Source organism: Emydura macquarii, unplaced genomic scaffold, assembly GCF_026122565.2.
Source record: "Emydura macquarii macquarii isolate MOO-44397 ecotype Brisbane River unplaced genomic scaffold, CSIRO-AGI_Emac_v2 contig_1253, whole genome shotgun sequence".
NCBI lineage: Eukaryota > Metazoa > Chordata > Testudines > Chelidae > Emydura > Emydura macquarii.
In genome coordinates, this window is record NW_027131390.1 from 37175033 (window position 1) to 37458781 (window position 283749).

At 52.7% G+C, this 283749-nt stretch overlaps 5 protein-coding genes and 3 long non-coding RNA genes across 14 annotated transcripts in view; 3 read left to right on the plus strand and 5 right to left on the minus strand.

The window, feature by feature from the left end:
- APLN (apelin) overlaps nucleotides 1–3775 on the plus strand; it is an 8966-nt gene extending 5191 nt beyond the window's left edge. The window contains exons 2-3 of the mRNA XM_067548500.1: nucleotides 1558–1729; nucleotides 2205–3775. Of these exons, the coding sequence (XP_067404601.1) occupies nucleotides 1558–1724 (167 nt within the window). The 3' untranslated portion in view covers nucleotides 1725–1729; nucleotides 2205–3775. The remainder of the gene's footprint in view (nucleotides 1–1557; nucleotides 1730–2204) is intronic.
- Nucleotides 3776–17096: 13321 nt separating this feature from the next.
- On the minus strand, nucleotides 17097–48264 carry OCRL (OCRL inositol polyphosphate-5-phosphatase). Of its 3 annotated transcripts, XM_067548501.1 has the most exons (22): nucleotides 46637–48264; nucleotides 44999–45037; nucleotides 42826–42936; nucleotides 42655–42750; nucleotides 42015–42135; nucleotides 41765–41926; nucleotides 40944–41045; nucleotides 39626–39740; nucleotides 37880–37996; nucleotides 37462–37649; nucleotides 35864–35975; nucleotides 34599–34708; nucleotides 33079–33214; nucleotides 31984–32094; nucleotides 31252–31417; nucleotides 30779–31014; nucleotides 27995–28018; nucleotides 22912–23031; nucleotides 22562–22646; nucleotides 21464–21591; nucleotides 21009–21120; nucleotides 17097–20909 (listed from the first exon to the last, which is right to left on the minus strand). In XM_067548501.1, exons 1-22 carry the CDS (start codon nucleotides 46788–46790, stop codon nucleotides 20785–20787), a joined length of 2670 nt encoding a protein of 889 aa, XP_067404602.1. In that variant the 5' UTR covers nucleotides 46791–48264; the 3' UTR covers nucleotides 17097–20784. The 3 variants fall into 3 exon arrangements, with proteins under 3 accessions (XP_067404602.1, XP_067404603.1, XP_067404605.1); XM_067548502.1 differs by lacking the exon at nucleotides 27995–28018; XM_067548504.1 differs by lacking the exons at nucleotides 17097–20909; nucleotides 21009–21120; nucleotides 21464–21591; ... (1 more) ...; nucleotides 22912–23031; nucleotides 27995–28018 and adding an exon at nucleotides 30195–30371.
- Nucleotides 48265–55861: 7597 nt separating this feature from the next.
- On the plus strand, nucleotides 55862–61848 carry ERCC6L (ERCC excision repair 6 like, spindle assembly checkpoint helicase). Of its 2 annotated transcripts, none has more exons than XM_067548505.1 (2): nucleotides 55862–55983; nucleotides 57982–61848. In XM_067548505.1, exons 1-2 carry the CDS (start codon nucleotides 55949–55951, stop codon nucleotides 61784–61786), a joined length of 3840 nt encoding a protein of 1279 aa, XP_067404606.1. In that variant the 5' UTR covers nucleotides 55862–55948; the 3' UTR covers nucleotides 61787–61848. The 2 variants fall into 2 exon arrangements, with proteins under 2 accessions (XP_067404606.1, XP_067404607.1); XM_067548506.1 differs by lacking the exon at nucleotides 55862–55983 and adding an exon at nucleotides 56027–56235.
- A 5177-nt stretch (nucleotides 61849–67025) lies between these two features.
- Nucleotides 67026–73931, minus strand: PIN4 (peptidylprolyl cis/trans isomerase, NIMA-interacting 4). Of its 3 annotated transcripts, none has more exons than XM_067548509.1 (5): nucleotides 72152–73931; nucleotides 70262–70479; nucleotides 69230–69303; nucleotides 68730–68849; nucleotides 67026–67198 (listed from the first exon to the last, which is right to left on the minus strand). In XM_067548509.1, the coding sequence occupies exons 1-5, from the start codon at nucleotides 72262–72264 to the stop codon at nucleotides 67040–67042; spliced, it is 684 nt and encodes a 227-aa protein (XP_067404610.1). In that variant the 5' UTR covers nucleotides 72265–73931; the 3' UTR covers nucleotides 67026–67039. The 3 variants fall into 3 exon arrangements, with proteins under 3 accessions (XP_067404610.1, XP_067404611.1, XP_067404612.1); XM_067548510.1 differs by having other exon boundaries at nucleotides 70289–70479; nucleotides 72152–73926; XM_067548511.1 differs by lacking the exons at nucleotides 70262–70479; nucleotides 72152–73931 and adding an exon at nucleotides 69497–69705.
- A 5247-nt stretch (nucleotides 73932–79178) lies between these two features.
- NHSL2 (NHS like 2) lies at nucleotides 79179–201677 on the minus strand. 2 transcript variants are annotated; one of them, XM_067548507.1, is made up of 8 exons: nucleotides 201084–201677; nucleotides 93184–93336; nucleotides 91415–91551; nucleotides 90749–90944; nucleotides 89009–89140; nucleotides 84550–86871; nucleotides 82997–83129; nucleotides 79179–81459 (listed from the first exon to the last, which is right to left on the minus strand). In XM_067548507.1, the coding sequence occupies exons 1-8, from the start codon at nucleotides 201592–201594 to the stop codon at nucleotides 81144–81146; spliced, it is 3900 nt and encodes a 1299-aa protein (XP_067404608.1). In that variant the 5' UTR covers nucleotides 201595–201677; the 3' UTR covers nucleotides 79179–81143. The 2 variants fall into 2 exon arrangements, with proteins under 2 accessions (XP_067404608.1, XP_067404609.1); XM_067548508.1 differs by lacking the exon at nucleotides 201084–201677 and adding an exon at nucleotides 112856–112900.
- An 8326-nt stretch (nucleotides 201678–210003) lies between these two features.
- On the minus strand, nucleotides 210004–235861 carry LOC137154029 (uncharacterized). The gene is made up of 2 exons (XR_010920028.1): nucleotides 235738–235861; nucleotides 210004–210279 (listed from the first exon to the last, which is right to left on the minus strand). It is a non-coding gene; the product is annotated as an uncharacterized lncRNA (long non-coding RNA).
- LOC137154028 (uncharacterized) lies at nucleotides 220105–221372 on the minus strand. The gene is made up of 2 exons (XR_010920026.1): nucleotides 221228–221372; nucleotides 220105–220475 (listed from the first exon to the last, which is right to left on the minus strand). It is a non-coding gene; the product is annotated as an uncharacterized lncRNA (long non-coding RNA).
- Nucleotides 235862–240703: 4842 nt separating the features above from the next.
- Nucleotides 240704–252837, plus strand: LOC137154030 (uncharacterized). The gene is made up of 3 exons (XR_010920029.1): nucleotides 240704–240982; nucleotides 245571–245688; nucleotides 252764–252837. It is a non-coding gene; the product is annotated as an uncharacterized lncRNA (long non-coding RNA).
- The last annotated feature ends 30912 nt before the right edge of the window (nucleotides 252838–283749 follow it).

A 283749-nucleotide genomic window follows, 5' to 3' on the forward strand; every position in this document is an offset into this window, starting at 1 on the left:
TGAATGGCTGGGAGAGCAATGGGCTAGTTACTTAGCCAGGGGCTTTCCCTGTCTTCTCCTGTGCCCGGGCCCCAGGGTGTGAGGGCTAGAAATCTGCTGCAGGGTTCCCCTGGGGGTTTTCCCTCCCTGGGAAGGAGGGCTGTGCTGCTCTCTGCAGGAGGGTTACCTGACCTCTGACCCTGCTTGGAGTGAGCAGGCTGGGAGAGTGAGAGGTGCAGCACTGGGTTCTCTGCTACCGCCCCCCCCTCCCCCTCTTAACTGCTGGGGCTGAATTCACACCCTGGCAGGGAAGGAACCATGTGGGGAGGGGGCCACTTGGCTCCTCCCATAGGAATCTCCCCTTCTTTCTGCCCTGGGCAGGATGCAAAGGCCAGGAGAAGAGGAAATGCAGCAGGTCCCACTCCCCTCTGCTGGGGCGGGTGGGAGAAGTAGCAGGAAATGGCGACCTGCTGTGCTGCGGTGGGGGGGCAGAGGGGTGCTTGGATGGGATCAAATGACACAAGAAAGGGTGGAGTCCTAGGAGGGGATGTCCAAGAATATCCCCCATGACCTGCTGCAAGATGCATCCTCAGGAGGAAGGAAATGAGCTGGCTTTGGTGAGGGGCTTCAGATAACCCCAGCCCCCACCTCTGGGCAGGGGAGCCTTTCCTTCCCGGGAGGAGAGTCCCTCTGGCAGGCAGATGGGGCAGCAAGGGGCCAGCCCTGCACCTCCTCCCCCCCCACACACACACACACCACACATAAAAACAGTCCCTGGCTTTGCCCATCTCACCCTGTGCAGAGTGGGGGCTGGGCCCCTTCAGACAGACCTGTGGACAGTGTGTACTGGGGATGGCTCCAGGCAGGTCCCTCCACGCTAAACTCAGCGGGAAAAGGTGCAGAGGTCAACAAAAATAATCGGTGATATGGAACAGCTTCCGTCTGAGGAGAGATTAGAGACGGACTGTTCAGCTTGGGGAAGAGACGACTTAAGGGGATGTGACAGAGGACTGTAAAATCGTGACGGGTGTGGAGAAAGTGAGTAGGGAAGTGTTGTTTTTTATCCCTTCCCATGAGACAACTTCATCAGGGGATCCCTGGTTTTTAACAGGCAGCAGGTTTAAAACGAACAAAAGGAAGGACTTCATCACATAACGCCCAGTCAACCTGTGGAACTCTTTGCCAGGGGATGTTGTGAAGGCCAAAAGTGTAACTGGGTTCAAAAAAATTACACAAGTTCCTGGAGGACGGGTCCATCAATGGCTATTAGCCAGGATGGGCAGGGATGCAACCCCATGCTCTGGGCAACAGAATGCTGGGCTAGGAGGACCATTGGTCTGACCCAGAGAGGCCCTTCCTGTGTTCACCAAGGCAGAATGTGTGTTGGATGCCTTGGAATGGGCATCCTGGCAGCCAAAAACTGGGGTAGGATTTGGGGGCTGAATATGGGGCTCAGGAGACACAGAGCTCTGGGAGGGTGGAGCCCTGGGCCATGCCGGGCCTGCCAGGTGTGACTTGGGAGGCTGTGTCAGCAGGGGTGGGTGTCTCTGGCCCTAACCTGCTTCCTCTTCACTGCAGCACCATTAGCAGAGGCGCCAGCCGGCAAGGACCTGGAGGAAGGGAACATCCGGACCCTGGTGCACCCCAAGGGAGTGCGGCATGGAGTGGGACACCGGCAGAATGGCTGGCGAAAGTCCCGGCGTCCAAGACCCCGTCTCTCTCACAAGGGCCCCATGCCTTTCTAATGCAGGTAACAAGGGCTTTTTGGGGCCAGCCCAGCGCTTGGGGGAGGGGGGGTGGCATGTTTGGGGAGGTGCAGGCAAATGGGGGAGCCCTGGCTAGGAGAGCGAGCGGGTGTGAACAGAATCCACCCCCGATGGGTCCAATGCTTCAGTCCATTTGCTCACAGCTGCCAGGATCTGCCCTGGAGGGAGCGGGTTCCCCTGAGATGATCCTGGAGGCAGTAGCTGCTGGGGTATCTGCAGTCAGGGAGGCTCCCTGGAACCCTTGATTTGGTTAGACACTAGAAAAGTGGGTGTGGCTTTTTTTGCACCCCCTGGAATAGACTTGGGGGGGCAGCCACGGAAGTGGGGGAGCACCTGGGCTGGGTTTGTGTCCCTGGGCTGGGCTCCCTGTTGGGGCTGGATTGGGGTGGGTGGGTATCAGTCTCCCAGCGGGGGCTGTGGACTCCCCTGACTCGTCTCCTTGCCTCTGTTCATTTGCAGGGTTGCTGGTGGCCTGTCCCCATTGTCTGCTCTGCTTTCTAGACTGCTTTGCTTGTCTCGGAGCCGTGGCTGCGGGGTGCCCACCTGCTGAGGTGGCAGGCTCCGCCCGTCTGCTGGCCTGTCATGCAGCCACCCCAGTCAGAGTTCTCAGCCCCTCCCTGACCCCCCCCGCCCCTCCCCCGTGTGCGGGTGCATGCACACACACACACGTGCGCACACACCCTGCAGGCGTCTCCACGCCTTGTCTCTGCACACCCAGCACGCAGGCAGGGTGCAGCAGTTGGCATCTCTCCCCTTTCCCTACTGATTTTTGGGGGGGTTCCCTGCTTCCCCTGGCCCAGTGCTCCCCATTGACATGGCCAGCCCCATGGCCCTGAGCAGGCCCCGACACTGCTTAGGGCTGAAAGGGTGGGTGCCCGCTGCCAGCTCCCTCTATCCCTTGGCTGTGTCCGGGGATCCCGCAGGGTTGCCCCCTTGGCGTTCCCATAGGGGAGGGAGGAAGAGCACTGCTGTAATGACCCTGCTTGGTCTCGCTGTTAGCCTGCCAAGAGGCTGGGTGAGCAGCACGTCGCTCCAGCGGGTGGCTGCGTTGCTGTGGCGGTGGAGGAGAGCCGTGCTAGGGGCTGGGAGTTGTGGCTGGCATAAAGTCCCCTGGGGCTGTGAGAAGCAGAGGGAGACGCTCCTTCCGGGCTCCCTGGTCAATCCCTGTGACTCCTGCTCCCTTGCAGGGTGTTCCCCTTCCTGGGTCTATTTATTCTTGTGGTGCTAAATCTGCATGGGAGGGGGGCCTCCCCATGTCTGACACCGCCCCGCCCTGGGTGATGAACAGGTCTGGTGCGTGGTGCTACAGAGACAGGCCTGGCACCCTGGCCCTTGCTCTGTGTTGACTCCCCCAGCTGACCTAGGCCTTCTGCAGTGACTGGGCTGTGGGGGATGCTTGCAGGGCACAGAGGATCTTGTGGGGCTGGGAGAGGGCTTGGCATGGCTGTGCCTCTGCTGTGTGTGATGGTCTTGCCCTGTCCATCGTGCAGGCTGTTCTGCTCTGTGCATTGAGGGCAGCGCTGCTGGAGCCAGAGGAGGGGCTGAAGGAACAGCCCTTTGAAGAGGGGTGGCTTTCCCAGGTGGTGTCTTGGTTGAGAGCCTCGCACACCTGCTGCTTTGGTGCTGCAGGGGCATTGTGCAGACACTAGGTCCCCTCCCCTGGTTAGTCCAGCAGGAGCTCCCTTCCCCCGCACTTCTGTGCTGGGGTCTCTCCCCTTGGAGATCTCGGCTCCAATCACACAAGTCATGTGAGGGCCAGCCGTGGGGCGCACGCCCCTCCCCAGCACGGACCAATGGAGACACACGGCTCTGTGGGGTGAGGGGCGCAGAGTGGACAGGCTGCGCTGGGGCTTATGTCAAGTTTCAGGTGTCTGTCAATGATTCTTGTATAAAATACTAATTTATACCAAGGGGGGACGCCTTACTCCAGAGAGACCTGGTCCCTGTTGGTCACTGTGTCTTCTGCATCTGTAAAGATTGTCTATGTAAATATGTCTTTATAATAAAGTTATGATGACAATAAACCCTTATTTTTGGTGCTACAGGCACTGTTTATTCCCTTCTCCCTGCCCAGGGATGGAGGGTGCATGATCCCTGCTGTTGCAGCCTCCGTCTTAGCCTGGACACTGCAGGGCACCCCCAGGACTTCCTGGCTGGAGCTTGCAAAGGGTTTCCCCAGGTCGCTCAGGACCATCCCCCCAGCACCGAGGGAAGCTGTGTGGGACAGGCCTGGAGGGGGCAGAGCAGTAGGGGGCAGCTTGGTTCTGATCACCAGGAAGTCAGCTGGTGAGTGCATGAGCAACTGGTGGAATGTAATGGGGTAGGGGGCCCTGCCCAGTGCAGGAGAGTCTGGTCCTGTCGTCTTCGTCCTCTCCCAGTATTTACTGTTGCTCTAACTGAGCCGGCTGGTGAGGGAGGGGCACCGCCTGGTCTGGATCCTGCCTGTAGGCAGCTGGTTCAGCCCCCTGGGGAGACAGGGCAGTTCTGTGAACCAGCCTCCCTCTGGTGCAGGCCCTGTGGCCTTGCCGGGAGGCCCTTTGCTGAGCTGGGAGGATGTGAGGAGGCAGAATGGAGCTCCCTGTGCCAGCGATGGCCAGTCCTGCATGGCCCAGCAAAGCTCTAGCCGTGCAGGACCCCTGCAGCTTGTTACGCTGAAAGCGTGTTTTGGGGGAGGGGGACAGCATGTGTACTTCTGCAGTGGGCCCCTCCAGCAGCTGACTCGTCAGAACTACCGTGAAACTCCAGCGCCAGGAAGCCCCTGCGCCTAGGGCTGCGTTGGGCACTGATCTCAACAAGCAGGATGCAGCACAAGCCCGACTCCCCCTCCCCTTCCTGTCCAGTGGTGACCGCCGGCAGCCGCTGTCTGTTCCAGTGACTGGGCACTGCCTGCCCTAGGCTCCCCCTGCCCTGCATGCTGCTCCCCCGCCACCCTCACCCCACTACTCTGCACAGGCACTGGCCTCCCACCACAGGCAGCAGGGCTGGGGGAGCCAGCTGGGTGTGACTAACAACCAGGACTGAGCTGGTTTCATTGGACATCTCCTAAAAAAGGGATGATCACCCTGGATAGTACTTCACAACACAAACAGTAGGTTGCTGGGCTAGTGGTTGAGCCAGACACCCTGATGTGTGACTGAGGGGCACGTCTGGCCTGGGGCTTTCCTGGACAAATGGACATGGGAGATGGCACAGGAGCGTGAAGGAGACAACAGTGGAGGAGGGGCAGCAGCGGAGGCTGCAGCTGGGTTACAGAAACGGGGTGACTGCCTCTAATGCTAGAGAGCTGCAGGCAGGGCAGAGCCCAGTTCTGAGAGGGAGAAAACCCAGCCGATGGGTGATGGGGAGGGGGTAGAACCGAGGGGCAGACAGTGCAGAAGGGGGCCGGGTCCCTGCAGTGACTCTGCTCTGAGCCAGGGGGCTATTGGTCACAGACCAGGTGTTGGAGGTTTCTCACCCTGCTTGCATTGGGCAGTAGTATCACTTGTCTCCAGCTATCTCACACCATAAGGGGGCTTAATTGCTCCTTCCAGTCAGCCTGAAAGAAGGGTGGTTAGTACACCCCTCAGCTTTCACCTGCCCGCTGATGGTCTATGAACAGCTGCCCACAGAACAGTGTCTTAGCCAGGAGGTTTGAAAGCAGGTGATATTTTTATGTTCTGAGTTAGACTGGGAAGCTTCCTAATAACGTTAATATTAAATAGAAGGATTTCAAGCGGGGAACAGAAAAAAGGAAGGTGAGAGAAAGCCATGTCTGGAGCTGGTCTTCAGGGATACAGCCCGCTCCACCAGCCACCAGGAATGCTGGCATCCAAGCAGTTTGGGAAGGGAGAAAAAAAACAAGCCACTCTGTGGTGTTAGTTGTGTTGTCTGGGTCCATACGTCACGTTATTAGTGTTCTTCAGTAGGTACTTTGGGCTGGTGGCTGAATTATTTTGGACATCAGTTACATAAATAATGTCCCGGTTGCTAATTTTGCTGATGTCTGTGCTCAGATTACTGTTTTTATGCTACTTTCTTTTAAATTGTGCTGTAAGTGTGTGTAGTTATGTATACCTGGTGTTTTAAAATATGGATGTTGCCTTGGTTACCGGCTTCTCTGACTCTTTAGTGAAACATTGTGGACTGAAGAATCGCCAGAGACAGTCTTGGATCTCCATAGCAGGGTTAGCTGTGATTAAATGGGATCCCAAAGTGCAGGATGAAAGAGCCCCCCCGGCCAGCCTAGAAACCTGACTCTACTGATGGAACTGTCGCCACAAACAGCAGCTTTCTGGCATCTCTGGAAGAGGGATGCAGCCAGCCCTGTGATTCCTGGCCTCGCAGCTGTCGGGCAACAAACAGCGCAGGGCAGCAATTCTCAGCCTTTTCACCTTTACTCAGTCAGACATTGTCCCAACCTGCTCACCTTGGCTGTCAGAGTAAAACGTGCCTGACTAATTCCAACGCAAACCCTACACAACGGAGCTGCTGCGAGTGTGAGGGTGCATTGGGAGACTGGCCGAGAATACTCAGCCCCCTAACTCTCCGACTGCCTTTTGTAACACCCTGAAAACTGAGGAACTGTTTCCTCAAGGGACACCCCCTCTTTTCCTGTTTTGAGCCTGGATTTACAGGTCAGCGCCCATTCCTGCAGCTCTCTTCTCCCTCCCCCAAGGCATTGCTCCAGATTAAGCCACCAAGAGACCATCTAGGGCAATCTCCTGTACAGCCTGGCCCTTCCCAATGACTTGTGTTTGACTCCAGCCCACTGTGACAGAGCCATGCCCTGGCAGGTATAGTCCATCTGTGTCTGACCTGCTTCTCAGTAGTGCTGGTTCTCAGGTTTAGTTGGGGGGTTTGTACAGGGAATGTTTTTAGAGTTAGGTAACTTGTAGAACCTGGGCTTCCAAAACTGGTGGGGGTGAAACTTACCTGCGGCAGAGTAGGTCTCAAGACTGAGAACAATCAACATCCCTTGACCCAGCCCAGCCCAGCCCTGTGTTTACAGCCTGGGGCAGACAACCTTGATTTCCCAAAGACAAAGAGCTGGGACTGAGTCAGAAAAGAAAAGAGGGCCCAAACATTATCCATCAGGGAGGCGACCTTCTGCCAGCGGGAGTGTCTCTTGAAAAGTGGCTCCCAGGTCTCTGGACTGGAGCAGCACTGGATGGGCTGATTATTGGCTGACAAATACCATGTTAGATGGGAAAATAATATTATTATTAATATCTGTAGGTGATCCATTTTCTTTTCCTGTAACCTTATGTTTCAAAGCCTTTTTTACTTGCCCTTATTTTGCATCTCTTTCAAGCTCTGTTAAATAAATGTCCGTTGGATTTTACTATAGCCGTACCTTGTGCTAAGAGGGATGTTGAGCTGAAGTGCAACCAGGGTGCACAGCTTCCCTGAAGGCAGTGGTGTCCAGAAGACAAGGGACTGGACACTCAAGTGTAACAAAGTGGGGTGTGTAACTTGCTACTCTGAAGAGAGAGAGAGAGAGAGAGAGAGTGGGGGTGGCAGAGCCCAGCGCAGAGCCCTTGGGTGTCCAGCAGCTGGCAGAGTTGGGAAGATTGGCCCCTGTTGGCACAGACTAGGCTGGAAGCAGGAGGCAGTGACTCACCCCAGACATCTCCGGGAAGCCTGAAAAATGTCACGCGCACACCTTTCAGCAGGCATCTCATTTGGTTCTGTCGACACCAAAAAATGGAGACGGGTGCCGCTTCTCTTGGTGGTTTGTTCCAAAGCTTAATTCCCCCTTGCTGTTAAAAATGTGCGGTTTATTTCTAATCTGAATTTGGCTGGTTTCTGCTTCCAGCCGTTGGTTCTTGTTCTGCCTTTCTCCATGACATTAGCAAGCCCTGTAAGACCCAGTATTTTCAAGTCTCTTGCTGTAAGGGCAATTTTTCCAACCCTTGAATCATTTTTCTGGTTTGTCTCTGCATCCTCTCAAATTTTTCAAACCCAGACACCAGAACCGGACGCAGTATTCAGTAGCGGGCTCACCAATGCTGTAGCGGAAGGTCAAGTCACCTCCCTGTGCCTGCACATCCTATACCACACCAGCCTGACATTCTTTGTTCCCAGATGTGTCCAGTTACACTGAGCCATATTAAAACACACCGTTTGCTTGAGCCCAGCTTACCAGGAGACCCAGATCGCTCTGTCTCAGTGACTCATCCTTTTTGTTATTTACCACACCTCCATTTTTCTGCCACCTGAAAACCTTATCGGGCACCTGAATGGGGCCATCTCCTCTGCACCTGGGCTCCCACTGGAGTCAGGCCTCTTGCTGTCATCTGGAGAAGGGCTTCTCCTCTGGGCTCAGAGCCTGCGCAGAGGTCACACATCTCATTCCCTTGCTGGCTGGAGCACCTGCCACTGTCTGGTGAGGTCCTTCCACTAGCATCAGGTCTCCCTAGGGGTGTGGTACCCATAGCTGTCCCTTTTCAGGGCCTCTTCTCCCCAGGAGGAGCTTTCCTGGGTTCCCTTTCCTGGTGGGAGCTCCCGACAAAGTCCCTCTGGACCCTCCTGACAGAGCCCTGGCAACCAGCTATTAGGCCAGGTGTCCCAAGCGAATGAACTGCCCCCCCCAGGCAATTCACTCCTGACAGGCGGGTCTGGGTTGGCTTGTTCTTTCCAGTGGAGCCTGTTACAAGCAGGATGGGTGTGAGGGCCATTCCGGGACGATTCGTTCTGTCACTTAACCAGCTCTTGATCCATTGAACCAGCTCTGCTGATACTGTATAATGCTCAGCCATGTTTAATATATCGCACTAAGCCAAGCACCGTGTCCGTTCTGTGTCTATTGCATCGAAACCGTTATCGACCAAACGTTGCATCTCCTCAAAGGGTGAAGTCAGGGTTGTTTGACAAGCCCTATTTCCCATAGAACCATGTTGAATAATCATTTGTTAATTAGGAATTGATTGGCTCCCATATCAGCTCTGCCATTATATTGCCCAGCATGGATGTCAGGCTAACAGGTCTGTAATTACCCGGGTTGCCCCTTTCAGCGATTGACACAAGATTAGCACAGGACCAGTCACCTGGCATTTCCAGAGAGCTCTCCTGTGCACTGGACTCTCCACTCCTGGCTCGGCTGGTTTCTTATTTCCAGAAACAGCGGATTTAATGGGCGTGGAATTGCTAGTGCCGGATGGGCTGAAAACGTAGACCAGAAAATGAATATTGGTCATTTGCATAATACCAGCAAAGGGTGCTGTGGGCGATAATGGCCCGGGGGATATTTTACCCCCCTGGAGCTGTGTGCTGGGGAGCCATAGAGGTGGGGGGTGGGTCCTGCAGCCCATTGCATTGGTTGGGGGAGCAGCTCCCAGAGAGAGTGGAGCAACTGCACCAAGAACACTCCCTGAGCTGACCTCACCCCCCACCCTCCACGTGGGTGTTTGTTGCCAATCACTGCTCTATGATTTGCTTCAGACATGTCAGCCTGGGGGAGGGTCAGCACACCGGGAGCCTGGCTTTGGGTGCAGTGACTTGTCACTAGGTCAGGCAAAAGCTGGAGGGGGTGGCGGTGAGAGCCCCGCCCCTGAGCCCTCGTCCGGTTGGCACCGCACACTCTCCAGGGGGTTTGCAACGCTGGCAAAGGCTGACGGGGCCCTTTGGGTTCAAGTCTGTGCAGGTTTGCTCAGCTCCTGAGCTGGAGTCTCTTGGTATGTCTTTAATAAACAAAAGCCTCTGGTGAAGGAAGCCCCTGCCTGGTCCAGCACCTTGCCCAGGGGTGGTGGAGACGGCTGGGTGGGGGCACAGCAATGCAAAGCATTCGGTCAAGTACATGTCATGTCATTCTGTGGAAAGCGGGGCTGCCTTCGCCCTGACCCGAATCCAGGCCAGTTAAAACGCCAGGGCAGCCTCCCGGTGCCCACTGGCAGGCCGGGCGTGGCCCGCTGTTTGCACGCCCCTGAAGCCCTCTTGTCAGCCTGGCCTTTGGGCAGGCAGGGCGGGGGGTTTGCTACTGGGTGAGCCAAAATATGGGGTGTTGACCCCCCCCCCGGGGTAACGGGGCCCGCTGGTGATTTGCAAAATCCTGCATGAATGTCAGCATTTCCTTGAGCCAGGTTTAAACCAGTGCACAGGGGCGGAGGTTCCCACAGCCCTCCCCCTGCAGGGCTGAGAGCCCAGGGAGCCCCTCACACTAGCTACCTGGGCACGTGCACAGCAAGAAGGCCTCCAGCTTGGCCCCACTTGGCTGTGCTAACTCCCTGGGGCAGCTCCCACAAGAGCTGACATGGGGGGTGGGCGCTTTAAAGGCTCTGAGCCTAGGAGGAGGAACAGCAGGATGGGATTGCTGGCTCCTCCAGGGCAGGGCCCCGCGGAGCACTGGAGTCCCAGGGAGCCCCCGCCCAGCCAAGTGCAGCAGCACCCTCCCTGGTGGGGTGAATAGTCCGCGACAGCGCTGGCACTGCGCTGCAGCCCCTCGGGGATGGGGGGAGCCATTACAGGGCCAGACTGCATCGCACACTGACACCTCACGCGGGCTGGCGCTGCGCCACGGCCAGTCACTTTCCCGCACACGCGCCCCCCACAGCACAGCCGGTGCTCCAGGCCCTGGGGGGGCAGCGACAAAGGACAGAGGGGGGCAAGGGGCTCTGTGCTGACACACCCGGGCAGGGAGGGTTTCAGCGCTGGGTGGGGCCCAGCCCCAGAGGGACCTGGGGGGCAGCTCTGCTCTGGGAAAGGCTCAGGAGCATATGGGCTGGAGCTGCCGGGGCTGTTAAAGGGCCTGGCATGCTGCAGGAGGGGTTCAGCTGCTGCCCACCATCTCCTGCTGTAGCGAGAACACTGCGGGCGCACCGGCTTCCCAGTAAGCCCCAGGGCTCCCTGCAGCCGTGCAGGGACTAGCCCTCCGGGAGAGGCATGCCCAGAAAGCAGGGCTGCATCCTGGCCCCCCTGGATGGGGTGTGGACTGGCCCCCCTGCACCTTGGTGTCCGGCTCCACCGCCCAGCTCGGGTGCAGGGGCCTTCCCCACCCCAAGGCAGTGCACTCCCAGGCCAGCAGCTCAGCCACCAGCCTTCCCACACCTGTGGGGCTCGCTTGGCTGGAGCGGGGCCTTTTCCCTCTCTCAGTGTAGGGGGCTGGTGATTGCCAGGAGTCAGGCTCCTGGCGCCTGTGATGGGCAGCAAAGGCCACACGAGTTCAGCAGTGGGAGGGTTAATCCAGCTCCGGGAGACACGACCAGGCCTCAGCTGCAGGGATTCAGCGGGGACTGCAAGCCACAGGGGAGCTGGCTGGGTGCATGTCACCCCGCAGGCCCTAGGAGAGGGCTGTGCTGTGATGTCGCCCCGCAGTGCACCAGTGCCTGGCCTCCCGCCTCTTTCCCCTCACATTCCAGCTGTCAAGGGGGCAGGAGGATGGTTAGACTGGCGCTTGCGCTAGGTTCCCCGTGGCAGGGATTGCCACAGCCCCTTGCAACCCAGCGCAGCCTTGGTCCTGACTAGCCCAGCGTGCCACATGCTGCTAGCGTGAGCTAGACCAGAGTGGGGAGAGGCAGGGTGGCCTAGTGGTTAGAGCACCAAAGGCTCAGGTCACAGATGCCCAGCGTGACCTTGGCCAAGGCCCTGGGCTACAGCTGCACTTTGCTGCAGGGTGAGCCCCCGTGCATGGGAGACGGGCATGCGCTGAAAATAGCACCGTGGCTGCCGTGGCCCTGGCAGAGACTCAGGCCAGCCACCTGAGCGCGGAGCCAGTCTACCCCCTGGCCCGCATGGCTATTTTTAGTGCACATCTGTCTCCACAGGCTGGGCGGCTCACGCCCCCCGCGGTACAGGCATACCCACAGTGTCCCTGTGCAGCAGGGCCCCGGCTGTAGCATGGCTGTGAGCACCAATGCAGGTGGGAGTGTGGGGTGCAGCCCCGACTAACAGGCAGGGTCTGATGGAGAAGCTGCGTGGGGCCCAGAGCCAGGGGAGCCCCACGGCAGGGCTGCCTCTGTCTGGAAAGGGCACCACCAGCTAGCGAGGCGAGGTTGTTGTTGCAGAGCAAGTGCTTAGAGCCAGTGCCACCATCAGCCCTGTCTTGCTGGGCCCAGCTGCATCCTGGGCTGGGAGAGGTCTGTGCTGCTGCATTTGGGGACACGGCCTCTCCCGGGCCCCAGCGTGTGCAGGAGCTAACAAGTCGGCTGGGGGAGCCCAGCAGCGAGCACTCTCTAGCCCTGCCCTGCCAGGCCCCTACAGCAAGTCAGCAGCACCTCCCGAACAGCTGCCAGGCTCCATGGAGAGGAGCTGTGAGGGGCACGGGCCAGCCCCTGGCATGCATCGTCACTCTGCTCCTGGCTGGCTGTGGGACTGACCGAGATAATGGTGGGGGCAGTAGCTCTCTGCCAGCGTCTCAGTGCCCTGCTCCAAGAGGGAGGGCCGGAGCTGGTCTGGGTTAGTGCCCAGCTTTGTACGCCCAGCCTTTTGGTGCAGCCGCCAGGGCACTGCTGTGGAGACTCACACAGCCCCAGCAGGCTGGGATTTACACGGCTCCAGTTCATCTCGGCGTCTTTGTGCCTTCCAGATTGTCTCATGCTCCTTAAGATTCCTGCCATAGTTCTGGCCTTTCCCAGCCCTGAGGGTGCTCGAGCACAGCCAGCCCGCTGGGGCAGAGCCCCGGCCGGCAGGAATGCTGGACATTGCAGCCAGACAGGAGGCGGGAGGTCGCCAAACCAGAGTCACACTGCTCCCTGCACCCCCAGCCCCTGGGAAAGCAGCCCCAGGCACTGCAACGGCCCGGTGCCATGTGCCAAGGGGAGGAGGGTGGGCAATGGAACTGCCTGGCCTGGCCCCCAAAGGCCTCGGGGATGGGCAGCGGCTCTCTGGGAGGTGGGTGGCCAGGACAAGGAGTCGGGCAGGAGCTGGGAGTACAGGCCACAGCTCCAGACCTGCACTGCGCCAACGCCCGGCCCCAGGGCACGTGCGCCAGCCAAGCCCCTGTGACAACGGCCCCATCCTCAAACATCCCCCCACCCCCCTGTAAATGCCCCTCAGCCTGCCCTCCGCCCCAAGGCCCTGCCAGCCCCAGCCCTCCCTGGCTGTGCGCACATCTCACAGCATTGCCCCACCCTGCTCATGGCTGGGGGGGAAGAGAGGGGAGGAGGCAGGCTCAGGGCAGGTCCACAGGATAGCACAGGCAGACTGGGAACATCATTAGAAAAAGGCCACTGTGGCCCAGGCCTTTCAGTCACGGGGCACAAGCCCCTCAGCTCCCGCTGATCCCCTCCCCCGACTCTGCCCCACGGCTCCCGCTGACCCCCCCCCAAGCTCCGCCCCACGGCTCCTGCCGACCCCCCCCCCCAGGTTCTGCCCCACCGCTCCCACCAGACCTACCCCCCCCGGTTCTGCCCCACAGCTCCCACTGATCCCCTCCCCCGACTCTGCCCCACGGCTCCCGCTGACCCCCCCCCAAGCTCCGCCCCACGGCTCCTGCCGACCCCCCTCCCCCCAGGTTCTGCCCCACAGCTCCCACCAGACCTACCCCCCAGGGTCGGCCCTCTGCCTCATGGCCCATGTTGGCTCCCCAAGGTCTGCCCCCTCTGCCACAGAGTTCCTGCTGGCCCTCCCTTCCCCCCAGGATCTGTCCCTCTGCCCCATAGCTCCCACCAGACCCCCCCCAGGGTCTGTCCCTCTGCCACAGGGCTCCTGCCAGACCCCTACAGGCTAGCACCCCGAGAGACTAGGTAATAGCATTCCTATGGGCCAGCACCAGTCCCCCTGAGAGGCTGGGTCACAGCACCCCCCCATGGGCCAGCAGCAGCACATCCTAGTTTTTTTCCATGACAGTGTCCCTCACTAACCCAGCGCTTACCCCACTGTGCACCGGGATCCCAGCTGTGGGGCAGGATCTTGGCCTGACCCCGCTGGAGTTGCCTTAAAGCAGTCGCGTCCCCTCTCCTATCTGCACATTCTGGGGGGCCCCCTCAGTCCCTGCAGAGCCCTAGGCAGGGCTGTCTGTGCTGTGTTGCTCTCACTGGGTAGCTGGCACCTCGTGGGTGAGCCTAGCAGGGCAGACTGTCTCCCCGCTGCCAGGGACAGGACTCAAGGGGTGCCCGAGTGCTGGGCTGCAGAGTGCATGGCGCAACGCGGGCAGCCAGGGGTCGGCCTCAGAGGGTGTCCCATAGCCCTGAGAACCACGCGGCCTTGGTCCGTGTCCAACAGACACAGCTGGACTCCGAGCTGAGTCTTGACGTCTTTGCTTGGATGCACTCGGCCGGGGCGCGAGAGAACCTGGGGCTGGGGCTGCCAGCTGGGGCGGGGAGGAAAAGGCTCCCCGCGCTGGAATCTCTGGCTTTTCCTGGCCTGGCTGGCCGCCCACAGCCCTGCTCCACTGCATCTCCAAGGCCACGCAGGTGGGGCCGGCTCAGCTCCGCGGGGCTCTTCCGAAGCCTTGGGTTTCTGTGCTGGGCTTGAAAGCAGCTGGGCTTGGCATTTCCCTCGCCGGGGCTGGGAATGGGGCAGCGTGAGGGAGAAAGGGGCCCTGCGGGCACTGAGTGAGCCCCTGGGCACTCCACAGCCAGGAGGAGAGCACAGTGAGGGGAGAGTCCGTGTCAGCAGAGCCAGCGAGGGAGGCTGGCGCGGTGGCAGGAGGCTGGCAGCAGGAGTGGTGAAGCAGCCAATGGCACCGGGAGCAGGTGAGGCAGATGGTGGGGAGCTGGGGAAAGGAAGAGGGGTGCCACCCCGGTGCCAGGAATGTTTGCCACGGTGGAACCCCCATGTGGGCAGCTGGAAATAGCTTGCTGGAGTGGCACAGGGCAGCCAGGGCAGCTCCATGGGCACGGCCCCGCGCTGGTGAATGGAGTTGAGCGTTTGTGGGGCAAAGAGGGATATTACGCCAGGCTGTGCTCAGTGTTGGCAGCTTCCACACCTTGTACTCACACCCTGTAAGAGCGTGCACACACAGACCCACACACAGCCTGTGAACATGCACACTTCGCCCCCTATGAACATGTGTGAACACACACACATCCTTTTGTGAGCATGCACACACCCCTGTGAGCATGTACACATCTCCCCCATGTGCATGCCCGCACACACACACACACACACACACGTGAGCGCATGCGCTCACGTTGCCCCAGGACGCCATGCAGCCACAGCTTGCCCCCTGCTGTCCACCAGCCATGCCCAGCTCAGCCTGCAGCAACGTCTCAGGCCAGGTCCTGCTGGTCTGTGTCAGGGCCAGGCTGGCCGGGGGCAGAGCCAAGGCACTAGCTAGGCGAGGTGGGCGGGGAAGGCCGAGGGTGCCTGCAGTGGTGGGTGCCCTGTCTCTGACAGACAAATCGGGGTGTCCCTGGGCTCCCGGCGAGCTGCCACCAGTATGACAAACGCCCCATCAGGCACACGGAGGTGGTGGCCTCAGGCCTGCTCCGCCCTGCGAGGGGCGCACTGCATGGCAGCTGACTCAGCCCATGCACCCACTGCATCCCCAGCGGAGACGGGATGAAGACCCCCACCCAATACAAGGGCCACAGTTTAGCCTTTGCACTGCCTGATGCCTCCCTGGATTAGCACAGTACAGGAGCGAGGTGTCGGGGTGCTGAGAGACAGGGGTCATGTTGGTGCAGCCGGGTACCGCCCTGTGGCCCCGTCGGCAGCTGTCCCGGCCGCCCCACACTGCCAAGTCCTGCCTGCTCTGGCATTTCCTCTCTGCAGCCCGCGGCACGTGGCTGGTGTGCAGAACAATTGGTCCCCTCGCCTGGGGGTCCGGGCTGCTGGCTGGTGCACCCAGCTGTGGCAAGGGGCCGGGAGGGGCCACCAAGCAGCCCTGGAAGGAGGCGGCAGGAAGCAGATGGAGATGCCGCGTTTCCTGCGGCAGGATGTGCTTGGCTTTCTCCGCTGCCGCCCCAGCTGCTTGGGGCACCAGGGGAGCAGAGAGGGGCAGGGCCGTGGAGAGGCGCTCGCCTGGTGTTCCTGGCTCTGTGGGGCCGGCTTGGCAATGGGCAAAGCCCCTGCGGGGGAGTGAGTGTCCAGGATTTTAGCTGGGAACCCACTGGCCAACCAGGCTCTCCATTCCAACATGCAACTCTGTTCTCCACAGGGCCTTAGCCCACACCCACCACTGCAGCATCTGGGTGCCTTCCAGCCAGGCATGCAGCATGGCCCATGTGCCCTGGGCAGCCCCGGGGGCAGCTGGCGCAACATTGCACAGGCAGGGCTGTGCTTGGGAAGGACGGGCACACGGAACCAGCATGTCCCCAGCACTCTGTCCCCTTCTAGGCAGGAAAAGGGGCCAGTCGCCCCTGGGCACCTGGCGTGCGGCCTCTAGCCCTGCAGGCGGGGTTGGCCAACAGCTTGGGCTACTCCAGGGATTGAACTAGCGCAGTGGCCCTGGGCCCAGTTATCCAGCTGAGCTCAGGGGTCCAGGCAGGGTGCTATGGGAGCGGGGGGGTCTGGCTGGGACAGGTGGGTTGGGGGTCCTGGCTAGTGTGGGGGACTCTGGTGGGTCTTAGCTGGGCCAGAGGGCTCTGGGAGGTGTGGGGTCCTGGCTGGGGCAGGGAGATGTGTGTGTGGGAGGGGGGTCCTGGTGGGGGGCAGGCGGCTATGGGGATGTAGGGGGTCCTGGCTAGGACAGCATGGTATGGGGAGGTGGCCCAGCTAGGACAAGGGGATGTGAGGGAGGGTCCTGGCTGGTGCAGGGGGTTTGTGGGGTGTGGGGTCCCGGCTGGGGTGCTGCTCTGAGCACAGCACCAGGGCTAGTCCTTGTAACTGAGGCCTTGTCCAGCCGGGCCATTTGCCCAGGAGACGCTGAGGGTGGATTCGACCCGCTGGCCTGGCCTGGTCTTGGCTGGCTGCAGCTCCCCAGATGGTTTTAGTTTTGCTTGTGGCTCGGAGAAGGGGGTAAACGTGGGTAGGGAAGCTGCTCACGGCCCCGGGGGGTCTCCCACAGGCTCAGACCATGGCTAGCGGTTGGGGTCTGGGTGCATTCTAGGACAATGGCTCTTTGAACTGTTGGGGGCTCCCGGGAGCCCCATCTGCTGCTGGAGCTGCCCATTTGCTGGGAGCATCGCCCGTCGGTCGTGTTTCCCCACACCTGACAACTGAAGCCACTGACACACTGCCTCCGGCCATCAGGGCAGCTCCTGGGCCAGGTTAGCCCCCGTGACACAAGCAACACAGCAGCTAGGGGCACCTGGCGCTAGGCCTTTGTGGGCAGTGCCAGGCAAGGGCTGAGAAGCGTGCAGCCCCCGCGCAGCGAGAGACAGCTCCCCAAGCTGCTGTGCGCAGAGCCTGCAGCCTGACCTCAGGAAGGAGGGGCAGGGGATTGACTCAGCCCACAGATTCGCCTGAGCCATTCAGCCAGGGCCTTTGCCCTCCTGGCCTGGCCCAGCCCAGCCCATTGGTTCCACGTAGAAAGCAAAGACTGAGCAGGTCTGGTCTGTGCTGCTGCCTGCCACGGCCCTGGTCAGCATCCGCTCCCCACACCCCGCTTCAAGGGGGCAGGCAACCCCCGGAGACATTGGAGCAGCCTAGCGCTTGGAGAGCCGCAGAACAGAGCCGGAGCAGCTTGAAGGGCCACAGCGCTTAACCCAGCGGAGCCCAGCTGCACCAGGGCTCCCAGGAGAGGGAGGCTTTGGGAAGGGTGGCCGAGGCTTGCCTGGGGCACTGCCTCCTGCATCCCTCAAACCTCAGCATGGAGTCAGCTCTCCTGGGGCTGGGGCAGGCTTGCTGTCAGCGCATGCAGCTCAGCTGAGGACCAGGGACAGAAGCATCTATTGGCACGTAAGAGTTATCCGGGCCATGATCAGGGCAGAGCCGGACATGCTGGGTGCTGGACGCACAGAGCGAAGCTACAGCCTCTGCCCCAGGTGCTCACAGGCTGGGGAAGCTGGGCTGTTCCAAACACCGGTCACACCATGGCAGGAACGGCCTGGCCCCAGGGCAGGCTGGCCTAGTGCAAGGGGCAGGTTGGGGAGCACTGAGCGACGCCGCCCTGCTAAGAGCATACAGGACCGACCTGCAGGGTTACGTTGGGCAGTGACCAGGCCTGTGCCGTACGGGAGGTGTCTGGCCCCCTCTGGCCCAAGAGTCCAAGCACCTGTGCCCATTACCAGGCGCCGGGCCTTCTCCAGCTCAAGGGCAGAACCCTGTTGCGGTGTCGGAGGAGCAGGGGGCTGGTGCCAGCCGTGCATTCTCGTGCCAGTTGTATTCTTCACAGTGGGCCAGGCGCCTGAGCACGACTGCTGCGAACGGGGGCTGAGACCCAGTGCGTGTGTGGGCCTGGGCAGCGGCCCTGGAGCTGAAATGGGCACTGAACTCAGTGGGCAGCTGGGCTGGGCGCAGGCAGCCACTTGCCGCTGAATCGTGCCCTTCGCTTTAGCAGGGCTCTTGTGCCACCTGCGGGCCATGTGTGGGATTGCACTTCTCCCTGTCACATCACCGCCCAGGTGTGTCCACCCCCAGGGCACCACTCCAACATCTCCCCTGCACCGAGGTCTCCGCCCTCACCGGGCCCACATGTGCCCCGGCGCCCTACCTGGCAGTGGGTGTTTACACTGACACAGGTAAGTCTAAGTCAGATTTCAGGAGCCTGTCACATGCCCTGGCCTGGTGCCCGCCGCACAGCTGGGGAGAGGGTAGAACAAGCCCCATCTCCCCAGCCGTGGCCCGGCCTCCTCTCCTCTGCTGGCCCAAACTAATCAGAGGCAGCCCACACGCTAGGCGCCACGTGCAGATGAGCAGCCTCTTGGCTGCCAGCCCAGCACGTGGCACGTCGGATCAACCGCCACCCAGCAGCGCCCATGGGAGCGACAGCAGCTCAGCCTCGGGCCCACGCTGCCACGTGCAGACGCCGTGCACCTCACCGCTAACCATGCCACAAACTGAGCAAGACACAGGCTGAACGGGGGAAGGAAGGGTTCCCCAGGCCAGGGGAGCTCCTGCCATTCAACTGGATCCCAGCCCAGCTCCAAGCCCCCTTCTTTGGAGCAGATTTAGGGGCTCCCTTACTCCATAGAGTGGCCTGGCCCAGAGCGTAGGGCAGCAGGCGTGCGCTAGAGCCTGGCACATGCTGCAACTCCTCTCCGTGCCTGAGCCAGCTTCACACAGGCAGCCCGTAGCTCTCCTAACTCAGCACCGTGGCAGCTGCTGGAAGCGCTGAGGGCTGGCGGAGGCAGCCCAGCTCCTGCTTAGGCAGCGCTGCAGAGGCCACCACACCAAGGCGCAGTTGGAACGCCACAGCCCGGCTCAGCACCCTGCAGCCTGCCCCGTGCCTGCTGCTTGCAGCTGGGCAGGGAAGCCCAGGCCTGAGTGGCACGGTGTGGCAGTGAGCCAGGCTGGAGCGTCACACGCAATTGAAGGGAGCCGCACTGTACCAGCACCATGGCTCCCCGGCTGCAGACCCCTTGCACGGTGCAGGCCCCAGTGGTGGGGAGCGCAGGGAAAGGCAAGGCGGCTGCTGGTGATACCCGGGCGCTCATCGCACAGTGGAGGTTTATTTGGAGTAAACAGCTTTCCAATAAATTATGTAATAAAAAATAAAGAGCCCAAGGGACGAGCCCTGGGCAGCTCTGCCACACAACAGGACAACACAGAGCAAATGGACAGGGCAGCCTGGAGTCAGAGCCCCTCCCGCGGGGGGACACAGGCTGGCCTAGGGGTGCGGGGAGCCCTCAGATCTTCCTCCAGACACTTACCAGAGCTACTGAGCCTCCAGGGCCTGCTGCTGACCAGGACCCAGCTCCCAAATGCTGAGCTGCCTGGGCCGGACTCAGCCCCACACCTCAGCTTCTGAGGCAGGGCCCAGGGCCAAAGTGAGCAGGCCTTTGTGTTTGGGTAAAGGCTGGGCACGACTGGTGACACCCCCGCCCTGCACAGCCCCAGCCAGGAGGCACAGAGCCCCCCAGCTTGTCAGCCCTGCCCTGACCAGGGGGATGCCCAGACAGGGCCCAGTCCTCACTCTCGGGGGAGTGAGGGGGGATGTAGCAGCATAGGGCCAGTGTAGAATGATGTGGGCCCCCAACCAGCCTCTCCCCCAGGCACCAGGCGGGGCACACGGCCCATCCCCCTTCCTGTCCCAGCCAGCTCTCCTGGAGCTGTTTTGGGGAGCAACAGCCACAGAACCTGGGACCAGCACCCCGCAGCCAGAGCTTGGGCTCAGCTGTGGGCGGGGGCACGATGCCCTGCCAAGTGCCCAGTCAGCCACGTGGAGCACCCCACTTCCCCACTGAGGCTGAGCCCCCACCCCTACTTGTGAGTCTAAGCTGACCCCCCCACAACCTGACTGTGTGGACACCTCCCCCCCTTCCCTGCAGCCTCCTGGGGCCTCCCCAGTGAGGCTGCACCAGCACCCCCTTTATTCCAGCAGCAGCCCCCCAGCACACCCTCAGGAAGCTGGGCCAGGGCCACTGTGCTGACTGTCGCGGCCCACACTGGGCCACGTGCCAACGAGCCACAGTAAGGCTGCCCTGTGGGTGTGTGTGGGGGGGGGAATCACATCAACCAGGACTGCACTGAAGGGCCTGGAGAGGCCAAAGGCCTGATTAACCCATCCTGTGCTGCTGGCCTGCTTGAGGGGCACAATGACTAGGGCACCAGGGGAACCAGTCAATGGAAAAAGCCCTCCCCCCCCAGGCCCAGGATGAGGGATGCACACTGGGGGAAGCCCCTTCCTGCACAGATGCCAGGGTGTCTATGTGCAGACACAGACACACACAGAGTGAGAGTCCAGCCCGGGGACACCTTGGCCAAGGTCCAGGCCCCGTGGGAGCCCGTGGTCTCCCCGTCCCAGAAGAACTCTGCTAGCCCAAAAGGGACGCTAGGGGGTGACCCCACAATGCCAATCATGTCTGGGCACCAGAAACGGCGCCAGCCACAGCTCTCAGAAAGCTGGGCTCACGCACAGCCTGCGTCCTGTGGAGGTTTGTGGTTCGGGTGGCAGTGTAATGAGCGTACAAGTCCTCTGTGGTGTTGGTACAGTAGTGGGAAGGATGGGAGGCCATTTGCTCTCTGCTGGTAAACACGACCCTTAGCCTGGCTTAGCGCTCCCCCCCAAAGGGTATGGGGTGGGTCTGGCCCCCACCAAACCACTGGCAGTGGGTCCCCCATGTCGCATCCTGGGCAGGGATCACTCCTCATCCCCCCCGAGCAGGAAGCCGAGCAGGAAGCTGATGGCACGCTGGCGGTCGTGCGGAGTCTGTTTCAACATCAGGTTGGGGGGAGGCCGCAGGAGGAGGCTGGTGAATAGGGTGGCTGCAGAGAGAGGCAAAATCTGGCATCAGACACATGGGCATGGGCCTGTACGGGTGCCATGGGGACAGCAGCAGGTGCCAGGGCAGGCTGGGCTCTTACCAATCATATTGGCACTGACGTTGTTGTACTCTGAGTACTTGAGGAGCTCCCGCAGGAACGCCATCAAGTAGCGGAACACGTTGCGGTGACAGCGGGGCAACTGAGAAATCACCTGCAGAGGGGAAAGGTGAGCAGCACATGTTCCGCTTCCCCCCATGCCAGCACAGTCGGCTACAGCCCCTCCTGTCCCTGCAGATCAGGCCATGCCAGGTCTCCCTGGACTCAGGCGCACGCTCAGAGGAGACGCCTGTGCCTGCAGCTGTTGAACCAAAAACTCCCAAGCCAGCTCCCCTCCCAGAGCCCATGTGCCGCCACCGGAACACCGGCCGCCCACTCGACAAGACGGTGTCCGGCCAAGGGGTCGCCAACTGCAGCCAGGTGGCTTGGGGGGCGAGAGGCGCAGGGGCCAGTGTTGTTAACTCAGTGGCCCTGCGCCGGGAAAAGGAAACACGCACCTGTCGACACAGCCGGCTGTCATGGGAACAGTCCAGGCAGCGCTGATACAGCTCGTAACAAATGACCGGCTCCGGCAAAGCCTCCAGGAAGATGAGGAGGGCTTCAGCCACCGAGTGGTTGCTGCCCGCTGTGCCGGGCCAGTCAAGGCGCAAACTCCTCCAGCACAGCCCTGTGCAGTGCCCTCCCGCACCCAGGACTGGCCTACCTCAGCCACTCCTTGGGAGCCTGGCACTGGCCTGCCCTGTTCCTCAGGCAGCCTCCTTGGCTGTGCTTCCCTCGCCGCTCCACTCAAATGGCCAGAGCCCGGCCCAGTCCCTCTCTGAGACCCAGCACTCCCTGCCATGCACCCCCAACACTCGTGCACTCCACCCACAGCCCCCTGGGCCCTTCAGACACCCCCACCATGCACCCTCTGGACACTCGTGCACTCCACAAACACCCCGCACACGCCCCCACCCCCTCGACACCCTCACCGTGCACCCGACATCTGGGCATTCCAGCCACGCCTCCCATGCACACCCCCACCATGCACGCCAGCACTCCTGTCATGCACACTCCGCCCACACACACCTTGCCGTGCACATCCCTGCCCCCTCCAACACCTCTGCGCGTGCACACCTTGTGCACACCCCGCCATGCACACCTTGGGACGTCTCATCACAGACATATTTCCAAAACCGAGCTTGTGCCCCCAGCCCATTGGTCTCCATCACTAACAGCTCCACTAACCTCACTTCCCAGCATCAGCGCCTCCCCAGATCCCTCGAGTCCTTTGCTTCCCGCACTGCTGCAGCCCTGCTCCCTGCTCCAGCCTCTCCCCATCCCCCATCCAGCCAAAATGCTGCTGCAATCCCCTGCCCTGCCTCCCCCATCCCCCCCACAGCTGCATCTCTGCTCTCACTCCTGAGCCATTTCTCCCATGCATCCCCCTATGCTGGTCTCGTCTGATCTGTGACGGCTTGGGTCAGCTCTCCTGCGTGTTCTCCAGGGGCTCCCTGCAGAGGGGTGAGATGGAGGCAGCCCCTGCAGAGGAGCCTGCCTGGGAAAGGCAGGAGAGCAGGGTGCTGGGAGGAGAAGGGTGTTGGAGGAAAGGATACGGATTGTCTCGGGAATGCTGGTGTCCAGGCAGTCGATGATCTGCTGCAGCTCCTCCTGCATGCCAGGCGTCTGGAACAGGTCCTCCTGCCAACGACAGCACAGTCAGGGCCAGCCCTCCTGAGAGCTGCAGGGCAGCGAGCACAGCCGAGGGAGGGAGCATGGGCCCTGGCACAGCCTGGCTGGAGGCGGAGCATGGGTGCAAGAGCCAAGCCTGCGAGAAGCCAGCCTCGGCCTTGCGAACACCCAGCTTGAGTCGTGATCTGGGTGCTACCAACTAACTGAGCTGGGGGGTCTTCCCCGCTCACCGGCCCTCGGGAGCTCTCTGAGGCAGGCCTGGCTGCATGTTCACCTGGTGGCAGGCTTTCTTGAACAGGTGATCCACCAGCAGCCAGATCTCCTTGGGCACCTGCAGGGGTCTCTCGTTGGTGTCCTCATTGTCTGAGAGGCCCATCTGCAGAAGTGATTTCTCCTGATGGGAAAGAGAAGACCCAGAGTCAGGGGGCTCCAGCCCCTCTATAGCACAGAGGGACACCAGCGACACCACCCAAACTTGGAAGAGCCTGCGCCTGACCGGCACGCACCCAGGCCAGCCAGCTCCCACCTGCCTTCCCAGCATACAGCCACCCCCGCCCTCCATCAATCCTGCTTCGGGCCACAGCACCCCAGTCAGCTCAGAGCCCACCTGAGACAGGTGCAGATCTCCGTGCTGCTCTAGCAGGTCTTCCATGCTGAGCATCCCCTGCTGGCACAGCCAGTCCCTCTGCTACCACAGGGCAGGCAGCACTGTGTACCCGGGGCAGCACAGCCTGGCCCCAAGACCAGAGAGCGTTAGCCAGCTCACATGCAGCACCATTCTAGAGCTCTCATCCAAACCAGCTAGTGCCAAATGCCGTCTGCAGCCTCTGAGTGAGCCGGGCACACAGATGAGCAAGAAGGCTGAGCTGTTTGCAAGGTGATGCTGGAAGATGTGACAATGGCCTAGATTCCCCTGTGCACCTGGAGAGCGGGAACACCCACCCTATCCTATCTCCACCTCCTCTCTTGTCCCTCAACTCCAGCCTCAGTCACCAAATCTAACTTCCTGCCCAGCTATGCCTTCAGGCAAGGAGACCCACAGCGCCCTGGGCTGGACACGTGCAGGGAGACCCCCGCCCACCCTCCTACATCCAGCCTCCTACATCCAGCATCACAGGACCTGCTTCTGGGGAGAGCTAGTCACCGGCTGCCCTAGGAGCTGCCCACACCAGCCATCCTTCGAAAGAAAACGTAAGCGGCAGCCAAGCAGTTACCCAGCCCTGAAGCAGAGCTGTGTGTAGCTTGAAAGCGTGTCTCTCTCACCAACAGACGTTGGTCCAATAAAAGGTATTATCTCCCCCACCTGGGACCAATAGCCTGGGACCAACACGGCTACAAACTAGGCAGTTAACAGTCCCCTCCCCAGAATGGGCTGGAAGAATGGGGCCCAGCAATACACGAGGTGCATACTGGGTCCTGGTCTGGCATTTGCCACTGTTTCCAGTAGTCTAGTTGTATTGACGATGTGATGAGACTCCCTGGTCATCTCCCATTCTAACACAACTCAGCAGCAGAGCACCTGCCCATTGTTCCTTTGGTCCATGTCATCCCCATAGTTACACCCCCTTGGGCCACACTAGGGTGTTTACCCCCTTCCAGGTAGCTGCAAGTCCCAGTGAAGATCTCCTTTTAATCCAGACCCTACATTTTTACTGCTCTTCTCTTCATTCTAATAAGGCAACATCCTGAACGCCCAGAAGAGAATACCATATCCCCGCTGTTTGGTGTCTCAAGCGCTGTGGAATTAGACTTTGCCTGGCCTGTGATGTGCTGCTTCTGCAAATGCAGCCCGAAGGTCACACTGGCTCCTACAGAATTTGCTGTTTGCTCGCAGCCCTACCATGCTCTTAGACTGTGGGCACCTTTTGTTCTGTAGTTCAAACTCTGGTTGGGATCATTTGTTCTCTCGCCTCCCCTCAGGTGTGCTGGCTTTCATCTGTCCAGGTTCAATCCCATTGCTATCTCCTTCCCGCCCAGCGAACCGCCTCGACCACGGGGTTAGCACAGTCATTCACTAATGCCCTATGCATGTTCTCAGGCCTGCTGACCTGTCCCAGTTCCTGCCCTGCTGGTGGTCCAGAGCTGTATTCAGGTTCCACTATGTACAGATTGTGCACACCACCTTTTCCTCACTCACGTGCAGCAGTTGAGTCCTACGGGATGGTCTACACTGGAGAGTTTTGTCGACAAAAATCAGCTTTTGTCGACAAAACAGTGGAGGTGTATAGACGAAAACACTGTTCCCACCGCTGTAACGCCCTGCTATGCCGACATCATAAAACCATCTCAGTGAGGGGTGCAGCAGGCCTATGCTGGCTTCGTTAGGGCGATGCAGTGTCAATGTAGGTGAGGTTACTGGTGAATGGACACTGTGTCCCTTACATCAGCTGTGGGTCTATTGTTCTTGTCAATTGAGGAGAGCCACCCTCCCCCCTCCCCGCGAGAGCTGAGCAGCATGTGTCTGCTCCAGGCTGGGACCTGGCTGAGAAGCCCAGCTGCTTCTCCACCCACTCCCTGCAGGGAGCTGAGGCAGCCTTGCCACATGGCTGCCCGGATCCCAGGGGAAAGCAGGGATCGGAGAAGCCCTGGGTGGCTTCCCCAGGTTCCTGGCAGGGAACAGGAAGGGGAGAAGCCCTGGGCTGTGCCGTGAAACTGAAAAGGCTGCCCTTGCTCCTGGTGGGAAGCAGGCAGGGGGGTGAGAACCCAGCTGGACCTCACACCCCAGGGGTAAGAAACCCAGGCAGCTTCCTCCTGGGAACGGGGAAGCCCCAGGCAGTAATTGTGGTGGCTGTAAGTTGACTTATTTGTCTAGTGTAGATGAGGCCTACATTGCTTTGGACTCTCCATTCACGTCACACCACGAGTCTGCAACAGGGACAGGGCTTCCCCCAAAGTGTGCACTGTTTAGCACCGTTGTTTAGAATGCACCAGCCATCAAGAGCAACAGTTCCTGCAGTGGGGCAAGCCCTGCCCCCTTGCGCACATGCAAGGCAATCCCATTGTCAAATGCATTTCCTTGGCACCGTCCCTTCCCAGCCCTGCTGGGTAGGCTTTGATTGCACAGTGGCTGTGTCTGAATGAGTGAGACCATTAGCTTTACAGCACTAGCAATCACGAGCAGGTGCAGGCTTTACGCAGCAATACCTACAAATCCCTCTCATGTCTCTCAACACACAGGGCCAAAGATCCGGAGCAACACATTGACAGACCTGAGCATGCTCCAGCCACAAAGCAAAGGCCAGGGCTGGGTGTTCCCCAGGCTGGTATGAAAGATCCCATGTAAGGGCTTGTCCATACCTAAAGTGCTGCAGCAGCACAATTGCACCGGTGCAGCTGCGCCATGGTAGCGCTTCTGTGTAGACACGACCAACGTTGACAGGAGGGGCGCTCCTGTCAGCGTAGGTACTCCACCTCCCCGAGAGGCGGTAGCTCATTCCTGTGGACCTAGTGCTGTCTACATCAGGAGTTTGGTCACCCCCCCCCCCCCCCCGAGCGACAGTTATACCTATCTAATTTCCTTGTGTAGACCAGGGTAAGGGATTACATGGCTATGATAGCTGCCATGGCAAGGCCAGGCCTCACTGAACACTGACAAAGGCAGAGCTAGAACAAAGGATCGCCTGTGGGTTAGTCTAGTTAAAGCTACCACTGTTATAAGAATGTGTTTAGTGTTCGAGGGATGCTTGTAGGATGCTGCGTGTATGAATCCTACGGATAATGCCTGCATCCCCTGTTCTAAAGCAATGTTTACATGTTTGCTCTGTAATTATACAAACGTTTGCTAAGACTGTCAGGCCTGCCCAGTCAGGGAGATGCATTACCAAGTGTGAAAGAGGTGTTATCTGCTGCCATCAGGAAGGACTATTGAATCCAAATGGGCCACTGTGAAACAAGGCTTTGTTGATTGTTTCCCTCACAACCCTGAGGAGGGTAGGTGCCCAAGCCCTTGTCCCATTACAGCTTGAACGCTGGGGGAAGGGAATAAAAGTGCCTTTGCTGCTTGAACTCTGTGGGGTGAGGATTTCTAAACCAACACAAGGAGTCCCCCAACTGCTGAACTTGGCTTAACCCTAAAGGACAGACAGAGTCTGCTTACTAGAAGTTGCTATTACTTTTTGAAACCTGACTGTGACTCATTTGTGTGCGTATACAAGGTTAAAGCAGGTGAGCAAACAACTCTCATGTCTTTTTCCTAGTTAATAAACCCATAGTTAGTTTACTATAGGACTGGCTGCAAGCGTAGTCTTTGATGTGAGATCTACAGTGCAAATTGACCTGGGGTAAGTAACTGGTCCTTTGGTACTGTGAGTAACCTGAATATTGTGGGACCTTGGGTGCAAAGTGACCCTCTATCGAAGAGCCAATGCTTGCCTGGGGGGGGGGGGGGGGGGTGTAAGATAGGCTGGCATGCTAAGGAGACTGTCTGTGACACCACAGTAAGACCACCACTTCTCCTGCTTCGCTCAGCCTGGGGCGGCAGCAGCACAACTCAGGAAGCTCTCATGCTAGCAAGCCTCTGAACAGCTGCAGGAGGAGAGGGGTTGGGACAATGCTCTGATGCAGAGTTGGAGGAAAGGGGGAGAAGGAAGGACAGTGGCTCCTTCCATCATCTCCCCTGGGTAGTAGGATTTGAGCCCCTGACTTTCCACGACAATCAGCATGTGCAGAATGACGACGTTTCCTAGCACTGCCCTGGCGCTGCTGCTGCTCAGTTAGTGGCCGTGGCAAGGCTAACCACAGGGGTTTGAGTTTCATGCTGCTGCTGCAGTAAGTGTCAGGCACTTTGTGAGTGCTTTCCTCAAGCTGTGGCAAAATCCCTCCCCAGGCCCCACAGACCGTCACACGGAGATGGAAGTCGTCCCACTAGCCTCTGGTTTTGTAGCTAACAGTGACCTCTCCCCGCTAAAATCAGAACCTTCTGAAACCATTTCTTAATTATGACACCCCTTTCCCATGCATTGATTAAACCAATTCAGAGGCATTAAAGCCAAGTCAAATTTTGCAGACAGATTCACCTGTGGGGCTGGGATCAGTCAGGAGAACTTTTTACCCCACTGAAAATTTTCTAAGGAAATTATATACTCCTGAGAGGTGCCGTCTCCATCTTAGCTAGAGCCACCACGACACCCTCAGGGCATAATTCAGTGCCCTAGAGCGCTCTTGTTTGTTCTAGGCCCACAAGCAGTGTCTGTTGGCACCGCTGGAACTGACACTCCCTCTGGAGCAATCTGCCTCTGCTCTCTCCAGGATTGCAGGCTGCCGTGCCAGCAGACAATGGGAAAAGTCAATGCTCTCATTTTTTACAGCAAGTACAAACAAAAATGACTGAAAGAGCCCTCAGCACTTGCTTGCATTACCTTCTCTAGGAAGCTGTCTTCTCCCTGAGAGCAGAGCAGGAAATATATATATATGAGAGAGAGAGAGAGAGAGAGAGAGAGAGAGAGAGAGAGAGAGAGAGAGAGAGAGAGAGAGAGAGAGAGAAGAGCGTCATTAACAGAGAGAACCTGATTTAGGATTAAGCAGAAAAAGAAACAGAACTGGCATTGTGAGACCCCACCAGCACTGACTGGCAGCTATTTCTCATGTTTTGCTGACATCACTGATAAAGCTGCCGCAGGAGATTTAGATCCCAATTAGCAGAAATACGGCTCACATGATGTAAAGCCGTTCAGAGTCCAGGGAGCTCCCCAAGTGACCTGTAGCACTGCTCAACACTCAACAAGGCCAGAGGTGGGAACAGGCGTCTACCTGAAAGATTTCTCTGTCCATGCCCCACTTCCTGAGTCTCCACAATCCTCATCTGGTGTCCCTGAATAATCTCACCTGTCCAGTTTCTCCTGTGACTCTGCCTGGCAAATTTCTGCATGTGTGGCGGCCATTGAGTTAAAGATGACCACCAGGAACTCTGTGCACAATTAGGGGCAGGAAAACGCATGCTCCAAAGGCCCAGCACATAAATCAGCTTTAACTTAACAGTAAGATATGAAAACACCGCCTCTTTCCCCGAGGAGGGTTCTAAAGCCCCTTCCCACCTGTGTACATGGGGACTCCTCAGCCACCACTGAAACGCAGCAGCTAATTAACAGCGCACACTGTGGTGGAACAGTTTAGGACAGGAAGTAAAGGATGGCGTATCCAAGAGCGACTGCAGGTGGGCGATAGGTAGGCAGAAGGTCCAAGCTAGAGCTTGGTCAGGGCACTGCTCCTCTTAAGGAGCATTTCTAATGAGAGCTGCAGGCAGGAGCTCAGGTTTCCCACCATGAAAGGTGCCACTCCAACGAAGCACATTGGGGCATGGGCTGCACCTGAGCCACCTCCTGCAGCACCGGGCTTTCTCCTTGGAGGTTGCCCCTCCTGACCCTGCTCATTGTAGGAAGCGTGCAGACAGCAAAGCCCAAGGAGGTGTGGGGTCGGGAACGCCCAAATCATAGACAAAGTGGCCTCCCCTTCCACAGCATGAGGGGACCAGGAGCAGAGATAGGCAACATAATCTTAGGCTATGTCTACACTGACACCGCCGTCAGATCAATTTATCCCGATTGACTGAGTGGACGTGGAGACCTGCTCAATCGACTCAGAAATCGACACTGCTAATCCACCTCCGCCATGTGGAGTAACGCTGCATTACAGGAGGGCATTTCCTGTTGGCACAGCGAACTGAAGACACCTCGGTAAGTAGAAATTAGGAAGTTGATGGGAGATATACAGGCTACTCTACGTAGCTTGCGTATCTCTTGTTGACTACCGCCGAATTTTGCGGAAAGTGTAGACAGTCTTGGGATTTGGTGACACATGACAGCCCCACTGCACAGAGAGTGACTCACTTCACTGCCTGTCCCACCATGGCACTGCTCTTCTGCTCGTCTGTCCCCTTTCTGTGGGCAACACAGCTACAGGGTTTTAGTTTTTCAATTTTGCCGTGTGAAAGCCATCTGCTCCTATGGATGCAAACCATCCAACAGGCTGCTCTGGGTCCTGCCTAGCATCCCAGCTGACAGCAGGATCAGCACTGGTTCTTAAACTGCAACAAATGATTATCACCTGATCCCTGCAAGTGCATTCAGAAGCACTGGAGAGAGCCACGCACAAACAAGTCTCCAGCCACCCTCGCTATTCTGCACCAATCCAATTTCCAGACCCTTCATTCAACCACACTGTCTTGTCGCCTTTTAGAGATTATCTCCATTCCAGGTCACCGTCCAACTCACATTGGCTCTAATTTGAACCAAGCTTTTGATGCAGTTTCATTATTTAAACCCAACACCACCGGAAAGATAACAGATCTCTTATTTCATCAACATGCTTTTTCGTGACTTCCTACAACTCAGTCTCTGTATTTGTTAAGAGGAACTCAAAGATCACTTTGCTCATCCACAGAACAAGCACATCTGCCAAATGTGCACATGTGGCGTGAAGCCATCGTGTGTGTCGGGGCTGCTGTTGCTAGTGACTACCCCTGTCCCTCACATTTACTCCCTGAGCTCTGGGTCAAGCCCCAGAAGTACAGAGCCAGAATAAATATGGGGAATTGATTATGGCTTTAGAAGAACCCAGCAGTTCATTCAGGTAAGTCACTTCGAAAGAATCTGTATTTCCTTCTGCAACCAAACCAGTGCCAGCCTCTGGCATTTTCTGACAGGCTGTCTAACCGTCACAGGACTACTTGGAGGCAATGTCTGGAAATGGCAGAGTCCTCTTCCACTGAGGCCCTGAGCTGAACCTGATCAGCAGCCCCTAGAATGAAGGTTCCCATAAGGAAGCCAGCAGTTAGGCATGGCCTAGCAGCAGTTCCTCAGACAAGGCACCCGGATGATTCCGAAGAGACAGCGGGGACATGAGCGGGGAGGGGGGGGCTGGGCTAGCGTTTTATCCCATTAAATATTAAAAGTGAAGCCATCAAGAGAGAGTGGGGTTGAAACAGCAAAGAGTCCTTAGGGGAATCTGATGGAAAGCAGGGTGCAGCTCATGCAGAGGGAAAGCCGTGGCGAGCCAAGGCGATCACCCAAGTGAGGGGGAGGTTGGCCTTTGGGAAGTGCTGCCGGTTTTAGGAGCAGGCCGGAAGGGGGAATGATGATAAACCACAGTGCAAATCCCAGGGAGGATGCTCACAGGACCCTGCCCTAAGGACCGCTGCTCCTTACCAGATCGACAAGTTTGGTGACAGGAACCTCGCGGATTGGTCGTCTCATCCGGCACAGAGCCTCCAGGGAGGTGCCGAAGCAGCTGGGCAGGTAGCTTCCGGTGATGGTGAGGAAGTAATCCTTGCCTCGGTCCAGGTGAAGGACAAGGATATCCTCAATTCTGTCCTCACCCGAGTTTAGGAGAGTCACAGAGTCCTTACTGACGTACACATCCAGGGAGATTTCCACCATCTCATCTGAAACAGGCAAGGGGCACACATGGACTTGCAGAACCTTGCAGTGGAAAAGTAATGGAGACCTCATGGACAGACACACAGCAGAGGAGAAAGCTGGGCAGAGCAGCAGAAAACCAGAGGGGAAAGGCAGACACAGCTCGTGAGGGTGGGAATGGTGAGAAACAGCAGGAGAGATGGAAAGGACAGAATGATGATGGCCTTAGCCAAGATACTCCAAAGACAGCGTGTAAAACTCACTCGGCTCCAGGTACCCCTCACAGGGCTCAGCCCGAAGCCATGGTTTACAGTACTGGCTATCGTTGAGTTTGGGGATGAAGGAGAAGTGACAGGTGACCTGCCCATTGTTGGTGATCTGGAACTTTTCCTTCTGTAACTGCCGGAACTTCACCTTCTCAAACACAAACTGCAGAGCAAAGAGAAAACAAATCTGTTTAATACCTGCAGGGAATCATAGTTAGTTATAAGGACTCCACATTGGTACGTGCACAGTGCTAGATCCCTACCAGAGCACTTGCTGAGCAGTCAGGGGAATGCGCAATTTCTAACCCAATACCCCATCGTGGGGAGGTGACTGAAGCTAGGTTTTGGCACTGGAGTTTCATTAAACATTATAAGGCCGTGTCTACACTACAGCTGCTACAGTCCATACAGCTGTAGCACTGTAGTGTAGATGCTTCCTACATTCACAGGAGGAGTTTTTCCACTGATATAGGTGGTCCACTTCTCCGAGAGGTAGCAATTAGGTTGACAGAAAACTCCCTCTGTTGATATAGCTGTATCTATATCGGGTTAGGTCAATCTAATGACAGTATTCACGGCGTGAAATTTTTCACAGCCCTGAGTGATGAAGCTAGGTCACAGCCTTAGTTTTAGGTGCAGCCCAGGCCTCAGAGTCCTTTACAGAACTTCTAGCCCTTCTGAAGCAGCTGCTCTTCTGGAACCAGCGAAAGAATCAGTTTCCATTCTCACCTCTCTCCGGCTAAGCTCCAGTGAAGGAAGGAAGTCATTCTCCATTCTGTCCATCATACGAACAATATCCTCAAATATCTTCCGGTACCTCTGCTCATCCGCAACCTTCACCTGCAGGAGATCAGATCACACTCACTGAAGGTTTAGGCTAGATGCGTTACAGTGTAAACTCCTTTAGTGGTTTGTAAATAGCTGCAGCCGAAGCTGAGGAGATTCTTGGGCATTTCACATGTGCAGCTTCGAAGGCTGAAGATTGGCTCAGTTGCACCACAAAGCCCCATGGGCAATTTCATGCAAGTTATTATACCGGCAGTAATGATACTGACGTCTTTTTCTGGCCAATGGGCACCAGGAAGGATCTGCTATTTGTTGGAAATGCTCTCGGGGTGGCCTGCACATAGCAGCATGGGCATTCTGCAGCCTTACCCAAAATTCTTCAAGATTTCAGCCTGCTTGATTGGGCAAGATGAGAAAGCAATGAGTCATTGAGGAGACCCTCGCTCAGGGAGTGGGGGAGAGAAATATTGGGACACTAATGCTGGCTCCACCCAATGGGCCAGGGATCTCAAGTCTTCTCCCTCCCATAATTTATATTTAGCCATTCACAACCTCCCCAGACCAGTTGCACCCCCGAGTTCCTGCGTCTCCCAGCACAGCAGAAGCAGCATGCGTGCAACTGGTTACAGGCTCTCGGCCCTGCTCAGTGCCCCCATCCCAGTGGCAGACACACTAGGTCACACCACAGAGCCTAAGAAACGTGGTGAAAGCAAGCACATGGCTGAGGCTTCCTGACGAATAATCTGCCATGCTGCTGTGCTAAATCAGGCACTATCTGTGTCAGTGTAGTACAAAGCTGCTCTCACGCTGCACAGCTGAACTGTGCTGCACATGGGAACAGCAGCTGTTGTGATTCCCCGGCTGCAGAGACTGAGGTCTGTGAGGCTGCCCAGCTTCGCTGTACCATTGCCAAGTGGCCAGGACTCATTTCTGCCCTTTTGTATCAACATCCCTTTACATCCCTTGCTTCAGCAGATGGATTCTTTAACTTGGAACTTCAACCAAGCGCTCTCTTCTAGCACATCTAGTGACAGTTACCCCAATAAGGAACAGAGAGCTGACTGGTTTGTGGTCGCTGGTTTTCAGGTCCATGTGACTGCCGTACCGGAGCTGATTAACGTTCCCCCCTCTCCAAAGGACGCGGTCGCACCAGGCTGGCACACGACACTTCCCACTGCAGATATATACAAGTCACCAGGAAATCAGACAGCCCTGCTACCCATCTAACGATCAGGCAGATCGTTCCCTGCAGTCCCACTTTCTAGGGCAGCATCTCCAATAATGGGGCTCCCACCACTTTCCTCATCTTAAATGTTACTTTTCTGAAATTGCTTCCTATACTTGTTCTCACGACCCGCCCTGTACCATGGCTATAATCCTATGCTAGGGTTGGCACCCTTCTAATACCTAGTTAGGCTCCCTGCCCCAGTTGTCATCTAGCCCACATACATGGATTCAGTGCCCCAAACCTATTCATCATCCCCACAATCACCGCGTTGCTCTTCTTAGCGCCTGCTAACATCTTGCTGGTACTGCAGTGCTAAGAAATGGAATAGGCTCAGCGGGGACTATCACCTTCACCTGAGGCTTCTGCATATGTGGCCCCAAGTTGCATTAGCTTATTTTGTTGCCTCACTCTGGTGCAAGCTACAGCTTAATTTACTGCCCAGTGGCCCCACTGCTGAAAGTTTATTCAGCTCTTCCTGCCTTCCAGGGTCCTCGAGGCTCTGTGTTTTGGATTACCTTTCCCCAGATGAGTCTGCATGAGCAAGAGTAGCAGGGCGGTCTTCCCCCTTAAGGGCCTGCAAAGCCAGGGAGTAGCAGCCCCTGGCCTAAGGAAATGTCGGGACCCAGCTGATCCAGCTAAGAAGCAGTTATTGACTGGCTCTGATTCCCAGCTTGGAGATATAAGGACCCAGTTCTGTAAGGAAGGTGGGGCCGGGAGAAAGAGAGACTTTCCTGAGCAGCAGCAGAAGGCTGCACCAGGGTAGGCAGGCCCTGTGGTACCTCTGGGGTTAAAGGAGAGCCGTGATCCTTGAGCTCCCGGGGGGAGAAAACCCTGCAGCACCAGCCCAGGCCAGGACTATCATGTTTGTTTCTTGTCAATATTTCTGGCCTTTGTGCAGCAGAGGAATAAAAGAGCCTGTGCCAGAGGCTAAACCAGAGCTGGGCATGGCTGGCTCTTTTGTCCCCAGGCCCACCAGACTATAGCGACACTGACTCATTCTGGGACTTTCTGCACTTACGTCTAACCCCTCAAGCACCTTTTGTGTTCTCTCTCTGTCCTCAGAGGTATTCCCCGCACCACTCAGTGGAATATCAACTGTGTGTTTCATTCCCTAGCCTCACTGACGTTCCACATCAGTGAAGGGCTCCGTCCCAGGTAACGTGACTAGTCCATTTGTGAAGGATCTGCTAGTCTACTCAGTGTCATGTTGATGGCTCTAGGCATGTTTCCAGGAGAGGGATCATAGCCTAATAATTCTGACAGGGAAGGCAGCTTTATGGCAAGATGCTGTTGGTATCACAGGTTAACAGGCCACCAGCAACCAACTTACCTGGAATCCCAGCGGTCTGTTTTAGAGTCAAATTTGTACGTGGGGATGAATTTAATCTCTCCCTCTGTGAAATCAGCAAAAACTTTCTTATGAGACCGCTGAATATTCAACTAGAGGCAAAAAGGAACAGACTATCAGTACAACAGCGAAGTGTTCGCAGCTCCGCAGAGTTACAGACTGGGCCCTGGAATCTGTCACAGAATCCACCCCTTGCTACTGAATCGTATCTCCCGACAGATACTTTCATTACAAAACGGAGCTGCTCTGACTGCAAAGCAACCCTTCCAATCACAAACCAAGTGCAAACTGACACAGCACTGCCTGCCTGAGTCTGCAGACAGCATGAACCAATAGCCAAGGGAGATATGAACTGCTCCATTCACTCAACCAAGTGTCAACTTTTAAACCTAATGGCAACAATTAAATATCACCATTGCTAACTACTTCACAGCGGACCATTTTAGCAGAAACCTACAGCTGATGTGCTTGGCCAACACGCCAAACCAGCTCTCAGAAATCTACCCAGTTGCAAAATCTCCTAAGTTCGCCTAACAGCATCTAAAATTCAGTTAGTTGTTTCAGTACAAAATTCGGCAGCATCCTGGAAATTAACTATCACAGCAAATGCTAGGAGGGACACTGCACTGACTGTATTTTTCCTTTTTTTGTATTTCACTGGATAAATCCCCCTTTCTGAAATGTATCTGATGCTTCTCCAGAATTTCCAGTGTGCTACAGGGATGTGCTACACAGCCTAGGCTCCTGTCTCAGAACTCAGGTCAAGCTTGTTGTGCAGCACACGGGGCCTCAGTCACAGGCAGTAATCCCCAGCCCTCCAGCAACACTCTTTCCAGGGACCCTCCAAGCTGTGACTGACAAGACTTCAGCGTTCCCCTTTGTCCTCAAGAGGCAGTCATAAATAAGCGCCCAAATATTTGAGACAATCAATTAGCCAGAGATAAAAGCCGTTAGCAACAGAGAACATAATTGGGAGGTAAGAAAAGAATCTTTCATGGGAGCAAAGAACAGCAGAGAGGAATTGATGAGCATGCATGGTGTATCTCCTCTTAGCTGTAACACACTCCTACAGCCCAAACATCATATCTTTCTGCCAGACACTTTTTAATATTTTTAATGGGAACTAAATGGCAAGAACCAAAACCACCCTAGAGCCGAGTCTACCACAGGGTACCCGCCACCCTCCTGAGCTCAGGGGTGGATTAAAACAGGATGCCCCAATACTCACATGGTGGATGTTCACTCACCTGGTCATATGTCAACAGTTTCGGAAGCTCATTCTTACTGATCAGAATTTTCACCTCACTGGCATCAGGAAGGCAAAGCCTGTAGTTCAGGTCTCCCAGCCAGATGACAACACTGAGTACAAAGGCAAACATGGAAAAGAAAAGCCAGCATTTCGTATCAGAACTCCCTTGAGAGAGAGAGACGGGGTTTTGTGTTGAAAAGGGAGCATCTCGGGACAGAAGGGGTGGGACAGATAGAGCACAACAGGACAGACAATAGAATCAGTCATAAGAAGCTTCAGAATACGATAGCAGCTCTCACTCCTGCAAATGTCTACAGAGGTAGCATCCCAAAGGAGGTTGATCTAACAAGTTAGAGTTAACAAGTCAGATTTCAAGGCCAGAACGACCCAATACGATATCTGACCCCCTGTACAGCACAGGCCAGAGAACTGCCTCACAATAATGCCTGTGTGAACTATAGCAGAACTTTTAGAAATAAGTGAATCCTGATATAAAAATGCTAGCGAGGGAGAATCCACCACGGTCCTCAGGAAGGACTGCTGAGGTTTTGCTCAACCTGAAAACAATCTGGAAAAACTCACCAACCATTTTATTAAATGAAACAAAGAAGAGGAACAGCACGATTCACTGAACAGTGGTATTTATTCCTCACACACATTGCCCACAATGAAAAGCCTGCAGTCCTGTAAGGCAGGCAAAAGAATGTAGCAGTGGAGTCCCTGCCTACCCAGCAGTTAGGCCTTTTGCATCTGGCCTTGGATCCCACACAATTCTACCAGTGTTTGCTTTTCCAGTACCTAGAATGTTACCAAGATCTGACTGACCCAATGCACCTGTGCTGAGCACGCACTGACTGACGCTGAGCTGACAGGACAGGAGTGTAGGTCTCTTAAAAATTCACAAAGATCGGACTGCAGCTGTCCTCTCCTACCTCACTGTTTCATCCACTAGCCACACCCCCCCTGCAATCACCATGGCAATGGCGCCTCCTATTCCCCTCACACTATAGACTTCCAGACAGTCCTATAGCCCGTTCATTACTTCCCAACCAGTATAACAAGAACCTCACCACTCATAATTCTCTTAGCCTTTTACAACAGTTTACATTCACAGATTGAAATCTGAGCCCATTTCTAGTATCAAAACCCTTGCAGATCACGTGATCTGTTCAGGTAAATCCTTCCAAGTAACAAAAGCTAAAAAAACCGAACAAACCAGAAAAACCTGGAATAAAGCCAGGTTGGTGGTTGTTCTAGAAACGCCCCAGGTTTTCCACAGCCCTGTAACAATCTGCCTTTGACTCAAGAGTGCCAGCTGCTGAGATGAGCACAGTACAGACTTCTCACAAGGGTAAGGGAGCTAGAGACAGGCCGGCCCTGTGAGCCACTACAACAAGAAGATGACGAATGCTGCCCACTAGTGCTACCACTGGTTCAGCTGCACCAATAGGAGTGTTAGTGCAGACAAGGCTCTGGCGTTTTCCTCACCATATTGATTAAACCTGCAGGTTCGTCTACACTAGGGCTCCTGCTGGTGGACGTTTCTAACTCAGATTCCCCAGACCTTGGCGAAGGAATGTGGAGGTGGTGACTCACTCATGTTTCATGATGTTCAGCTGAGGCAAGGTCTGGTCAGGGGACAGGAAGGTTAACCGGGCGCAGATATCTTTGTAGTCCTGGTTCCGCCGCTCGAAGTCCTCCACGTGAGCAGCGAGGTGGGAATTGACGATGCAGAAGGTGGTGTTGTGGAACACAAATCTCACAGCCACACCACCTTTGTTACCCTGGGGACAGAGTGACCAGTGAGACTGTTACACAAACACACACAGAAGAGGTTAAGCAACAGAGCTGGAACAGGAGAGAGCTGGGGAAAGGCAGGGAGACAATGAAAGCAAGAGGCCACAGACAGGAAGAGAGGTAGCAGGGATGAGAGAATAGGGCAAGGCACTGTACCCACACACACCCCCGAGTCAGCTATTCTGGGGCCATGCACCCACTGATCTAGGCCACTCACCATTTTCCCCATGATTCCAGTCCCCACAGTCTCTGCCATGACATCCCTGATATTACTCAGTTGATCCTTCTTGGCAAACACAACCAGCATCATCCCAACCAGACGGACCACCTGCACCTGCAAAAAAAAATGTTCAGTGAATTTCCACTCCCCGATTCCTCACCCTCTGTGCTGCCCTGCCCGCAGCGCCTCTTTCTGTCGCCCATGGTCACCCAGCACCACAGGAGACTTGGGAAGAGGCTGTGGGCCTTCCGACAGCACCAGCAGGGGATGCCGCTGAGCTCATGGGTACTCATGCTCTGGTGGTCCCCTTGATGCAACGCCCCACTGTGAAAGATTTGAGGCTTCCCAGTGCACCGTAGGCTATAGATTGGAGCCACAGCAGCAGTACCAAACTAAGCTCCCACTGGTAAAACACCAGGGAAGGAAGTGACTGAACTAGTCCTGAACCGCCCAGAGAGCATTTGCTCTTTCTGCAGGAGGGAAGAAGTCAGGTCGTTCTCCACTGTGCAGCTCGTCCAGTCACTAACATGGCACCTGCTGCATGGATCCTGGCTTTGCCACTGTCTCTTCTGGGTGACTCTGGGCAAGTCACTTCATCTCTCCAGCCAGGAGTTTCCCCACCTTCAAAATGGGGGTGTTACTTGCCCCAGCTCTGCAAGCTGTGAGGCATAATTGACCAGTGTGTGTGAAGTGCTTTGAAATGCTCACTAGAGAAGTGCAAAGTGTTATTAATGTTAATGGGAAGGAAACCTCCACATCACGAAGGAGAAAAGCAATGTGCTGTCAGTAGGTGTTACAATCCCTCACTAGAGGAGGAGCTAGAGACAGCACAATATTTTGCAGGACTCTGAACTCTGTATCTTTACTCATGATCTTTATCTGTGACTTCAGTCACTTCTGCTTTGCCTGCAGCTATCTCCTGTGTGATCAGCCTTTCACATGTGAGGGAGATAACTCCTTTAAAATTCAAATAAAGCAAGAGTGTGGAGACCAGGCCTCCTTTAGGGGGTATCAACTCCCCAAGCACTCAACTTTCCCGCTTTGAGTAGCTAACTTGTATCACTGGGCTCTACCTATAAAAGCAGTGAATGGATGTCACTGCAAAACACAGTGGGGGAACAGAAAGGGGACATTAACTAACATCTTAGGGCAGAGCCACCTGCTGGAATGCCTGCTACACCAGCAAGAAAAGCTGTAGTGACTCAGTCCTGACATGCAACATTACAACTAAAGTAATTCTTCCCCAGGGCCCAGTCTCCTAGCTAACTTCCCCTATAACAGCAATTATGTTCCTTCAAGGAAAAGCGATTCAAGGCTCTTCAGTACAAGACACACCCAGTTTTTATAGTTATGGAGCAGGCAGAACAAAGCGGATGTGGAATTTGAACCCAGTCACCACCTGTACAAGGGCTCACATCTCACACTGAGCGCTTGTCCCATCAGTGCTCGGGTGGTGTTTTTCGGTTTGTTTTATTGCTCCACTCATGAGGCACCCCCAAATGGCCAGGGAGCTATTACTGGTGGATTGTTCTGCCCTACAACTATCTCCAGATTTATTCCAGTAACACGGTGACTCTCCCTGCCCAGGAAACTATTCCATCAGCGGTATCAGGTACACATCCTGGGGGACTTAGCTCTTGACCATTTTGGTAAGGGGAGTTATGGGGAAATGTGAGCTTCATTCCGACCCCCCTTCCTGGTCCTACCAGCTGATGCCAGAGGAGACTGTTGAGTAGGACTCACTTTCTTATACTTGGCCTTGGGGTGCAAGGCTTTCTCCACAGCAGTCAGCCACTCTTGTTCCTTTCCAGACTCAAAGTAGAAAAAAGCCTCTGTGCTGAGATCCAGCTCCTGGAACCTAAAAACAAGTCATTTAGGACATAGAATCATAGAATCATAGAATATTAGAGTTGGAAGGGACCTCACGAGGTCATCCAGTCCAACCCCCTGCTCAAAGCAGGACTAACCTCAGCTATATCATCCCAGCCAGGGCTTTGTCAACCCTCAGCTTAAAAACCTCTAAGGATGGAGATTCCACCACCTCCCTAGGTAACCTATTCCAGTGCTTCACCACCCTCCTAGTGAAAAACTTTTTCCTAATGTCCAACCTAGACCTCCCCAACTGAAACTTGAGACCATTGCTCCTTGTTCTGTCATCTGCCACCACCGAGAACAGCCTAGCCCCATCCTCCCTGGAAGCCCCTTTCAGGTAGTTGAAAGCCGCTATCAAATCCCCCCTCACTCTTCTCTTTTGCAGACTAAACAAGCCCAGTTCCCTCAGCCTCTCCTCATAAGTCCTGTGCTCCAGCCCCCTAATCATTTTTGTTGCCCTCCGCTGGACTCTCTCCAACTTGTCCACATCCTTTTTGTAGTGGGGGGCCCAAAACTGGACACAATATTCTAAATGCGGCCTCACCAATGCCGAATAGAGGGGAATAATCACTTCCCGTGACCTGCTGGCAATGCCCCTCCTAATGCAGCCCAATATGCTATTAGCCTTCTTGACAACCAGGGCACACTGCTGACTCATAACCAGCTTTTTATCCACTGTTACCCCCATCATCACCCTTCTCTCCCAAGCCAGTCCCCACTTTGTACCCCCATTAGAAGATGATGCTGCAGGAGGCCCAGTCTGAATCGCTCTATGGTCATCCATCCTAGAGGAAGGTCACCTGGGGCCTAGCTCAAATGAAGGCACCAGGGCTCCATTGCAATGTCTTACAGGCCCCTTCCAGAGACCATTTCCCTGAGGGACACTGGTTTTGCCTGCCTTGCTAATGCTGGGGATGAGCTGGGTCTCAGCTGGTGTCTCATTGAAAGAAAGTTGCTTTGTTAGCTCAAGAAATCTACTTGACTTTAGGCTGCTTCTTTGCATTGTACTGTACTCCAGCCCCGGGAAGGAGATTCCCCTCCCTTCAGAGTCCCAGGTTACATTAGGCACCAGTGTAAAGTTTGGAGTCCGCTGGGAAGCCTGGAAATTTGAAAAGAATAAAATTCCCCAGTGTCCAAGAGAGCGAGACAAGATGCTGTATGTGCAAGTCAGCAGGAGTTCACTCCTCACCCGACACAGTAGATGTCTGGGGGGTCTGGGTCACAGACAAGCCAGGGTTCCAATCCACTATCTGGAGACTGGCCGTTCACATTCCACGTTCCCACGAAAAACCTGCAATGCACACAAGAGCAGCCATGCTACTGGGGCAGGAATGTACTGACTGCACAGGCCCAGATGCTCTAACGCACATGACATGAAGACAGGGAGTTTTTGAACTGCATGAGGGTCCTGTGTAGAAAGCCACGTGAACTATAGCTAAGAAGAGTGAACTACACAGAACATGAAGAGCTCTGTCCAAGACTGCAAACCACAGAGGATTCTGGGCATGCCACATTTCTACTGTCCTAGTGATGTCACAGAGCTCTGCAAAGCAGGGGACACTTCACAGGGGGCCTAGCTACATAACCATCCTCTGTGCATGCCGCAAGTGAATTCCATGGCAAAAGGTGCCAAATTGGCATTGTCATAGCATAAGGCAGCAAGGGCAGCAGCAGTACCAGCTCCCCTGCCAGCACCTCTGCCAGCATGCCTTAGTTCTGTTCACAGGCATGGAGGAGTTCAATCTGCAGCCACTAGGCTGAGATCACCCATAAGGACACCAGGAAGTGCCCGTATGATGGCTTGTAGGGTTGTATTGTGGACACCTATCCACCTATAAACTGGACTGAAACCCACCTATTTATTTTGCACAGGCCATCCATCAGCAGGAGCTGACTTTGAGACCTGGGCTGGGTTCCCGGCAGTAGCTCACAGAAGCTGTGAAAATCACTGCTTCTCACTACCCCATCATGCACTGTACCTCACGGGTATGGCTCTGGCGCAGCCCTGACCTGAAGCTCTGGATGTTGACATATTCCTTCTCTCTCTTGGCAAGCAGGTGTTTGATGAGACCCTCTCTTTGCCCAGACTGCGTGCTGGGCACAAACAGCTTCCGCATGGTATTGGTTACTTTTGGCTGGTCTCTGGCTACACCTTCCCTCTCTCGGTGAAACCTAAATAGGAGACAACCACAGAATTCAAACTGGGGTTACTCCCTAGGATACAGGAGGGTGAAGGGCACAGCTCTGGGATGCTACTTACTGCCTAGTAAGTGGCAGAGGAGGCGGCGGAGGTTCCCGGCGAGATCCCATTTGCTCGTTTTGTAAATTTCTTTTCTTCTCCAAACTTATGGCATTGAAATTATCCTCAAAGCCTAGAATGCCTGGAATGACAGATGCCTGGGTGGTGAGACTGAGGCCCGGCAGATGTGCTTCAGAAAGCAGCTTAACAAGACTAGACCCTAGATGGGAGCAACCTAACTCCCAGAGGGGAAGCGAGGTGCCTACAGGAATGTGGGAGAGGCAGGAGGTACCAGCATTATAACAATCCCGATGGTGCCAAGGTGCTGAGGGGAAGAGATGGTGACAGAGGCGAGGGGGAGCAGAGAGTGAGGAGATAGACCGACAATAATGAACCAAGAGGGATTTTGGCAGCGGGAGATACAGTACGTCAATAAGACATTAATCCATGGTAACACCACACTGGAACCAGGAGGTGGGCTTTTGGGAAGGAATGAGGGGAGAAGCACTAATCGGGCTGCTATGTGGCAGGGTCAAAGAAAATCAAAGCTCCAGCAGAGACCACAGTTTCATATGTATCCCACCCAACCATTCAGAACAAGGGCTCATGACTGTGCCCTGAACACAGGGCAGCAAATGCGGAGGGGGACTCACTCGAGTACCTGAAACAGATGACTGAGAAGGAGCTGGGAGGTTTTTTTCCACCTTATACCAGCTGGCTGGTTCCCTGTGCTCCGGAAGAGGCGCTTTCGACTGGGCTGGAGAAAGAAACATCACCGTCAGTAACTGCTCTTGAAGCCAAGCGTCACACATGTGGCTGGCCGTGTGGTTACCTTCTTGTACGTTCAGCACTTCGGTGAGGAAGCCCAAGCAGTGCTCTTCATCGGGGATCTCAAAGAGGCGCTCCGGTGTACAGTCGCCCTGTATCCTGATCTTGCAGCCAGCTTCAGACATACGAACACACATACCAAGACACAGACAGGTTTGGCTTCTTGACCTTTAAACCAGTGTTTCTCAACCTTTTAAATAGCAAGTACCCCCTAACTTCTGAAAATTTTAATAAGTACTCCAACATGCAATTTTCCACTCTGAGAAATACAATCCTTTCCCCCTTTACTGCTGGACAACTGTATTTCTCGTAAAGCAGGAGAGTTCTGAGTTCTGCAATGCTGTGTGGCTGTGACAGATCATAAAACCCCTTGCTGTTTCTCCCTTTCTTCTTCCTCCATATAGGAGCAAAGATCAATGACAGCCAATCACTATGGTCTGACAGCCTCACACAGGTGGGAACTTGTGAGGTATGACCAAGCACTAGCAGCCCACCAGAATGGATAGCAGCGCTCCCCATGGCCGTCCCTAGGGGCTATGGGCCTGGGGCAAATCACACTGTGTGGGCCCCCCTTAAGATTTTTATACTGGTAAAATCTAGGGCTGTCAATTTCACTGCTCAGCTACAGCAGTAACAAGTAAACTTGTGGGTAGAGCCCAGCTCCAAGATTGGGCAAGCGGCTGTGCTCTCCACCTGGCTTTCTGGGCACCGGGCTTTGAGCCGGGGAGGGAGGCTGCCACCTGGGCAAGTTGCAGGTGGCTGCCATCTGGCTACCAGTCCGGGAGGTGGGCAACTGCTACCCAATCCGAGCGGGGGCAGAGGAGGCTTACGCGCAGGCTGGGACCTGGGGATGTGGGTAGGTGGCAGGCAGGTGCTGCCCATCTTCAATCCAGGGCACGGGAGGCTGTCCCTCAGCTCAGAGCCAGGGCACAAGTGGCAGCCACCCAGCTGTGACCCCAGCTCGCAAGGTGCAGGAGGCTGCTGCCGGGCTCCCACCTGAAGCTGGGACCGTCCCAGAATTGCGGCGGCTGCTGTCTACCTCCCAGCTAGGAGGTGGGACCAGGCGGGAAGCCGGTGGCTGCTGTCCGCCACCCTTCACTGGGGTTTTCTGCCACGTACCCCCTGCTTGTGTCTCACATACCCCCAGGGGTACGCGTACCACAGGTTGAGAAACTATGAGTTAAACCATGACTGTGAGCAAGCCACTAGCTGCCATTTGCTTCTCTGGGTTCATTATGGAATTCCTCATTTATCCAAAGGGATGCTGTTATCTGGACATCTAGTCTATTTTAAAAAGTGAGTCTGAGGCAGTGTTACTGTGCCCCTGAGATCCCACCAATTTGTGGGTGGGAGGAGGTTACAGTGTCATTTTCCTGATTTTTAAGATGACTTCTCTTCCCTGCTGCTGTGTGAAAGGCACTCACAAATAACAGGGGAAGCTGCCTTCATACAGAACACTGCAAGCACAAAATGCAGTCAAATGCAGTGTCAAATGGAGGCAGGGATCCAAGGTGGTATTTGGAGCAGTAGGTGCACATTTCCAGACAGGAGAGTGATTACAGATCCCCAAGACAAGCAGTCACCAAAGATAACCTAACCCACAAGGGCATCTGTTCTCCCCACCTCCCACTGGGCAGAGCAAAGCAGACCACGTATATCTGTTTACACTGCATGCAAAGCACTGTGGGACCTCCTAGGAGGCCCTGATCCAGTTACACTTCCAATGAGGGCATTGCTCAGTGTACTGCCCCTGCACTCCAACCATGGGGCTGCCTCTGTGGCAGCAAGGAGTACAGCAATACAGGATGGCAGCAGGAAAGTGAGGGGCTGTCAGGTTAAGCTCTGGGGAAAGTCAAACAGGCGCACAGGGAGGGGACTTGAGAGAAGCATTAAGGGAGAAGTTAACTCTCTGCCAAGTGACTATCTTTTGATCTAGATGTTTAGATCACACGCCTTGTGGTAAATGACCACTTTCCAAGAAATAAAGCCAGCCAACCCCTTGACAGCATTACAGAGAACACAATCCACAGCTAGCAAAGGGACAGAAAATAGGGGTAGGGCAGAGGGCATAAGGGGAAGAGACAAGGGGGAGGCAGAGTGGGTGAAACAGGAAGGAATGTATATCAGTGATGGAGAGATGATACATTTCTTGAAGAAAGCTCTCATAACAGACTCACTGTTTGTAGCTATATCAATCAACAGAGTTTCTTCAGCCTCTGGGAAAGAAAAGAGAAGGATCAGGAAAGTTCAGCCTGTCCAAGAGTATGGAGGAGACTCGGTATACACAACCAAAGCAAAATGCCCACCTTCAACACACTGAGATCCCAGCCCCTGGGAAAGGAACAAATTGCTTCTATTTGTCTCTCTCCATTAGTAGTGGCACTACTGTAGAGTTGCCCCTCTGGCCAAGCCAGACTAGACAGAGGTCCCCCTGCAAATGGGTCTCTTCCAATTTGGGGAAGTTATCCTGCTGAGGGTTTTGTTTTCAGTGAGGGACACTAGCCGGACAGTCCTGGAGACTGCCCCAAGTGCAGCACGAGCAGTATCAGCAGCGCAAGTTTCCCCACACACACCATTCCACCAACAAGCCTCATGGCTCGTCTACACGGAGACTTTTACTGGCAGAAACACGTCACAGTAACAATACTGGTATAATGCCCCTCATGGACACTTACTGCAGAAACAAGTGTCACCCCCACAAGGAAGTATCACAATATAATTATAACAGTATAGTTCTACCAGTAAATTTCCCCAGTGTGTTCAGAACTCACCTCCCATTATATCTTTGGCCTCTTGGGGCCATTAGTTGCCATTCCAGGCAGCAGTTTTTGATGTGAACATGTATCAGCTAGGAAGTGGAGAAAGGCCACATTATGTCACAAGATATGTCACAAATAGCCACTGGTTTTCAGTCACTACTGGATCATGCTGGATATTGATGTGCTCACTACACAGAAGAAGGCAAGCACACATGATATGGGTTTTAACCATGTCACAAGGTGGGCCTGGGAACTTGAACACAGAGCAGGCGCCAAGGGCAGACACCACTTGGCTGGGGCCCTGGGCTAACCCAGACAGACAACTTTCTTCTCTCTGTGCTAACCAAGGGCTCTCTATGCTCTGTTCCAGTTCACTAATCAACCCTTCCGTTTTGACAACGCTGGCTGAACGTCACTGCAGGTGCTGTTGGAGGTGTGTTTCTCTCTAAGTCACCCTCAGGGGTCTGCCTCAGTAGGACTCACTGAATGGAGCTCCTGGTGGGAAGCAGGAGTGCTGAAGGACCAGAGGCCCAGCCTAAAGAGATGGTGAAGCTGTGGAGGTTACCCTCAAGGAAGCTTGAGACCCCTAGGGGGTCCAGCTCACTTATGGGGCCCTCCCAGAGGCTGTTCCAAACCTAGGTCATAGCACTGGACCTGTGAATCCATGACAGCTCTCATGGCTCCAAATCACATGCCAAATTCCACAAGACCTCAAACCTACCCCGGGGCTCAGAATCTCACGGGACCCAGCCTGTCCTGTCGTTTTTGCCCTCTCCCATAGTGGGAGCCACCAAAACGCCCCCTCGCTAGGTTCGGGGCCACCTCAGGGCTACAATAACATGGGATAACAGGATCTAGCCAAGCATCCACACATCAACATTTATATTGAGATGGGACAACTCCCCACACAGACTTGGGAGAAGAAAGAAGTAGGAAGCTGTAATCTTAAACCCTGAATTTTAGTTCCACAAGGAAGTCCCCAGTCTGTACATCCAGGGGGGAGGGGGAAAGCAGGGGACTTCTGGCACTGTGGGGTAGAGCTGGGATGGTCAGTACCTTGCACACATCTAAAACGGCTGTTGATGGGAATGTTATCCTGCTCAGGAGGGTCCTTCTCCAGCGAACGGATAACCAACCTGGAAACAGAGAGAAGACTCATAACAGCACAAAACCTAAAAGGTTCTAGGGCAAAAGGTATTGCTGACATCATGGCTGTATTTCTCCTGGAACCAGAGACCACAGCCCCTGCTCTCCATCACTATGCTGCTGGGGACAGTGGGGAGGAGCATTTATTAGTTGATATACGGGAGATGCATGCAAAAAGATGCAGATGGAGGAACAGCTCCCAAAGATGCTCCCTAACCTGCAAGTGATGGAGGAAGCACGCTACGCTCTGGGGCAGCTCCCTATACCAGAGGAGCTGGGAAGTTGACTGGGGACCCACTACCACGAAGCCGGGCCACTTCTCTGGCTGTTTAGAGGACAGGATCTCCAAAGCAAGAGGGAAGACTTCAAGAGCAAATGTGCTCATGGCGGTGGCAGGGGCCATTCCATTTCTCTGGCCTTAGCAACACACAAAATTGTACAGTTTTAACTCTTCCAGTGGCACAATCCCCTACTGTGGAGACACTTGTATCAGCATAAAGGGCCTTTGCACTGGTATAGCTATTCCTGTATGGGAATAAGCTCTATGGGCACAAGTTACCTGTTTACTGCTATGGCTGTATCTACACTAGGGGTTGTACAAAGACAACGACTTTGGTTAAAAGAGCCCCACATTGTTAAGTAAACGAGTTAACTTGGCGCAAAAACTGTTTGTAGAGCAGGCCTCAGTGCTGTTTCATCTACACCAATAACTTGTGTGTGCTCCTGTGCTGCAGGGAGGGATTTATCTACCCTTACATCCTGCATGGAAAGGGCCTTTCCTGACAAGCTTCAATACAAGTTTCTATCTTCTCCTCTTTATGTTCCTCCAAGAAAAAAAAGTTAAAAAACCTACAACCAACTTTTTGGACATGCAAGCGATTTTCACTTTTTCACATGGATTTTAATTTGGTGTCATTAAAGTTAAAGTTTTAAATGTTAATTATAAGTTCACAACAATAGCTGCCAGTCTGATGTTAAGAGTTCCACCTCAGCACTCAAGGGCATAGAAACAATTTGCTTTTAATTCCAAATGCAAGACAGGAGCTCAGCCACCCAGAGCAAAGCATCCCCAAGAACATATTGAATAGTCACTGAAAACTTTCCAGATAGTTGTCTACCCACCAACAGCAACTAGGAAAAAAAATCCACCTGAATTTTCTGTTCTTTATTATAAAAAGATAAAAACCTAGGCAAATAATTAAATGTTTCCTGTAACCTGGGATGTAACATCACACTACGTGACACGATGGAGATTTCCCTGAAGTACCCCATCCTCCTAAGGAGCAATATTCCAGAAGATGTCTCTTCAGCAAGCAACATTCACATAACACCAACTGAGTCTATTCCAGAAAGACGTTACTGAACTAACCATTGCCTTGGCCCACATGTTCGAGGCAAGGGATGCTGATGGAATCAGAGCAATAGAAGAAGTGCTCAGACACGAGTGGAGAGGAAGAAGGTCCCACCAAAGCCTTGTCTCTCTCCACCGAGATCATGGGATATTCCCACCTCCCCCCAATACACTATCCCTGGGGGGGACGTTCTTACACAGCTGCCCCAGCCCAGACACCCCGGTGAAGACTGAATGATGCCTTTGCCTAACTCTGCCAATGTGCCCCAAGAGGGTGGGGGAAGGAAAATGCCAGGCCATGCCTCCAAGCTGTCAGTGTGCCCCGAAGAGTCCCTGCCACCTGCCAGCCTGGAGGCGTGCTCAATCCTGCTCCTGTGAGCAAGAGTAACTCTAGACAGGCCGCCTCTCCCGGAGCCGGGGCAGCCGGCCGTGCTACTCACTCGCACGGCCCGTGGCGCTGGGAGAGGCTCAGGACACAGGGCTCCCTCCGTCCGGCTTTCACCTCCACGGCATGGGCACGCAGCTAAGGAAGTCAGCAATGCCAGACAGCGGGGTCCTCCCAGCCCCCAGGGCCGGTCCCCCCCGCACCCCCGGCTGCTAGGGTCCCCGCCCCCGGGGTCCCTCCCACCAGCCCCCAGGTCCTCCCCTCATCCCCAGCTACTGGCTGCCCGTCCCGGCCGGCGGATTGGATACATCGAGGCTCCAGGCCGCGGGCGGCAGCGGCGGCTCCATGGCGAGGCGAGGCGAGGCGAGGGGAGCGGCGCGCACCGATCCGGGCCGGGCCAGGCCAGGCCAGGCCGCAGCGCGCGCGCGACTCCGTCTCCCGGCGACTCCCGTCCCGATCCGGACTCGTCTCGGAGCCGCCCAGCGACTACAGGGGCCGGCCAGAGCGGCGCCTCGGCCACGCTGCAGGGGCCTCTGCCCCCTGCCGGCCGGGGGAGCGCACAGCACCGCGCCTCATCAGGGCCCGCGGGCTCCCCCCGCCCCGCCCTGCGCGGAGCCTGTGGGGCATCATATGGGGGCTCAGAACAGGGAGACCCAGCCACGGGTCCGCCGGGCGAGACCCCCCCTGGCAAGGGAGCCCCTAAGCAGGCTCCCTCGCTCCGAGCCTGCCCGCACATGCTGGCTCACACCAGGGCAAGCGAGGCACGGGCCCACTGGGTGAGACCCCAGGCTAAGGCCTGCCAGGCTGCTGCCACCTGGCACCATGGACCCGACCTCAGTCCCTCCGCCAGTTTGCAAAGCGCTGCTGCAAGCACGGAGGCACAAGAACTCCCAAACCAGCATGCCTGCCACTCCAGCAGTGATCATGATCATGACATTGGTTCGCTGCCCTCCAGAAGCGAGGTGCGATCTCTGAGTGCTTCCACGGCAGTGCCTGTGAAATGCTAGGTTAAGCTGATGTCTGTCTTTGTGTAGTTAATATGGATGAAAAGCTTAGTAAGCCATCTCCAAAATGAGAGCCAAATTTCAGATATGGGCTCCGCTGTTCAAACCCCATACATCCCTGGTGAGGACTTGGGGAAATATTTGCAGTTATTACCCAATAAAAACAGTTACATCCTAGTCAGAAAGTCTGAACAAATTATTCCGTGGTTCAGTACCAAAATCATCTCTGTGTTATTCAGGTAGGCATGAAGGAGTGAAACTAGTTTTTAATCATTGTTAGTTAAAGTGTTACTGGAAACACTAACCTCCAAAGGGTTTGTTTTATTATGTGAGAAAATGTAAAAGGTGAAAGAATAGACAGGTGTTGTAGAGAAGCTCCTCTTTATGTCAAGACTTTGCAAATATACAGCTGCATCTCCACTTTGTTTGGCTGCTACTTTTTCTGAAGTTGCTTCAGCTCCTGCTCTGAGAGTTTCCTTTCCTTGAGCTGCCTGCAGCCTCTCTTTCTGCAGCCAGAACTTTCTGCAACTTCTCCTTCTCCAGGTTGCCTTTGTCACTGTGCCTAGAGCAGAGGTCCCCAAACTGTGGGGTGCACCCCCCTAGAGGGGCATGAAGGAATGTTCAGGGTTGTGGCAGGGCCCAAGCCAGCCCCCACAGGGGGAAGAGAGGGAGCACCACCCAGTCCTGCTCTGCCCTGAGCTCTGCTCCAGATGGTCCTGCCCCTCACCCATGGCCCACGCTCAGCCTCAGCCCCCTGGCCGTGGCCCCTGGCGTGGCTGCAGTCTTGGCTCCCAGTTATGGCCTTGGGTCCTAGCCCAGCTCCCTCCCCACAGCCCCTGGCTTGGCCCCAGGCACAGGGCCCCAGTGCCCAGCTGTAGCCTCAGTGGCTGGCCCGGCTGTTATTCAAATAACTATCACAGGATCTTTTTCAGGGGATAAGGCAACAAGTCACGTTTATTGTGAATACAGAAATTTGGCAAATAGTACCAATAAAAAAAAAAGTAACACTGTAACATCAATATTGTTCTTTACTTAGTGAAATAGTATCAATAATGTAAATACTAGGGAAATAGTATCAACATTGTATCAATACAATTATGGAGATTCTTGTTAATAAAATATACTTCGTTGACACATGTTTCAATGGGTATTTCCATTCACACTCACACACACTGACAGGCATACACAGACATGGAGACAGACAAACATACATAGGGGTCTCACAGCACCTCTTGGTGCTTGTGATAGTCACTGGCCAGCTGACTGTAGCACAAGGGTGAGGAGCAAAGTTCTGCCGATGCACATCGGTACTCCTGGATGGTGTGGTGATGTAAACCCGAACCTCTAGCCTTCATCTTTCTGTCCCATTTTATAGGGAAAAGACCCCATGTAAGTCTATGGGTTTTTGCTTTGTCATGCTGCATCTGCATTTGGTGTGATCCTTAATCACCCACATTATTGCAAGCCTGATCAGATTTTGTTCTTTAAAGTGGGCTGACTCCAAAGTTATCCCGGTGAGCTCCTCTTCTGCCAGTTGAGTGGTAAAAGTTATCTTCCCTCCTTTCTTCCTCCCTCAAACGTTTTAGGTGAGGCTGATGTTTTCTTTGTCTGTTTCAACATCCCTTACTCAGACCAATTGTTCAGTCACTCTCCCTGTCTACACCCACCTCAATTGTTCAGCTATTCACCCTCCAATCACTCAGTGCCAACTCCTAGCTGAAGAATTCACATATTATTTTCAAAGCAAACATTATTTCATTTTTGCCAGTGTTTTTCACAATTAGGTACGTAAATTACATTTCACAGTGTGGCTTCTTATACTTAAAATAGGGTTTTTACAAATATATTGAAAGTGGGTAAAATGAACAGATTTCAGTGGAGTGGTTTTACAAACAATCTTAAAACAAATAGAATTATAGAAAGTAAAGACAGACTTGAATTATTATGCAGTAACTGGATATTTTAAAAAGGCTGAAGTGAACATTTCAAAGGGTAGAACAATAAGAATCAGTTGAGGTTTTAACTTTTGATTAAAGTTACAATGCATCAGGCTGAAGTGCCTCTTCGTAGGAAGAGGGAAGGGGGTGTTTGTGGCTCTGTTCTTTCATGTATTTAATGAAAACAGGATTGGGCCAACACAGCTTCGGCACCCCAGCCACGCCCCGCTCCCAGCCCCATCCCTGGACTATATGTCCCTATTCCCAACCTTGCCTCTGACCCTGACTGCAACCCCCATGCCCCACCTTGGCCCCTCACTGCAGCCCTGCTCCCAGCCCCAGCTGAGGGGAGAGGGGAGGGGGACAGGAACAAGGTGTGGACATGATGTAAAAAGTTTGGGGACCACAGGACTAGAGGGTGCTGTGCAGATTTTTAACAGAGAGGTAGTTAACTATTGGAACAGTTTCCTGAGGGTCCTGATGGATTCTCCAAGCACTTGGAGTTTTTACATCAAGAGTGGCTATCTTTCCAAAAGATGTGCTCTAATACAACCACTAGTTTGGGGGCTGATGGAGGAATTTCTATGCCTGTGTTATGTAGGAGGACAGACTAGATGACTACAGTGGTCCCTCCTGGTATTAAAATTAATGAACCATTTTGTTCTGTTTACCCTGATGGCAGACATTTCCACTGTGACTGAGGAGTGGATCTATCCATCACCTTCTTCACTCTGGAAGGTTAGGCTCTTTTAGCTATATGCTGGGTTCAGGCCACTGAAAGCCTTGAAGATAAAGATCAACACCTTGAACTTGACCAGACAGTGTGTGGGAAGGAAGGAGGACAGATGTGATGTGCTCATGGTAGCCCATGCTGTAGTGTACTAGTTGGTGTCCTTCCCCAACAAGACAGCTGCTTCCGAAGATGGTGCAAGAAACCCTGCAGAAAGAAGATATGGAGTAACCTGCCCACAAGGATTGATTCTTCCTAATCTCTGCTAGTTAGAGGTTGGCTTATGCTCTGAAACAAGAGGATTTAACTCCAGTTCAAACCACTGCATTATTTGATTATTTGGGACCCTCACCACTCTAACTTTAGATAGTCTTGATATGCAATACTACTAAGCCCTTGGCCTCAATGGTAATTAGAGGCAGTGAGTTCTGGGGGTTAATTGTGTACTGTGTGTCACACTGGCTGGATGGGGTGGGGAGGAGGCATTTGTTATATTGTTTGACATCAGTGTGTCAAAATCATAATAATTCATGTGAGATATGCCATGTCAGGTACTGTTAGAAAGGCTATAATGTGCTAAGTAAGATGATAATACTTATGTTCATGTGTTATGTGTGTAATGGAAGTTATAGATATGTTTGGTATATCAGTATTTCAAATTGTGCTGAGTAGCATCTCAGACAGGATGGCTGTAGAACAATAGCCTGCTTAATGGCCCACTAAAACACTCACAGGTGCAAGGGGCCCAGGGGGAGAAGCCAGGGATGAGTCACCAGGACTTGCTCATGTGACTCTGGACTCCATTTTGGTTCTTATGAAATTCCACAAACAGCATGGCCAGGGCCAGGAGGTATATGAGACAGAGGCCTGGGGAACCTGGCTGGTTGGGAAGCCTGGATTCAGTGCCACCCACCAGTGCTGGGAGAATCTGCTCTCTGTTTTACAGCCTGCCCTGACCTTGGCATTTTCAGGTGGCTGCCCCAGGCACGGAAGGGTCACACTGTGCAAAGGATTTCTACTTTTTAATTCACTGCCTTTTGCTTTCTTTGTTCCTGTATTCTGAGCAGGGGTGAAAAGAAGTTCCTGATCTATCTTCTCTGTTAGTTCCCTTCTCCCCGCTAATGACGCTCTCATGCTAAGAAGATAGCTGCCTATTTAATCCTTGGCATTGATGCCGAAATGGCCAAACTAGGTGTCACTTGAGATGCGGGGCTTTTCTAAGTGGGCACCAGCATCAGCAACTGGACTGGAACCGCCAAATTAATTTCACATATACTCATTTATGACCTAAAGAAGAGCTCTGTATAAGTTCAGAAGCTTGTCTGTCTCACCAACAGAAGTCGGTTCAATAAAAGATATTACTTCCCCCACCTTGTCTTGTTAATACACTAGTATCAGCAGCCATGCAATGGCAATGACTTCCAATCAGCAGTGACCTAGGCTGGATTCAGGCCTGTGACCAAGAGATGAAAGACTCTGGCTCTTGCCTCCAGTCATCAGTATCTTATTATTTTGTGACAATTGTTCTTGTTCAGCGTGGGAACAGTCTGAGTGAAGTGCTCAATAACTCTCATTTCCTTTTCCTAGTTAATAAATCCTTAGTTAGTTTACTATAGGGCTGCCTACCAGCATTGTCTTTGGCGTAAGATCTAGAGCACCAACTGATCTGGGGTAAGTGACTGGTCTCTTGGGACCGGGAACAACCTGCTGTGCTGTGATTTTTGGTTTAAGTGACTTTGTATCACAACGTCCAGTCTGTCTGGGTGGCAAGATAGACTGTAGAGTTTATGGGGACCGCCTGTGACTCCATGGTAAGACTGTAATACAGTCACAGTTGTCACTGGGTTGGTGAAATCTAATTATAGAACACACCACTAGTTGGGGAGATCAGCCCAGTTTTCTGACAGTCTGCCCTGAGTCTGCCCATTCATAGTTGTGAGCTATGTCACCAGACAGCGTGAAGGTTCAGAAAGTGGCTGCAGGACAACCACTATAAGAAGGTGACACAGCCCCCCCATCCTTTTTTGTCTGGGGTTTGAAGGCCCTGCAGATTTGGCAACCATTTCAGCTGTGACCCTCATCAAGGCACTTTAAGTACCTGGAATGAGGGTCACTCATCAGCATACATTTTTTCCAGCCAGCACATGTGTAAAGCCCAGAGACTGAATGGTACCTCAGTACTGATCAATGGTACCCCTTGTGTAGTAGGGATCCACTGTCCAAAATTGATAAATAACAAAGAAAATAATAAAGAAAACCTGCACTGAGTACTACTAACTATTTACAGAAGGGAGATAAACCCCTGGAGGGAGAAAATGCACAGAAGGAATTGATCATAGAAGATTAAGGTTAGAAGGGACCTCAGGAGGTCTTTAGTCCAACTCCCTGCTCAAAGCAGGACCAACGGATGGGGTCAGGGACGGCTCCACCCTTTATTTGATTGTGCAGCAGCATGAGGATACAGAAGGCCCCAAATGAGTACCGCTAAGGGAAAAATCTCCGACACTGGTGCACTGGGTGTGCACACATCTGAAGTGGAATGGATATGTGCAATCCTTCAAAGAAGAACTAGTGACTAGAGTCACACCTGCCTAGCATTCTGGTTCCTAGGGCCATAAAATCCTGTATTTCAGTTACTATTGCCTTTTCTACCATGGCCATCTTGGGGCCTTTAAAAAAATGACCATGGCAACACTAATTATTAGCCCTTCTCCTTTTAATCCTGCCCCCTTATCCAGATCACCTACACCTTTTCCCTCTTTGGGATTACACACGTCAAATCCATGTGTGTGCTGGGAAACCTTGAGAGCTAAGTTGGGTGAGGCACTGGAACACACTGAAGGGAACACCCTTGCCCTGGACAACGGGGAACAGACTGGGACCCAGATATTCAAAAGTACTTATGCTTCTAATGCCCATTGATTTCTGAATGCCTTTGAAGATCAGGAAAGGGCAGGAGAAAGGGAAGTGGGAAGGGGATGTTGAGCCATGATACCCCTGGGAAAAGTTTGCCGGCCTGGCCAGCCTGGAGTTGGCTGCTTTCACTGCCGGCCTGTGTTTCCCCAGAATCACTCTGGATGTGACCAGATGCATCTTCTCTCCTGGAGACATCACTGACCTGCCTGGTGCTGCTGTGCTCTAGCCAAGTGCTGCTGGATCTCCGTGCAAGTAGTGACCCTGAGGGCCACAGCAAAGGGCAGTAGCAGTAAGACTCTGGCCTCATACACTGATGAGTCTGTGGGTCTCTGAAAGCAGAGCCTGTCGGTCACAGTGTTGGATCATTTCCCCCTCAGTGACTTTGGCTATTTGTCCTTAAAGAAAAAATCTTCCTGTGGATGCCAGAAAAGGGGCAGTGGTCCCCTCAGGACAGAGCTAAGGTGTGCTGGGGGAGATGGGGTGGGAAGCTCAGAACTAAATGACCCTGAGGTTGTGTGTGTCCCTGGGGGTGGGGGGAGGACCATCGAAGTGCCAGTAGCAAATTTACAGATGTGGATCAACTGCTCCAGATTGCCACTGGCCCCACCTCCCAGCCAGAGCAGCGCTGCGTCCCCGCCCCTCCGCGCTCGGCCCCCGCTTCCCTTCCCGTCAGGACTGGCTGTAATTCTTCCTCCCCTTTGCACGTTGCGGCGGCCGAGAAGCGCCGATTGGCTGAAGTGACCATCTTATTTGCATGCTGTGGGTGATAGGCTGACAGGGAGGCCTCACGCGGGGCATGTCGGGAAGCCGGCGGGCATTTTGAATGGCCGTGCGGTGAGTGGCGGCGACTCCGAGTTGCCGCTGCCGCCGCCGCCTCCTCCCCCTCCCCCCGGCGTGCGATGGCGGGGCTCGGCCCGGCGGGGCTGTACGAGAGGTGAGGCTGGGGCCGCGGCTGCGGCCGCGGGGTCCGGTCCCCCTCGCTATTTGAGCGGAGACGGGGCTATGCCTCCGGCTTGGCCGCTGAGCGGCCTGTGGGCTCGGCTGGGCATCTTCCCGATGCTACAGATGGGGAAACTGAGGCACGCGGAGGCTGCTTACCCAAGGTCGCCTGGTCGGCCAGCGGCGGAGCTAGGAATGGTTCCGGTCCAGGGGCCCTTCCCTAGGACACGCGGTTGCTGCCAGGCTGGTTAGTTACACCCAACACCGGCCGGCCGGGCTGGGGACCCGACAATGGGCCTGCTCTGCCTTGCCGGGAAGGGCTGCAGTGTGTAGCTGTGACAGGGCCGGCGAGAGGAATCGCATTGTCCTGCTTGTCACAGCCACTTTCAGCGTGGGAGACGCCTGATGTGTCTCCTTCTCCGCCCCCCCATCACACTGAGCCAGGAACCATTCACGGGTGCAGAGCTGCGCTGTGCTGCTGCGAACATCGGCCCCAGGCTGCCTTGTATGTAGCCCAAGCTGTGCCCCTCACTCTCACTAGCTCCGCCCCCCAGCTGGGACTCCTGTCCCTGCTCAGCCAGGCCCCTAGCCCGCCCAGTCTGCCCTATCTCCATACTGGGCCCCTTCCTCCCCTCATCCCACAGAAGGGTGATGTGTATTTTAACTATTCTTTTTCTAGATTTCAGCTGTTTCAATTTGTTACCTTCATTCCCTGCAGCCCAGATCGCAGCTCACATGGAGATGCAGGCAAACAGGCATAGGCATCCCAAGGGGAGCAGGATCCCCCAGATTTTAGGACATAAAGCTGATAGGGAGAGGGGCAGGGATCTCCCCCAGATCCTAGCACACACAAAGGAGAGAATTCAAGGCTGACAGCCCCACCTCTAAACCTCCAACTTCCTCTCCTATCCCTCATATTCCTCTCCTGTCTCCTCCCCCTAATCACTTCCCTTCAGCTGAGCCCCCCCCCACCCCCTTACTTCTCCTACCATCCATTCCCATTTATCCAGCTCCCCATAATGCTCCCACTGCTCACTGCAAACCCAAACCCCTCTTCCCACCTACTCTTGCATCCCTAATCACCTTCCCCTCCCAGTGAGTATTTGCATGTGTGATTTATTTTCTTTCAAAAACAGTTTCAGCACCTTGGGAATATTCTGCTGTACTCAGATTCCATTTTCCCAAAATCCATTTCCCCCTTTGATGGAAGCAAACTGGAGCAGTATGCCTGCTTTTTTTACTTCAGATTTTGCTCTGGGTTGTATTCGAAGAACAGTGCCTGGGGTGGTGCATAGGTTATAGTCATCAGATCTATCTTCAGAGGCACCCAGGTCCTGTGATGTGGAAGTGGTTTTCCAGATAGTTAGCCCCTCTCTCTCTCTGCATGTGTCCAGTGTAATCCTTTGTGTGTGCTAATGGGCAGGTCAGCCTTAGTGTGCCAAATTGGAGATGCAAACTCTTTTTCAAATAATGTTGTAATTTGACTTAGCCCAACAGAGCACATGGCACCCAACAGCCTTTTGTGGGAACCCTCATGTGTTTTTGACCCTGGTGTGATGATCTGAGCCCTGGTTTGATCTCTATCTGTGGGCAAAAAAAGTTGCCAGAATGTGTCAACTTTAAGAGAAGCTGGTTTTTTTGTTTTTTGTTTTTTTCTCCTCTGGGAGCTGTATCTCAGCAACCCCTGGGTCAAATGTCCCCAAAATTAGCTCACTGTGCCCACATGAGGAACACTAAATTTCAGGGCAATCTGATTAACTGTATGGAGTTTAGAACACTTAAAACAGTCAAGCTTTAACTAGAAAGCTGCTGGTCTTCACCTTAACTATAACAGAGGTGTTGTTCTGCTGTAATGAAGTTCTTGGGCAGTTTGAATATATTAAGTGCTGTACAAACATCAGCTTTAACAATGATAAAAGAAATGGACATGTGCATGTTTGTGTTAATTGCTTGACTCCAGCAAACACTGCTCCTTTGTTTTTGTGTTCTACAGGTATGTGACTCAGGCAAAAGAAGAGGCCAGGAATGGAAATCTGGAAGAGTCTCTTAAATTCTTCAACCTTGCAAATGAAATTCATCCCAGTGAAAAGCTGAGGAGCAGAATCAAAAGGCTGGAGGAAACGCTTGCAGAGCTGGCACTTGCCGAGGAGGAGGAGGAGGGATTTGTGGATGTGTGTAACAGTGGTCTAATGATCTACGGAGAGATGCACAACAAACTCTTTGAGCATCAGAGACAAGGTGTGGCCTTCCTATACAGCCTCTACCGTGATGGAAGGCAGGGGGGCATATTGGCAGATGACATGGGTTTGGGAAAGACTATCCAGATCATTGCATTCCTTTCTGGGATGTTTGATGCTGAACTCATAAAGTTTGTACTGCTGATCATGCCAACCACCCTTGTTAGCAACTGGATGAGAGAGTTTGCCAAGTGGACTCCAGGAATGAGGGTGAAAGACTTTCACGGCACCAGCAAGACTGAGCGTAACAGAAAGCTAGAGAGAGTCCAAAGAAAGAATGGCATAGTGATCACAACATATCAAATGCTGATCAATAATTGGCAGCAGCTTTCTAGCCTTAGCGGACAAGAGTTTGTCTGGGACTATATTATTCTTGATGAAGCCCATAAAATTAAGTCCCCATCTACTAAAACCACAAAATCTGTATATGCTATTCCTGCAAGAAATCGCATCCTCCTCACAGGAACACCAGTCCAAAATAATCTGCATGAGATGTGGTCCCTGTTTGACTTTGCATGTCAGGGGTCCCTTCTAGGAACAGCGAAGACCTTTAAAATGGAATATGAGAATCCTATTACAAGGGCAAGGGAGAAAGATGCAACTCCAGGAGAGAAAGCACTTGGACTTAAGATATCTGAAAACCTAATGACCATTATAAAGCCATACTTTCTCCGAAGAACTAAAGCAGACATACAAAAGAAGTACAAGTCTGACAAAGTGGAAACCCATCTTCCTGAAGATCAGAGTAAGAACATTGCTCCTTTAATGCCTTCTCTTACCAGGAAAAATGACTTCATTGTGTGGGTGTATTTAGCACCAGTACAAGAAGAAATATACAGGAACTTTCTCTCTTTGGATCATGTGAAGGAGGTGTTAATGACAACGCGGTCACCTTTGGCTGAGCTGAATGTCTTAAAGAAGCTATGTGATCACCCCAGGTTATTGTCAGCACGAGCATGTAGCCAGCTTGGCTTGGAAGAAGGTGGTTACTCTGAGCAGGGTGATGAGAATGAAGGGGATGCATTTTCAGGAGCTAACAAAATAGAGCATCTCTCTGATGAGATTCTGATTCAGGAGTCTGGGAAATTGCTGTTCCTCATGGGACTTCTAGAAAGGCTGCAAGAGGAGGGGCACAGAACTTTGGTATTTTCTCAGTCAAGAAAAATGCTGGATATCATAGAGCGCATTTTAACTCACAGACATTTTAAGACCATGCGTATTGATGGAACAGTGACCCATTTAGTGGAACGAGAGAGGAGGATTAACATCTTTCAGAGTAATAAAGATTACTCTGTCTTCTTGCTTACTACACAAGTAGGTGGTGTAGGCATAACCTTAACGGCAGCTAACAGAGTGGTGATCTTTGATCCCAGTTGGAACCCAGCTACTGATGCCCAAGCTGTGGACAGAGCTTATAGGATAGGACAAAAAGAAAACGTAGTGATTTATAGGCTGATTACCTGTGGTACAGTGGAAGAGAAAATATATAGGCGACAAGTCTTCAAGGATTCATTAATAAGACAAACTACTGGTGACAAAAAGAATCCATTTAGGTATTTCACTAAACAGGAATTAAGGGAGCTCTTTACTTTGGGAGATACTCGAACCTCTGCAACACAGATTCAGCTGCAGTCCTTGCATGCTACCCAAAGAAAGACTGACTTGAAGCTGGATGAACATATTGCTTATCTGCACTCACTGGAAATGTTTGGCATTTCAGATCATGACTTAATGTATACACGAGAAACAGCTCAAGAAGAACAGGCTGAGAATGAAGAAGCTCATCAGTATATTCAACAAAGGGTACGGAAAGCCCAAGAGCTGGTCCAGTTAGAATCTCAGCTCAAAGACCAACTGATGGGGAGAATGAAAAGTGATACCGAAGGAGCGTGGCTGAGGCAATCAGTACTGTCTTCCCAACCAAAAAAGAAACCACCAGAGTTGAACACAAATCACTTTTCACCACCTGTATTAGTTGAACCTGCAAATGAAGAAGCTGTTGATCTTACAGAGAATGAAGATGTTGGTAATGTCAGTGTTAGAATGACAAGTTTGGTTATTGTGGATTCAGGAGATGAGCAGTCGGCACAGGATGTGTCTAATATAGATATTAATGAATCACTTACTAGCAGTAAGATATTGAAACAATCCAATATACAAGAATCTGAACAAAAACTTGATACAAGTTTTATACCATCTTCCTTTGGAGTTCACTCATTTGTTAAAAAAGGGAGTCATAGTCCTGAACCAAGAAGACACTCTCATCGCTTACTTGTAAACTCACATAGCATAAATGATGTCCAGATTACCTCTTCGCTGCATTCACTGCCTTCATTTCATGAATCTGTCATTGCTGATGATTCTAAAAGACAAAGAAATGCAGAAATGTCACTTCAAATTTGTGATCCTCTTCCTAACCCAGGAGATGATGGGAATGAAAACCCAGAGCTAGCTTCTCCACTACCATCCAAACATTTATTGACTGGCCTGTCACAATACCCTAGTGGGTGTCAGAGGTCTCCCGTGAGCAAAGCCAGTTTGGAGGGTACATCTGTCACATCTCAGTGCCAGGCTGACTTCAATCTTGTCTTGGAAGACTCTGAAGATGGACAGGAAGAAGTCTCAAAACGGGAAAAATTACTGGAGGACACAGAAAACACAGGCTTTCATCTCAAAGCAGGAAGCCACTGCAGTTCTGCAACAAAGTCTTGGGTAAGAGAACATGATGACTTTGGGAATTCCTGGAATGTAGCCAAGAACAACCTAAATGACTCTCTACCAGAGAGTGAAGCCTTGATGGAAAGTGGGGGTATTGCTGCCATTGGCAAAAAGAAATGGGCTAAAAGAATTGTTTCTGATAGTGAAGATGATGATTCAGTCATGATTTTGGATGAAAATCTGCCTGAAAAAATGTTCTTGCCCTTAAACAGCCCTCTATGTCCATCTCTGACTGGGATTAGTTCATCTACTCCTAAATGTAATAGATCTATAGTAGACCCCATTTTTTCCCCGAGAGGAAACATGTCTATAGCTTCTAGAAGATCTCTTATTAATGTAGTGTTGGACCAGGTTGAGGATATTGAAGAAACCATGGGAGCTCTCAGCCAAGCAGAGGATAGTGATGAGGTGCAAGAACTTGTGGTAGAAGAAGCTGAAGAGCATAGTGTGGCGTCTGTGAAGCCTGAGGAAGAACCTATTGGAGAAACACTTGATACAGAAGGTACAACTAGTTATTTAGATAATACAGAGTCTGAGGCAGATGAAATTGAGGAAGAGTCTCAGGAGGAATCTACAGGTGACCCTGAGCTGTTATCTGGTGAGCAAATGGACTGCTTTTCAAAGGAGAGTGCCGGTCAGAAAGATATTATTCAGACTACTCTGGATTCCCTTCATACACCAGATAATTATGGTGCCCTGATAGAATGTGGGAAGAAATTGAAAGACAGTGGAAAACTACAAGATGCACTGAACTGTTTCTTGCAAGCTCTTGACATAAAAAATGGAGATCCTGAAGTTATGCTTATAACCTTAAATTTGTATAAACTACTATCGCAGAAGTGAAGATTTCATTCTTTTGGGAATTGTCTTGTAACCAATCACAAACTCCAACTTTTTTTGGGGGGGGGAGGACCAAAACTTTATCTAACCGGCAGAATTGACTTTAATAATAGCTGAGATTTGATTTAAAAAAAAAGGGGGGGGGGGGAGAGGGTGTCTGACACTGACAGAAGCTACACTGAGGTAACATTAAAACTACCAAAAAAACCTTTGAAGGTAATCATACTCCATTTTTTTTTTTTTTTGAGAGGGTAGTGTAGAGCAAATTTTACAGTTACCTTGCTCACAGAGATATATTGTTTCAAGGGCAGCTTGTAAACTAGCACTTGGGTGCCGGAGAGAAGGCTCTTCAATTTGCATGCAATTCACAAAGGGAAAAAGATAACTAATTGCATGTTTAGAAAAATGTTTAAACCAGTAAAAAAAAAAAAAAAACTTTCTATGTTCCATGTCCATTTTATTTGTAATATATTAAGTTGCCTCTCTCGGTTTTATACTTTTGCCTTTAAGTTTAATCAATACATCTTGTTCCACCATAGACCAAATGAAGAGGGAGACTTGATTATTAAAGCATGGAAAACTGTTTGGCTTCACACTGGCATCCTATGCTGGTCATTGCTGCATGTGGTCATCTGATTTACTGTTGGGAAACTATTATTGCTGGGCCCCTGAACTGGCCTAGTAGAGGTGTTCCATGGTACCCACTGCTACTCGCTATCTCTCATTGACGAGGCTAGGAGTGCTGTGTAGCTACTCCAAGCTTCCTGGTTGGGAATGTTTGAACCTTTCATCTTGGCCCACACATCTGCAGAACAGTCAAGAGTAGCTTCAACCGATCCAACTACTGCTGTGACTTTCTTACCCTTCCTGGGAAGATGAGGGAGAGCAAAGCACTACCAAGTTAGGAGCATCTGGAATTGCAAGCAGGGTACGCTTTCTTGATAGACGCTGCCTTGTTCTATAGCTAACCTCTAGCTGTTGGGGAGGGGGCTGTGGGAGATAGGGCTCTTTTCCTAAATATTTGTAGCTAAAATATAGTGTTCCAAGGTCAGGCTTCTGCTCTGAGATGAACTCAAATGTGGGTCTAAGCAACAACCAACATGTTCTCATTTTGAGCCTCTTATGGGACATGTCTCCTAGCCCCTGTGCCTCCATGCAATATGTTTGCAAGCTCAGACGTGCTTGCTCCCCACACTGCAGTAAGGCTGAGCACAGGTACTGAAGAGTAATTCATCTATTTACTGTATGTGGCCTTTTCAAGGAGAGAGAAGGGCCCTTGTTTAGACACGCCAGTCCAATCATCAAAGCACGAATTAACTTATCTGGACTGCATTTGTAACTGTCTTGTGCTGTGAGACAATAGGGCTGAGTCTTTTGTCAGAGGTAGTGAGCAGCCACACATCTTGATGATCAGAGTGTCTGAAAACTAGGCACAAGGATTTCCTAAGATTGGTTGCCAGCGTTTCATAGATTCCAAGGCCAGCAAGGACCATTGTGATGATCTGTTCTGACCTCCACTGTAACACAGGCCATATAACTTCCAAGTAATTCCTAGAGCAGATCTTTCAGAAAACCATCCAATGTTGCTTTAAATATTGTTTGTGATAAAGAATCCATGACCCTTGGTAAATTGTTCCAATGGCTAATTACTCTCGCTGTTAAAAATTACACCTTATTTCTTGTCTGAACCAATTTGTGATTGTGGAATAGAGACAAGGAAACCTGGATGTCTGTTTCATAAGTGCTATACCAGCCTGTGTGGGGTAGGTAAGTATAATCAACCTGATTCTCACAGGTGCAGTGACAAGATACAAATAGCTGGTCATGGCTACACAAGTCAGTGGTAGAGCAAGCTAGCTACATGCTTAGTCCGCTGTATCATAGTAGCTGTGTGCTTATTTAACTTCCATATTAGATAACGTGGCCTAAATTCTGCTCTGGCACACGGACAATTCTTGCCAACTTCAGTGGAGGTTACGTGTGGGGGTTGGAGATAGCTACCTCACTGCTTCATGCCCTTCTGGCTTGAAATGGTTGTTTCTACCTCCTGCAATACAAAATTTCTACTACTGTGCCATCTAAGCCCTCAGCAGGACCGCTACCCTGACAGCAATGAATTGCACTGCTCCACTTTGGTACCTCTGCAAGCTATCTCTGCCCAAGTATGCTTAGTTTCTTTCCTTTGTGCTAAGAAAGGAGTGAAGAGGGGACATCAAGGGCCAGTGCAGAGACTCCAGTCTGAGGGAAAACTATGTTCCACATCTCAAAGGGTCACTCCCTTATGTTATGGGGAAGATTCATTGTGGCAGTGGGACTCAGGTCAGAAGCATCACATATCAGAAGTACTGTAACCAAACTTCTCTGCCTCTAGTTGTCAAACCCTCCCATGGGCATCTGATGTGCTTCCATCACCCCCTTACTCCAGTTGCAAAACTGTCCTTTCAGCTCCCCCTCTGTCCTTCCCATTCTTCAGTGGCTTTGCTCTGGTCACCTACTCTTCTGCTGAGGGGGCAGAGACACTAATGCAACAAGTGTTTCCTAGGTGAACTGCAGAACTGTGTAGATGGTTCTTCAACAGCTGGAAAATCTCTTGAGAGTACCTTTCAAGCAACAGTTACTCTCAGCTCTATTAGAACCAACTCAAAGGCTATGCTAGATGCAAAGGGCACCACTCACATTTCCTGAGCTGGCCTGCTTTCCACAGCATTTCAGCACCATCTTCAGTTCAGGTTGGTTAACTACAGTTGTCTGGGTTTTATGTGAATTTGTGGTATTACTCATTTCTGAACCATTTAAGTCGCATTGAAAATGACCTTAGTGAGAAGCATTGTGTCCATACAGTAGAGCCTCCGTTACGAATACCAGAGTTACATATTGACTTGTCAATCACACACCTCATTTAGAACTGGAAGTATGCACTCAAGCAGCAGCAGAGATGGGAAAAGAAAAGCAAATACAGCACTCTTAAACATAAATTACTAAAACAAAAAAAAAAGGGGGGGGAGAGGAGTCAAGGTAAGGAAACTTTCTGTGCTTTTCTTTTAAGTTAGGGTGGTTAAAAGCAGCATTTTTCTTCTGCATAGTAAAGATTCAAAGCTGTATTAATTTTCAGTTCTAAACTTTGGAAAGAACCACCATAACATTTTGTTCAGAGTTATGAACAACCTCCATTCCTGAGATGGTCATTGGTCTGAGGTTCTACTAATATTACTGAATTGATTTGCAGAAACTCAGGTGTATACACAGGTATGCCTCCTAGCTTTAGCAACAGAGTGAAATATTTTGTAAACAAGCAGCGGGGAGGCGGGGCTATGAGAATACTTCTCATCTGGAATGGGCCATACTGAATGCAAAAGGTGCTGACTTACTCTACTCTTATTTTTCAGTTTAAAGAATAGTGCTGCTGTGGAGTCTCAGGGGGTTGAATTCAGGGGAGGCCAGATTTTAATTCCCCATGAGAAACTAAGGTTGGGAAGACACAGCCAGGCAGTCTCTCATTTTGCTACATGTAATCTTTGGAAAGGCAGCCTTCCCTCTCAGCTCCTGCTCACATGCCTAAGCCCTCACCTCCACTAATCCACACAGCATTTCTGAAAGTAAGGCCAAAGTTACAACTTTAAATGCTTCTATTCCCAGCACCAACTTCTACGTGGCTGGCTTGAGAACCTTTCTTTCCATTTGCACATTCCTAAAGCAATAGTTAACACTTAATCTCTTTAATCTAATATATTTTGTTAGTGTAACATCTGTAATCTGTTTCCTATGAGAAGGTTGCACACTTAATTGCTTCTAGAGGTTGAGCTCTAAGTGCAAATGCAGGGCAGGGGTGTGCGCGCACTGGCTAGAGAGTCTGAGTGGGATTGGTTGGAGTTATGGAGGGGAAGGGGATACAGCTCCATCTATATATGCAATTAAGCATGTGATACTCTAGTAACTACTGGCTGTGATTTATGTGGGCAGCAGCAAAGAGTGCTGTGGAAATCAAGCTTTTCTTGATTTCACCCAAATCAATTTTGCCTAGAACATCCCGACAGTTTGGAAGTGATCAGATATGATTTTCAAAAGTTGTCACCTTACAGACAAATGCCATTAAGCTGAATGTAGGTCCTAACTGTGGCTGGCTAAATCATGGTCATAGCAACACTGACTCCCAGACATCTCACCCAGAGGATGTTAACACAAATCTCTTAGCTGGTTTATACTTGGATAGCAATGGCACCTCTCAGTGCAAACCACTTATGGCACTAATCTAGAATCCTTTCCAGGATAAGTCCAGAGCACTCCCCACTGATAAGAGATGCTGCAGTGATGGAATGGGCTCCTTAAAGTCCAGTGCTTAGTTTTAATTTCTGAGAAGAGGGGATTCTCAGCAGGGATGTCAGGGTCATCATGTTACATTCGCTCTGGCGTGGAGAGAAATGGTTGGGATCCACACGGAAGTGCCTGAGACAGGGCTCCTCTTTAATTCTATTTCCTGCATGGAAGTGAGGGCTGGTAGTTTTGAGCCCTTGAGGTTAAAATACTGCCCCTCTGCTGCTGCTGCAAAAAAAGGAAGCTAGTTTATACAATGAAGTGTGATTGTTTCTCCCCATGTTCACTGATTGCTCCCAGCGAAGTCTCCTTCCAATCTGACTGCTCTGCATTGTGGGGCCTTGCAGCGAAATGGAACCTGAAGCTACAGCACAACAGCAGATATAGCCACCGTAAAGAAACCTTTACTACTTTAGACCATCTATTTTACATATTGATACTTGAATTATACTTCTGGATTTTCCTGGATGATCTAGGCTGGTAAAATGCTTTTCCATGGACCCAAAGCTGCTTAATGACTGCAATGAGATTTTGTTCATGGATTTTATAAAGTCTACTATACTGATAGGTCAGCCCATCCATATCAGCAGTGCAGGAAAGGCAAGGGCCACACAACTACTCCAGTTCTCATGTGGAAAGAATCTTATGTGCCCCACACAACCAAGGAGATTTCAATAACTGCTTAAAGACATTCCCTGGAAATGGGACTGCTAGGTACTGACTTCTTTTTGTTGGCTCCCACCCTGTCAGGTCTATAATCAGTAACTTGGGGTAAAATTGCATAAAAGAAATGCTTTAGACACAGTCACCAAACATGCTGCATGCATGCACGCATACAGGCGAGTCTTACAAATCCCCAACCTAGCAGCTTCTACAACAAATCTGTTGGGAAGTCTCTATTCAGTGTATAGAACATTAAGTGTCACATTCCCTCTTTTTTGTATTTTATTTTTTTCCTTCAACCATAATAATGTGGTATCCAAACTTTGTTTTGATGGGAGGGTCTGTGTACACTGGCTTGTCCATACTGCTGACTGCCAAGGCGAATGCTGCTTCCTGGAAAGGTCCCACCATGGAACCTCTGGTCATCCAGCCCAAGTCGCCCTGAAAGAGTCAACCAAAGTGGCCAGGTCTGAGAATCCCATTTCCAAACATACCCAGACCTGCGCTGTGAGGCAGAGTGGGTAACATTTCTACAAAGCAGAGAGAGAAATCCAACAAAGAGGGTTTTTAAGAACAAATAACGTTTTTCCATTCAGTGTTTGGAACCTTAAACTCTGCAGCTTGGGGGAGCACAATACAAACCCTCTCCTACTCTTGGGAGATATTCTCACTGCTCTCAGCCTTCGTACTCTTCACTAGATGGCTGAAATTCTTGCTCAAAGCTTCCTCCCCACTGTAAATTACTTTAATGCCATACCAATCTAGGGCTTACAAGAGGGAGTTTTCTTCTTGCTCCCCTTACACAGGGGCTCTCATCTGCCTGCATTCCAAAGTTCTCTCCACTGGCACAGACTGCTCTCTATTGAAGAAGCTCCAGAATCCTTGTGGCTGCTCACAGCTACCATCTTCACTGAGCTGGCTAATGGTTCCCTGATATCTATCTTGATTCTACAGTGGCCAAAGCCTCTCTCTCTGCTTAGTAAGGGGAACCGGTCCAATGCCTCTCAGTACTGGCCATGTTTTTTCTGGGTGGCCCCACCAGAGCACCCAGATGTTTTGCCACACAGCAGGAACATGCTGCTCATCCCTCCCTGACTGCTAGAACAGCTGTTATGGCAACAGCAGGGTGGAGCAGCATATCAAGGTGTTGGACTACCTCCAGGAGAGTCTGATAATGGTAAGGCCTGTGAATGATGGACTAGGAGCTTTCTTTCATCTCCAGCCTACTAGGAAACTTTACCCTCCCTGCTGGGTGATGAGCTGACCATAGTCATCCATGTATGTGTCACCTCCAGACTGGATTACTGTAATCTCAGTAGCTAGAGAATAAAGTAGAAGCAAGGCAGAGACAACAATTCATGCAGAATCCTACTTAAACAGAACAGGCTGCTTCAAGTACATTGCCATGTACTCTGATCTCTTCACTGGCTCTCAGTCTATTTCCAATGCCAATTGAAGGCCTTAGTCTTGGTCTTCAGGGTTGTCAGTGGGTCAGGACCCACTACCTCTGCCACCATATCTCCACCCACAATCCCTAGAGACAGCCACACTCCTCTTGGACAAACCCCAGGACACAGCATAGAAGCTGGAGACAATGTTCTGTCAAGGCAGTCTGGCTATGGATCAAGTTTCCTGAGAGGATCAGTTTAATGTGGAGTTGGAGTACTTTGAATGCAAACTGCAACACCCTCCACTGTGACACAGCATTTCCCTGCAAAACCAGACTGATGGTGCCCGTGGAGGAACATGGCCCACGCAAAGACTCTTATGGCAGGGTGGGGGGAGAGCAGGAGATCCAAGGAGTGCATAAGAGACTTCCCAATGCCAACCTCCTGTATCTGCTAAGCGCTCCGGGGAGCACTATGGAACTGTTGGGTAGATCTCCCGGCATCCCAGTCTCCTGCTAACCACCAACCAACGCTGCCTCCACCTCAGAGTCGTCAACACAAACCAGACAACCAGCGACACATACCCCTTGTCTGGCTTTATCTTCACTGTACTGTGAGGCTACTTCACTGAAGCGCACCCCAGACTTCAGCTTCTCCAGGGCCTCCGTGATTTTGCTGTGCTTTTCACACAGGATGTGTCTGACCTGCAATGCAAACGGAGGGGGCGGGGGGAGTTACCCTCCGGGGGGCTCCCCACAAACAGCCCCTTTGCGACACTTATCCAGCCGCCCTGACGGCTGCGGCCCGCGTCTCCCCTCAGCCGGCAGGGCCGGGTCCAGGGAAGGACTTCCCACCCGCAGCGCGTTCGGCTCCGCGCCATCCCCGCCCAGCGGGCACCCCGGGCCCAGCGAGCCAGGCCACTCCCCGGCCTGCGGCCCGGCCCGCTCCGGTCCCCCCGCCTGCGGCCGAGCGGCGCCTCCCCCCTCCCTAGATCTCAGCCGCCGGGCCGGGCCGCACCCAGCCGCGCCGCCCACGGGCCGGCCGGGCCGCAAGCGGATGCGCCCGCGGCCCCCCCGCCACTCACCTTCACCGAGCTGCCCCCGCCCTTCGGGGCCGGGGCCTGCTTCGCAGCGCTGCTCCCGCCGGCGACGCCTCCTCCTTGGGAACAAACCAGACCCCGTTAGCCGCAGGCCGCCCCCGGGGCCCACCACAGACCCGGCCCGGCCCGGCCCGGCCCGGCCCGCCGGGGACACGGGCTGCGGCTGCCCCGGGCTAGGGGAATGGACCGTGATCAACCCTTCGGTGGTATCGCCCGTTCTTCCCCCGCCCCCTTGGTAGCGCCCGCCCTCACCCTTCCCCCCCTTGCCGCCGCTTTTCCCTTTGGGGGGCATCGCCTCACTCAGCCGGGACCAGGAAACGCGCGCGCCCGCCCAGCTCGCAGTCAGGAAGGACCCGAGCGAGCCATGCACCCAGACGGGGGCCTAGCGCGGCGGCGGCGCGCCCTGGGCCTGGGCTGTCTGCGCTAAGCGCCTGATTGGTCGGTGCCTGTCAGGGCTGTGTGTGCAGCCGGCGGAGAACCCGGATGTTTGCAAAATGCGCTTCCGCTCCCTGTACCGGGGCTGGCTTAACCCTGGCACTGCTGGCACGGAGAGCAGCGGAGCGGCGGCCCAGCCGAGTCCCGCCCCGCCCCTGAGTCCCGGCGGGGAAGGTCCCGGTGCCGGGCCCGGGGGGTTGGGAAGGACGGAGCCGGGGTGTGCGCGCCAGGCGGGCACCCACCTACCGTCGGTAGCGGCTTCTTAGCGAGGTCCCCGCCCGGCGACACCCCCGCGGGGGAGCCTCAAGCCCCAGCCTGAATCCGAGCCTGGGCAGGGCCGGGTGCGAGGAAGGGACCCGCCGCCGCCTGGAGAGCGGGGCTGCCCCAGCCCCACCCTCCTCGCCTGACGGGCCCAGTGGCCGTGGCCAGATGCTGAGCGCGGGGCCGGGCTGGCTCCTGCTCCGATCTCACGGGGGTAGCTTCCCGAGGGCGGCGGGGTCCTGTCCTCGCGCCACGGCCAAGGCGCGGGTTGGGAGGACAGTCCTGATATTCAGGGCTTGGTCTTATATCGGCGCCTGTTACCTCCCACCCCGTCCCGCTTGTTCGCACTTGCTGTCTGGCCCCCCTCGCTCAGGGTCAGGGGCTGTTTGTGGTGCTCCTGGGAGGTGCTGACTCTGGTACTGGCCTCTCTGCTCCTGCCCCTGGCTTCTCGTCGCTGTCCGCAGTCTCCCTTCCTCTCCTCCCAGTGGTTTCCAACTGCCACCGCACTCTCTGGTCTGGATGGTCTGGGATGGTCGGGCCTGCCAGGGGAATGCCAGCCACCGGCACAGACTGTATTTTAGAGCAGGGATTAAGTAGGCACGAGTCCTCTCCCCCAGACACCTGCTCTCTGGAGCATCACTCTAGGAGTGAGGGCCTTGGGGGGCAAATTCCAGGCCTCTCACTGAAGAACAAGAGCAATGCCTGGCCCATAGTTGGGTCAGTGGAAAAACTCCCACTAGCTTCAGTGGGGTCAAGACTCCAGAGAGAGTCTCCAGAGTAGCTTCATTTCAGGCTCCCCGGTCACAGCTGAGCAGGTCTGACTCTGTCCAGCAGAAGGCAGCGTGTACCTGCACACATCAGCCAGGTCACCCACACTCCCTAGGCAGGCTGGCTCACGTGCCCCAGCCTGGGAGAGCCCAGCATGCTGCCTCCAAGACGTGGCTAACACATGGGAGTTGGAGGGATCCTCCCCATGGTTCCTTTTTACTCTGCGGTTCCCAGGAGGCAGCCAGTTCAGTGCACTTGGGGTCTTCTCTTGCCCAGCAGAGGTGATGGAAGGCTCTCGGGTGGGCTTTGGCTCATGCCCCTACTGTGCTGCTCACAGGCTGTGCTGTGCATGTGGGCTGTTCTAGAAATGTAATCAGATTGGATTTTCCTGGTGTGTCAGGTGCAGGCAGGACTCCTAGCTACTGACTGGCTAAGGCTGTGTCTACACAGAAATGTAAACCTAGGGTTAGCGGAACTCATATCAGCTGACCCGGGCCATGGCACTCTGGGTTCCCTGAGTGTGTTTCAACACCTCCCCCAGATCCCTTATCCCTATGCCCCTGTATCATGGGAGGCTGCAGGGACGTTTTGGAGCTGGCTCCCATTCACCACCCTGACAGACCTTGCAGCCCAGGCACCCCTACACGTGCAGCCCCAGGGAGGGCAGGAGAAGCCTGGGAGCAAGGGTCTGAGCGCAGCAAGAGCAAGCATTGCCCTCCAGGAAGGGGGAGCAGCAGAGCTTCTGACTCAGCCCAGCCTGGGGAGAGATGCCCCCCAACATCCCAGTTGCCAAGAGCCGCATTGCGCCTGGTAACTTTCCCTTCTCCGGGCAGCAGCGAAGGGAAGGGGGAGGGGGCTGAGCCAGGCAGTAATGGTGCTGCTGGCCACTCTGCTGGCTGCCCGCTGCTCCTCTGCTGGCAGGAGCTGTGGAATAAGCCAGGGCTGCGTATTCACACAGGAAAGCAATAGAGCTCAGATGCTAGGTGCCAGCTTAACTCAGCCTCAGACCCTCCAGCCCAGCAGGGACCTAGGACCCTGGGGGTGAGTTTGAGGTTAGCACAACTGCAGGGTAGATGAAAGTATGTGTGTGGGTGGAACAGCTGCCTTGAGCCCAGGCTCAAACCTGGGCTTATACGGCTGTGTAGACATATACCCCAAGTGGTCTTGGCCAAGCTGCTTTACCTCACTGTATCTCAGTTTCTCCATCTGTAAAATGGAACTAATGATACCAGCTATGAAAAGAAAGCTCTGTGAGACCTATGGCTGGAAAGTACTAGGTGCATGCACACTACAAGTGCTATTCCACACCCCCCACAGAGCCCTGGCACAGTTTAAACTTCACATGAATGCACCCGGAGTCAATTGGGTTTTAACATTTCCATGGTGTTTAAAATGTCTGACCCCTCCAATCCACCCCACCGTCCCAGCGTTCGACTCTCGTACCTTTGCAGGCAAGGGCGCTGAGTGGCTATGGAGAAAAGACAGCACACACACAGCCGGTGGATCTGACAGTTATTAGAGTTTACCAAGCTTGCAATAGTTAAAAAGTACAACATTCAGAAATATAAAAAATGTCGCTTTCGCCAGCTCCGAGTGCTGTACAGGGGCAGGGATTGAGCTGACATTGCAAAAGAGGCCACTTACGCGAGGGGATGTTTGCATAACACACAAAAATAGTTCACATTCTTTCATCTCTCCCCTGACTGGCCCCCTTAGGACAAAAGTCCTGTATATATATATATATATAGAGAGAGAGAGAGAGAGGGCTTAATTCAGTCTTTGCTGAACAGAACCAGTCAGAGAGACTTTTATCTAAGTTCAGTTGGGTGGTGTATGAGGACACGCATCCCTAGCAATCCAGTTCTTCACCTGTAGCTCTCCAGATCTGCAAAGTAACAGTTACATCCTAGGTGCAGAAGTCGAACTTGGCAAAAGCAAGAGCCATGTTCTCTATTAAAGCATTGTGGGGAGGACAGCCTGGCCCCACTGAAATCTAGGGCGGCCTGCCCATTGACTTCACTAGAACCAGGATTTCACCCACGGATTTTTAAGGCCAGGATGTGGAGATTGAAATTTTTTTTTTACGTGATTTTTTGATAGTGAAGAAAATAAAGGGAATATTATTTTCTGAAGCAGCTATTTTCATTAGAAACACTTTGCAAAGTCCCTTTCGAGCAGGACGTTTACAATCCAAGTGCTAAAAATCACACCTCAGTCAAGTCATACAAAGCCATTGCTAACTTGTGTGAGTAGCATCTTTTTCCTGAGCAATCATGTGCAATATTGTACATGGTTATTGGCATTTTTTTCTTGGCCATAAATTCCAGCAGTAGCTTCTCTTCATGCAACGAAACGTGTTATTTGTGTATTGAGCATTCAGATTTTACCCTGCAATATGCAACACTTTCTTAAAGATGTTGCGTTTACTAAGGCTTATGTTTCTGCCTGGCCTAAAGACAATTGTGGAATAAATGTCTGTGGAAATGCTGTGGCATCTATGAAGCTCATCACACACCAACTTTGCACAAACTGTTCTAGTGGTTCAAGGATTGGAACCCAGGAGGGGCTGGTTTTCACAGTCACAAATCCAGCTACTGGAGACGAGAAGGAATGTCATATGACCTCAGACTACATTCTAATTGGTCGACAGCATGTTAATAGGGCGAAGGAATCATTCTTCATTTGTTCCACTGGCCAAGTGGGGCTGCTGGCAGCAGAAGGGTTATGGACACATTCCCAGGTGGAGAGCAGTTCTAAGAGAAATCTGTTTTCCCATCTCACCTGTCTTCCTATGCCAGACACCACTTTGGAGGTTGTCTGGGCAAAACCAGAATAAAACCAGGGCCTTAATCTAGGGCAAGCATGGGCCTCAGTGGGATGCCAACTTGCTTCCACAATCCTGCAAAATGCCACAGTTCAGTGCATGAGATTGTAATTGAAATGGAGAGCAGTGGCCCTGAACTCTGTGCTGGAGGGGCCATCTGGCAAATCCTACAGGAAGCTCCAGTGCTGAGTCTTTTGCCGTCCTTTCAAGGTAGAGCTATTAGGTCTAGACCAATGGCCAGGCCACATTTCAAGCCCGGAACCCGTGCTGTTTGGACCCAGTCAACACAAGTGAGACCAGGTAAATAACCTTGGGCCTGGGGTCAGCAACCCCATGAACAGCAAGAGCCCATGGGCTGGTGATTGACCCAGCTGACTGATCTGTGTGTACGCTGGCCCCGGTTACACTCTGCTGGCATTGCTCACTGCAGCTCTGATCACACGTGGCAGTTTATAACCCAGAGGCAGGCGCATTTATTCAATGGAGCACAGTCACCTCACTTAAGGTGACATAAGCAACTTTGTGAGTCACATTCCGTGTCTCAGATACAGATGGGATGGAGATGGGAAAGTCCGACTGGGCCACTGAATCCATCTCCATGAACATTTGGGATCTGAACACCAGAGAGAGGGGCTCTGTGATGGGAGACAGATGCTAACGTGAAGTTTCTTGTGCAGACAGCAGGTTGAAGAGCATTGGTGGCAGATGCAGAAGAAACAACAGTGAAGCTTGGAAATTTTTATGATCTATTTTTCCTGAGTTTCGCAGCCTGGATGTTAATTACAGGCTTAAATTCTGCAAATCCATGACAACGGAAGGAGTAACATGTAATTAAAGAGAGCAGAACTGGCAGCGTGAAGAGCTGAGCTTCCTTTAGAGCAAAATACAAACTCATCTTGATAAAATGGGCCAGTAACGCTTCCCATGGAATAAAGACAGAGGTGTAAACACAAGACAGCCTAATTCTCTAGCAGGACTTTCCTGGGCGAGGGGGAAGAGCCTGCTCTAAGCTCTGGGATTCTGCTCTCAGGCACGCTGCATTCTAAGACTGGATTGAAGAGGATAATTTGTCTCTCTAGACAGGTCCCACCTCAGGCAAATCAGAGTTGGGATACATCAAAAGCAAGACACTCAAGTTTTGTCTATCTCATATGGAACACTGGCACCTGCCCCACACACACTCCTCCCCAAAACAGCCAGACTCCAGTTCAGGTTCTGCTACGGACACTCCCTCGACTTATTCTTTGCCCCAGAACGATCACTCAGGCATGAATCCTTGTCTGCCCCTCCAGGGCCGCAGAACTGGCCTGCTAGAAGCCCTGTGAAGGTGCACTCCACCAACATGCTGCATGGACCCCTCTGCTCACGGGGGGCCTGGTGCTGACGTGGGAGTTCAGAACTCTCGCCAGTGCTAGATTCAACAGACTATTCCCCTGAGAGTGGCAGAGAAACCCCCATCCTGATCACAGCCCCTACGCTGTGTTGCGTGGCATTGTCCCACGCTGCAGAAACCCGCCTGGCACTAAGGACATGTGGCCCTGCTGTTTTCACACCCCACCTGCCTCCCTGCAGAGTGGGCAAAGTCACAGCTCCCCTCACACTGCCACCTGGCTGATCCCGCCCAGCCCAGCGCAGTCAGCTCGGTGTCACCCATGGGAAGAGAAAGCAGAAACAGGTCCATTGTGTCAATCACATATCACACATGACCAGGTCGGATCCCCAGCCCTTGCCATGGAAACGCAGCATCCTGAAAGAGGGTTCATGAAGAGGACGTGCCTGCTGCTTTGCTTAGAAAACTAAATCCCTGCTTTCACATGTGAGACAATCCGTATCCGGAGGGCAGCACAGCACCTTTCCAGAGAGGGACCGGGAATTCATTCAAAGAGCGAGCCCATAACACCAGCCTCCAATAACGAAAGCAGTTTCCTCTTCCAGAGACACACCACATCACAGAACACAGTCCACGGCAGCTGCCAGGCCGGTGAAAGGAGCAGCACCTCGCATGTTTGAGTACAACCATGAGAGGGTGCACGTGGCTTAAAATTCCCTCGGCATTGGCAGGACCTCCAGCTAACTCCAATCCCTTTCACACTCCTGCCAGCCAGTGTGGTGGACTTATGTTATTTGTGGGCTGTGGCTGGTCATTGAAGTCATGGTATCATTTCTACCGGAAACTTTCAAAACAGAAAAATAGCAACCACCTAATGTGACCTTCACCTCTAATGACTATTCAGACAAACCCCCACTTGTGCCGCAATCCACAGTGCTGCCAGGATTGGTGGGCATCTTCACGCGTACCCCATTGGCATCCAAATTCTCATCCACTGGCAATAACGCAACCCTACAAATCACAGCACCTCTAACTCAGGGCTTTTGTCTGGGGAAATATCGCAGCTCTTTGCACTATTCATCCAGCTCTGGTGAAAAGCGCCAGTGCTCCTGTTGGAATCACGGTAACAGGATCAGCCCTTAAGTTACTGTCGTTAACCACAGTCTGTTGCAGGGTTCTCCTTGTACCATCGCATTCCCAAGGGAAGGACACTCAGGGCAGGGCACGCTACTCACTTCAGGAGGATTTCCTGCACCCTGGTTTTTCTCAGCTGTTCCTGGATGAGCTGGGTTGGGCATGCACTCACTGTGATGATTTCCGTTCCGCACATGCAAAGGGTCATGCACAATGGGAGACTGGTATTTATAGAAATAGGTGGGAAGCATAGTCCAATTCTTTTTTTAAAAAACCCTCCTTTAAGTGGCCAGTTATTGTCTAGCCCCGTTAGTCTTCGGCCAGTAACTAACAACTGCCCAGTTTCCTTCAAGCCACGGTTTGGTCAGTAGGCATGAGGTGGGGTGTATGGGTCATGCAATGTTCTGATCTGAGCCTCACACCCTAGGCCCTTCCAGCTGAAATGACCTTTCCTAGTGGGGTGGCCAGTGGGCAGTGTGTGTGATGCAAGCTTTGAGCCAAATGGAGTCTGGCCCTGAAGTCAGGCAAGGAAACGTTTAGCTAGAGAGACCCTGGATTTCAGTGGAGACCCTGCACGAGGGAGGCTGGTGAAGTGAGAGAGGTAAATGAGCAAGGCAAGCCCTGCTGCTACCAAATTTGCTGGGTGGGGTGGGGAGCCCCCTTGCCAAGACAGTTGTTCATTCTGGGGTTTGGTCCCCACAGTTTGGGAGACCAGCTTTAAAACGCTGCATCTGTGTTTTGCGTAGAGCAGGGCCTGAGAGGCCAGGTCCAGCCCCAGAGCTCTGGGCCTTTTGGATCTGGACTTTGCCTTTGGGCCAGTCTCTATTTTTACCTCCTAACAATTTCCCCTTTGGTGAATGCTGGTGTCCAATTGGGGCTGCTTGTCATGTGAATGTCTGCCTGCCTTGCCCCCTCCCCAGCTGGCCTGGCATTGTGGACGGCGTCTCCATGGGTACATCTACACAGGAGCTGGAGGGGTCATTTCTAACTCCAGCAGGCACGCCTGTATTAGTTATAATCAAGCTAGCATGCTAAAAATAGCAGCAGGAGTGGCAGGAGGGGCTAGCTACACTAAGTACGCTGCCATCTGAAATCTGAGCTGCAGGTGGCTAGCCCCCACCTGATACTGGGGCTACGCTTAGGCGCTAACTCTATCACTGACACCTCCAGGGCCCGGCTGTGGAGAGCTTCTGGCAGCAGACCTTCAGATTTACAATACAGTTGGCTCACCTGGTCAGGTTTTGGCTTTTTTCATTCTTAGCAACGGAGTGACAGATTTCAAAGAAAATCCTGGAAATGATCAGATCCCGGGGCACTTCCCTGACCCACTACACAGCTGTCATGAGCCTTTTAGGACCAACACACTGCCTCCCCCATGTTACAGCTGCCAGTGGTGGGCGCCAGGTACAGCTATCGCACACAACATGGACATGGATGTTATTGCTGTGATTCCTCAAGCGGCAGGGCCACTGACCCCAGGGAGCTGTCCCATCAGGGGCCGCGGTGCAGGGACAGCGCCAGGCAAGCGCACGGAGCTCCTCGTGGGCATGGATTCAGTCGTGGGTTTGCACAAACGCCACTGAAATGCAGCCACGGGGCGCAGCTGGCCAAGTCGTGGGGCTCCCTGCCGCCGGCTCTCTGGTTGGCGAGCTCTGAGCCTTCGTTGCTTGTGAGTGTTTGCAGACAATGCCCAAAGCGAAGCTCACTCCTGGGCTACCTGGGTTGGTGCGATGTAAGACTGGGCACCGCCTAAGTCACATGGCATTGCTTGTGCTCACTGATTGGATGATTGAAACTATTTAAGCAGGAGACCGAGGAATCACAGAGTTTCCAGCATGAATAAACGTTGGTGCTATGATCCCGGGAACACTGTATCCCTGAGGCCTTTCCCGAGTGCCGGGCCATTCCAAATGCCTACAAACAACACCTGCCGTGTGCCCGCACACCCCATTTCACCAGCCCTGCTGGTCACAAACAGCATTCTCACCATGAACAGACAGAACTCTGCTGTCCCAGACTAAATAACCCTGTCACCGCAGGTCAGGTCTGACTACATTTCCCCACTGATTTCCAGTTCCTCACAAGTCTGGGCCTGCTCCCAGTTACAGAACAGCACGTGAGATCTCAGCAGTCGCCTCATTTTTAATCACTACTTGGCCTCGCTCTGCTCTGTGCAGGGCTCAGTCTCTGGGCCTTTCCTACCCACTCATGGATTTTCCAAAGGTCTCCTGTGCATTTCTGCTTTTACTCTCTTTTGCCACTGGATGTCGCCAGAACAATTCAGCTGTTGGCTCTGCCCCTGAGCAGCCAGAGGCTTTTGTGCCCGGCAGTGTCCTGGCATGGCCGCCTGCCAGCAGGGGTTCTCTTTACACGCGTCCACGGCTCTGCCTCTCTGCAAAGTGCCATGCACAGTGCATGCTCTATAATCAGATCAGGGCCATGATCACCCATTGCAGCCCACTCCTTCCAGGCATCTCCCCCGGGACTGGATCCGCCAGCTGCTGCAGAAGAGCTGCCTTAGCCGCACGCTGAGGGGCTGGTCCCTAGCCAATCAGACCCACCAGCTAGCCCTGGAGACATGCTGAGGAGTCGGGGGCTGCCATCAGATGAGCCTGCGGCTGGTTCCTTCCATGCTGCTTGCTGCCATCTTCATCACTCCCCCTCACTCCCCCCGCTGTGCGCTCCTTGCATGGGGCGTGACAGTGCCCAGGCGGGGGGCTGATGGGAAGCAGACAGCTGCCCCTTTGATGTGTTTCCCCTCCCTTTTTTTATATTGTGTTAAAAACATGACGTGACTAGGCTTTGATCAGCGTGTTCCTGTGGCAGCCGCCTCCTCCAGCTGTCTTGGTGCCTTGGTGCTGAGAACACGGCCGTGGCTTTGGTTGAAACCAAGCAATTCCCCAATCTGCTGCTGATTCCCTTCCACGAGAGCACATCAGCGGCATGCTAGGCAGTTCACAGCGCCGTGCGTCGGGGGAGGGCCCTGACAGATGCATTCACAGGAAGCAGGCTTGGGAAAGCCTGTTGCGATTTGGAAGCATTTTATATCCGACCCAGGTCTGCACAGCAGCAGGAAGCTCAGGAGAGGAGAATTCATGATCTTAACACCAGGCCTGGGGTCAGAGCAAAGCCCCCTTGCCTCGGAGGGGTCTGAAATCCAGGCTGATGGGTCAGGCCCCTCGCAGAGAATCCAACGTTGTCTAGCATGGAGAGGAGGGCACTGCCAGAGAGTATCTGGTGGGGCTGGGGGTGGAAGCAGGCCAGGGCCTCTTTAGTGATTGTCACCGCATTCAAGGGGGAAGAGGGGCTGTTGCCAGGCAGCCTCCACAAAACTCGGCCAGGATTTGTGCATCCTTGTCGAATCAGCAGATGCCCACATTCTGTGTGTGTGACAAGTGTGAACACACAACGCGCCTGTGTCACAGGGACACGGCGCCTGACTCAGCCCAGGTGTAATGCTGCCGACTGGCACCCCGCCTGTGCCTGAGGGACACGCTGATGCGTGGATAAAGTGCGCTGAGTTCGCAAGGTGACAGACACCTCTGAAATGCTAGAGGGAAGGCAGGCGGGCCAATGGGAGCTAGCTGAGATCAGATCGAGAGACAAGAGAAGGAAAATAAGCCATGCCTAGCACTTCCTGAGATACGACTCGTGTCCGTTTCACAGGAGAGGAATGGGGTCAGGCTGGAAGGTCATTTCGTTCCTCAAGCCCAGATATGATATGGTTTCAGCAGGACCCAGGGGGCTGGTCCCTGGGATGCTTGGGCTCTGGGCCGGGAGGGCCACACCATGGGTCCCCCCCCCAACTCCCTGCCTTTCTCAGTAGGAGTCTAAAGAGTCTAGAATGTCTCCAGCAGGGGCAGGAGGAACCAAGCACCCACTCCTACGATGCCCTTCAATCCTAGGAGACCCCTGGAGCCAGCACAGGAGACACAAGCCACTTTGCCAGCGACCTGCCAAGTACCTCTTGTTAAGTTGGCCCTTTTGATTTTCAGCAAGTTGCTTCAGCCTTCACGTTTCCATTGCAGAAAGGCACCTCCTTTCGTAGGCCTGCCGGGCCAAAGTCACCCCGAACAGAATCCCACGGGCATTCAGGTTACACCACGAATCAGTGTGCCCCAGGCACTTGCCATTTTAGGCTTGGTCCTGCTAAGAACAGGCTGCATGTGGCCCCGTGTGCCCAGACAGATTCCCACTGGGCTCAGAGCGGACAGCACTCATGGCAGGGCTGAGGCCTCGCCTCCCGCTCATTCCCTCTCCGAGCGTCAGTGCTTGAATGGATGTTCTTTCTTTTTGGACTGAGAACAGGCCCAGTTCTCTGCTTTGCAGCACTGCTGGGGCTCTCAGCTGCCAGCGCTGGTGGACGATGTCAGAAGTGCCTTAGAATTTGGCCAGTGAATTAGTTGGGGTTTGCTTTGGATGAACAATGGGTCTTGAAGCATCTCAGTCCTCCCAAAGCAACCTATGTTCTGATTGGCCCGTCCTCCTTCGCAGCATGGAATTTCCATCCTTCAGCTCAGCTCAGCCCCATGATCTTTGCCCAAGAAACTCAAATGACAAGGTCAAATGACAGAGAAAAAACATCATCAACATTTTGCATTATAAAAGCCATTTAAAGTACCACATGCCGAAGTGACTGAACAGTTTCAAGCTAGCTTCATCATGGACACTGGGTTACAACTGGGGCTGAACTGGAGTCCATTTGTAGATCCCCCAAGAGCAGGAGGGAAGTCAATACTTGTCATCAGACCTTGGGAAGGCGCTGGGCTGATGCAGGAATGAAACCCACTGTCATATGATGATGGCCCCGTTGGCGATGACCTATGTCCACGGCTGTCTCCTTCCACTATAATGACTGTATCTCCATGGGAAACAATGCCATGGACCTGATTTCACAGGGGTGCATGCTCTTTAGTTAAGACATTTATCTTCAGTCTGCTGGAGTCCCCAGGGAAAAACAAAAGAGATTCACAATTGCCAATAAAGAAAGGAAAAAATGATAAAAATCCCAACAGGCCAGGATATCCTCACACCACCAACCTGGGAGTGAGCAACCCCTGTGGCTGGAGCTGGTCTTTTAAGAGTCAGCGTAAAACTACCATCAGGGATGTCTCCACCCCTCACTGGCCAAGACGAACTCAGGGTGGTCAGGGCTGGGTTCTGGCGCTGCTAGAGTTGTCTAACTCTGGGGCAAACTCCATCATGACTCGCCGAGCCAGTGGATTTGTGCTCTTGAGCAGTTCTGCAGCGGAGGTGCGAGTCCCAGGACTAGCCTTGCTGCCTTTCTTCTGCAGCAGGGCCTTAAAGTCTTCATTTCTACTGGAGGTTCTTCCGGGGCCACTCCCCGCTGGGGGGGACTCACTGGTAGGGGACCCTGCTGGGTTCTTCACTGGGGAGTAAGATGTCTGTCTGCTGCCAAAGGCATCTCCTGACTCCTTCCATCCCAGCAGCTTCCTTTTTGACCTAGAGACAGAAGAAGCCTGTGGTTGGTGTGGCTGTGGAGGTGCCGCAGTGCGTGCCAGGTCCTGGGAGGAGAGCGGGGAGAGCTTGCAAAGGGGTGTTCCCCATAATCCCCAGGCAGACTGCTCCTTTAAGGCCCCCACTTGTTGCATCCCCCCAATAACTGTGATTTACACCTGACCCAGACATGTGGCCAGGCTCTCACTGTGACCCGGAAATGTTTCATCCACTGGAAACTTACGTATGGCAGCAAACTCAGCACGACCAATCAGTGCCGAGAGACGCAGAACCCAGTTAGTTCACTGGGCTCCACAGGGCACACAGCCTGGCATCAAATGACAGAGAACAGTTCAAATTCACTCCTGGTGTGACACCAGAGCTGCTTCAGGGATGAATCTGACCCAACACTGCTCGCAAGGACTCTTGCCCCAGTGAAAGGTCCTGGCCTGGCAGCTCTGGATCCTGATCCTCTTCTGCCCTGGAGTGAGGCGAGCAGAGGCTGAAGCAGGGAGTGCTACCTTCTGCCGTGGTGCCACCCTCCCACTCGTCCCAGTGCCCTGACCAGGAGGGGAGTTCAGCCTTCCTGGCAATTGGCACATCCAGTGTTTGGCCAGCCACGGGGACAATTGATGGCACCATTGACAGTGGGAATGCGTTGTGAACAGCTCTGCCCTGGGGACTGCACTGAACTCAGCCCTTCATTTCAGAGCGGCCCCGAGCAGCAGCAGGTGGCATGACCTACGCACCCATGGGTCTGGTCTGCCTTTGGACCAGCGGGGAGGTAAAAAACCCCCAATACCCCGGTGCCCCCTATTCCCGCTGGCACACAGCTGTCTAGCATTCCTGGGACAAGCAAAGAGTGCCTGGCAGAACTGCCCGGGGCATGGCCCAAGGCCGTGGCATCATATAGCACAGACAACCGGGAACCCTGGGCGGGATGGATGGTGCCATTCACAGGGCCAGCTTTGCTACTGGGAAAGTGCCAGGCACAAAAGGCTGCCAGTGGGACAGGGTGAGACTCAGGGGTTCCCTGCCAAGTCCTGTGCTGACAGTGGGCCGGGAACACACACTGAAGTTGGAGCTGGCTGGCTGCCCAGGGAGCTGCAGCACCAGCCTGTCCGCTGGAGAGAAATCCTGCCAGGCTTTAGAGCTGGCTTCTCAGTGAGCAACGTGCCTAGCACAGCCCAAGTGGACCAGGGCTTTCTGCCGAAGGTCAGGCCACGGGGGCCGAGAGACAACTGGAACTGGGGTGCATCCCCATTGCTGTCTCTCCTCCCCTGGGCTGCTGATGGCGTAGGGCACCCAAGGCTTGGGGCAGGGACCGGGCTGACAGCCTTGAAGACAGAGAGACCTTGATTGACTTCCACCACACAGCCCAGCCTCTCTGCCTTGCCCAGACCTGGGGGCAGAAGAGGTCAGCCTCCGTGCCTGCTCATCCGTGGCTCTGCCAAGACCCAGCCCCCAGTTACTGCCCATGGGGCCAGAGACTCCCGGGTGCCACCGAGGGTGAGGGTTTTCTGTTAAGTACGTGGGCTGGTACCTGTGGATGACGGTAAACAGATCCTCCGTCGTACGGGAGGTCACAAATACGTCATCATCCTCTTCGGCTATCCACTCAGCGGTTTTGACACTTACAAAACTCTTGTCTTCGGCACTTAGCTCCATGGAATTGCCTAGATGGAGGAAAGAGAAGCAGCCATGAAATGGGCCAGTCCGTCGGATGTAGGGAAATGTTCCCGGCGTGGCTGGTACGGGAGCTATGTGGGCACAGTCCATGGGCTCAAGCGGAGGATATCCTGAATCCATACATGTGCATGGCACATGCCCCGTGAGGTGACCCATCTTCGGCGCTGCTGCAGCCAGCACCGTACAGTGCATCGACTTGCGCAGAATACTACGGTTCTGACTGCCGCCACGAGTTAGCACCAGCAGCACCCCACGACCCTGTGATGCACTAGCGCCCAGCTCCGCCTCCTTCCCCCACACACCGCCCTTGCGTTAAAGTGAGACTCGGGACAATGCTGTGGGAATGAGCAGGCAGGTGTTTGCACCCCCGATGCACGGCTCCGATCCTGCGGTCCTTGCACGGGCTGCTCTCGCTGCTGGCCAGGGGAGTTTTTGGGCTGGACGACACAGGATATCCTGGCCACATCCCAGGGTGAGGGGCTGCGTGGGGAAACACTGCAGAGAGGAACCAGTCGCAGCAGCTCAGGTCAAGCCAGGGCTCCCCACATGCACAGAACTCACTTCCCTGCCCTGTGCTGTTTGCTCCAGCCCCTCTCCCCCTGACATCTGCCTCTCTTGCTCTCCACCCTTTCTTCTTCCTCCCGTGTAGCTGAACCCCGCTAAGTACCCATCCGCCAAATAATGGCCACCCTAACATGCCCCGTGGCTGCCCTGCCGTCGGTTGCTCTGCCCCGTGGCTGCCCTGCCGTCGGTCGCTCTGCCCCGTGGCTGCCCTGCCGACGGTCGCTCTGCCCTGGGTATCGGACATTGAGAACTGCCTGCGATGCTGCATCTGTACAGCACCTAGCACAGCAGGGCCCATCGGCACCAGTGTAACAGGCATGTTAACTAATCGTACCATCTTCCCCTCCTCAGCCAACGCAGCCTGCCAGTGGGCCTTGGGTGGGCAGGTCGGGAGAGACCCGCTGAAGGTAGCCCGGCAAGCCAGTGCTGGGAGCAGGGCTAGGCTAGTCAGCTCTTACCTGCCTTCTAGCTCTCACTCCACTAGTCCCCCACCCTTCGGGGAAGCCTACTTCCTTTGCAGACACATTGCCAACTATAACTGGTCTGTGACATCTCTGGGCTGTTCAGCAGCTGCCACACTCTGCCCCAGAGGTGGCTGCTTTTCAGGTCTGGCTGGGGCGATCCCTGTGCAGCGGGGCGGGGCTGTCTGTGGTGGGAGGAGCTCTGGGTAACACTGACGCGGGCGGCATGGTGCCCGGAGGATTTGGCCAGGCTGTGAGGAGTTGCACGGTGGCCAAAGCTGGGTGCCCGGCTGGGCAGTGACCAGTGCAGCGGCAGAAGCTGGATGCCCTGGCCGGCCGCAGGTGCCAGGGAGGAGGAGGGCGCAGCAGCTGTTACACTGACCTGCAGGAATGCCCCTGGGCAGGGCAGCAGCTGGTGGGCTTGCGTCCTTCCCTGTGGCCTCGGGTGAGGGCAGGTCATCGGAGTCTGGGTCGCAGCAGCTGGGGTCCTCATCCAAGGTGATGATGGGGCTGGGCGTTAACCTGGGATCCCCTGGGTAGGCTCCTGGGTGGGGCAGGGCAGGGGCAACCGGCAGGTAGAGCACGCTGGGCTTCTTGGGGACAGGGGGCGGGACCTTGGCTTTCCTCTTCTCTCCCTCAGGCCCGCGGGGGGCGCTGCTCCTCTCCGGCTGGGTGCGGGGCTCCTCCTCCAGGCTGCTCTGGGACAGTCGCCTAAGTCCTGAGAAAAAGATCCCCGGGGAGCCCTGGACGGGCGCCAGCGGGGAAGAGGGCTCCCCAGGACTCCTGGCCTCCAGGCCCCTCTTCTGCTTGGGTTTGCGAATGACCATGTAGATGTCCTGTGGCAGCCCCCTCTCCTTGGCAGAGGTGCCCGGCAGCACAGGCGGGGAGGTGGGCGAGGGCAGCGGAGACTCCTCCTGCAGAGCCGGTGGCTGGGGCATGATGTGGGGGGGCCGCTTGGCCAGTGGCGGCTTCTCTGCCACAGGTGGCTTCACTTTCCTCCCCAGGGCCGGGCCGGCGCCGTCCCCGTGCTCCTCACCGTGGTCTGGGCTGTCCAGGTTATCCTCCGGCTCGGACCTGCTGACAGAACGCAGGCGCACGGACCTCAGGTCTGACTGGGTAACTGTGGGCATGATGGGCTGAACCGGGCTCGTCTTCTGGCCCAGTCTGGGCCCAAACGTGGAGTCAGACTGACGCCGGCTCACCTCGGCCTTCCCCTTGAGCGAGATCTTCAGCCCAGACAGGTCCAGGCGCGTTGGCGGCGTGATGGGCAGATCAAAGAAGAAACGGGACTTGGGACTCCTTTCCATGGGCGAGGGCGGGGGCAGGGAGGACTTCCTTTCGGGTACCAGCGGCCTCACCCTGACGGTCTGGTGCGGGGAGTGCCCGAGGACCACCGAGGTCGGGATGGTGGGCGTTGGGGTCTCCGACTGGCTGGAATAGCCGCTGGAGGGGGACATGACCCCTGCCGGCCTCCCAGGGGAAGAGGTCTTTAGCTCCACCTCTGTGGAGAGCTGGGAGGGCGTGGTGGCTCTGGAGCTGGAGGGGGAAGGCAGGGACTCGGCGCTGCCCCGCACCTGTGCACACTCGAGCACAGTGGTACCCGTGGCTGTGCTGGAAGCGGACAGGGACTGGTAGGGATCGCTGGACTTCCAGTCCGGGAGGTACCAAGGCTGGGAAAAACGCACGCTGTCCAGGTCCCTGGTGGGAGGCACTGCCGTGCTCCCCTGGGCATCCGTGGGCACCCCGCCATGGCCCTGTGGCTCTGAAGGGAGGCAAAGGCTCTTGGGCCGCTGCTCCTTTGTCAGCACGGCGCCAGGCTCGGCTTTGACCCCCTGCCCGTCTTTAATCAGCGAGACGCTGCGCGTGGGGGGAGAGGGTTTCTTCTTCGCCTTCTTGAGGGAAATGCTCTTGGAGCGGCACCTCCGCTGGGCATCTTGCTCCGCCCCCAGGGAGACATTGTCGGTGCTGGCGCTGCCCTCGGAGCTGGCGCTGGGGTAGCTCAGGGCATAGGTCCCGCTGCCTCTCCTGTTCTCGGGGTACGTTGTGTCCATGGAGCAGAGAGAGCCTGAGTCTGTGGGCACGGAGAGCGACCTCTCACGGAACGGGCAAGCACGGCCGCCCAGCTCCAGCCGGGAGGGTGCGGCCCCCTCTGTGCCGCTGGCCAGGAAGGTGACCTTGGCTTCTCTCCCCTCGGGCATCTGGCTGCCCGCTGCGCTGGGCATTAACTCCGGAGCAGCACAGGGGAACACACCGGGCCTGTTGCTACCAGAGCGCTCGTCTTTCGCGATGAAGAAGGAGGCTGCGCCGTTGCAGTGCTGGGGTGAGCCCCTGGCTGGAGACCCTTGGGAGCCGCCGGGTGAGGAACACGCTGCGTTCTCGTCGGCCGACTGGCCTGCAGTGGGGCTCAGGCAGTTGAAGGAAGCCGTGCTCCAGGAAGGAGAGAATGTGGAGTCCTTTGGTCCATTGCAGGCAGAGCTGGCACCGGCCACGGCTGTGCCCTCCATGCTGGCGGGAGGCAGGCAGCAGCGTGCATGCAGACTCTCCCCCAGGTCACTGAATGTCTTTCTCAGCGGCGCTGCCGCGGGCTGCGGAGCACAGGGCTGGCGGGGCGCGCTTCTCTCATCCGCAGTCTCAGGCACAACGCTGAAGGAGACCGACTCCACAATGGTCGCGTGTGGACTGAACGCTGGCCCGTTGCTGCTGCCTGGAGGGATGGACACAAAGACAAGTCAGCGCTTGAGAGAGGCCCAGGGATCCATTCGCTCACCCACCCCCTTGGGAGAGTAGCGGGACCCACGCTGCGCCTTGCTCCTGCCTGCACTGCCCTGGCGGGCACGTGTCTGCACCACGCTCAGCGCTGCGTTCCAGGGGTCAGCGGAGGACAGAGCTCTGACACCCACGGGCCCATCTCCTCTGTGGGGTGCAAGGCGGGTCCAGCTGTCTGTGCAGCATCAGTGCCCCACTCTGCGTAACCCAGCGTCCATGTGGGGGGGAGGAGGGGCTGGAGTTGGGGCAGAGGTACATTGTCCCTGCCCCCCGCCCCGGTGCCACAGAAATCAGCTTGGGGCCCTCTCTGTTCCCCTGCCCCCACAGTTCCAGTTCATGTGAGGATGATCCTGTCCCCCGGAATCCAGGGAGAACCTTGGGGTCCCTGCTCAGAGCCCCCAGCAGCCACCTTGCAAAGCGATACCCTGTGCCATCTGCTCCAGGTTCAGGGCCAGTTACCGTCATTCCTACAGCTCAGGCAGAGCTACCCCTGACAACACCACAGCATCTGGGCTAACTGGGGCCAGGCCTGGGAGGAAAGCTGGGCACTCAGCACCCTGCAGAATCAGGTTCCTCAACTCCAACACCCAGAGCCAGGCACTGGATGGGAAGCTGCTGGACCCAGAATGGCCAGGGCGAGGGGAAATCTAGGCAACCTTCCTGCACCCCACAATGGATTGCACGGGCCAGCCCCAGCTCTGGTGCTGTGCTTGGTGTATCCCAGGTCGTGGGATGGGGCGGTTTGACTGTTGTCTCCCCAGGCATCTGTCTCTGAGCTGGAGCTTCCTCCTGGGCCTGGTCCGGCCTGGTGCCCCCAGAGCCAACTGCAGGTGGGGGCATGAGGAGCAGGACATGTCCTGAGGCCCAAGGACCCTCCCTTCCATGCCCTGCAGTATACCTAGGAGAGGCGAGCCCTCATGCACTCCTGAACTGGCCAGGGGGGTCACTGGAGGCGCTCCCTGCCCTGTAGCCCACAGAACAGCCAGCAGCTCCCTCTCTGCCTTTCCCTTCTGAGTGGGGAGCAAACGCCCATCCCAGAGAAACCCACTGCCGGCCCCGGCCCATCCTGGGGGGAGAAGAGCAAGGGCTGGGCTGGGCTGCAGAGAGAGGGAATTCTCTGTGCGGAGGCTGCAGGATACACACCCTGCACACTTTGGTTCCCTCAGGCTCTCTAGCTCCAGCGCTGCCTGGCGTCTCCCAACATCCTGTCTGGACTCTGCAGTCACAGAAGGGGCTAGGCCCCCCAGAGCCGGACCCCGGGGCTGCAAGGTGTGGCTCGCTGGGGAAGGAAGCTAGCGCTGTCATTTTGCTTCTTTCCCTTCGAAGAGCCAGCGTGAAGAGAACAAATTACACCTAATCGCTTGTCAAGGGAGAGCATTTCACAGTGGAGCTGTCAGGAGCTGTGAGCCCAGAACAAAAGCGCTGGCTTCCTGTCAACCGCTCCTCTAGCACCCACCGCAACGGCACTGCAACCCATGGGGAGCCGTCTCTGCAAACGGTCTAGCACGTGGGGCAGGCGGGCCCTGAGCTCCACACTCAGCCCTGGCTCCAAAGAGGGCAGGTCCCGAGAGGAGCGGGGCACCCACCTGCCAGGTCACCCGTGCCCAGGGTGCTCCGAACTACTGGGTCCTTCGGAAAACGTGGGCCCAGGTGATGGACCCAGGTCACCCGGCAAGGCCAGGAATTCCATCCCCAGCCTGTCCTGCTCCCCAGCCCAAGGTGCCAGGTTGCACGGGAAGCCCCCTTCTGGGCCAGGGGAATAGAGGACAAGTCCCTGAAGGGGGGTTCTGGCTGCCTGACGTCAGAGCTGGAGAAGGCTGATTAGATCTCTGAGCACGTCCGTCTGCTCGGCCTGGCCTGACCTCCCCAGGGGACAGGCGTTAAACCGGCTGCTTGGAGCCCCTGATGCTCCTGTCCACGCCTGGCAGTTCAGCCAGAACAAGGAGGTCAGCCTGCCATCGGCTCTGGCTGCACGTCCTGCCCCCAGCTCCTGGCATGGCAGGCGGCCCTGCCCTTTGGAGCCCTTCAGTCCCCGAGCGCTCCCTGGCCACATGCCCCGCAGTCACTGTTGTCACCTTGCTCTCGCAGCGCGAGTTTAGGGAATCCGATAATGGTCCGCCTCCGCCGCAGCGTGGACTTGGGGTTCACCGCGGTCTCTGTGTTAAACAGGGAGTGTCGCGCACTCACGTGCCTATCAAAGTGCTGTCCTGTAGCCAAGAGAAACACACCGTACATGGCAGCGAGCAGGGGCAACGCCTCAGCCCTCCCGCCACGCCCGGCCCAGCCCTGGACCGGCTGCTCAGACCAGATGAAGCCCTGGGCTATGTTCCCCCCAACTCGCCTGCCGAAGGCTGCATTGCACTGGGGTGAATTTGGCCATTGGTGTTTATAACATGAGCTCTGCCCTTTCCCCCTCTTGGTTCAGGCACCTCCATGGGCCTGAGGGCTCTGTGCTGGGTCCATGGTAGCCCTGGGGTGAGGGCCAGGCAGGGAGGGGTTGCTAGGGCTCATGGATGGTGTTTGGAGGGGTGAGAGCAGAGACCCGTGTCTGAGGGGGTGGCAGCATGAAGGCTCTCTGCTCTGTGAGCTGTCCCTTGGGGCCCACTGGGTGGAGGAGGGTCACTTTTGGGTGCCCACTGGCATCAATGTGAAGGCTCTGTGATGGCAGTGCCTGCAGCCTCATTTCCCTCCCTGCCTGCCCGTGGCTGCCCAGGGATCAAGGCAAGGAGCAGGTTACTGCCCAGGGAGAGGGGCTGGCTAGCAGCGAGACAGGCCTTTGGAAAGAGACGGCATAATGGATGGGTGAATGACTCCCGGGTGGCCGCCCCCAGGAATGCACGTGCTGCTGGGTGAGCCAGTCTGCGAGAACATGGAGACAACGGAGATGCGCTGATGGAGACATGATGCGTCAGAAGCCACGGAGCCCCCCACTGCTCGGGGACCCTCATGTGGGGCAGGCGGGCTCAGGGGCAACCCCATGACAAAGGACCGGAGATGGCCCCAGCCCCACAGCTCAGAGCCCCCTGGGCCGGGCTGAGAGCATGGCTCCAGGTGTCCCACGGAAAGGCGGGGGCTGAGCAGGGTCTACTGGGGCTCCATACAGGCCTCCTGCAGCTCCAGCCCCCAGGTAATTTGGTGCTGCCTATGGCCCCATGCAGAGCAGAGCTGCAGCCCCCGTTCCAGCCCCGCCTGCTGAGCACGAGTCCCACAGCATGGATGGACGGACGGACGACTCATCCCAAGTGCTATGAGAACCAAGGTGACAACAGAACACACGGCCCAGTTAATTGGCGGGGCACCGGCAGCCCAGACGCTGGGTGGGTGATGCAGACAAGATGGGATTAACTTAATGACGTGGCTAGTGGGTCAGACATGAAGGGTGATGTTACGGATGGTAAAATACAAGGGTGAAAACAAAGCACAGAAATGCCACTCTGCCAACTGCCTTGGCCCCCGGGGCACGGCCCTCGGCCTGGCTACTGATAACGGGCAAAGCCAGCCCAGCCTCTTTATACCCCACAGCACACCTGGGCCAATGGCGTCGCTGCGGGCTGGCCCTGCCTCCCCATGATGCAGCTGGGTGGTCGCTGCAGGTGGCCCCGCCTCCCACCCGTCGCTACGCAACCTTCGCGCTTTGCCGAGAGGTGGCATCACAGCGCCTGGAGCTACGCGCCAGTGGCGCCTGCTGTGCCCACAGCCGCCCCGGGCAGGCTGCAGAGCCCCAGGGCCACTGCTGGGAGCGGACATTTTAACTCCTCGCCCCCCATGCGCCTACACACGCTCCCGAGGGGCACCTGCAAGGGGCCCAGCCCTACCAGAGATGTTGATGGGCACAACGTTGGCTTGGTTGGAGCAGGACTGGTGCCACCTCTTCTCCTTCACGGCGGGCAGAGGGAAGGCGCGGGTCCAGGCCGGCGGCTTGTCTGGGGTGGCTGGCAGGCTCAGGAAGGGCTCTGGGGGCCTCACACCCAGTGTGGTGGCCTCGTCTTCATTCCCTCGCCGGGCCGCTGGCTGTCAGGGAACAAAGGAAACAGATCCAGACACCCGGGTCCTGGTAAGGCCATGACAAGTGTGAGGGAGGGAAAGGAGAGGGCTGGCTGTGGGGAGGCGAGGGAGAAAGGAGGTGACTGTGGGCATGTGGGGGGGAAACAAGGCGTGCGAGGAGGCAAAGTTGACTGTGGGTATGGGGAGAAATCTAGTGTTCAGAACGAGGGACTGATGGTGGCTTGAATCAGGAATCCCATGGGCAGGATTCTCTTTCTCTCCTGAGTCACTCCCAACCCGCAGTCCCTGGCTCTCCTAGCCCAGGGCTCTCCCCTTCCCCAGCTCTGGTGCTTCTCACTCCTGACCCGCAGCCCTCCCCTACTGCCCTGCAGCAACTTCTCCGGATGATGATGGGCAGCGTTGACACCCTCTAGCTCCATGGCATGGCTGCAGGAAGGCAGCTGAGACCCAGCGCCTCTGTCCAGAGGCAGACTCACCATAAACACAAATTCCAGGCGTTTGGCGGGCGGGGGCCTGGGAGATGGCTCGGGGGGCACATCTGGAGGCAGCTGGCTGGCGTAGCGGAAGGTCTGCCCAGTGACTCTGGCCTCTGTGTACTGCTCCTCATACTCCTCTGAAATACAAGCAGCCAGGGCATTTCCACAGCGGGGTGGGGCACAGCGAACACCCCCCTCCACCCCAAATCTGAGCCAAAGGCTAGTGAGACGTGCACGGGGCATGTACCAACAATGCACACTCCGGGCCCTGCTCATGGCAAATGGGGCCCTGCTCGTGCCTGGGGAGAAAAGCCCAGAGCAGCTTCCGGCTGCTGCTCCCAATCTCTGCACAAAACGCTGCCCAGCCTGGCTAGCTGGCAGCCCTACCTGGCCACAGGCAAACCTCTGCTCTCTGCCTGTCCCGGATACCTTGTCCTCCCCTCCCCCTGCCTGCACTCATGTCACCTCTGGAATGTGAGCTGTGTGGGGCAGGGCCTGGCCTCGTGCCGTGTGGCTGCCGGGACCCGGGACAGTCGCTGCAATGATGCACACGGGAGCCACTGCTCCGGGTGGTGGCTGTCATGCAGCTCAAGAATCGCTGGGCACGGCAGCCTCGCGCTGGCCACGTGGGGGACGGGGGGGACACTGGGTACCTGGACACAGCTTCTGGTCTCCGGGTATGGGCTCCAGGGGTTATTTTTCCAACTTAGCTTTTAAGCCACGAGCTTTACCGGGCAGAGGGACTAGCAGCTTCCCTGGCGGGAGGGAATGGCTCTGCCCGGGACCCTGCATGTCTCTAATAGGCCTCCCAGTCCCATATGGCCCCACGCCCTGCAGGAGGATCTGTGAGGGGAGAGGAGAGGGGAGCAGCTGACTCTGATCTCACAAGAAGGGTTCTGCCCCCTCCAGTGTGCAATGAGTCAGCCTGCTCCCCCACAGGCCATGCTGCAGCTCCGTGCTGGGTGCGCAGAGCGCTGTGCTGGTGCCGTGCACAGGGGAACCCCAATGCTGGGATCCAAGGGTGGGCTCTGGGCCCCTCTGGAGGGAAGATCAAAGGTCAGATTTGCGTTCCGTTCCTGGATCCCTGTCCGGCTTCCTTCCAGGCTCTCTGGATACCCCCGGTGCTTCCCCCGGTGCCTAGGCAGGCCCGAGCAGCAGGGCAGGCCCAGGGGCTGCAGGTCATGTTCTGGAGCAGGTAGTTGCCCCCTGCCTTTCCCATCTGGGAACTCCCACCCTCCTGTGAGCATCTCGGGGGCTTCCTCTGCCGAGCTGGGCCCAGCGCAGGAGCTGGAGTCAAGGGGCCTGGCATGTGGGGCCGGAAAGCCTCCGCCCAGCCCCATGACTGCTGAAGCCGCAACCTGAAGAGGAGGCTCGTTCTGCTGGGGACTCCTGGCACTGCACCCTGTTGTGACGTGTCCTGCCTGGTGGGCAGCCCTGTGCCAGATGCACTGCAAGGCATCTTCCTGCACCCTTCCCAGCTCACTCTGGGCCCCGTCCACCACCACAGCAGCACGGCATAGGCTGCAGCGGATGGTGCTGGGATGGGCAGGTGGGGGTGGGAGGGAAGATAGCCATAGCCAGTCCCATCTGGAGACAGGCCGGGGACAGGATCCCGTACAAAGCACACAGCCAGGTCTCTGGCCACTGTCTCGGCCCCCATCCCATGGACCTCTCCCCCCTTCCCATCCCGGCCCAGTCCGGGGGTGTGCCACCCAGAGAGCCAGGTAGCGTCTTGTTCCAGGCCTGGCTCTCCCCACGGCATGTGGTACCTTGCAGCAAGCTCTGGAGATTGAGCTGGGCCTCCTGGTGCAGCTCCTCCATGCAGGGCGGCCTGCCTGAGGCCAGGAACACGTTTACGGGCTGTTGCCATGGCAGTCTGGAAGGGGCTGTTTTCTTGCTTGCCAGGTCCAAGTTAGAGGTTGCTGCAGAGAGGAGAGGAGGGTGAGACACGGGTTGCAGATCCCCAAACCCTCTCGGCCCTTCCCAGCCAAGGGGGAGCCGGGAGCCAGGAGCTTGAGGCCCCGACATGCACACCCGGCACACGGTCCCTTCATCAAGGGCAAGTTAACCCTGGTGGTGGTGGTGGTGGTGGCGTCAATATTGTTATCCCTATGTTAGGAGGGGGAAACTGAGACAAAGTGGGGCTGAGATCTGCCCAAGGTCATGTGATGAATGGATGGTTCAGCTGGGAACAAAACCCTGCAGTCCTGAGTCACGGATCCCAACTCCAGCCCACACTCCCTCCCGCCCTGCACACTGACAAGCCTCTAGCCCAGGACCTGAAGCAGTAGCATGGCCTTAGGAGAGGCACAGGACTGAGCCAGGAGAACGAGTTTCTGTTCCCAGCTCTGCCGCCGCTCGCTGGGTGCCTCAGTTTCCCCTCTGGAGCATGGGGGTTCTATTCAACAACGCTCATACGGACTTTCCCGACAAAAATCCTGGGAAAGGAAAGAACAGCCCCACCGGGCCCCGCAGACGCTGTTTGACCCTACGCCACATGGCTTTCTGAGCTTGCCTTGGGTTTTCCGGCCTGCTCTGCACCCTGACGCCACTAGGTGGCACTGAATAGCAGCGGCCCAGAACCACCGCCACACGTTCCCCAGGCCCAGCCGATAGCCACAGTCCCTGAAATCCAGCCACCTCATAGTGACCAAACCAGCAGACAAAGGCCTGCCATTGTAGTTCTCAACCGCGATGGCTACGTCAACAGGGCCAGCCAACAACTGTCCGACATCAGCAGCTCTAAAGAACTCACAGCCCCACACCCCTGTTCACTCAGGGATTTAAGAGTATCATCAAATCTTGTCACAGACACCTCCAAGAGAAACTCAACAACTTCAACCCTCACGACCCATCCCAGGGACCTCCTACACGCCTCCCAAACCATGCCTCAGGCAGACCCATCGTAGCTGGCCCTGGCATTCTTCCTGAAGGAATATCAAGACCCATAGAACCGTCCTCAAAGCACTCACCACACAAAGGGCCAGCATCCTCCAGGCCACAACCGGCTTCCTCCAGAACCTCTGCAATGTGTGTAATCTCCATCGGACCATCATCCATGCCGCCATGGATGTCACCTCCCTACACACCAACATCCCTCACAATGACAGCACTGCTGCCCGCCTCAAATGCCCACACAATGACAGACAACACTCAGACATCCACCCCAAACACATCACCAAACTCATCCATTTCATCCTCTCCAACAACAACTTTACATTCAACAACAAACGCTTTGTCCAAACCATGGGACCAGCCCTGGCCACTAGGATGGCTCCCCAAGATGCCAACCTCTTCCTGGACAAATGCACCACAAAACCTGAGCTACATTGATGGTATTTTCATGTGCTGGACAGAAGACCTAAACTCCTCATAGATTTCCACCACAATGTCAACACCTGTCCATTAAACTCTCTCTGGGACACTTCCACACCAGCATCAACTTCTTGCACATCACAATCAGTTTTAACAATGGAACCCTACAGACACCTCTATGCATGAAACCCACAGATCACAACACTTACCCCCACATATCTGCCACCTCAAACACACCAAGAAATCTGTTATCTACAGCCAGGCACTCAGATACCACAGTTACAGACTGGGGACCAACTGGCTAGGCAGCAGTTCAACAGAAAAGGACCAGGGGGTTACAGTGGACAAGAAGCTGGATATGAGTCAACTGTGTGCCCGCGTTGCCAAGAAGGCTAATAGCATATTGGGCTGCATTAGTAGAAGCATTGCCAGCAGATCGAGGGATGTGATTATTCCTCTCTATTTGGCACTGATGAGGTCTCAGTTAGAGCCTTGTGTTCAGTTTTGGGTCCCCCACTACAGGAAGGATGTCGACAAATTGGAGAGAGTCCAGAGGAGAGCAACAAAAATGATTAGGGGGCTGGGACACATGACTTATGAGGAGAGGCTGAGGGAACTGGGCTTGTTTAGTCTGCAGAAGAGAAGAATGAGGGGGGATTTAATAGCAGCCTTCAACTGCCTGAAAGGGGGTTCCAGGGAGGATGGAACTAGGCTGTTCTCAGTGGTGGCAGATGATAGAACAAGGAGCAATGGTTTCAAGTTGCAGTGTGGGAGGTCTAGGTTGGATATTAGGAAAAAGTTTTTCCCTAGGAGGGTGGTGAAGCACTGGAATGGGTTACCTAGGGAGGGGGTGGAATCTCCGTTGTTAGAGGTTTTTAAGGCGTGGCTTGACAAAGCCCTGGCTGGGATGATTTAGCTGAGGTTGGTCCTGCTTTGAGCAGGGGGTTGGACTAGATGAACCTCCTGAGGTCCCTTCCAACCCTAATCTTCTATGAATCTATTCTATGATACCACAGAGTATGCTTGGAGGAGCAAGTCTGGGATATGCACCTTAACACGCTCAAAACCGCCTTCACCAAACAAGGACACCCCATCCGAGAAGTAGACACATCATGGAACGGGCCACCCAAGTACATCAAGAGAACCTGCTTCAACACAGAAATAAAACCCACTCTGACCACACACACCTGGCTGTCACCTACCACGTCTCGCTGGAATCCATACTCAGTGGGGACCCCATCCTGACAGAAATCTTTCCTGAACCCTCTCTTCTGGCCTTCAAACAACTTCCCAACCTCTCCAAGCTCATCATCAGAAGCCAGCTCCCCACAGAGCAGGACCCACCAACTCACAGCAGCACCAAACCCTGCCCGAACAGCAGATGCAAAATCTGCAGACATCTCTCCACCGTCGCAATGATCAACACCCCCCACAACGCCCCTTTCAAGATCTATGGGTCCTACACACACCTATCACAACATGTGGTCACCTCAGCCAGGGCACTAAATGCCCCAATAGCAACTTTGTGAGTGAAATCAGACAATCACTGCGCTCTTGAATAAACTCACACAGGAAAATGATAAAAGACAAAAACACCCTGTCACTCCTGGGCCACCACTTCCCACAAAACAATCACTGTACACCTGACCTCTGAGTTGTCATTCTCCAAGGAAACCTGCACAACACCTTCAAAAGACAAACCTGGGAGCTTAAATTCATAACTTTGCTAGACACAAAAAATCGTGGACTGAATAGAGAGACACTGGATTTACAGTTTATTGCCACAATCTGTAACCTGTGACCCAGAAACAACTCCTCCACAAGCTGCCTTGTTTATTTCTTTTTCTTTTCTCCTCCTTTCCTTCCCCTCTATGGACTAGAGAGATGTTAACAGTCCACTTCACCTTGAACGGTCCCCTGAATTATGTGTTAAGCTACTTATGCTAAACAATCTGCTCCGCCTGGAATTCAGCTGTGTCACTTTGAATACGTTTCCCAGACATGCAGCAGAGCTCAGGGTGGCTCAGAAGCGTCTCTCTCTCTCACCAACAGAAGTTGTTCCAATAAAAGATATTACCTCCCCCACCTTGTCTCTCTCATATCCCGGGACCAACACGGCTACAACAACATAGAATAGCACAGCACCGTTCATTCACAGCTCCATATATTCTAAGTCTAGAAGGGACCACTGTGGTCATCTAGTCTGACCTGCATACCACAAGCCAGAGAACTTCCCCCAAATAATTCCTAGAGCAGATCTTTTGGAAACACATCAAATCTCGATTTAAAAATTGTCAGTGATGGAGAATCCACCACAACACTTGGTAAATTGTTTCTATAGTTAATTATTTTCACAATTATAAATTTATGCCTTATTTCCTGTCTGAATTTGTCTAGCTTCAACTTCCAGCCATTGGATCGTGTTAGACCTTGCTCTGCTAGACTGAAGAGCCCATTATTCAATAGTTCCCTATGTAGGTACTTACAGACTGGGATCAAGTCACCCCTTTACTTCTCTTTGTTAAACTAAACGGCTTGAGCTCCTTGAGTCTATCAGTATAAGACACATTTTCTAATCTTTTAATCATTCTCATGGCTCTTCTTTGACCCCGCTCCAATTTATCACCGTCCTTCTTGAACTGTGGACACCAAAACTGGACACAAGATTCCACCCGTTGTCACACCAGTGCAAAACACAGAGTAAAATAACCTTTCTGCTGCTTCTCGAGATTCCCCTCTTTATGCATCCCAGAATCGCATATACTCTTTTGGCCACAACATCGCACAGGAAGCTCATGTTCAGCTGATTATCCACATGATCCCCCAAATCTTTTTCAAAGTCACTGCTTCCCAGAGAGTCCCCCATGCTGTAAGTGTGGTCTACATTCTTTGTTCCCAGATGTGAACATTTATATTTAGTTGTATTAAAAACACATATTATTTGCATGCAACCCATTTACCAAGAGATCTATGTCGCTCTGAATCAGTGACCTGTCCTCTTCATTATTTACCACTTCCTTAATACTTGTGTCATCTGCAAACTTCATCAGTGATGATTTTATATTTTCTTCCAGGTCATTGATAAAGATATTAAACAGTGTAGGGCTAAGAACTGATCCGTGCAGAATCCCAATGGAAACACACCCAATTCAATGATTATTAGTTATATACAGTTATATTTTGAGACCTATCGGTTAGCCACTTTTTAATCCATTCAATGCGTGCCCTGTTCATTTTATATTCTTCTAGTTTTTTTAATCAAAATATTGTGCAGTACCAAGTCAGTGTCTTACAGAGTCTAAGTATATTACAGCAACCATTACTACCTTTATCAACCAAACTTGTAATCTCATCAAAAAAGCTATCAAGTTAGTCTGACAGGATCGATATTCCATAAACCCATGTTGATTTTTATTAATTACATTACTTTTAGTACTTTGCTAATCAAGTCCCATATCAGCCGCTCCATTTATCTTGCCCAGGATTGATGTCAGGATGACAGGATTAGAATTATCCCAGTCATCCCATTTACCCTTTTTAAATATTAGCACAACCTTAGCTTTCTTCCAGTCCTTTGGAACTTCCCCAGTGCTCCAAGACATTTGAAAATCAACATCAGTGGTCCAGTGAGCTCCTCAGCCAGCTCTTTTAAAATTGGAAAGAATGCTACCATCACCCTATGATGAGACTATATAATCTATCTCCCCTTTTCCCCTCTGCAAACATAGAACAGAAATATTTATTGAACACTTCTGCCTTTTCTGTATTATTATTGATAATTCTACCATTTCCATTTAGTAATGGACCAGTACTATTGCCAGGATTCTTTTTGTTCCTAGTAAATTTTAAAAACTCTTTCTTATTATCCTTAACTCTGCTGGCCATAGATTTCTCCCTCATATCCCTTGGCTTCCCTTAGCAATTTTCTACAATTCCTAACTTCTGATCTATATTCATTACTATCAACTTCCCCTTTCATCCATTTGTTATGTATTATTTTTTAATTGTTTACATCTGCCTTTACTTTCCCTCCAAATGAGGTTGGCTTTATTAACTACTGCAGCCTTCTTCCTCAGTTGTGAGATTGTGGCTTTTTGGGCAACTGGTAAGATGTTCTTAATCAATTCACAATTATCATTCACATGTTTCTAATTAAATTCTTCCTCCCAGCTGATGAGGCTTATAATTGTTTTCATCTTTGTTAAACTGTTGCTATAAAAACACCAACTATAGATATTACTGGTCTGGGCTTTATTCTGTTTGCGCATTATAAATGTGATCAAATCATGAGCGCTTGTACCGAAGCTACCATTAACCTTTTGTTCTGTGATCAGTTCCTCTTCAGCTATTAGAACAAATTCTAATATAGAATTTCCCTGTGTTGGCTGAAACACTTTTTGAGTTAGGAAATTGTCATCTCTATAATGCTTAGAAATATCAAGGATGTTTTAGTACTGACAGCATGAGACCTCCAGCACCTGTCACTTCAAACTGAAGTCCCCCGTGATCACGCTTCTTTTCCCCTACTCATTATAGATAGGTGCGTAAGGAGCCACTTGTCCCATGATTTGGTGGTCTGTAGCAGACACCAACTAGCACCCCATCTTGTGCTTCATTTATTAGGACATTGATCCATAAGCATTCAAGAAAATTTTCTTCCAAATGATCAGTGACTTGGGAACAGGCAATGCCATTTTTGACAGTGCTCCTCCCCCTCCCCTTTTGCCCACTTGAGCCTTCCCCAAATAGGTTGTGTATCCACTGATTTTAACATTCCAATTGTGCAAATCATCCCACCTGTGAAGAACATAAAAACAACCATATTGGCTCAGACCAATGGTCCATTGAGCCTAGTGTCCTGTCTTCTGGCCAATACCAGATGCGTCAGAGGGAATGAATAGAACAGGTACTTATCAAGTGATCCATCCCAAGCCTCTGGCAAACAGCAATCCCTGCCTATCCAGGCTAATAGCCATTGATGGACTTATCCTCCATGAACTTATCTAGTTCTTTCTTGAACCTCGTTATAGTCTTGGTCTTCACAACTTCCTCTGGCAAGGAGTTCCACAGGTTGGCTATGTGCTCTGTGAAGAAATACTTCCTTTTGTTCATTTTAAAACTCTTGCCTATTAATTTCATTTGGTGACCCCTGGATTTTATGTTATGAAAATGAATAAATAAAACTTCCTTATTTACTTTCTCCACACCAGTCCTGATTTTATAACCCTCTATCATATCCCCCCTTAGTCATTTCTTTTTCAAGCTAAAAAGTCCCATTCCTATTAATCTCTCCTCATATGGAAGCTTTTCCATATCCCTAATCATTTTAGTTGCCCTTTTCTGTACCTTTTCCAATTCCAATATACCAGATCTGCACGCAGTATTCAAGATGTGGGCACACCATGGATTTATGAAGAGGCAATATATTTTCTGTCTTATTATCTATCCCTTTCTAATGATTCCCAACATTTGGTTTGCTTGTTTGACTGCCGCTGTCTCAGAGTGGGTGCTGCTGCCTGGCGACCTAGGTTGGGCCTTTCCACTCTGCCAGAGCACTGGCTCTTGAGCACACATGCCTATCACTCCCATCCTTGCACACATACATGCTGGGCTTACACTAGGACTCACACCAGGACTTGCACCAGTGCTGCAAAACCAGGGCCTTCTCATAGCCCAATAGGCCCCGCCCTGGCCAGCCAGAGCCACGAAGAGCCAGGCCCTGCACCGGCCAGATACAGCCACAGAGAGGCAGAGCCATCCCTGCTGTTCAGTGTGTCATGGCATGTGATGCTGCCGCTGGTGGGCATAGTTCCAGCCTGGGCAGACAGCCTCACGCTAGTGGGGCTCAAGCCAGTGTGGCAAAAAGAGCAGTGTGGACATTGCTGCTCCAGCAGAGACTCTGGCAAGCACCCAAGCTCGGACCCACCTGGCACCTGGGCTCGAGCTGGGGTGGCTAGCTGGCCTGGCACCCCACGGGCTGTGCCCATGGGCTGTGCGCCACGCACTTTGTCCAGCTCAGAACTGAGAGGCACCACGGAGCTGCGTTAAGGGAGCCGGGGCTGCTCCGGCTCAGCCAGCCTGGTCTGGTGGGTGCTGTCTGCCCCTCCCTTCCAACGACTGGTTGGCACTGCTAAAATTAAAATATAGTAAGATAAACTGTGCCGGGTGTGCGGCCACCCTTCCCCCTTCCACAAACCCTGAGCGCGCTCAGATCCTCCGGCCTGTGCACCCTGGCGTGTGCCCCCGTTCCTCCACCCCTGCATCTCAGTGCAGCCTGCCTGGGCGCTCTTTTCCAGCCTCCAGACCTTCCTCCCAGTGGGGCAGGGATTGAGGGGGCTCTACCCAGCAAAGCAGAACCCGCCTGGCCTTTCGAGCTGCCCCATCCCAGGCTCTTTTTAAACCACTCACTGTTAAGGGGCGAATTAGCTCAGGAATTTCTTGGCCCCAGCCTGGTCATCAGGCAAACCCAACCAGCGAGGCCTTCTCGGGGGCACCTAACATGCTGACGGGGAGCAAAGCACTGACTCCAACTCCACCGAAGCACTCTGCCCCATAGCATCACACCAGGCCCCTGCTGTGCACACAGTGCCCCCCCCTCCCCCAATGATGGGACTCTCCGGTCACACACGGGGCTTGTCCAGGCCCAAACCATCACCCCATCTCTGCAGCCCTGGCCTCAGCAAATGGAGCCTGGGCCACTGTGGTCAGAAAGCAGCAGGAATATGTGGACAGGTCACAGCAGCTCCCCAAGAAGAGGTGTTGAGCTCATGGCCAAGGTGGGAGGCTCTGGGCAAGAGGGTGCCTCTGAGGAGAGAGGTCTCCCCTCTGGACCCCCAGCTCCTCCCAAGACAGCCCCCACACAGCCCCAGCACTGGCCTGCCTCTCCCCCGGCTGCCTTATTCAGGAGGTGAGTAAGTCAGGGAAGGAAGCCCCGGGCGGCTGGTAATCACACAGATGTTGGGGCTGATAAGAGGCTGGGCGTGACAGGGTAGGATGTGAAGCCCAGCACCCCCTGTGCCCCCTGCCCCAGCACATACAATGCCCGGGCAGCAGGAGACAAGAGAGAGCCCTACAACGGGCTCATGCCAGCAGGGTAGGCCCAGCCCAGCTCCAGGCAGCGCGGGGGCACAGATGCACACGCCCAGCCCTGGGAAGCACAGGCAGCTGACTAGAGCCACAGAACACGGCGTGTCCCAGAGAACGCCTGGATCAGACAGACAGACAGACGACATCCCAGGGATGGGCATGACTCATCCCACAGCAGGGAGGGTGCCACGTGAATGCCTGAGAGAGCCAGCCCCGTGCATCCCACCCCGGCAGGCAACACTAGGGAAGTGCGGGGGTGGCTCTAGGGCGCCTGTGGCAGGTGATGCTCTCTTTGGGGTGGCAGATCTCCCTCTCAGTGCCGCAGAGCCAGGGGCTCTGCTCTCTCCGCAGGTCGCTCGCTGGGATGGTGACCGCTGTTACCAACGCTTTTCCCACACGGCATCACAGCCTCCTCAGCCAGCCCCTCCTGAGCCTGCACAGCTGCCGGGGAGGCCAGCCGGGGTCAGCGACCCCAGGCGCCAGGGCTCAGCAATCGCTCCTCCAGGCTTTGGGGTGGCTGAGCAGGTGCATTCTGAGAGATTCTCCCCCCTTCTCCCACGCCCTGGGCAGCCCCCAGCAGGCACGTGCTGCACAGTGATGGAGCAAGGCAGTCCACGCCCCCCTCCCCAGGCTTTAGCCCGGCTTTGCTGGGTCTGGGGCGGCACATTCCAGGCATCCTGGAGGGGATCATCAGCCTGTTGGAAGTTCGGGCTCCCTCGCTCCACTATGGCAGGCTGATGCACTGAGCCATCGCGGGTTCTGGGGGGGGGGCCAGGGCAGGCGGGTTGATCCAGTGGATCAGGCATTCCACTGGGGGGTGCCAGTGACCTCTTGGGCTCAGCAGCACACCTGTGTGACACCCACTAACTGCTGGAAGGGTAGCTGTGTCCTGCCGCCAGGCCCAAGGGGATTCCTTCCTGGCATGCGTGTAGCTGTTCCACAGGTGCTGCACACCGCCCTGAGGTGGGCGCATGTCACTGGGACCAAGCCCTGGGCACGCTAAATATGCTCCGTAACAGCACAGGTTCCCTGCCCCCTGCCAGAAGAGACTCCCCCAGGAAGCGGACAGGGCCATGCACTGGGTGCTGGGCTGAGCATACACAGCTCTCTTTGCAGAGCGGCGATTGGACAGAAGGGGAAGCAGATTTCCTGCTGAGAATGGTTTCCTGCCCATGTGATTAGCACAGGGATGGCCAGGGGCGGGAGGGGCAGGAGAGTTCTGCCCAGCAGGCCTAGAGCCCGGTGCTGGCGATGCTGAGTGCTGTAGGGAGCCCAAATTGATGGCTATGCCTCTGACCCCAGCGGCTCCTCTGCCCCTTCTGCGGGACATGCCTTGGCCCCTCTGTACCCTCTGCTGAGCACATCCACGCCCCTCTGCACCGTGTGCCCTGGCCTCTCTGCTGGGCGCAGAGATCACAACCTCTCTGCCCCCTCTGCCAGGTGTGCAGATCACAGACCCTCTGCAGAACTAGCCTACCCAGTGCCTCTCTCCCAGGCAGGCTTTGTGGGTCCTGCCCCAGCCCGGCAGCTCAAGGCTGCCCCGTGGCTCCTGGCCATCACAGCGTCTGTGCACTGGCTGGGGGCAGGAGGGGGCACTTCCATCCCAGCACATCCCACCAGCAAGCAGGGAGCTGGCAGAATCTGGGTGGGGCCGTGTCACCTCCCTAATCTCTCCCCTCCCCCCCAAGTGCGGCTGACTCCCGCGGTGGTTGCCCTGTGCCCAGTCCCATTGCAGACACAGGCCCACAGAGCCCCATGCCCCGAGCCTGGGAGAGCCCCCCAACAGCATTGCAAGCCACTATGGCTCAGGGCCTGCACCGCCCCCCATAGTCTGGGGGTGGTTGGATCCACAGCCAGACTTTGTGGCCAGTCTCGGTCTCCCAACACCCCGAGGTTGGGGGGGCGCTGGGGGCCGACACATGTAGGTCCCTCCCTCCCTGGCCCAAGGAGGCCGAGTCCCTGCCACTCTCACCCGCTCTGCGTGGGCGCTGATCTCTGCAGGGCAGACGAATGGTGCCAGCTGCTGCGGGAGGCCTCCTGTCTTATTGTCGCTGCGGGAAGCCCAGCACAGGGACGCCCTGTCTGGCTCCCCGATGAGCACCCGACCCAGCCCGTTTCCTGCACTGCGCAAGGGGCCCATGGTCCCATGAGGCCACTGGCGAGCCTGGCCTGGCCCCTGCCCAGCCTGGAGCAGGACCCTGTGGCTCTTCGTGGGAGGAAAAGGGCTTTGCTCCTTCCCACAATGCACCACGCTCCAGCCAGGACATGGAGCTGGCACTGCGGGCCTGCGGAGGAACAGGGCATTTTCCAAGGACCTGTCCTTCAGCCTCCGCCTCCACCTCAGGTCCTTGCCATGGACACAGCACATACCACACCCAGGCACACACACACATGGGCAGAGGTATCCCGAGACACATACACATGGAGAGGCATGCACAGAACACAGGTATGTGCACACACAGGTGTACACACACATATACACAAACACTGCTATACACACACACATACAGGTGCACACACACACACCCACGATTTGCAAGTGACTCCCACAAATGACCCCTCAGTCCAGCTCTGACCATGGCTGCCCTGGCCCCTGTGCTCACCAAGTCTGTGTCTACCCTGGGCTTGGCTGCCCTGGGATGCCCAAGGGGTGCAGGGCTCCTGACAGCAGCACAGGGGCAGCTGGGGGCTGGAAGCCACGTGCTGGCCTCACTTCTCCATGCACCCCACAAGCCGCTAGGAGGCCAGGGGAAAGAAGCCAGAGCCACATTCGTAAGTCAGGGCCACGCACACAGCCAAGGGTGGGTTGCTTGGGAAGCCCTGGTGGACAGGAGAGCAGCGCCCCCTATAGTCTGCCCACACCAGGGCCTGGACGAGTCCCCTCCCATACCACGTCAGACCACTTCGCTGAGGGCGAAGCCGGGCATTTAAGGGCTGAGTTATCCAGGGCATTGTTGTCTGAGTCACACAGACGCCTACGTGAGCATTAAACAAAGCCAACCAAAGCCACGCTCACTGCCAGCCCTGCCAGTCCAGGGCCAGGAGAGAGCCAGGTGAGCCCAGGTCCAGTCAATGGAGACAGCAGGCCCCGCCTTTCGGTTTTGGTGGGGCAGAATGTAAATGCCGGGGCCCAAACGCAAGCGCCAGAACCGAGCACGCTTGAACGCTGAGTCAAATTCAAATCTCCAGAATGGGTCAGAAACCCGCCCCCCCCAGCCCCACGGCCCCCATGCGCCCTGGGTCCTGATCAGTTCAGCAGCACTGACATCTTATCACACATCTCGCAACATTTGGTATTTCATTAAAGCTGCAGCTCCTGGAGTCCAAGGATTGGGTGAGAATCTCAGCTTGCGCTAAAAGGGGCACGTTCCTAGCCCTCCGGCTGTGGAGAACAGCTTGAAAGGGGATCCCATTCCTGTTTGACGCCGGAAGGCCAATACAAAGACCCAGCCTTGATTATTATTAAAATTTGATTTTCAAGCCAACTTGGGAGCCAGGGGGCCCAACTCATGATTTTGGCACTCTTGGGGTTGGCAGCTCTGAGTCCACCTCCAAGCACTACTCAGCAGCTCCCATACCAGCTCTCCTGCCATGCAGCTGGTGCCTACAGGGGCCAGGCGCCCACAGACTGGCCTGGGTAAGAGGGAGCAGGTGCTCTGGGTAAAACAGGAAGCGAAAGGGAACTGCCCAAACCGCAGCACCCTCGGAAACCTCAAACTCCTTGGGTAACTCCCCTCACCCCCCCTTGTTATGGTCCATTGTGACGGGGTCCCTGCACCTCTGGGAGCAGCTCCCGCCCAGGGACTGTCCTGCCTCTCCCCCGCCCCAGAGGAATCCGGCTTTATGAAATCCCAGCCGACCTGGAGCAGTCTTGTGGAAGAAAAGGGGTAGGCTAGGGTGAAGAGAAAGGGAAGGCTCTCTGGAGACTGTTGACACAGACACACCCTGCGGGTCTTGCTGCCTGTCCAGCGCCCAGCCTGCACTAGTGGCCGCAGAGTCATCCTAACCAGGATGCAGCAGTCCCACTCCCTGTCCTGCATCAACCAGCCACCCTCGCCTGGCTGCTCAGGGGCAGCAGAGCATCCAGAAAACTAGCCCTGAAGCCTGTTCCAGAGGGGCTGATTCACCCTCCATTCGCAGGATCAGGCCTGCCTGTTGGAAGAGTCTGGCTCAGCACCCGATCTCTCGTAGCTAATGCCCTAGAGGAGCAGCGGGGGGGTGTGAGTGCACACAGAGTGCAGGATTGGGCCCCATCACTCATCGCCACTGCAGGAAAACCCTCCCATTGCAAAGTAGAGCGCTTTTCTCAGCATCCATGTTTAGCCCCTTCACGGCGGGGAGGGATAAATCCCTCAAGAGTCAAACTCATACGAGTTCATGATGGTGGGAGTGAGGTGCTGGCACAGGCCAGGAAAGCGGTGCCCCCAGGGGACAGAGCCAGTCCCCACCCTACTGCTCAGGACTTTTCAGGAGCTCTAGAAAGACACGGGAGATGGGAATGCCTAAAGCAATGCAGACCACCTACACTTTCCCTGTGGCCTCAGCAAACACAGCTGGGCCCCATCACCAACCCAGCCCCCTCCAGCTGCCTCCCTGCTGGTATTTTCCAGATTCCCTGACCCTAAACCAATCAGTTCAGATGCACCCATCTGTCTGCAAACATAATAGGCACCCTACTGCTTTGTGATGCCTGCAGAAAGCCCTTCCCTGCACCACAAGCCTGATCCTAATTAGTGCCATCGGCTGATTGACAGGGTGCCCTCCCAGGCCTCAGGGTGAGGTGCGGCATTACAGACTGACTCCAACAAGGTGATTGCATCACTGTCCCCACGGATGAAATGCAGCCACCTCTGGGGTGGAACGCACCAGCTGGTTAGCAGCACACACCATGGAGCAGTGCCGGAGAGGAAATGAGGGAAAGCAATTCTAGGGCAGGCTGCAGGGAGCAGAACTCCTTTGGGGGAGGCAGTTCTAGGGAAAGGTTGCAGGTGTCACCACGCAGCCAAGGCCCTGCTGCCCCAGCATGGGCATCCCAGAGCTCGTGGGAGGCGGAGTGGCTGCTGGGCATGGGGATGGATAAAATGCTGCGTCAGCCCCACACAGCTTAGGGGGCTCCCAAACCCCAGGAGGGTTGGCCCTCTTTCTAGAATGGTCCTCCAGTCTCTGACCCCCCACCCCACATTTCCCCCTGCTAATTGTCTTCCCTCAGAGCCCCTCCCTGCAGGGAGCATCCTCTGAGACGACTAGACGGGGCACGGCTCCTCCACAGCCTGGCCCCCCTGTTCCTGCAGTGGCCAGGGGGGTCGCTGGAGAGCAATAGGAGGCATCCCCTGCCCCCCACCCCAGCACCTCCCTGACCCCTTTGCTTGGGGAGAGAAGGGGCCCCTCTGCGCTGCTGGCCTGGGCGTGGTTAGCACAAAAATGCTCTTCTGCTTGGCTGCCAGGCAACAGAGACAGACAGACAGACACAGCCAGAGACAGGAGCATGGAAATGCACACTGACACACAGACCTGTGCTCTCCCCATGGGTTGCACCGTTTCTATACGTGGGTCGTCCGCCCCAGCCCCAAAGGACTGAACATCACTAGCACCGGCCCCACTTCCCACTGGAGTCGGCGGGAGGCTGACTCCATCACTTCAGTTACCATACCCAGGTGCTTCCCAATCTCACAGCCTGCTCCTGGGGGGCACAGGCCCCACTGGTGGGAGGGAGGAATGTCCTCAAAGGTCTGCCATCCCAGCACCAAGTGGCCGTCAGAAAGTTCTGTGCTCCTGGAGACTATCCAGGCCGTGCCCCTCCCCCCCGGCCCGTGGGTTTACTTGAGCCAGGGAGTTCGTACCAAACTTGCCATCTTTGCCCGACGCTCACTCCTGCCATGGTTCACGTTGCCATGACGACGGCACTTTGCAGAAGACTTTTTATTCTTAAAATAATTTGACTCGTTTCCATACCAACGGCGGGAGGTGTGCACGTGTCCGCGGGTGCGCACGCGTGCGTGCACGTGGGTGGAAGCACGGAGCCCAACCTTGCATCCTACCCCACCCCACGGCGCCCAACATTGCACTCCCATCCTCCCATCCTGCCCCACAGCGCATTCCCTACCTACTGCCTACCTACCTACCCATAGTCTGTCACTCCAGTGGGAGAGCTGGTGCGGCATGCATGTGCGATTACGAGACTGCTGCAGCGTAGGGCGCAGCATGCCGGCAGCGAGTAGCTGCTCCTGCCCAGCAGGGAGGAAAGGGTTGCGGGCTGCATTTTTGCAAGGGGACACGCTATCACCCCACGGCATGCTTGCCAGCGTATGGGCAGCACTAACATGGAGCTGCTCCTGCTCACACCAGCCCTGCAGTGGCTGGAGCGTACATTCTCTCCTCCCCCTTGCTGGACAGATCACACCAGGGCGCGTGTCTCTACCAGGCGGAGAGTGCCCCAGCATCGAGCTGAGAGCATGGGCCCAGCTGCCCATTTAACCGTCAAGTTATTATTACTGTCAATGCTGAGCACCACCGACTGCTCTTTGATATCCCCCAGCGGCCGCCCACGCAAGGCAAATCCCTGCAAGCAGCCTCTCGGGAGGGTCCTTGGGTGGCTGCACTGCCTGACCCGCCCTGACGGGCTCCACCCAAGTTGTCCCATGAGGTTCAGGGCACGCTCGCAGCAGGGCGTGGGCGGGCCAGGCTAGGGAAACGCTGTCAGCGGTGACTGTTTTGCTTCTACTACAAGAACCACCCAGACAATCTACATCAGAGCTCTCTCTCTCCAGGGAGCAGACCGAAGGATAGTGGTGTTGGAGGGGCTCAGCATGGGGCACTGGAGGGGCTGAGTGCCCACCCTGGGCTGCGCTGGGCTGGGGACAGCACTGGGAAGCCATACCCCTCGACTGGGTGCTGACCCTCTGGTCTCCCCCTACTATAGCAAAGCCCAGGTTACACCGTCAGAGGAGCCCCTGGCCCTGCGGCCGGCAGCAGCTGCAGGGTGTGCCCAGGCCACTCAGGCACCATTTGAGAGCAGCTGCCTTGGCAGTCCCTGGGGCACTCGCCCTGGTGAGGGGTTTGCCAGGTCACAGCCATTTCCAGGCATGCAGCAGATTGATGCACTTGCCCCGCCTAGCGCCCGTTGCAGAACGAAGAACACAGCTGGGGAACTGGGCACGCCCATACCATGGGGACCGAGAGAAGAGCAGTAGCAGTCCGCTCCTGGCCCGGCCCCCCCAGGCTGGCACCGCCCTGCTGTCACTGCGCCACTTCGGCACACCGCTGAGCCAGGCCGAGCACAGAGCCTAAATCAGTGACACTGGCCACAGAGTAGTGCCTGGACACACAGCAGCAGTCCAGACACTGAGCCCTCGTTTGCCGAGAGCCGCAGCTGGCTCCCAGCCTGACACTGCTTGAACTCGCAGAGCTCCCTGCCGCCTGGCAGGGGCACCCACCTCCCACCCCTTCTTGGGACCCCGGCACCTTCAAACACCGAGACGCAAGCAAGGCAGCTGCAGAGGAGTTCAACTGACCACCTGCCCCACAGACACGACCGCCTCAGGGAGCAGGGTGTGAGAGTATGAGGCGCATTGCTTACGTATCCGCTGGCCCCCGGTCCCGCTCAGTCCTGGGCTGCATGCGAGCCCTAGCCGCTCCGGGCGCCTCTGGAGCAGGGGCGGCAGCTGCTGCAGAGCAGTGGGTTCCTTCCAGCCCCACCCTCAGCCTGGCCCAACTGACTGATGATGGTCATGTGCACAAACCGCACTGCTGAACCACGGCCTTTCTGGTACAAGGAGAAGGGGGAAGTAGGGCGCTGCACAGGATGCAGGGAGGCATCGGAGAGCTGCAGCATTAGCAAAACAGGCCAGCTGCTGTCTCTTCAGCCCCATCCTGCTGACCCCACCCTCGGAAGTAGGACAGAGCTCAGGGCTGCCTCCTCCTCTTTGGTTTGGGTGGCCCTCTCACCCTGCAGGGTATGACCATCAGAAGGGGTAGCCCACGGGCCTTGCGGGACGGGAGGCAAGCTGGAGATAGGCAGGAAGTGCTGAAACTCCAGAGCAGGCAGTCATTTCCTATTTCCTAATGCCAGTCGGTTACATCCAATGGGGGAATTCTATATTAGATCGCATTGTGGCAGACGAAGAGGAATTGATCACAGAAGTAAAAGTTAATGGTAACTTAAGTACAAGTGACCAGGGTGTGATCACATTTATAATATGCAAACAGAATAAATTCCAGTCCAGTGTTAGATATACTTGGTGCTTTAAAAAGGGGCAATTTCACAAAGCTGAAAACAATTATGAGCCAAGTCAGCTGAGAGGAAGAATTTAAACAGAACAATCTGAATGACAACTGGGAATAGCTTAAGAATACTTTACTATATGTCCAAAAAGCCACAATCGAGAAAGTTTTCCATATTGATTAAAAAACTGACCTGGTTTAGAGGGAAAGTGAAAACAGACGTAGAAATGATATATCAACAAATGTTATAAAGGGAAAGCTGATAGAAATGAACAGAAGTCAGAAGCAAGGAATTGTAGGAAATCGACAACAGAAGCAAAGGGACACAAGGGGAAATGGATATCCAGCAGAGTTAATGACAATAAGGGTTAGGGTTTTATAAAGTATACTAGGAACAAAAAGAATCCTAGCAATGTAAATAGCAGAATTATCAATAAATATTTCTGTTCTGTGTTTGGGAAAAACAAATGATGTCCTATTCTATGATAACACCCTTTCCATTACACTAGTATCTCTGTAGGATGTGAAACTGTGAGCCATCCCCAGGAGCTGTGCAAACAAATCCGATGTAGTAGACTCCTTGTTCTATTGTATAAGTGAGATTGAGGTAGAGAGAAATGTTTCCTTTACTGTTCTGATAATGGTATAGAACTGTTTAGTGGGGTATAAGTGGACTCCATCTTGTTAGTTTCTTGAAGTGAGTGAGCTCTTTCCTGAAACTTGAACTATTGAACCTAAAAATATCTTGATACATTCTCTTGTGTGAGTGAGGAATGTATGTGCAGGGCATAAAAAGACACCAACCTAAATTGCTCTAACAATAGAAAGGGGAGTGAAGATACCAACTGCCATCCTAACCCTGAAAGCTGAAGAATACCTATCAACGACCCTAAAGTGCAAATTAATGACCCTAAAGTACAGAAGGATCCACCCTGGGAACAAACAAAGTATAGAAATAAGAGAATAGTCATGCTTGCAATTAGCTGGCGATTAACAACTATACTGAACCCAGAGGCAGCAGACACAACAGGGCCCATAGACTTACATGAGAGCCAGCAAGTATAAAAGATGGGGTAAAAACATGGAAACTTTGGGTCTCATTCTGCAATTGTCATCTTGGAGCATCGGATTTGCAACTGACAGAGGCCTGGCTCCCTCCTCGTGCCCAGCCTAGTTGCCACTAGGCTGGCTCAAGCAACACATAAAAGGACTGGTAATTATATGACACCAGCTTGCAGAACTTCTTGGGTATGAATGCGTGTGCGAATGTGACTGCTTTTTAATATTCTTACATTTACAATAAATGTGGCGTATTGCCTTGTCCCCCTGACTAAGATCCTGCTAGTCTTTTCTTTTACAAGTATAACAAAGCAGCAGATAGTGTAAGTCGGCAGGTCCAAAAACTTGCACCCAAAAGTTTTAAAAGAGTTGGCTGAGGAGCTCATTGGACTGTTAATGTTGATTTTCAACAAGTCTCAGAACACTCATGAAGTTCCAGAAGACTGGTAGAAAGCAAATGTTGTACCAATATCTAAAAAGCATAAATGGGATGACCCAGGTAAGTATATGTCTGTCAGTCTAATATTGATCCCAGGCAAGATAATAGAGTAGCTGATACAAGACTCGATTAATAAAGAAATAAAGGAGGGTAATATAATCAATGCCAATCAAAATGGATTTATGAAAAATAGATCCTTTCAAACTAACTTCATTATTTTTTATGAGAATACATGTTTGGTTGATAAAGGTAATAGGGTCGATGTAATATACTTAGACTTCTGTAAGGCGTTTGACTTGGAACCACAAGACATTTTGATTAAAAAACTAGAACAATATAAAATTACCATGGCACATATTAAATGGATTAAAAACTGATAGGTCTCCTAATGTAACTGTAAAGGAGGAATCATCATCAAACAGGTGTGTTTCCAGCGGGGTCCTGCAGGAATCAGTTCGAGGGCCTAAACTAACATTTTTATTAATGCCTGGAAGAAAACATAAAATTAAGTTTTCAGATGACACAAAAATTGAGGGAGTGGTAAATAACGAAGAGGACAGGTCACTAATATAGAACAATCTGGATCACTTGATAAGTTGGGCACAAGCAACAATATATGTTTTAATACAGCTAAATGTAGCTGTATACCTCTAGAAACAGAGAATGTAGGCAATGCTAACAGGATGGAGGACTCTATCCTGGGAAGCAGGGACTCTGAAAAAGATTTGGGGGTCATGCTGGATAATCAGCTAAACACGAGCTCCCAATACGATGCTGTGGCCAAAAGGGCTAATGTGGTCCTGAGACATATGAACAGGGGAATCTCGAGTAGGAGCAGAGAGGCTATTTTACCTCTATGTGACCACTACTGGAATCCTGGGTCCAGTTCTGGTGTCCATAGTTCAAGAAGGATGTTGATCAATTGAAGCAGGGTCAGAGAAGAGCCACAAGAATGATTAAAGGATTAGAAAGCTTGCCTTAGAGAAATAAGCTAAATGTACTGAGCTCCTGGAGTCTGACAAAGAGAAGGTGAAGGGGTGATTTGATCTAGGAATGATGCTGGGCAGATTCCTGTGCCATAGCAGAGGTAAGACGAGATGATCGCTATGGTCCCATCAGGCCTTGGGATCTATGAAGCTCAGGACTGACTGAGCTCAACAGCAGTGAAGGGTGAGAGCTCCCGAGACTGAGGTGCCTGGGCCTGCTCTTCTCATGGATGAGCCCACGAAGTGCAGGAGATGGGGTGCTGACAAGAGTGCCCTCTGGCAGGTCATGGGAGCCCAATGGTCCAGCAGAGCCCCGCCCTTCCCCCCACTCCATACTGGAAGAGTCTCCATGCTTGTTGGGACCTTCGCCAGCCTCCATCCCAGGCTATTCTCCCTGAATCCTGCTCAGCTCTAACATAGGCCTTCAGGGAGGGGAGAGAGCTCATTCCACTCATGGAGATATCCCAGAGCTGTGTTCTGAGCCCAACGAGGGGATACAGGGGGCAGCTGAGCTTGCTACGGAGCACAGGAGTCAGTGGTCAGCTTTGCCGTGTCTCTGTGGGCCAGCACAGACCGGACAGCTGTGCTCTCTCCCCAGGCTGATGGTCAGGAGGCGAGGATCACTGCTAATCAATAACAAAACTCCTTCCAAATGCTGCCTAACCATGAACTAATCACCAGTAGTTCACTAATTGATCCCCCAGACAATACCTCATTAGGGGTCAGGGAGCGGTAGGGAGCGCCTGGCACATGTGGGCTGCGGGGGAGGGGGGTGGCTCGGCTCATGTTAGCTGGAGAAGCTTCACAGACCCAGATCCTCAGAGGTGTTATGAGTGGACGTGAAGAACCTCAACACCTCTGTGGAGCTGGCTCACAGCATGTCTCCAAAATGACCTGCCAGGGCACATCCCGCTCGCCACGCAGGGTTTGTCCAAACCCCGCATCCCCAAAGCTCTGCTGTCAGTCAGTCCTGTCGGCTCGTGAACAAACCCCTTTCCCTGTGGCGCTGGCTGCCTGCCAGGATCCTGGGCACAGGGGGGCAGGAACGGAAGCCAGGGGACAGAGCCCTTCCAGGGTCAAGCCAGAGTCAGGAATCTGGCCACAGGTCAATAGAAGGTATCTGGGCACTGGCTGGGGGTCCTGGATCGAGCCAGGATCCAAGTCAGAGCTGAAGTTCAGAGGCAGAGTGTGCAGAAATAAAATAAGCAGGGCAGTCACGACAGCAAGCTAGGGCTCAGCGCTGTTACCTGTACATTTCCTGGTCTGCCCTATGGGCTTATACAAGGACAAGGGATGGCAAAGACTACTCGAGGCAGAACCTGCTGTGGTGTGCAACCTCTCTGCATTGTAGCCCGGTGCCAGCGGGAGGCTGGCTAATAGCCCTGGGGGCCTGGGTTCAAGTCCCGTTGACCCTTACAAAGAGCGACACAGCAGGAGACCAGTTACTTGCATTTCACCAGCCTGGGAGGGAACAGGCATGCTCAGATTCACTTCCCTCACCTCAAGTGTTATCAGCCCAGGAAAGGAAACAGAGTGAGTCAGCGCCATGGGTGAGAGAGTCAGGGAGCAGTAATGTGAAGCTGTCCTTCCTCGTCACACAACAAGCTGCTGGGGCTCATGCATTCTGTGCCTGTACGCCAGCTCAGATTCCAGCCAGAGCTGCAGTTCTACAGCGGCTCTGCAGCCAACGGGCAGAGTTGCCCCCACACAGGGCAACTGACAGGCTCAGGGGCTGCCCCGGAATATAGACATGGGGAGACCTTTCCTTATTAACCAAGTGGCAGAAGCTCCCCCGCCGCCTGGCACCCAGGAACCCCCTTCCCCTCCCCACGCTGCGGCCCCATGACCAGCCCTGAGAAGAGCTGATCAAGCCATTTCGCTCCCGGGCCAGGTGCTTTTCAGGAGTCTCAGTCCAAGGGCAACTTTGCAACACAAGCTCAAGTTCTGTGGTTGCCAGGGAAACCCAGCGGGAACCTGTGCAGTAAAGGTCCCATTTCCGCCATCTCAGCCCCGGAGATCCCGAGCACTGGGCAGAGCTCAGAGCTGGGGCTGGGCTGCCCAATCACTCCAAGGCAGAACCACCAGGCGCAGCAGGGGGCCAAGGCAGAACCACCAGGCGCAGCAGGGGGCCAACCTGCCCACGGCTGGGGAAGCGGAAGAGGAGGCTGCATGGGAACCCAGGCACCGCAAAGGAGCCAGTAGCCTATAAGGATCTACAGAGGGCAGCAGGAGAACAAGGAGGGGAAGGGGCGTCGGCCCACCCATCCTCCTCTAGATGAAGGAGACACCACAACAGCATCACACCAGTGTCTGCCCCGAGCAAAGAGCCTGAGAGGCCCTTTAGAAATACCCCTGATTAGACCCACAAACTCCCCTTTCCCATGCTTCTGCAGGCTGGCATAGTTAGGGGCACTTCTTGTGCTAGTAGAAGGGGGATTCACACCATAGATGTGTCCCTGCAAGCTGCCCCCCCTTCCAGCAGCGGTTAGTTAAACTGTCTCCAGCTGGTGGCCCCCCACACGGAGCCCAAGTGGAGCTGGTACAGCTCTGGGTACGCAAGGAGCAGGCTGCAGCTGCCCTGGTCTTCACTGTGGCGGTGAAGCCCGCTCAAGAAAGCACCGCATGCTGGGGCCCGTCCTCAGAGGGCCGCCCCCAAAGGACTCGCACTGAGAAAGCAGCCCTGGACTGAAGTGCTGATGCTGGCCACCCTGCTCACAGATCCTCTCCTGTGCTCCCACGGCAATCCAGAGTGGCTGCGGATTCCACCCTTCGGCCCAGCCCTGGTGCTGATGGAGAGTTTCCCTTAACCCCAGCTAGGAGGCAGGGACAGCTGCCCTGAGTCTGGGAGACCGCCCTGGCTAGGCCGCTAGCAGGCTGTGGAGGCCTGAATCCCATGGTAGGGTTGGTGGTATCACTGCAGGGCCTTGTCAGGTGGGAGCCGGGGCTGGCCCAGAGAGAGCTTCGTGCCCCAGCCAGGCTGCCCAGCACAACTGCAAGGCGAGGGGAGATGAAAACCAGGTGCCCAAGGAGTGAGAGACCCCTAAACCTCCCACCATGGGTGGCTCCACAGCTGCCATGCTCCCCCTCCCAGAACTCTGCCCACCCAGATGAGGGGGCACCTCAGAGCAGCGTCGCTGCAGCCGATCGACGCTGACAGCCAGGCATAATCCGAGAGAGAGCAACCCACCTGGCCCCTGCAGAACTGAATCTGCTCCAGTGTGAGCCAGCCCCCGCTTAGCGCCTGGGGCCTGGCGTCCCTCACGTGAACCATCCCGCTTCCCCTGCCACAGGATACCCTGTCCAATGTAGTCAGATCCCACCACTCGCCACTGCGCTGCAGGGCAGCGTAAGAGAATCGGGTCCTGGAGCAATGCGCCTGCTTCTGCCACTGGCCCCTGCTGTGACAACCTCTGTGCCTCAGTATCCCCATCTCCCAGTGACAGCTGAGACTCACGGTTTGCAAAGCACAGGCGAGGGTGGGAGGAGGGGGATGGGCCTTTCTTCCAGGAAAGTGACTGACTGCTTTAGAAAGGAGATATCATCAGCCCAGCCAGCACGGAGGAAGCCCGTGGGTTGTGCTAGTGTCACAGAGAAGAGCTGGGCCTGCTCCCTGAGCACAGGCTGGCAGAACCCGGACTCCCCTCCAACCCAGGAACAAACGCTGACCCACTGGGACAGTTTGCTTTTAAATGAGCGCCAGTCTGACAGCCGCGTGTCACCCGCAGTTGGCAGAGAGGGGAACACGGAGGAGGGAGAGGCTCAGGGACTCACTCATGGACACAGTGCAAGTCAGACCTCGGGCCTGTCCCAGCTCTGCGCTAACACGTAGGAGGCCTTGCAGGGCAGCGATCTCCCCGCTGGTGCTATTGCTTCCCCCACTATGCCCTCCTGTTATTGTGCTTAGTGCCCCCGGCTTCAGCTCCTGCCCGTCTCCCCCAGCCAGAGCTGGCAAGAAATGGCCTTGGACTGACGCTCTCCAAGCCTTCAGAGCCCTCCGGAGCCAGGCAAAAAATAGACAGAGCAAGGCTCAGCCCATTTTCCACAGCAACCCTGGCCCCTGGCTGTGACCTCTCAGCACGGCTCTCTCTTCCCATCACACTCACCTTTCCCTTCCTTGGGCCTCTCTCATTTATCAGCGACAGGCCAGCTCACAACAAGTCTCTCATCCCCGAGCGCCCACCTGCTCTTCGCATCCCACGCCTGGGAGGCCTTTAGTGGGAGGTTTTGTTCCATGCCTGGCCAGGCAGATGAATGGGGTGCAAAGAATAACCCAGGCCCTTCCCCAGCCAGAGGCTCCCAAAGCGCTTTACAAACACTCCTTAGTCGAGTCTCACTATCTGAATGCTACCAAGCCTGCTCAGTCAGGGACTCCAGGTTGAGCTTGCCTTGCATGGTGAAAAAAGGGGAACTTAGCATCACCCAAGCCCCCCATCCACCCTCCCCAGCAGGGCCTGGTGATGATGGCTGGGCAGCAAGGCTGTTGCCCCAAAGAGATTTGCCCAGGTTGCATGGGGAGCTGGCACTGGGTGTGTGTATTCGGGGATCACCCCAGCTTCATCCTCTGTGCCCCCCTCAGATATCAGAGCAGCTGCACGGGGGGACTCCCTGCTTTTCTGCTCCTAGCTTCCTGCAGTGACCCTCCTCGGGCATTGTGCCCTTCCTACACTTGGAGCTGGGAGGCTGCAGATGTAGCCCACCCTGTAATGTAGGGGGAAGCTGCCCTGTGGGTGCCAATGGCCACCTAGCCTCTCATCAGAGGGTCTGTTCCCCAGAGCTCCTGTGTCCTCAGCACCTGCCATCACAGGTGATTCACAGAGAGCCCTGGATTAAGATCCCATCCCCCACAGGGTGGGCGTTAGACCCGTATTACAAATGGTGAAACTGAGGCAGCGAGGAGGAAAGTGACTTGCCCCGAGTCACCCCATGACAGACTCAGGAGCCCTGCTGCCCAGCCCCTTGTCCAAACCACCCCCGCCCCACACCTCCCCCTTCAACTTGGGAGGGAGGGAGGGAGGGAGAAGGCCCCATGGTGTCAGCCATTGTAGCCTGTGCTGCTGCTGGACTTTGTAGGGCGTGCTGGGGACGAGGTGGAGTGGCCTCTCGGTGAGGTGGGGTAAGGTGTGAGCAGGGGACTGGAAATGAGGAGTCTGGGCTGGCTTCCTGGGTGACCTGGGCCTAGCAGCCACTCTGCCGGAGGCAGGGCCTGAGCCCTAGGCCTGGGCATCATGGGCCATGCTGATAAGGGGAGAATAAAACATTAATCCCTCCCCCCCAAAACTGGAGGTGAAGGGGCGATGTGATCCCAGCCCTGGCCTCTTGTCTTGCCTGCGGGATTTGGCTGTGCCAAGAAAATCATCCCACCCCAATAAGGGTGCGGTGGCTGGGCTGTCTGCACCTCACCTGGAAGCAGCAGGTCTAGCTTTGGTGCAGAAGGTCCAAGCTTTCACCATCCCAATCCCTGTGCACATGGCCCTCACCCTGGAGAGCTGGCTGGGCCGAGCACCCACAGATCCCACTGTCTGCTTGGACCCACTGGAAATCAGACCCAATGGGGCTGCTGGGAAAAAGGCCACATCATCTTGGACTTCTGGGCCTGTGCAACCCACCTATCCCCAAGTTGAGTGTGCAAACGCTTGCTAGTTTGTGCATGACGGGGGCTTGCACACGCACAAGGCAGCCTGGAGGTAGCAGGGCCAACTTGCTCAGCTGCAGCAGAAATGCCCACTGGCCAGAGAGTGGGTGTGATTGTCACTCGTGTGGTAGCCCGTGGGTGTGCAAAACAAGTGTGATCACACACTTGTGGAATGGAAGGGGTGTGTGTGTACGGGAAATGCAACTAACGGGACAGTGAGAGATAACACAACTTGTGTGTTTCAAACCCCCACTCACACTTCCCCCACCCAGCCCCACGCACGTCAGTTACATTTGTTTGCCCCTACACTGGATTCCACATTAGTACAAGTTACACCCACTGTCTCCACCATTTTACACCATGGCTGGACTTGGCTCCACATGGTGAAATGGAAGATGTCTTCAGAGACAACCCAAAAGGTGCATACAGGGAGGCCTCTGCATGCACACAACTAGGGCTAAAGCCGTGCTAGGAGGTACCAATCACAAACTTAGAACCAGGGGCTCTTGCATGGATGTCTTGGTCATTAAATGGGTTATCAGGCTAGCAGTCCAGCATGCACTGCTTTGCTTAATAGATACTGGCATGACACGTGTCACCAGATGGTGCTGCTACACATAATCTTCCAAGTTCTTTATTGCAGTGTGCAAGCAACTGTTCAGTCTTCGGAAGACATGCTGTACTGTGATTTGTGAGGCACTGGGCAGGATGAGCTATGTCAGCAACAAGGGCATTTGTTCTCTGCCTAGGAATCTGTTTAGTGTCAATCCTTGAGGTGCTGCTGCCTGAGGACTGGGCATTGATGATGAGCTGACATTCGTGGGAGAAGGGAATGCCCTCCAGGGATGATTTAGTTGGGGTTGGCCCTGCTTTGAGCAGGAGGTTGGACTAGATGACCTCCTGAGGTCCCTTCCAACTCTAATCTTCTATGATTCTACAGGTGGGGTGGCCATCTCATTCCTGGACTGATGTACGTGTGTGCCCCCCCCCGAGGGTACCCCTGGGAATGACACCCACAGGACCCTCCAAGTCATTTCCTAGTGACTGGGCATCACTAGTTCATAGAGAGAAGCTCAAGCAGAGTTCTTGAGGGTCATTTTAATTCTGAATAATGTTAATATTTGGTGACTTCATGCTACAAAGAGTTGCCCTGTCCCGCAGGTGCCCATCCTGGTAGGGAAAGAATGAGAGGACAGCAGAGAGCACAAAGAATGAGAAAATGCATGGCACCATCAAAACTCTCCTTCCTGAACAGCCTCAAAGCAAACCTGAAGCAACAGCAATGCAGATTTTGCCACTCTGGTCCTCACTGCTGGGGGCTGGTAACACAAGGTGGCAAGACAATACTGGCAACAAGTGATGGCGCAGACGTACAAACACACACTGCAAAGTGTGGAGAACCAGGAGCAAAACATTGCAATGCCCATGGCTGGTGGTATGGTAACAATGTAATAAGACCAGCTACCGGTAACACAATAGCTGATTTTCAGAGCAGTTGGAGAATAGTTACAGGTAGCTCTGTGACATCTGTCCTGGTAACCATCTAAATTCAACCAATGGAAACAAAAGGCACCAAAATGGCAAACCATTACGCTCACCCCCTTCCTGCCACTCACTCCCCCTGGATACCCCAAGGATTGCTCCTGTGAGCCATCCCCAGGAGCTGTGCAAACAAATCCGATGCAGACTCCTTGTTCTATTGTATAAGTGAGATAGAAGTAGAGAGAAATGTTTCCTTTACTGTTCCGATAAAGGTACAGGACTGTTTAGTGTGGCATAAGTGGACTCCATCTTGTTAGTTTCTTGAAGTGAGTGAGCTCTTTCCTGAAACTTGTACTATTGAACCTAAAAATATCTTGATGAAGTGTGTGTGAGTGAGAGAGAATGAGAGAGAGAGAGGGGAAGGAATGTATGTGCAGGGCATAAAAATACACCAACCTAAACTGCTCTAACAACAGAAAGGGGAGTGAAGACACCAACTGCCATCCTAACCCTGAAGGCCGAAGAATACCTATCAACGACCCTAAAGTGCAAATTAACGACCCTAGAGTACAGAAGGATCCACCCTGGGAACAAACAAAGTATAGAAATAAGAGAATAGTCATGCTTGCAATTAGCTGGCGATTAACAACTATACTGAACCCAGAGGCAGCAGACACAACAGGGCCCATAGACTTACATGAGAGCCAGCAAGTATAAAAGATGGGGTAAAAACATGGAAACTTTGGGTCTCATTCTGCAATTGTCATCTTGGAGCATCGGATTCACAACTGACAGAGGCCTGGCTCCCTCCTCAGGCCCAGCCTAGTTGGTCACTAAGCTGGCTCAAGCAACGCATAAAAGGACTGGTAATTATATCACACCAGCTTGCAGAACTTTATGAATGCGTGTGTGAATGTGACTGCTTTTTGATATTCTTACATTTACAATAAACGCGGTGTGTTGTCTTGTTCCCCCCCCATAAGATCCTGCTAGTCTTTTCTTTTACAAGTATAACACTCCTCTGGCTATGCTGGAGTAGCCCCACTGATTTCCGTTTCCTCCAGCGTAAGCGAGAGAAGAAGCAGCCCCAGTGCTCCATCAGCGGAGCTGGACAACAGTTGCTGCGGCACCAGAGCTGAAATGTACCCTGGGCAGTACCCGGCAGGAGAGCAGCAGAAAATAGTAACCAACAGGATTTGGAAGGGATTGCACAGAATTCTTCCCATCTCAACCCTGCTCAACTCACAAGCAGGCTGGTGCAGCTGCCTCTCTCAAGTGTGCCAGGTGAACAGCCCGGGATGCTGAAGATGATATCATAATGCACATGCACAAACGGACCAAATTCAGGCTGCAGGACAACCTTCATTTTGGCATTTCCTATGTTTTCAGGGCTTGACTTTGCAACCTTAATAATGTTCTTTAATGTCGATGCAATTTCCTAAGCTTTTTTTTTTTAAATGTAAACATTGAAAACCCCAAAATGTCATCCTGTGAAGCACGCAGACTGGTGGCTGGGTCATCGGCAGGGCTAGGGTCTGTAGCACCACGACTGGAGCTAAGGGAGTGACAGATAGCAGTCAAAGACTGCGACCTGCCATTAAGGAGGGATGAGACACACACTTTGCCGGAGGGTTTCACAGCTAGCTGCTGACAGAAATGTTGTGTTCAATTCCAGACTGTGCAGAGAAGTGTAATCTGGTAGTTACAGACCCTGCTGCCCTCTCCACACCAGCCTCTCCTTCTCCTTATGTCCCCTTCCGTGCTGCTCTCCCCACTACCTCCTGCCCACCAACTCCTACGCTTCTCCCTGACTCCTGCCCCATCACCACCTATCTTTCCTCTCTCCCCCACTCCTATCCTTTCCCCACCCCCAGCTCCTGTCTCTCCTCCTCCAACCCCTACACCTAACCCTTCTCCTCTTCAGACTTCTATTCCCCCCCTCCCTCCTTAATCTTTTCCTCTCCATTCCTCGCCCCTCTGCATTCCTGTCAAAGCCATTTCTCCCCCTTCTCCAGGCAGCCTGGGTGCTGGGTAGTGGCTGGGGTGTCTCAGAACACAGGAGGCAGACTCCCTGCTCTTAGTTCTGGAGCCTGGCACCACAACTGTAACTGCAGATAGCCCTGCTCTGCCCCTGCATCCGCAGGCTGGAGCTCACCCCATCCCAATCTGGGGATGGAGCATGCATGCACAGTCTGAGCGGCACTAGGAGTGGGGAGGAGCTGAAGCATGCTCAGTACAGACAGACTCTTTGGAGAATTTAGCTACTGAACTCTAACACATTTCCACTGAGCATGTGCAAACTGAGATTTTTCAAAGGCATGACTTTGGGCATTTTTCCAAGGGGCTCAGTTAATGCACACCCCTGACCCAAAGGAAACTCCTCTTCCAAATTTCAAGCCCCTGCTCAAAAGCATGGAGGTGCAAGAGCTTCCCTGTGAAAGATTTTAGCACAGGCAAAACAACACATTTCCCCTAATCTTGGTCTCAGAAATGGCTGCACTGTTTGAGCTGAAACTCAAAAACCAGCCTGAGCCAGACACCCAGCATGGGAAATTTCAGCCTGGCTGGTTAAAGCCTGGCAAAGGTATAAGCAACTGGAAACAGGGTCTTAGAAAGTGTCAGGTAGCCTTAATTCTAGGGGGCAACCAGCTCCACTAATAATTGTATGGCATAATCACTGAATACTGCAGCACTTGTGTGCAGTGGTTTGGAACTTCTGCACCAGCTTCATGTTAATTAAGAAATGGAGCTTCTGAATGAATTAAATGACAATAATTAATGCAATCCATACAGTGGGCCCTGGGCTATTTAATCTACTGTTACATTCAATGTGTTTTACATTGTTCCCACATTTTCACTGTTCAACATGCAACTGATTTTTTCCTCAGAGGAGATAACTGCACTGGAGAAGCTGTCAATGGGAGGAGTGAAAGGTTTTGGCAATTGAGTAAGGGACATTCTGGGCATTTAGCAGGTGGGAGACAAATTGGGATTGTGAGATAAGCATATTAGTTGTTGCGTCTGCTAAAATTATGATCAGGAAAATAGGTAAATATTGACATTGTTACAGGATTGTTGTTAGGGTTCAGTGTTAACACCCCATTGAGATGATTTGAGCAATTCACCCCACTCAGAGCGCCAAGCTGCAGATTTATGAAGATGACACTATAGCAGTTAATTGAGTGTAATGGATTCCAGAAATCATTGCTGACTGAACTTGTTCTCTGATTTAGCTTTCCCTCACTAATTCCTTCAGACACCCCCACAGGCTCATCCCGCTGTTTCCTCTCCAGCCAGGGAAGGGGGAGTGACCATTATTTCAATTTGTAAACAGACACACTCATTTTCAGGGTCTCCTTTGTGCTAAACACACAGCGGTTTTTCAATGAACTCTGATTCAGCCGCAGGGGCATGGGGGACGTGGAGCCTATTTTTATCCACAGGCTAGACACAGCTATCCCCCAACACTGCTCCCCCACCCCGGAGCCTCAGCTAGGACTTCAGTCTCCCTAGCCCTGAGAGTCCTTGGCCTCTCTGCTGACATGGGGCCACAGAAGGCCTCCTCCACTATCTCCTGCAATTCCTGAACAGCTATACCAGCCTCAGTCCTGGTCGCCTACACACTGCCAGCCAGTGGCCCAAGCCATCCAGACCTCGGATTGCAGGTGCCTACGTTCAGGTTCCACAGGGTCATGCCAGGCCAACCCCTCCTTCCCAGAACTCTGGCAGGAGCGATGGGTGCACGGAGGCTCTCTGGTACCTGGGAGTGGTCACCATGGCAACGGGAGCACGATCACTTTCTCCGGACAGACCAGCCAGAAAAGGCGAAAAGAGCGACAGTGAAAGAGCCACTGCCTGTCAAGGAGCTGGGAGCCAGAGACCCTGCCGGGATACGGGTCCTAGAGAGACCCCATGGCATGGTGCGGCTGGGCACAGTGCCATGCAGGCCAGTCAGTAGAGGGTATCATAAAGAGAACCGTCTTCTCTGTTTTCTTTAATAGGAAGGGGAGGGGGGGGTCTAGTGCTTACAGTAGGTGGGAGCTGGGAGTCAGGACTCCTGGGTTCTGTCCCCCTGGCTCTGGGAGGGAAGTGGCAGGTCTCATGGTTAGAGCAGGAATGAGTGAATCAGGAGGCCCAGATTCTATATGCAGCTCCACCACTGACTTACTGAGTGACCTTGGTGAGCCCCTTGCACACTCAGTGCCTCAGTTTCCCCATCTGTAACATGGTACGTATGATTCTGCCCTACCTCACCACATCAGAAAAATTAATTCATTCCCGACTGAAAGTTACGAAACCAGAACAAACCAGGGCTGGTTTCCATCCCAGGGATACTCCACATGAGTTAGTTCTTCTAACGGACCCAGGGCCTGCTTGTGTCTCAAAACGGTTCATGCTGCAGAGCTCCAGCTGCTCCAAGATCACAGTTTGAGAGAGGAAATCTGGGTGGCTCTCTCGCCAAACATAACACCTGGCAGATCTCATGGGTCCTGTGTGGCCTGGGGGAAGTCCCACCACTCTCCCCAGGCCCCTGGCGGCTCCACGACTCTTTGCTCAGCTGTTGGGTTAGGTATTTGCCTGACTCAGAGTGCTGCCTTCTCTGACACTGGTCAAGCCCCTGTCCTGCAGCTCCGCTTCTCCTGTTCCAGGGCAGGGGAAGGAGGTGAAGTCATGCACTTTCTCACACCCACCCTCCTGTCTGGAGCTCAGAGGAAATGGAACTCCAGATTCTGTTCACATGCCAGGCCGGGTGATTCAGCAGGGGGGGATGTGTAGGAGGGCACGCCACAAACCATCCTCTGCCTGCCCTGCGACCCTGGGGTCAGCCTGGGCTGTTGGACACCGCACCCACCTCAGAAAGAAGACAGAGGCCAACTCCAGGGGAAACCAGTATTTAATTCTAGGCTCCAAACTGTACCACTCTGGTGCCTCACAAACATTAGCCCACAGTGAGCCTTGTAATGCCCCAGCGAGGGAAGTCAGCATGTGCTGCATTGTACAAGTGGGGAAACGGAGGCACAAAGAGGCGATGGGACCTGCTGAAGGCCACACAGCAAATCAGTATCTGAGCCAGGAACAGGACTCAAGAGTTCTGATTCCCAGACCTGTACTTGAACCCCAATGCCATTCTCTCTGGGGCTCACTGATATAGCACAGCATAGGGAAAAATGCTGCACCACCCCTTCCACCTCAGCATGGCAGAGAAGAACGGTGAGCTGACCCCACTGGTATGCAGATAAGAAGCCCGGCATTCTTTCGGGAACTGGAGGCTCTCTCCAGCTCAGGTGTTTCCACCACAGACTGGCCCAAGCAAAATCCGCACGCTGGATATCCCCAGGTCTGGCCTTCAGGCCAGACTTTGCTGCCCTTTCTCTCTGTAAACGAGCCAGCCCTGCCCCAGCTCTGCACAGCCTTAAACCACACACTTCAGGCTTCAGGGCAGAAGCCAACCGCAACCCTCTGGGGTTAACAGGAGATTTGCCCACATGCACATGGGTGCACGTTAGCCCATGGCGGGAGTGATCCTGCAGTGAGGTGGTGGCACAGGGCGGGGAGCAGGGCATAGTTGTGGCTGTGTGCTTACTGCCCCTTTAAGTGTTGGTGCAGAGCACTTAGCAGCTGGCAGACGTGGCAGCGGCTGAGCCTAGGCAGGAGTGGGCTGGGTGCAGCAGGGGAATACGCCCCCTCTGCTCACACAAGCGGTTTGGCATTACTTTGCCTGCTGTGCTGCTCAGATCCAGCTAAGAGTCACTGTACCTAAGTGAAAAGCCCCAGCTGGCTTATCGGCATCTGGAGACACAGGACCAGCCCTTTGGCTGGGGTGAACAGGCAGTGATGCATTGACAACAGTGCACCCCCATGGCGTCACCCCATCCGAGGAGCTGGCCCAGTCAGCCAGTGGCATGACTGAGCACAGGATTGGGTCCAGCGTGCCTTGTGCGCTTGCTGTGCACAACAGGAGAGGAGTGCGCCATGGCCCAGCCTAGTACTGCAGCCATTAATCAAATGACCTCACTTAGCCCTTCAAGAGAGCAGCAGCCAAAAGTGCCACGGAGGTGGCCTGCTTCCGTCACTCGTCCAGCCAGATGCAGGGCTGCCGACGGCACCGCCGCCCACAGGGACAGGCAAAACAGAGCTGCACGTGGAGCATGAATAGCTCTTTGACAGGGCAGTTCTCTGCTGCTCTTCTTCAGAGTGCGAAGGGACGCTCTGTATGCAGGGAGCTCCCACCTCTTTTGTCCCCTAGTTTCTCACCCTCTCCTGTACCCTAGGCAGGTACCAGGTGCCACCATCCCCCGAGACAGGAAAGTCAAAACAAGCTCCTCAGCTCCTATAACCTCTCCTGCTTCCCCCTGGATCCATGGACCCAAGGCTTTGAGGATCATCAGGAAAGGAAAAGAACCAGATTTGTGCCTTCCAGGAGGTGTTTTTTAAACTTGGTTTTTACATAAGAAAAATCAGGTCTTTGCTGGAGGACTCTGTGGCCCAGCGGAGAGCTACAGGATCTCACTGAGACCGGAGAGGGGGAGTAGTTTTACTCAGGCTGCTTCAAGCTGTTTATTTTATTATTAGCAGGTTTGTTTTCAAAAACCCCACCCCTTGGGAGAAACACTCTTGGGGAAAGATTCCAACCCCTCGCCCTTGGACGGCAAAGGAAGTGCCTCTGCCAGATCCCTACTCCTGTAAGGATGCTCCAGCAGAAACAGGCGAGGCAGGACTGGTCACCCCTGAGATCTCCAGCACCGAGCAGCCCTCTTCTCCCGTGCACAGGCAGAGCACCCGTCCCACAGCAGTCAGCCCCCTGTAAGGGACACAACCACTCTTTGCCACGAGCTGTTGGGGGAACAGCCTCGGGATGGGGGATAATGTCCTCCCAGGCAGCCGTGAGCCCAGGGGGCTCCAGAGCTTTGCCCAAAGTGGTGGCAGTGCCTGCCGCAGAGCCGTGGTGCACATCCTGCTGTGGGCTGGGCCCCCCAGAGCACCTTGGCCCGTGCTCTGCGCTGGCGGCAGCTCCCGGCACACGTGGACACAGGGCATAGGCAGCCCACAGCCAGTGCCAGAGTAAGTGCCATGCAGCCAAAAGCGGACCAGGGCCAGGCGCCCAGTGAGGGGCGACCTGTGCCGAGGGGCCTGCGGTGCCTGCTCTGCCACAGGAGGGGGTTAGCCAGCCCCCGGGGTGCCAGGCAGCCACATCCTGCCCTCAGGGTCCGGGCTGGGCCAATGACGGTAAGGCCAGCTTGCGTTCTCATTGGCCGAGGGCACTGTCACTTCACACTCTGGGTTGGCCCACGCCCTGCCCCCCTCTCTCCAGCCCAACTCCACCAGAAAGGCCCTGGGACCCTGCCCAAGGGCAGGGAGGTCAGCCCAGAGGGAGACAGGGGCAGCTGATTTTATTTAAAACAGATACTAAACACTCCCACTGGTTTGGCACCACTAAGCTGTTCCCATCTCCTGCCGGGAACCAGGCGGCCGCTGCCCTCACCCTTCCTTCCTGCAGGGCTCGTGTTCCCCAGCGCACTAGGGCCCTGATCTCACGGGGGGCCTTTGGGTGCTGCTGCAATACATGCACACCAACTCAGCACCAGCTGCTCCATTCATTTCTTGAAACGGACCAGAACCAAGCCCCTCAGGGCCAGGCCCAAAGGCCAGACACACAGTCACCATGGGACTGACAGGGAGAGCTCCAGGGGGAGCCGACAGACCCCCACCACTTTGCTACAGGAGAGCTTCCTAGATGCAACATGCTGCCATGGTGCCAGGGCCCCCCTCAAGAGAGATGTAACCAGCTCAGGGCAAGTCTGGATCTAGCTCTGAACCCTGCCACCTAGGCCCATCTCAGCCTCGCCTGCAATCCAAGCGGCACTGCTTTCACTCGAGATAGGGTTTTAAACTGCTTTCGGTACAATGGCGCAAAGTCCCGTGTGGACACCCAAATTCAATTTACAGCTGGCTCAGATCAACTTAGCTTAATCTGATTCCTTTCTGTACAAACCAATTCACTGTGAAGCTGGTGCGACTCTGCATAGAGACCAGGCCTCGGTTGATTGTATCTCTTAATACAAAGACAGCTGTGCCTCTAACTCCCTGCATCATACTTTCACCATCACTCCAAACGACACAGGCTGTCCTAGCCAGGCCTCGCTGTCCTAGGCCTGGCTTACTACTGTGGGGAGAAGAGCTCTTCCTAGATCTCTCCTCTGCATCCCCTCCCCTGTCTGTGTCTCAAGTGCACTAGGGTGACCAGACAGCAAGCGTGAAAAATCGGGAGGGGGGTGGCAGGTAATAGGTGCCTATACAAGACAAAACCCCGAATGTCAGGACTGTCCCTGTAAAATCGGGACATCTGATCACCCTAAAGAGCACGGAGAAAACAGACAAGTCTCTCTCCAGGTCAGAGGACCCCCAAACAGCCTAGTGCAGAGGAAGTGACGGTAGGTTGGTGGGAGGGGGCAGCAGGTGGGGCCCCTTGTCAATTTGTCCATAGAGGGTGGATGAGGAAGGAGAGGATATGGGAGCTGCCCACAGGATGGACTGCCCAGCCCCCAAGCGGCACGTACCCCACTGGCCAGCAGCGAAAGCCTGACTCCTGCCGTGATGGAACAGGGGAGGCTGACGACTGGGATGGGCACGGGCCACACGCCTCCTGGCTTAGCATGAGGGGCTCTGCACCACCGAGCTGGAGACCCAGGCTCATGGGCAGGGTCTTGGGCAAGGGACACCTTCTGGGGCTGGGAGCAGGGGTGGAGGCCCTGGGGCAATTCCAGCCCAGGCTCAGTGGCCTGGGGGAGATAGATAGGGGAGGGGAGGGCTCAGTGCAGTTCCTGGAGGGCAGGTGTCTGTGGGACAAAACCATCATTAGCCGCTTTAGTCTCAGCAGAGGCTGGACTCCCCTGCCCCCCAGAGGAGCCCCCCTGTCCCAGCAGAGGCGCACTGGCAGGGCAGTGTGCAGGCATGATGGGGATGCACCCACGTCACTGGACAGCTGCTCTCTTGGGCAGCAGGGAAAGCCAAGCGGCCTGGTGTCTGCCTGCCTCGAAGGAAGGGTCCCCAAGAGAAGGGCTCTGGCTGCTGAGCGCTGCCCTCGTGGAGACGCTGGCTGCTGCTGACGGGTGGAGCAGTAGCCCTGGGGCACTGGCACACTGCTGGGAACCCAGGACTCCAGGAAGACGGTGCTTCCCCTTGCGCCTGGCTACCCTCACGGCAGTGCATGCTCTTCCGTCTCCAAGGGCAGCATAAGGAAGCTGCAAGTTAGAGGAATGAAGCTGGACCAGGGGACAAAGGAGGCCGACACACGAAATCAGACACAACAAGGCACCTCCAGGGCCCAGGAGGGCAGGTCGGATACCTGGCTCCTCAGGTAACTGCGGTAACAACATCAATTCCCAAGTCTATAGCAAAGGGACCTGCAAACATGTCTTGGCCCCCACCCGTGCCTGGCCTTGGCCCTGCCCCCCCGGGGGCAATGCTATGGCTGTCACCAGCATGCAGTGTCACTTCCAGCAGCGGCAGACAAGAGCCAACAGAAAGGGAAGAGGGGACCATGTGGAAAGGGCATTCGATCGGGCACACACAGTTAGCACCCTGCTTTGAGGGCACCCGGCTGGAACCCACTCGTAGCACCCAGCACACAGGGCCCCTGCTTCACATTCATTTAGAGGCAGAGTTCCTGAGTCGATCACTGTTGCTCTCCCGGTCATGCCCAGGGGCCGGTGCTGCCCCATACATCCAAACCATGCAATGGCACAAGGCACGTGGGGAGGCTGCAGCTAGGGAGGATGAGCCTGGCGTGGCACTCAGGAGGAGCGGATGGGTGGAAATGCATGCTCTGCAGGGCTCCATGCCATTTTCACAGCTGCCAGCAGAGTAATTACATCCCCAGAGGCTGGGAAACAGAAACGAGCACTTGAAGTAAAAGGAACCACCTCTTGTTCCCGGCCAGATTCAGCAAGACAGCACTAGAAAGCATGGCAAGGGCTACAGCTGGGCTGGCCTGCATGGACAGGCACCAGCCCCATCCCCAGGCCGAGCAGCACAGCTGCACAGGCATGGAGGGCAGCACGGCCCCACACCATCCATCAGTGTGAGCCCCTAGGTGCCAAATATGGCACCACAGCAGAATGGACAAGCCAGGCGATGCCCAAGGAATGCAGCACAGCAGCTGCACGAAGCACTCACTGCTGCTCTGGGCCCACTGATCTCTCAGCTCCCGCAGCACTGGGACAGACCCCTGGCCCATCCCGCCCAGCCGCCACCTCTACGCATCTGGACTGGAAACTTGCCTCCTGCCAGAGTGGACCAGACTCCATGTGGTCTAGCCCTGCACCCACCCGCTGCCACGTCAGAGCAGGCCCCTGGTCCAGTTCACCCACTGTTTTGCATTCGGCAGCAACGTGTGCCAGAATGCGCCACAGAATCCAGAGCAGCTGGGCCCTAAACACGAAGCCTCATTTGGCTGGAACATCCAAAACCTGCAGTGTGCACAGCACAGCACCAATCACTGGAATTGAAGTGAATGAGCCAGGCCAACTGACAGGGCAACGCTGGAGCTGAATGGACCTGGCTGGGTTCTGGTAGGTTTGACCCCGCTCTGGGACACAGCTCAACCACCCCCAAGCGCCTGGACTCACTGCCAGCCCTGGTTCTAAGCTGTGGTACACCTTCCCCCCCCCCACCCTCTGGCCACCAGACTTTCCCATTGCATATGCAGGAGAGGGACTCGGGGTGCAGCAGCCAGCTCTGAGTCGCTGGTGCTTCACTGCAGACATGGCTTATTCCTGGCACTTGCTGTTCACATCTCATCACAGCTCTGTCCCCACGCACTGAGGATCTGTCAGCGTGGCCACAGCTCCCCACACAGAGGCCACTCTGCAGCCAGCAGCCTGGGTGCCCCAGGGAGATGGAGGGAACCAGGCTGGTGGCTTTGCCTGGCTGCCAGGGACATGAGGGCATGCCAGGCAGTGCAGTCTGAGCACCACAGGGAGAGGGGCGTGAGGAAGCAGAGGCAGTTTGCTCTCTGGGTGTGCAGCTCACTCATTGCACCTAGACCCGACACTCTCACTCATTGCACCTAGACCCCACTCTCCCAGCCCTTCCCCCCCGCCGGCCCACGGGCTAGTCCCACTAGACCATTGCCATGTCATGGGCCCCGAATGCTGTTGGCAAAGGCGGGGAGATGGCTGCCACCCCAGAGGTCGGAACCATCCTGATGTCTTTGAAACGGCCTCCAATACTGAGGCCAGGCTCAATGATCTCTGCCCCGTGGCCTGTCCAGATGGGGTGATTCCCCACCGGCTCCAGAGCTCAGCTCAGAATTCTAGGAGGGGCCCCAAGTGCCGTGCTGCCCCACTGCACAGCAAGATGCCCGTGTGTGCGCCACATACAGCACTAAGCTCATTATGGGTCCCTAACAAACCATCACCAAGACTCCAGGGTTTCTCTGGTGCCCTGCCCGTGCGCCTCACTAAATGTCGTGCTGGCCTCCCTGCCCCTGGCACAGGCTCAGCGCGCTGCCATCCTACCTGCTCTGTGCCGGGAAAGGACCAGCGACTCTGACCAGTCCATGGCCACGCGGCAGCCGCCCACGACTCCACACGAAGTGCTGATCCCCCGTGGCAGTGAGGGGATTATGGGAATATCCAACCCAGCACGACAGAAGAGTCCACACCACGGCGAAGATCCCCGGCCACAGCCCACGGCTCGGGTCAGTGCGATTCTCGCTGCAGGCTCAGCTCTGCTTCCAAACAGAGCCTTCACTGCAGCCCGGCACAGCGTGGCGGGGCAGGGCGGGGGGTCCCCCAGCCGCCCGATGCAGCGAAGGCTCCTCTGACTGGGGGATCCCCACGGCTCCGCTCACAAGCGGGAGGGCGCTTGCCTTCGATGCCTGCTGGGTGCCGTGTCACAAACACCCCGAGAGGTGAACGTCCTCTGCCTCGCCTCCCCGCCCCTTCTCCAGCCCACAGAGGGAGGAAACAGCCAGGAACTGGCTGCTGGAGTCAGTTCCCCCAGCCCATTGTCCTGGTCCCGTCCCCTCTTCCTTCCCAAGCACACAGGAGGCTGGGGGAGGGGAAGGACTGCTTTTGCAGTCTCTGCCTCCCTCAGGCAGCCCTCCTCCCTCCTCGGGCATGGCTGGACCATGCTTTGGGCTGTTCTCCCCCGGGCAGAGAAACCCCTCCAGGGTTCCCTAGTGTGGGATCGAGCCGCTGTGGGGGGGCTGGGGCAGCCCTGGGGCACAGTCCCATGCTGATGGCCGGATGCCCAGCTGCTAGGAATTGGCAAAGCTCCCCCCAAGTCAGCAGACCAGCCCCTCACCTGCTCCCCTGCCTTGCTGCAATGGACCTGCCACAGCACATCAACCCCCCACCTTGCCCCCATCAGAGCAGCACCAAGGGTTGGCCTGGCCTGCAGTGGGATGAGGAGTGCTCAGCGACACAGCCCACTCTGCTCATACCATGGCTGTCCCCAGGGGATGTGACCGCAGGACAAGACGCGTGCCCCTGAGCATCCCCAGTGCCATGGCCAGCGCCGCCATGCTGCAGCGCAACGAGCCGGAGTCACTTCAGGCCATGGCACCATCTCATTTGCACTGGCACTGCGCCCTTCCCTAGCGCCAGCAGCGGAGGGGCTTGCACATGTCCAACCCCCCGGATCCAGCAGCACAGCACAGCACGCCAGGACCTGGGGTCCCCGTGTTGCAGGTGGGGAAACTGAGGCACCAAGCGGGTGGGGACCTGCACAAGGCCACGCAGGCAGAACTGGGACTAGAACCCAGGACTCCACGCACCCCTACTTGTGCCTCAGTCAGGATTTCTCTCCCCACCCCCTTGCCCTATAGCTCCAAGCCAGGAGGCGTCTATGCAGCAAAGGGAAGCTCTCAGGAGCTGGGACAGGGATCCTTGGGATGGAGAGGCACCGGGCTCTGGCTTGTGAGGCTGGAGCTCAGGCTGGAGGGGATCGGAACACAGGAAATGCTTCACCCCCTTGCTGAGTCTAGCTCAAGGTCCCACAGAGTAACCGTGACCCTTCCTCTGTGCTGGCAGCCGGGCAACGCTTCCCAGCTGGCGGCTCTTCCCAAAGAGCCCCGAGCCAGCTCCTGCCTGCACTGCCACAGCAGGTCAATGCAGCGCCGGGAACCGGAGCCTCCCCAGCGCCCTCAAATCCTCCTGCCGCCTCCCGCTGCCACGGTGATGGGTGCCCGAGGGAGGGGCTGGGCGCTGCCAGGGGCTAAGCATCCTCAGCCCCAAAAGCAGAGGGGAGAGGGGGCTGCAGGCAGTGTGGGGAGAGGAGGGGTCACAGGATACATTTTAGCAGCACCATGTGAGCCGTGCGGGGAGTCACGCTGCAGTGAAGCGGGAGATCTCAGCCCAGACTCAGCCCATGCTCTCCTCCCCACCCCTCACCAGTTTGTCCCACCCCAGCTGCACACGCCTGACCCCCGGATGGCTGCCCCGGCTCTGGCGGCAGCAGGCACAGCACTTGCTGGGCCAGGCTTGCTCAGGGCTCCCCTCCCTAGGTCACCAGCCTGCAGGGTGCAAGGCAGCCCCTAGAGAGATGCAATGGCAGCAGCAGGCACCACCTTCGACCCTGGGCGAGGGGGCTCATGCAGCCCTGGAGCAGCTGCCTCATGAGTTCACGGACCTGCCGCAGCTTTCGGCCCCTGCCAGGAGCAGAGAGAACCCAGGGTTTCTCCCGGCCTGGCTTTCCCTCCACGCAGGGACAATCATGGCCCCCTCTCCAGACAGCCCAAAGGCATGCTGCAAACACAGGGAGCAGCAGAGCCCGGTGGGCCCTGTCCTAGGTCTAATCCGGCTGAGGGAGGAAGTGGCTGGAGCTGCATGCAGAGCTCAAAGAAGGACCCACAGCTACGGAGGGCAGTAAACCAAACCCTGGCTCTTCATTGGCCCCACACTGCATGGCCACCCCCAGCCAGCCAGAGGAAGCATCCAGCACCTGGCTCCCTCCCAGCATTCACCTGGAGCACCCATCCAGCAGGAATCCCCCCAGAAAGACCAGGGAGGGGGCCAGACTGCCAGCCCTGGTGAGGGAGAGCCCGTGAATCCCCAGAGCGCGGAGAAGGCCCCAGCCCATTCCCCAGCTCTGTTTGCACTTCCTCCTTCTACAGCCCCTAGAGGCCTTCTCGGTAAGAGCTGGGGAACCCCGGCTCAACTCGCAGCCCAAGTAACACCCGCATCTAACAGCAGCTAGGACTGGGTTCAAGCCCGGCTGCAGCTCATCAGCAGGGAGGGAACCAGATCCAAACCCACACCTCAAAGGCTTCCCTTGAAGGGGGGCCAATTTGGGTCAGGAGCCCAGCTTGCTGCAGACAGACAGAGTCAGACCTGGGGTTTGGGTGCACCCAGTAAAAAGGTTCCCCTCCCCCTCCCTTTCATTTGGGGCAATCTGCTTCCCGCTCTGCTCTGTGCAGTGAGAAGAGGGGTGCATGGATGCTGCCAGCTCTGTGTCTGTCAATCCCTTTCAGAGCAGAGAAGTGGGGTATGGATTTGGAGCACATCCCTTACATGTGACAAAGGCAATGGGGATCCAGAGGGACTGACAAATGGGTGCAGATTAAGCGATGCACACTCATATCCTTCATTGTGGCTCATGCCACTCTGGTTCAGTTTTTAGTATTTTTGGCCCCTTTACATGTGAAGTCAGATTGCCAGCCTGCTGGGAAAGGGCTCAGGCAGGGTGACACACACCCTGTGCTCTCACTCTCGCTCATGGAGACTTTGTATTTGTTCTTTCTTGGCTATTCGATGTCCCCGCCAGGCAAAGAGTGCATGCTTAGGTCTGCGTGTACAGGAAACACAAGGAGGAGCAACAGCTAGGAGGGGACATGGGAACAGATTACAAATGCTGGAAGACGTGAGCTGCAGAATTGGAGAGAAATTATTCTGGTTGGGTCAGGAGGGTGGAACTGAAGGGAAATCTAGGCTGAATACTGGGGGACTCCTACCCAGCTGAGGGGCAGTCTCCCAAGGTAGGGGCTGGGAGCCCCAGTGCTATCAGCTCCTGCTGCCCCAGGTTGATGCTCCAATTTCATCACTTGGGAAGTGATTAATCCCCGATCGCCAGTCCCTGCAGGGCTAGGCCAGGGAGCCACCTTCTCCCAGGGCTTTCTGCTACGGTGTGGCAAAAATGCAGGAGAAGAATTTTTGATCTCTGGCCAATTTTTCTCTTTTTCGGATGTCAGAATCCACTGACCCTTGTCAACCGAGCTAGGAAGATCCTGCCTCGGTCACAGAACCAACAAGCAACATTTTCTAAAGCGCTCAAGGGACCCAGGTGTTTAAGTCCGGCTTTCAGAAAAGACTCCAGCACTTAGGCACCTACATCTCCTTGACTAACAGGATTTAGGCCCGTCAGTGCCTATGTTGCTTCTGAAACTGGGCTGTAGATTCTAAGTCACTTCGGTGCTTTGAAAATCAAGCCCAGTGCTCCTTTGTTTGTGGATTTCAGAAAGGAGCCAGCACTGAGTCCTAACAAACTCAGCTGCAACGTGAACCGGGCAGTGGCTGCTACTTCCCCACAACAAGCAGGAGAAGAGCTGCCAGGGCATCGCATCCGCCCAGAGAGCTGGGATTTGAGGAAAGCTGGCAAAGACACAGACACCAGGATTCAGCAACCGCCTTGCCTCCCCCAAGGGAGGTCCTGAGTCAGCTGGGGACATGGGTAACCTCATCCACACACAAACTCAGCTTCCATCTCCATGCTGCCAACTCCCAGACCTGCCTCTCAGCTCCAGACCTGTCTCCTTCTGAGCAAACCACACTCAGTCTGCCTCTCCAACATCTCCTCGTGGAGGTCTAGCCGCTCAACATGGCTGAAACTGCGGCTCCCTGACTAACTTTCCCCCACCACCACCTGGAAAAGGGAATGGAGTTCTGGGGCGGGGATCGCCACAGCCCACCCATCGGAGGAGAGGGGGACACTCCCTGCGCTCCCGCCGGGGCCCTGTGAGGTGCTGAGCAACACCGGGCAGGTCACCGCGCAGGGTTGGGGGAGCCAAGGCCAGCAGCTGAGGGAAGCGCTCAGCGCTGGCCAGCCAGCGCCTCTTTGCCTCCCGGTGACTTGGGGCAGCAGCAGGGTGTTGCCGCTTCCCCTGAGGCTTCCCCCACCTGCTGCTTGCGCCTCTTCATGGGGGGATCTCGGCGGAGGGGGCGAAATCACCAGGAGGCAATGCCGCTGCAGGGGGGGTGGCGGCTGCTCCCCAAGTCACCGGGAGGCGGAGGTAAGCGCTTCCCTCGGCGCCTGTGGCTGCTGCTCCCAGCGGTAACTCAGCTGCTGGCCTCGCCCTGCCCCGCACGGTGCTGACCTGCTGGTGAGCGACTCACTCACGGCCTCGCAGGGTCCCGGGAGCACGGAGAGCAGAGGGGGCAGCTCTTCTCCTTCTCCCTCTCCCCAGCAGCTGGAGTGGCCCCCGCTTGAAAAACAGTGAAGATTGCTGCTCTAGGGCCTCACATCCACTCTGTGTCTAAATCTTGCAGATTCTTTCTGCAGAGCATCTCTAAGACTGGCCTTTCCGAGCCACCCGCACAGCTAAAACTCTCACCCAGGCTCTCAGCATCTCACAGCGCTGCGACAGCCTTCTCTCTGGCCTGGACAAACGCAGTCTCTCATGCCCATTCAGAAAACTGCTGCAACAATCATTTTCACGGCCTGCCACTTGGACCACCCTCTCTCGGCAGCCCTCCACTGGCTCCCTGCTTCTCTATTGCATCAGACATGAGCTACTAGTCTTCGCTTCCAAGGCCCTTCACAGACCATCCGCACGCGACCTAGCATCTCATGTTATGGCAAGGCTCACCTCCAACCCACCCATGATCCCAGACTCTATTGCCCACTGGTTACATTTTCAAACAAGCCCCTTCATGCTTTCTCCACTGCTGCCCCCCTCCCCCCCCCCGCATCTGGGAGGAGCTCGCTGTGAGCATCTACAGAAGTAACCCCTTCTCTTCCTTCCCATGCTGCCTCAGAATTCTCCTTCTCCAGGATGCCTACAAAACGCCTGCCATGTTGTCTGACACGACTCACTGTTTCTTCCCCACCCCGGTCAGTCTATATCCACCCTGGCCTCTTGTCTTAGCCTTAGACACGCAGCTTTTTGGGGCAGACGCCATCTCTCTGTTCTGTGTTTGTACAGCACCTAGCGTAATGGGGTCCTGCTCCGTGACTGGCGCTCCAAAGCACAATGGTAATACAAATCAATGCAAACGTAGTGGCCGAGGGGTGGGGAAATGCAGACAGAACCCATTTCACATGGACACAGGCTATCCAGGCCGCAGTTTACATGTCACCATCACAGATCAGTTTAGCTAGCAGGATCTGCACCAGTGAGAGACAGTGGGGGGTGGGGGGTTCCTGTCCTGCAATTCATTTGGAGACAGACTAGGAACTGGAACTGGATTTCTTTACCCACCTGGAATGGACGCTCAGCACAATTGCGTGCTGCTGACTTGGTGTCGTTTGCACTGCCATGTCCCGAGCTTCCCCCCACAGGTTAGCAGCTGCAGGGCTGAGTCTTCCTTGCTGCTCTTTGTTTGTTTGCTCTGTTTGTTTGTTTGCTCTGAACCAACTAACATGACAAACAAAATGCCAAAAATGCAGAGAAGGGAAGCAGCCCCCCGGCTCGGCTGTGACCTCTCAGCGGGACTCACAGCGCTCTGCCGGAATTCCATTGCCAGCCCTGCACGAGCCCTCATGCCACACAGCTGCCTGGTTTACCTCCACAATCCATCAGTCTCTTCGAACAGAGCGACCTACGTCTGCAGACGCTCAGGACAGAATGCACACATCCCCCCTCCAGCCATCACCCACCCCCCGGTTCACTTTTTGCACACCTTTGTCCCCAAGGAAACTCGTGAAAACTAAAAGTATCAGGCATCTTTACACATGAGGGTGTTTGCATCAGTGTCCGCAATGGCCGTGTTTCCCGGGGCAGCTTAGAAGTTCTTAGCAGGCCAGGCGGCCATCACATTGGGAAGTGGAAACAATACCATGCAACTCCCTGACTCACCTCGCAGCATAAAGATTCAGCAATAGTGGCAGCAAAGCGCTCACGAGCATGGCATAGGCTGAAATGGGTTTGCACAGCCGTTTGCTAGTTAATCAACACATCCGTAAAACCAAAGGCTGGTCGGGGCTAATCAGCAAACAGGGAGGTGTGTTAATTCATCGGATAAACTGCTCACTGCAAAGAGTCTGCAAGAAAGGCAGCTTTCCCTGGCCAGCCCCTGCACACACTAGCAAATCCACAAACAAAGAGCACACGGACATCAGCCACAGAACCAGCCCACAAGCTCCAAAACCAGCAGCTTCTCACTCAGCCTCTTGCTCTTTGCAGGCCTCCAGCCACTAGTGGGAGACAGAGTCTAACTAGAGCGAGCAGAGCTGAGTCCAGTAGAAGGCAGCGATGCAATTAAATGATCTACTTGGGTTTGGCTCTCCTGCATAGGCTGTAATCTCCATTCCAGCCTCTCTGCGGATGCTGTGCTGTCCGGGACCCGACGTAGGAGAGCAGCTCCAGCTTCACACACAAGAAGTGGGATGGAGAGGGAGCATCTGCAATGCAACAGGTTGGTGTGTGGAGCCTCAAACAGAGGTTCCTGCAGAGCGGATGGGCTCTGCAAGGACTCCTGTAATGTCACACAGCACACTTGTTAATGATAAATCCATCATTCCCACGTCACAAACCCAGCCTAGGAACCGGCAGGCGTCACAGAGTGAAAAACACTAAAATTGAAGGAGCCTTGCATGCACACACACACAGCCTTGGTGAAGTGGGGAGGAGTTGTGGGCATACTAGGCCACCAGGCCCCCTGCCAATCTATGATGCTTCTTACAGAGCTCTACCTGATCCTGTGGACACATGAGGAGGTGGAGAATGAAGGGGGCAGGGCAGAGTTAAGGTTGTTAAAGGAGGGTCCAAAACAGTGATGTTTGTTTCAAGCGTTACCCTAACAGAGTGTCCTGGCTTGCCAATGTATGGGTTTAACCCCAATGTAAGGCCCATGTTTTATCTTTTGTTAGGACACATATTTAACAGATTTAGCTGCACTTGCGGAGGTTGCGTCTGGGGCATATTCCTGGCTTAAAGCCATTGTAAAAGTTGGGGGTGATAGTGTGAAGACCCCTTCCTGCGCTGCCCTCTGTCCTGGGGTGACCCACACATAGGAGCGCTTTGCAGAGGCTGCCCTGTAAAGGGCTCTCAGGGTAAGACTCTAGATGCAGACAGCCTGATTCTGCTCCACTCCGCCAGTGTATCTGCACGGACCACAGCGGCACAGTTCTGGCCCAGAGTCTGTCATTCCGCCACGCTGCCAGCCCCGTGCATTTTCATGGCAGCAATCTCCTGCCTGCTCAGCCAAGACATCTCAAAGCTGTTTGCCGACACCGGGCAAACCGTGGCCCAGAGCTCCAGCCACCAATGACCGTCCACGACCAGCTCTGCTTCACTCACTCACCCATCAGGGCCAGAGTTCGAGGCCTCCACCCCTCCAGCATCCGTGGGAGAGCCCCAGGCTCTATGGGTCTGTCTCACTCCGGGGGCTCTCAGGACACCTAGGGCCCGTCTACACAACAGATGGAGCTGGGCTAGACATCCCCATGCCTGCTCTGCTCAAGCTAGAGTGCTGAAAGTAGCTAGCCACCCACCCGCGTACCCCAGGGCTCAGGTGGATTGGACGCTGGTGGCTAGTCCATGCGGCCACAGCTAGATGCTAATTTTAGCACGCTAGCTTGAATGGAACTAGCTCATCCACATGAGCCTGCGGTGGGAGTTACACTTCCAGCTGCTGTGCGGACGCGCCCTGAAATCCCCAGGGTGACACATGGTAACCCAGGGTCACTATGCAGCACTGGAGCACACTGACACGGCACACGGGTGCCTGGAGCATGCAATCGCTGTCCATGAAGGCAGTGTCGCTCTGCAGTGATGCTACGGCACGTGTGCAGTGGCACGACGCAACCTGAATTGCAGCAGTTCTTTTTGTGACCTCCTCGGGCTGAAGGTCACTGCAGTTCATCTCGGCCACTGAAACAACCCGGGGGACAAGAAATCGCAGACATCTCCCTACCCCTCACACCGGAGTGGAAATGGGGGGGGAGGGGCTGCACGTTGCTGGGATTCCTGGAGCCGTGGTTAGCGACTCCCACCAAAACACGTTATTGCAACCAGTTACAACACACAGACCTGCTCACTACAGAGCCCCTCCCCCAAACGCTTTCGCCTGTCCCTGCCCATCACCTCCTCTTCCTAGGAACATAGGGAATTCCATACCGGGCCAGAACATCGGCACAGCCACTTCCACACCCGCCCCCTGCCTTACCAGGTCAGAACAGTGCAGTCCTCCCCAGCCATACTGGTCAGAACCAGCCTGGGACAGCATCTTGGGGATCGGTTCTGCCCCAGGTTCCTCTTGCCAGCAGGCCCCTAGACCTTTCCCTCCCTGCCTCCGCCGGAGAGGAGGCTGGTAACTAACCAGCGCTCTGGGAGCTGCGCAGAGTTGCTCCCGATAGAACATTCAGAACCAATCCATATTTGATGAGAACAAAGAACTGTTTAGTGAGAGCATACAACACAGGCTGCTGTGTGAGCACGGTACTTCTCTGGGCGGGGGAGCCCAGCTAAGACATTTCCTACCCTTAGCCAGGAGCTTCCCTGGGCAGTGGTCAGCTGCAGATCCGACTCCAGCAATGCATCCTTCCCCCACTGCTCCCAAGATGGATCCTCTCCCCTCTGCTCCCAGCGGCTGGCTTACACTGGTGGGAAAACCCCTCCTGGCTGGAGGAAACAAGAGGGGGAGCTGCTCATCCACACCCAACAGGTCCACGGAAGCCTCCTCCCTCAGTCCCACTTCCCAGCCCTGGGATCAGGGTGTTGCAATCACTTTATCTGGTTCTGACCTGTCTGGGGACCCACCAAAGGCCTGGTTTCTTCCAGGGACGTGAGGCAAGCAAGAGCTATCAAGTTTCAATGGCTTCTGACTCAGCAGATAAGGCTTCCCCTGCAGCCTAGGTTTCAGGGCGGTACCTTTCCGGGAGGAATGCCTGGGCCATCAGAATCCCAACAGCCTCCTAGCACCAACAGGGCTGGCTGTGCCTCAGTTTTCTCCATCTCACACACGAGATGAGTTTGAAAGTTCTCTAGTGTCAGGCAGGCTACAACCCTCAGCGTAGCACTTTGAGAGGATCCAAGGGCAGCTTCGCTGTGAGAAGTTACCCAGAATTAAAGTACAGCACTGGGGGAGGGGGCCTTCTTAGTGGGCGTGACTCCAGTTAACAAGTGAAGAGAGACAGGTTTGTTTTCTGCACGCTCCCCAGAGACCTGAGGTGAGCTAGGCCCTCCCTACCTCCTGCCTCTGTGCTGGGGACAGGGGCCGTAGGCAGGCCGGTTAAGGATTCTTTTGATGCTGCAAGGAGCCAGAGGTGCCTCCAGGTTCATCTCTCCACCATGTGGGTTGTGCAGGGCTAGCCCAAGCTAGGACTCCTAGGCACGGGGGCTCTCCCCAATCCCTCCTGTCCCTATTCACTAGATATCGGTAGGAGAAAGGACAGCATTTTGAGAGCAATGGACTGATTGAGCTGAATGCTGAAGAGTCTGAGGAGACCTGAGCAAGAGCTGGGAAACCTGTGAGATCTGAGCATGCGCAGAGCTCATCCTCCCATCTCCTGGAGCCAGGGATCAGAGGGAGGGAGTGAGAAGCAGGACTGGGATGCCAAGGCCAATCCAGGGGAAGGCAGGGGAGCGAACAGACAGATGGCCTTGTGTGAGGCAAGGTCAGGGCTCGACCAGGGTGGGCTAGTTTAATAGTCCAACTACACGGCACTGAATCCGGCTAATCGAATGCAGGCTGCACACAGGGCCCTTGGGGGTAGGTTCTGTCATTACCTCCTTGCCCATGGACCTCTTCAGTGCCACAGCAAGTTGTAACGCACCCCTCTACGGTGCTCAACTCAAGCCCAGGAGCCGCTTGAAGATTTGCGCCCATACAGTGAGGTGAGAGAACAGCCCCTCCAGCTGGGCTTTCCCTGTAATGACTAGTGCATGCTGAGGTATGGACCCCACGTCACCTCTGCCCCGATGCATGGGAGGTAGGGGGGCTGTCTTGGTCAGCTCCAAAACACAGAGAAGAGCTCCCTTAACTGGCAGCAACAGCAGTCCCTTATCTTCTGTGTGGGCCCACCAGAGGGCATCAGCAGTGTGTGTGTCTCACTCTCCCACACACAGCTTTACAGTGCCACACGAAGACGCCTGCCTTCCAGGTGCAAGAACACGGGCTCCCTCCACCCGCCTGACTAACACAGCTGGTGCAGAGAGACCCCACCACTGAAGCAGGTCGGACACATTCCTGTCAATAGAGGGTAGCAGCAAGTGAGCACCTGCATGCGCGCGCGCGCGCACACACACACACACACACACACACACACCCACACCCACCCACCCATCTGGAGTGGAGGCCCCATATTCTAGTTAGTGGCAGGGCCAGAAGGAGAAATCAGGAGTCCTGGCTCTGACTCACTGCATGACCTTGGGCAAGTCCCTTAGACCTTTCCCCATGCCATACAGATGTGACACGGCTAAAGCAGGGGGTTGTATGCAGGAGACCCCCTCCCCCCCTCCATGCATAGCATGGCTCAGCAGCCAGAGGGAATGAAAGATCCCTGGAGACCAGACCTGGAACAAAACAGCCAGCCCTACTTCTTTCCTATTGCTATAGCAAAGCCCAGAGCACCTGCAGACACTCAGCATGTATTGTCAGCCACTCCTGACAACCAGTGCAACTCAGGGCACTCCAGGGACCAGAGCCTGCAGCCTCTGCCCCATCCCACTGGGCAGCAGGACAACTTTCTATGCCCCTTTGGCCTGAGGAGGAGATGGAGAAGGGGTCTCCAGGGAGGGTGCCAAGCAAGGGGAGGAAGTGGTGCCACCTCTCGTGTGTGAGGTAACAACAGGAAGGCAACTGGGATGCAGGGGGAGGGGGAGGGCATCGGACAGGGAGCGAGGAGCAGCCTAACAGGATGCTGGCAGGAGCCCGGTGCCAGCTGCCAAGGCTGGGGAGCCTGGCAGGGGAAAGGCAACGTGGGCCTGGATTGTGGGGCTGCCCCCCTGGCATGTGTCATGCGGGGGGGGGAGGGGGGAGGAGCAGGGCTTATCTTGCACCCGCAGCACAGCGGGGAGGTTGCTGTGCGCTGGAGGGGGGCAGCCCGAGGAGGCGCCTGGGTGCGCTGGGCATCCAGCGGGCCAGGGCGCAGGGCCTGCAGAGCGCACGGGCCGGGGCGGAGGTACCTGTTGCCGATGCCGAGTCCATCTTGCCGGGCCGGGGGCTCCGCGGCGGCTTGCGCTGAGCGTTACCCATCCCTGGGCGCCGGCGGCTCCGCCCCGGGGCTCACCGCGCCTCGGCACCGCTGCGCCCCGGCTCCATCCCTGCGCTTGGGGCGTCCGGCGCCGCGCCCCGCTAGCGAGCGGCCCGGGGGCTGGCGGGAGCCGGGGCGCGGGGCGGGCAGCCGGCCCTCATGCCGCCCTGGGCCGGGCCGCGCTCCCCAGCCCCCGCGCCGCGCTCTGGCATGTCTGGCTCGGCTGCGGCTCCCCCGGGCACGTTCACACCGTGGGGCTCCCGCCGAGCCGGACTCGCTCACAGCCGCAGCGCCGGGGACCTGCCCCCGAGCCCTGCAGCTGCCGCTCCGGACCGACGCCCCATAGCCGCGCTGCGCTCAGGGCCGCCTGGGGGTCGAGAGGAGCCTCAGCCGCCGCTGCTCGCCCCTCTGCGGGGCGCCGCGCCGGGCCGGGCCGGTCACTGCTGCGCAGGGGGGGCTCCGCCGTTGGCGCAGCTGGAGTTGTTAAGCCCGATCCGCGGGGAGCTGCGCCGCTGGCAGCCAATGGCATTGCCGCGCCGTGCGGGCTGCAGGCCCGTGGTGTGTAAACGCGCGCGCGCCTGTGTGTGTGTGTGTGTGTGTGTGTGCGTGCACACCCCCGCAGTGAGCGCTGCTCCGCTGGGACCTGCTGCAGGCTGGGCGGCGGGGTCTGCTCAGTGAGGGGAGCACGCCCGGGCTTTGTCTGGGCTCGGAAATGCCTGCGCCCCACTGGCCGGGGGCCACACGCTCGAGTCCTGGCCCCTGAGGGGCTGCAGCAAGGCCCATGGCTCGAGGCTGCTCCTCTCCCCCGTGCAAAGGTGCAACTGACCGAACAGGGATCAAGCCAACCGCCCTCTAGAGAATGAACAGAGACTGAGGATCATTTCTCCAGCAGCAGTCAGCTGAGACCGGCCCCTCCTAGGCCCTGCCCAGGCCAGCCACAGGACTCCCAGTCTAACCAGACAAGGGGCGCTGGGGAATGGAAAAGGGAAGTCACTTGCAGGAGAGCAGATCAACCGCCAAGCCAGGAAGAGAGGCCAGTGTCCTGGGGCCCAGTCTATTGCTCCAGCCACTGGCTCAGCTCGCCATGTTTCCTGCCCACTGTCCTATTGACTGCTGTAGGCGATTAGCCGCCTTCTATTGAACCCGTCGGTCATTCCCAACCAAGCTCTATAGTCCTTTTCCAGAAGGACTGAGACTGGCTCCTTCCCTTCTCACTGGTGCTCCATGTGCCGGATTAGATCACACCCAGGGCCCGGTGCCAGGGGCTCTCCAGGAAAGGGATGGTGTTAATCCTGCAGTATACGCTGCACCAGGAAACGGGGAAAACAGCCTGCAATGGCCAGAACTCAACCAGTGCTACTGCAGGCTCCTGGCCTGTGGGCAATCAGCAGTGGTGATGGGCAAGACCTCCCCACTCATCCCATGGAGCTAGAGCTGGAGCTCCACCTGTCCAGGGACCTGCACACAACTGAGAGCTACCCAACAAGCAGGGACTTTCAGGGCTGCCCACAGAGAAGGGTCCTTTTGCCCTCCTAGCAATCAACAGCCACCTGCACTGGCAGGGGCACGATTCTTCCAGCCCATGCCAAGGGGCTTCAGCAGCTGGACAGCAGGAGGATGGCTGTCCGGGGATTTTACTCCTTGGCTTGGGGAGCCTGTCGTGAGGATGCAGCGTAGTTGCCACTGGCATGGAGAAGAGCTGAGTCCAAAAGCCCAGGGAAAAGGCAGTGGGTGGGCTTGGAGGTCACTGGGGCCTTTTCTCCCTAGGGGGAAATAATGCCTTGCAAAGAAGAATGGACACCCCTGCATCCATGTGAGTGTTGAGTTAATGGCAGACCTGTGCTGTGGAGAATGGCAGGGTGCCGGCCTCCCTAAGAACTGCAACTGGGGATTATTTCCCCCAACACTGTGCAGCTGCCTAGTGTACTTGCTGGGTGCCTGGGTACCTAGAGACAGCAGCCAGCACAGATCACTGAGCATGGGAGCCTTGCTGAGCCTGGGACTCCTTCATACTCCAGGGGTGCCGAGCTCACCCCCCCAGCACCCCTCGGGGAGAGATGCATGACCACCCCCTTCATTGATGGGGACGCGCAAACAGGGGGGTGCTGGATCATGCAATGAGCTGGGAACCAAGCCCGGGAGACATCACTTCCATGCCTACCCTGTAACCACTGCTCCAGGGGAGCACGTTCCCTGCCTGGGACTCGTGTGTTTGACAGTTCACCCCACAGCCCCCGCTGCAGACAGAAACACCCCCACGCACAGAGTTGCTCTGGAGGCCTCTGCAAACATCCATGGATTTAACCCTCCACTGAACCCTTTCAAGAGCTGTCTAACCTCCTCAGCAGCAGTGACAGAGTTAAAATACACCAGACAAAACTCTGCCATAGCCTTTCCACTTGGGATTAGCAGGGGGCTGCAGGTATGACTGAGGAGCACTCGCAGAGCTGGGGGCAGGGGAGCTCAGTGCTGGGATAGCGGGGGGTGAGGAGTGGGCTGCAGGTTGGGAAGGAGGGGCATGGGCAGAGCTGTGTGCTCTGGGGAGTCAGTGGCCTGCAGGTAAGGACGGAGGCCCAGTGACAGCTGTGTGGGCAGAGAAGCTCCCATTGCACCTGCCCGTGGAAAGCCTGGTGCTAATCACTGTTATTAGCCTCCCATTTTCACAAACACTAAAAGGCAGTGGATCCACTCAGATGTGTGCAGGGAAGAGAACTAGACTCATTCTTTGCAGGTGGGTGGTGCAGCCACTGCTGAGCCAGAGCGATTGGAACACACCAGCATCGCCCCACGGAGCAATGAGATAGGGGCACCCAGTGGCAGAGGCTGGGGCCATTCACAGCCTCCGGGGTTTGGGCATTATTATTTTTTAATCTGAGCCCGACTGTCTTCCCCAACGTGCTGAATTTTGTGCAGCGCTTAGACGCCAAATCTCAGCGTCTGTGCAACAACAGAAAGGACCAGAAAGCACCGGGAGGTTGTTATGGAAACAGGCACAAATTGGATCAGTACTTAGCATAACTTGGCAAAAGACATTTCCTCTTTGACTGACGTGGGCACAGGTGGGCGTGAATGGCTGCAGGTGTGCATGGCAGCCCCGCATGACCCAGATGTGGGGTGTGGCCATGTCACCTCGCCACAGGACGCGCTGCTCCAGCCCACTGCCCCAACCACCAGATATTGCACTACAGCAACCTGCAGCTAGATTTACACAAAAGTTACCCATCCCCGGCCCCGGAAAGAAGGCAGCACCAGGCCTAGCCTGTCTGTACGTCTCCTTTAAAGACTCAGGGCTCGAGACTGATCAAAACTCAACTAGGGAAGACACTCACCCCGCTGCAGACATGCCCCGTAGCAGGCTCAGACCAGTCCCAATCAAGGCCATCTCAGCCCAAGCCAGTAGAAGAAATACTCAGCTCTGATTCCAGGCACTGCAGCGTCTGAGGGCTCCACCCAGACAAACCTGCGCAGATGCTCTCATGGAGGAGAAGAAGCTGCCTTTGCCTCCAGCACATCAGTTTCACCATCACTCCATGCCATGACTGATCAGCCTACGGGGGCCGCCGCCACTGGAACTGTCGCCTTTGCACCAGATGCTTCATCTCTGACAGGTTTCTCATCTACCCCCGGGGGCGATGTACAGGGAGAGGGCACGAGGGAACCCGTTAGGAGTCACTATGAGCCAAGAGTCGCGCTGCTCTGTGAGGTCATTAGCTGAGGGGACCTTTCACATGGTGAGTTTGCAGCCACGGTGCAGTGTCCTAGAGTTGAAGGTTCACAGCCACAATGGGTCAATCACTGAGCTCTCACCTCACAGCATCTGCTGGGAACACTTCCTGTCACCTCTGGTTGGCGAGGATGCTCCAATCTACCCTGGCGGATGATGACCTGGCCTCAGTTATTCATGCCTTCATCCCACTAGTCTGGACTACAGCAATGCAGGGCAGGAAGCTGTCAGCACTTAGGAAACATCAACTAATACAGAGCTCTGCAGAGCATCTCCTTAGCAGCACGAATTTAATCAACCTGTCCTCACATAGACCAGCCCTGGCTTCCCATCGAATAGCAAGTTAAGTTCAAGGTCTCAGTCCTTATCTTCAAAGCGCTCCCTGGCCTAGGACCCGGGTATCTAAAAGAGCCTCTAGCTCCGAGATGAAGCCTGTAACAACTAACCCTGCTCCTCTGACACAATGAAACTCTGCACTACGGGTAAAGCTCGTCTGTGCCCGAGACAGAACTTCCTTGGCAGTGAGTGCAAGGCTCCCTATGGAAGTGAGAGCCATCCCAAATCCCCCACCTTCCGCTCCAAGAGCCAGACGCCCTGTTTTGCCCTTGCCTCCTCTAATCTAAACATACAGCAACGTGTGTGTGACTCTGAGAGTGTGAGATTTGGTGTGTGTGTGATTGATTCTCTGTGTGTGTGTGTAATTCTCTGTGTGTATGTGATTCTCCGTGTGTGTGTGATTAGTGTGTGTGATTCTCCGTGTGTGTGTGTGTGATACTGGGTGTGTATATATATTATAAAAACCAATTCTCAAACCAAACATTCCATCATTCACACTTTTCCCTCCGGGGACAGGATGGGAGACCAGACAGACATTAGTCATATTGCTTAATGCATGACTGGAAGGGGCTCAGATACGGCAGGGAGGAGTGCGGTTATGAGAACAGACTAGGGCTCACTGGCTGGAGAAACATTGGAAAGTGACTGGGATTGATCAGTCTCCATGGGTGGAACAGGGAAAATTCAAGATCGGTTCGTCACTGAAACCCACATCATGGCCCTGGCTTCCTCCCCATCTCCAGGAGGATGAACAACCTGGACAAGTCTGGGGCCATTCATTTCCAAACAGGGACTGATCCAGTGTTGGAAACATCCTGCTCTTCCCCCTCCAGAACAAGCCCCGAGGCACGTGCTACTCTCTGATAAGTGACTCTGCAAATGACATTGTTGTGGCCTCCAAGTTTCTCACCTCCCAGTGATTCCAGATCAGATGAACTCAGCTTACGGGTGCAAATGCTCCTGGGATCAGAGCCGAGCTGGGTTATTTTTGGCTCATGTGTCATCTCTGATAATACAGATTCTTTGGTTCGGATGCTGCCCTCCATGGCAGCCAGGCGGCCCCTAGGTCCTCAGTGTCCTGCGACCCTTGTAGACCCAGCACTTCTGTGCTTTTGAGCTGCATGCCAGTGCTTGGCCAAGAGCAGCTCCCTGGGCTCTTCCGGGCACATCGGCTGGAGGTCACAGATTGCATGCGGTTTGGATCTGAGTTCAGCCCCTCCTGCTCTCAGCGCGGGTGTCTGAACCTGGACCGTGTGACGCACCCAGAGACATGCTCTTCCCCGGCTGGCCCCTGCACACTGCCCCATGTCACCCTTTGGGGCATGAATGGGATCACAGGTGGCCTGAATCTCAGCTTCGGTGTCTGAGATCAGATAAGGCTGGAGACCAGGCCAAGCCCAACACCGCCCTGCGGGGCTCACAGCTGCAGAGAAGTGTCGCAGCCAGAGAACCGCCCTTTTAACGTGCCCTGTGGGCTCCTGATGCAGGGACCTGATGTAGACCCGCTACGTCGCCGGGTTGTCCGGACATAACACCCACCGCGCATGATACAATCACTGCACAGGGAAGCAAGAGGGACTGAAGGGAGGGGACGTGCGCACAAAGGCTCAGGGAGCCCCTCACAGCTGGCCAGGCTCTTGGCTCTCTGGCAGGCGGAAGGGGCTGGCCAAACTCAGCAGCTGGGTGCTCTAGAGACAGGTGCAAGGTCGGGAGAGCACGGCTGCCAGTGAGACTCCTGGTCCTGGTATCCAGCGGCTGGCAGGTGTCCCTCTCTGCTTCAGGGCCTGGCTGGAGGGAGCTGTTCTCTGTCCAGGAAGGACTTGCAGGCTGTGAGGGTGAAGCCAGCAAGCTGCCAACACTGACTCTGCAGATTTGTCTCTTCCACTAGCCTTTCCTTGCAACTTAGACAATTAAGCAACATTGAAGCGCTCAGAGAGTCGGGGAACTCCACTGCCTAGGTGGCAGCTTGCAGATAGCCAGGTGGAGAGGACTAGCAAACTCTCAGGGCTGGAGCGGCCTGACGTTACCAGACATCTGAGCGCTTGATCTTGGCCTAACGTGTTAACTCCAGCTGTGCCTTGACTGTACAGAGATCATCCCCTCTCCAGCTCCCACATGGCAGCTAGGACTGGTACGCAGAGACCCTCTCCCTTGCACACAGCTGGACCCCAAGGCTGAGATGGAGTGAGAACAGACCAAGAGCCGGTGGGTCTGATGGCACGTCAGCAGGCGCAGAGGAGCGCCCCTTCCCTCCTCCCCAGCCCCAACACCTCCGTGTCAAAAGCACCTTCCAGGCTCCTGAGCTGGTAGAGAAAGCAGCGTCTTTGAAGAAGTCATAAACACCTACTAAGTGCACAAGCAGATTTTTCTGCCAAGAAACGATGTTAAAAACTGACAGTGAGTGAAATGAGCTCATTTGGAGAACAAGGGGCTGGGGTGTGAGCCAAGCACTGGAAAGCAAGAGCCCCGGGGAGCAGAATTCAACACCGGTGTTCCTGAAAGGGAAAGCAGCAGGCTTCGGGCTGAGGTGTGAGACCCCGCAGGACCCCGTGGGGAGAGGGAGTGGAGAGTGATGGGCATACCTGCTCCTCCAGACCCTGCCTCTCACAGCCCGTCTCCCCGCCCTGCACTGCTCCCCCAGGCCATGCCCTGCTATCGCCCCAGAGACCACCTCCCGGGGCTGTGCCCTGCCTTGCCCCTCCCTGCTCTCCTCCCAAAGTCCAATTTGCCAGGTGAAGCCCTATCCCACCCTGATCCACCAGGCTGCACCCTGCCCCGCTCTCCCCCAGGGTCCGCCTCCCCTGGACTATGCCCCACCTTGCCCTGCTCTTCCCCCCTGAGCCTACTTCCCTGGATGGAGCCCTGCACTGCCCCACCCTGCCTCCCTGGGGCTGCCCCCTCCAGGGCCGTGCCCTGCCCTCCCCACCCAGGGCCCACCTCCCCTGGGCCTAACTCAGGCCATGCCCACCCTCTTCCAGTTAGCCCATCTCAAATATGATCTGTATTGGAGAAGAAGAAACTGAGGCACGCAGAGGGGCCTGGACTCGCCCAGGGTCACAGAGTGAATCAGTGGCAGAACTATGAACAGAACCAGCACCGAGACCCTGTGTCCCATGGCTTAGCCACAGAGCAGCTTCTCCTACCTCCAGACAGAGCTGAACATCCGTCCCCTCCCACGCGTGCTCTGCCGGGGACTGGCAGGGTGAAGAGAAGCTCTGCCACCTTGTGCCACCTCTGGGTTCTGCATTCCTGGATTCCAGCAGCAGAGCCCCGATCGCTGGCGAGGTGAAACGGAGCCCCTGGGATTCCCAGGGGACAGGAGTGGGCAAAGTCTCTCTAAACAAACCGCCTCAGGCAGCTGGCAAAGATCACTGTCCCGCCCTGTGCCCCCCGTGGCTGGGAGGGGGGCTCAGGCCTGCCTTCTGCACTGGGGGCCCTACAATCAGCCAAGGCCTCTGCGGTCTCACTGTTGCTGCTGTTTTCCCTAGGCTCCTTCCTGCGCCTTCCCCTCAACCCGTAGAGTGAGGGCCCACGTTCCCCTCCACCGCCCCTCCTCCCCCTGGCTTTAGGCAGGCCAAGCCTCTTCCTGCCGTGCTAGAGCTGAATATCCAGCCCACACCTCACCAGGGGCAGCCCATCCTGTCAGCCAGCCCCTCCGGAGCCATCTGAACCCCTCTGGGGGAGTCTGGGGTGAACACCCCATCACAGGGCGTCTTGGGGCGCACTCATCAATGCCAGCGATGGGTACGTCTCAGGAGCCGGAGCGCTCTCGGTAACGCCGGGTGTCTCAGGAGGGTCAACGGGAAGGAGACGAAAGCTCTGTGGACTTGGTGCAGATGAAAATGAAGGACTAGCAGCGCTGCCTTGCTAGGTGCTTGCAGTGTCCCCTGCCCTGCCAGTGCCCCCACTGCCCTACTCCTGCAAATGGCAGCCCCGTGCAGCTCTGCAGGTGCCCATCAGTCCAGACCCACATCCCCCAGTCTGCTATTCCAGCCCTGGGCTCGCTGCCCCCGAGTTCTGCAGGCGCCCCTCAATCTGGATAGCATCTAACAGCTGTTATTCCAGTCCAAGGCCTCTCATCCCTGCAGGGGACATGCTGCTTTACCAACATGGACACAGGTCCAGTGACTAGACCGAGGGCCAAGCCTGTTTCCCTTGTGGCCAGAGATGGACACTCAGCTCACGTTCCTGCGGCCCCTCTTCCACTGGCCCTCTCCACCGCCAGCCCCTTGTCCCCCTGCCCCAACACCAGTCCTGCATTAAGCATCGGAGGAGTTTGCAAACTGCAGCTGTTTCCAATTTGTTTTGGTTTTTACTAGACAAGATCCCAGTAAGAGGAGGGAAATACCTGCGTTCCAAACACACGGCTACAGGCGGCGTCCCTTGCAGCAACAGCCTCACTGAATCACCACCTAACATAACATTTATTACGGGGGGAAACGAAGGCCAGAAATCTGGAGGCGGTTTCCCAGGAATGAGCTGTTCTTTGTTTGTCTGTGATATGGACTGATCCCCTCACCCAGCTGGCAAATGCTCTGGGATTTTACGATCATCAGTAATAAGGATGCTGACTGCAGTAATACTTAGAGGCCCTGATCAGTATCGCCGGCCAGTCCCTGTCTCAGACAGCCAACAGGCATATCCTCTGGGGTTCACTGCAGTTGAATTAGGCCTGTGACACTTTGGAGACCCTGGGGTATCACACTGGCTTTTTATACTTGTGTCCGAGAGCACGTGGACAGCATGCACAGCTGGGGCAATTAACAGGGAATGGTAAGGGGGTTGTTTCTGACCATGGAGAGAACTTCTCTAGGCCCAGCATTTCTGCTGCTGACAGCGATCTGTAGAGACAGCCCTGCTATTATCTTACTGGATATTTTGGATAAAAGGAAATGGAGACCAGACTCATCCACACTGACAGTGGCCAGTGTCTGATGCTGTAAGCTTCCCCATAGTTCGTGGGCTATTTAACTCTGTGATTGGTTTCATTATTTCTTTGTTTGCAGCCTCTAAATCTCTAAGGCCTCTGCCGTCTGCAGACAGGCAGCCCACTGCATTGAGTTCAGCGCAGATTGTTCCAGAGGAGAGGCACACACTGTGCTCTCTCTCATCCAGACTTGACTGACACTTTTTAAATCTAAAATAAAAGTTATTCATGCTGAAATCAGCCGGTTGCTCTTGTGTATGGAGAAGCCCCACTTACGTGCAGTATATCCAGAGGAGTTCCTCCCTGACCCTGGCTGGGGATCAATTTACACCCCAAAGCATGAGGCTCCTGTATGCTATGAGTCAGAAACTGGATCCTCTTACAGGCAGACTTGGCACGGCTAGAGTCACTCCAGAGGAGCTGTCGGCACCAAACCTTGCGCACAGAATGGTTCGACTTTGTGTGAAATGTTACAGTCTGGCAGCGCTCGGGCCTTCCTTCAGTCACTCTCCATCTTCAAAAGCGTTGTTGCATGCTCTGCAGCCATGTGGCCAGGATGGACAACAGCACCCAGCACACTGTGCTCTCACCTGCTCCATCAGCATGCGAAAGGGCACACGCACAGACCCCAGGGGTGTGGGAAGAGGTTTTATAGTGGGGGTGCTGGGAGCCACTGAACCAAACTGTAAACCCTGTACATAATGGAAACCACTTCAAGCCAGGGGGTGCAGCCGCACCTCTAGATCCAGCACCTAGGCCTGATCCTGCTTGGTGCCACCTGCAGGGCCACCCCAGAGATTTGTGGAGTCGCAGGATTGAGCCAGAGCTGGGAACGTCACTACACGACGCCTGGTGCGATGCCACCAGCCGGGGTCGCTCTGGCCAGCCCAGTGGTCTGCAGACACTGCACATTTGATGACAACACATGAGGCTCCAGAGCCCTGCAGCCTGTATCCTGGCTAGTGTCACTGGAGACACAGTCCTTATTTATGCAAACAAGGTGGTGAGTGGCGTCTGTAACCGCGGAGTGGGGCTGTATTTACGGGAGGCACAGACCCAGCCAGCTGTTTGCAGGGCATGACGGTAACTGGAATCCTGGCTTGTTTTGGTGGTGGCAACAGCTGCTCCAACCTGCTTCGCCCCCAGGCTTCGCAGCCCCGTGACAAGGGTCGGCAGTGGGAATCACCATTGGACTCGCCGCTGCAGAGCCGTGCGGTACGCAGCCACCCACTCGCTCCCCAGAGCCAGCTGCCCACTGTCCCCAGGGGGAGGGGGAGGCACTCAGTCTCTCAGGCCGGATGCTGTGATAATGCAGTCCCCTCCTGGTACTGACACCCATGCTGCACGCCCCCTTTATAAGCATCTCTCTTGTGGGGTAGCGCACAGATCCCCCGAGCGGCTGACTGCACAGCCGGGCCTTCCCCATCTGGGGAGGCGCACACCTCGGGTGGGTGTTGGGATGTGAGGAGGGCAACACCTCGACCCATCATCCGCCCCCCCTTGTCTGAGACAGCTCCAGCAGCGCAGGTCAGCAGTGCCCAGCCTGTGCGCGCAGCAGGATTTCACCAGCCTGGGGCACTGCAAGAGGGCACCAGAGACTCCAGCACCGGGGCCGGGAGCCACTCCCAGCCCGACAGCCAGGCCCTCTGCCTGCCAGCTTCCCCATAGGGCCCCCTGTCAACAAGCCTTGGCACCGACCTGCAGAGCGTGGGTCAGGAGGCTATGTCCGTGCTGCTGAGGGTGCGGGGCAGGCCCCGTGCATGCCGGTTTGGGTGGAATCCCCCTGAATTCCCGGCACGCAGGCCCCCAGGACGCGCAGGGCCCTGCCATGGCGGAGAAACGCAGGAATGTGCTGCATTCTTGGTGGAAGCCCAGCACGGTCAGAAGGCCCCAGTAATGAGCATCTGGAACCACAGAGAACGCGGCACTCGCTGGGCCGTGGGGAGGCAGCAATGCCAGCAGCTTTGCTGCGGGGCTTCCTGTCCCCTCCCGGGGGCTGGGTCAGAAGGGAACCCCAGCCAGCTTCCCCAGCAAGGACAGGGCCTGGGGGGAGGGGCCCAGATGGAGCCGGCCTTGCAGGCGATTCACAGCCATCACCTATTCCCGGCTAGTGACTGCAAAGCAGCTAGGCACAAGGCCGTGACCGGCCTGAGGGCTGCCAGGGATGTTACATGAAAGCTCCCCGGGGAACGCAAAGGACCCTCTGCCCCCCATCTCAGAAGCAGACTCTGCTGCTTAGACCAGTGACCTGGGAGGCAGCACTCCTGGGTTCTCTTCCCAGTTTTGCCAGTGACTCGCTATGTGTGACCTGGGGCAAGTCCCTTCCCCTCTGGGGGTCCCGTCTGTGCGCTGGGAGGATGACACTACCCAGGGCGGCTGAGCGTGCGCAGCAGGACTGTGACTGAGGCGGGACTGTGCCACGCAGGCTCTTCCCCCCGACACACGTGGCCGTGGGGCTGCTCTCTGGCATGCGAGGTGTGCATGTCGCTCCCACCTCGCCTTGATGTACCTGACCCCTCTGAGATCAGACTCTGCCCCGTCTTATCAACCCACCTGCAGGTTATCTCCGCTAGGTCCCCCCACAGCCCAGCCCGGGAGCCTTTACTGTATGGAGATTCCAACTGCCACCGCAGGTAGGTACGAATCCTCCCCCGTCCCGGGCCCTGACAGCCGGCTATCCCCCCTCCAGCCCAGCACTTTACGTCAGCTCCTTCCACTCCCCTCGCTAATCCCATTGCACCCCGTGTGAACCCCGACACTGCCCAAGGCCTGCCCAGCCCCACCATGCTAGCCTCTGTCCCGACCCACACAGCTCCTCACATCTCTCACATGTGAGATCTATGCCAAGCGCACAGGGAACATGCAGGAAACCAGGGAGAGAGGCTCCAGATTCAGCCAGATCCTGCCGGGGCACTGCAAAGCCAGGACCTGGTACCCCCTCCCCTCTGGAAGGGTGGCTGGCTTACGGGTCTCACCCCTGTGCCAGTGAATGCCCTACGCCCGCAGCACTGTCCTGGCTGGAAGGAAGGTTTGCTCAGATCTGGGGGACCAAGTCTCAGAAGGCAGGGGAGGAGGATAAAACTTGTACGTACCCAGCTCCCGGAGCTCCTTCCCCGTCAGGAACCCGGCACGGGCAGTGAGTGGCAGCAGGGGGAAAAGGCCGTCCCATGCCCAAGTGGCTCACATGAACTACCATCTGCCCCGGGCTGTGTACCGAGCCTATGCACAGACGCAGCAGGCGGCTGCTCACCATGCCGGAGCACAGGGCGGGGGGGCGGCGGCTGCGCCTCTGTCCCCTCTGCTCTTTTCCTAAACTCAATCCAGATTTGCTTTAAGGAAAGCTGCATGAAATTGATTCTCCGATCCCCGAGTCCAGGCCCTTCTTAAAGATATAGCCTCTGCATTTCCCCAAGCACAGACACATTCCACCCAAGGCAGCGCCAGGCCCTGCTCTGCCAGAACGGCCCGCTCCACGCACTGTGTCACAGGCCATGTGGGTACTATGAGCCACTGTTGCAGCCAGACCGGATCTCTTTGCTCTTTGCCCATCGCCAGAGCCAACAGTGCCTCCTACTGAATGAGCACATCCCTGGTGGGCGCTGCTCGGCATTTAGAAATGCATTTCTCTGAGTTTTCCTGGACAAGTTTGACTGGGGAAATGGCTTTGGCCATGCACCCAAAGCTGCTCCCAGGGGTGGCACTGGGAACTTTTCCAGGGATTTCATAGCAAGTGTGCTCAGGCCAGCAGCTCCAAAACCAAACAGGGAGAGCAGAAGATCACTGCTGACCGGGGCAAATGGCTCTCAAGTGCCTGGATCCCTTGTTATCAGCCTAGCAATACTATTCCAACAGATTCCAAGGCCAGAAGGGCCCATTGCGATTGTCCAGTCTGACGTCCTGTAGAACACGGGCCGGAGAATGGCCCCACAATAATCCCCAGGGCAGAGATTTTACACAAACATCCAAACTTGATTTTAAAATGTCAGTGATGGAGATTCCACCATGACCCTTGGTAAATTGTCCCAGGGGTTAACTATCCTCGCTGTTAAAAGCGTGAGCCTTATTTCCTGTCTTAATTTGTCTAGCTTCAACTTCCAGCCGTTGGATCATTGTAGACCTGACTCTGCTAAACTGAAGAGCCCACTATCAAATATTTGTTCCCCACGTAGCTTTTACAGACTGGGATCCAGTCAGCCCGTAACCTTCTCCTTGTTAAACTATATAGATTGAGCTCTTTGAGTCCATCACTATAAGGTAAGTTTTCTAATCCTTTAATCATTCTTGTGGCTCTTCTCTGACCCCTCTGCAATTTATCAGCATCCTTCTTGGGCACCAGACCTGGACCCAGGACTCCAGCAAATGGTCACACCAGTGCCAAATACAGAGCTAAAATAACTTCTCTGCTCCTACTTGAGATTCCCCAGTCCAGTAAGCTGGGGTGTCTCCCCAGGGTTGGCACATAGCCTTCACCCTGTGGGGCTGCAAGCAGGACAACATGAAAGCTATGGCTGAGAAGGAACAGAGACACCCTTGAGCATGGCCCTGGCTCAGCCCCTGACTCTGCCCAGCTCTGGCTCTGCACGGCCCCACCCTCACAGGGCCACATGCCAGCCAGCCGCCATCACTGCACAGACTGGAGTCAGATGCCGGGAGACTGGCCAGGCACCACATCTTCCCCCCCACAACACACAGTGCAAAAGCCAAAGCCCAACAAGTCACATGCAAACAGTCGGGTGTCTCAGGGGTCTCCACTTCACCACCTACCCCTCTCCAGGAGTGGCTTATGTGACCTGGCGCATGCCAGAGCTACCCTCTCTGGGGGCACTGGGTTCCCAGGGGGAGTCACTCGCCCCATGGTGCTGACTTTGGTGCTGTAGAGTAAAATGCCAGCAGTTTGTGGGTGGGGGAGAGATGCCCTTCTACTTCCCTTGAGCTCTAACACTGCAGTGCTCCTGCACCTGCAGTGTGAAAGCTGCATGCAAGTGTACGGTATAAACAGCTATGTGTGCACGCTGGGGAATGCACACACACTCCCTGCATGTGTGCACACAGCCATATGCACATTCCGTTTTGTACACCTGTTAGCATGCGCCCTTGCATTGGGGAGCGTCTTAGTTCTGCTGGGGAAGAATCCCCAGCCTGGGGCGTGGAGTAGCATGAATGATGTTGCCCGGTCCACCAAAAGGTTCGGGGTTCGGCTTTTCCTATCCACTAAGGGCAGTGCTAATCTTTAACTTGAGTGTTAGAGACCTGTGCTTTGGCAACTGAAGAGTCAGCATTCTAGTCCCAGCTCCCAACAGGTGCGTGTATGTGTGCGTGTGGCTCATTTGATTACTACGTCTGTAGTCTCAGATGTGGGTTCATTACACTGGTGATGCCTGACAAAGGTAAAGCAGCTGGTAACTTACATAGTTAAAAAAAAAAAAAAAACATCGAGAGTCCTGTAGCACTTTAAAGACTAACAAATTTAATTTCTGCAGGCATAAGCTTTCGTGGGCTGCAACTCACTTCGTCAGATGCAAGAAATAGAAATCAGATAGGGGGTATATATATACATCCAAGGGTAAGGAACAACAATGGGGAGGGTAGGTATTCGCAAAGTCCATTCAGTTAGAGTAGATGAGGCCTATTCACAACCGTTGATTAGAAGGTGAGACTGTGCGAACAGTGACAATTACTTCTTGTAATGAGAGAACCATTCCAAGTCCCTATTCAGACCCAGTCTGATTGTGTCAGGTTTGCATATGAGTTCCAGCTCTGCAGTTTCTCGCTGAAGCTTGGAGGCCTTTTCAATATCCCCACCCCGAGTTTCTACGTCCTGAAAGAGCATTTGAGATCGGGTCTTAAAATCTGTTCCAGGTCACCCCGTTGTAGCAGCTTGTGGAGAAAGGGCTTAATTTTATAATGGCACCAAAAATAATTTCCCCACAAGCGACAGCCCATTCGCACAGGCGGGCACAGGGCTCCCAAAGAACTTCAGAATCGCGAACACAGTATCAGGAAACAGGACGTGATCCAGAGCAGAAGCGGCCTTATTTCCCGATGCGTCCTGGCGGACTGGCTGTGTCTGGCTTGGGAACTGGCTAATCAGCCTTCCCGCTTCCCCTGTGTGTTGCATGTGATGTTGTATGCAGGGCTCCCCTGCCTGTCGCCATTTACAGCTGGGCACAGTGAAGGGCAAATGCTATTGCAGCAGAATTCTCCGCTCGCCCTGGAGGTTGCAGTTCACACCCACTCTGCACAGGTGGAAGTGACAACACAGAGGGTAAAACGGGACAGGCGAATCAGGCCCAAGGAGACCAGAGTGAATCTAAGCCGGGGCAGCAGTGGCTGCAAGCTGTTATCTCCCATGGATTTCTTGTCGCAGTCTAGCCTTGCCTGGGAAAGGGTTAGCCAGGAAAGGGTTAGCAAACCTGCTTCTCCCACAACAGGGCTCCGCTGCCCTTTACAGGGCTGGCGTGCTGTTACATGCACTCTGCTGTGCTGCGGATGACCAGGGGCCTCCAGCTGTCTGGCACTTTTCATCAGTACATCGCCTCCCTTCAGCTGCTGCAGCTGCCGCCATCTAGCCAAGGGTCTCCTGTAAACAGGAAACAAGCAATTTCCTTGCACGCATTGTCGTGTTTACTGTCCTGCCCCTCGGAGCTGTAATGACCTGGATGGAATGAGTGTAAATCCCATGCAGTGCATGGCCCAGCCCAGCCCAGCCCGCGAGTGTGGCAGTGGCACGTGGCACATCCACACACCTCCTTCGCAGTGCTGGGGGCAATGTGAGGTTAGGAATCAGCAAGGTCTGCCCTGCCTCGCTCTCCCTTACGAAACACAGGCTCCACAACCCAGACTGCCCTTGACTCCACCCCTGGATTTCATGGAGCAAAGCTGGCATCTCCCCACCCTCCTCACACTGAGAGCCAGGCTGTGCCACCTGGCTGCCAGCAGGCGCCTGCTCCTGTCCACATGAAGCATCACAGGCTGGGTCCTGCAGTGCCCAAGGACTGCACCCCCGCAGGCCACACTGAACACATGGGCCTCGTGTGATGTGGTTGGGCTAACCTCAGCCAGGGGCGCTGTCCCTTTGAGAGGAGGACAGGAGCCTCTCCCCTGCAGTTGCCCTCACTGGGGTGAGGGTTGCAGGCCTGCGACGGAGGCTGATGGCAGAACCCTGCGTGTGGGGCTGCAGGGAGTCGCACAGGGGGCAGGGCCAGACACACGCTTTGTGTTGGGGATGCCCATCAAACTTCTGCTCCAGCCTCGATCCCTGTGGACACCACCACGCAGGCCTGTGGTTTTTAACTCAGCCCCTCTCCAAGTCTTCCCCTCCAGGCCCTGGGGAACTCTTTGCGGACTCTTTCAGCAGAATGTCCCTTGTTTAGCCATCCTCTCATCCCGGCTCCCAGCAACTCATGTCCCAATTAACAGCCGTGACAAAGGCAACCTTGTCCCACTCACCTCCACTCAGCATGCTTCTGCCACGCTTCTCCGTCCATCCCTCCACTGGCTGCCCCTGTGCCGTTGCATCAGACATAAGCAACTTGTCTTCACCCACCCACCCTTTGCAATCTAGCCCCACCCATCCTATCATCTCTCTTTCACTATCAAGATGCTGATACCCACCTCCCATGACACCAGCCTCCATTGGCCACTTGCTCAATTCTCCAGCAAGCCCCTTCGTGCTTTCTCCCCTGCAGCCTCTCCCGCTTGGGAGAAGCTTGCTGTAAATATCTGCAAAGCCACCTCATTACTCTCCTTCAAAGTCCTCTTGGGAAGTCTGCTTTGCCATGAGCCCTGCCGGTGTGCTGAGACCACAGCCTGGCAGCACACGGCCAAAACCATCTAATTGTTTCCTTGGACTTCCCCATCCATCTGTCTGTGTCCATCTGTTGTCTCATGTCTTACGCTTAGACTGTAAACTCTGGGCCTTTTAGTTCTGTGTTTGCACAGCGCCTGGCACAGCACGGTCCTGGCCCATGACTAGGGCTCTGAGGCACTATGGTAATACGAGTAATAAATAATAATAAGCAGCCATTTATTTAGCATCTGCTGTTGCCAAGCGACATGGCATTTCCCAGTGAAGGCAGAGACTTTCTGAGGTGTCCCTGTTCCCACTCATAATGCTGCTCACTGAGCTAGGACTAACCTCGTCTCTGTTCCTTCAACGGCACCAGCTGGGAACTGTCAGGAAAGGTCCCCAACACCCCAGCCTGCAGATCATTTCCCAAGCATATACATTTGGCTTAGAGACTTTACATTGAGAGGGAGGGAGGGACCAGATGGGAAGATTTTAAATAAATAGCAAAGCATGTAAGTTATTTTGAATACAAACACCAACACTGACAGCTGAGCTGGAGAACCCTCCACTGTTAGTCTGCAATAGACTCCCTCGAGCAAGTTCCAATCTGGGGGGCATTTTAGCCCCACCCAATCTGAGTGGCTTAGAAGCCCGTGATGTGAGTGGCCAGGCTCGGAGGACCCATCTCTACCAGCAGCTCCCAGTTCTCTTTATTTTTTGCTTCTGGGAGATGGTGAAAAGTCTCAAATGGGATTCACCGAAATGCCAGATTTACACGTTTCAACTATGTCTCTGTCATCTTGGTGATTATAGTATGATGGCTCCGTCAGAAGTCCACAGACCCTTCCAACCTTTCACCTAGCCTATATTTTACGTATGTAACCCTCACCTCACAAGGCTTCCAGTTAAATCGCTGCCTGATTTGATCCTTTCTTTAATCTGATCAAAACTGCAAGCACTGAGTCATCTGTATTACAAACAACATCATTTCCACCCCTTACCCCCATCGTGGTGGATCCCCGGGGCAGACTGCATTGGACAATTCCATTGGAGGCTACAGACAATTGATATGGGAGCAAAATTGTGAATGAGTCCAAGGAAGCGCATGTGATGATAAAGGCAACGGGCCCCAGCTGGCTCTGTTAGCCAGACACTGGCTGTGAAGTTTAGAAACATTTTTAGGAATACAAGGCCCAGTTCTGAATGCATAAATAAAAAAAAAAGTGAGAGCAAAACTGCACCCCTAGTGTACAGACAAACTCCTGGATGCCTGAGCAGCCATCTGCACATGCATTATCTTGCAGCTCATGCATGGTGCAAGTGGCCTTTTGCTCACACGTTCTTTGCGTATGGCCCTCCAGCTGCCAGGTTTAAACATCTACAAGGACAATCCCGTGCTCTGCAAACTGTAACATGTACCAGCCTGGTGGGTGCATGGAGAACACTTACTCCAGTTACAGAGCTAGGGACAGAGTCAACCAAGATAAGGGGAAGGATCTGTCTTTTTAAAAGAAATGTCTAAGAGTTCAGCAGCTCCATTGATTTCCAAATACTCTGGATTCACAAGGGTGTCAGTGAGATCTGGGCCTGGGCTTTTGGCTGGAAAACAGACTGGGCTGTGAGCTCTGCAGCATGCCTGCTGCTGGTGGGCAAGCTAGGGAGGGAAGGGGTACAACAGCATGGGTGCCAGTCAAATAGCTGAGGCATCATCGGGGCCTGATCCCCAAGGCCGTTCCAGTCAAGGACTAGCGGACAAGATCTTTTGACAAACATGTTTGATTTTGTTTAAGAGGGCGCCACTGTACGTTAAAGTTCCATTTATACATTTATAAATCAATTGTTACAGAAACCACCAGTTCAATAGGTTGTTTGCCACCACCTCTAAGCTCTTCTGCCGATGTGCTTATAACACCTAGCATAAGGACATCAGAATGGCCACAATGGGTCAGACCAATGGCTCAGCTAGCCCAGTGTCCTGTCTCGGCCAGCGGCCAGTGCCAGACGCTTCTGGCAGTTGGGGGTTTAGGGACACCCATAGCACGGGGGTTGCATCCCTGACCATCTTGGCTAATAGCCATTGCTGGAGCGATCCTCCATGAACTTCTCTCATTCTTTTTTGAAGCCTGTTAGACTTTTGGCCTTCACAACATCCCCTGGCAACGAGTGTCACAGGATGACTGTACGTTGTGTGAAGAAGTGCTTCCCTTTGTTCGTTTTAAACCTGCTGCCTGTTAATTTCATTGGGTAACCCTCCATTTTTGTGTTATATGAAGGGGTAAATAACACCTCCCTATTCACTTCCTCCACACCATTCATGATTTTATAGACCTCTGTCACAGCGCTTAATTTGTGCCAGGCTCAGCCCCGGCACAGCTTGGCTCGGCAGCTCATAGCCTTGGCACCTCTGGGCTTGCTGCATCAGTTATGATTGTAAAACAATTGCGTGAGCCCCAGCACCTCTTTCATTACAATGTAAGCACTGCTCTATCATATCCCCCCTTGGTCATCTCTTTTCCAAGCTGGACAGGTCCAGTCTTTTTAATCTCTCCTCCCACGGATCTGCATTCCAGTTCCACCACACCATTGGTAAATCCTCCTCCCTACGCCGCTATCTCATCCCCGCACTGAGACCCTGCAGTCCTGCCAGTCTAACTGGCCCTGCGTGTGGAACCGGAAGCATTTCAGAGAATGCTACCATGGAGGTCCTGGACTTGAATCTCTCACCTCACAGCCTACATTTGGCCTCTAGGACCTCTCTCCTATCCTTCCCTCTGTCATGGGTGCTTACATGTACCATGACCACCGGCTCCTCCCCAGAACTACACATAAGTCCGTCTGGATGTCTTGAGGGATCCACAACCTTCGCACCCGGCCAGCAAGTCACAACGCGGTTCTCCCGGTCACTGCAGACCCAGATCTCTCTATTTCTAATGATCGAATCCCCCATCGCTATTACCTGGCTCTTCTAATACCAGTGATCCATTCCTCCCGAGGGGTATCCTCAGTGCAAGGGGAGACCATGCCATCATCTGGAAGGAGGGTCCCAACTGTGGGATGGTTCCCCCCAAGCCTGCCTGATGCTCTCCCTCCCCAAGACTTTCACCCTCCTCGATGGCACGGATCTGTCAGACTGGGCATGGGGCCACCCCGCGCTGCTGTGTCCCGGAAAGTCTCGTCTACGCACCGCTCTGCCTTCAGTCCTCTAGTTCAGCCACTCCAGACTGTGTCGCAGCGAGCCCAGGGGTGCTTGCACCCTATGCACATGTATCCCACCTGCCCATACTCTGCTTGTGGCTGCTGCATGCCTACAATGGCTGCTTGGTATTCATTGACCCTTTATAAACAGGACCACAATACAAAGAATGTGTTTGCTGCCCCAGTGGATGGCTCCAGGCTGGGTTGGGAGCCAGGGCATCTCTGGTTTCAGTGCAGGCTGCATCTCTGGGCCCCTGGGACTGGCCCTTCCAACAGGATTCTGAGCAGGTCAGGTTTTGGGTGCCCAGCCGGGGACACCATCATGGGCCCGATGGTCAGAGCTGCTGAGTGCTCACTGCACCCTCAGGCTCAGCCCTCTGCCAGCCACGCCCCACTGCTCTACTTCTGGAAGGGCTGGCGTAAGGCCTCCCCAGACTGGGAGCACGGTGCCCCTCCAACAATGCACTGTTGCTGCCAGGCGCCTTGTTTATCCCTCTGTTTGGCCCACCCCCAAATCCGTTTCGACCATAACCTCCCCCGCACCTCCCGAAGCAGTCGGGCTTGTGTCTCTCCTTCCCAGAGGGCAGGGAGAGCTTAGTCCAGCCCCTCTCGCAGAGGGGCCCAGTCCCCACGGCTGACTGGCAAGGTCTGTCACCTCGGGGCAGGGGCTGTCTCCTCTGGAGAGCAGCTTTGCCCAGAGCTGCTGCTTTCCTGCCTGGCCTGGTAGAACCGACAGGGGTCACAGATCCCCCCCAGCCCATTGCACCCCCGCCCCCTCACACAGCCGCAAGACAGACCATTCCCAGAACACCGCTCCAGCTGTCCTGCCTGCTTTGGCTGGCCTCCCTGCGCACGCAGGAACCTAGCTGGGCCCACACAAACAGACCCACACAGGTGGCCACATCAGCCCACGCACAGCTTCCCTGCTGGCAGGGACCACCCAGAGAGACCGGCAGGCTCCCCTGTCTGCTGAGTCGCTGCTCAGACAGAGCCAGGTTAACAGAAGGCTGGGGGGTGGGGCGGGGGAGCAACCTCTCCTGACAGCAATGTAGCCCCCAGCCCCATGACTCTCCGGTGTTTGCGGCCCACCGGAGAACTAGCCTGGGAGAAAAGGAGGTGTGGTACGGATGGGCTGGTCTCTTTGGCTCCCTAAGGGCACTGGACTGGGGGCCCTGACACTGCAGGAGGCTGGGGGAATCTGGCAGGTGATGAGGAGGGACCAGGACAGCAGAAAAGCAGGTGAAACTCAGCCTGCAGGAGGAGGAAAGGAAACAGCCAAGACAGCTGCACCCAGGGAGCTGTGTCACCTTGGGAGACGGAGTCGAGACGGGCCTACACTGGGTGTCAGCTCTTCTTGGCCTCTCCTTAGCACCCCTGTTCCCGGCTCTCAGAGCGCCTCCCATGCACGAGGGGTTAACCCCCCGAGGCAGTGTGCCAGCAATCATCGCCCTGCTTGCACTGTACAGATAGTGCTAGGCAAACGCCACCCCCAAGCGCTCCCCGGGAGTGCCAGCCCCCATCTGCTGAGCACCCAGAGAACTCACAGATTTTCTGCTCTGAGGGGAACAGTACACCCACCACAGGACTCCCACTCCGCTTACCACGCAGCGCTCCTCACACAGCTGCACAGACCTCTCACAATGGTTACAACGACCAGTGACATTACACGACCCTTCCGGTGAACCCAGGGCACCCCTGTGCCCTCTCCCAGTTGGCACCAAGAAGTCCTTGGGTCACAAGCAGCAGTGTACCACCCCAGAGGCAGGAGCATTTTGATGGTGGATGTTGTGACCCACAAAGCAGCCCTTTGGCAGCCCTTCTGATGGAAGGTGCTAGCTGGAAGTTGTTGTGAGGAAATGAAGATATGGACCGTGCCCCCAAGAAGGAGCAGCCAGCCCAACCCTGATCAGAGATCCCCCTTGCACACACGTCTCAGCCCAAAGGGAATAATAACACCAAAGCCATGGCACAAATGGAGACCCCTGGAACGTCCCAACTGGCCATGCTGCTGAAATGCCCATGTCTCCTGTGCCCAGTAAATGCACCATTGAGGAGACGCTGCAGGTCACGCTCTGCAAGCCATCAGTGCCTGTGCTAATGCACTAGGCTTCTGGCCTAAGTAGCCATCCAGGAATTCAGCGCTTGTGTGACTTCACCCTTGCTGCCAGTCCCGGGGCGAGCCGCGTGACTCCAGAGCCGGCTGGTGTGTGCTGCCACGCTAATCGTAGCTGACTCATTTTCTTTCCACATAGTATGTCTGGTCTGGATAGTGTCCAGGCCCCTCTGAGCTGCAGACAGGTGCGGCCCTCCTTGCCCAGCAGAGATACACACAGCCCAGCCTCTCAGAGCAACACAGCCTGGGAACAAACAAGTTCAACTCCCTGGGCTGGGGCAGTTTGCCTGTGCCAGTACTGTGTCTGCCATTTGTGGCCAGGGGAAGGCACCTGACGGGTCCCCTTCCCTCCTTAAAGAAGTCCATCTAGACCCTCCTGTGACTAGGTGTTCCAGGTACATCCTCACACCCTGTTCCTTGGAAAGGACACACCAGGCCAGTCTCCTGCCTGGCCTCAGCAAAGGGCTTCCCCCAAATGTGAGGAGAGGGGGTGCTGTGAAGCCTTGCTTTGAAGGGCTCCCCAAGACAAGGGGGGCTGTGGAGAGATCTGGAGTCCCATGGGATAGGGAAAGTACAGCTGCTTGTGTGAGGTGTCTCTAGAGTGCTTGGGTGGGGAACGGATGAGCCCAGGAGTTCTGACAAGATCCCCTGCTCACATCAGCCAGAAACGCTGCGAGAACAGCCCATCTCCAGAAGCAGCTGCAGCCACAGAGGAAGAGCAAAGCCTGGAATCCAACTTTTCAAGTGCCAGCTCCTGGTTCAAAGGGAAAGCTCAGGCTCAGGGGGTTCCTAGCAGCACAGAGCTGCCAGCCCCTGTTGGAGGACAGGGCAGCAGCACAGAGGATGCCTGGAGATCTGAGAGCAGAGTTTAAAGTACAACCAGCCCCTGGGAAAGTCTCTGGGTGGAAGCAACAATCTGTATTTTAATAAGGCTAAATGTAAACGTACACATCTGGGAACAGAAAGGACAGGCCACACTTACAGTATGGGGGACTCTCTCCTGGGAAGCAGGGACTGAAAAAGATTTGGGGGTAATGATGGATAATCAGCTGAACACAGCCTTCCGGTGGGATGCTGCAGCCAAAAGAGCTAATGTGACCCTGGGATGCATAAAGAGGGGAATCTTGATCAGGAGCAGCAAGGGTATTTGCACTGATGCGACCGCTGCTCTAAAGCTGCGTCCAGTTCTGGTTCCCACAATTCAAGAAAGATGTCGATAAACTGGCGAGGGGCCAGGGAGGAGCCACAAGAACAATTTAAGGATTAGAAAATAGGCGTTTACAGTGATAGACCCAAAGAGCTCAGTCTATTTAGCTTAACAAAGAGAAGGCGAAGGGGTGACTTGATCCTAGTCTGTCAGTACCTGCATGGGGAACAAACATTTCACAGTGGGCTCTTCAACCTAGCAGAGAAAAGTCTAACATGATCCAATGGCTGGAGGTTGAAGTTAGACAAATTCAGACTGGAGATAAGGCGCACATTTAACCGGGAGAGTAATTAACCATTGGAACAACTCAGCAAGAGTCACAGGGGATTCTCCACCAGTGACCATTTGTAAATCAAGACTGGAGCTTTTTCTAAAAGCTGTGCTCTAGAAATCCTTTTGGGGCAGTCCTCTGGTCTGTGCTCTATGGGGGTGTGTGTGTGTGAGCGCACGCGTATCTGTGTCAGACTAGATGATCACAGTGGTCCCTTTTGGCCTAGGAGTCTGCGAATCAGCCCAGCTCTAGCACTAATCACTGTCCATACTGTGCCCTCTAGTGGCTTCCCCTCTCCTCAGGAGCACCAGGCACAGCTGGCTGGCCCTGGACCCAGCCCCGCCTGCTGATACTGGCAACGGCACGGCAGTGCACACTGGGGCAGTGTGTGGAGTTGCTGAGGGTTCATACACAGGCTGCAACCCGGACTGCGCATTAGTGTGGGGTCATTCACCTCCCAGGACTGAGCTGCGACTGTCACTGCCCTGAGCGTCTGCAAGAGAAAGAGCAGAGGGGCTGGAGGATAGGGCAGTACCAGGCTCAATTCTTTTCTTACAAAGACTTTCCCAAAGGGGGATTCCAGAGCAGTGTCGCTGACGGTGGCTCAGGCTGGCGGGAAGGCCTGGGTGTGGCAGGGCAAACACTGGGCAGGCAGACAGAAAACGTAACAGAATGCGGGGAATCATTAGGAAAGGGATAGAAAATATCATATTGCCACTATATAAATCCATTGTACGCCTACAACTTAAACACTGTGTCCAGTTCTGGTCGCCCCATCTCAAAAAAGATATATTAGAATTGGAAAAGCTACAGAGAAGGACAACAAAAATAATCGGTGTTATGGAACAGCTTCCATATGAGGAGAGATTGAAAAGACTGGGACTGTTCAGCTTAGAAAAGAGATGTGTGAGGGGGGTATGGTAGAGGTCTATAAAATCAGGACTGGTGAGGAGAAAGTGAATCAGGAAGTGTTATTTACCCCTTCACATAACACAAGAACCAGGTGTCACCCAATGAAATTAATAGGCAGCAGGTTTAAAACAAACAAAAGGAAGGACTTCTTCACAGAACACACAGTCAACCTGTGGAACTCCATGCCAGGGGATGTTGTGAAGGTCAAAACTATAACTGGGTTAAAAAAAGAGTTAAATGAGCTCATGGAGGATGGGTCCATCAATGGCTATTAGCCAAGACAGTGAGGGATGCAACCCCATGCTCTGGGTGTCCCTAAATCTCTGACTGCCAAATTCTGGGACTGGACAACAGGGGACGGATCACTTGATAATTTCCCTGTTCTATTCACTCTCTCTGAAGCACCTGGCATTGGCCACTGTCAGAAGACAGGATCCTGGGCTAGATGGACCAATGGTCTGACCCAGTATGGCCATTCTCATGTTCTTCAACAGGAACTCCAGCAAGTGGTCGGCTGGAGAGAATAGTATTTGTATTTCCACTCTTGCTCGTTGGCTCCCCTGGGTCATCTCTGTGTAGACCAGGCCTTTCCTCCCAGGGAATGGGTGCTCCGCTAGGAGGTCAGGTAGCCTCTTGTGCCCTGATGTGCACCCATGGCGGGGAACTACCTCCCTGCCCAGACAGGGCCCATTCCCCTGAGGCATGGCATACAGGGGGGCCTGAGCTAATGAGAATGTATCCTGCCTTCCGTGCTAAGCAAGTCTAGCTCGACCTTCCACACAGACCAAACGCTGTCCAGGTATGTGTGTGCATCTAACAGCCCAGTTCCCCCTCCCACTGCCTGACACACTCCGCTGCCCCCTCCCAGCCATCCGTCACCTCCTCCAGGCCAGACACAGGCGAGCGAACAGCACTGTCCTGCAAGAGCACAGCTGGTGCCAGCCTCTGCACTTCACATTCTCTCCTGCAGGTGGCAGCAGCTGACCGCACTCCGGGCGCAGGTGTCTCACGGGGTGCTGGGGGTGACACAGGCTGCGCTGGCCGGGCCAGCTGCAGTCCTGGGGTCTGGCTCTGCCCGCTGACAGCCCGGCCTTCAGAGGAGTCGGCCGGGTGCTCTGCGCTCAAGCTCGCCATGGAGAGGGGCCGCCTGCCAGTAGTCACCGTCTCAAATAGAGCAAGCCTCCTTGATGACGTGGGGAGCAAAGCTCGCAGCAGGCCAGTGTGACCCATGCAACATGCAGCCCCACCCCAGCGCCTGCTCCAGGGCCAGCACAGGGGTCAGTGACAGGCATGGATGCCCGTACAAGGGCCCTACTAGGCTTGAGTTCTCAGCCCTGGAACAAGAGCCCCACCCACCCACTCTGGACATGGAAGTCCCCAGTCGCCGGGTGTCTCACACGAGCAGCACTTCCGCTTCCCCCGGCAGGAGATGCCCATTTCCCTCCTGGTCCAGGGACCACCCCTCATACAGCATGGGACAGCTGCCAGCCAAAAGCCACCACATTCCAGCAGGCATCACCAAACACACAGCAGACACAGACTGGCACCCACTGACCCTCAGAGCAGCAAGGGCAAGGAGCCCAGAGCTGCAGAGGGCTCTCTGCAGGCCCGGAGAGGACGCTTGCCCTGCTGCAGATCTGTGGGTGCACCCCTTGTACTGCAGCATACTCTGCCTGGTCGACGAGATGGGGGCACATCACACGTCCCCACTACGTGGCTATTGACAAGGCTTTGAGTGTCCCTCCAAAGCAAGGGGTGCGGTCTCACAGGGATGGAACTGATGTGGGGGGATGGGGGAAGAGCGTTCCCGTGACCTCAGGGACTTCCCTTAGATCCTCCCGGACTCTGCTAGGGCCAGGCTCACCTCAGGGCTGGGGCAGAAGGGAGGCAGCGGCTACTCTGAGCTGTCCCACTGGCAGTGACATGCAAAGCTACAGCAGGGGTGCTAGCTGGGGGCGCAAAGCCCAGGCTGACCTCGGAGGGGAGCCAGCCAGACAGAAGAGAGACAGAGAGGCCCTCTCTGCTGCCAGACCCAGGCCAGGAGGGGGCGTCCCCCAAACGAGCAGGGGTCATAAGCAACGTCTCATCAAAAAGTGACTGGAAACTTATGCCTGAGCTGGCACCAGGCCAGTGGGTCACTCCTGGACAAGCCTGGACGCAGCATGGACCCCACCACACAGCCTCATGCGGCGTCTCGCGCTCTCACCCCCAGCCAGTGCCCAGGGAGCCCGTGCTGCCAATCACACTGCAGGGGGAGAGCTGCTGCCCAGCTGGGAGCTGAGCTGTGCCACCCTGGCACCGAGTGCCTGCTGCGGAGAGGCACTGGGGGGAAGGCTCAGATTCACCCCTCCTCAGCCAGACCCTGCCCGGGGCTCACAGGGAGCCTCTGTTTAGCAGCTACTCAGCGACACAGCAGCTTCTCCCTGGGAGGGCGCCAGGCGAGTTACTATGGAGCTGCAAGACACCCTGGCTCTAAGGCCCCGGTCGTCCCACTCCCACATCTCCTGCCAAGTGGGCAAAGCGCCAGCCCAGCACCGGGGGGAGGAGGAGGGCAGCGGCAGCAGCACAAGGAACAAACCCCTGGCAAGGACTGATCCGAGCACTGAAAATTCTCCTGCCCCGGCACCGACAGCTCAGCCTTCCCTGGGGTGGGGCAAGGAACGTCCAGCAAACAAACCCTCCCCGCGCCATTGGCCTGATCCGGTTTCACGGCAGACGTTTGCTAGCACAGCATTTGCTGACCAAAGCACCGTTCCTGTAACCATCACTAGCACAGGCAGCTGGCCAGGTTCGAACCCAGGACTTTCCACACCAAGCCCTACCCACTAGCTCAAGGACAAGTCCGCAGGCAGGCAGATATCACACACTGGGAGCCGCTGGCTCCCTCCCTCCCTGCCTTTGCCTTGGGACTCTTAATCACAGGCCTCTGCCTGTATCCCTGCTGCAGCCTTGGTCCCAGCACCGCACAGCCGACAAGCGGGGAACTAGACACTCTGTTGCACATGACCCAGGAAGGTTACAATAAATGCCGGCAGCATATCAGCCGCCCCGTTCCAACACATCTCACGCCGCCTGCTCGGGGCCGCAGCCAGACAGAGCCAACCCTCAGTGCAGCCCTCGCCAGACATGGCAACAGATTTCATTAACGGGCTAAATCCCACCCCCTTTTCACAGCCAAAGATGAAGTCTAGCTTCCCCTGCTGGACCCACCATCCTCGCTGCCTGGTCCCTGCTCGCCTGAGTTGTGCCTCGTGCATGTCGTACAGCCCTCGGCTGCTGGGCCGCACGGATGTAGGCAGGGTCTGAATGGACTCTCCCCGCCGAGCTGGTATTTGCATGAGCACACCCACCTTGCCTCAGTGCACAGCGGCGTGATGAAGCGCCAGCAGATTGGCTAGTGGAGCAGCTGGTGGAGCGGCCAGCGGTGGCCAGGACGTGGCCACCAAACAGCGGAGCAAGCAAGGCGCCTTCTTTCCCCTTCCCCCAACCAGGGTGGAGATGAACTCTGCAGCCGCATCTCTAGACTCTGGGTCGACCCTGACTAAGGACGACACCGATGAGCGGGGGACTGGGAAGGAGGGGCACATAAAAGGAATTTCTTGTTGCTGCGTTTAAGAACCTGAAGCAAAAGGAAGCTGCCCCACGTACCCTGGGTGGGGGGTTTTGGTCATGGTTGTATGCGTGTGAATCCTGCTTGTGGCGTTTTCCCAAGTTAAAGCCTGGTTACTTCCCCCTTTTATTAAAAGTCTCTTTTCTACACTCAGTCTCTGTGCATGCGAGAGGGGCAGTGCTGCCCCGAGGTGCCCAAGGAGGGGTGTATGATGGCCCCAGGTGACTGGGTGAGGGCTGGAGCTGGTTCTGTGCTGTGTTGTTGAAAGGACCCCTAGATATCAACCCCGGCCCTTGCTCCTGGCAACTCCAACAGACAGAAGGGCGGCACCAACGATGCCCGCCATGCCCATCAAGCTGTCACACGTGCCTATGCACAACAGATTGGCCCTAACACACGAGACAGCTGAAGAAATCAGCCCAGTTCACAAAGGCAGTGGTGTAAGTGGGCAGACGTCTTTTACGTCAGCCAGGAGCTTGGCCCCAGGGGTGGGAATGAACTACCTCGGTCTGGCCGTATGGGCTGGTGATCTGTGATCATTGCTCGGTCCAGCTGCCAGTCCTGGCGCTGGGGAACACAAGCCCGTACTGTGACCACTCACAGCGAACAAAGCAATGGGATGCGGCACCGCGCAGCACACTGCATCAGAATACTGGCTCATTGAGACCAGGATCCTGGTTCCATTGCAGGGAAGGGGTAACCTAGGGCAAGATTCCTTCCTGATCCCTGCTGCAACCACACGCATGCCCTGAAGTATGAGATTTGCTTAGCTTCAAATGTCATGACTAATCACACAATTATCCAAACCCTTTTCAAAGCCAGCTGAGAGGAAATGGAATGGCTTCAGTGGAGTCCTTTGACTCAGTCCTCCCCTGCAGCAGTGAGTTCCACAGCTCAACTATTACCCCCACGCAAAGCAGCCCTTCCTTTGATCTGTTCTGAGCATCCCTACCATACATTTCATCCTGAATCCTCTTGTTTTCATGGGCAGGGGATGACAGAGAGGAGATGCTGAGCAGCGCTTGTTCCACCATTCATAACACTGAACCCCCCTTGTGCCCCCTTGCGTCAGCCAAACAGCCTTGGATTTTCCATCTCTTCCTGCATCCCAAAATAACTTGGGTCAGAGGCCAGACCAGCCCGCTTGCCCTTCTCAGGGCCTGCTCTGTCTCAGCAATACCACCTCTCTCTTAAGCTGAGGTACCCCACAACAGAGAGAATGCCTCGGGCAGCCCATGGTTTGCTACCTCAGCATGGTTCAGTGTGATGGGCATTAATCACACTCCCGACCCAAACAGCCCAGCCCTTGGGGATGGAGCTCATATCTCCAGGACACTCCCTGAGAGCCAAGCATAGCACGGCAGTGCAGCAAGCAGCTGGGCGGGCACCCAGAGGGGCTGACGCATGGAGTTATACCAGCGCATCAGAAACCGGCTCCAAAGTCCCTTTCAAAGACATTAAAGCAACCCAACATCTTGTCCCCAGTGCTGTCCCCCGGGCTGAGCCCCAGGCTCTCAGTCCCACATGTGCAGCCTGGCACCTCTCCCGCTAACTGCACTGCCCTGGTACTGCCCTTGGAGAGCCCCAGGATTGCAGGGCTGAGGGCGAGGCCGCTCTGGCAATCCTCCCCCAGGCTGGCTCCCCTCCCGCCAAGGAGAAGCTGACTCATTCCCAGCGCCGTGCAGTCCGTGGAAGGAGATACTGACTTCCTGCACAGAGGGGGAGGGTCCCTCCAGGCCCAAACGGGAAACATAGACACACTCCAAACTCAGCTCCCGGGGACCAGTTGGGAGGAGCCGGGGAGCAGCCACGAAGCTCGCTCCTTGTTCCTCTGGCACCAGCCTTGGGCCAACGCATCTGCCTGCAGATGTTGCTCTTTCTCCAGCCCCAGGGCTGCATATTCCCAGGAACAACATCACCTGCCCTTTCGCTCGCACCTCCCGCCCACAGCACACGAAGCGCTGCTGGAGGCCTTGGCATCATGGCAGCCACCACTGAAATGCAGCCACCGCTGGGGCATGACACTGCAGCTGTTCAGCAGCGCACAGTAACACTGCACCGCTCTGAGACAAGAGGTGAACAAAGCTGTGCCCAGCTGATGCTACGGCGGACTTCAGGGAGGCAGAACGCAATGGCCAGCGCTGGGGTTCACTGCAGTCCATGGGGTTCACAGCCCCAGCTCTTGTGCCACATGCCCTGGGATCTTTACTGATCAAGAGCAGACAGGCCCAAATTTCATGTCTCACCTGATGCCCGGCATCTCCGGCAGCACAGCACCCCTAGCACTGGGTGGGGCAGCGCTGACACAAAGGAATGCCCTACTTGGCCATCCATCCCACTGCCTGCCTGCTACGTCCAAACGAGGTCCAAACCCTGCATAGCTTGTGCAGTCCGACCCCACCAGCACCAAATAAGGGCTGCAATGCTTCACCCAAAGCAGCCTCTCTCCTTCTGCCCACCTGCAGGGAAGCACTGCCCTTGCCTAGAGCGGTGCCTGCCCTGGCACCGATCTCAGCCAGAGCAGAATACATGGGAGCAACCCAGACTCCCCTGGAGCGGCTCCCGATGGCCGTGGATGCAGCTGAGCTTAGATAGGATCTCCCCCAGCACGAGACCATTCGTCCATCCCCTCCGTGCAGGGAGGGACCCCAGCATGGACACTTCGGCCTTTGCTGGATTGGGGAAGAGGGCCAGGGCTGTCTGGAGAGCCTGAGGGAGAGTGTGTGTGGCACTGTGTCCCTGAGACACAGGTGGCCACTCAGTACCTGCCCTGCCCCGCCCCAGGGTGTGCACCCGGCCTCTCCTCAAGATTCCTACATGGCCCCTGCCCCAGACTGCAGCATGCAAGGGAGCCGGTGAGGGGAAAGGGGGATGAAACTTGCACGCACACAACTCCATGGTGCACACAACTCCTTACATATGCAGCACAGAATTCCTCCACTCCTTACCCCTGCAGAACACACAATCCCCTACCCACACCCTGTGCACACAACTCCATACCCTCAGGCACATACACAAACGCTGCTGCCCTCAGAGACACACAGCCACAGACACGCAGGGCTGGGAGGCACCTCGAGAAGTCCCACTGCATTGAGCCAGGCCATAGTGACCCTGTCTAGAGCGACACCGGTCGTGTCTGCACACAAGGGAGGCAGCTGCAGAGTCACAGCCCCGTGTGCGTTTGCGTGGGTGGGTGGGGGAGTTCGCAGTGGTTTTGGCACAGTGCTGTTCTACTTGTTGAGCCCAAAGCCTCTGGCTGGGCACCTTTTCCACCCGAGCAGTCTGGACGGAAACGCAGACAATCTGCACGCCGGCTGGCAGTCGTGTCTGACGTGCCTTTGCACAGGTGTGAGTGACAACCCCACAGGCAGGGAGGGAGAAGAACTGCCCATTAACAGCTGTTACCACAGAAACCCTTTCTTCTTCCTGGGGTGCGGCTGAGGAGATAATACGTGCCTGGGTCATTTGCTACCATGTTACCGTTCATGAATTATGGAAACTTGGCCTTAGGTCTCCTACCACAGGACTCCTGCCCTCCCTGGCCATGCCCCAACAGGATCCCCTCGCTCCCCATTTGATTTCAATATTCCCCTAGGGTGCACCCAATCTTGCTCTCCTGGTCCCAGGGCAGCTGGCAACACACACACGTGTTCTCCCTGGACCCTGCTTGTGCCATGTACAGCCATTCAATAACTCGGTGCATCACGGAGATGGGAGACCTGCAGCTGCTTTGCTGGGTTAGTGATGGAGTTAGCTCATTCCCAGTAGCCGCCGTGTTCCACTTTCATTAGACTCCCCCCACCCCCCTTGGTGCCATGCAGCTGGGCTGCGGAGGGGACCCTGCTCCTGCAATCTCATTGTTCCAGTCTCTGCAAGTTACCAGGCTGAGGGGCTGCCCTGCTCACTGTCTCCAGAGCGTATGGGACTCTCACCTGGCATTGCAAAGCAACATGCTGGGTTTGCACTAGCAACAGGAACTTGGGGTAAAGCCTCTCAGCAATTCACACACACACACACACACACACAGACCCCTGCCCCGGGAGCGCCCACACAGACCCACACATGAGCCCACACACACACACAATCCGTACACCAACACAAGTACCTTTAGGCCAGGATCCAGCTGAGCGCGCCTGGCCAGCCTGCTCCCCTGACACGTGCATCCCAGCAGCCTGTTGGCGACGGCTGGCTGGGCCGTCGGCCTTGCAGATCAATGCAGGCCAGTGCCCTCTCCATCACCCCATGTGCTGTGTCTTGGCTTGACCCGGTCCCCAATGCCAGGCTGCTTCATCTGACAGCCTCTCATTCAGTCGCCCGAGCGCCGCGCAGGAGGAGGGGACCCAACCCCGACACACACATGCGCACGCCAGAAGAAGAGCCAATTCTTCTGGAGCACATACTCGCCCTCATTCAGCGCCTCGCTGCTGGAGAAGCCTGCCAGCCAGCTCCTGCTTAATCCCCACTTTGTGCTGCCAGCCAATGCCCTCTGTATGGAGGCCCAAGCTGGGCCGGCTGCCTGGCTCAGGGCCAACGGGCACACCGTGCTTGGCCCCATGCTTCAGGGTGCTGGTAAATAAATAAAGTAAATAAAGTCACAAAGGGTTGAATCGAGTCATTATTGAGTCTGCCATGTCCCGCCAGGGTCCTGACACGAGAAGCTCCCGTTCCACCCCTGGAAATAGTCTCTCCTGAGTGTTCCTCTTGCAGCAAGCCTAAGTCTTTGGTGCATTCCGCTGGGGCGCCTTGCCCCACCACAGATCGCCGCCTCAAGGCCGGTAGGACTGCAGCTCGTCCACAGAGGGGCTGAGTCAAGTGTCCTCTGGCCTCGCTAGAGTTGCTCCGCATTTCCCCTGGCATTGCTGTGCTCAGAGCCGGGCCTGGTGCACGATGCTTTACAAGCACAGCAAGATGAGCCCGTCCCAGGGGTTCCCGTGGTCAAGGAGATAAGTGTCTGCTGGGCACGGGGTGGAGAGGACTGTGTGGGTCACAGCCAGCGAGTCGATGGGACCGACAGCGTTTCCCCAGATGCTTGGGAATGCTGCATCCTGATGCCGCACAAAGTGGGGCCGGGCTGCAGCGCCCCCGGGTGGGCTGGACTGGCCCTGGTAGGAGAGCGTCTGACTCACTGACTGACTCTCAGAGACGCCAAGGCCAGGAGAGCCCTAGTCTGTGATCCTAGTCTGAGCCCCGCACGGCCCAGGCCTCCCGCAGTCTCTAGAGCAGAGCTGGTGGAAAAGCAGCCGAGCTGAACTGAACCATTGTCAGTGTTGGAGCATCCCCCACCCCTGCAAACACTGGTCCCACTGCTAATTACCCTCCCGTTAACTGCTGGCGCCTTGTTTCCAGCCTGTGACCTGCCTGCCTCTGGGGAGGCGAGTGGAGTCACCTGTTGCACCCATTCCGCACTGTGGCGAGCCTGGCCCCCTGTGCCAAGCACTGCCACCCCAGCGTGTCCTCAGTGGGTGTTCTGGGGGGATGGACCACAAACAGGGGACGTCGCAGACCCACTGATCTCCTTCCCAATGGGCAGCCAGACGGTGAGGCCTCTCCTCCCCCACAGCTCCAGCTTCTAGCCCCAGGCCAGCCCCAGGTCCCCTCCAGCAGGGTGCGTTGGGAAGCCTGTCTGCACCCCACTGGCAGCGGAGACTCCACAGCCCTGACATCCAGCCAGGCAAGTCCCCCACGTCTCCCTCCGCTCTAGGAGCCAGGCCGGGGGGGGGGAAGAGGGAGGGAGGGAGACCACCCAGCCAGAGCTGTCTCCGGCAGGCAGCTGGATTGTGAGCAGCTTCTGGCAGGGGCCTTTGCCTCCCAGCACTGCCTGATCCATGGTGTGTGTGTGTGAGAGAGACAGAATAGCTACACACACACAAACACACGGAATAGCTACACACACACAAACACACGGAATAGCTACACACACATACTTGCATCTGGAATAACTATGCGCACACACGCATACACACACACACACACAGAATAGCTATACCCACAGTCCCACATCCGGAATAGCTATAAACACATACATCCCCGCCTCTGGAATAGCTACACACACACGGAATAGCCATACACACACACCCACATCCAGAATAGCTACACACAAACACACAGAATAGCTACACACACACACACGCGCACGTATGGAACATCTACATACACGGAATAGCTACAGTGCTTTACACTCACACCCTACTTTAGCTTGAGTTCCCTTCTGAGTGGAGAGAAGCGATGCGTCGCTCTCCCCCCGGTGACGCTGACCCAGGGGCCTGGGAAAGGTCCTCGCATCAGGGGGCTGAGAGGAAGGGTGGGCAAGGTGCAGCCAGCTGTCTGACGTGTGCACACGTGAGTTGAGCCATTCCTTGCCCACAGCCTGCATGAGCTCAGCCTGGCTGGCCCCCCTACCCTGTGCCTACCATCCCGTTGAGGATGTCCAACGCAGTGCGTCAATGTCAGCTTCATCCCGTTGAGAAGGGGAAGATTTGCACTAGCCAGCTGGCAAAGGAGACACTCTGGGGATGGGGATGGGGGGCCTGGCTCTCCTCTGTCCTGCGGATGCAATCAGGAGGAGTGATGCTGCCAAGGATAATTGTGCTGGGGAAGGTGAAAGCTGACTCCGCACTGAGGGCATCACAGACAGACAGCAGGGACTGACACATGCCCTGAATCGAGAAGCCAAAGGATTTGCCTGAATCGCAAATGCCAAGGGCAAAATCAAACAAACCCTCTGGGGTTATTTTGCATCGCAGTACGTCGATTGCATGGGTCTGTTCCCTGGGGCGAAGGGCTCTGGGCGTGGCACCCGTGTGCCAGCATGTGAAAGCCTGCAGCAAACCAGGCTCAGTGACACACCAGACGCACCACTGATTCCAGGCCGAGCACAGAAGACTTGCCCAGAAGGTCCCTGTGATTGGTGTTTTGGGAGGGGGGGTACTCCTTCCTTCCCTGCCGGCGAACGACCCTCTGGTTATGCACAAGCCCCTGCCCAACACCGCTCGCAGAGGCTTCCTGGGCTCCTGCTCCTCCAGGGAGAGGCTGCCGGAGCTCCCTATGGACAGCGCCCCCAGGCTGGCTCTGCCTGCACTGGGCTCAGGGTGCAGAGAAAGGAGGCGCCAATCAGTCCCAATGCAAACATCTGTACAGAGCGCAAGGTCTCCCTTCTTGGCTGTAGTTACAAACATTAACTGTGAGCTTGGCCACTCGAAATCCTTGATTTTCCACATGCAGACGTACCACGCTGCTCTATGCAACTGCGCCCCACATCGGAGGTCATCCTGGGGGTCTGGGAAACAGAACCCCACCAACACACCTTTACTGAGCCAGGGTTCTCTGACCCCTGCCTCTGCCGTCACTGCTGAATTCCCAGGGATCCCAGTGCCTCCAGCGAGATGCCCACAGCTCCCCGCTGAGATCCCACTGCTGGGAGCTCAGCCTGCACCCCACAGGATGGGGGCCTCCCGGCCAACATTCAGACAGGGCCCTGGGGCGTGCTGGGAACTGTAGTAGAATTCAGCTCACGCAAGAGCTTTCGCCTTCATGGTCGTCCTGCCACCCCCAGGGCTCTGTGCAGACCTGGTGGGGCTGGCGGAAGGAAGGAGGTTGTTATTGCTACATTATTTATTAGCTGCAGGAGGACCAGGGGGGGCACGAAGGGGCATTGAGGGGATCAATCCTCCCCTGCCGGACACCCTGTGTCGCCATTCACGCCTGTGCAGAGCAGGCGAGAGACACTCCTGTGGTGGGGGTTGAGGGCGCTGGCTTGGCAGCATCTCACACCATCTTTGCTGAGGTGGCATTGCCAACGCCAGGCTAGGGAGGGGAGGATCCACTGCTGCAGAATCCACCCTGCTGGCTGCCACACTGGCCCTAGCGCGTCCCTCCTTTGCTCCCCTTTGGCCACACCAATTACAATCTGCTTGCCCTGCCCTTGTGGGCCTGCCCCAGCCAGACCTTGGCAACACCAGCCTTCCGCACCGAGCGGCCCATACCGCTGGACACCCCACTTCTCCCGCCATGGCCTTGTGTGCCCTGCAGAGCCATTGCCCTGTCCCTGTCCACGTGCCCTCTGTTGCGCTGCCCCCACAGCCCTTGGCACTGCTTTGGTGCTGGGATCGCTGCCGGGATGCTACTCGGAGCCATCTCCCACCAGGGCCTTCAGGCACTTGCTCCTTCTAGACAAAGCATTGCAGCTTTGGCATGGTCTCTTACAGGCACAGCAGGGTGTGTGCACAGGGAGCGCGAGCGCATGCACACACCTGGGGTGATGCCAGCATGCACACAAACACACACTTGGGTGTGATGCCAGAGACCTGTGCATGGCACAGGAGCGGCGCATCTCCTGACCGAAGGATGAACGGGAGAGAAATGTCTCCAGGAGAACGAGCTCGGTTTTTGCAAGCGCCAGGGGCTAATGCCCGAGCTGCCAGGTGCCTGCCCCTCGGGAATTCACCCCCAGAGCAGAGACCAGCCCCTGCTTTGTGGCTGTGCCAATGCCAAGCCCAGCATGGGACTTGAGAGGGGAGGCAATGTGCTTCAAATGGTGAGGTGCTGCTGCCTGATCACAGAGCTCCAGCACGTCCTGGCAAAGCCTCCTCCTGCTCTGGCCCAACCCTGGTGCTGGGGGAGCCAGCAACTCCTAGGGCAGGGCTTATGGCAGGTGGGAGCACCCAAGCACCCATGGCAAAGGGGCAGGAGGGTCCTGGAGGGTTCAGGCCCCGGTCCAGACACTTGCACCATCCATTATTAATACAAAGGGCCACAGCAGAGACCAGCTTGGCTCCAGCCTGAGTCCCAGATGGCTAGACACCTTGTTAAAAAGACTCAGGGAGAGAGCAGCCCTCACACCTCATAGGCCCACTCTGCATCATCGACATGGACCATCTAGTTCCCAGGTCACTGATCACCTGCCGACCGAGATCAAGTGGACCCTTCCCCATCAAGCTGCTCCCTGTCTGCCCTTCCCGGCAGGGTGGGGAGAGGCAGGTGGTCATTTCCATTTTTATTGTCAGGCTGGTTTGCTGCAGGCTTTCACATGCTGGCACACGGGTGCCACGCCCAGAGCCCTTCGCCCCAGGGAACAGACCCATGCAATTGACATACTGCAACGCAAAATAACCTCAGAGGGTTTGTTTGATTTTGCCCTTGGCATCTGCGATTCAGGCAAATCCTTTGGCTTCTCATTTGAGGGCGTGTGTCAGTCCCTGCTGTCTGTCAGTGATGCCCTCAGTGCGGAGTCAGCTTTCACCTTCCCCAGCGCAATTATCCTTGGCAGCATCACTCCTCCTGATTGCACCCACAGGACAGAGGAGAGCCAGGCCCCTCAGCCCCATCCCCTGAGTGTCTCCTTTGCCAGCTGGCTAGTGCAAATCTTCCCCTTCTTAACGGGATGAAGCTGACATTGACGCGCTGTGTTGGACATGCTCAGGGACCTGGCTAGCGCCTTGTCATACCAGCCCAAAGCACCCGTTAGCAGGGCCACCAAGCTGATCCAGGCACTGCCTCTCTGCACAGGGACTCCGGGAGTGACTCTAACGCTCCTGACAGAGCCTCCTTGTTACACTTACATGGTGTCTTTCCTAAAGGTCCGGACGGTGATTGTAATGCGTCTGAATGGCAAAGCCCAGACACATGCCCCGTCAGAGTGGCGCAACCATCCAGGAAATTAAACTGGGGTCAAAAGACCTTGTCAGGGATCCCCAGTAGCTGTCCTGCAAAGACTTTACGGCTGCCACTTCTAAGCACACCAGCCCTCCCGCTGGTCAGACAGCTCAGCCCCGGGCCCAGCTGCAGAGAGCAGCCACCGGGCTCGGCCCAGAGAGAGCCAGGCCACCGTGAAGCCCCGGGCCAGCTTCAGAGAGCAGAACCTCCTCCCGCCCCATACCCACTGCAGAGACACACCTCCGTCGTGGCCTGCTCCCTGTCTCTCTGTATAGAGCCCTGACGGAGGAGCAGGGCCCGTGCTGGGCTGCAATAGCACACCCGGCACTGAGTGTCTGGGTATGACACCGCTGGGTGCCGCTGACACACACAGGAACTGCGCAGAGCTCCCGGGTCCACCGGCATCGTACCAGGAGTCTGTTCTAACAGCACCACCTGCCCGTCTGCCCCCAACAGGTGAGCAGCACCCAGCGAACTGCAGATCACAGCAGAGAGAGCCCCGAGACAAGTCTGCTGGGGAGGAAAGGGACCAGCCAACATACCCGTGCTGCCCCGAGGAAACCAGTGCCCACCAAATCCCTGGGGCTAGCGTGGGGTGTGCCAGAGACAGCCGTGCCCTGGGGCATGTATCCTCCCAGCATGGCCCCACAGCCCGGCTGCCAGCCCCGTGCCCATGGCGTTACCTTTGATCTGGCGCATGGATTTGGTTCCCGGGTCCACGCTGCTGCTCGGGGGATCGGCAAGGAGAGGAAGGAGCAGCTTGGCTCACTGCTGCAGCTCCATTCACCTGCTGCTCGCAGCACAGACGAGCGAGCCAGGCTCTGCACGTGGAGAGGAGACGAGGGGGTGGTGAGACGGGAGGGCCGGGGGCGGCGTGGGGGGCGGCTGAAACAGCTCTTCTGCTGGAGCCCCTGGCAAACACACGCTGCACTTCCCCAGCGCTGCACAGCGGGAGCTGCAGACGCCCACACGAGGAGCGGGAAACAACGGCAGGTGCAGAAAGACGCTGCCCAGGCACAGAGACATCTGCGCTCACTCTGCAGCACTGCAGGGAGACTGGATGACCCGGGGACCCTCGCCCCCCACGGACAGCAGGGTGGGAATCAGGCAGGGAGCTGGTTAGCCAGGGACTCAGGAGAGCCAGGCCCAGGCCTCAAACAGTTGCCTGTGCAGGGTCTAGTGAGCTGGGAAATGGCACAAGCAGTCCTGCTCTGCGGACTGGGCCCAGAGGCTGGTGTCACCAGTGACACGAGCATGATGAGCTCGCTGTAATTTTCAGCAGTCCTTTACCTGCATCAAAAAACAAACATGCGGCTCAGCACAAATGTGAGCGAGAGTCTGAAGAGGAGCAGGGCTGGAATAGCGTGGAAGGGGCTGCGGGTCGGGATGGAGGGGCACCAGCAGAGCCAGAGGGGGGAGGCAGCCTTTGCTAGGCCTGCTGGGCTCTAGTTGACACCTCCCGGGTCCCCTGCTCCAGACCTCGCCACCCCATCCTTGTGCCAGGCTGCTATGTCCCCCCGGCCCAGTGTCAATCCCACCAGAGCCTCTGTCACCAGGCGCCCTGCGAGCACCTGCTGTGGGTGGCCACTCTCTGCCTCCTGCCCACCCCACCCACTGGCAAGGGGGGCGTGAGCGACAGGTGCAGCGAGAGGCTGGGCTGCAGAGCCCCAGCCCCTTCTGGCCACTGCCCTGTGTTTACCTGCCCAGCCTCAGCACGTGGGGCCTGCAGGCTGGGTTCCATGGCAACCTGCTGCCAGCTCTCCCCAAGGCAGCAACTGCGAGCGGCCAGCCCCTGGCAGCGGAGGGGGCAGTTCTGGGGCCTGCAGGGGCAGGACTCTGCTCAGCAACACCCTGCCACCCCATGTGGGGCCGGGGACCCAGCCCAGTTGCCCACGGGGCCCTGGCTAGTGGGAATGGGGCGTGATGGGAGCACCCAGCTCAGGGATGAAATGCTCCTTGCTCTTGCTACTTCATGGCATTGACATGCATGCCTTCTGCGGTGCCCCTGGTGCCACCCAGCCTGCGTGTGCCTGCCCCTGGCTGGACAACATGTCCCTGCCCATCCCTACCCCCGGCACTGCCCAGACTGCGGGTCCCTGCCCATCCCCCCAGCCCTGCCCAGACCGCGGGTCTCTGCCCATCCGCCCAGCACTGCCAGACCATACATGGAATCACAGAAGCACAGGGTTAGAAGGGCTCACCAGGGTCGTCTAGTCGAACTACCTGCCAAGACGCAGGATTTGTTGTGTCTAAACCATCCCAGACGGCCGCTGCCCAGCTTCCTCTCAACAGCCTCTACTAAAGGCACTTCCACAGCTTCCCACCTGCCGGCCCCGGCACTGCCCTGACCGCGCATCTCTGCCCAGAGCACGCCCTTCTCATAAAATAAGCCCCCAGCTCTTCGCATTCCAGATGTGTCTGCTGCAGACACTGCCTGGAACTCTGCCCCCTGCCCACATGGGCACCCTCGCCTGGCGGAGCCCCTGGAGAGCCTCACGGGGTGGCAGTGGCTGTATCACAGTCATGGCCCTGCAGTTACTACCTTGTCCCTGAATATGATCCCTGCCGCAGCCTCCCTGTTGCACACCTACAATCCGTGAAGTGCCAAGTGCAGCGGGTCCATGCTGTTGTGGCGGCGCGTGGGGCCGAGACAGGCTGCAGAGAAGGGGGGTGTGATGAGAGAGGTTGGGGGCAGGCCCAGGGGTCACAGTGCAGAGAAGGTGAGCGAGTCATGAAGGGCAGGGCTGGCTCAGCTCCCATCCAAAGGAGCTGGCAGATGCCTAGCTCCAACTTGTTGTCCTGGTCCCTAGAGCAGGGCAGGAGGGAGCCGAGCCTGGGATCTGATCCCAACACTGGAGCTAAGAGCTGGGGAGTGGGAACAGCTGTGAGAGATCTCCTCCTTTACAGGGAGGCACAGCCCCCCCATCCTCCATACATGCTGTGCCCCAAACCCAGCTCGCCAGCTTCTCCATGGAACCTGCTACCAGCCCCATCTTGAACCCAGAGCAGTGTACAGCCTGTGGAGAGCACACCTCCCAGCATGCAGTGGTCTGCCTCGCCCCGCGTGGCCAGGGTGCTTGCTGGGAGTTGCACTTTGCACCACTTCCACCCTCCTCCGGAGAGGAGATGGGGCCAGTGGCAGGCTACGTGGCAGAAGCTGGCGAGCTGGGTTGGGGCGCAGAGTGCCCAGGGGTGCCGTGCCCGCCTGCTGGAACAGCTGGGATTCTAGCTGCGCAGAAAGCAGGAGTTCAGGAAAGGCTTGCCGGGAGCGTGACCAGCCCGTCTCCGTGTCCCACAGCAGGACCAGGCTCGGCATGTGTTCAAGCACCAGTTGGGTGCCTAGTCAATGGCAGATGCAATTACTGCCAATGCCTGCGTGTTTCCAGAAGGTCCATCTAATCACAGTGGTCACCACAACCTCATCAGCTTCTCCCAATGAGCAGAGAGGTTGGGCTGGTCCCAACGGCTATGGCTGCGCACGTCCCGGTGTCTGACCACTGACGCCCTCGAGTGATCTGCCAGAGAACAGCCAGAGGCTCTGTGGAGGAGAACAGCAATCCTGGGGGCCTGAGCCAGCAGGTGGGCATGCAGCCCACCCCCCACTGTGGCAGAGTCCCCACCTTTTTCTATGTGAGCCCCAGGCCACTCTCCGAGGCTGCGCCCCACACACCCCAGCATGGCCTGGCTGGAGAGCTGTCTCCAGTAAAGCAGCCTGCCTCCCTCACCAGCATGCAGCTGCCGCTGGGCCAGCAAGCCCATGACCTCTGGAGTTACTGTCCCAGAGATGATGTGCTGGCGCTAGGCCAGCCTCCAGCCCTCCCCCGGCACATGGCCAGTAACCTGTGGCCTTTCCGCCCTGCTGCCGCAACAGTCACTTCGAGGAGCACCAAGATGCCCAGGCCATGGTTTGTAGTGTCCAGTGATGCAGCCGCTACCCAGAGGTGGGAGACATGCTGGGTCAGGCCTAGGCTCTCCATGGGTCTGCCCCAAGACAAGGACCCCTGGAGCTCGGGACCCCTGGAGCAGCAGTCTGCAATCTGGAGCCAACTCTCTGGAGCTTGGAGCACCCACGTCCTCCAGCCCCCGCTAGCTGATGCCCAGCACAGCCTGAGGCCAGGCAGCTTTCAGTGCAGGCCTCCCTCTCCTTCCAAAGGCTCTGGCTCTGCATCACCCCTCCCAGCCGCACGCTGGGCCCCATCCCCTGGCTCTGCAGGAGCAGCCCACATGCTCCTCCTTCTGCCCCAGACGTGAGGAAGCGCTGCGTTGTCAGGACCTACAGGACCTACACTGGACCTACATGGCCATTGGGTTCCTCTCCATTGAACTTGCTCTCCCCAGCAGCTATCTGGGAAACGGACGCTGTTAGGGCCAGTGCCGTGACCCTTTCCTGTGCCTGCCATGCATGTAACGCCCACCGGGAGCTTCCCAGCACTGCCCTGCCACAGTTCCCACCACCATCAGGAGCAGCGTCCATCTCCCGGGGCAGCTCTGCAGGGAAGGGCAGCAATATCCAGTGGAACTGACTAATCATGACTTCACTTGCTGCTGTGAATTGGCTCTGACTGCCCCCCTCCTCGACCCCTGGGACCCCAAGATAGAGGTAAGAGATGGGACGGTGCCCCAGAGGTGGAGCAAAGGGCATCTGCATGTGGTGATCTGGGGGGAGTCAATCAGGGCCAGCGGGCAGTGCTGGTGAAAGGGTGACTTCAAGTCAAAGCTGGCTCAAAAGTTGGGCAGGACAAGCTTTTGCAGACCCTAAGGACAGACCGGTTTCCATGCGGTTGGGAAGGTGTAATTGCAATGGAAACTTTTGTTAACCAGACCTTCCCCTGCAGGGCTGAGCTTGGCTCCCTGAAGCGAAACTGGCCAGAACACCAAGTGTGCTGACTGAGCCATTTCCTCCCTTCACACTGAAATGCAAAAAGGCAGCAAGCAGCATTAGCAGTGAAAGGTCAATGCCTCCCTCCACCCCCCACATGTCTGGCCTTTTACACGCTTGAGGCCTGAGCTGCACACACCACTCTGCGCCGCTAGCAGTGGGGCACCTGCTAACAGGTGCCTTTGTGGAGTGGGTATCAATTCCTGGCTCTGGCACAGACCCCCTGTGTGATCTGGGGCAGGGCTCTACGGACCAGATCCTGGAAGGTATATGGGCACTGAACTTCTATTGGTACCTAAATACCTTCGGGGACCTGGGCCTTAATCTCTCTGGGCCTCAGTTTCCCTGTCCCCATAACAGCCCTGCATTGATGCACAGGGTGCGTGAGGACAAACACAGGAAAAGGTGGGAGGTTGATGGGGGCCAACTAATGCACCAGATAAAATAAATGGATTTAGGATCTGTAGTGATGAGGCACTTGTCACAGTTTCAGGGTTCACTGGACCTTTAATACCCTCCCCCTGGTCTCCCTTGAGGGCACCTGCTTTAGGCTTCCTAGGTCTCGCTCCCTTTCTCCAGGCCCATGGGCTATCACAGTGTACGCCAGCTACCAACCAGCCCCCCCCCCAGAGAAAACTGCATTCATTCTTAGGGCAAAAGCATTATAGAGTCAACATTTAAAAACAACAAGAGAACCTACCCACATGCTAAAAGCTTACCAGAGGTTTCACCCCCAACTCCACCATAGGACTCTGGTATGTGTCTGTTTTTCAAAACCCACAACTGGGTTTGCCCCCTTGGTTACAAGTTCATGTCAGTTTGTAGATAAGGAACAATCTGACCTGGACAATTCAGCTGTACTTTATCCAGCTCGGCCCTTTGATCTCTAGTCTCTTGCAGTAGGGAATCACCTGGCAGGGCATAGCTTCAAAAGACTGGATTTTTGCATAATTGGGGTTGTGTAATTTGCATTAACCACTCCCCAGGGATTCCCTGGGAAACCCACTCAGCGCTTATCCTCCTCAAACTTCATGCCTGTCCGGCACATTTCAGTCTAGTGGTTTGAACAGCTCACACTTGCCAGGGCTCACATCTGTCACAGTGCTCTTTCTCAATTTCCCTTATTTGTATGCTTGATGGGATTACAGGTTTGAATAATTTAAAAGCCAGTGTAAATATAGCTAAATACAAGTCGAGTAGCTGTTTAACTGCCTGTCAGGGATAATTCTCTAGGCGATGTTATTTGCAACACAATATGTAGGAACTAGTTTGATAATATCATCTGATTTCTGACTGTGAGCCCCTAAGGTTGTGTCTACACTGCAGCTGGGAGGGCGCTTTCAGCGTGGGAAGCCAGACACATGCTCGTTCTGATCCAGCAAACATGCTAACAGGACAGTGTAGCCAGGAGCAGCAGTTCAGGCTGGTCGCCCGAGTACAAACCTGCCCGGCTGTACTGCTGATTTTAGAAGAGTGAGCACACGTCTGCCGACCCATTCTGGGAAGCACACTCGCAGCTGCGGTGTAGATATACTGTAAGAGTGACATGATTATCTTATGCTTCCACATATGTCCTGCCTATCGCAATCTGTCTCCTCCACTCAGTGCTTGGCTACATAGGGCCACGCAGGAAAATTAATCTGAATTAACTAAAGACGTGAACTAAAAGTAGATCAATTAAACTGCATTAACCCTCATGTGGACACTCTCATTTAGAAGCTTTAATTTGGTTTAGTCTAATCACTTCACCGAATTAAGACCACTTTAATTTAACTACTCCACTTCAAATTCATACTTTTTGTTAATTCAGATTAAGTTTCCCTGTGTAGACAAGCCCTTAGAGTAGGTTTCTATCCAAAATTATCTTCAGTGTTTGTAAATTGAAGCCATGTATTAATTCCTTTCACACAGCGCCTGACACAATGGGGGTCTGGTACCTGATTGGTGCTTCTAGGCACTGCTGCAATACAAGTAACCAATAACAGGTGGGCCTGTCATCATAAAGGATCCCAAAGCACTTCACAGCTCATCACCAAGAGGCTGCCACACAGTACAATGCCTGGCAGCGGAGAGGGGAGGGAGACGTTTTGGCTCAGAGTAAATCCCTATTCTTATTAAAAGTTTCCAGGAGATTTTCATGCCCCCAGAGAGCAGGAAGGACCCCAGGGTAAGTTCTCGTCTGAAGTGGCCCTCCCAACACAGTAAACCATATGGCACATGTGCTCGAGAAAGGCTGAAGGGCTTGAAATAACAGTCCCTTGTTGGCTTGATTCGGAGAAGGAAAAATAAGCTTCTTTCCCCCTTTGTCTTATTTTTATTTGAAAAGATTTGAAGCCAAGCCCTGCCCACTGCAGCGCCCGGGTCAATCCCTGGACTGCGGCAGGCTGCACTGAGATGGGTGGCGCTGGCCAGGCCTGGGAAAGAGAAAGGATATTATAGCGGCCCCTGGCTGCTCCCCTGACAGAGTGCAGGGCAGACTCAAGGCAGCCGGGAACTCTGTGCTCTCCTGGCCCTCTGGTAAAGGCACCTCCCTGGGCCAGTCACTCCTGGAACCTGGCGAATCGGTCCCCTCGCCCCATTGCCAAGGTGCTGAAATCAGCGGCTTTGCCATTGCTACCCACAGAGTCCTGGCAGTCCCAGGGTTAGTGACACAGAGGAATCGTTAGCAAGGCCTCCAATGGGACATGACCCCAAGGCTGGGTTAGTGACCTGAGCACCAGCTGGGACTGTCATGCCACCCTAGACATCCCAGCAGAGTCAACTCAGACCTCATCCTCCTGCAGCAGGTCACGCTGTGCTCTAGGTAGTCACCATGCGTGTGCCACTTGACTGAGGAGCTGCCTGTTCTGCACAGACATTAGACACCTCCCCCACCAACCCCTTGCCGGCCTGCTGCCTGGTGGTGCTACACGCGACAGCAGCTGCAGGGATACAGTCTGTGATGCACTTTGCCGTGCTATAGGTGGAAGGGCTAGGGGGATGTCCAGCGTGCGGGCTGGACAAGGCTGAGCTAACGGCACCAAGAGAGATGCTGTATTACTCAACACCATGCACTGGGAATTGGCTCCGGCTTAAGCAGAATGTGTCTTTGAACTCGTGTGCAGAAGGGCCCGAGAGACGGTCCTTCACTTCCCCAGCGAGGACAGGAAGGGAGGGGCATCCTCAAACAGGCCCGGTCCTGGCCCAGGGACTATCAGTGCTAGCAGCGGCTGGGCAGATGTGGTTGGGGCCGGCCCAGCAAAGCAGCTGGAGTTCCTTTGCTCTGAACTCGCAGCGCACTGACTGACTCATCTGCACATGGGACTGGGCTGGACAGCTGGTTTCAGGGCTGGCCCCCACCCACTGGCCTCTCCCTTCCAGCACCAAGGGAGGGCTTTGGCTTTCCCTTACTGGAGAGGCAGGGAAAATTAACGCCGTGAGGGTTCAGGGAACATTCCTCCCACAGAGGGGCGGGAAACACTTTCCATCAAGGAACTGGCTTTTCGTCAAAAACAACTGGCTTCACGTAAAACTGGCGACTGCTTCCAAAAGGCTTTGGTTTTTGCTGAGCTTCTCCTGCCATTTTTACCAAAACCAATTATTTACATCTCTCCCATGCCCAGTGTGCCCCATTTACACTGAGTTTTCTGTGGGGTAGTGGAACCAGAACACCATTCTGATACTGAGACACGCCCCACACCTGAGCACCCTCCCCCTCGCCCCAACCCTCAACCCATGCCCTGCACAGCATGCCCCCCCCGACCCAACCTGACCCTCCTCACCCCACAGCCCCTGGGTCAGGGTTACAGAACAGTTGTGGGAGTGGGGACAGAGAGCAGTGTGGGGGGGGGGGGGCAGGGCTGGAGAGCAGCAGGGGTTAGAAAGCCAGCCCAGCGGGGATCTCTGCCACTGCAGTTACCTTCCATCTGTAGACTACAGCACTTTTTGTGACCCAGCTAGCAGCTTGTACTGCAGGGAGGGAGCCCAGGCAGGATGCAGTGAGCATCTCCCATCCCTGACTTCTAAGATTTGTTGCAATGCTACTGGGGTCACAAATAGGGGGACTGTGTATATGTATGTGTGTGCACATGTGTGCGCGTGCGGGTACGTGCATTCATGAAATGTTAGGCAGAACGTTTACGACTGGGAAATGCTTCACGGAAGATGTTGGCTATTTCTAACTCACAGCTTCACTTAAGGCGAAAGCTCCTTGTCATCCCTCAAAGGCATAAGGTGATAAAAGCATCTTCGGAGATGTATATTTGCAAATATTTTGTATCTAAATGCAAGTCTTCATATAACAACTGCCTGATACCCTTGGCACGTGAGTAGTAAGATGTCCTATGCACAGATATAGTAAGGTCATCTGGTGCTATATGGTTACTAATGGAAGAAGCCGTTGGAGTATTATCAACTCCTTACCAGACTCAGAAAGGCAAGAACCACCTCTCCAAAGATAGCTAAGAAGAATTTGCAATACCTTCTTTGAGGACCATTTAAGTTTCAATCTTTAAGAATAATTTAAGTCTAAAAAAAGATAAGGGCCCTATCTATGCTTGGTGCTGCCTGGACCCAGTTGAAAAGCTGAAAGACCTTTATATAGTTAACAGGAATGTCTGGACTCATTTGAAACAGATTTCCACTCCAATTAAACCCTGGTGGATGTGAAGGGGGAGCTCAGAAAATGAGCAGAATAAAGAAGTTAAAACTCCATCTTTAAAGATGCTTTGAGAATTATTTGTCACAGACAAAAACAGGAGCCATAAAGTTGGAGAAGAACTACAGCCCTGCTGCATATGCGTTAGTGGACTCACGTTCATGGAGATCTCACCAAAACCCCTGCCCCATCTTGTGAAGGTGATGAGCCGATGAAAGGTGACAGCAGCTGATATCTGACCCTAGACAAGGCCCTGAAAGGGGTGTGCCATCCATCTTCACTGAGCCCATGGATATTGAAATGCTATTGTAACCGAAGGTACTAACAGCTTCTCCTGTTCTACTGGAGAGGAGACATTAGCTAACCTTGATGAACACAGAAAAATAAGGGAAATTCATTTGAATGTAAGATTCTTGATATTCATTGATTTGCCCAGCTCTCAACCACTCCTTGAATGGCTTCTTTTAATTAAATACTGTCTTTGGTATCAAAGTACTTCATTAAGATAATTTACCTCTGCCCATCTATGAACTGTTTACATTACCTATGATACACCAAACCAGGCTCACAGGCCCTTAAATGAAATTCCTTTGCCCATCAATACACTGTTTTAGTGATCTATGACACTCCTGATCTGGGGAATAATGTACTTTGGTCTTAACTTAGAACATAAGAACGGCCACACTGGGTGAGACCAATGGTCCATCTAGCTCAGTGTCTTGTCTCCTGACAGTGGCGAATGCCAGGTGCTTCAGAGGGAATGAACAGAACAGGCCATCATCAAGTGCTCCATCCCGTCACCCATTCCCAGCTTCTGGCAAACAGAGGCTAGGGACACTCAGAGCATGAGGTTGCATCTCTGCCCATCCTGGCTAACAGCCATTGAGGGACCTATCCTCCAGAAGCTTAGCTAGTTCTTTTTTGAACCCTGTTATAGTTTTGGCCTTCACAACATCCCCTAGCAAGGAGTTCCACAAGTTGTCTGTGGTGTGAAGAAATACTTCCTTTTGTTTGTTTTAAACCTGCTACCTATTAATTTAATTGAGTGACCCCTAGTTCTTCTGTTATGTGAAGGAGTAAAGAGCATAGAGAAGGCACTCACATCAGAGCAGATCCACTCTCCCAGGCTGAATTTCTGCTGAAAGCTCTCAGACACAGACACATGACTCTGCATTGCCACTAACAGACACCGTTATTCAGATTTAGCTCCAGCTATTTCTTAGAATCATAGAAGAATCATAGAATCATAGACAATTAGAGTTGGAAGGGACCTCAGGAGGTCATCTAGTCCAATCTCCTGCTCAAAGCAGGACTAACCTCAACTTGTTGCTCTAGACTATACATTTTAAGCAATTTTTGTTAATTGGTACTAAACACTCTAACACAGCCCTTTGTCCCCCATGTGTATTGCGGTAATACCCCCAACCCCCAGGGGAGAACAGGGCCCTGCTGTGCTGGGTACTGCATAGGCTAGGGAGTGGAGGCAGTGGGAGGAGACAGGCCCTGCCCCAAAGTGCTTCCAGTCTGAATAGACAAAGGGAGGGCCAAAGGAAGGATCACGAAAGACTGAGTATGTCTACACTGCAAAAAAGCAACAACCCCCCTGCAGCAGCGAATCTCAAAGCCCTGGTCAACTGACTGGGGCTTGCAGGGCTCGGGCTGTAGGACTAAAATAGCAGAGTAGACATTCCCACTCAGGCTGCAACCTGGGTCTGAGACCTTCCCCCCTCCACTTGAACCCAAATCTCCTGAATCACAACCCAGTGCCTTAACCCTTATATCATCCTTCCTCTCACTTTAGACACTGTCTAGCCTCATTCCTTCGGACCCCTCATGTGACGATATTCATTTCAATTACTGACAGCCCCATTACTGCTTCCCAGGGAGAGATCTGCCCACCACCCCCAGATCCTCAAGGACACCTGCCCCTGAAGGGGCAATGGGGGGTTCCATGCTAACACAGACACCCCTCGCTGTCTGCTTTGCTTGCACTGCACTAACCTAGCCCTGGGGAACTTGGTTCCTCTCTGTCTTGCGACCATTTCCATTGCTGTCTCCTTTGCTCAGGTTTCCCCTGCCAGCTGCTCAGGGGGGTGACCTGGAGCCAGCGCGCCTCAATCACACCCCGCTATTTAGCACTGCTCTAATTCAGCCACCTGCTGGTTTATGATCACCGCTAGCTGCTGTGCACAGAGCAGGAGTTTACTGCCTTGTCCAATCACAGCTCTCTGCTTCAGCCCCTGCCATGATGGCCCTTTGGCAGGGATCTCACAGACGCTCCCAAGTGCCAAAATCCTGGTGCCTGGAACATTCACTAAATACGTTGTACGTCCCTCTTGGCTACTAACGACCAGGAAATGAGCATTTACATGGAGAAACCGCAAATGGATTCAATCAGCACTGCACCCTGCATGGCCTGCCAGACGGCGCTCTCAGCTACCCCCAGCCAAGCTCCAGGTCAGGACCTCGGGCCATGGGCTGCAAAGACTGGAACAGCTGGGTTGGAATAGAGGGCAGCTGTGGGGAGGAGAGCTGAGATCTGAAATAGCCAGGGGAACTGAGGAGCACAGGCAGAGCCGGGGGGGGGGGGGGGGGGTGAGGGGCAGGACTGGAATAGCAGGGCCGCTTTGGGTCGGGACTGAGGGACATTGGCAGAGCTGGGGAGGGTGACTAGGGCAGGACAAGAGCAATTGGGGAGCTGTGCTGGTGGGATGATTGTGTGTGTGAACGTGTGCGCAGTGTGTGCCTGTGGTATCTTTGGCTCGGTTGTTAGAGATTCCGTGTAATTCAGTCATTAAATTGACCCCTTCTTTTTTTAAAGAAAAACTAGTGACCGCATTTTGGGGGAAGAATGTCCATGGCAGTCCATTTACGAGCCACGTGGGTTCCAGCCAGGGTGCTAATGGTACCCATCCGACTCTCCCTGGCCTCGGGACGCACACCCTCAGGGCAGGGGAAGCTGTCTTGCATGGCTGCTGGAGGATATTCCAGCCATTTTTGGGCATTGGAGCTGACCCCTCATTCTTGCTCTGCTTGTTTAAATGCTGCTTGGAGTCCCGGGCTCGGAGGTCAGAGGGCAGCCAACATCACATATTTTCTGCAAAAATGGTAAACAGCTAACGCCTGCCAGCACAGACTGGGATCCGACCCTCCCCCCCGGCTCCTGGGGGCCTTTGGGTTTAAAGCTATTGTCTGTGACAGTCGGGGTCCCCAGTCACTCCAGTGGTGTGTCTGGGCACTGGGAGCAGAGGGCCAAAGTGGGTGCCTTGCTTTGCTGATGGGACTCATGTTATGCACCCGATGCCAAGGGCCCCGTGTTTCGGCCTGCAGAACAGACCCTCAGCCAAGCAAGAACCCGCAGTAAAACACAAGGGCTTAAAGACCCCAGGCTTTTCTGCAAGGGCCAAGTTCTGGCTGCACGGGCATTCTTACAGCCAATCAGAATGCAGCTTTTATAGAATCATAGCAGATGAGAGCTGGAAAGAAACTCAGGAGGTCATCTAGTCCCACCCCCTGTTCAAAGCAGGGCCAACCCCAGCTAAATCATCCCAGCCAGGGCTTTGTCAAGCCAGGCCTCAAAAACCTCTCGGGATGGAGATTCCTCCACTTCCCTAGGTAACCCATTCCAGTGCTTCACTGGCCTCCTAGTGCAAAGGTTTTCCCTAATATCCAACCTAGACCTCACTACCAACCCCCACTGCAATTTGAGACCATTGCTCCTTGTTCTGTCATCTGCCACCTCTGAGAACAGCCTAGCTTCATTCTCCCTGGAGCCCCCTTCAGGTAGTTGAAGGCTGCTATCAAATCCCTCCTCACTCTTCTCTTCTGCAGACTAAACAAGCCTTGTTCCCTCAGCCTCTCCTCATAAATCCTCTGCTCCAGCCTCCCAATCATTTTTGTTGCTCTCCACTGGACTCTCCAATTTGTCCACATCCTTCCTGTAGTGTGAAGCCCAAAACTGGACACAATACTCCAAATGTGGCCTCACCAATGCCGAATAGAGGGGAATGATCACTTCCCTCGATCTGCTGGCAATGCTCCTATTAATGCAGCCCAATATGCCGTTAGCCTTCCTGGCAACCAGGGCACACTGCTGACTCATATCCAGCTTCTTGTCCACTGTAACCCCCAGGTCCTTTTCTGCAGAACTGCTGCCTAGCCAGTCAGTCCGCAGCCTGTAGCAATGCGCAGCAATCCTTATGTTACAACATCCTCCATCAGACAAACTAGGGCTCTGAATACTGCTTTGGAGACTGCTGCTTGGAGCTGGGAGGTGGAGTCAGGAGTCCTGAATTCCAGGCCCACTTCTAGCAGTGACTGTCTAGTGCTCAAGAGAACAGCACCAGGAGTCAGGACTCCTAGGTTCTCTTCACAGCTCTGCCGCCAACTAGCATGACCCTGGGCAAGCCTGTTAGATTATCTGGGCCTTAGCTTCCCCGCTTGCAAAGTGGGTAGACTGACAGGGCTGCTAAGATAACAAATGCCGGTAAAGTGCTTTGAGATCATTGGATAAGTAGTGCGAAGTCTCATTACTAATCAACAGTTACAGTAAAACCAAAGGCAGTGGAATCAAACGAACAGCATCCTCAACTCTGCAGTGGAAACAGACACCTGCCTCTTCTGATTCTCTGGTTCTGATTAAATACGTGGCCTTCAGCAGCACAATTCTTTCATCCTGCACCAATATATTTATTCTGTCATTGCTGTCTCTTGTGGGTTGCAGATCTCTGCTCCAATATCCTGCTCTCCCTACCGGCCTGGAACAGATGAAGTGACAATTGAGGCACACAAATGAAATCCTAAGTGCACATTCAGAAACACACACATGCATTTCAGCTCTGGGCCAGGGTAGCCAGATGACTGGATCCCATGGCTAAGAATTTGAAATTGCCCAGATTTCTGGAAATGCTGTCACAGATCTGCTAAGGGGGAATCAGAATTCTGAGAAGGATCCTGAGAGAATTCAGGAGGCAAAAGCCCAGAGGCCAAGCTGACATACAGGAAAGTATTTTTAGCAAAAGTGAACAAGATAAAGTTCAGTATGAAACTGATCAAGTGGAAAAAAGAGGGAGCCCCATTGTTAAATTCATGCCTGGCTGATAACCATCCTGCTTTGTCACAAATACGGTGACTTATTTTACAGAGTTCTGCAGCATCTAGATAGAAACATCCACTGCAAAAACATAACCTAAATATCTAGCACCAGAGGGATCAGCTAAGAGCCAGAGGATGTGACTAAAACTGAACAATAGAGATCTCTGAAGATTCCTCAGAAACAAGTTGTGGAGGAAATGCATGGCTGAGCCTGCAGCTGAGTGTATGCAGGGAAAGCTGTATGAACTCCCCTGTCTCACCTAGGAAGGTGGTTCCTTCCAGAAGCAAGTGAGTGGGAGTGTGCACATGGTGGGAATGTGGCCTGGAAGCTTAGTGGGCTGCCTGCCTTACTGCACCTACACTGTGCATAAAGGACTACATTCACCACAGCTGTCAATCAGCAGCTCACACTAGCCCCCCCATTGCCCCTCCCTGCGGTACATGCAGGACAGGGCACATCCAACAAGCTTCTCAGCTCAGTTCCCAAATGTTCCCCACTTCCCCCTTTTGGGAACAGAGCACAGGCAGGGCAGCACTGCACACGGTGCACCATATGCAAAGGTATGCTGAGGGTGTAGGGCCAAGACACTGATGTTGCACCGGGCCGCAGAATCTACTCTTGAGCACAGTGGAGCCCTAACTGACGTTCCGGTATTAACTGCAAAAGCCAAAGGGCATTTTGTTTAGCTGCAAGGCCCCTGCTTCCTAAGAGAGTTCCAGGAAAATGACTTATCAAGTAGATTAGGTGTCCATGCTACACGCCTTGGCGTTGTCCTATTGCAATCCCTGGTGCTACCCAAGTGTAGCAGAACGTGACCTAGGGAGTTGTTTCCTGTGTTTCTTGGAGGCAACACGTTTTCTTTCTACTCTGCTTTGGAAAGAGAACCTGTCACTTCCCAACGCTTCCTCCTTAAGATGGGGCTCTGGGGTATAAAAGCAAGAGGCATGTTTTAAAAACGGAAGGTTCTGCATTGCAACCAAACCCCTTGGCCCATGGGCTCGTTACTAATTCAGGCAACTCGCAGACAAAACTGTACCGTTTTGTGCACAGCTTTTCTGTGCACGCTGGAACTCGCCTTTCCGCTCTGTAGAAAGCATTCAGCAGATGGATACCAACGCTGGGGCTTTAGAAACACAAAATCGCCCAACCCAACAACAATAGAAATGTTCTCACGATTTAGGGTTTTTACAAAAGGGAGGGTGGCTGGGATTATGAGGTTCCCTTCAGAATGAATTATGCCAGACTGACTAGGAATAGACAGAGAAACCGACCAGTCAGGTCTCGCTCCCTGGGCCCGGTGAAGTAGGAAAACCAAGTAAACAGCCTGAAAGGTGAAAGTGCCGGTGGATCTGGAAATTGCTAATGGAGATCAGGGAATGTGCACGGCCACTCGGCTCCCTTCAGTTTGAAGAGTTTGAGTTATTATTAGTAACAAAGGCAAGGAGATTTGATTAGTTTAAATCTACAATCTTTATCTCAAATGTCGGGCTCAAAAGCAATCAGTGCACATCTGCAGACACCCGATATTAACCCCACCCTAAAGAACAGCAGCTGCAGGGGCCCTGCTGATTACATCACACACGCTATGCACACAGGGCTTTGAAAACGAAACTCACCCCAAGGACCCCGTCTGATGCTCTGGGCTCCCCCAACCACATCTAAATCCACAACGAGGCAGGAGTTAGAGCACAAACCCTCCAAAGCAGCACAGCTCTCCTCCCTGCCGCTCCTCCCCAGCTAGGTGACCCATACAATGCAACAATCCCCACACTTTACCTTCCCCCAAACCCACTGTCACTGCCTTCCTCCCCCGCCAACGCCTGCTCAAACAGATGGGCTTGGCACTGACCCCAACAGACCTACAGACTGAGGCTATTTCAGACCCTGGGAGCCAGAGAACTCTCCTCTGCCTGCAGACCCTGCCTGCGGTAACAAGCAGATCGAGTTCAAGGGCCTCTGCGGCTGACAGCACAGCTCGGGCAGGGAGGCAGCTCAACTAGGTAGGTCCCAGGCCACCTTGGGCTTTAGGGATGAAAACCAGCCACTCAATCTCCATCCCGAAGCTTGCACTAATTCAGTCTCATGGTGACAAAGGCCTGGGTCCTGGGAGCGAGCCACATCCATGAGAACTGGTTGTAACCTCCTGGCTGGACACAGGTGGTGTAAGCCAAGCTGGTCATGGCTACAACGCAAGGATCCAACACCACACCCACCCGCCTGCAGAAAGTGACCTCGCTCCTGTGCTTGCAAGTGGCCTGGTCTCATGACTGACGCTCTGTGCAGTGCTGACGTGGAGCGGCGCTGACTTGACGCTTACTGTCAAGACAAGTCAGGTGATCGGAGCCAATCCAGAGGCAGCCTGGACATGACACCATCACTGTCCGCCCTGGCAGTAGGAGAACATTCACCCCTCAATTAATGAGGGACAGAGCTACACACATCTCTCCTCCTCTCTCCAGTTTCCCACAGCCCTTCCTGCTTCCCTGCTCCTTGCCCCAGTGAATGAAAGCCTGGCCCTCCCGGGTCCTGCTGCAGGCGAAGACACAGCAACAGCTCCCCAGCTGCCTTCCCTCGCTCACCAGGCAGCTCTCCAGCACGGTGCTGGCACTCCCCATACCCAGCATCCCTGCCCCCAGCCATGGAGGCTGCTCCAAGCCAGCTACCCAGCAGAGGCAGCAGGTAGCAGCAGGAGGGTGGGAGATGGACTGCTCACAGGTGGGCCAGGGAGGGTCAGTGCTGCCCCAAACCCTTGACCCAGCTTCACCCTCCAGAGCTGTCCTGCTTCCCAGTGCTGCGCTCACAGGCTCCTCTTCATACAGGAAAATGACTGGCTTTGAGGGGTCAGATGCTGAGGGCAGAGACTGGAAGTCCTTTCCGGGCTGCGCCCTTCCTTTTTTTCCCTTTACGTGAAGAAATTTGAAAAAGAACCTTTTGGGCTGCACGTGTCCCTCTCAAGATGCTGAGAGGCTTCACCATCACAGTCTGACTCTCCTGTGGCCCAAACTGGGTTAGTCTGTAAAACCTACAGGGCATCCGTCCCTCACCCTCCCCAGCTGCGGTCAATCTCATTTGGTTGGCTGAAATTAAATGCAATGTATTACAGTTTTGATGCAAGAAATACTCAGTGAAATTCTCTGACTTGTGTTATACAGGAGGTCAGACTAGATTATCAAAATGGTCCTTTCTGGCCTTAAAATCTCTTAATCTATTAATCCTTTGCCTCAGACTATGTACCAGAGATGCAGGATCTTTGTCCTTTGTCTCTGCTTGCCCTGTTAGCTTTTTTAATTATTGCACCAGTATCTGCAACACAATCACATCTCCGAGGCCAACTCTGAAAACTTTGGTTTGCTCTCTACATACAGGAAACAAGCTGCAGGATCCTGGTGGCTCCTTCCCGACTCCATGCAGAGCACTCCAACCAAGCAACAAACAACACACGCACGGGAATGCGGAAAACACAAGACACACCAACGTTGCCAAAGGGCCTGACAAAAGTGCAGAGTCTGCAGAGGACGGCTTGACACAATTTTAAGAAGTATTTTTCAATAAACCATTACAAGCAAATCTTGAAATGAGCGTCTTTAAATGCCTCCAAACCACACTGCCCATTTCTGCCCCAGCTCAGACATCTGTGTCAAAACTTAACATTTGGCATTGGAAATAAAAACCCTACAAAAACAAACGCTGCTCCCTCCTCACACTGGGAGAGGAGAGGAGATCAGATGGGGCAGAAAGGACAAATAGGTACAACTTGTCATTTTACACAGCAGCACAAGACTCCAGCAAAAATCCATCCTTAGTAGAAGAGAATCATTAGCTAGAGGTTGATGGACACATCTTAGGGAGTCTTTACAGAGAGTGACTTAGGTCGCGCTTTGCCTATGGGAGAAGTTTACCTCTATGTCCCACACCAGAGCTATGAGACAACCAGAAAAGTGACCCGCCTCACAAATCCACCCCAGGCTTTACGCTGAGCCTAGTGCACGGCAGGACAGGGCTTTTGGGAATTTAATCGGAGCTGCATGGATGCCCACACAGTGCAGACAGAGCATTAAAGCTCCCAGGTTCAGGACACACCTTGCGGGGGAGACCCTCACAGTGCTTGGATCTGAAGGGCTCCCCATAATCTGCAATGCAGTGTGAAGCCTTTACATGGCCAGCAGCCTGGAAAATCCCCAGTGTTCTGACATGTGTCAATGAAGGGCAGGATTCAGGCTGCTGCTGCTGCTCTGTCCTCAGCCCACCCCACTAGACCTGGCTACTGCCATGGGCGAGAGCCTGGTACGTTACCAGGACAGGACGGGCTCCGGCCTGCGCGTCTCCTTCCTCCATGGCATGAGACACTTTTTGTTATGTAAAGGCAGGTTTGAGGACTGGAATTTGGCTGGCATAGGCCAAGCTGCAAATCAGAATTGTTTTCAGCGTACGGGTATCAGCCCCCCGCTGAGATGGGATGGCAGCCCAGGGCCTGGATGGCGATGGCCAGGTGCTAGCGTAAGAGGCCAGCGCAAAGCCTGTGCTTAACGTAAAGACCCAATGCAGCTCAGGAGCGGGGATACCCCTGCCAGTGGGGAAAGAACAGATGAGGTTTTGCAAGCCCTGCCCCTCTTGGAGATGAGCAGCAGATGTCCTGCCAGTCTCCCAGAAGTGGGATGCAGGGGTGTTTTGGGGGTGTGCCAGCGTGACAGAGCACGCAGTGGACCACGTGGCCACTAACAGAAATGCTGGTCCGTATCCACGGCTCACCCTGCTCCCACCCCAACAGCTTTGTCTGATTGCACAGGCCAGGATTCCCCACAACTGCCTGGGCCAATGCCCTGTACTCAGATTTTGCCATGGCCCCAGCGCTGCTATCCCCTGCCCCAAACCCACCAATCAACACCCCTGTGCAAACAAAACCAGCCCCGCATCCCGACTCCAGCAGAGCTTTCACTATGAAAAGGGGAAGGGTCACCGACACAAGGAAGCCCACTAGAGACAGACAGACAGACAGGCTGCAGGGAGCCCAGGACCCTCAGGGCAGCTGCCCTTGTCAGCTCAGCCTGGATCCGGCTACAATACAGAAATAATCAGAAAGCCAGCCCCAGGTGGGTGGCATCTGGAGCAGCCACACCAGAGATAGTCCCAGCTTTTAGATTAATCCTTTTACAAATTAAAGCAGGTTAAAAAATCCTGAAGGTGGCAGCTTAGACCCAGCAGAGACTATGGGCAAAGTTAGATCCAGCACTTTCCAGCAACAGCCCAGGCAGCCTCACAAAGTGGCTAGGTACCAAGGCGCTGGGTGCGAGGTCTAGGGTAGAAACGAGACTAGAACCAGCCGCTCCCGGGGGCACTTCTGCATGCAGCCTTGTCCCTCTGCAGCTGCTCACAGCCCTGCAGCGCCTGCCCCGGTGCCCCCAATCCTGCATTAAGGACGAGCCGCTCGTCGGGGGGGAGGCGGGGTACCTTCGGGGCTGGCTCCTTAGCAGGGGGTGCGGACCCGGCAGGGCCCCACACTCCAAGGGGCAGAGGGAGGCGCTGGGACACGAGCTGACAGAGCTCGAAAAGACGCTCGCTCGCTCGCTCGCTCCCTCCCTCCCCGGCCGAAGGAGAGCCGGGAGGCGGCGGGGCAGGGCCGGGAGAGGAGAGGAGAGGAGAGGGGCTGTTGGGAAAGCAAACCGCGCCGGAGGAACGCAGAGGGGGCTCGGCCCGGGGCTCCCCAAGGGCGCAGTGGCTGGGGAGGGGCCCCGGGCGTCTCTTACTCTTACCTGGCGCTCGGGGGTGGGGGCGCCCCTGCAGCAGCCCCTGCAGGCGGCTCATGCGGTGGCGCAGCCGGCCAGCCCGGCGCCCCAGGGCCAGCAGGTGCCCCTCGATCTCGCCGAGCAGCGCCAGCGAGTGGCCGCACAGGTCGGCGAGCTGGCGGAGCAGGGTGAGCGAGGCCAGGCTGCAGACGTCCCGCAGCTCGGCCAGCGGCAGCGCGGCGCGGCTGGGGCAGAGGCGGCTGGGCAGCACCGTGCGTCGGTAGAACGGCATGGCCAGGGCGCGCTGCCCCCGGCGCGCAGCGCAGCGCAGCGCAGAGCAGCGCCTGGCCCCTGCGCGCAGCGCCCTGCCTGTGAGCGCAGCTCCGGCGTCCAGCCGGCGGGGCTTCCCCGAGCCAACCCCGCGGCGAGGGAGGGGCGGCAGCACCGGGCCGGGGCACTTGGAGGCGCTGCGCCCGGGAGCCCCGCTGGCCGGGCGGGGGCGGGTGTTTGTGTCGCGCTTTGAGATCCGCGGGGACATCCGTCATGCGCCCCGGGGGGATCCGGGCCCGGGTGCAGGCGCTTCCCGGCCTGGGACAAGCGCAGCGCTTACACCCCCGGGCCCGATCCTGCAAGCACCTGCCCGCAGCAGCGCTGCCATTGAGCTCCAGCCAGCGAGGTTCCCCGCCCGGGCAAGTGCTTCCAGGATCAGGCCCGCAACAGTCAACTCTCCCGCCCCAGGACAGCAGACACCCCGCTTGCAGGTGCGGTTTGGGCGCGGGGAGGCTTTCCCCTTCTCCGCCCTGTTCTCTCTCCAGAGCCCCCTGCCCCGTGCTCTGGGCTCCCCTTGCTTTGGTGCTGTACCAGACACTAAAGGCAGCCAGCCCCGCAACGATATTACAGGGGCCCGATCCTGCGATACCACTGGCCAGTGCTTATTGTTGTGAGGAATCCCATTGACTTGGCCTGGGAGTGGCTGCAGGATCGGGTCCTGCTAGAAGAACACAGCAGAAGATGGCACTGTTCTTGCCTCCAAGGTCGAAAGGGAGAGCAGCAGCCTGTAACTGGACACAAGGTGCCGGAGGCGGGGGAAGTCAGATTTCTGTAGCCCTGACTATCTAGGAGCTCTGTCTACAGGGCCAACTGCTTCCACCCTTCCTCATACTGAGCTCACCCTGGGAACAGACCCCGGGGAGCTGGGCTCCAGGGGTGCAGGGCTAGGCCCAGTGTGGGGCAGAATCAGAGCACTCCTGTCACGTCACCACATCCAGGTGGTGGGTGAGTTCTGCCTCCCTAGGGCGGTTTCCTCTCCCAGCACCGCTGTGTTCTGTGATGATACCAAGGAAGCTGAACCAATACAAATAACATTAAAAAACCCCAGCAACAGCCCCATTGCTCACCCCTCTGGATCCCACAGTCCTCCCTGACTCCTCAGTGCACAGCCTGATCCTGCCTTTAGCCCCCCTCCTGCCTAGGGCTGAGATTCTCTGCCCTTCCTCTGCTCAGGGAGGTGGGGGGCGAAGCGTATTTCTGTGTCCCTGCTTGGGTAAGTCAGTGCTAAGCTGACCCCCCTCGCTCCCATTGCAGGATGGCTCCTTTCCCTTCAAGTTCCCTGGCACTGTTCTCACTTTCTGTAGGGCTCACCTTGCTCCCTGCAGTGCAGCTGGCCTCCAGCACCAGCAGATGCACCTCCTTGGGGCTGCAAAGGGGAAGGGGAAAGGCAGGCAGAGAACCCAGGCCCCACCAGTCCTGCAGGGAGAAGTCAGGGGCCTTGCATGCTCTGAGGAAGGGACTATGCTGAAGATGTGGATGTTTGGCACCTTTTCTCCTGCACTGGCTTGGGTGGTTCCAGCCCCCAGGGAAGGCTCTTCTCTAGGTGTGGAAGTGGTTGGGGCTGTGGCGACTGGCAGACGTGAGAGAGAGGCACGCAGTTCGCTCTGTGGTTCTCCTGGGCATGCCTTTCCGTGCCCAGGCCCGGGGGCAGCAAGGGGTGCTCCTGCTTTCTGCTTTTGAGGGACTGAGCCGGGATCAGAGTCTCTCCGAGGTATGACCAGATAAGAACAGCAAGCTTTGAAATGAGGGCCAAAGGGGCGGAAAGGCACAAGAAGGGTCACACACTGCCCTCTCGCAGCAGCCTGGCACGGGTGTGTAGAGATGTGACCTGGCCCATGATTTACCGATTCCACTGCTGGGCAGGACAGGCCCCATAGCCTGGGTCAGCGGTTGGTTATTTTTTCTCAGTTATTGCTGCGGCTCTTTAGTCCTTTGCCTTTCCCTGCACTGGCTAATGGGGGGGAAGGGGGAATTGTGAATGGGACCCTGAGTCCTGGAAAGCAGCCACCCACATGGTTTGTGTTGCCAGTGCCATGAGGGAGACCCCCACCAGCCATGGCTAACGGGGTGTTTGTGGGACTCGGGCCTTGCTTTCCCATGGCTCTGGACCCCTTGGAATCGGGGTGGGAGCCAGGGAGCTCTGAAGGGAGCTCCTTGCTCCCTCTGACCCAGGGGCCCAAGGCCTGCGACAGGAGAAACATGGCGAGTTGTTTTGCTTGCATTCTTTTGGCATTCCTCTCCTGTGAGAGCGCCTAGCCCCCCGGCAGCTGTGTGCTTCTGCCCTCCCCCTCCGCTCAGTATACACTAAAGTAAATGTTTATGCTGGACCAGCCGCAAACATTCCCCCCACCTCACGATCCCTCTGGCATAAGAAGACGGTGGAACGGAGACATAAAAACCTGGCCTTCTCTTAGGCTTGTCGTGTTCCACGAGCATCAGCTTGTGCATGAGGGTGGGTCCTGCTGGAGTGTCACACACCTGCCCTGATATGGAGGTGCCAGTTTGGGCCGGGCTGAGCCATGAGAAAGGGGCAAGGGCCACTCCTTCCCAAAGTGAGACTAGGATGAGAGATTTTGCCGAGTGCTGGGATTCATAGACATCACTAGAGAATCTGGAGCTTTCATAGACCTTTCAGCTTCCTCCCTTTCCAAGACGCACTCAAAACACCCTAAATATTTAGGGTTGACAATGGTAAAGTCTGTCATTATGGGGGGGCCCTCCAATATATTGCTCGTTGAGAGGAGTGATTGGCCAATCCAAATCCAGTACATCACCCCAATTAGCAACCAATCTCTTGCATTTCTAGAACCCTTTGCATCCTGCAGGATCCCCCAGTATTTGGCGAGTTATAAAGAAAGATCATGTAAGCCACCACTGAAGTGCAGCCACCTCTGGGGTGGAATGTGGTGACATTTTGACAGCACCAAGCAATGCAAGAAGTGGAGAAGGAGTCCTCTATCCAGCAGAGGCTTCAGGGAGGATTTAGTGAGGCAGAATGGAATTAATAGAGTTGGAAACTAGCCAAGACATGGGAGTCCAAACTCCTACGCCTCCAATACAGGCCTTAGGAGCTGTAATGGTGACAGGAGGTCAAGATCTGTGTTTTAGATCTACGCCCAAGGATGGTTCCTCCAGCAGCACAGCAGCTTGGGATTGATGCTGATTGAGTCTCCCTCCCCCCAGCCTTTCTCCTCCTCCCCAGTCAGTACCGGGACCTAGGTGTTCCTTGGAAGTCTCCGCTCCAAGCACTGACCCAGCCCCCCACTGCTCGCTTAGCATTTGGCGGCTGAAAGGATCACACAGCACATGTCATCTCCAGTGAAAACAAACACATGCATTGGCAAGGCTGTAGTGAGGCCAGGCTGTGTAATCACAGTTCCTGCAGGGTTTGGATGCGGACCAGAGGGTTTCTCTGATGTGGGCTCTGTTCAGCATGCAGCGGCCAGGGCAATGGTTGAGGACCTTGGTCGCCCTTCAGCCTCGCTGTCTCTGTAGCAGGGAGCTTGTGGCAAGCCCCTGTCTCGGAGCAGATGGTTCAGATTCGGAGTCCCTAAAAGGGCTTTGGGAAACTTTATGCCCTGCCCGAGACGGGCTAATTTTAACATGTTTTTATTTGATCTTTTCTTCTTGCCAAGATTGAAATAAAAGCCCTTTGGCAGCAAATTCTTGCATCCATTTGGACTTCCCCCCCGCCCACTCCCAGTGCGCTGCAAGCTACACTGGGGTTCCCACAGGAAGCTATGGAGGAGCATTCCCTGTCCAAGAAGTTTGAGCAACCTCCTGCATTCGTGAAATCCTGAGATTCTCTGCTGTAGCCAGCGGAGGAAATCACGTTCCGGGCCCAGCATCTGAGGCAGACAGGCTACTGCTCTCCTGATCCTTCCCCCTGTAAAAACATGCAGCGGTCAGTGTCCCCATGGGTAGGGAAGAAAAGAGGCAGGGAAGGAAAAAGGGGAGTGAGCCATGCTCCTGTTCTGCCAAAAGCAGCACATGGCACTTCGGGTGTGCAGACATGGGAAGCTCTCGGAGCCCGGGGGCGCACTGGGACAGGGTGGTGAACTGGGTTCACCCCATTAACAAATCCAATGGGTCCATTGCATGTCCATAGCTTCGCTAGGAGAAGGGAGGGAGGACTGGCCAACGGAGAAGAAGTAAGGGACGGGCTGTCTGATGCTAGGTAAAAACCTCCCCTTTTGCTTGTCGGGGGGGGAAGAAGGAAAGGACTAATTAGAACAAATACAAGAATACAATTCATAGCCCTGACTGTCCATGCATGACCAACAGTAATAATTGCAGCCACTGAGAGTGGACACTAGCTGAGAGGCCTGTCCTTTGGTGCTGTGGGAGGGGTAAAGCACGTCTCTGCATGGCAGTGCCAGGCTCAGCGGGTAGTCAGGGTGTGACCCTTGTGCCCCTCAGCCCCTTTGGCCTGATTTCAAAGCCTGCTGTTCTTATCCCATTGCACCTGGGAGAGACAGATCCTGGCGCTGTCCCTCCAAAGCAGAAAACGGGCGAACCAGAAACACTCCTCGCTGCCCTGGGGCTTTGGTGCTGAACCTCTGCTCCCTGGCGAGGGATCTGCGTGGCCTCGGAGTCATGCCGACCAGTCACAATGGCCCCAGTGCCACTTCTGGGGCCTGGAGAACACGAGCTTGCCCCTGGTCTGCCACGCCCAGAGCTGTTCTCAGTGACACCCTGACTGTGCAGGCCTGTCCTTCTGAGGGGGCAGGGGGAGTGTGAAGGATTGGTTAATGTGGCTTCAAGACAAGCAAAGCAGTTATTAGTGGATCAGGCCTTTCTACAAGGCCTTTGGCCTGGCGAAGCATGGCTGTTCCCAGATCCTCCACACAGCGTGGTCACCTCCCTTTCGTCCACGCAGCCAGTGCTTACACCATTGTCTTACAGAGAAGACAGTGGTGTGGGGACCATGTCCCCACAGGCCAGCTTTCCCCACAGGCCAGCTCCCATCACGGGCAGGGTGCTCCCCTCTGTGCTGGCCAGCAGAGGAAGCATGGAGGCCTGAAGTACCGAGACTCCCGCACGGGGGACAAAGTGCAACCCATAGTGTTTAAGGTCACCACAGATGGATATTTTAACCGCATCTCAACTTCCTGTACCAAGAGTCAGTTCTCGGTTGCAGGGTCTGATTTGTGTCTCACACTCTGTTGGGAAGCAGAGAGAGGTGTTACTGCCCAGCCGAGGCTGAGACACGCGGTGCTACTGCCGCTGTCAGTTACACCAGTCATTATTTTCATGCAGCTTCACTATTTACATTGTTTACTATTTGTTGCCCGTTAGTCTGATTGGCAGCTATGGTTTGCCAGTTGTCTGGGTCATTATACTGCAACTGCCAGTCGGAAGCTTCTGCAAACAGGAGAGAGCAAAGTTAATATGTCAGTGCAGTGATAAAACAAAGACACATGAAAACAGCACTTTTTGTTATATCCCCATTCACAGAAGTGAGCTAACCCTTCAGATACAACAGATGCAAAAACACTGGGCACTTGTCTGGCACCTCCCATGCAAGTATCTCCCAGCGCTTTGCCAGCACTAACAAATGATCCCCCTCCCCCTTTGGAGGGAGCTAGCATTGCCTCCATTTTACAGATGGGGAAACTGAGCCACGGAGAGATTAAGTGACATGCCCAAAGTCACACAAGACTCAGTGGTAGAGCCAAGAATAGAACCAGGAGTCCTGACTCCTGGACTCATGCGGTGCTGTGCTGCAATGTAAACCAAACACTGCTGTGACTCCAGAGCAAAATTCACCACCCATATTGAATCCTGTGTTTGTGGATGGCATTTCTCATAGTGCCCATCAGGCTGTGAGCAGAACTGGTCTAATAGCTTTTGCTAGAAGGAACTAACTGTACTGTTCCCTGGAGAGAGCTCAGTTCCTTTCCCCAACCGACCTCAACATTACCCTCGAACTTCTGCCAAAAAACAAAATATGCACATACAATGGGCCTATTTATGCTCTTTTCTTAGATCAGAGATTTCATTATCTTGTGATTTTCTCGTAGACCATAACTATTCTATTGCAGAAGGATCTGGTTTAAATTGTCCCCATTTCTTTCAATGTTTTTTATACTACCCAAGCTGGAAAAAGGCAGGTAAGTCCTGTTTGTCTAACATATTTTTCTTGTAGCCACGGGATAGATTCTTCTGCCCCTTTTTATGTTGAGCTGAATTTTACTCCCACTTACACCCGTGTCTCCCAGAGACATGAAGCATGTAAGGCGTTTGTGAAATCTAGACTAATATCTAGGATGTTTGAAATGATCATCGGTTTTAAAAATTAAAATTTCCACTGTGGGTGTGGAAAATAAATAAATAAAGGAAAATGTAACAGATAGAAGCTGGCGTGAACTGATTGCTCGGCTGAATGGAAGAAGCAGCAGGGGCCTGGGTGGGGGAGGACCTAATTATATTCACACACACATGCACGCACCCATTCACACACTCACAGATGCATGCACATTCACTTACTCACTCACACAAACTGTTTGTGTAAAATGAGTCAGCCAGCTGTGAGGTGAGTCTCGCTACCCGTCAGAGTGCTCAGCTCAGCCTGGTTCACAGGAGGGTGATGGTGGTGTGTAAGGGCTGTGTGTTACCTGTCAGCTCTGTGTTCCTGGGGAACCCTGGTGCGGTACCCAGCCTGTCTGACTCAAGAAGGGCTCCCCCCTACCTCTGCCTGAACCAGAACTGATCAGAAGAAAGACTTACAAAAAGCAACCAAAATGCAGTGGGAGGCGCACCTAAACCCCTCTGGACAAGGGTGACAGGATTAAGGCAGCTCCCCTGGTCTCATTTGCATCATAGATGGGATAGGGAGGCACCTCTATTAGCATTCAGAGCAGAAAACAGAGATGCCAAGGTAAGGACGGCCCTGAACACTGGGACCAGAGAAGCAGGGGAGCACAGCATGATGGGAGATCTCTGCTCCAGATGCTACCCATGCCTTCACATACTCAGCTCAGCAGTTATCAGATCAATTCTAGTCATGAATTCTTATTGGTATCCAAAATACTGAATCTGCCTGCTTGCATTGTGAGTTCCCTTGGAGTAGCATTGCCCATAGTCAGGAATGATCAGTTACTATTGTCCAGCATAAACAAAACAGCTCTGGTATACTCCCTTGAGCCATCGTTTACCCACAAACAAACCTAGTGTTCTCCCTTGAACCATTGTTGTTTCCCTACAAAACCCCTTACCCAAGTTCAAAATTCTGTTCTGGTGCTGGGATCCAAACACAGCACCAGTTCCACTGGGAACTCACCTTTTCCTGACTGAAATACCTTCACTGATCATGTTGGGGGCTCTGCCTGTCTCAAGCACTCCAGACCCTAAGCTGAACAGCCTGTCTACCTGGGAACCTCGACCGACTCAAGCTTTACTGAGTGGTGAGACCCAATTCTCTCTCACTTTGGTTAAGCCCACTTTTACCCCAGACTTAATTAAGTCTCCTGCTAAAATCATGAAGATTGGCTCCCCTACTTTTGTCATCTAGCAACTTAAATAGTTTTTTAAATGAAGTTTTGGAGTTTTTCCCCTACATCTTGCGTTTGTTGCTTAGTGCAGATAAACTATGGTTCCATTTGTAACATCTTAGATAACTAGCATGGTAGGATGGTCACCAGATTATTGTATTAAAAGTGTCAGTGGAGCCAGCCAAACTCATAATGGTGGAAACCAACATCCACATTCCCTAGATAGCTTTGAAATAGCTATGGAAAGAGCCTGCCAGGGAAAATGCTTTGTGTAAAAGCAATGCATGAAAGTGCACTGTGTGCACGATACCCCAGCCAGGAATGGGTGCGTCAGTGCTAATGGGGCCTGTGAGGGCTGTAAAAACAACTCCAAGGATAGTATGCCAGCTCAGATGGCTTTGTTCATCACCTTGCAGGCCAGGGACTGCCCGACAGCATGGTACCCAATACATGACAATCGAAGGCTACAGGAGTGGGTTTGCACAATACATATGTGAGGGCGCTCGGGGAAGCGTCTGTGGAAGTCGGGCGTGGCTCAGGGAGAAGCCAGGCTGACGGGGGAGGTTATCCTTTGTGAGTGATTTGAACACAGAATCCCGTGCCGTCCTGCTGGCAGCCTGCTCCCTTCGGTCAGATCCAGCAGCGCCAGCTGCGCCACAGATCGCGTGGCAACACAGCAGCAGGGAGCTAACCTCCCCCCCCGTGCAGATACGGGGAACTCCCTGATGTGCCCTGCTGGCGGAACCCGCCATCGCCCAGACCGGGATGAACAGGCCCTTTACTAGATGCAGCTGGTCGCAAAAGCCTAGCAGATGGAGCCATGTTTTAGGAACCTGGGAGAGACATCGCCCTCGGCTCCTGGCCTGAAAGGAGGTGGTCGGTCGGTGGGGGGCTTTCAGGGCACATGGTCCTTCCCCCTCCTCCCTGACTGCCCCGACTCCATCCAATCTGCAGGCTCCCTCTGCTGGATGCTAGATGCGCTGCATGACCCCTGCTACAGCAACCCCCCTGGTGGCTGCCACCTGGCGCTCTAGGGAGGAGTAGGAAGCCCTAGCTGGGATCTCTGCACAGAGCTGACTAGTCCCCTAGTTCCGGCTCCTCCTTGTTTCCAGCTGAAGGAGCAGAACAGATGGGCGGGGAGAAGGGCTGAAGAGCAAAAGGAGACAGCGAGAAGAGCTTGGTTCACTAAAGACACGACATTCAGTGCACTGGAGATGGCAACCCACAGGCAACTCCTTCGTGCCCTCCCTGTGCCATGTCAGCGCCTGCTGTAGTTCTGTGGGAATGTGCCAGGATTGCCAGTGGGAGGGCAGGCGTCCATGCGACAATCTCCCTGTTAAGATGTAGTCTGCACTGGATGCGGCAGGAGAAGTCTGCACTGGAGGGAGCTGTGTTGGCCTCTGGAGGAAGCAGAAAGGACCTCAGACGTAACACACAGTCACCAGTGGGTTGCCCTTGCACCCTCCTTAGGTCACACGTGGGAGTGTGCACTCGTCCTCAGGGTGGAATGGCACCGCAGAGAAGGGGAGAGGTGGGATGAAGGGGGAGAAGGTAAGGTCTATAGCAGGGGCCTTCAAACTTTTTTTGCTGGGACCCCCTTTGAAAACATTTCAGGTTTTGATGACCCTCCTACAAAAGTGATGACCCCCACCCCATGTTATGTCATCCTTACCGCATGCATGGGGGCTGATACCTTGTGATCCCCCTATAATAACCTCGTGACCCTGTTTGAGAACCCCTGGTCTATAGGGAAGCAGGCTGTGTCTACTTTCTCTGATACTATAAACAACAGTGGACAACAAGCATGCAGCAGATTGCTCTTTTTAGGAAGCAGTCGGGTGGTGATGTCAGACCTTCATACCTGCTGTTGGGCCAGCAGCCTCCACGTCCCCTTGACCTAGCTCAGAACTAGAGTTGGGTCAGGAAATGTCTCACAAAGCAGGTTGTCACTGGAAAATGCCAAAGCTTCTCATGGGAACAGACTGGTTTTGCTTAAACTCTGTCCAGGAAAAGTTTCCCAAGTCCTAGGGGGAATTTCTGTGGTGTGGGGATCCCAGAATAGCCAGGCAGTTAGGGCATTCATTTGGGGTGTGGGAGAGGCAGGTTACACTCCCTGATCTGAATCAGGGATTTGAATCTGGGTCTCCCACAATCTAGCAGTGTGTCCTAAACACCAAACGATTAGTGAGGGAGAATGGGGTGTCTCTCCCCTATTTTTGTGAAAAAGCTTTAAAAGGACCCAGTTTCACCCCATGAATGGGAAAATTTTTAAAATCTTGAAAAGTTTCATGAGACAGAAACACCAGTTCACACATAGCTCTATTCAGATCCTGTAAGATCAGATCAGTTGGCTAAAAGCTGTGGAAGGATTGAGTTAGCAGTTATCTTTGAGAACTCGTGGAGGGTGGCTGAAATCCCAGAGGACTAGAGAAGGGCAAACACAGACTTGTCTTTAAAAGGGGGAACAAAGAGGATCTGGGAAATTATAGACCTGACAGCCTCCCTTCAATACCTGGAAAGACACCAGAACAAATTATTAAATAATCAGTTTGTAAGTACCTTGAAGATAATACGGTGATAAGGAATAGACAGCATGGATTTGTCAAGAACAAATCATGGCAAACCAACCCCATTTCCTTCCTTGACAGGGTTACTGGCCGACTGGATGGGGGGAACCAGAAGATATGGTATTTCTTGATTTTTAATAAGGTTTTGACACAGTCCCACGTGACATTCTCATAAGCAAACTAGAGAAATGTGGTCTAGATAAAATTACTGTAAGTTGGTGCACAACTGGTTGAAAAACCATACTCAAAGAATAGTTATCAATGGTTCACTGTCAAACTGGGAGGGTGTATCTAGTGGGGTCCCATATGGGTTAGTCCTGGGTCTGGTACTATTCAATATTTTCATTAATGGCTCGAATAATAAAGTGGAGAGTGTGCTTATAAAATGTGTAGATGGCACCAAGCTGGGAGAGGTTGCCAGAATTTTTGGAGGACAGAATTAGAATTCAAAACAACCTTGACAAATTGGTGAATTGATCTGAAATCAACAAGATGACATTCAATAAAGACAAGTGCAAAGTACTTCAGTTAGGCAGAAAAAAATCAAATGCACAACTACAAATGGGGACTAACTGGTTAGGTGGTTGTACTATTTAAAAGAATCTGGGGGCAATAACAGATCACAAATTGAATACGAGTCAACAGTGTAATGCAGTTGCAAAAAAGGCTCGTATTGTTCTGGGATGTCGTATGTAAGAGATGGGAGGTAATTGTCCTGCTGTACTTGACGCTGGTGAGGCCTCAGCTGGTGCACTGTGTCTGATTCTGGGCACCATTTTAAAAAAGATGTAGACAAACTGAGGAAGTCCAGAGGAAAGCAAAACAAAAATAACAGGTTTAGAAACCCTGCCCTGTGAGGAAAGGTTACAAAAACAGGCATATTTAGTCTTGAGAAAAGAAGACTCAGAGGAGATCTGATCACAGTCTTCAAATCTGTTAAGAGTTATTAAAAAGAGGATGGCGATCAATTGTTCTCCAGGTCCAGTGAAGGTAGGACAAGAAGCAATGGGCATAGTCTGCAGCAAAGGAGATTTAGGTTAGATATTAGGGAAAAGCTTTCTAACAACATGGGAGGTTCTGGAATCCCCATCACTGGAGGTTTTTAAGAATAGTTTGGATAAACACCTGTCAGGGATGGGCTAGGTTTACTTGGTCCTGGCTCAGCACTGGGGGCTGGAGGTGATGACCTCTCAAGGTCATTTTGAACCCTTTACGCCTGTGATCCTGTGAAAGGCAAAGATGGGCAGAATATGGTTTCAAAGGGACCCATGCATACAATTTGGGACACGTTAGCCCCACCGTGGACATGCCAGAGTGCACCTTCCAAGCCCCTGCTGAGATAACCCTGTCAATAATTTGTTGTGTCATTCAGCATCCATGGAGTGGGTAGTAGGAGATTTTCGTTTCCTAGGTGATCCATTTGACTCACATTATTTTAAATCTTCAGAAACTCAAGACCCATTTTCTCGTTCTAACACAGATTTTTACCACTTCTTAGAAACATGGCACAGGGATGTTTCTATTTCTTTCACCAAACTGAGATAGGGTTTCAGAGAGTTTCACAGACTTTAAGGCCAGAGGGGCCCAATAGATTGTCTTGTCTGAAAAGAAATCCAGATGACATCTGGCCAAATGTGCATCATATCAAGGAAAACAAACCCTTCCTGGCATCTGTAGGTGGCTGGCTGGAGCCCTGAAGCATGAGACTTGATTATAGTCATTATCTTAATGCAGAGCTGCAAGTGTAATGAGCACACTGAGGGCAGTGCAGGCTTTTCTGTCCTCCCCATGGCCCCTGAAGGAAGGGAATAAAAAGGGGGATTCACAGATTCCAAAGACCACCCAGCCCAGCCCCTGCGCACACAGATCCCAGACCGTCTCCCAGAAGCTGGGTTAAAGCATACCTTTTAGAAATGCATCTAACGTTCTCTTAAAGACGCCAAGTGATAGTGATGAGGGGGCTACCTCCCCTGGGCAGCTGCTCTAATTAGAACTGTGAGAATAACTAACTTTTTTGGGTCACTGGAAGGTCTGAAAAATCAAACCAGAACCGAACATTTTCTGAATTTTTGGTGAATTGAAAAGTTGGAAAAATTTGCTTTGTGTCAAATGAAACATTTTATTTGACCCAAAATGAAAAATATTTTCCCCCAGCATTTTTAACAAAAGCCAAGGAAATGAAGGGCGCCGCCAGAGTCACAAAACTGAAGAAGACAGGATCTTCTTTTAACCTTCACTGGGAATGTCCAGATTCCAGTCCCTGCACCTATGACTAAGTATTTCATACAAAGTGGAACAGTTTCAAGGAGACTTAGGGTGTGTCTTCACTGATGGCGGCAAATTCGTTGCCGTCAGATCGATTTATCCAGATCGATTGAGTGGAAGTGAAGACCCGCTCAAATCGATCCGGAAGTCGATTCAATAAAACCACCTCCAAAAAAAGTGTAGTGCTGCGTTGACGGGTACGTATTTCCCGTTGGCGCAGCGTAGTGGAGATGGCACGCAGAAGAGGATTTAAGAAGTTGACGTAAGTTATGCAAGCTACTCTACGTAGCTTGCGTAACTCCTGTCGACTGCCACCGAATTTCCCCTAAGTATAGACCAGGCCTGAGAGAGCCCTACCTCAGAATACCCAATAGGTTGGTAGTTCAGACGCTCCTCAGGATGCTCCAAGATAGGTATCTGAATGTGGGTCTCACATCCCAGGTGACTGCACTGACCACTAGACTACAACTTGTAAGATACCACTAGCACCATTTTGTGAATCACACCTAAATCCCCTGTGACTTTAGTCCAAAAAACCAAAACGTTTTGTTTTGTCTGCATTTTTGGTGAATAAGTTTCAGCTGAGAAATTTCACCCAGTTCTAGCTCCAGTGTTTAATTACCCTCACTGCTGGTGTGTCTTACTTCAAGATTGAATTTGTCTAACTTTAACCTCCAGCCTCCTTTGCCAGCATGGTTGAAAAGCTCCCACTATCACAGCTCTTTTGATCAAATCACCTCTCAACCTTCTCTTCAATAAGCTGAATAAATTGAGCTCCTTACATCTCACATTGTAAGGTTTGTTTTACAGCCCCTGGATCATTTTTGTGGCCCTCCTTTGAACTCTGTCCTATCCACATCCCTCTTGAACTGCGGACACCAGAACTGGACACAGTATTCTAATAGTCATCTTAGAAATAGTCTGTAAAGAGGCAAGATCACTTCCTTGCTTCTACTTCATATTCCCTTTTTTAAGGATCGCATTAACTCTTTTTGCCACGGCATTACACTGAGAGCTCTTTTTGAGGCAATTATCTATGATGACCCCGTATATCCTTTTCTGAATCACTGCTTTCCTAGACAGAGTCTCCTCCCTTGTAGCTATAACCGGCAGTCTTGGTTCCCAGGTATATCACCTTACATTCGGCTATACTAAACACATTTTGTTGGAGTGTGACTATTTGACCAGGTAATTCAGTTCATGCTGTAACAGTAACCTGTCCTCCTCCTTATTTACTCCCCCACCAATCTTTATGTCATCTGCAGACTTTACCAGCGAAGATTTTATATCATCATCCAGATCGTTGATAAAAATATAGAACCAATCCCCCCGATCCCCACTAGAAATAGCCCTGCTCATTGATTTCTCCCCATTAACAACTACATTTTGAGATCTGTCAGTCATCCAGTTTTTATTCCATTTAATATGTGCCCTGTTAGTTCCATGTAATGCAAGTTTTTAATCAAAATGTAATACAGTACTTTGTCAAATGCCTTGGAGAAATCCAACTTTTCTATATCAACACAGTTGCCTTTACCAACTAGACCCAACAGGTTTGTCTGACAAAACCATGCTGACTGGCATTCATTATATTTTTAGCCTCTAATTTTAGCAAAAATTACTGTTCCATTATTTTACCTGGGATCAATGTCAGGCTAACTAGTCTATAGTTGCCTGGTTCATCCCTTTTTATAAATATTGGAACCACTGCATTGGCGGTCCTCCAATCCTTTGGGATTTTCTATGGTGCTGAATCTTCAATGGAGAGCTTTTCTCCCAGTAATCTCAGCTGAATAGGTGTTAACAAAACCAAACAAAACCCAAAGAGTTTTAAACAGTGTGAATAAAGGTCACTTTGCCTCTCACTTGATCAGCTTTCACTTGCATGGCACCTTTGATGGTCTAATCCTACCAGTTCTCCAGGCCTCCATAGAGTCCTCCAGAATAAAAAGGATAAATAAGGCCTGAATTTTTGTAAAAAACAAACAGAAAAGCACTTTTAAATAAGAACAAAACAAGCCCTCTTAGACCCTCTTTGTCCATAAAAAAGAAGCAAAGGAGCAAACCCTGTGTCTTTCTTTTTGCAGATCATGGTTATCCGTTGCCTCTACGGGACTTTATAAACAGAAGTATATCAGAGATAAGCCAGTGCCAGAAAGATGATTCAGCAAACACTGACCTGGGAAATGGCAAAAGTGCAAAAGCTCTGGGAAAATCTACAGCCAGACATTGACTGGATTGTCGGAGCAGGATGACTCCTATCCCCGCATCTTGAGACAGGTCCCTGGGGATCCCTTCTGAAGATGCCTCCATCCGTTCTCACAGACGTCTCTGCATATTCCCTTTTCTCGTGCAATTATCTGTATCACATGGCACTGGGAATCTGCAAAGATCCTGCTGGCAGATGAATGCATCCACAGAAGTCACATGGCCAGCCAACAGTGAAGAGCTGGGTTATGGTCTATGAGAAACAGCAGCAACATATATGGAATAAAATACGCCATACTTTTCACTGTACTCCCCATGGGCTTGGTCCTACACCACTTCCTGTTGGCCTCATGCCCAATACTGCAAAGATCCCCATTGCCTTAGTGCTCACGGGGCTTATCTTCCCTCCAATTTCCCATCCCTGCCACCACCAGTTCAGGTCCCCTTGTGATAGCAGTGCTGAGAGCTGGTGTAGAGAGGGTTCCATGCAGCTGCTAGCATTTTAAACTCCATATGGTCTAACTCTGCTCAGAGCACATCTATATGACATGGCTGCCTGGACCCTGTCCAGCTGCCACTGTTGCTACCATCAGGTCAGCAGTGTCAGCAGCAGGGGCAGTTTTTGGAGAAATAAGCTAGTGCCAGTGGAAGCATCACAGGTAGTGATTATAGCACGTTAGCGTGTGCAGGGACTGTACAAGGCTGCACCATGCTACCTGCCTGGATGAACTCATTCCTTCTCTCGCTGCTCTCTGAAGTCAGGCAGTCATGCCACTGGTCCATGGGCAAAGGCAGATGGTATGACTGTCTGTCACAAGCAATGTGCTAACTAACCTGGTGCCCTGAGTCCATCATCATCTCCTTCCCAACACGGGGCGGTGTTGTGATAACGGGGCATGCCATTTACCCTGACTGTGAACTCAGCTGTGAGAAGTAAATGTTCATATAGTGTCCCAGACAATGATAAACGGTGGTGGGAAAAGGTGTAAAAGGAAGACAGTAAAACAGAATTAGTCCAAACAAAAAGGCTACTGAGATAACTCAAGAACTGTGCTAAGATCCTGCCTGGTAAACAAGAGATGTGTGGGACTGGAAATCAATGGACCAAAACTGTTGTGTTGGAAATTAAGCCTAAGTGCTGAACAAAATAATGAAGAGACGGGCTATTCCACCCATCACATCTATCGGGGTCCCCAAAACCAGACTCTGGGGGAAAGAGCTGGTCATCAGGACACTGGCTGACTGAAAGAAGAGGAAGGAGTGAGCTTCACCGTCATGGTTGCCGCCCCCTCCATCTTCTGGGATCCAGCGTGACAATACTCCCTTTGTCATCCTGATCTTGAGAGATGTCCTGACCAGACTAGGCCAGGGAGAGGGACCAGATGACATCACCATCACCACGGCTCTGGCTAAATCCGAAATACCACCTGGGATGTATGACTTTGTCTCTCCACACCCTAGTATGTCCTTTTCCTTCCCTGTCTAATTTCTTCTCTTTCCCATCTTTCTCCTTTTTCCTTCTATGTAATAAAAGTCTGGCTTAGCCGGCCAAGACTGCATATTCTGCCACACTACTATAAGCCTGTGACCAGAGAGATAACTAAAAGCAATGCCCTAAACCGCCTGACCAGCATCAGGTTGGTACGCGTTTGCCACGTTTTGCCATGGGCTGGGCCTGTGTTTTTCCAGCAATGAGGTTGCAGTGAGACTCAATACCAGAGACAGAAGCTGCATTTTCTATCATTCATGTTCTTTTCTGTCCCCCTTTTCATAAAGTTTTATCTTAAAGGGAATAGGATCAGATACAACAGTTCCAGCCCATATCAACTAACTTCTCTTTTCCCAAAAGTACAGTTATTACCATCTTTGATATGTAGCTAAGAGATTGTCATGCAAGGGTTTGATTCCTTATTAAACTCCCTCCAACTAAAGGAAAGGGAACAAGGAATAGCATTAAAGGAAAGTCTTACTCAATACTTTACATTTCAAATGTTTTAAATGTTTTTCCTTCTTTCCTGCATCTTCAATAAAAGGTAGAAATCTGTTAAATGGTGTGTCTGCTATGGGCAGTGTGGGACAGGCTGAGATCTCAGTACTAAACCCCAAACCTGGTTTAACACTTCAATGTTGGACAGTCCCAGGGACTTGTTAACACCTCTGACTCTTTGGACACTTTATTCCATCTAAATTCAGGGGCACTGGAACAATTTGTATGGTGTGGGTGCTGACAGCCATTGAACCAAACTGTAACCGCTGTATATGATGGAAACCACTTCAAGCCAGGGGGTGTAGCAGCCTCCCCTCCCCGCACTCCTAGTTCCAGCACCTATCTCTAAATTAATACTGCAGAGGGGAACGTCCTGTGCTCCCTGGTTTCTACCACAAGGTCCAAGTCCAGAGGCCCAGGTCCTGCCAGAGGTGGGAGGCTCCTATGGAAGTCAGTGGAGTTTGCAGATCTTGGTGTGGCCAGTTTAATTTCCTAGGTGATTGCATGTGGTACCATCACACACCGACAGTTATCGCCTGGTGACCAGTGGTTCCCATTTCAGCCTCACTTTAATAACTGCTCCTGCTCCTGTCCCTTCACAGTGAGTGTCCCATGACAGGGTTAGTCCAGCCTTCGGCAGGGCTCACCCAACCCTTGTGAGTGCTGTATACCGGCAAGATGGCTATTTAACAGGACGGACTTCGACAGCCATCTGCTGGGTATCGCCTGAAACTACAGCACCTGCAACACCCCTGAGCTGTGTGAAGAGTCGGCTGCACTTGATTCAGAGGACAAAGTGCTAAAATAAAGATGAAGGTCTGGATGAAAGTGTGGGGTCATGTGTGCAGAGAAGGGGCACACAGCGGTAGTGGGCAGGCTCATAAGCATCCTGGGGGTGCTCACCATCTAACAAGGGGGTGCTAACCCATGGAGGAATCAGGTGCTTTTATTTTAAAATTGCCTCTCGAGGGCTAGCGGTAGCGCCAAGTTGGGGCTGCAGTCAAACGCGACTGTGGCCCGTGGAAATAGCCTAGAGAGTCTGACAATAGGAGACCACGTGTATCTCGGTATTAATGGCATATGACATCTGAGATCGTGCATTCGTCTTGCAAAGGGAAGTGAGGGGGCCTGCCTGACCAGACAGTTCTAACAGATCCCGCCAGCGAGACACAGGGATCAGGCCAATGATGGCAGTCTAGCAAGACCGAGTTGGTTCAACCACCCAAACAACAGAGCATCTCTGATGGGGGCATCTTCTTGGACAGGCCCTGCTGGACAAAAATATCAAACATACAAAAACCGATGGAGCACCTATGGGAATGGATCTGCTCTGGGGCAGCAGAGCCTCTCTTCCGCTTAAGAGAGACTAAAGCTTTGTCTTGGCTGCTAAAAATAGTGTGGTTTTCCTCTCAGGGTAACTAACTTGAGCGAGTCAAGGCACTTTAGTGGGAAACGAGTCAAGCTGAATCCCAGGCCAAGGTGGAGAGCTGCCCTTGCCTGGCAACAAACCTGAAGTGCCTTGTCTTCACACCTCAGTGTAGCTCCCATGCACTGGTTCCCCTAAGCTACAAAACACACTGTTTTTAGCAGCTGCAGACACAGACTGACACCAAGGGGGCAGGGGGCAAGAAGAGCAGCAGGGCTGCTGTCCGCCGGAACCAGAGTGCATCACAGGGCGATCGAAGAGAATGTGAGTTGGGTCGGTTCTGTTCCTGCAGCTGATGCTGGAGAAGAAGTCTGTCCCCTTAGTTTGCAGGGAAGCTAAGACTGGATGAGACTAAGTTTGCATGTCAGCTGTAGCATCAAGTGTCATGGCTATTTAGTGGCTGCCAGTGGCATGAGTGGAGATGTCACAGTCTTTCCCAAATGGCTCCTGTAGGCCATGAGATGGAAAAGTGGAGCAGAGTGCTCGACCAGCAGCTGCCATTCATTGCCATTTCCATGGGGCCTCATTGCCAGCAGCCCAGTGTTTCCTGCAGAACATCTGAAGGGCCAGACCAACCGTGGAGACACTGCATGGACTTCAGTGGTGTTACCTTGGGGTGCACTTTGCCCAGCATGTTTGGGGATGGGAGGGTCTCTCTTAAGCAGGGATGATGATGCACATCTTCTGATAGTGGCAGTGGCCAGAGAAATGGCAGCACCACCGGAGAAAGCTAAATCATAATGGCTTAGCCCTTCAGCCAAATCATAACATCCACTCCCATCTTCTGGGGGTAAGAAGAGTCCAAGACTGTCTTCCTCCACTGGCTGAGGTGAACCTGCACAGGCCACACAGTGCTCTGACCTTCACTGGGCTGGCGTTCCTCTTTTACCCCCTCCTGGGCTCAGCATCCATTTGCCCTACTGGCAGAGGGTAAAAAGAGAGGCACACCCTCCCACCCTCACTGGATGTCCCAGCCTGGACCCCTAAACAAGAGCAGGTGTAGACTTTCTTCACCATCCTTCCACAGTATCCTCTCCAGACTGCTTCCTTGTGGACATATCCTTCCTCAGGGCCTCCTAATTCCCGTTGCATCAGGGCTCGCTCCTTCAAACTCTTTTGCATCAGTGCAAGAAGTAGATAAAGCTATTTCAGAATAAAACACTTATTTCAGAATAAGAGCGCCTGCACAGGGAGATAATCAGGAATAGCTATTGTGCTTTGCACTCACTGCAAATCAACTTCCCTGTGTAGACAAGCCCATGATACATCCAGCTATTTCAGATACTCAGTTGTACCCTGGGCTTGGAGGCAAGTCAGCTACCAGGCCCTATTGGCTCCAGCAATTGCTAGGCTCCCCATAAACATATGCACAAGGCAAGAAGGAAAGTATTCCTTATTGTGGCTGGCAGAAAGAACTGGGGCAGATACCCTAGGTGTGGCTTAAAGGGCTGGGTTGCTGTCACACATCCCCTTTTGAGGGGCAGGTTGAGGGTGGCTATAGGCCCATGGCTGAGTCGGCTTGGATGCCCTTAGTCCCCAGGCAGTGTGGCCTAATGGTCAGAGTCAGTATAGCAGTCCTGGGCCTTCAGGTAGGATGGGGTTCAGGTCCTCAGGTAGGGCAACAAACAGTCTAAGAGCTCAGGCCTGGTCTAAAGGGACCCTGGCTTTTAGGGAGGGTATAGCTGCAAACACAGGCTGTCAGGTCTAAGGTGTTGAGGTTGCTACCCCAGGGTTGGGGTTGGCAGCAGGGGTAGAGGGACCTGAGCCTGGGCCTACCCTACACCACTGAATCCCAGCCCAGGGTCCTAACAGTGGCAGAGGGTTCTGCCACTGGGGTCAGCGGGGATTCCACTGCAACATGTTGACAGTGTCTGACCCAATGGGCCACTTCCTACATTGTTCTCTCAGGTGGTGGTCTGCGTGTTCCTGGTGCCTCTGGGTCCCCCAGCTTGAGTGGCTCCTGACAGCTCCGACTCCTCTAGGGCGTTTTCTATCATCTGTCAAGTGTACGCCTTGGTCTCGGCGTGGCTGGCTTCCGCAGTCTGGAGATTCGGCAGCTCCTGGGCTGGATCCAGCAACCTGTGTCCTCCCGCTTCAGCGATCAGCCCCAAGTGAGCTAAGTAGCTTCCTTTTATACCTGGGTTCCAGCTGGAGCATGCCCAACAGGGCTGAGGGGGCATGGCCACCTTGGCCCACAGGATGGAGTTAACCCCTGCTGGGCCAGTGCAGGGGAAATACGCCCCATCACAGCTGCAAAAACATAAATCAGATAGCATAGAGATGTGTGTGACATAGACACAACTGCCATGGATTACATACAGGGCCTAGCACAATGGGGCCTCGACCTGTTTTTGACTTTTAGGCCTACCTCAATATAAACATTAAATAATAAAATACTGACAGAGACAGACAGAAATCCTTTTTCAGGTAGTGTGATAGGACACTGAGGAAAACAATCTTGAATATTGCTTGAATGTAACGCAGGGGCATAGTGAGGGAACAGCTAAAAGGAACATGGTGCTGTTATTGATTAATTGCCATCAGCACTGGCACAAGCCCTATGTCACCACTTCCTCAGGGTACATGTGCCCTGTGCTCCCTGATCCTCTCCAGTTGACTTGGTTGCACTCAGGGTTGTGCACTGAAAATCAAAGGAGTTATTCAACCAAACAATATGTCTCATTGCTACTAAACTGCCAGAAAATTGACTTAATTCCAACTGGAAACCAGTGCATGTAGTATGGGAGAGAACTGGTTATGGGCCAAAGGGGGCCAGTGAGGCACTGGTCCATGCAGAGCTGCATTACTCCAGAGGGCATTTCAGGGGGGGACTGGGCTTCACGGGGAACTCTGGTTCATCTTTCAGGATGAGTCAACCAGCTCTGCAACCAGTGCACTAGGCTCATGCCATGGACCAGTGCAGAAGATGGGTGGGAATGTGGCCCTGCTTCTTCCATCCCATTTGGGGCAATGTGAGCCCCCTGAGGGGTATTGAGGGTGCAGTCCTGAATCCAGAGACAGCAACTGTGACCGGCTGTCTGGTAGATAGTGCAAGAAGGGGGAGATGCTTTACATGCTCCCTCCAGCCTGTATTTTAAGTCTTTTCATGTCCTATTAATGCAATCGCAAATGGGGGGAAAGGACAAGTCCAGAGAGAAGAATTTATCAGAATCTAATCTCCCCTGTGTGATACACACCCGTGAAACACATCAGTGCTTGCAGGAGTTGGTGCATGTGAGCCACAGAGAGAATAAATCCCCCCAGCACCTGACTGCAGAGAGGTGGAGAACAGCCTAACTGAAGTACTCAGTGGGATTCTTTGTGCCCACTAGGGGATGCTCTTTGCCAGGCTTTGCACCAGTGATGTCTCAGGATTTCTTCTATTTACAGCAGACATTAAGCATGGGCTAGAGCTTTTAGTGTTTAAAGAAACAAAATACAGGCTAGAGCGAGTGGCATTTGTGAAACTGAAAAGCAGGGAAATGTTTCCTTCTCTTTGTTAAAGCCACTGAGATAGGGAAGTAACTCTGGGGACAGACACACTTCAGCCACTGTATGTGAATACTCCTAGGACAAATTTAATTTCCTTTACCCCATGTCCATGCTCCATCACCCCCAGTAACACAGCACATTGGTGACTGGCCCTCTCCTGCAACCTGCCCTTAGAAGCTGGCCCCCTTCATGTACACATTGCCCTGCGTCTCACCACCTCTCTGGAAGTCTCCTCCTTCCACACTCAGTTCACTAATAGCTACCTTGAAAGATCGTCTTGCATACATTGAGATGTGAAAACTGCTGATGTGGCAATAGTTCCTACATGCATCTTTTCTGGACCCAACCAGCCCCTTCTTCCTACTATACCCCCCTTACCCAAAATCTATGAGTTTCTCTCACCTTCTCCCATCCAGATCTCATTCCAGGACTCAATAAGTGAGCACAAGCAGCCCAGAAAATATCTCCCTTCAGTCTATCAGCATAGCTCATACAGCATGTGGACGATTGCCCTACCCCTTCCTAAAGGAGATACTACTGCCAGCACCTGGCTCATCATTCCAACCTCAATGCCACCAAGAGCACATGCCCCTGCTTATGAAGAAAATCATTGTGTTACCAAGACTAAACAGCTCCTTCATGAGCTGGTCTGGTTCCCAGGCCACAGACAAGTAGGTGCACGCCATGATTCTCACATAATACTTCCCATGCCAAGAAGCAGTTCCTGCAAGTAAAATATCCCACTTCCAAAGTCTGACCTGTCAAAAGAATTCTGGCAGGAAATCAGCATTGATTTCTCTGGACCATTTTCCCTGGGGTGGCTATCTGCTGCTTATCTTCAATGAATAGTCACACTTAATTCATCGACAGCTTCATACAGGGTCTTCCCCCCCCGCTTGACAAAACATCCTCTCCCTGTGGGATGCTACTGGAAACAATAGGCCATCATTTCCCAGCCAGAAATTGCATATTTTGCCCAGTATCTGGGTTTCCATCACAGCAAAATCACTTCTTATTGGCCTCTGTTACCTGTCAGCTCTGTGTTCTTGGGAAACCAGGGCGCAAAACCCCAACTCTCTCTGGCTCACCTGAGTCCAGGGGCAAATAAGGGGGCAGTTGAAAAGTGCTGTTTGGACCCAGCCTGCTCAGAAGTGTGCTCTATTCTGGTGCAACGCAAAGGGGCATATAAGGGTGACCGCTGAAAATGCTGTGTCACCCAGCCTGCTGAGTTCAGAGACATATAAGGGGTCAGCTGAGAGTGCTGATAGCCCAGTCCACTCAGATGCACTCGGTTAATCTGGAATGTGTGTGTGTATATGTGGGGGGTTTATTTGAATCTGGGGCTGGAGGAACACAGCCCTGAAAACCTTAGGTCCTGCAGGATAGCTCCATTGGGAGGGGACTTGTAGCCATATGAACACACAAGTAACACCAGCAGTACATTAATAGAATCACACACCCCCTTTCAGGAAAGTAACCCTAATAAATGAGCAAACCCCAAGGTGATGGGCAAATCTGGTAACACCTCAGGCAAATATAGTATCTTTGTTCTGGTCCCTTAAAGAAATTTCATACGACAAGGGCTGTCACAGAATATAGCATGCATCATCTCTTGCTTTCCTCTGTCAGCTTCAATGGTGGACAGTTGTGTCTAATTTTCAAATGACAGGAATTTCTTAAACATTTTATTATTCTTGCCCTGGGAAACTGCATGTTGCATGAACTAATATCAAAATCTAATATAATATAATCTATCAACACCGGTAAAGTGCTTCGCAGTGTGGTATCAATGTGCTGAAAATGGATTAAGATACAACAGTGAGGTTGCCTAGGTGCAGTTAAAATCTGCTGCTGTTGAGTATTTGGTAGTGAAATGTGATGAGTTGACACAAGGGCACAGAGACTCATCAGCCTCTGTATCCCGGGGGGCTGCCCCATGCCGCAGGCAGTATGTCTATACTGCAATGTAAGCAGAGGGTTAGTAGGACTTGAGTCAGCTGACCTGTGTCTTGAACCCTAGGCTTGACTGTCTACACTGATTTTTAACCCTATGTTAAGACTTTTCTAACCTGGGCTTGAACCTGGAGTTCTGGTGTCCATACAATAGGGCACAGAACTGAGTCAAACCAAACATCTCCCACGGTCCCTAGCACCCTCCCAAATGTGGCCATTTTAGGCTTAGGAATGTGGTACACTATGGGAAAAGTTTACTGCTCATCCTGCACATTAGAGGAAGTTAGAACAGCCTGCCAACGCAGCCTGGCAGGGAGTCCTTTTGGTCTGTGCCCTGCCAGCAACATGGAGAAGACGCCTTTTGAAGAACTTTTGTTCCTTGCACTTTCACTCCTGTGTCAGGAACTGGACAGAGCTCTCTGAGGCACAGGTAGACATTTTGGTGGTGTTTTCTGACCCATCAACAGTACCGGAGAGATTTCATGATAGGGAGCAGCAGGAGGAGGAGGAGGTAGAAGAGGAGGAGTACCCAGGCATGGCAGACACACATTGGCAGATGCTGCTCAGTACATCTGCAGAGCCACTGATGCTCCCCTATATAGACCAGCACAGTTTGGTGGGATCACATCATCATGTGGATCTCGGATGACAAGCAGTGGTCCAGAACTTTTGCATGAAGAAAGCTACATTTCAGGTTTTTCACATTTTGGAGTACAGAACTTTTCTTGTGGTGCCCAACTGGCAAAGGGAGCTGTTATTCCAAGCTGCTAGTGGGAAATCTGCAGTGTGGGCTGCCAAAGTATTCAAACTAATAGGAGAGGGGGCTGGTCCGCTATCAAGGTGGCCTGGAAAATATGCCCTTCCTCACAAAGTAACGACCTCTCTGGAGTTCCTGGTTTAGGAAAAGTTTGCAGCCAACAGCAACCAGGATTGGGTCAGAAGCCATGGGGGAATTCACAGGATGCTGCATTAGCTTCCACATGATTTACCCTGTTATGGCTGTATGCAAACATGCTGAACTCCACTGTCTTCCTCCTCCCTGCCCATGGCACATTTCTGGACAAAAACGGACATCTCAATGATACTCGGGAGAAATGAAATTGCCACCCACAGATTGCATGGACTACCTCTAACAGAAAACAAAATATAATATATTTACATTCTTACAGGTTGGGATTAGTAACCTTAGAGATCCAACTGTGTGGTCCTCTTCATTCAGAATTTTTTTCTTGCTATATTCTATGGAATCCTTTAGCTAGCGTATTACCCCCTGACTTCTTCAGCCTAATTTTTCTTTCCTGTATAGTTTGCGACCAGGTAATATAGTATTCCATTGCTTTTTTTTTTTTTTTTTTTTTTTTGGGGGGGGGGAGGGGGGAGAATTCAGTTTACCATATTTCTGTAATGCCCCTTATATCAAGGTCCTCATCTATTGCAAAGCATTCTAGTTCACCTAAGTTTTCTTTTAAACTTCTTTCATTTGTCTAACTCCTCTATCTCTTTTCTCTGTCACTAATTTGGTAAGTCTGCCAAAAAAAAGTCATTGGGCTTCTGTGTCATGATTTGCACTTTATCAACTCTCACCTTTGTTTTAGTTCATGTTTCATCCTCCCTCAACTTTTTTAAATTTAAAAGTTGATTCAGAAACATAATGGTGAGCTTAGTATGGAGTTGGGTGTCCCTAGAAGTCCCGGGGAATAAGGTGGGAACAAAGTGACTGTATGACTTCAATGTCAATTACTTCAATTGTAAATCCCCTACTCAAGACTGGCCCCAGTGCAAACTCAATGCTTCTCTCCTTCAGTCAAATCCTTCAGTCCCTAATCATTCAAACCTCCCCTAGATTTCAATTAGAGCATTGCTTGAGTGATGCAAGAGTGGGGAGTTCAGAGTTTGGTCCCTTCGAAGGGGCTTCATGGTCCCCTCACCTAAAGGGTGGAGTTGGGATAATAGGCTTCATTTAAGTAAATAAGAAATGTGGATCCTATAATAGCATCTAAGTTACTCTAAGTGCAGCTTATTTGACTGTTAAGTCTTTGTTTCGTTTGGCATTGAAACACTAATGTGTGCTCATGTCTCAATTTAGTTACAGTAAATCCTCTGTTAGTCACACCATTTGCCTCAGTTAATACAAAGACAAACAAACAAAGCAGGAATCTTGGGCTAAGCCCTGGATCTGAGTGTCAGTCAGGCTCCATTGTTCTCCATCCCTCCCCTTCAATTCTCAAAAGTGTGAGCTAGCAGCAAGAGTTAGTGCCATAAGCCGTGTCTGTTTCCTGCTGTTTTAGGCTATAGGTTTGCAAACGCCTCTGGAAATGATGTGTCTCTCTTTATTGTTAGGGAATGTCCCTCTTACACATCTTTCTGTGAAGAATGTAAACTGTAGCTGTAATAAAAGGGTTTTCTATGTGTTAAACGTGTATGAGCTGGTCAGTGTACAACCAGGGTCAATACAGAATCTCTCATCAGAAGTATGTGGTATGGAAACCTGCAGAACCTCAACACTCATGTTCTCCTGGACAACAGGTGATATTTTACAGTTCCTGGGGGCAGCACAAAAATTAGAAAAAACCATGAGAGTCCTGTAGCACCTTAAAGACTAACACATTTCTGTGGGCATAAGCTTTCGTGGGCTGCAACCCACTTCGTTTTTGTTGTATACAGACTAACATGGCTACCCCTCTGGAATAAAAATTAGAGTAGAACATATATCTGTGTTAGAAAACAAAAGTCCATCAGCGCTTAACAGAAAGAGGATGTCTCTCTGTACCAGGGACTGATCCGCCACCAGGTTGTTATGCTCCCAAAGAGTCTCCATGGACATTTGCCATCTGTCCAGACTACATGTCCCTGTTCCCCTACTGCCACCCACAGCAGAGAGAGGAGACGGGTTTACAATTGTGGGATGTTCTATGTATTAATGTCTCAGCTAATATTCAAGGGACCATTCATTGCTCTGTGTCCTGTCTTGAGGGCAGAATGTCCAATACCCAAATGCAACATGATCACCCATATAGAGTGAGAGAAAGAGACTTGTATCCTTGATCCCCAAACATTCAAGGAAAGGAAAACCTGGGAAATGCCCACATTAGGAGGAATAACTTATTCTAACTCACACACTGCATGTGAGTTAAAAGGAAAAGCTTTAATTCCAATGAAGCTGTTGGGATGAGACGGAACTGTGTAAGTTCACCATCTCATTGGCTCTGCTGAGCAATGGCAGTTCTTCATCAGTGCTAACTGTTTTCCAGATTAGCTGCTAGCCAGAAACGCTATCCAAGATTTCAGCCCTGTTTAGTCCCTGGACAGAGAGGGGTTTCTCTCCAAGGCAGGATTTACTGGGGAGTCTGAAGGTGTTCAGAAGGAACCTGTGATTCATGGAGGGAATGTGCAGTGGGGAGGGCAGGAATGAGTGATGAGCTACAGCAGGGAAGCATGCACCCTTTTCCCTGTGGCATTTCCATAGGCATTTTTACAGCTATTTAGAAGGATTGGACATTCACAAGTCCATGGGGCCGGATGCAATGCACCCGAGGGTGCTGAGGGAGTTGGCTGAGGTGATTTCAGAGCCATTGGCTATTATCTTTGAAAGCTCGTGGCAACAGGGGGAGGTCCCTGAGGACTGGAAAAAAGCACATATTGTGCCCATCTTCAAAAAAGGGAGGAAAGAGGATCCAGGGAACTACAGACCGGTCAGCCTCACCTCAATCCCTGGAAAAATCATGGAGCAGGTCCTTAAGGAATCCATTTTAAGGCACTTGGAAGAGAGGAAGGTGATCAGGAACAGTCAACACGGATTCACCAAGGGAAAGTCATGCCTGACCAACCTGATTGCTTTCTATGATGAGGTGACTGGCTCTGTGGATGTAGGGAAGGCGGTGGACGTGATATACCTTGACTTTAGCAAAGCTTTTGATACGATCTCTCACGGTATTCTTATCGGCAAGTTAAAGAAGTATGGGTTGGATGAATGGACTATAAAATGGATAGAGAACTGGCTAGGGCATAGGGCTCAACGAGTAGTGATCAATGGCTCCATGTCTAGCTGGCAACCGGTCACAAGCGGAGTTCCCCAGGGGTCGGTCCTGGGGCCGGTTTTGTTCAACATCTTTATTAATGATCTGGAGGATGGGGTAGATTGCACCCTCAGCAAGTTTGCGGACGACACTAAGCTGGGGGGAGTGGTAGATACCCTGCAAGGTAGGGATAGGATACAGAGTGACCTAAACAAACTGGAGGATTGGGTCAAAAGAAATCTAATGAGGTTCAACAAAGATAAGTGCAGAGTCCTCCACTTAGGAAGGAAGAATCCCATGCACAGCTATAGACTGGGGACCGACAAACTGGGCAGCAGCTCTGCAGAAAGGGACCTGGGGGTAATGGTGGATAAAAAGCTGGATATGAGTCAGCAGTGTGCCCTGGTTGTCAAGAAGGCTAATGGCATATTGGGCTGCATTAGGAGGGGCATTGCCAGCAGGTCACGGGAAGTGATTATTCCCCTCTATTGGCATTGGTGAGGCCGCATTTAGAATATTGTGTCCAGTTTTGGGCCCCCCACTACAAAAAGGATGTAGACAAGTTGGAGAGAGTACAGCGGAGGGCAACAAAAATGATTAGGGGGCTGGATTAGGACTTATGAGGAGAGGCTGAGGGAACTGGGCTTGTTTAGTCTGCAAAAGAGAAGAGTGAGGGGGGATTTGATAGCGGCCTTTAACTACCTGAAAGGGGGTTCCAGGGAGGATGGGGCTAGGCTGTTCTCGGTGGTGGCAGATGACAGAACAAGGAGCAACAGTCTCAAGTTGCAGGGCGGGAGGTCTAGGTTGGACATTAGGAAAAAGTTTTTTACTAGGAGGGTGGTGAAGCACTGGAACAGGTTACCTAGGGAGGTGGTGGAATCTCCATCCTTAGAGGTTTTTAAGCTGAGGCTTGACAAAGCCCTGGTTGGGATGATATAGCTGAGGTTAGTCCTGCTTTGAGCAGGGGTTGGACTAGATGACCTCCTGAGGTCCCTTCCAACTCTAATATTCTATGATTCTATGATTCTTCTCTAGAGCTCAGGGACTGAATCATGTCTCGTGCTGGGATGCCAAGAAAATGTGAGAAGAAGAATACTCGGCAGGAAGGGAAGTGGAACCATAGTAAATGTTAGCTGCAAGGTCCAAAAGAAAGGTTTCCCTGGGTTTGAATGGGAAAGTTCCAGTGAGATTCAGTGCAGGCCAGGAAGGCAGCAAAGACACACTGCACAGGAGAGGAATCATAAACTCAACTCCCAGTGAAACAAGACCCAGAGATTGGAGGGGGACCATTGTCCACCAGATACCTTACACTGGGGAGAAACCCAATCACTCAACAGAATACGAGAAGAGCTCAAACGTCATTACACGCCAGCAAATCCACTCAGGAGCAAATCCTATCACTGTGCAGAGTGTGGGGAAAGCGTCACTCAGAGCTCACGTCTTTGAAAACATCAGTAGCTCCCTGTGGAATAGAAACCATGGGGAAGCTCTTTCATGAGGCATGTGGGTCTCTGCCCCACTTATGTGAGGACTTGGGAGTGATGCGGTCTGGATCTCATTCCTAAGGTGATTTATTGTGTGGGTGCTGGGGGAACTGAATATTTAAGGACCATAGAGGGGAATGGCAAGAGGAAGCTGAGAAGGAGGGAACAGCGTTGTGCGGAATTGGCCGTTTGGGGATGGGTAGGGGATGGAAAGTGAGAACTGGAGGAGATGGGTGCTGGGATGGCGAGTCCCAGTTTGTCTCTGTGACTGTTGAATCAGCAATATATAATACATCATAGCCAGAGTCCTGGGAATTTCCTTTGCTCGTGAGCTAGGAGACAAAGTGCTCCCTACTGGGCTAGTTACGTTGTTATTGGATCCCAGCCTGAAGAGAGCATTAATTTCTCCATATGCAGCCTATTCACTACTGTTCATGAATATCCAACTTTAGGAAATAGCTCAGGTTACTTCAGTAAATTTGTTCTGATGGCTTTTACTATGGTCCTCAATCTGTGTTCCTTCTCCTTCCCTTTCTCAAGGAAGAGTCCATAGCCACACACACACAAAGTAGCAAGTGGGTTCAGACCAAGAGATCATAGAAGAATCATAGAAGATGAGGGTTGGAAGGGACCTCAGGAGATCATTTAGTCCAACCCCTTGCTCAAAGCAGAAACAACCCCAACTAAATCATCCCAGCCAGGGCATTGTCAAGCTGGGCCTTAAAAACCTCTAAGGATGGAGATTCCTCCACTTCCCTAGGTAACCCCTTCCAGTGCTTCACCACCCTCCTAGGGAAAAAGATTTTCCTAATATCAACCTAGACCTTCCCCACTGCAACTTGAGACCATTGCTCCTTGTTCTCTCACCTATCACCACAGAAAACAGTCTAGCTCCATCCTCCCTGGAGTTCCCTTCAGGTAGTTGAAGGCTGCTATCAAATCCCCCCTCACTCTTCTCTTCTGCAGACTAAATAAGCCCAGTTCCCTCAGCCTCTCCTCATAAGTCTTGTGTTCCAGGCCCCAAATCATTTTAGCTGTCCTCCATTGGATTCTCTCTAATTTGTCCACATCCTTTTTGTAGTGGGGGGCCCAAAACTGGACACAATACTGCAAATGTGGCCTAACCAGTGCCGAATAGAGGGGAATAATCATTTCCCTCGATCTGCTGGCAATGCTCCTACTAAAGCAGCCCAATATGCTATTAGCCTTCTTGGCAATAAGGGCACACTGTTGACTCATATCCAGCTTCTTGTCCACTGTAACCCCCAGGTCCTTTTCTGCAGAACTGCTGCCTAGCCCGTCAGTCCCCAGTCTGTAGCAGTGCATGGGATTTTTCCATCCTAAATTCAGGACTCTGCACTTGCCCTTGTTGAACCTCATCAGATTTCTTTTGGCCCACTCCTCCAATTTGTCTAGGTCACTCTGTATCCTATCCCTATCCTTCAGCGTATCTACCACTCCCCTCATCTTAGTGTCATCTGCAGACTTGATGAGGGTGCAATCCATCCCATCATCCAGATCATGAATGAAGATGTTGAGCAAAACCAGCTTCAGGACTGACCCTTTGGGACTCCGCTTGAAACCAGTGGCCCTAGATATCGAATAGTTAATCACTACCCTTTGAGTCCGATGATCTAGCCAGCTTTCTATCCACTTTATAGTCCATTCATCCATCACGTTCACCGCTTTCCCCACATTCAGAGAGCCAGTCATCTCATCACAGAAGGCAACAGTCTGGGTTGATGCTTTCTCAATCTTGACTCTAAGATTTTCCAATTTTTAGAAATCATTAACAACTCAGTGGAGCAGAGATTTGAAGTTGGGTCTCCCAAATGCTAGATGAATGCCCCAACTACCAAGCTATAGAGCCAGCCTTAATCTTGTACTAAGACCCAATGACTATCCGTCATCATTCCTAATGGCATTTCCTACTTATTCATTATAACAATGAATAATCATTGGGCTGTACGTTGTCTATGAAGATTTTCCATACATTATTATATGATATAAATACTCATTAAATAACAAAGTACAGCATGTCCAAACAGAACAAATACAAAAAACCTGGACTTATGAAACAAGATCCCCATTTCATCCAATCTTCAAGCACTAACAAATCAGCATTCAGTCTCCATTCAGTTCTAAGAAGGGAAAAACCAAAGTAATGTTGCTCTTGTTTATTATAACAGTATATAGCATAGGCCCACTCTATATAGTGCAAGGTTATTGTTATCAACTGAAATATACACAATCTGGGTGATAGTGAGACTGTTTTTAGCCTTGTTTTTCTCTTTTTAATTCTTTTTATTGTGTTCATATTTCAAGACAGCTGACACTAAGCACTGAGGTACATAGAGAACTTGGGACTGAATTGTCCCCGAAGGATCTGAAGCTGTTGGACCATTTTTACATTGACAGCATATTTCACAGATGCCAATAAGTCTAGCTTCATTGTCTGTAGCTTCACATTGGGAAAAGCCCTCAGATATCTTAAATCTCCATCCACAATTTATTGGTGAAGGAAGCAGAGAAGCAACCACTAGCCAAGCACATCACAAAAAACATTGAATAGATTCAGTAAAGATTTATTGCTGATAGGTTCCTATTTAATTCCTAAGCCAATAAGATTTTACAAGCAGGACCCCTCACCAAACTGTAGATATTTACTCCTGCAATTTCCTTGATCACCAGTTTCCATCTTCCTCCCTAAAAGAATTTAGGAGCTCACTCCCTTGTGTGATTTAACCCCATGAGTAGGATACTTGGGGGGGATATGGGAGGTTCAGTTGCCAGGTTCCAGGTTCAGTTACCCCCTCTGCCTGATGTGGAGTAGGGATTTGAAATTACCTCTCCCCACCTTACAGAAAAGTGCCCTCTTCTGTAAGGGGTGAGATGCAACTTCTAGGTGTGTATTTGCATCTTCAGTGGCCTAAATACCTTTGAAAACAGGACTCAAAGAGTCACCCTGGGCTAGGTTACACCTGCTAGGTTAAATGGGATCCCTCGTTTCCAGGGCAGTTCAGGCCTCAGCTGTGTCTGTTGTGTGGCTATGTCAGAGAGAAACCTCATTTTCCAGGTCTGCCAATCCAGCAGCTTTCCCAAGCACTGCAGCCACTTCTCCCTACTCACTGGTTTGCTCTCGTACCAGTGTTGCTAACAGTAGGGAAAGCTACGGGCTTACGTGTGATTTTAAAAATGACAGCAATAACTTTGCACTGAGTAGAGGTTTTCATTGAGCTGTACACTGTGATGCCCTAGTCTCTTTCATGAGAGGCTACAGTTTATTTATATCCTAGCAATGTGTATGCATAGTTCAGATTGTTCTTTCCAATTACCTTGTGTAGGTAACCTATTCGCCCGGTTACCTTCTTTAGTGCCAATCTCCTTATGGGTTTTGCTGGACAGGCCTGGGTTCTTCTGGATCCTGCCTCCAGCTCAGCTGGGTGTAACTTCTTTATTTTCTTGGCATCTGAATTTATTTGGGCCACCTCCAACCCCTCTTGCTCCTTCCTGGCAGGGTCACCAGGTCAGCTTGGGAGGAAAATTCTGATCACAGGGTAACCCCCACTTACTTGCCAGATAGATGGAGACTCCCAAGAAATAATGCAAACACATTAATATAACTACTCTGTTGAGTATATTGTAACAGGAGATAAATATAACCAATATAAAATAAAGCACTATTCTCAGGGTCACCATGTCCACCTTGATAAGATCAATGAATTTCCCTACTCACGTGACTGGATATAGCAAATGTAAAAATTAGTGTCATGTTGATATGCGTACTTTGTAAGGGTTTTTGATGACCTGTGCAGCAGTTAGCAATATGGGTGACTGGGTTCAGTACAGCTCAAAAGACTCACACATGGGATAAAAGGGTCAGTCCCTCCGCAGGCTTAATAGGTAGCAGGTAATAAAATCCCCAAACCCATAACCCTAGCTTGCAGACACAGTTCAGGGTGTGGGGGTCTCCCAAACAATTTTCCGGAGTATGTAACAGAAGGACGGTGCACTCACAACTCGGCGAATGAACCTCATATAAGCAGGGGAACGGTCACGTAATTGTGGTGGAATTGGCTAGCAAAAGGATCTGAGTCCTCGCTCCACTCCCTTTACCCAAAGCCCTGCTTGACCTCGAGGGCTCCCCTTCCACTCTCCTGTGTGGCAGGGTCCTTGTAACCCAGACAAGGCTGGGCCCAGGATCCCTGGGGAAGGCTTGACCCCCAACCTTGTCGTGGTCACTTAGGGCAGGTGCTTGGGTGTCCCCATCCCGGGCTCCTCTCTCTGCACTGGATACTTCCCTGACCCACTGAGCGATGCATATTGTTCAAACCAATACAATTGATTAAATAGCAACAAATTAAAAAAATTAGGAAAAATGGGAAAGGAAAACACCCAACGCTGTCCCAGTGGCCTGGGGACCCCATCAAGCGTCTCTGGGATGTGAGGGACGCTCACAGCCTGCTTCTCACACATCACAGGTCCCCTGCCCAGACCTGGCTGCATTGCAGGGACACTGCAGGTCGAACATGGGCTCTGGGGTGGCCACATGCCCCCAAGGTGCCAGGGCCCATCTCCCAGTGTTGCCCTGTGAGCCCTCCCCAGGAGCTGTGCAAACAAAACAGATGTAGTAGACTCCTTGTTCTATTGTATAAGTGAGATAGAGATAGATAGAAATTTTTCCTTTACTGTTATAATGGCATAGTATTGTTTAGTGTGGCATAAGTGGACTCTTTCCTGAAACTCGTACTATTGAACCTAAAAATATCTTGATAAATTCTCTTTGTGTGAGTGAGGAATGTATGTGCAGGGCATAAAAATACACCAACCTAAACTGCTCTAACAACAGAAAGGGGAGTGAAGACACCAACTGCCATCCCTAACCCTGAAGGCCGAAGAATACCTATCAACGACCCTAAAGTACAGAAGGATCCACCCTGGGAACAAACAAAGTATAGAAATAAGAGAATAGTCATGCTTGCAATTACCTGAACCCAGAGGCAGCATGACACAGCAGGGCCCATAGACTTACATGAGAGCCAGCAAGTATAAAAGATGGGATAAGAACATGGAAACTTTGGGTCTCATTCTGTAATTGTCATCTTGGAGCATCGGATTCGCAACCGACAGAGGCCTGGCTCGCTCCTCAGGCCCAGCCTAGTTAGTCACTAAGCTGGCTCGAGCAACGCATAAAAGGACTGGCATTTATCTGACACCAGCTTGCAGAACCTTATGAATGTTTGTGTGAATGTGACTGCTTTTTGATATTCTTACATGTACAATAAATGTGGCGTATTGCCTTGTCCCCCTGAATAAGATCCTGCTAGTCTTTTCTAAGCACAACAGCCCCGTCGGGGTCATGACCCCCTCCCAGTCCAGCCTGCGCGGTCTCTGGGCTGGGGGCATCGCCCTGCCCAGGCCCCCCTCACATTGCTGCCCCCAGCCACTCACTCACCGCACCTGGCTCCAGACGGCTCCAGTCCCGGCCTGGCCCTGGCCTGCCTCAGCACAGCTGCTGCTCTGCCTCCAGCTCAGTGCCATGGGTGGCTCCTCTGGCACCAGCTGCCCTGGCTCTGGGGGCGGCTCTCTCCTTAGCTCGGCCCCTCTGCCAGGCAGCTCCACCACACATACATGGAGGACAGGAACCCCTCCCCCAGCCTCTTGACTCCCTCATTGGCCTGCCCGCCCTGTCAATCAGGCTGACCTGAAACATTGGTCTTTCCCCACTGGTCTCGGGGGCTGTCCATCCTTATCGACCCTTCCCTGTCCTTTGGGACTGAGAGATGCCAGCCAAACCCCCCTCAGTGCCAGTGAGGGGCCAATAGTCCCCTTGCACTCAGGTTCAGAGACAGCGCTGGGCTCCTCAGTCACTGCAGAGGGGCTGATCTCGGCTGGCAGGAGCCAGGCTGCTTGTGGCCCCAGGATTTCCTCTCCCCTCAAAGGGGTTAAGGGCTCATGGTGCCGGTTACAAAACTGTACCAAAACCCTAACGTTAGTCTCCCACCCCCGCGCGCAGACACATGCACAGCAGGCAGAAGCCCTGGACTAGCAGCCAAGCAGAACTGGCCCTGTGGTGACTGATCTTGTCTAGGGAGCTGGGGGCTAACATTGCCAGAGGGTGGGGGGGGGGGGGATTTCCCAACAGAGTTCTATAGACTGGGAGTCACTTTGGAGAGGGAGAGGCCCAAGCTGTGGTACGCTGCTGCCATGTCCCCAGAGTCCAGTTCTCAGGGGGACCCTGCATGCAGGCCTGGGAATGTGCTAATCAAGTTTGCGGATGACACAAAGTTGGGAGGTACTGCCAATGCAGTGGAAGATCAGAATATCATACAAGAAGATCTGGATGACCTTGTAAGCTGGAGTAATAGAAATAGGATGAAATTTAATAGAAAAAGTGCAAGGTCATGCATTTACAGACTAATAACAAGAATTTCTGCTATAAACTGGGTACGCATCAGTTGGAAGAGACAGAGAAAGAGAAGGACCTGAGAGTATTGGTTGATCACAGGATGACTGTGAGCCGCCAGTGTGATGTGGCCATGATAAAAGCTAATGCAGTCCTAAGATGCATCAGACGTGGTATTTCCAGTAGAGATAGGGAGGTGTTAGTACCATTATACAAGGCACTGGTGAGACCTCTTCTGGAATATTGTGTGCAGTTCTGGTCCCCCATGTTTAAGAAAGATGAATTCAAACTGGAACAGGTGCAGAGAAGGGCTACTAGGATCCGAGAAATGGAAAACCTGCCTTATGAAAGGAGACTCAAAGAGCTTGACTTGTTTAAAAGAAGTTTGAGGGGAGATATGATTGCTCTCTATAAATATGTCAAAGGGATAAATATCAAGGAGGGAGAGGAATTATTTAAGTTCAGTGCCAATGTGGACACAAGAACTAATGGATATAAACTGGCTATCAGGAAGTTTAGATTTGAAATTAGATGAAGGTTTCAAGCCATCAGAAGAGTGAAGTTCTGGAATAGCCTTCCAAGGGGAGCAGTGAGGGCAAAAAAACCTAGCTGGCTTCAAAACTGAGCTGATAAGTTTATGGAAGGGATGGTATGATGGGACATCCTAGTTTGGCAATTGACTGATCTTTGACTACTAGTGTTACATATGCCAATGGTCTGTGAAGGGATGGTATATGGGGTGGGTTCTGAGTTATTACAGAGAATTCTTTCTTGGGTGTCTGGCTGGTGATGCCCACATGCTCAGGGTTTAACTTATCGCCATATTTGGGGTCAGGAAGGAATTTTCCCCCAGAGCAGATTGGCAAAGACTCTGGGGGTTTTTCGCCTTCCTCTGTAGCATGGGGCACAGGTCACGTGCTGGTGGATTCTCTGTGCCTTGAAGTCTTGAAACCATGATTTGAGGACTTTAATAGCTCAGTCATAGGTTAGAGGTTTATTACAGGAGTGGGTGGGTGAGGTTCTGTGGCCTGCATTGTGCAGGAGGTCAGACGAGATGATCATAATGGTCCCTTCTGATTTTATAGTCTGTGAGTCTATGACTCACCAGTCCCCACAGCCAGCACTGCAGTTGTTGCAGGCAGCTGGTTCCAGACGACTCCAGAATGGCTTCTCCCCTCTCCTGAGCTCCTAGAGGCAGGCATCTCACTCCCTACTGGTCAGGCTGGCTCTTCTTCTCGGGCTTTCTCTTGTCCATCATTTGACTCTGCCGACTGCCCCCACTCCCTTTCTCTCAGATGCTGCCCCTCCTCCGAGCAAGCACCCTGCCTTCCTCCCTGCACCAAGGGGGCTCCTGTCATGCAAAAGAGCATCTCTCCTTTCTCACTCTGGGCTGCCCAGCAGACTCTGAGTCTGCCCTTGGTTCCCCCTTCTTCCCAGGGACAGCACTCCTCCCTGAGCTACAAGCACACAGAGACCCAGGGACCTAGATAAGCTCCTTGGGGGTTACACTTGCATTTGTCAATGCCAGATTCCACCTGCCACTGTACTGCGCAATAGCCTTGCTGTCTTATTTATGCCTGTCTGTCTGTCCTCCTAAAGTTCCTCACAGTCTTTTCAAGTTGTGATTAACCTAAACAATTTTGGGTCATCTGCAAATATGGCCACTTCTCCGTTCACCCTTTTCCACATTCTTAATAAATATAGTACACAACACAGGGCCCAGGATATATCCTTGGGGCACCGGCTGGGGACAAAGAAAAGGAGAATAGAGAGGTGCAGATTCTTCCCAACAACCTAGCACTACTGTTCCAGAATAGGACAGACTCAGGTTTTACACCCAGTCCTGTTGTCTAGTTCCCAGCAGAGAATGGACAGATAGGGGGATCACCTGCCTTAATGGAAGGATGGATGCTACCATCTCACATAGCCCTGATATACTTTCAGGAATCATCTATTTCTCAAACATTCCCTTGCAACATAAAATGTTAATTAAAAACATTGCAAACCTCTGCTGAATTTCCATTCCTCTATTTTGCAGAATATTGCTGTTTAATCTTCAGGGAGATTCAAGTCATTATTTGATGTGCCGGCAATTATGTGAAAATGTCTGAATAAACAAGCACCAAATAATCATCTCATGACAAAACCCACAGGCAGAACTCAATCTACAAGCTGAAAGGGCAAGCTTCTTCTATAGATGCACAGTAGGTGTTTGTATTTGTACCAAAATTCCCTTCACTGAAATTAAAAGGTGGCAAATTCAAAACTGACAAAAGGAAATATTTTTTTTCACATGTGAAATTAGACTGTAGGCCTCAGAGCCACAGCACATTGTTGAGGCCAAGATTTTACCAAGAGTCAAAAATGGATTGGATAGTTATGTGGGTAACAATGATATCCACAGTGATCGTATTTAACAATAACAAACATTTTGGAAAAGATATTGAACCTCATGCTTCAGGGCTTAAGCCAGTCTTAAAGTAATAGAGATCAGGATGAGACCTATGAGGAGCAGATTAATCTACAACTGCTAATGCAGAGTATTGCACCTTCCTTTAAAGCAGGTGGTGCTGGCCAGTATCACAGACAGGATACTGGGCTAGATGGACCCTGCATCTGATCCGCTCTGGCAATTCTTATGTTCCTGTGTGTGTTATTGTGGTGGAGGGTGTTGGTGGCTATCAGCCAGTGTGTCTCTGATCTATGGGTGATCACAGGCCTCATTAAAGCTGATGAATGTGCTAGTCTAAATGGAAGAAGCAATTAAGCTCCTCTATGGTGTGAAATTGCTGAAACAATAGAAGCCAATGCATAAGGCATGGACCTCGTGGGAAAACTAGGGCAAGAACTAAGGGAGAATAAGAGGGATTTCCTTGGGACGGACTACAAATGCAGGCTCTGAATGGATGGAGCTGTATATGTCAGAGGCAGAAAACAACCAGAAAGAGAGGAGAAAGAGCCTAAGGAAAAAGCAGTCAGAAGCATGGCCCCAAGAGGGAGCAGATGCAGAGATCTTGTAGGACAGGACTGGCTGGAAAGACAGGCTTGGGAACTGTGAGCAAGGAGCTGCCTGCTGTTTGTTCCTGCTGTGTTCAGGAAACAGGCCTCTTTGGGCATTCTTTGGAAATAAATAGAATTGTTTCAGAAAATATATCTGACTCTATCATCAATTTCTCCTCCATATGGAAACAAGCCCCAAGACCTCAAATACTAGCTAACTGCTCAGACCAAGGGGCAACAGCACAAGCAGGGGAATATCAGGCAGGCGCAGGGAGGGGTAGAGAAGTAATACTTACCTCTGTATTTGGTATTGATGAGACCGTTGCTGGAGTGCTGTGCTCTGATCTGGTGTCCACACTTTAAAAAAGATGCTAAAAAGTTGGAGAAGATTCAGAAAAGTGCTACAGAAATGGGTCCAGAAAACTTGCCTTACATTGAGAGAGATGCATCCTGAAATGGTAAGCCCTGTACACTTGAGCCAGGCTGGGGCCAAAGTATGTCTGTGTAAGGCCCAAGATGTCCTGTAGTAGCCAAACACGTCCATGCAGTATCTCAGCAAAGTCAGGCACAAAATACCTGACCAATCATGGAGCACTCCGGACATGGCTTTGTGTAGAATGGGAGCTCAAACATACCCTATGACCATTGAGTCTCTTCTGGTTATTGGCAATCAGATTCCTTATGCACAGCAGCAGTAGCCTCCCTCGCTGAGTGTAGCAAAGCCCAGCGTGCCGGGTATGGAATTCCAGAGATTGTTCTTACTGATCCTGGACCTCAGTTTGCCTATTGGGAATTTGTACAGTTTGCAGCAGTAGCAGCTAAATATGAACATATCCCAGCCAGCAACAGCAAAGCAAGCATAGGAAAGTCCCTCTCAGACCCAAAGAGCAGGGGAAGGGTCGAAGAGAAATCAGGACCCTGAGATGGACAGCTCTCAGGGCCAGTGGGGAGAAAGCAGTGCTGTAAGTCAGCTTGATTGACAGGGTGGACAGGCCAATGAGGGAGCCAGGAGACTGGGTGGTCCCATCCTCTGTGTGTGTGAGCTAGAGCTGCCTGGCCTGGGCCAGAGTGGGCTGAGTTAAGGAGAAAACAGCACCTGTCCCTGTGCCAGGCCAGCCGCAGGGGCCCATAGGAGCAGCCCAGGGAGTCAAGCTGAGCTGCACCGAGGGATGCAGCCAGCCCGCAGAGAAGCTTCCCCAGGAGCTGAGCTGGGCTGGGAGCAGAGAGCAGCGAGCAGCAGCTGTGCTGAGGCAGGCCAGAGCCTGGGGCTGGAGCCCGAGCCCTCCAGAGCCGCATGCGGTGAGTGAGTGGCCGGGGGGTGTGATGTGAGGGGGGCCTGGGCAGGGCCCAGTGCAGGGAGATGCCCCAGCCCAGAGGCCGCGCAGGCTGGACTGGGAGGGGGTTGTGACCTGGTGGGGCGATGCTGGGAGAAGGGCCCTGCCCCCTAATACCTGGTGGAGGCATGTGGCCAGCCCAGAGCCCATATCCGACCTGCAGAGTCCCTGCAGTGCAGCCAGAGGGCCTGTGACGTGTGAGGAGCAGGCTGTGAGTGTCCCTCACACCCCAGAGATGCTGGGTGGGGTCCCTGGGCCGGGGGCAGCATTGGATGTTTTCCTTTAACCTTTCTCATCTTTTCTTTATATTTGTTAATTGGTGGCTGTTTAATCAATTGTATTTGCTGTGAACTCTATGCATCGCTCAGTGGGTCAGGGAAGTGTCCAGTGCAGAGAGGGCACCCCGGGGTGGGGACACCCTTGCCCCTGCCTGAAGATGGTGACCACAACAGGGTTGGGAGTTGGCCCCCAGGGATCCTGGGCCCAGCCTTGTCGGGGTTACGAGGACCCTACCACACAGGAGAGTGGAAGAGGAGCCCTCGAGGGCAGGCAGGCCTGTGGGTGAAGGGAGGGGGAGCGAGGACTCAGATCCTTTTGCTAGCCAACTCCACCGCACCCCCATGAGTACTGGGAGCCAAGGAACAGTCAAGGCACTCAGGGAGCTGCCTGTTTTCCAGTGCCCTCTCTGCCCCCAAGCTCCTCACTCTGCTGTGTATCTCCATGTGGGTGCAAGGCAAGGAATCTATTTCCAGTGAATACATTACTTACTGTAAAACACCTAAAGCTAGGCAGAGTTTTGTAACCTGTGTGACTAGTGTTTGCCATGTCCCCCCTACATTGACTGCTCTACTAGAGAATAACAGCCTACATGTGCTGCCACTGTCAGCCTTTAGCGTCAAGCACTTTGTAACTGAAGGTTCTGGGTTCAAACTCTGCTGATGACCCAGGTGGCAAGCCATTGCACTTTAAGGAACTTAAATGAATAAATAAAACAAAACTCCCCTGCTAAAGCTGCTCTGCCTTCCCAACTGCTCCAGCCATGCAGCTTGGAATGGGCAGAGGGGCCAGTACAGATAGCCCCGAGCCCACCCGCGCACTGCACTCCTTTCAGGGATTGGATCAGCCCCCCCCATCATTCATACTCTGAAGAGCACTGCTCTAATCCACCCTTACCTCATATCTAGCCACGGAGAGAAGGTCTTTTTAGATTGCTTCCTTCATTATAGTGGAGCAACAGCTCTGCTATAGTGAAGACTAGCTTTCTGTTAAAAGCTTGATTCTTCTAAGTGCTCTAAAATTTAGTTACTTGGATTGCCTTGAAATTTGATGCACTCCTGGGGGCACAGGGTTTGGTCAATGATACAAATTTGGGACCATTGGATCAGGGCATTCCTGAGATTCAGGTCCCCCCAAAACCCATCTTTTCTTCAAGTTGATGTGTTTTGGCATCATTTTTTTTTTTTTTTTTGCCCATCCCGTCATCCAGTCCCAGCTTCTAGCACTCAGGTTTAGGGACACTGAGAGCATGGAGTTGCGTCACTGACTATCTTGGCTAATAGCCTTTGCTAGATCTATCCTCCATGAATTTACCTAATTCTTTTTTAAAGCCAGTTCCACTTTTGGCCTTCACAACATCCCCTGGCAACAAGTGCCACAGGTTGACTATGCGTCATGTGAAGAAGTGCTTCTTTGTGTTGTTTGAAACCTGCTGCTTGTTAATTTGATTGGTTTTTTGTGTTATGCAAAGGGATAAATAACACTTCCCTATTCATTTTCTTGACACCATTCATGATTTTATAGGCTTCTTATCATATCCCCCCTTAGCGGTCTCTTTTCTAAGATGAACAGTCCCAGTCTTTTTAATCTCTCTTCATATGGAAGCTGTTCCATATCCATAAGCATTTTGTTGCCCTTCTCTGTACCTTTTCCAATTCTAATATATCTTTTTTGAGATGGGGCAACCAGAGCTATACACAACATTCAAGGTGTGGGCATACCATGGATTTATAAAGTTACATAATGGTATTTTTTTGTTTTATCTATCCCTTTCCTAATGGTTCCTAACATTCTGTTAGCTATTTTGACTGCTGCTACACATTGAGCGGATGTTTTCAGAGAACTATCTACCGTGACTCAGATCTTTTTCTTGAGTTGTAACTGCTAATTTAGACCTCATCATTTTGTATATATAGTTGGGATTATGTTTTCCACTATGTATTACTTGCACTTATCAACATTGAATTTCATCTCATTTTGTTGGCAAGTGACCCAGTTTTGTGAGATCCCTTTGTAATTCTTCACAGTCAGTTTTGGATTTAACTATCTTGAGTAATTTTGTATCATCTGCACATTTTGCCACCTCACCATTGTTCCCTTTTCCCCGATCGTTTATGAATATGTTGAATAGAAAAGTTCCCAGTACAGATCTTTGGGAGACCTTGCTATTTACATCTGTCCATTGTGAAAATTGGCCATTTATTCCCGCCCTTTGTTTCCTACCTTTTAACCAGTTACCGATCCATGGGAGGACCTTCCTTCTTATCCCAGAACTGCTTACTTCGTTTAAGAGTCTTTGGTGTGGGACCTTTTCAAAGGCTTTCTGAAAGTCCAAGTACACTATATCCACTGGATTACCCTTGTCCACATACTTGTTGATACCCTCAAAGAATTCTAACAGAAGCATGATTTCCCTTTTCAAAAGCTGTGTCGACTCTTCTCCAACATATTATGTTCATCTATGCATCTGATAATTCTGTTCTTTACTATAGTTTCAACCAATTTACCTAGTACTGAAGTTAAGCTTATTGGTTCGTAAGTGCCAGGACCACCTCTGGAGCCTTTTTAAAAAATTGGCATTACATTAGCTATCCTCCAGTCATCTGGTACAGAGACTGATTTAAGCGATAGGTTGCATACCACAAGTAGTAGCTCTGCAATTTCATATTTGAGTTCCTTCAGAACTCTTGAGTGAATACCATTTGGTCCTGGAGACTTATTACTGTTTAATTTATCAGTTTGTTCCAAAACCTCATCTACTGACACCTCAGTCTGGGACAGTTCCTCAGATTTGTCACCTAAAAAAAATTGCTCAGGTGTGGGAATTTCCCTCATATTTTCTGCAGTGAAGATGGAGACAGAATTCATTTAGCTTCTCTGCAAAAGCCTTTTCTTCCTTGAGTGCTCCTTTAACTTGATTGTCTTATAGCCCCACTGATTTTTTGGCAGGCTTCCTGCTTCTGATATATGTAAAAGTATTTTTCCTATTAGGTTTTGTCTCTTTTGCTATTAGCTCTTCAAATTATTTTGGCCTGCCTAATTATATTTTTTCATTTGATTTGCCAGAATTTATGCTCCTTTCTATTTTCCGCCGTAGGAATTGACTTCCAATTTTTAAAAAATGCCTTTTTCCTCTAATCACCCTTTACGCTGTTGTTTAGCCATGGTGGCATTTTTTGGGTTCTCTTACTGTTTTTTTTTTTTTTTTTAAATTTGGGGTATACATTTAGTTTGAGCCTCTATTATGGTATTTTAAAATAGTTTCCATGCAGCTTGCAGGCATTTACAGGAACAGTGAAATGTAAGTTTAATTAGCTTCCTTATTTTTGTGTACTTCCCATTTTTGAAGTTAAAAGCTACTGTGGTGGGTTTCTTTGGTATTTCCCCCCTAGAAGGATGACAGAGATAAAAGCCTGTTGCCTCCTGCCTGAAAAGAACAAGTCCAAGGTCAATATGCCCAGTGGCCTGTCATGGGATGATAGATGGGGTGGGCTCTGAGTTACTACAGATAAATCTTTTCCGGGTGTCTAGCTGGTGAGTCTTGCCCACATGACTGATCACCATATTTGGGGTCAGGAAGGAATTTTCCCCAGGGCAGATTGGCAAAGGCTCTGGGGGTTTTTCACCTTCCTCTGCAGCATGGGGCATGGATTACTTGCTGATGGATTCTCTGTACCTTGTAGTCTTCAAACCATGATTTGAATAACTCAGTCATGGGTTAGGGGTCTATTACAGAAGTGGGTGGGTGAGGTTCTGTGGCCTTCATTGTGCAGGAGGTCAGACTAGATGATTATATTGGTCCCTTCTGACCTTAAAGGCTATGAGTATGTCGCCTCCTGGTGACCTGCCTTTACTTTAGAACACAATTTTCAGTATATATACATAACTTCTTAAATATTACCCATCCAGACATTTTGCAATGATTATGATGACCAGCAGGCCCTTGGTAGAGACCTCACATCCCACCCTTTGGTGAATTATTATGTATATATCTGACCCACGTGATCCCTGTAAAACCCCATGCACCCCCCTGTGCCCTCTCCCAGTTGGCATCAAGAGGTTCCTGGGTCACAGAGAGCAAAGTGGGTGTGAAGCCCAGAAAAAGGAGGTAGTTGTGATGTGGCAGTGTTGGGGGTGAAGCTAGGGAGTAGTGAGTCTAAAAGGGGGTAATGAGCTTGTGTGAGCTATGGAGAACAGGAAGGGTTGAAGCAGTGGAGGTGGGGGTTGGAAGAGAGAAATGACCCCTTATTAAACATCACCATGTCTATTCCCAGCAGGACTTGGGTTGCTCCATTAAACCCAATCCCCAGTCCTTGTGGCCCATCCTCAGACAGAGGCACTGCTCAGAGGGAGAGGAATCCTGGAGCTACAGTGAATTTCTGGAGCTACTGGAAGGTAAGGATGGACTCCAGCACCATGTCCACCAGGGAGATGGGTTGAGGAACTACAACTGCTTCCTGCTGGGGGACTGTCCCGAGGGGCAGGGCTGCCCACTGCACCATACCTACTAACCCTCCCTCTGGCAGATAAGGCATAGGTGTGGCATAGCCTGGCAGAGCGTGAGTTGTTTGGTCCAGTGGCATCTGGAGAATGTGTAGCAGCACCAAGAGGGAAAATGTTAAATTGATGGACAAGTAAGTGATGGAAAAACCCCAGGCCTGTCTTCTCCCTGAAGGGGGCAGTGTAGGGAGCGAGACAGAAGTGCTGGCTATCAGGGGAGATCCCAGCCCTGCCATAGCCTAGCAGGGGGTGCTGTAGGGCGCATCGGCTGTGGCAGAAGCTCCTGGTCACTCCAGTCCTAGTTTCTCACAGCAGGAGGCATTGTAGGGAGTTAGGCAGGAATACTAGCAATGGGGGGACTCCCAGAGATCCTGGTCCTGCCCTCTCATCAGGTGGTGCAATGCAGGGAACAATGCAGGTGAGTTGGCTTTGGTGTGCTCACAGCTACTCTGGTAGTAGTCTCTGCCAACAGGAAGCGCTGTAGGAGAGCGGGAGGGAATTTTGTCCTTTAGGGGTGATGGTTGCCCTGCGGGTGGTGGAGGTGATGATCACAGAAGCAACACTGTCTTACTCCCCAAGCCTGCTGAGCTACTGAGACTCAGTTAATGCCGATGCAATGTACCCATCTCTCCCCTCCACTGTGAGCCCCTTCCCCCCCACACCCTACAGGAGGGTGCTAGGGCCAGGGGCTATCTGTGAGCCCCTGTGGACTGGGCTGTAAGAGGCTCTGAGCATGTGCAAGAGCCCCACGCTGTGGTGGGTGCCCTGAGGTCTGGGGATCCATGCCCCCCCGCCTGCTGCTGCTTCTAGTGGATGGGGGCCAATGCACTCCTGCTCCAGAGGGAGAAGGGTATGGACTTTTCTAGGGAAACTCATGGACTTTCCTGTCCCCACGGGGGGGATGAAATGGCCCATGCTGCATCTTCTGGGAGAAAGGATGTCTCTCTCTCCCTCCCAGGCCCGGCTGTCCTATGGAAGATCCTTCTCAGCCCATCCCTCCCCGCAGGCAAGTTTCTGCACCATAAGGCAAAGGTGTCGCTTATCATTCTGCTGCTTTGCAAATGGCAAGTGTTTAATAACCATTCAGCGCTGAGTACAAAGGGCGAGGGAGATGTGCTAAACAGTGTGGATGATGTGGCGTTTCAGCCCCATTGACTTCCTGCCCAGCCATTTAGGAACTTTTACTGCTCCTACTGGAAGCCTTTGATAGTGAGTTACAATCGGCATGGTCTCCTCCCATGCAGTATGGCATGGTGTGAAGCCCTTGGAGGCTATTGTCCTGATGCCAGGCATGATGGCTCCTCGCGGGATGGTGAGAGAGTACGTTTGCTGGTCTCCTGTATTGTTGCAGACATCAGAGTGCAGTCACTGATGTGCAGATTCCTCTAGCCACGTGCAGACATACTGCCCCAGAGTGTCACTTGCATGTGGGCATGACAATGAGAAAGTCCTGCCATTGGGCATTGCCTGTAGTCGTGCACCAGTCTCCTATGCTCACCCCACAACGTGATAGTGTGGGTGCAGGCTTCTCCTTCTCAGAAACCCCTTTGTCCGGAATAGTCCCTCCCGATCTCACCCCCTCACTTCTCGGTGGCATTTTGAATCTCTTCTCTCTCCCTGCCTTTGGTGGTATTTTGTCACCTGTCTGCAGCACATTGGTATTCCATCCAAACTGTCTCCCACAAATATGCTGAGCTTTCACCATGCAGCTGTTAGACATTGACTGAAAAGAAGATGGGCACAGTTGCTACTGGGTGTAATAGAATGAGAGGGATAGAGGCTGCATGCCAGCTGCTCAGTGGCCAGTGATGTCCAGGTCAGACCAGATGTTCTGGTGCCCCATTCTGGCCTTAAACTCTATGACACTCCTCGGAGCACCTCTACTTCCTCAGTGATCAGCTCACAATCGAGAGCGTACAGTCCAGCCCTCTTCACCCAGGAGAGCAGCCAGGACACACAGCCTCTGGGATGAGACCCCCACAACTTCATCAGTGACCCAGGATGCCCTTCAAATCCCCTCAGGAGCTAGGAGCCAAATGTACTTGCCCTTTAAGCATCTCAGTGCAGAAAAAGCAGAAATGCAGAGGTTAAACTCTTCCCCCATCACAGAGATTGTGTCCCCTAATGTTCCATCCCATCTTCATATCCAGGGTCTGGTATGGTTCATTAGTCCACCGCCTGTCTGAAGAGCTCATTTAATCTCATTAGCATGCCAGGAGGGAGATGAATGTCAATCAAGGTGATCAATCAGTGTCAGTTCTAGTTACAAGAAAAAGCATCTCCTGTTCCCTAATTGGACTCGTTCTGCCATTGGTGCTGGCATTCCCCATACATATTAAATGCATCAGGAACAATGTCATTACTGTACATGTCACTGCTTAAATGGCTCTCAGCAAATTAAGTAAATGTTGGTTAGAATTTATACTCAGAACAATGCACGGCTTAATGGTTGGGAAACGCAATCCTCTCCTCTGCCTAAAACACTCCTGCAGCTGCTCTGCTGAACTCTGTGCTGCACTTTCCAAAGAGACTGCCATGCCACCTGCGGGGAGTAGGCCAGCCTTGTGCTCCGGCTGACAGACTCCCTGGCTCCCTGCAGTCGCTTGTAGCATCTGTGCCCTGCCCCGCAGAGAGCAGAGTGCGGTGACTTTGCACTGTGATGTGTTATGAAACGCTGTCGCAAAGCGATGCACCAAGTGGACAGCGGTCACCCCTGTGCATCTTAGGACACAGCAGGTTATCATTCTCATTTGTATGACTATAGCCCCTAGAGATCTCAGCAGGAGCAGGCCCCATTCTGCTGGGGGCTGCGCACCCACAAAGAGACACAGTTCTTGCCCCAAAGAACTGACAATCTAAACAGCCAAAGACCAGGTCAACACTAGAGAAATGTTGCTGGTGCAGCTATACTGGTATAGTTATACGTGAAATGACTGCCCCTCATCTCAATTAACCTCTCACCTCGGTCAGCCCAGCGTGTGGGCCCTGCTACTTTTCCCCTGGCCCTCTGGCTCCAGCTCTCCAGCATGGAGACATCAGCAAGGAAGTCCCTCAGTTGTTCCCTGGCATTGTCTTCTCCAGTCCTCATCGCTGGCTTGGAAGTCTGTGGGCAACTCCTACTGCTGCTCTCCTCCCACCAGCCCTGGCCTACTACAGTGGCGTACCGTTGGTCTCTGGCACCTGGGGGTCAACCCTACATTTGCACCCCCCCCAGAGCAGGAGGGGTCCCAGCTTCACCCCCCAATTGCCCTGAAGAGGCACAGACTTTAGGTCAGTCCCAGCAATGTTCCTGCATCCTCTCCCCAGCCTGTGTGTCCCATGCTGGAGCCTGCCTCTTCCTGAGGAACCAGGCTGGGCTGAACAGGCGGAGAGACAGGAGACAAGCTGATGACGCAGAGGCAGTGAAGGGACTAACATGCAGCCAGTGCATTCAGTGGCTGGGGTAATCATTGTCAAGGAGCCAGAGGCAGGAACAAGGCTGAGGAGCATGGAGGTACTGGGAAATTATTCTATTAAAAACCAATGAAATTACATGCACCAAAACTTCATTAATGCATTGTTAAGGTTGCTCAATGGGGACTTCTGCCCTTCAGAATGTGGAGAGTAGCTAAACTTCAACCTCTGAAAAGCTGGAAATGCAGAGTTCAGGTGCACTCCAGTCCACTGTAGGGCAGCATTGGCGGGGGGTGGCGAGGACCATGTCAGGGGAGGCCTGGCTGGAGTAGGGACGGCGGGGCTGGCTAGCGAGAGGGCATGGGGGATCCAGCGGGGTGTAGTTTGGCCTATGTAACCAAAGAAGTGTGTACGACCCTGTAGTAAGCTGTGGCCTGTGATGTGTACATGCAGCAGCAGAGGGCACCAGACAGCAAGGAGAAACGTTTTACCTGCTAATACTGCAGCTTCTAAAAGTTCTAGCAGCTTAATGAGGGGTGTGAGCAGAGAGCATCCTGATGCCAGAGACTGGGGCGCCCTGATAACTGGCAGCTGGCCTCACCAGTTCCCTGTACCCCAATTCATTAATGTCATAAATGGTATCTGGTTGTGTCATGTAAGGTATCATTGGCAAACTCATAACACTCTGATCATTCCCAATCTTGTGTGGTGTCTGTGCAGTAAATACAACAGGGACCATACAAACGTGGAGGAAACGTGAGACTAAAATGGGTTTACCAGACAGGTCTGGTGGGGTGGTAAACAGGTTTTTCCAAGACAAAGGACAAGCCTCCAACCACATGTCCTCATTTGACTGGCAATTATAGAATCATAGAAGATGAGGGTTGGAAGTGACTTCACAAGGTTATCTAGTCCAACCCCTGCTCAAAGCAGGACCAACCTCAACTAAATCATCCCAGCCAGGGTTTTGTCAAGCCAGGCCTTAAAAACCTCTAAGGATGGAGATTCCACAACCTCTCTAGGTAACCCATTCCAGTGCTTCACCACCCTCCTAGGGAAAAAGATTTTCCTATTATCCAACCTAGACCTCCCCCACTGCAACTTGAGACCATTGCTCCTAGTTCAGTTATCTGCCACCACTGAGATCAATCTAGCTCCATCTTCCCTGGAACCCCCTTCAGGCAGTTGAAGGCTGCTATCAAATCCCCCCTCACTCTTCTCTTCTGCAGACTAAACAAACCCAGTTCCCTCAGCCTCTCCTCATAAGTCATGTGCTCCAGCCTCCTAGTCATTTTACTTGCGTCCGCTGGACTCTCTCCAATTTGTCCACATCCTTCCTGTAGTGGGGGCCCAAACCTGGACATAATACACAATAACATGGCAAGTGGCCATTCATTTGCAATGGAGGGGGCAGGAACAGGTCAGTTTGCATTATAACAAACACCAGCAGGGGAAGAAACCAGCGCAGAGTCTCCTTCACCACCAGATTCCATGTTGCTTTTCTCACAACTTTGGAAGGTAACCTGCAGAAGTCTCCATTTCAAAGGCTCACTGGGCCATCACACAGGGGCAAAGAACCCTGAGTGATCTTTCATTTCAGAAGACAAAGGAACTGAGCACTTTGGACTTTGTGGGAGTTCTTGATCAAGTGGGTGGGCAGCAATCTTGCTGGAAGGAGGTATGGTAAGAATCTTACTGTGAACCAAGCTGGTGGTTTTGGTAAGTTTTAGTCACTAGAAAGCATATTTTTACTTTTGTTTGTTTAACCTTTTCTAACTTTCTTCCTTCTACTTGGCATCACTTAAAAGTCTCTCTCTTTTTGTTAAAAGACTTCTTTAGTCTATTTTTTACTTTTAATCTAAATCAGCCCAGTGCTGTGTTTGAATGGAAGAGATTGTTACCTCCAGTTAAAGTCATGTGATGCATTTTTTCTTGTTAGAGGAGCAAATGGACCTTATTATTCCTCTGACTGGTCCAGGAAAGGGCTGGACATTGCAAAGCACGTGCTTTTGGGGAAAGTTCAGGCCTGGGCAGTATTGTGGTCACCTTGCCACATGTAGCCAAAGCTGATGGATACCAGGAAGTGACTGTGTTGCTGCAGGCGATAAACTGATGATGTGAGAGTACTGGTTCAGGGCTGCCCAGACAGGCATAGTGCATGCTTCTTACTGACTGTGAGCAACCCAGGCAGGGAGATGTAGCAGCAGAGCCTTTGAAGCACTCGGGGTTACTGGGCAAGGGGTGATACACTCCCTCACTGATTTGTATTTCACTCCGGAATGTGACAGGATGGACCAGGGGAGGGTGAGCTGCAAATATTGGTGAGGAGGTCTTTATGTTGGGGGGAAGAGTCAGAGAAGGAGAGAGACACGTCAATCTTATCTCCTGCACTTAAAGTGATGTAACCCCGTTACCTTTATGCACAGGTTGCCATGTAACACTTTCACTTAGCCATCACTAAACCTACAGACCACAGTCGTAGCCCACCTCTCTGCTGACAGTCTCTGTGTACTGCTACCGACACAATCTACAGAACTCAGCACCAGCTGGGATCTCCCTCAGTACACATGCACCTTTTTCCTTTGATCACCCCATAGGCCTGTGTGTGTCAGGAAGGAAGTCTTCAGCCTCTGTCCCCAGGGGGACAGGACCTCCCAGGTCACAAACCCAGCTCTCCCAAGCTGCTCCACGTAGCCCTGTCCCCAGTCAGTACAGCTATCTCTAACACAGTGACTGCAGCTGGAGTGCCTGCCAGCAGCTACTGCCAGCTCCCGGGACAGAGTGATGGCTACAGGGGTGTTTGCCTTAGCTCCATATTTCTTGGTTTTCAGAGCTTTGAGATTTGCTGGATTCCACGTTCTGGAAGAGCACAAACTGTCACTGGGCATCTTTTGTGCTGCGCTGATGAAGTTTTTTTTTTCAGTGAATGATAGTGAACTCTAACACTTGGGACTGGATAAGCAAGTTGGAAGTGAGCTGTGTGGAACGTGGTGTTCAGAGGGGACTTATTTCTAGTGACGTAAGGTCTTTTTCTGCAACAAGCCAAGGGAAGCAGAGTTACCTCCGTGGGCTTTGCAGAGAGTTTGGATGACATGTTTTGTGGACCGTTTCTTTGGTTTTATTACCGTTTGCTCTCTCTGTTTAAATAAGTCCAATTTTAAGGAAGATTACTGTTGTTTGGGTAACTTCCTGCAGATGGCCCCAAAAGGATGAGAATCCCTCAGCATCTCTGGAGCAGACCTGAAGGGCAAGGAATTTCTGGAGCCTAACCCCCAGACATGGTTGCAGTCGGACAGAGGTGCCCTCTCCCATTATGGTGTCTTGCAAAGGGCTGTGGCCACTGAACACGGAGAAAGTCTAAGGACCGAAGAGGAGATGTGAGGGGTGGGATGCTGGTGACATAGAACAGGACACCTGTCAGACACTGGAACTGTCTCTCAAGGGAAGTTGCAAAAGCCCAGTTGATTTGTCTGTTGCAACTAGAATGGAGAAGACACGAGACAATGTACTACAGCAAGCAGTCCGGCAGTGGCCAGGAAACGGATTGAGTGCCCTAACAGGGATTTTTTGTCTCTAGCTTCTAGGATGCAAATACACTGCTGAGTGATGAAGTCGGAGTGAGAGCAATACAGAGACTCCACAAGGAACGTGCTGGATTGTTCGTGTATCATTTCTCAAAGTTTCCCCACAAGGCATCAGCATCCCTTCCAAAGGGGTCCAAGTTAGTACGGAGGTCCAGGTCTGAGAGGCGTCTGATTATTAGTAGGAACCCAGGATTTTCGGCTTTCCCTCCTCCCAGCTCCTCTCTCTGTTACATTGGGGCATTAGTCACATCCTCTCTCGTTAAGCATTTGATTAATCTTCCCTGTTTCACCCACATGCTTCTTGATCTGTCAGTCCCGAGCTTTTAATCATTTCTGCAAACCTCCGGTGTTGCCTGGTGGTAAGAATAACACTGATAGTTTAAAGGAACATTTCAGTCAGCAAATGTGGCTGTAGAAATGACACTGTTCCCTGGTTACGCTCCATTAGCGACTCCCAGTTCACATGTGCTCACTTCACAAACTGAAGGATGGGGTGTTTGGAACTGAAACTCCACCTAGCACTTCCTCAGCAAACTGCATCCTGGGAAGAAGGGGCCATTGCTAGTTACTTTCCTGATATAATCTCACTATAACGCATGCCCCATGTCTCCTGTTTATTCATCACCCGTTCTCCTTCACCATTTGTCACTATTCTTCAGCTTATGCTGGATATTCAGTAAACAACTGGGGAAGCCCTGTGCATCCTTGTGAAGGGAGAGGCGGGGGACTCTGGCAGGGGTGGGGGGCATCTCTAGCAGAACCTGAAATCAGGAGGAAGCCTCTGGGTTTGGGTTTCATTGTAACCCTGCAGCTTGGCCATGGTTGGTTCTCCTGCAGTCCCAGCCCCTGTGCCCTGTAGAGTCACCCCTGGCCCTCAGCAGGTCTCCAGATCTGAGAGGTGAAGTGAGAGCCCAGAAATCTGCAGCCCACACCAAGCTCCACACCTGCTGGGGGTCTATCTCAGCCCATGCACAGGATGGGCAGGTAGTGCCAGGTCAGTCTTCGGTCAGAGGTCAAAGAGGTGCCCGAAACCCAGTGATGAGTCAACATTGTGATATTCTGAACAAACAATGCTCTCAGCCATGCTTGTAGCTGGGCTTCAGAGTGACACAGAGTGACAGTCCTAGAATCTTATTATAGAGATTAGTTAATCGTAACCCTTTCCTTCCCCAGCTCCTGTTTTCCTGTTCCCAGTGAGGTCCCCCCTTTATTATGCTGTAGTTATTGGTGTGTTATTCCCTTGCTGGTGTTTGTTCCCTGTGTACTGGGCTTTACGCTCCTTGCCATCTAGTAGCAGTATTAATTTTCTCAAGGGACAGCCCTCCTGTGTATATGGTACAGTGAGGAGTCACTTTGGGTGGCGGCCCCGGCCCCAGAAAAGAACTCAGAACCCAACCCACATGAGGGGAGGGGAGGGTAGAAGCTGTTCCTAATATTCACGATAGCAAGCACCAGGAAGAGAAAAGGGAGGAGGCTTAAGCCACACCTCAAGGGAGGGTCTATAGATAGATCTGTAGTTAGATTGAACCACTTGGGATAATTTCCTCTGGAGCTCAGGTTGTTTATGGCCATATTTATGAGGAAAGACCTAGCTAATCCAAACCTGGGGCATCATTTTTATGCCTTAGCACCGCTGGAGACTTGAAGCTGAATCAGGTTGAAATATGCCCAAGGAGAGCCATGATTATAAATCTGTGACAAGCAGGAAGTCTGAGGGGGAATTGGTTATAAAAAAATCATTTTCACAGATATTAGCTAGAGAAGCTAAAAATTGAAGACCAAGAAGAGCGATGTTCTCTAGCTGCTCTGCATGGTGTCAGCAGGCTCTTCACTCACAGCAGCTATATTACCATCCTAGACCAGTTATGCCAAAGCATGGCCAATGGCCAGATGTGGCCCACAGAGCTCTACAAGCTCTACAACCCATGGTGACTCTTCATTTGCCTTTTGGAGGCGTGGCTTGTGAAGATTACAGGTCCCAGCATGCAATGCCACACTGTGAGCCAAACAGCCATGACGATGGAGCCTATACAGTCACCGGCAGTCTCCACACACTGCGCCTCTCTCTCGAGCATCAAGGGCAGCTGCAGTCAGCCCAATTTTATCGCTGTGAGGTGTAATCTTCTGACTTACTACTATGGCCCTTGGCTGACTAATGGACTTGGACTAACTAAAGGCAGCTCAAATAAACCAAAAGGCCTCAGAAATGCTGAGCAGTGACCCATGCCATCTTCCATCACATTTACAATTATCATGCTTTTTACACACGTTCCCAGTTGGAAGGAGGCTGCTTCTAAGCTGTAAAATAAAGCTGCCGAGCTGTGCCATCCTACCCCCCAAAAAGTCAATCAGGACTCGTACCTCAGGGTTAAAGCTGATCAGCAGCTGCAGGCAGGAAGGCTCAGGCAGAGAGAGAGGGGTGAAATGACTTGCCAAGATCCTACAGGGAGCCATGGCAGAGATGTGAACAGAAGCTAGAAGTGCTGGCTCACAGGCCCCTGCTCCTAACTGCATGATCACTCTCCAGTAGTGTTTCTCTGAGTACAGTGCACGTTCACTAAAGTCTCCCAAGAAGACAGCATTACCTTCAGGCCTTTAACATCCCCATGGCACGTGCAGAGATGTTCAAAGATTTCCCAGCCTGTGCAGCTCACCTTTGTTGTGGACAATGAGATCTGCCAGCCCTCAGTATTTTAATAGAGTTGAGTCAAGTTAAGTGGGTGATTATCATGTGATAATGCAATGCAATTAACATATCATATAAGTTCCCCCCCTTTCTCAAATGTCCTTGCACAGCAGTCTTTTGTCAGACTTTAAACGTTGTGCTATTCTGGCATTTTCTGCTCCATTGCAATCTTTGTAACAGGGAAGAATTATCTCCCAACTTTAATTAAGTCTCCTCTGCCTGCTTGTGATAAAAAAACCAGAACAAGAAGAGAAACAAAAATTAATCCCAGTCTTGTGACAAGCACAGGGCTGTTTGAGCTCTCTGATTTAATTCCCACTGTACTTAATACTTCCAAATGCATGCCTCACATCTGATGCAAAGGAGGATTTGCCAGAATCCCCTCCTCCGGAAACGGCCCCAAAGCTCCAGGTGCAACAAGAGGAATGTTCTAGTCTAACAATCATTTGTAGGAATCAGGCAACAGCCAACAGCTGATGCTGAGAATCAATGAGGAGGGGTCTGGAGTGGAGCATTTCTGGAACATCTGTGTTGACAGGCTCCAAGTCTGAGCGCTGCTTATTAACAAAAGAAATGATAGTCCGGCCAAGGAAAGCCCTATAGACTGCCCCCACTGGCCTGCAGAATGGCTCCAGCACTGTTTACATCCCAGCTATTGGCTTCAGCTCCTAACTATAGCAAGGCGTTGGAATTCTTGCTTTCCTGACACAGGCTTATGATTGAGACAAGCACCCTCCTCTCATCTCCCACACTCCTGTGCTGCTGTCATAGGGGGCCAGGCTGTGTGGGAGCTACCTCAGGAAATGCTGGTGCATGTTGGGTGAAACAGGGCGTAAGTGGGGCATATGCCACGTGCTGGCCCTCGGCACAGGGGTGAGCTGCACCCGGAATGTAAGCAAGGAGGTATCCTTTTAGGGCAAGGGCTGGCCTGAGCTTTAGTGATCGTTCTGGATAAGTGGATGGCCTATACTCTCAGGAGCAGGGAAGCAGCCATGCAAATCTGGAGCTGAACTTGCCAGCACAAGCCCATTTCTAATCTAAACTTCTACTGTATTGAGGGGACTATAAATGGCTGAGCAGAGGTTGCATGCAATGCAGCAATATACTTAATTAAATACTTGATAGCTTATGTGCAACATATATTTTAAAGACGTACTAAATTACCAGCATGGTTTTTTTGCTTGATTTTATTTAAACATTTATAGCACCCAGGGCATGACTTCTCACAGTGGAAATACAATATTGTAACTTTTCGATATTGAAATACATTTTTCTAGAGCACAAATTAATTATTTATATCTGTCGAATACGAAATGTGTCCAACATCAAAGCACTTTTCAGAGTGACGGTTTCAACCCCTGCTACATCTGTCTTCGATCTCTCTCATCATGTGCACAACAAATGTTTCTTCCCTAACGCTTCCCCTGAAAGCAGGATGGCCCAGTTCGGTAACACCGCTGCTGTTGCTAAGGGCTGAAATTGTTGCAGTGCTGCTTTTGGCTGGATGCTGTCTCTGGTGAATTCCTCCTCCAGATGGCCTGTAGGTGTCATTGTTCAGTTGTTTAAGGAATGACAAGTGTATCAGAAGGTGAAGACCGGGAATGTTTTGAATGAATTTGGTGCAAAGAGAATAGGAAAAATATGTCTCATAATCTGCATGTGACCTATAGCACCATTACCTGACCAAGACCTCTCATCTGATTTGCTTTTCGACCCTCTTTTACCTGCTTCCTCCTTTTTGTCTCCCTCTCAGCTGTATCCCTCATCTCTCAGCCTGGAGCCCTCTGCCCTACTGATAGTTCTCTCGCCTCCTTTCATCTTCCCGTGCAGGCTGACTCCCAGATTTCCAAAGGAACTCAGTACCCAACATGCAATTGACACGCGTGGCACATTAGACACTTTGGCCCTGAGAGTTTTGTTCTACCCCTCACTCCTGTATTTGCACCTTAGAGAGACAAATGCAGGTGGAAACTCCACTGGATTCCAAGAGAGTCAGGTGTGCCTGAAGGGGGAGATATGTAACTGTTCCTATTAGCCAGTCTCCCCCAAGGAGAAGTCCCAGTCTTAGGGTCATTTTTCATAGAATCACAGAACTGTAGGGCTGGAAGGGAGCTCGAGGTCATCTAGTCCATCCCCCTGCACTGAGGAAAGGCAAAGTCAACTTAGACCATCCCTGACAGGTTTGTATAACCTGTTCTTAAAAACCACCAATGACAGGGATTCCACAACTTCCCTATGAAGCCTGTTTCAGTACTTACCCACCCTTATTGTTAGAAAGCTTTTGCTAATATCTAACCTAATCTTCCTTCCTGCAGATTAAGCCCATTACTTCTTGTCCTATCCTTGCTGTACATGGAAAACAACTAACGATCACGGTCTTCTTTGTAAGAGCCTTTAACAGATTTGAAGACTGTTATCAGCTCCCCTCCTCCTCCCCATCTTCTTTTCTCAAGACTAAACCTGCCCACTTTTTTTTAACCTTTCCTCATAGGTCAGGTTTTCCAAACCTTTTATCCTTTTTGTTGCTCTCCTCTAGACTCCCTCCAGTTTGTTCACATCTTGTTTAAAGTGTGTTGCCCAGAACAGGACACAATACTCCATCTGAGGCCTCACCAGTGTCGAGTAGAGCAGGACAGTTACCTCCTGTGTCTTAAATACTACACTCTTGTTAATACATCGCAGAATCATATTAGCCTTTTTTGTAGCTGCGTCACATTGCTGACTTGTATTCAATTTGTGATCCACTATAACCCCAAGATCCTTTTCAGTAGTACTACCACCTAACCAGTTATTTCCCATTTTGTAGCTGTGCATTTGACTTTTCCTTCCTAAATATAACATTTTGCACTTCACTGAATTTCATCTTGTTGATTTCAGATCAATTGTCCCATTTGTCAAGGGTGTTGTGAATGTTAATCCTGTCCTCCAACATGCTTGCAGCCCCTAGCAGCTTGGTGTCATCTGCAGATTTTGTAAGCACACTCGCCACTGCATTATCTAAGTAATTAATGAAAATATTGCATAGTACATGACCCAAGACTGACCCCTGTGAGGCCCCGCTGGATACATATTCCCAGTTTGACAGTGAACCATTGACAGCTACTCTCTGATTATGTTTTTCAACCATTTGTGCATCCACCTTATAATAATTTCATCCAGTCTGTATGTCACTGGACAATGGACAATACTGGCTCCATTGGGGGATGGATCAGGCCCATAGACTGGTCCTTTATTACTGAAAGCTTTTGGTAGGATTTGCAAAGCCATCTGAGGAATTTGGACCCCAGTTCCCATTATAAATGAATCAACAGGAAACTGGGCATCTATGTTCCCTAAAGCAGCACTGAGAGACCTACCCATCATTACTCACTGAACTGCATGTAGGGTGCAATCTACCCCGCTTAACGCTGACACAATGCCCATGCACCACTCACCTCCCACTGAATCCCTGATTTGAAGCCTGAGGAGGGATTTAACTTGTGCTTCGGCCTTGTGCTCCCTCCTGTATGGAGGTGAATTCCCCCCTTGCAGATTACAGAGCACCAGCCCCAGGGCAATAGTTGCAGGAGATGAGTGATGTCAAAGGAAACCTAAATAGTCATTCTAGCAACCCCAGAGTAATGGGTGCAAGGGTCCTGTATAAAGCTCCTATACCAGAAGGAATGGGCACAACTTCTGAGAGCCACCCTGGGGTCCTGAGCTTCCAAACCTGGCTTCTGGTCAGTCTTCAAATATGTTAAGGGCTGTTATAAAGAGGATGGGGATCAATTGTTTTCATGGCGACCAAGGGTAGGACAAGAAGTAATCAGCTTAGGTTGCAGCAAGGGACGTTTAGGTTAAATATTAAGAAAAACTTTCTAATTATAAGACTAGTTATGGTCTGCAACAGGTTGCCTAGGGAGGCTGTGGAATCCTCGTCACTGGTGATTTAAAAAAAAAAAAGAGCAAAAATTAAATGGCAGAAAATGTACCAAATTCTGTGCAGCTGCCCGCTCTTCCAGTGCATCCATTCAGTGCCCAGCCCAGCATCTTTTGTCACCAGCTACAGAGTGCATGTAAAACATGATAGTGAGGGGAGAAGTCTGGTTGGCTAGCATTTTGCACCCACTTTGCACAGATGTCATTAACTCACCTGGTACGGTGTCGGGTACAACCAGGCGCAAGAAGCAGGGCCATGGAGAATCAGGTCCACTGTGGCCCACATATTTTGTTTACATTGTTCCTGCTTTTACCTTTATTTGGACCACTTGCCCTTTGTACATTAATTGTACATTTAGTATTTTTTGTGAATCTGCTACAGAACTGATTATTATTAATGTCCTGTATATTGTGGGGCAAGAATTCCCAAAGATAGGAAAAGGACTGGTACTCAGACACCATGACAATGAACATGGAATAGATAGATTAGGCAGATAGGGTGATAGGGTCATAGATTTTAAGGCCAGAAGGGACTATTGTGATCATCTATATATATATATATATTATTCTCATAGCAAAATGACTGACTAAGTATTCTAAAACTGGTTAAAAACATAGTAAAAGCATCCTGATTGGTTAATAACTTAGATTGGTTAATAATTAAATCATACAGTGTTTTAATAGCATGGGCTGCGAAGAGCCGCCTGCAGGAGACACATTAAAGAGCCACTTGCGGCTCCAGAGTCTCAGTCTGAGTATCACTGATCTAGTCACACCTCCTGTAAAACATAGGCCAGAGAACCTCAACCAGGGATTCCTGCATCCAGCCCATATCTTGTGGATGAGTTAGATCATATCTTGCAGAAAAACAGGCAGTCTTAATTTAAAGACACCAAATGATGGATAATCCACCACATCCTTTGGAAAGATGTTCCAAAGCTTAATTGCCCTCATTGTTAAGAATTTGGCTGTGTCTACACTGTAGCTGGGAGAAAGGCTTTCAGCATAAGTAGACAGACTTGTGCTGGTGTGCTAAAAATAGTTGTGTGGAAGCTGCAGCACCTGCAGAGGCTTGGGCTAGCCACCTGATCTTAGACCCACTCTTCTCCTGCCACACAGCTATTTTTAGCAGGCTAGAATGACCCCCACTAACCCAAGTCTTTCTACCTGGGTTGGGAGGCTGGCTTCCAGGTGCAGTGTCTTATTTCTTGTTTAACTTTGGTGACTTTGTTTTCATCTTCAAGTCACTGATCTTGTTTTGCCTTTGCTAGATCCAAGAACCCTTTATAAGTAGTGGGGGGACTGCACTTTTAAGGATATGTCTATACTGGAATAAAAAATGTGCAGCACTGGCCCAGGTCTGCTAACTCAGGCTGCAGGGCTAACAGTTTATTTGTAGAAAAGTTCCAGAGGGGCAGCCGTGTTCAGTCTGTATACAGCAAAAACAATGAGAGTCCTGTAGCACCTTAAAGACTAACAAATTCCTGCAGGCATAAGCTTTCGCGGGCTGCAACCCACTTCGTCAGATGCAGAAATTTGTTAGTCTTTAAGGTGCTACAGGACTCTCGTAATTTATTTGTAGACATTCAGGCTCAGGCTAGAACTGGGGCTCTGGGACCTTCCCTCTTTGTGGGGCAGTTTAACAGCTTGAGTCAGAGTCAGCTGACGCAGGCCAGCCATGGGTGTTTAATTACAGTGTAGACATACCAAAAGAGGGTCTGGCAAGAGCTATCTGGAGCTGGTTGTTGTGTCGTTCAGCATGTTAAGTCTTGGTTTCATCAAGAATGTGTGCTTTTTGGAGAGGCAGGGGACCGAAACAATTGAGGAGGAGTTTGAAGACATATTCTAGGGGATAGGGAGGTTGTTAAGAGAGCACAGAACCCATAACTCATGCCCCTAGGAAAGTTCCCCTCTAAGACAGAGGCTAGTACATGAGCTGGATGGGCTTATTGCTTTGGAAATTATAGAGCAAGCAGAAGAACCAAGAGAGTGGATATGCTCGTAAAAAAGATGGAACTCTTCACTTATGTGTAGAATTAAACAAATATGTAAAAAGGGAACATTTTCTGCCACCTATAAGGGGAGAAATGTTGGGGAGATGGCTGATTCAAATATTTTTTCTAAGCTGGATCTATTATTATCCCAAAATCCTTTCCAGTGGGCCTCCGGATTGAATGAGGGCACTTTCAGAGCTTTAGCCCAACCCCAAAAACCTCTTGCGAGATTTTAGGTGTGTCTTCAGAAGATTCTAGAAGTCCTCATGAATTGATAAGTTCAAGTTGGCTGTGGTTCAGTTGTACTTGTGAGATGTGTATCTATCTGTCTGGATCTTGGGTGGGATATATGTGCTAGAGTGATCACCCATTGAATGGGTGTTGATTTTAATGTTCATCTTCTGATTCTCATTGTGGCATTAAACTGCACGTCCAGAGATTTTGTATGTGAGCTTCCTACCCAGACTGGTGCGCAATATTCAGCAGTCAAATATATTAGTAGTAGAGTGACTGTTTGAAGGGTGCCCACAAGTTTTCAGACAAAGCTAGTTCTTTGTTCACATCTTTTTCAGTCAAGCTTCTATCCACGGTTACACCCAAGTAAGGCTGACTTTGGAGCCATTGACCACAAAGGGTAATAATGAGTGGTTCCTTGGTGGCTGGGTGAAGAGCTGTTATCAAAGTTTTGGAGCATTAGAGTGGAGCTTCCAGTATTGAGAATATTCCACCATTATCTTGAGGTTGGTAGAAAGGGCATCATGGTGGTAAGATCTTTTCCTTGTACCAGAAGAGTGATATCATCAGCATAACTTCATTTATACAGAATTGTGTCACGTAAGTCACTAATGTAGATGTTGAATAGAGAACAGCCAACATGGATCTTTGAGGTAGACCATCAGTGAAGGTGTGTGCTTTACTGACCTTCCCATTGGAAAAGGATGCAGTGTCTACAGTTGCTCAGCATTGTGACCAGGAGTTGCATAGTGCTACATCATTTGATAACCCTTAATACCTTGAGCAATAACCTATATCTCCATACCATGTCATGGATGGCAGACAAATCTATCAGTGTGGTTCCAGTTTTTTATTTCACTGGAAGCCAGCCTCAGTCTGATTGACAATGATGAGAACCTGGCTGCAGCAGCTTCATCCAGGTCTAAAATCATTCCTTTGGTAGGATGGCCTCAAAAATAGGCATGAGATGAACCAATAAGACCTTCTCTGTTAACTTGCAAATTGTGGAGAGGAGTGATATTGGACAATAGCTGACAGCATTATTTGATGTTTTCCCATGTTTGAGGAGGGCATTGACTATCACCTTATGCCAGCTCTTTTGGATCTTTGCCATTGAATGTATGGCAGTGAATAGATCCGCCAACCATGCTCATCCCTTTGGCCTCAAATTCTTAAGGAATTTGGGATAAATGCCATGCTTGCTAGCAGCTTTTCCACATTTTCTGGCCATGAAGACCTAGTTTATTTCTTCTGTAGTAAATGGGAATGACAGCAGTGAAATGGTAGGACTTTGTCAGTTGTTTTTAAAGAGCTCTTTCTGAATCCACTGTCTAGTTAGCTTGTCAGTTGTGATCTTCGAATTACATAGAAGGTGTGAGGCAGCATCACTGGCCAACATTTGGGGTTAATGGTGTTTTAACAGGTCAGCGACTCCAAGCTTATGGAGGAGTACCCAGGTTTTATGACTGGAATTAGTGAAGTCAAGACCTTCTGCTCTCTTGATTCATTTCTTCATGTGGGGTAGAATTCAATGATGATTAGTGCTTTTGCTGTGTCCGGATCACTGCTTTTCTCATACTCTTTGAAGATTGCTTCTATCTCTGGCTAGACCTTGTGATAGCTGCAGGGAATGTGTTTTGTGGCAGCTTTGATAAGAAAATGAACAAAGAGTTTTCAGGGATTGACTTGATACGGTGTATCCCATCTTCAACTTCCGGTTTATGCAATACAGTTCACTTTGCAGAAATTCCAGTGTGATTTTAGTGTTGATTCATAGTCTCTAGCCTGAACTGAGCAATGACATAAATCTACTTCATCTTCAGTGATAGTCACACTTAGCATGTGACACAGCTTCCACTTTAAGTTGGTACATATGTACAGCTGGTTCTATGGTTCTTTGATGCTGTCCTGACAAGGACTCTCAACAGATTTCATGAGGCTAGTCATATTGGGAGATCAACAAATTGAAGTCTGGTAGCCTTTAGATGATGCTTGTTCTAAACAATAACACGTAACAGGAGCACCAAATGGAGGTTGTCGTCTTGCCCCACAGGTGGATAGAATGATTGATCAGAATTAGCTCCACGGTAAAAGTGTATCATCAGGATGGCCAGTCCTGAGCCTTACTCTCACCCCTCTGGCCTCCTGTTTGCTCAGACCATAGTCCTTCACCTTGTACCCTGCAGACTGGCACAGCTGAGGTGTACCCTGCATGCCCAGATGGTACAGGAGCCTGAAATGTTCTGCATCCTTCCATTCACACAAACATTAGCAATCTTTTCTGTGTGCAACGACTGGAACTGCTGCCTCCTGAGCTGTATTCTGCCCCCTTTATTGGGTTGGTAAAAGATTTTTCTCTGTCTCTAATATTTCTATTAATTTTTGAAATTTGATAAACAGAAGAAAGAGGACATTAGGGAATTAAAACACCCTACCAGTGTTCCCAAATAAGTAATAAACCGTAGCTAATGGAAGAGGGAAAAAACAACAACATCGATCTCACACAACAGAGATATCATTTCTTAAAAGCCATTGCCCATAGCCCCTTGGTCAATAATAATTTGAAAACTGGAATCTGGGAAAAGTCATAAATTATAACACAGAGAACACAAAGAGATAAGGCAGACTCTTAGCAATGGATTTTCAGAAGTCTGGTAAATGGAGTTAAAACTAAAGTTAGTCCACATCAGCTGACTCAGTACTGAATTCACTTTTCCTCTTCACTGGGTCGGGGTGGGTGACTTTTTGGAATTAAAAAAAAAACCTTTTAGATTTGATTGGTTACAATGTAACTCCCTGAGTGCCATATAATAGCAACACCTCATTCTCTAAAGAATTCTCCTGATTTCACACCCAGGATCCTAGATCAAAAAATCAATAATCCAAATGTGTCCTAGGGTAAAATTTCCAAAAACTCCCATTTAGTTCCTATGAGATTTAGGTGCCTGAGTCACTTTTGAAAAAATGTAGACTACTGAGTCATGTAGGTGTTTTTGAAAATGTTACCACTAATCAGTCACCCCTGTCCCCCTGTTCGCCATAATATCAGGCCTTATTTCCACATTACAGCAGACTCCCCCCACCATGCTAAATGTTTCATTTGGATAAAGGACATGACCATTTAATTGTTCCAATGGTTACTTATTCTCACTGTTAAAATTTTCACCTTATTTCCTTTCTGAATTTGTCTAGCTTCAACTTCCAGCCATTGGATCATGTTATACCTTTCTCTGCTAGACTAAAAAGCCCATTATTAAATATTTGTTCTACATGTACATACTTGTAGACTGTAATTAGGTCACCCCTTAACTATCTCTTTGTTAAGCTAAATAGATCGAGTTCTTTGACTCTATCACCATAAGGCAGGTTTTCTAATCCTTTAACCATTCTTATGGCTCTTCTCTGAACCATCTCCAACTGATCAACATCCTTCTTGAATTGTGGGCACCAGAACTGGACACAGCACTTTAGCAGTGGTTGCACCAGTGCCAAATATAGAGGTTGCTCCCAGGATGCAGGGAAAGAGTGGAGGTAAAGGAGGGGGAAAGCGTGAGAAACCGAGATAGAGAAAAAGGAAGAGGAGAAGGTGAGAGGGAAGAAATATAAGGGAAGGAGGGAGAGGAAGAAATATTGGAATGAAGGAACAGAAAAGGAAAAGAGACGGAGAACAAAGTGCAAGTGACACAGTGGAGCAAGGGGATAGAATTTGAATGTTGCAATAGAGGAGCCAGCAGCAGTTCATGATGCATACCGAATCCATGGGGAGTGAGAGGCATCCCATCAATGCGCATCGTCATCAATCTGTTTAATCAAACACGATCCTGAAGCAAGCAGTTCCCATTTAGTTCAGGAAGAGGCATGGTGATAAGACATGGGCAGAGAGTGTCAGCAACCATGATGGGGAGGGTCAGGCCTAGAGGTCAGAGCCATGGCAGTTGGGCCTGGAACCGGAGCCAGAGGTCAGAGCTGGAATCAGGAGTCCAGAGCGGGGTTGGTACAAGGCAAATGTAGGGCTGGGAACAAGGCTGGAGCAAGAGCAAGGCTGGAGCACTGGGGCTTGTGGACTGCACATGTCAGTCCGTTGGGGACGGGTTTCTTCCATGACAGCTGGTGCAGGTGGGAGAAGTGTGGCAGGGAGCCCCTCTGGGCTGGAGGTCATTGCCTGAACTGCCCAGGAAGCATCATGCCCCTGGGGTGCACTGTAATGAGGGTGGCTCAGCGACACAAGGGGCAGAGATGCTGGGGGAGAAGGTGCCGTTTGTACAGTGTTTGGGGCTGTCGGCCCCGCACTGGAACTTGGTGGGGTTTTGGTTGCCCTCTCCCAGTGCCAGCAGAAAGGGAAAGGGGCAAAGAGGAGCCAGGACCCTGAGACTGACAGGTCCCCAGGGCCAATGGGGAGAGGCCAGGACTCTAATTCAGCTGAGCTGACAGACCAGCAGGCCAATGAGGGATTCGGGAGCCCACAGCCCGTCCTCCGGCTGAGTTGGGGCTTCCAGGGCAGAGTCAGGCAGAGCTGGGGGACGGGGGTGCAGTAACCTGAGCCAGCAGCATGGCGGAGCGATGGTGGTGGGATGACTCTCCCACTGTCGCAGCAGAGTGGTGTGCTAGTTGAGAGGGAGGGAGAGAGACGTGGCCTTTCCCCAACGGGTTCTGGTGCACAGAGCCCATACCTTTCCTGGACAATGCTACCAGCAGCATCACATCCAGGTCCAGGAAGAAGACTCAAAAAAAAAGACTGGACTCAAAAATTTATTGTTAAGTGTACAGTATATTGCACTTTAGAGTCTGCTGTGCTGAACCGTACCCATGCCGTTTCCTCATGAGCTGACGCTGTGATGGGTTCTTTAATGAACAGAGAAATGGTTCTGGTGTAAATACATTGTATGTATTGTGACAGGGTTAGACCTGATGGCTACAGGAGGGTAGTAGAGGGGGTCTATATTAGCCCCAGAATGAGCAAATCCCTATTCCCTGGGTGATCCAGCTGGGGCTACTCTGGGACAATTAGGCCAATTAAGCCATCTGAGGCCAATCAAGGAGCTTGCCCCCAGTAGTTAAAAGCCTCCCTGTCAGGCAGACAGGGGCAGCTGGAAGGGCGTTAGGAGAGGGAGCAGAGCGGAGCGGAGCTGCTACAGGACTTGGAGCAACCACTGCCACATAGTACGGCCCCAAAGGTACCAGAGACGATCAGGGGGGGTACTGGTCTGGCTGCGGCCGGGGACCCAAGACACAGGCCTGAGGGAGAACCCCTCCCCACCCAGTTCCAGGAAGCAGACGGTGAGCAGTGGGGCCAAGGAGAGGCGACCCAGGGAAGGAGTAAGTCACGGACGTTTGAAGACTACTCCACACAGGGTCCCTGGGTTGGGGCCCGGGGCAGAGAGCGGGACCGGGACCCCCTGCTCCCCCGCTCCCCGGTGCGCCGTGGCCGTGGCCGAAGAGGGCACCGTACCCACGAGAGGGCTAAACTAGCCGCCCGCGCCACAGTATGTTTAAGGGAATTGCTGTGATCACGGGTTAAAAGGGTAACAGGTGAGTTAGGAGTATCCAGGAGTCAGGGCACCCTCGTCCCTGCCCCAACTTGCCTGTGGAAAGATTTAGATAAACACCCAGGAACCCCTGGGCTCAGTCCTCCCTGTGTGGTGCGAGTCCTTCTCACGCAGGGCTGGAGGGAAAGTCAAGGTGGACAGTACCAGGGTGAAGTGAATCGGGGCAGGGACTCAGAACCTTTTGTCACTCGGTTCAGCTGGGATACTGTATACATAGAGAAATTCCCCTTCTGTCATGGGACAAACCTGCTTACAACAGCAGCAGGGAATGGGCTCCATAATCAAGGTATCTCTGACCACAACCAGGATAGACCAATCAAGGTGTTCCCATGGACAAGAGGAGATCAGTGAAGTACACTAGCAGCTAAGTAAAATAACTTATGATACTTCAGAGGAAGTCAAGGAAGGTTTTTAGACCAGGATTGATGTGTTGGGCATTTGCCGTGAGCCCAATTCTAGCAATAGGATGATTGAGAACTCCAGGAAATAATAAATTGCAGCAAACCAGCTTTGGAAAATAGCAATTGATAAGTCCCTCTCACTAATCAACAGCCTCAGCCTGGGGACTTTCCCTCCTAGGTGATAAAACAATGCTTCAGTAATAGATCAAAGATGCATCTGTGTATTCATCATTGACAGTGAAACACCCACCAGGCACCGACTGCTGCTAGTGGAGGAAATGGATAATGCTTTGCCAAATGAAATCACCATGGCTCAAACATCACCCAACAACAGCTGAAAGTCAATAATCAAATCTCCTTTTCTACCAATGGTTCTATTTTATGACGTCAAGTGACAGCTGGTGCACAAGGTTTTGGAAGTCAACAGTCAAAATTGAACCTGCAGTTAGTGTAACTAGATGGATGGCATCAGACCCCCCCAGTCTGATTGAGCTCATGGATACGTGTGATCAGACTGTACATTTCTGCCCTTGGGCCTGGTGCTGTTGAAGTGCTGTTGTAGCCATGTTGGCCCCAGGATATTAGACACTCAAGTGTGCAGCATGGTCTCATGCTCAGAGCATTTGCTGGAAAGCCAGGGGACCTGAGTTTTAGCCCTGGCTTTGCCCCTGCCTCACATCTGACTTTGGGCAAGTTTCTGTACCTCAGTTTCTCTATTTATAAGCAACAGGACAGAAGTGCTATCTCTGTGGTGAGAACGTGCCCTATGGTACCTCCAGGCTCCCTCCCTGTGTGTTTGGACCTGCCTCCTGCAGTCATGGGTCTGTAGATATCTCCATATTCAGACCTGGCATGTGGAACTCCACAAAAATGCCTGGGTACGTCAGCCTCTGGGTAGATATGCAAAACAAACTTCCAGTGAATGGCTGGTGCAAAGCCAGAAAACCAACAGATACAACTGGGTGCTTCAAATGGTGCCAAAATGTGAAACGCTGAAGCAAGTGCTAAGGTCAGTGCAGTTCCTGGTATCCCTTTACAACAGAATGGGCCAGCAAAGCAAGCTGGGCTGAGACAGGAAAGAGGAGTATTTTGAGTCACCTTGAATCGCTGCAGGAGTCTACACCTTGAATTTAGCTATATCACTCAGGCTGTGAAAAATTTCACACCCTATGCAACATAGTTATGTTGACTTAGTGTAGATGTGGCTAGGTTGACGGAAGGATTCTTCCGTCAACACACCTTCTGCCTCTCAGAAAGGTGGACTAACTACATTGATGGAAACATCCCTTCTGTTAGTATAGATAGTGTCTACGCTGTGCCGCTGTAGCGGCTGTATTATAGACATTTCCTCAGTTAGACCAGGAGATACAGATGGCACAGACAGGTGCTCTGCAGCAACAGAGAATTTGCATTGTTTGCTGTTTGGTGTTCTCAAGTTCTGTGCATTTGCTCCTTTGGAGACAAGTTCGTGGAGTTTCTTTCTGGGCCTCAGTGGCGCTGCTTCTTGATGCTTCCATATGCAAAACTTGAAACACATTTTTGTGTAATTGCATCTAAACTCTGGTGTAATTTGCTGCTGTTTGATTTGATTATACTTGATTTTGCTTTGTGTAATTTGATCTCTTTGTTATGAAGTGCCATGTGAGAGACACAAATATTGCCATATACTCATTCATGGTGGAAAAAAAAATTAATTTAAATAACTCTGCATGTACTGGATATTTCAGTCCCAGGCAGATCTCTGCCAAGTTTACCCCATTCAAAGAACAAATATAATTAACCCATCAAAGAATTCACAGTGCAATATGTTAGCAAACACCTTTACTGCAAGTACAGGCAAATGTGTGTGTTGGGAGAGAGGTGCAGTGAAATTAAGTCAAACATTTCAGAGGTCTTCTGTCCATCTCTGCCTTCTGCATGGTTCCTCTGAAATGACACAACTCCTTCCCCTTTCTCCCTGGCCAGCACCATCCTCCCAACAGAATCTAGGCTTCCTGGTCCCCTCTCCCTCAACAGGCCCTAAAACTGCTTTGACAACATCCAACAACTCCCACCCTTTTTCTGCGAGTGTTTGGAGCGGGTGAAATAATTTGTAACAGAATTTATTTGCTGCATTTCACCTCTTGTCCATGAGCAGAGCCTGCTGCTCTTCTTGCTTCCCTGTCAGGCTGTATCTGAGGCCTTGTCTTTACTTCTGTTTTTAGCAAGGGTCAGGGCAGAGGAGATGGGGTCAGGGTAGAAGGCAGGGGTTAGGGACGAAAGGGTCAAGGAAAAGGAGGCTGGGCAAAGGTAGGAGGTGGGGTCAGGGATGGAAAAAGGCAGTCCAGAATGAGGAGAGAAACTTAAGAAACCTTTTCTGAAACTAGCAAAAGTGGTTGGGGCCCCCGGGTCCTTTGGTGCAGATTCAGCCTGGTTCTTATTTCTTCTGACCCAGTTCCCCATCCCCACTAGATTCAAGGAAAAGGGAAACAATGGCCACATGCACATGAAAAAGTCCCTCTTATTGGCAGGAATTCTGTGATTCTTATAACTTAGGCAGGCTGTTCTTGAGGATAAGTACAGGCCCATGCTATGAATAGATAGGGCAGGTCAGGAACAGGTCCTGGGATCTAATTCACCCCTATCCCCTCAAATCCCTTGCTGTTCAAAGGATATTTAAAAGAGCTCTTCATCTATTTCTGCGCTTCTTTACAAGTCTCACCTTTGCCACAAATGTCATCTGGGACCTCATCATCTGTGTCTCCAATTGTGTTGGAAAAAGGCTTATATGCGTTTGAAGCTGTAGTGAAAAAAACCTGTCTCCCTTCCCATTGAACAGACCCCAGCCGGGCTTGCTGCAGAGCTGTCACAGTCACACTTCGTCCTGTTCTTTGGGGCACACCTGTGGCTGCAAGCAATCGGTAGCATGCAAGGGCCTGTTTGGTTCAGCACTGCCCCATACGTTGATCCTTGCTAGGGATTTTCCCTGTAATATTTATGAGTCCATGCAGCACTGTGATTATTATTGCTATATATTATGTATAGTCCCTGGAGGCCCCAATAGGAACAGGGCCCCATTGTGCTGGGAGCTGTACGAACATACAGAAGAGAACGTCTGCCCCAGAGAGTTTAGAACTGATATAAGGGCTTGCTTGACAGGTGAGCGTGGAACACAATGAGGGCGGAAGGGGCAGACATCTTACCTAGGGAGGTGGTGGAATCTCCATCTTTAGAGGTTTTTAAGATGCGGCTTGACAAAACCCCTCGCTAGGATTATTTAGCTGAGGTTAGTCCTGCTTTGAGCAGGGGGTTGGACTAGATGACCTCCTGAGGTCCCTTCCAACTCTATGATTCTATGACAAGAATAAGAGCAACAGGAACACCAGGCTGTACAATTTGCAGACTATGTTGTAGGTTGCCTGGTGTTTTGTTGTTGTTTATTTAAAGTGAACAAGACAAGTGAACAGGCATGTGGGTGGCAGCATTCATTGGGCGATGCATGTATGCTTTATAAGGATTTAAGCATTTTAAAATCTTTCCATTTGGACATACGTATGCAAAGGAATCTTTCTCCTAGAAGAGCACAAGTGGGTAAGCAATAACTAGTTCATTTATAAAAGCTACCCAGTACTCATGAACTGGTATGCCAAGTTTGGCAAAGGATCTTGTCGTGGTCAGAATGGGCTGGTGTTATAGTGGGATGGAGCAGCTGTCACTCTGGGTGTGTCTACATAGCACAGAAAAACCCATGGCAGGCCCGTGCCAGCTAACTCAGGCTGCGGGGCTGCTTCACTGCAGAGACTTCCAGGCTTGGGCCGGTGTCCAGCCTCTAGGACCCTGTGGAGTGGGAGGGTCCCAGAGCTCGGCTCCAATCCAAGCCCCGTGAGCCCGTGTCAGCTGGCACAGGCCCGCTGAGGGTTTCTCTTTGCTGTGAGCCTTTGCTCTTTGCTTTGGGCCTCTCACATCATGACAATTTTGCACTATGATGTCACTAATTATGCTGTGACATCATGAGACAAAGACCCAATGTCATCCTTTAACAGCTGTTGCCAACTTGCTATTATAACATAAGAAAAATTACTGGAGGCTTTTCAAGTAACAGTAAACACTTTATTTACCTTGTTACTGAGAACTGTACAAACAGGCGTTGCTAGCTTTCTTTCCTACCTGACTCCAAGTGCCTCAGCAATGGGCTCTTTCTGATAGGGCTCACTACATAGCGATTCCTCCCATACAACACAATGGGTAACTTTGGCAAAGCTCCTACTATCATTACAGCTGTCTTTTTAAAAACTAGATACATACCATTTAACTAAATTTCAACTTTGTACTTAACTGAATCAACTTAATGTAGCATCCATAACTCTAATCTGAATCCTCACAGAGTCTAGAACAGTTAGTTTCTCTAGCTAGCGGGTTTTCTTATCACTCTGACTTTAGAGGAGTATCACTTTCCCATTTCCCCTGTATTCAGATTGACCGCTTAAGACTTGGTAGATTCAGTAGACTGGTCTGGTATTGCTTGCATTTCTGAGCTCGATGTTGACAGAGTTTCTGGTTCTTCTGTAGGCATCTCCTTCCTCTGTCTTAGCAAGATAAAATGTTGGAGTATTGCGTTGGTTAATCACCTGTGCAGGTTTCCATGCTCCTTTTTGACAAACACAAACAGTCTCTCAATTTTCCAGTGGTGATAAAGGCTTTGCACCTTTGTCAAAGAAATATTTCTGCTTTGCTTGTCTCAGTTTTAGGTTAGTTTGTATCTCACCTTGTACCAGCTTGGGTTGCAACAGCTGTGATGAAGTTGGCAATCTGGTATCTTAGACTTCCCATGAGAAGTTGAGCAGGTGATCCTGTATTTTGCACAGGTGCATTCCAATAGCCCAATAGGCTAAGACTGGGATGTGTTATCCAAGCTTGATATTTTTTTAAAAAAATCCTTTTTTTACAATTTGAACTGGTCTCTCAGCCATTCCATTTGACTGTGGGGACAACGGACTTGATATTTTGTGAATAAAGTCCCATTGCTTTGCAAAAATTTAAAGCCTCTGGAGCAAAATTGTGATTTATTGTCACTAGTGAGTTCTTCAAGTATGCCACATTTTGCAAATATAGACTTGCAGGGTCTGATGACAGACACTTTTGCGGCGTTCTGAAGCAAGCAGATTTCTAAGTATTTCAAATAATAATGAACCATAATAAGATCATCTGCTCTTTGAAACTCAAACAGGACCATGCCAAGTTTCTTCCAAGGTCTGTTTGGAACCTCATGTAGTAGCATTGGTTCCTTTTGATTTTTGTTTCTGAAGGTTTGGTATGTGTTGCAAGACTGTACCATGTCTTCAATTTGACTATATGTGCCTAGCCAATAGACAGCATCTGGAGTTCTCCTTTTATATAGCACTGTTCCCAGACATTTCTCATGAATAAAATCCAGGATCTCTTTTCTGAGACTTTCCGGTACTGTGATTTTGTCACTTTTAAAGACAAGTCCATCTTGCACACTTAGTTTCTCTATATATAATCAATAAGCATGGATATCCTCTGGTACTTCATATTTCTTGTCTGGCCATCCTTGCAAAATAGTTTGTCTCAAGGTTTGCAGGACAACATCATTTGCAGTAGCTGCTTGAAATTCCCTCAATTTCTGTTCTAAAATAGGCAAATAAGACACCACAAGATAGAATCGGAGGACAGGAAGAGAACTCAAGGGATCATCTAGTCCAGTCCCCTGCTCTCATGGCAGGACTAAGTATTATGTAGACCATCTCTGACAGATGTTTGTCTAACTTGCTCTTAGAAATCTCCAATTCCACAACCTCCCTAGGCAATTTATTCCAGTGCTTAACTGCGCTGACAGTTAGGAAGCTTTTCCTAATGTCCAACTTAAACCGTCCTTGCTGGAATTTAAGCCCATTGTTTTTTGTCCTATCTTCAAAGGTTAATGAGAACAATTTACCTTCCTCCTCTTTGTAACAGCCTTGTATGTACTTTAAAACTCCCCTTAGTCTTCTCCAGACTTAACAAACCTAATATTTTCAATCTTCCCTCATAGGTCATGTTTTCTAGACCTTTAACCATTTTTGTTGCTCTTCTCTGGACTTTCTCCAATTTGTCAACATCTTTCCTGAAATGTGGCGCCCAGAACTGGACACAATACTCCAGCTGAGGCCTAATCAGCGCGGAGTAGAGCGGAAGAATTACTTCTTGTGTCTTGCTTACAACACTCCTGCTAAAACATCCCAGAATGAGATTTGGGTTTTTTTGCAGTAGTTTTACACTGTTGACTCATATTTAGCTTGTGATCCACTATAACTCCCAGATCCCTTTCTGCAGTACTCCTTCCTAGGCAGTCATTTCCCATTTTGTATGTGTGCAACTGATTGTTCCTTCCTAAGTGGAGTACTTTGCATTTCTCCTGATTGAATAGCATCCTATTTACTTCAGACCATTTCTCCAGTTTGTCCAGATCATTTTGAGTTTTAATCCTATCCTGCAATGCACTTGCAACCCCAACCAGCTTGGTATCATCTGCAAACTTTATATGTGTATTGCAAGTTTATAAGGTGTATTGCAACATAAGCTTCCTCTGAACTTACTCCTTCCCCATGCAGCATGTATGCTGTGGATGAAACATCTGCATGGTCTGCATTCAACTTCCAGTCAATATTTCTGGAGCATTAGCAACCACCTTTGAATCTTTGTACTTCAGCATGGAGGCCCTTGTAAATAGTTCTTTCAAATATTCATATGACACTTGGTGTTTTGGAATCCAGGTGAACTTGACATATTTTCTCAACAGTTGTCTTGAAGGAGATATTACTGTTGACATTTGTAGGATACATTTATCAAGATAAGTAACCATTCCAATTGCAAAACCTTTGCAATTCAGCCTTGTTGGTCAGTGTGGCTATTTTAGTTATTGCAGCTATTTTTGAATTGTCAGGCTTGAGACCTTCTTTTGTCAAATGTGATGCCCCAAAACTTTTACCTCTGTCAGAGCCAATTTGCATTTGCTCCTGTACGGTCATAGGTTCCTTTCATGACAGTTGTCTAGAACTTTCTTGAGACTTTCATGGTGTGCTTACCTGCAAGCACCCTAGTCCTTCAAAAACATCCTTGTATTCTTTAAATGTATCCCAGTCACCTTCTGGTTCTTCCTTTACCATATTAACTCTACACTATGTTTAAACTTGTCACAGTCTGTAAGCCCAGTATGGCTTGTGAGCCAAATTCCTCTACTGTAATTCTAGCAATCCTTTTTTATCCTGATACTGATGGTCCAAGTTACATTTACCAATACTTGCAGTTTTTCCTCAGAGCACAATATCAGCTGTATAGCTGAGCTGCAAAGTGATTTGACCCTTAAAATATTGTATACATAGGCCAGTAATTAGAGGCAATTGAGTGAGTGGGGTTGAGCTGAGTGGCAACTGAGTTGTGTGTGGGGCCCAAGGTTAGCATGTGGAAAACTCGAGAAATGTGCTGTTTGCCAGGAGGTAGAATTCAGGATGTGACAGTCTGCCGAGACTCATCAAACCCTCAGACTGCTACCCTTTTCTACTTCTCCATCGGACACTAATGATACTGCCAAGAATGACCTTGAGTGGATCACTGTAGACTGTGACTCTGGGAAGAAGGATAAAGGAATTTGAGGTGCAAGTTCTCATCTATCCTTCCTGCTGAAGGAAAAGGCCCAGGTAGGGGCCATCAAACTGTGGAAATAAATGCGTGGTTATACAGGTGGTGTCAGAGAATGGGCTTTGGATTCTTCAACCATAGGATGTTGTTCCAAGAAGGATTGCTAGGAAAGATGAGATCCACCAAACGCAGAGAGGGAAGAGCAACTTCGCAGGCAGGCTGGCTAACTGAGTGAGGAGGGTTTTAAACTAGGTTCACCGGGGGATGGAGACCCAAGCCTGGAGTTAAGTGGGGAACTGGGATATCAGGAGGAAGCACAAGGAGGAGGGTGTGACAAGGGAGGCCTCCTGATTCATCGTGAGAAAGATGGGCAATCGGCTAGTTATCTTAGTGCCAGTACACGAATGCAAGAAGCCTGGAAAACAAGCGGGAAAAATGGAAAGTCCTGGCACAGTCAAGGAACTATGATGTGATTGGAATATCAGAACCTTGGTGGGGTATCTCATGTGACTGGAGCACTGTCATGGATGGGTATAAACTGTTCAGGAAGGACAGGTGGGGAGAAAAAGTGGAGGAGTTGCACTGTATGTAAGAGAGCAATATGACTTCTCAGAGCTCCAGTATGAAACTGGAGAAAAGCCTGTTGAGAGTCTCTGGGTTAAGCTTAGAAGCAAGAACAATAAGGGTGATGTCATGGTAGGGTCTGCTATAGACCACCAGTCCAGGAGAATGAGGGAGATGAGGCTTTCTTCAGACAACTAATGGAAGTTTCCAGATCACAGGCCCTGGTTCTCATGTGGGACTTCAATCACCCTGACATCTGCAGGAAGAGCAATACAGCAGAGCACAAACAATCCAGGAAATTTTTGGAGAGTGTTGTATACAACTTCCTGGTGCAAGTGCTAGAGAAACCAACTAGGGGCGTGCTCCTCTTGACCTGCTGCTCACAAACAGGGGAGATTTGGTAGGGGAAGTAGAAGTGGGTGGCAACCTAGGCAGCAGTGATCATGAGATGGTTGAGTTCAGGATCCTAACAAAAGGAAGGAAGGAGAGCAGCAGAATATGGAACCTGGACTTGAGGAAAGCAGACTCTGACTCCCTCAGGGGACTGATAGGCAGGATCCCCTGGGAGGCTAATATGAGGGGGAAAGGAGTTCAGGAGAGCTGGCTGTATTTTAAAGAAACCTTATTGAGAGCGGAGGAACAAACCATTGTGATGTGCAGAAAGAACAGCAAATATGGCAGGTGACCAGCTTGGCTTAACAGAGAAATCTTCAGTGATCTTAAACACAAAAAGGAAGCTTACAAGAAGTGGAAGCTTGGACAGATGACTAGGGAGGATTATAAAAATATTGGTCAAGCAGACAGGCATGAAATCAGGAAGGCCAAAGCACAATTGGAGTTGCAGCTAGCAAGGGACGTGAAGGGTAACAAGAAGGGTTTCTACAGGTATGTTAGTAACAAGAAGAAGGACAAGGAAAGTGTGGGCCCCTTACAGAATGGGGGAGGCAGCCTACTGACAGGTAATATGGAAAAAGCTGAAGTACTCAGTGCTTTTTTTGCCTCTGTTTTCACAGACAAGGTCAGTCCCAGGCTACTGCACTGGGCAGCACAGAATGGGGAGGAGGTGAGCAGCCATCCGTGGTGAAAGAACAGGTTCTGGACTATTTAGAAAAGCTGGACATGTACAAATCCATGGGGCTGGATGTAATGCAGCCGAGAGTGCTGACGGAGTTGGCTGATGTGATTGCAGAGCCATTGGCAATTATCTTTGAAAACTCCTGGTGATTGGTGGAGGACCCGGGTGATTGGAAAAAGGCAAATATAGTGCCCATCTTTAAAAAAGAGAAGGAGGAGGATCCGGGAACCTACAGGCCAGTCAGCCTCACTTAAGTCTCCAGAAAAATCATGGAGCAGGTCCTCAAGAAATCCATTTTGAAGCACCTTGGAGGAGAAGAACGTAATCAGGAACAGTCAGCATGGATTCACCGGGGGCAAGTCATGCCTGACTAACCTGATTGCCTTCTATGATGAGATGACTGGCTCTGTGGATGTGGGGAAAGCGGTGGACGTTACATACCTTGATTTTAGCAAAGCTTTTGATATGGTCTTGTACAGTATTCTTGCCAACAAGTTAAAGAAGTATGAGTTGGATGAATAGACTATAAGATGGCTGATCATCAGGCTCAATGGGTAGTGATCAACAGCTCAATATCTAGTTGCCAGCCAGTATCAAACAGAGTGCTCCAGAGGTAGGTCCTGGGCCAGTTTTGTTCAACATCTTTATTAATGATCTGGAGGATGGGATGGATTGCACCCTCAGCAAATTTGCAGATGACACTAAGCAGGGGGAGTGGTGGATATGCTGGAGAGTAGGGATAGGAATGGTAGATATGCTGGAGGGTAGAGATAGAATACAGAGTGACCTAGACAAATTGAAGGATTGAGCCAAAAGAAATCTGATGAGGTTCAGTAAGGACAAGTGCAGAGTCCATGCACAGCTACAGACTGGGGACCAACTGGCTAAGCAGCAGTTCTGCAGAAAAGGACCTGGGGGTAACAGTGGATAAGAAGCTGGATATGAGTCAGCAGTGTGCCCTGGTTGCCAAGAAGGCTAACGGCATATTGGTCTGCATTAGTAGGAGCATTGCCAGCAGATTGAGGGAAGCGATTATTCCCCTCTATTTGGCATTGGTGAGGCCACATCTAGAGTATTATGTCCAGTTTTGGGCCCCTCACTACCAACAGGATGTGGACAAACTGGAGAGAGTCCAGCGGAGGGCAACGAAAATGATTAGGGGGCTGGAGCACAAGACTTATGAGAAGAGGCTGAGGGAACTGGGCTTGCTTAGTCTGTAGAAGAGAAGAGTGAGAGGGGATTTGATAGTAGTCTTCAACTAGCTTAAGGAGGGTTCCAAAGAAGATGGAGCTAGCCTGTTCTCAGTGGTGGAGATAACAGAACAAGGAGCAATGGTCTCACGTTGCAGTGGGGGAGGTCTAGGTTGGATATTAAGAAAAGCTTTTTTTCCCTAGGAGCGTGGTGAAGCACTGGAATGGGTTACCTAGGGAAGTGGTGGAATCTCCATCCTTAGAGGTTTTTAAGGCCCGGCTGGACAAAGCCCTGGCTGGGATGCTTTAGTCGGGGTTGGTCCTGCTTTTAGCAGGGTGTTGGACTAGATGACCTTCTGAGCTCCCTTCCAACCCTGATCTTCTATGACTCTGTGATTCTAATGGTCTGATCTGTGTTAGAACACCTCTGCTCCCAACAAATCCCAGGTGTGCAGGCTTTGCCTGTAGATGTTCACTAAGCTGGCGATTGCCATATGAGTCTCAGCCGTGCAAAGTCATGCTTTGTTGAGATTGTGCATTACTGATATTAGACTTTGTTTCCTCCAGGGATGCAACCTGCAATTTAAAGAGAAAGCAGCCCTGCTCAGTCACTCTCTATGATGTAATCTAGAGGTATGTTTAGTTAAATACAGTCTGACCCTAGTGTGATAATGGGTTATGTGACGTACACTCTATACAGTCTGAGCCATTCAGCAACAGGGATCGAGGAAAACACAGCAGCACAGGCGAACTGAGGGAAGAAAAACAACAACAGGAAATGGATGGAGCCATGATTCTTTGTGTCGGAAAATCAATAAGTCAGTGGGTCTTGCACTTCATTCAGCATACTTATCCTACTTATAAATCCAAGGGGGAGCCAGGCAACTAATGGAGTGGGTGGTGCAGCAGAGAGATACAAATGCTGCTAGATTCTGTAAACATCAAAACACAGAGAGCACTTAAAATACTAGTTTGATAACATTTCCTGACCTGCTTGTCATCCTTCTCCCTAAAAGTTCAGAAGAGATTAGTCTAGCACTGTGTGTCTAACTACACTGAGCAAGCAGGAGCTGCTAATACTCAAGGGGTGGGGGTGGTGAACAAGGACCTCATGTTCACAGAACAAAGAAAAGTCAATGAGAGCTGTGGGTGCTCAGCATTATTGGAAATCAGGCATTTACTTAGATACCTAGATATTGCTTAGAGGCAGGGCTTAAATTCAGCCGGAGTTGTCCAGAATGGAGCTCTGATAAATATTTTCAACCCCCCTGGAGTTTTTATAGCATGTTTGGGGGTGAGGGATGGGGACACCAGGAAATACTCCATGAGAATTTAAGTCCTGCTTAGGAGGACTCTTAATTTAGACCTCTATTTTGGCAATATTTGGCTTGAGTGTTCAAGAGCTGTGATTAGTCCAGTAAATTCCAAGACCAAGTGCTGTAGCACTTCAGTGTAGATACCCACTACAGCAACAAGGAGGGTTCTCCCCTCTCTGCAGTTAATCCACCTTCCTGAGAGGCGGTAGCTAGGTTGGCAGAAAAATTCTTCTGTCAACCTAGTGCTCTGTACACTGGGGATTAGGTCAGCATAGCTACACCTCTCAGGGGTGTGGATGTCATGTCCCTGAGAGCAATAGCTATGCTGATGTATGTTTTCAGTGTAGACCACCCCTTAATGACTACAGGGCATATGCCCACAATAGCTGGAGACATTTAGGTCTTGGCAAGATCTCCAGAGTGTTTTCATCTTCCTACCAACATCACCTCAGTCTTGCCTGGGGTAAGTTTGAGCCAGTTGCTTTTCATCCATGATTTCATGATTGCCAATATTTATGCTAGTCTGTTGATGTAATATTCAGTCTCCCAGCTCTAGCTATTGGTAACACTAAGAAGGAGTCTCTTTTCACTTGCTATTTTTTATTGTAGAAAGTGTACCTTTAATCTTCTTACAGGCAGATTTTTCAAAGGTGAAAGCTGATATTTCAGTATGATTCCCTACTAAACTCTCAGTTGAAATGTATCTCTTATGACTTCAGTGAGGCTAGGTGTTTTTTGTTGTTTCTTACTCAATTTGCGGTAAAGACAATTTAGGAAATGCAGTTGACTCCAGTGATGATTTAACTGGGAATTCTCTTTTTTCCCAACCAGCATTACTATAGTCTGCATTTTGATTTGGAGATCAAGCCTTCTTACGGATATAAGAGTGCTTGATGGTTATTTCTAGAATGAGCAACTGTCAACTCTTCATTAAGGCTTCTTACTCAGAAGATGACTTATTATGCAAGCACTGTACTTACCAAATAGAGATAGTGCTATTTTTTTCTTTTCCTGGGCTATGAATTGCTATCATTTTATAGTATCCCTTTCTTAATTTTGACTTACTGATTGGTGCTTATCTTGTCCCATTTCTTTTTATTAGTTTTTGATGGAATTAACACAACATTAATTAAGAATATAAACATAAATACCAGGTACAAAGTGAGAGCATAATGCCTCAACAAATGACAAATATATTCCATATCCCTTCAGCTTGTGCAATATATGAGTATAATGACGTCTCTTTAATTGATTTCACCACTACATTGTCTCCTAATTAACCACCTACAAACACTTGACCAGAACAAATAACATAAAAGAACTGATTCTTCTCCAAAATACTCAGACCCTGCTGGAGAGACTGGTCCCTGCTGGGTGCATAAGTTGCAGAACTCTGGAGACATCTAGGCAGGCTTATGTGTAGTACTAGGGAGGAGCCAGTAGTTGTGGTACATGTATGTACCAGTGACATAGGAAAAGGTAGGTGAGAGGTCCTGGAGGCCAAGTTTAGATTGCTGGGTAAGAGATTGAAGTCCAGGACCTCCATGGTAGCATTCTCTGAAATGCTTATAGCTCCACATGCAGAGCCAGTTACACAGGCAGAATTGTAGGGTCTCAATGCATGGATGAGAAATGGTGTAGGGAGGAGGGATGTAGATTTATTAAGAACTGGGGAATCTTTTGGGGAGGAGGAGCCTACACAGGAAGGATGAGCTCCACCTAAACCAAAACGGAACCAAATTGCTGGAATATAAAATTAAAAAGGTTGTAGAGGAGTTTTTTAAACTAAGGGGTGGGGGAAAGATGACAAGTGGGAAGGAATACAGGTTTTGGACAGAGACATCCTTCAGGGGAGGCTCTATTAATGGGGATTCTCTATACCCTAGTAAGGAGAAGAGGATGGAAGATGATAAAGTACAAGCAGGATCTGATAAGAATCAGTCAAATGGAAGAGAGTCCTATTCAATTACATCACATAATGGCTGACAGCTAAAAAGTGACAAATTTTATAAGTGCTTATATACAAATGTTAGCAGTCTAAATACTAAGATGGGTGAACTTTAATGCCTGGTATTAAATGAGTACAGTGATATAATAGGCATCACAGAAACTTGGTGGAATGATGATAATCAATGGGACACTGTAATACCAGGATACAAGATATATAGGAATGACAGAATAGGTTGTGCTACTGGCAGAGTGACATTGTAAGTGAAAGAAAGCATAGAGTCAAATGTAGTAAAAATCTTAAATAACCAAACTGTTCCATAGAATCTGTATGGATAGAAATTCCAGGCTTGAATAACAAGAATATAGCAGTAGGGATATACTACTGATCACTGACCAGGATGATGATGGTGACTGTGAAATGCTTAGGAACATCAGAGAGGCTATAAAAATAGAAAACTCAATAATAATGGGGGATTTCAACTATCCCCATATTGACTGGGTACATGTCACTTCAGGATGGGATTCAGAGATAAAGTTTCCTGACACCATAAATGACTGCTTCTTGGAGCAAGTCCTGGAACCAACAAGAGGAGAGGCAATTCTTGATTTAGTCCTAAGTGGAACACAGCGTCTGGTCCAAGAGGTAAATGTAGCTGAACCACTTGGTAATAAAGACCATAATATAATTAAATTTAACATCCCTGGGGGGTGGGAGGGAAACACCAAGGAAGCCCACTACAGTGGCATTTAATTTCAGAAGGGGGAACTACACAGAAATGAGGAAGCTAATTAAACAGAAGGTTAAAGGTACAGTCCAAAAGTGAAATGCCTGCAAGCTGCATGGAAACTTAAAAAACCCACCATAATAGAGGCTCAAATTAAATGTATAACCCAAATTAGAAAACATAGTAAGAGGACCAAATAAGTGCCACCATGGCTAAACAACAAAATAAAAGAAGCAGTAGAGGCAAAAAGGCATCCTTTAAAATTGGAAGTTAAATCTTACTGAGAAAAATAGAAAGCAGCATAAACTCTGGCAAGTCAAGTGTGAAAAAAGTCAGGCCAAAAAAGAATTTGAAGAGCAAATAGCCAAAGACACAAAAACTAACAGAAACATTTTTTTAAAGTAGATCAGAAGCAGGAAGCCTGCTAAACAATCAGTGGAGCTAAGGGACGATCAAGGTGCTAAAGGAACACTCAAGGAAGATAAGACCATTGTGGAGAAACTAAATGAATTCTTTGCATCAGTCTTCACTGCAGAGTATCTGAGAGAGATTCTCACACCTGAGCCTTTCTTTTTAGGTGACAAATCTGAGGAATTGTCCAAAACTGAGGTGTCAGTAGAGAAGGTTTTGGAACAAACTGATAAATTAAACAGAAATAAGTTATCAGGACCAAATGGTATTCACTCAAGAGTTCTGAAGGAACTCAACTATGAAATTGCAGAACTACTAATTGTGGTATATAACCTATCATTTAAATCACTTCTGTACCAGATGACTACTGTACTACTGTGATGCCAATTTTAAAAAAAGGCTCCAAAGGTGATCCTGGCAATTACAGGCTAGTAAGCCTAACTTCAGTACCAGGCAAATTGGTTGAAACTATAGTAAAGAAGAGAATTATCAGATATGTAAATGAACATGATTTATTAAGGAAGAGTCAGCATGGCTTTTATAAAGGGAAATGATGCCTCACCAATCTACTAGAATTCTTTGATGGGGTCAACAAATATGTGAACAAGGGTGATCCATTGGTTAGAGTGTACTTAGACTTTCAGAAAGCCTTTGACAAGGACCTTCACCAAAGGCTCTTAAGCAAAGTAAGCAGTCATGGGATAAGAGAGACAGTCCTCTCCTGGATCAGTAACTGGTTAAAAGATAAGAAACAAAGGGTAGGAATAAATGGTCAGTTTTCAGAACACAGAGAGTTAAACAGTGGTGTCTCCCAGGGATCTGTATTGGGCCCAGGGCTGTTCAACATATTCATAAATAATCTGGAGAAGTGGCTAGATAGTGAAGTGGAAAAATGTGTAGATAGTTAAGCCCAAAACTGGCTGAGAAGAGTTACAGAGGGATCTCACAAAACTGGGTGACTGGGTAACAAAATGGCAGATGAAATTCAATGTTGATAAATGCAAAGTAATGCTCATTGGAAAACCTAATCCCAACTATACATTCAAAATTATGAGGTCTAAATTAGATCTTGGAGTCATTGTAGATAGTTCTCTGAAAACATCTGCTCAATGTGCAGCAGCAGTCATAAAAGCTAACAGAATGTTAGGAAACATTAGGTAAGGGATAGATAATCAGATAGAAAATATCATCATGCCCCTATATAAATCCATGGTATGCTCACATCTTAAATTCTGTGTGGAAATCTCAAAAAAGATGTATTAGAATTGGAAAAGATACAGAGAAAGGCAACAAAAATGATTAGGGGTATGGAACAGCTTCTGTATGTGGAGAGAGTAAAAAGACTGGGACTT

Bases quoted from the DNA above. Each gene is read 5' to 3' on its own strand.
- ERCC6L (XM_067548505.1), top strand. From the start codon at position 55,949: ATGGCGGGGCTCGGCCCGGCGGGGCTGTACGAGAG. The intron at 55,984-57,981 runs GTGAGGCTGGGG...TGTGTTCTACAG, and splicing joins CCGGCGGGGCTGTACGAGAG to GTATGTGACTCAGGCAAAAG.
- NHSL2 (XM_067548507.1), bottom strand. From the start codon at position 201,594: ATGTCCCCGCGGATCTCAAAGCGCGACACAAACACCCGCCCCCGCCCG. The intron at 91,552-93,183 runs GTACCACATGCC...CTTGTATTTCAG, and splicing joins TCTCCAGAGCTTGCTGCAAG to AGGAGTATGAGGAGCAGTAC. The intron at 89,141-90,748 runs GTAGGGCTGGGC...TCTTGGCTACAG, and splicing joins TGTGCCCATCAACATCTCTG to GACAGCACTTTGATAGGCAC.
- PIN4 (XM_067548509.1), bottom strand. From the start codon at position 72,264: ATGTTGTACTTTTTAACTATTGCAAGCTTGGTAAACTCTAATAACTGT. The intron at 68,850-69,229 runs GTGAGTGGCGGG...TTTGCATTGCAG, and splicing joins GCGGGGGCAGCTCGGTGAAG to GTCAGACACATCCTGTGTGA. The intron at 67,199-68,729 runs GTATGTGTCGCT...TGACTCTTTCAG, and splicing joins AAGATAAAGCCAGACAAGGG to GGCGACTTGGGCTGGATGAC.
- OCRL (XM_067548501.1), bottom strand. From the start codon at position 46,790: ATGATGTCAGCAATACCTTTTGCCCTAGAACCTTTTAGGTTTTGTGCT. The intron at 37,997-39,625 runs GTGAGTCCTACT...TTTTTTTTGCAG, and splicing joins CCAAGGCCAAGTATAAGAAA to GTGCAGGTGGTCCGTCTGGT. The intron at 21,121-21,463 runs GTGCGTGTTTCC...TCCCCTCTGCAG, and splicing joins ACAGCCGGCTGTGTCGACAG to GTGATTTCTCAGTTGCCCCG.